The sequence below is a fragment of the Passer domesticus genome, chromosome 11 (genome assembly GCF_036417665.1).
Source record: "Passer domesticus isolate bPasDom1 chromosome 11, bPasDom1.hap1, whole genome shotgun sequence".
In the NCBI taxonomy this organism is placed as follows: domain Eukaryota; kingdom Metazoa; phylum Chordata; class Aves; order Passeriformes; family Passeridae; genus Passer; species Passer domesticus.
The window spans coordinates 19,294,550-19,520,918 of NC_087484.1; the positions used below are offsets into that span (position 1 = coordinate 19,294,550).

The 226,369-nt window shown below is 46.0% G+C and overlaps 6 protein-coding genes and 2 long non-coding RNA genes across 21 annotated transcripts; 5 read left to right on the top strand and 3 right to left on the bottom strand.

Moving 5' to 3' along the window:
- Nucleotides 1–420: 420 nt before the first annotated feature.
- PPP2R3A (protein phosphatase 2 regulatory subunit B''alpha) lies at nucleotides 421–57,504 on the bottom strand. Of its 6 annotated transcripts, XM_064386126.1 has the most exons (15): nucleotides 53,452–53,469; nucleotides 51,881–51,982; nucleotides 39,128–41,556; nucleotides 26,317–26,577; nucleotides 24,821–24,924; nucleotides 22,237–22,339; nucleotides 20,427–20,501; nucleotides 15,403–15,489; nucleotides 13,033–13,189; nucleotides 11,489–11,537; nucleotides 10,925–11,014; nucleotides 9,786–9,961; nucleotides 9,197–9,315; nucleotides 8,319–8,425; nucleotides 421–4,184 (listed from the first exon to the last, which is right to left on the bottom strand). In XM_064386126.1, exons 3-15 carry the CDS (start codon nucleotides 41,108–41,110, stop codon nucleotides 4,094–4,096), a joined length of 3,402 nt encoding a protein of 1,133 aa, XP_064242196.1. In that variant the 5' UTR covers nucleotides 41,111–41,556; nucleotides 51,881–51,982; nucleotides 53,452–53,469; the 3' UTR covers nucleotides 421–4,093. The 6 variants fall into 6 exon arrangements, with proteins under 6 accessions (XP_064242196.1, XP_064242199.1, XP_064242197.1 ...); XM_064386129.1 differs by lacking the exons at nucleotides 51,881–51,982; nucleotides 53,452–53,469 and adding an exon at nucleotides 57,363–57,504; XM_064386127.1 differs by lacking the exons at nucleotides 51,881–51,982; nucleotides 53,452–53,469 and adding an exon at nucleotides 55,950–56,736.
- Nucleotides 57,505–57,912: 408 nt separating this feature from the next.
- DBR1 (debranching RNA lariats 1) lies at nucleotides 57,913–65,532 on the top strand. Its single transcript, XM_064435616.1, has 8 exons — nucleotides 57,913–58,152; nucleotides 58,233–58,357; nucleotides 58,451–58,531; nucleotides 59,549–59,634; nucleotides 60,009–60,233; nucleotides 61,048–61,128; nucleotides 62,245–62,390; nucleotides 62,891–65,532. Exons 1-8 carry the CDS (start codon nucleotides 57,956–57,958, stop codon nucleotides 63,564–63,566), a joined length of 1,617 nt encoding a protein of 538 aa, XP_064291686.1. The 5' UTR covers nucleotides 57,913–57,955; the 3' UTR covers nucleotides 63,567–65,532.
- Nucleotides 65,533–66,210: 678 nt separating this feature from the next.
- On the bottom strand, nucleotides 66,211–66,740 carry LOC135309532 (uncharacterized). The gene is made up of 2 exons (XR_010369754.1): nucleotides 66,387–66,740; nucleotides 66,211–66,296 (listed from the first exon to the last, which is right to left on the bottom strand). It is a non-coding gene; the product is annotated as an uncharacterized LOC135309532 (long non-coding RNA).
- Nucleotides 66,741–66,871: 131 nt separating this feature from the next.
- Nucleotides 66,872–127,058, top strand: ARMC8 (armadillo repeat containing 8). 5 transcript variants are annotated; one of them, XM_064435599.1, is made up of 23 exons: nucleotides 66,872–67,054; nucleotides 68,981–69,057; nucleotides 81,998–82,069; nucleotides 92,640–92,782; nucleotides 92,874–92,971; nucleotides 100,235–100,327; nucleotides 103,565–103,624; nucleotides 104,796–104,876; nucleotides 106,170–106,245; nucleotides 106,331–106,421; nucleotides 109,730–109,790; nucleotides 112,503–112,703; nucleotides 114,958–115,053; nucleotides 116,415–116,497; nucleotides 116,755–116,836; nucleotides 118,021–118,107; nucleotides 119,102–119,194; nucleotides 119,671–119,820; nucleotides 121,492–121,587; nucleotides 123,552–123,647; nucleotides 124,111–124,183; nucleotides 125,091–125,184; nucleotides 126,419–127,058. In XM_064435599.1, exons 1-23 carry the CDS (start codon nucleotides 67,010–67,012, stop codon nucleotides 126,450–126,452), a joined length of 2,082 nt encoding a protein of 693 aa, XP_064291669.1. In that variant the 5' UTR covers nucleotides 66,872–67,009; the 3' UTR covers nucleotides 126,453–127,058. The 5 variants fall into 5 exon arrangements, with proteins under 5 accessions (XP_064291669.1, XP_064291670.1, XP_064291671.1 ...); XM_064435602.1 differs by lacking the exon at nucleotides 66,872–67,054 and adding an exon at nucleotides 70,187–70,259 and having other exon boundaries at nucleotides 68,991–69,057; XM_064435600.1 differs by lacking the exon at nucleotides 103,565–103,624.
- Nucleotides 127,059–127,420: 362 nt separating this feature from the next.
- NME9 (NME/NM23 family member 9) lies at nucleotides 127,421–136,669 on the top strand. Of its 4 annotated transcripts, none has more exons than XM_064435620.1 (7): nucleotides 127,421–130,052; nucleotides 130,438–130,562; nucleotides 132,992–133,049; nucleotides 133,599–133,702; nucleotides 134,815–134,886; nucleotides 135,323–135,436; nucleotides 135,907–136,548. In XM_064435620.1, the coding sequence occupies exons 2-7, from the start codon at nucleotides 130,530–130,532 to the stop codon at nucleotides 136,021–136,023; spliced, it is 498 nt and encodes a 165-aa protein (XP_064291690.1). In that variant the 5' UTR covers nucleotides 127,421–130,052; nucleotides 130,438–130,529; the 3' UTR covers nucleotides 136,024–136,548. The 4 variants fall into 4 exon arrangements, with proteins under 4 accessions (XP_064291690.1, XP_064291692.1, XP_064291689.1 ...); XM_064435622.1 differs by lacking the exon at nucleotides 127,421–130,052 and adding exons at nucleotides 130,207–130,343; nucleotides 136,569–136,669 and having other exon boundaries at nucleotides 130,438–133,049; nucleotides 135,907–135,982; XM_064435619.1 differs by lacking the exon at nucleotides 127,421–130,052 and adding an exon at nucleotides 130,207–130,343 and having other exon boundaries at nucleotides 135,907–136,547.
- Nucleotides 136,670–136,759: 90 nt separating this feature from the next.
- On the top strand, nucleotides 136,760–202,451 carry VPS8 (VPS8 subunit of CORVET complex). Of its 2 annotated transcripts, XM_064435578.1 has the most exons (45): nucleotides 136,760–136,927; nucleotides 137,589–137,657; nucleotides 139,063–139,193; nucleotides 139,898–139,991; nucleotides 140,548–140,580; nucleotides 141,957–142,011; nucleotides 147,048–147,172; nucleotides 148,607–148,693; nucleotides 149,687–149,754; nucleotides 150,352–150,505; nucleotides 150,608–150,667; nucleotides 151,459–151,566; nucleotides 152,350–152,430; nucleotides 152,937–153,107; nucleotides 153,802–153,876; nucleotides 154,348–154,383; nucleotides 156,574–156,664; nucleotides 157,729–157,775; nucleotides 158,636–158,725; nucleotides 159,108–159,154; nucleotides 159,645–159,867; nucleotides 160,619–160,708; nucleotides 161,828–161,879; nucleotides 162,135–162,177; nucleotides 162,911–162,983; nucleotides 164,831–164,950; nucleotides 165,515–165,586; nucleotides 167,979–168,098; nucleotides 169,181–169,237; nucleotides 169,596–169,678; nucleotides 170,941–171,025; nucleotides 171,964–172,062; nucleotides 174,992–175,081; nucleotides 175,518–175,564; nucleotides 179,447–179,588; nucleotides 180,204–180,293; nucleotides 180,716–180,758; nucleotides 181,528–181,631; nucleotides 182,661–182,739; nucleotides 184,015–184,097; nucleotides 189,899–189,979; nucleotides 191,258–191,427; nucleotides 191,977–192,145; nucleotides 201,002–201,082; nucleotides 201,731–202,451. In XM_064435578.1, exons 1-45 carry the CDS (start codon nucleotides 136,820–136,822, stop codon nucleotides 201,884–201,886), a joined length of 4,182 nt encoding a protein of 1,393 aa, XP_064291648.1. In that variant the 5' UTR covers nucleotides 136,760–136,819; the 3' UTR covers nucleotides 201,887–202,451. The 2 variants fall into 2 exon arrangements, with proteins under 2 accessions (XP_064291648.1, XP_064291649.1); XM_064435579.1 differs by lacking the exons at nucleotides 136,760–136,927; nucleotides 137,589–137,657; nucleotides 139,063–139,193; ... (1 more) ...; nucleotides 140,548–140,580; nucleotides 141,957–142,011 and adding an exon at nucleotides 144,207–144,230.
- Nucleotides 202,452–203,152: 701 nt separating this feature from the next.
- On the bottom strand, nucleotides 203,153–223,654 carry C11H3orf70 (chromosome 11 C3orf70 homolog). Its single transcript, XM_064435618.1, has 2 exons — nucleotides 223,292–223,654; nucleotides 203,153–206,255 (listed from the first exon to the last, which is right to left on the bottom strand). The coding sequence occupies exons 1-2, from the start codon at nucleotides 223,464–223,466 to the stop codon at nucleotides 205,702–205,704; spliced, it is 729 nt and encodes a 242-aa protein (XP_064291688.1). The 5' UTR covers nucleotides 223,467–223,654; the 3' UTR covers nucleotides 203,153–205,701.
- Nucleotides 206,249–218,026, top strand: LOC135309531 (uncharacterized). Its single transcript, XR_010369753.1, has 3 exons — nucleotides 206,249–206,610; nucleotides 210,927–211,098; nucleotides 212,206–218,026. It is a non-coding gene; the product is annotated as an uncharacterized LOC135309531 (long non-coding RNA).
- Nucleotides 223,655–226,369: the final 2,715 nt, after the last annotated feature.

Here is a 226,369-nt window from a genome sequence, read left to right on the forward strand (position 1 = left end):
CTCTTTTTTTTTCCTTGTTCCACTTGCAATTTTGTCTCTTTTTTTAGGGCGGGTTGAAATGAGGGAGTTGGCTGTTTTGGTAAGTCACATATGACAGTTCTTTACATTGAGGACACAGATTTGAGTGAGGTAAGTGGCCAGTCAGATTGCTTTCTCCCAGGATTTTTGAGAAGAAAGCCTGGAATTTTGGCTTTGGAAGGCATTTGCTTGCAGGTACCTGGGTGGTGTGAACTCACCACAGCAGGGAAGGAGAGTTTGGCACAGCAGCTGGAGATGAAGTGAGCACTAACACTCTACCCCACCACCAAGACAGGTTTTCCTTTTTAAATTCAAAAGTCCTTTATTTGCCAAAAAAGAAGAAAATATAAAGTAAAAATACAAAGATCAAACCATGCCACCACAAAATGTCTCCAAAACTACTTTTACAAAGTATGAGAACCTTTATTATCATTATTAAATATTCAGTTTCTAACCCCCTCACCCAGTGATACAGTGAGAAGATGAGCACACAAGGGGAAGCTCTGTTTATTTTTTCTTACAGTAGCTCGTGCTCGTCACTGAGGTTCAGTTTTGTTTGCATAGATCTAAGATACTGATCTAGGGACTCCAAATCCATACGGTTACAGTGAAGTTCAGTGAACTTAGCGTTGGTCTTTCAGGACTATTTTGTTTTAGAAACTAAGCCCAGTACCTTGGTTAGAGTGTCTTGAGTCAGCTTTGTTAAATCCTCGGTTCAGGAGGGCAGGAAGGCTTTGCAATCCCTCTCTTGCTGCCCATGTCTGTTCTGCAGCACTTGCCCTCAGAGGCAGGAGGGGAGCTGGAGCACTGCCCAGGGTTCACTGCCAAAAACTGGGATGCAGCAAGTACTACTGAGAAAAAAATCCAACTAGTACCATTCCAGCAGTAATACTGAGCCATAGCTCCCATCTTAGTACTGCAGAGAGAAAATATTTATGATACAAGACAATCACAAACAGTTGTGTTACTGTTTGTGATACAACAGTAAAAAGCAAGGGGTTTGTAAGAACACAGGGCTTCATTTTGCTAGACAAAAGCAGACTAGAGAGAACAAATAAGCACAATCATATTTTTATCATGCAAAACTGAATTTTACTCACTTTTCTGACTACTCGTAAGGAAAAAGCCTTCCATGTGAGCTGGATGTGCACTGAACAATGCAGGATGTGTCCTTCCTGGGATGCAGCATCTGAAGTGGCACTGACATGGAGTCAGGAGGCAGAGCCAGAGCCAAGGGACTCCTGCAAATCTTTTGGGCAGGGATTCTGGGGCTGCTGCACTGCAGCTGAGCAGCTCTGCTGGCTGGACACAAGCACCCCTGACTATCCCAGAAAAAAGCAAAGAAGTAGGACAGGAATTCCCAAATTTACCTCAGTTAAATCCTGCAGAGTTACAAACCTCCCATCCAGAGCAGCTGGGGACAGGGCTGTCACAAGTGGGGTGTAGAACACCTCCTCTATTAATGCACATGTGCCTGCTGAATTGTGGTTATTTCAAGTACTTTAGGGACAGAGAATGGATTTCCATTCCTGGAATATTACTGCAGATTTTGCACTGCCACCACAGTAACAGTGGCTTCTGCAGCTTGTCCTTCAATTCACATAGAATGCAAAATTTGCTGTAAATTGGGGGGGTTTTGGATTAGCTTGGCTTGTGTTGACCCACCAGAAAGCATGGATTGGGTCTGGATTCACTCTGTATTGTTGTAGCAGTACTGGATGTCTGTTTGTAGGAGAGAGAGGCTGGCTTTGGGCTCAGCAGAGCAACTATCAGCCTCCTGTCTCTATTTATTGAAGCAAACCTTGGGAAGGCAGCTGGTGATTTTCACCAGACTCTGGGTTCTGACTTCTGCAAAGAAAGGCACCAGTTCAGGCTGGCATGGTGTGAGGTGGGAGCCTGAATTCAGGGGTGGGTTGAATTAAAGGCCCTCTGCAAAAGGCCCTGAAGAAAGACCCTGAAGTGCTGGGTGACTGAGGCTTTCCAGAACTGGCAAACGAGGCATTGCAGTACTGCTGCTGCTGGAGGGTTCCATTTCAGCTTAGAATGGGGTCAGGTGCTTCTTGTTCCTTTTGAGCAATCTTAGTCTTTGGAGAGATGTAAAGGGACATCAAACTGAAAGGCCCCTCTGGACCATGGCAGTGAGGGAAGGGTGAATTCCTGCTGTGCCCAGGTTCTTCTCAGGAAAACGAGCTGGTTCCAAGCAGCAGCTATGGCACCTCCATCCTGTGTCCATTCCTGCAGTCAGTTCCTTGGTGGTTCTGCTTTTGGGCATTTGTGGAATCACCCCCAGGGAAGGTTATCCCTTCAAGATTGTGGCAGTGATGGAGATGAGATCCAGACATGCTGTGTGCTCACTGCATTCCAGGGGCTTGTCCTGGTTTGGGCAGGGTGCTCCCAGCTTCACCTGTTACTATGGGATGCAGGTCACCTTTGCTAACAATGTGGGCATCCAGAAGTTTCCCAAATACCGAGTCCAGGATCCTGGGGGGTGTGTATGCATCTGCTCAGTTCAGCTGAAACCTTTCTCTCTTCCCAAATTTGACTGTGGGAGAGCTGTGAGCCCAGGGAGGCAGCAGCACATCCCCCTGGCAGGCAGGCAGGCCTTGGGCTTCAGAGGCTCCTGGAAAAGCCCAGCCTGCACTGGAGTGATCAGCCTGCTCCTCACTTGGGCACTGACCCCTGGAGGTACCACAGGCTCCATCCCATCCTGCCCCTGGGGACACAGAGTTCTGCAGTGCCCGGGTGTGCTCTGCCTCCAGGGAGGGCAGCAGGAGCCTGCTGGAACAGGGGCAGCCATCTCCCAGGAATGCTGCAGGAGGCACAGCTTGAGGCTCTCACGGGAGGTACAGGAGATCCAGGGCACACACAGCAACCCAGCATGACAGACTGGGCACAGCTGGGGGGCTCAGACCTGTCCCAGCTGAGAAGGTAAGGCCCAGAACTGCTTGTACATACATGAGGGTTAAAATTAAGAATTTGTTCTAATCACCCTTGTGCTGAACCACAGTTCCTGCTGGCCAGGAGGGACAGCTGCATCAGCAGTGTGTGCTGAGAGCAGAGATATCACTTGTGATTCTAGGGGGAAAGTTGGTTTAATTTGCACTTAAAGCAAGAATTCATTAGTTACAGCATTCCTCCCTGAGCCTGGGAGAAAAATTAATTTTGGCAATAATACAGACTAATTCCTTTACTAGTTAAAAGAGGGAGTTGGGTTTTTTTCTTCAGTATCTCAGCTTAGTCTCTTGGCTACAGGTTGAAGAAGGCTACAGGAGAGGAGAACACAGGAATGGACGGAACTGGTGCACACCAGGCAGTCTCAACACAGCAGAGATCTGTATTTGCTGTAAATACTCAGCAAAACACTCCTGCAAAGTAGAAATTCACACAGCCAAAGCTCCGGCCAGAGCCAGATCAGCACAGGAGGGGACACAGGACTAGAACAGGTAACTCCATCTCCAATTCCAGGAGAACACAACGTGGTGTAGGGCAGAAACTGCTCACAGATCCACAGCAGTGAAACAGCCCAGCAGCCAGTGGGAGAGCTTGGGGACAAAGCACAAAGGGACTTCACTCTCCCCATGTGCAGGCACGCTCCCTTTGTTTCCAGGACAGGAAGGAAAAACAGAACTTCACTGTGACCTGTGTTTTAAAAGATTTCTAGACACACATTTAAGTTAATTTGGCAGCTCTTTTGTCACTCCTGATATAAAGCCAAGGGGACAGAGTGGCACAGGACAGAACTGAGAAACGACCACTATAGATGTTGCATGCAGCTGTTACAGGTAATCATTAGATGCTGGCATTTATTGCACATCTGGGGACATAACAGAATTTATATAGAAATGAAACAAGGTGCAATCACCATTTTCAGTGAGTGTGCACGATAACACATAGTAAAAAGCCTTTTCATAGAAATTACCTTATTGCAATTACACAGGAAGACAAAAAGGGTCTCAAGTTTCAGTGTACAAAATAAAGCACATTGCTCCAATGACGGATTTAAGGAAAAACCCCAAGTGCCTTGGGACTGAATGCTATCCAGTTTGAAAGACATGGGTCTTCCACTTCTCTAAGCTCAGAGATCTGAGATAATTAGCTTGTCTGACTTGTCTCCAGTTTCAGGGGGAGGTAAGACTTCATCTGTGTCATAGTCATCTTCACATGATCTGCAAAGACAAAAGGTGTGTCTTTAAAAGCTGTATTTTGGTTTTCAGGGCTGTTACTTCAGTGGCTACTAAGTCAGCTGGCTAAAATGCAGGAGCATCTGAGAGGTGAACCTCGAGGAGGAGATTGCTGAGGCATGGGGAAGGGGGTGGGAGTCATCAGGACTCTGAGAGCAGACAAGGATCTGTGCTCCCATCCAGCCTCATCTCACTGGTGTTCAGCACTGGAAAATTTGAATCCAGCTTCAGTAACAGTTGTCAGGAACTCCCAGAGCCTCAATAGTTCAGTGTAGAGATAAAGTCATCCAACCACAGCCCCACAGGAGCCTTGGCTCAGAAACACCTGGTTCAAAGCATCTTCTGGCCGAGATGTGTTTTGACAGACACAGAACAGTTGTGGCCACACTTTCATGTTCCTCTCTCCCTCAGCTGGAAGTTTGATATCCAGGATTGAGCATTTATGGTCTGAGGAGGTTTGGTGGGAATTCCCAGCTCCAGCTGCACTATCCAGGCTGGTTTGACTCCATGCCCTGCAGCAGAGGCTATGGCTCTGGGCTCTCAGCCCATTCCTAGTCCCAAGAAATGATGTTTGTAAGTTGTTTCCCTTCAGTCACAGCATACTATGGGTTAGTTTTGAAGGGCTCCCAAGAAATTAAAGTTCTTCCTTTTGTTCTAAAGCAAGGTTGCTTACAAAGGAAATGCTGGAACAAGTGCTCCAATGGCCAGGACAGGAATGGCTCTCATGTTCAGTGATAAACTGGGCTGCAAAAAGGTGAACTGCTTTGATAGCCCAGCATGGATGCCAGGAAGGAATTGTCTACCCCTTCCTGTGGTGTTTTTCCCTTGACTGACCCAGATGAAGGCAAACCTTTGGGAGGCTGTCAGGGTCTGTCCTGCTGTAGGCAGGATGCTCCCTGTGTGCAGGGAGACCAGCCCAGACCTTCCTGGAGAACACTGTCCTCTCTCCCATAGGGAAACCACCTGCTTAGTAATTCTGCCACCTTCTGGATTCCTGCATAAGTGGGAGTAGGGAAACAATGGTCTGGTCTGGATCCTGCACCAAACCTCTTCTGACCACCTGTGCAAGTTGCCAAAATATGTGCAATTTGCACCCTTCTTGCCTCAGTGGTGCCTGTGGGGGCTGTGCTGCCCTGCCCCTCCCATCAGGAATGGACTGGGAACTTTGCAGGTGAATCATCTCAATGCCTTCTCTAATCTCTCCTTGGTTTAAAGGATGCAGCTGAGGAAAACTTTGTATTTCCATTTGAATGCTGTTCTTAGAGTGTTCCTTTTTTATCTCCTTTTCCCCCAATTCTAGCACCTTCTGTTAGCCTTGTCCCTTTCTCTCCTACACATGGAACATGACTTCTCCCCTGCATTGCACAGTCACCAGCAGCTGGAGCTCCACTATAACCTTTTTCTTCAGGCATCTTCTGCACTAAACCCTCTCATGTCTGCTTCCAAAGTGACTTCCCACTGTCCTTTCCCAGTGAGTTACTTTTCCACTGCACTGGTTTGCTCCTTAAGGGTCAATAGTGCCTGCTTTTCCCATCTTGGGATAAATGCTTTCCACCTTTACAGCTAAGGAGCATCCCTGGGATGCTTTGAACAAGATTAGCACTACAGGTAGTCAATCCTTGCTCTCCTCCCAGGCCAGTTTCAGAACTCCAGTCCCATGAAAACAAATATGGGCTTGTGTAGGTTCAATACCCATTCCTTAAGACTCAACTGTGGCAACTCTAGGTTGTTCAGAGGAGGGAAATTACTCCAGGGAATTCTTTGCCCTTCCTTCTGGCAAACACACACTTTGGCTCTCGGTGGTTCAAGGATGTCCTTGTTCCCCCTCTCCCTTCCCCACACTGCTGGGTTCTGGGAATGAAGCAGCTGAGCCATCAGACAGCTGGAGGGAGACAAGAACAGTGGTCTAAGCTGCCTAAACCAACACCCTCTGATCCTATGCCTCTGTCCCTGCTCTCCCCTCTGAGCAGGATGCTCTGCACTGTGCCCTGCCTCCCTGTTGCTCAGGGGACATTTTCCCACCAGCAGCTGATAAAAGCTGCTCTTCCTCCTTCTCTACCTTACCATGTAGAAAGATCTCCTTCCCTGAAGGCAACGATGGTTTCCATGTCCATCAGCTGCCTGGGGCTGGGTTCTGGGATGAGAACCAAGCAGTGCCCATTGCTGCCCTGCCCTGCAGGGAAGGCTTGGCTTGCTGCAGCAAAGGCTTGTGCTGGGCAGAGCCAGCTGCTGGTGCTGCCTCCAGAGAGCAGAGTGAGGATCCATTCCCCAGGGACAGCCTCTCTCTGTGGAATCCCACACAGGTCAGAGAGCAGAGTGTGGCTGAGAAGAGCTCAGACCGTGATGCTTTATTGCTGTCTCCAGCATGACAAGACCTTTCTCTTATTTTTGCTGACTCAATGGAGTCCAGCATCCTGGAAGTATCTGTGGGTGCTGGGAGGATCCACTGCCTTGATGAGGTTCCCACTCTGAGACCAGGGCTCTCTCCTGGGCATGCCCCAGCCAGCTTTAGACTGACTGGCTTTAGAAACTTTCCTTCCAGAGAAGCAGGGACAGGGCTAATCACAGAAGTGGGACACACTCATTAATGCATCTGTGATTGCTGAATGATTGTTGTTTGCAAATGTATTCATAAGACAAAGACTATATTTCATGTTCTGCCAGCTAACTTAGCCAAAAATCTTCTAGTCTCTCCCAGAGCTCACCAGGAATTGTCTTGGTTCTGTCCCCGCTCCCTGTTTCTGTCATCCTCAAAACACAGCAGAAATAATGTATGTGCAAAAACTCAATGGCTCTGTCTGGCAAATTTGTCTGGGCATCCAGCTCTTTGTTTTTCTTTTTCCTTTCTTTTTTCCTTCGTGGTCTGTTGCTATGCTCCACAAATGAGATCTAATCCTGCTGCCATGACTACAGAGCTTTTCAGGGGCTCTTAAAAGCTAGCAGCCAGGTTGCTGACATGCTCTTTGCAGGAAGACACACAGCTGCTTCAGACCAAACTCAAAAGTCTGACATCATTTGTCGCTCTTCCCCTGGTTTTGGTGACTTTGGGAATTCATGGTCCTGCATGAACCTTTAATGGCAGCCTCCTGTTTCTTTTCTGTGCTGAGGACACAGGTGTTGCAAAGCAGCTGCAGGGAATGCAGCAATTTCATCTTCCATCCTGCCCTACCTCATCTTCCATTGTGAAGGCCACAGAGAAGGCCAGGCAGCTCAGAGGGGCTGAGGGAACAGCCTGGTGCTGTTTGGACACACAGGCAGAGAGGGGAACAGCTCTCAATAGCTTTGCAAATCTCTGTGCCTAATTAGTAGGTGCTACTGTTATCCCAAGCAATTTCCAGTGTAGGAAGTTCTGAAAATGATACAATCTTTCAATACTCTACTGGCTCTATAAATACTGCTTAAGAGTGGATGCAATCCTGAATCATGCAGGATTAACACAGGGTAAGCATTCTTTGTGTGGCTGAAAGAAATATTCTCAAGAAGATGCCAACACAGACACAAATCTAAAGAAAGATTAGACTGAGTCTCCATTTATCTGCAGGAAGCCCTTGCCCACAGAGAAGTTCTGGAACAACTGCTCTGCCTAAATTCACTGGCTAAAGATAGCTGGTGTGTCTGTCCAGAATCTTACAGAAGGCTGAAAACTGAGTGTAGGTATTCAAGAAAACAAATGTTAAAAAAAAAAAGTCTCAACAAACTTAGTAAATGAATGCAAATATTGAAGTATAACTTACAAAGAGCACAGACTAATAGACAAAGTTGGACTAAAGAAAGTCTGCGCTAGGTATAATAAATGTAACAGAGTTACAGTGACAGTGTGACATGGTCAATACACAGCCAAGACCAGTAAAAGTCATTTGATCTCTATTTTTGGAAGGTGACCAAAAGAAATAGGCTTTCTTTTTCCCCCCTTCACAGATGTGTGCAGCTGATCCAAGTGGGTGCCCCCCAACACTGCTCCACTGCTGCTGTAGGAGCAGCTGTCCTGGGCCCCATGTGTCCACCCCACTGCTCCCCTCCCTCTGCTGGCAGTGGCAGCACGTGCCCCCACCAGAGCCCAGCTGGAGGCAGCCCTGTGTGCCCAGGCAGTGCCCAGGGCAGTGCCAGGCCCGTGCTCACCCCTCCTGGAGCTGCTCATTCCCAGACTCCTCGGCCACCAGGATCTCGTACTCCTCAGCCGCGTACCTGTCCCAGTCTGAGGGCTCGGGGCTGTCGCTGTCCGTGTCCTAAAGAGACCACACAGTCAGCTCTGGGCCAGGGAGGAATGGAGGGAAACAGCCAGGCAAAAACTGCCTTAACTGAGGAAGTCACAACCATCTCGGAGTGTTTGAACATCTGCATATAAAGGACTATGAAAAACTACCTCTCAGGGTCTGTAAAGCTCAGCATGTGACCTGAGATGCCAACAAACTGCATCAGCTCCACTTCAGCAATGCAACCACCACACACTTGCTGTGCTCTAGCTCAGTTTGTGCTCTCCATACAGGACAGAAGAACTCGGTGGTTTCAAATCTGTCCATCAAAGGTTCATTGTAACTGAGCTTTTGAGGGACTCTTTACAGTTTGCTAAGTTAGGGCAAGTTTTAGAGAAGATTACAGGAATGCCTCTATAAATACCTGGTCCTCTGCCATTTACTACAGGATGAGGATAGCAAGTTATCCCCCTGGTCCTACTTGACTGCTTTTATGATGATCCAGTTTAAGCAAACAAACAAACAAAGTGGTTCTGTCTTGGAATGCATTTAAGCCTTGAATCATGGAACCACAAAGTTTCTATTGCAGATTATGTGGGAACAACTATGAGGGAACCAAAGCTGGTTTTGGCATCCCCTCCACTTTTCTGTACTTTGAGCAGATAAGAGGCTTCTAGGAGACAATCAATAAGCTGTACTTGTGAAAAAAGTGGGTTTTTTATTCCGTTGGGTTTTCCCTACATCCAGGAGCCCTCCAAAGATGAGTGTGAGATTTCCTTATTTAGAAATAAAGGTAATTTATACCTTTTGCACTGCAAAGGGATCCCTCTGTTCATTGTCCAGATATTTCTCTAAATTGAAGAAGGTGTTGAAGAACACATGAGCCATTCTGCACTTCTTCAGGTCTCGCAAGGTTACTCTTCCTACAGAAAACCCCACATGGTTGTACTGAGTTCTTACAGAGATTTTAATTGCAAAAGCAATTCAAAAGCACAAAATCCCTTCCCAAGTCAGTCAAGGATTTTAACATTATTCAATAAATGGGCATGTTTATTAAGCTTAAATCTCACATACATATGGAGGCATTTGACATTCATGTGAAATATGAAGGCATGTGAATAGGGATGGTTCAATTTTACAGTGTAGACTGTCAGCACATCCCACAGCTGGAGCACACAAGAATTGTTGCTTCAGTGCCAGGCAGTTAATTCACAAGCTCTCTTGTTTTAGTATTTCAGCCCTCCCAATGCACAATACCATGGCCCAGTGTGCAGTAACTTCTGCCCTGTGACTCTCACACAGGGCTCTGCCTGTGGATGGGTTTCACAGTGGCTTTACCTTCTCAACCCCCCACAAATGAAAGGAGTGAAAGCTCTGCCTAAACAGGACTCACCTTCCCTCTCTGGCTTAACGAGGTCCAGCATCTGGCACAAGAGGTCCTGGAAGGGCAGTGGCTCTATGCCCATCACCTCCATGCGCTCGCACTGCTCCTCATAGAAGTACTCCAGCTCGTACATGGACAGCACGCCGTCCCCGTCCAGGTCCATGCAGCGGAACCAGTACTCGATGCTGGGACAGAGCAGGGACACTGCAGCTGCACTGGCACACCCACACAGCAGGCACTGCAGCACTGCACATGCTCCCTGCCCACCCCCAAGGTTCTCCTGCCTCAGCCTGGAATAAACCCAGGGATGACAAGACCTGTCGGGGGGGACAGGGCACAGCCAACACTCCAAGCACCTCCTGTTAGTCTGCCAGGTGGCTGTGGGCAGCACAGCCACACTCAGTATCTGTCTCACCTGTACCCAGGGTTCACTGTGCTGCAGCCCAAAGTGGGGCTCATGTAGGGCAGGGAGTCCCTGCCTGACCCACCAACAAGAGCTGGCCAAACAGAGCCAGCTCTGAGCCCAGGACACTGCAGGGACCCTGGTGAGGGACAAGGCAGCTGTGCCATGCACTCATTTGCTCCTTTATACACAAGGCAGAGCTCTCAGGCAGCTGCACTCTGCATCCCTCCTCCCCTCTGGAGGGTCCAAGCCTGCAGTTCTGGATCCTTCTCTTGTTGTGTGTAAGATTCCTTGTGCTAACACTCAGGTGCACATCTGGATCAGCCCTGCACAGCAGTCCTCCCCTGGCTGTACAAACCAGGCCACAGGCAGGTTTTACAAAGTGCCACAGTGAAGTTTCCCCACAAACCCTCCTTACACACCCACTCCACCTGTGAAAGGATGTGCCCAACTGCTGCCAGCACTTCAGGAGTGTGTGCTCAGAGCCAGTGTCTCATGACATAAGATCATCAAAAGCACTAGTGACCACCAAGACATAAAAAAATACAAGAAAATTCTGCTTCTACACAATGTTCCCTCAGGAAAGGCAAATTATTTGAGCAACCATCACCAGTAAGATGTTTTCTTCCTAACAACTCCCGGACCCCAAGCTGCTCTCTCTTTTAGAAAGTGGTAGGTCACAGAAGTTTCCATATCTTATTTGCTCATCTCTATGATTTTACTAAGACACAGAAATCAGTCTCACCTTGTAGCACTCCTTTTGTCTTCCTCTGAAATCAGGAGCCACACAAAATCTGCGTAACTCATGCGCCCTTCCTTTTGAACTTCAGTGCCTCTAGAAGACATAGCAGAAAAAGAATAATTAAAAATCAGCAGGCCCTTAAACACTCAAGATGCCAGCAAAGATATTTTTCAAATCATTAGTGAGAGAAAATGGGGCACTGTCACCTATTTAGCCTGTACCCTGCAGCACCAGGTACAGCATTTGCTGCCTTTTATCACTGCAGAGGTGAAGCTCATCTGCCACATCCCCTCCCACAGCACATCCCTTTTCAGAGACTTCAAAGCAGTGCTCTCCAGCTATCCCTGTGCCATGTCTTCCAGCTATGCCCACTTATCCCATCCTATGGGATTTTTATTTTGTTTTCTTAAGTTATCCAGAAGTCTCACTCCATGTTCAGGCAGCTCCAGCTGGAGGACCCTGTTGGAAACCATTCTGATCCAGGTGCATTTCTGAGAATAACTTATATGTCTCAGCCTGACAGAAACTGCCTTCCCTTTTTCCACCAAGCAGTGTGCTACTCCTTACCTCACCACAGCACCGCTGAATATCCGCTCAATGATCCTGTTTGACAAAGCTGGAAACAAGGAAAACAGGGAGAAAATGAAGCTACAGCTCACAGCAATAACTACAATCAGTTGTTCATGCTGAATCCACACAAAGCCCCCTCCCACTCTTAAAAAAAGGCTCTAACTACACTGCCTGTCTAACCACCCTCTGTTTAGCAGCATTTTCTAAAACCACAAGATGATTTCCCCAGTGTATCTGCCTTTGTATCCTTCCAAACACCACACTGTCCCAGAAAGGTGGCAGCTGTCATCCGGATCCTTGGAAATGGGCATGTTACTCCTACTTTGCTACAGTAGGATTTGTCACATAGAAGAAAGAGACTATGCCCTTGTGTACTGCAAAAGAAGTTCAGTTATCAAGCAAAAATGACAGATCAAATCCCTACATAATACTTTTGAGGAAAGGACAGGCTGTGGCAACCATGCTGCAGGGAAGACAATGAAACACCAGCATAAAGGTGAGGCTCTGCCAGCCAGGAGCTATGTGGGATAGATTGTTATGGCAGAGCACAAGCCAAGCAGCAGGCACCAGCTCTGGGCAGGATTTGCACAGTGACCTCACCACCCAGGCAGCTGAGCCCCACCTGGACTCCTTCTGCACTCCTGTGGTCCTGGCACAGCTGTGGCACTGCAGCCAGGCAGACCCAGCCTGCCCCACCCCTCAGGTGCCCTGGCACAGCTGACAGGCTGCTGGGCACTGCACCCATGGCTTCTGCCCTTAATCCTTGGCTCCCTGCAGCCCCTCAGGGCTCTCAAGCCTCCTGTGCAACAAATACTCCATTCCACAGCGCAGCTTCCCAGCAGGGACCAATCTCCATACCACCCATCCCAAAGGAGGCACTCCTCCATCCTCACCCAGCCAGCCCTAAGATCAACACTCCTGAGTCCTGTGACTGCCACACTGCCCCAGAACCCCCATGGCCTCCTCAGAAATGCCTGCACTTGGAACACATGGGTGTTTTGGCTCTTTGTGGATTTGTATTCCATTAATTTATCTATGGCCCTTGAACCCTCAAAAACAAACATAATTTCTGGAAAGGAAGTTCTATGCTGAACTGAAGAGATACTGTCCAGTCCATCTGCAAGCTGAAATCCCCCAAGCTTCACTGGACTCTGGATTCCTCTCATAACTAGATTGCACTTCAACAATCTCTGAAGTTCACATGGGCTCATCCTTCTCATCCCTACTCCCAAGTTCCTGCAAAGCCCTCAGTAAATAATAAACAAGTTTCAGGACATTATTTTAGCCTGTCCTCCTGGCAGTGACCCACACAGGAACAGAAGCTCCATCTGTAGCTACTCATGCAGAAAATAGTGTGTCCTGCAGTTCTCTGTGTGTAAGCTTGTGCAACTCCTTCTCTAAAGCAACACTTATTTAAGAGATGGGGGCTACATTAAAACTTTTTCTGATGCATCAAATTAACCAAATTAAAGCAGGCTTTAGTTTTCAGTAGGAACATTCTGTTTTCAGCAATGCCCTCACCACATCTGCAGGCAGCATACCTTGATCACTGTACCTAGCCAGGTCCTTCTGGCTGATGTAAAGGTCATGGTCAGTATCCAGCTCCCAGAATTTGCAGTATATGACATAAAAGTGCTCGTAGGAGAAGTAATCTGTGATCTGATTTATGTCATCCTCTTCCTCCAAGAGAGCAAGAGTCTGAAAGGGTACAAATACAGTGGGAAGTTAAAGCTGGGTGAAGAGGCAGCTCAGCAGCTGAAGTGCTCCAGTTTCTGGGTGAAGTGGGTGAACACAGCCCACTTCGGGGGAGAACTACCCCGAAGTGCAGCCTTTCCCCAAGAGATGTGTTGCTGTATTCCTTAGCAGGCCCTTACAGAGCACCTGCCTTGGCCATCCTGCTTAGCACAACATCTCTGCCACTCCTGTCAACAATTTTTGCTCATTTTTAGCTCTAGTGAAGAGTGAGGCAGAGAAACAGGAACACAAACTAATGTGTCAGCTGGGATCCATAGTTTGGGAGACAATCCTGACCCGCACCAGAGACTCTTAGAGCCACTTCCAGCAGCAAGTCCACAGGACCTGAGGTATGTATTTACATGTCACACATCCCTGTCTGCCTCCTGAAGGGCAAAATCAAGTCTTGTTCCAGACTCACACCAGGACTGGGACAGCAGGGATGGACCCCAAACTAATCCCACTGACTTCCCTGTGCTGTTGCAGGAATCATTCTCCTTCAGCTGGGAGGCTCAGATGGATTTCCAACCAAAACATCTGTTGACATGTCTTACTAGGCAACATTTAGTGCTAACATCCATGTTTCATACCCACTTTACACCTCCCTGTCCTTCCCAGCAACAAGAGGGCATTTGCACATTTCCCAGTGCCACCTCCCTACTTTTCTTCTTGGTGCTGAGGCCATGAGACACCAGAAGCCTTCCTGTCTAATAAATCATGGCTCCAGTGAGCTGCAGGCCTGGCCCCTCGTGCCCTCACAGCCTCTCCCAAGGGAGCAGGCAAAACTCAGTCTAAGCCATCCCAGGGAATGGTGTCCCCAAGCAGGCAGGCTCTCTGGCCCTGCTACCCATAACCATAACAACATGCTGTGTTATGTGTTGGCACTGGTATTTCAACATCAACTTCCAGCCACCTCCACATCCAAAGAATCCAAGTGAATCCAAACAGAACTCTCACACCCTGCTGTCCACCAGGTTCAGTGATGTTCTGGCAGGGATAACAGGATGGCATTGCTAGACCTGCACTGTTCTGACCTGCTGGCATCCAAGTCTCCACACCTTTGATCCATCACTCACTGGCCTCCCCAGACTGTGTCTCTCTCTTTACAGATGACAAGCACTGGGGAGCTTTTGCCATAACTATTTTTTTTCTTCTATAGATCACACCCAAAGATGCCATTTACACCTGCAGCAAGGAGCTGAACTTCCCTGCTGCAGGAGATGAAAGGCAGAGTAGATATGAAAGGAGAAAAACTGAGAGAATGTTTGAAGGGAGAAGATGAGTGACTAAAGATGCAGGATAACCCAGGAGGATTTATTTGTAACAGAGGATGGGAAGGAACAGGGATCCTAGGGCTTGGACTGGCATGAACCAATTCAAAAGAGCACTCATGTTTTCATTAGCTGATGGGGCCAAGTAGGAGAGATGATGTCTTAAAAGAGAAAGAATTGAATTAATTCTTGAAGGGTTTGAGGAAGACAGCACACTACACCTGGAAGGGCAAACAGGACACTGGAGGGAAACCTCACTGGTTTAGCCAGTCCTTCACCTTTCAGCCTCAAGACTTTCTGGCTCTTTAGGTTGGGCTGGACATGAGCAGCCTGAGACAATCTTATCCTGGTGCTCTTTTGGGCAAAATACAGAGAGGACAGAGATCCAAATCCTGACATAAGGACACACTGCAGGCACTGGAACAAGAACTAAGCTCCATTCATTGTCCTGTGGAGATCAGCTCCTGAGGTGCCTCATCCTGCAATTGCAGAGATATTCCTGACCAGCTGTCAGTGGGCTGAGGGCTGCCTAGGAGGCAGGAAATTGGCTCTCCTACGCCTGGCACTCCTGCAGCTCTTGGCTGCTTGTGAGCCACTTCACATGGGTGCAATGCCATGTCCTGCTTCCCTTCCTGCTGTCTGGACCAGGAGCCAGGCTGCTGCTCCATGTGGCCTCAGAGCAGGAAAAGAGCCATGCCCTGAGCTTCTCTCAGCACCTGGGACCACTCCTGTCCCTGCTCTTCTCACCTCACCTCAGACACAGCTCCTGCAGTAGCCCCAGCAGACTCCTGGCCCTGAGCACCTGGCTGATCCCACTGCAGCCCAGGTGCAGCTCCCCACCCCGCAGCCACAGGAACAAGGAATGCTGCTGCACTCTGGCTCCTGCTCCCACAGAAACCCACGTACTTGCAGGAAGTTGCTTTTCCTCAGCTCTGTTAGAGTGATCTTCCCCGACCAGGATCGATTGACTGTGTAGAATATCCTCTGGATAACCTGCAACAAATGAGCAGAGCTCTTGAAATCATCTCTTGAAACACAACAGCAGTTTGGGAATTTAAATGCAGTACCCTGGTTTATTCACTCATCCTAAGGAGATCTCTTTGTGAAAACTGTTTTGGGGTCTTTTCTGTAGATACTACTATCCTTAATTGACTACACAGTCTGAAAGTAACACTTGCTTGTTAAACAGTATTATCCCTTTCCAGTGTGGAAACATTTCCTTTGGGCATGCAGATATATTATTTGTGTAAGAAAACACGCTCAAAGTGCTGATTAATCACTTTGAGTTTTTCACAATTAAGGGGATGTAGTTTGCATAGATCCCCAATGAAATAGGGCTCTAGAGGAGAAGAAAAAAAAGGACTTCTGATTCTACTGGTTCCTGCAGAGGAAGTAAGACATGTAAATGAAAGACAAGGTGAATGTCTGACCCATTGTAACTATAACAATGCCTCGTGTTCCCAGTGCCTCTGCTGAAAGTAAGCAGGAGAGGTTCTGTTTGCAATTATTTTGGGCAGGTGTTAACCTTGGTTTGGCTCCTTTCCAGATCTGCCTCTGGTGAAAGTGAGCAAAAATCATGGGGGAGAGGCACAGAACTCTCAGAAGCCAAAAGCAAACAGCTCCTAGTGTGAGACTGAGCTCATACCCAAGCTCTTCAAAAAAGCAAACAGCCCTTCCCAATCTGCTCCCTCTCAGCTGTCAAGTAACATCACAGAATGAGGAAACACAAATGTGTGACCAAGCACATCCAAGAATAAACCTAACAGGGCAAACAACAACAAATAAATATCACTGGCATGAGAAAGGAGGAATAGAATTAATTTGACTATCAGCACTGAAATCTTGTTGACCAAAGCTACTACAAAACTTTGATGTCTCTAACATGTAAGCACATTACCCCAGAATTTTGGTAACCTTTAGTGCACACTATTCCAATGCAAGAATTAACTTTACACAACAATGTGGACATTACAGGGATCGATCCGGCTAGCAGGTTAAATGGGATGGATTTCTCTGTTAGCCAGAACTATTTTCAAGTGGGCAACCACCACTGAAGAGCCATCTTTGGACTCAGTCAAACAAGTGCTAGTTCTTGGGAACAGATCCAGAACCAAGTGTGAGACTGCTCCCAACAGTCTGCTTTGGGATACACAGTGAGACAGCAACTGGTGATGGCACACACAACTCTGAGAGCAACAAGAACCATGTGAGGATTCAAATGTACCCTGAAGAGACACAACTGATTGATTCAATGTAGCTGAACATGACATCTTTTGATAACACTGCAGGCTCTTCATCCCTCCAGGCCTAAGAGGTGGATATCCTTTTAAAGTTGGGTGTCATTTTAATTTAAAACAGACCAAAAACCAGATCTATCCTAACTGTAGCAATGTTCTGTGGCCTGTGTAGCACAAGATGTCAGGTTAGGTAATCAAAATGATCCTTTCTGGTCTTAAGCACAACGTTTGTTTCTTCTTTCATGTCTTTGGTAGCCACTGCCATTCTGGACTTTGTTTGGCTTTTGCTTCCAGCTTGCACAAGAGCTCAGAGACAGAGTGGTCTCACCTCTCACATCACCCATTATCACACCTGACAACTTTGTAGCAACCCTTAAAAATACAGGGTGTTCACACCGTTCCAAGGACTCAAAAATAGCAATCCCAAGAATCAGAAACAGGACCCCACACCAGTAATTCTTCTTTTCCTCTGCCTGCAGGGTAGTAAAAGACAACAAACTATTCCCCTTTGTGACATATAAAAAACTGTTTGTCTACCAGACCACATTGATAAAGATGTTCCATCTGCTCCCTCCTCACCCATCTGTAAAAAAAAGCCATTCAGAGCAAAATGGGATCTCTTTTCATGTCTCTTACCATGTCCAGTCACTCAGTGAAGGCTTTATTATTCAAATAATGGCCCAGTTTCCATGGACAGTACATAGCATATATCTCACTACAAAATCTCAGTATTTATCCTTTTCTTTTCCAGGTTGTAAACACCAAGCGGTCAAAAAAAGCATTTGGGAAATGTCCTAGACCATTACCCAGCCTGAGATGATGTGCAGCATGAAAGTCACATTTGTCACTAGGCCATAACTGGCTTCATTTTTCTTAGTTCAGTACACAACCACAGGCCCATAGAACATCTTGAGTTGGAAGAGGGCACAAGGATCATGGAGTCAAATTCTTAATTAGCTTTTGGAAAGAGGAGACTCTTTCTCCTTCCCCATTATCCTCATGTAATTGACTTCCAGGCCCAAACCATTCACGGATGAGTTCCAGACTTTTCCCCAGTCCTCCCACACAAGAACAAAACCAATTGTGGACAAAACAGGAACCTTTATTAATCCCTATGGCCATTGTCCCTCTACACATTTGCAGTGATGCTACTGTATAAGCTGAAGCACTTTTCCACAAGCTTTAATCTTTAAACTGTTTTTAGCACACAGCTTTCCAAGGGCACCATGCACTGCTAACTCTGAGCCTGGTTTGAACATTCTGGCAGAAGTCACACTAAAGCTTTACAACAAATGCCACAGGATATTCTGTGATGTTCTGCATCATCTTCACCAGCTTCAGGAGTTGTCTCTGTTGAAACAAACACAACTGGTTTAGTAATACAGTGGCCAATAAAACAGATATGAAATAGATTAAATTCCAGCCTGTTGTGTCCAAAAGGCCCCTTTAAAAGGTTCTGAGGTGACAGTAAGAACTGAAATGTGCATTCACATCTTACCCATCCTAGACTGTGGGGTCACTCTCCAGGAGATTTCAGCCAAGTGATGCTGTACCCAGCAATGAACACAAAGCCATGTGTCCTTATGGCCCTAGTCTGTAACACAAACATGAACTGTGATTCCTGTGTGGCAGCAAATATAGCACTCTGTCTCTGTAAGGAGGTATAAGGCACTCTACCTTGAAGGAATAAAAATGATCCAAGTTGTCTCAAAATCCAAGGACAAAGCTGTTTCCTTCATTGTTTCCTGGTGGAAATACTTCATTTTGTAACATTAAAAAGGGATGTGCCAAACTGTCTGCAAAAGGAGAGGTGAGCAGTAGGAACTCCTGCTGTCAGAGAGCAGAGCCACTGCTGCAGAGGACTGAGTGCTGCCCTCCAGATGGGCACAGCCTGCCCAGCAGCCTCCTGCCTCCCCAGGTGCTGGCCCTGCTCCAGCCCAGGAGATTCTGCTGGCAGCACAGACCCCCAGAGCAGCGCTGTCCTGACAGCTGAAGGACAGCTCACCTTTGTCAGGAGAGCTGCTCCACAGCCCCCTCCTCAGCTCCAGGCACCACCATTCCCTGCTGCCTTTGGAGCAAGCCTGGAATCCACCTGTGTCCCAGCACTGCCAGGAAGGATGCCCAAAGGCTCTGACTGCAGCAGGAAAGCACAGCAGACATCCAGGCAGGATCAAGAAGCACTCAGGAGCTTTTTTTACTTATCCATGTCTGGTTTTGTGACTGCTTTGGTGACACAGCACCAAACCCAGGCACCAGGGAAGTGGTGGAAAAGGAGAGAGGAAGGAAAAGGTGCTGCCCTTTAGCAGCAGCCTGCACTTCAGTTAACTGGAAGTGGAAGCTCAGCTTCACACAGCTGGTCTCAGCCACATCATGAAGTGCCCCTGGTGAGTCCAAAAAGGGCAGCAAGAGTGATCATGTGAGGGATTACTCTACAAAGATATTTGTTTCTTGCCTGAAAAATACAGAAACAGTGTGTGACTTAAGAGGAAACCCTAAAGGCAGATGCAGAGAATTGCCTTTGTCAGCAGCCAGGGCAACCACACACATGGCATTGACCCCATGAATACTGCAGTCAGAAACCAACCCTGGGTGTGACCTTAAACCTTTCAGTCTCACCCTTTCATGCAATTGAAATACCAAATACCAGGGTACATTGTGCCACAGGCACTTTCCACACTCACCCATTCAGGTGCCTCCATAATTCCCTGGCCATTCCTATACCTGTTCTGGCTTAATGTTTATGTTGTCTTGCTCCACAGGGACTAAACATATTGATTATACACTGCTGTTCACTGTCATGTTCAAGTGCATCTAAAACATTTAGAATGGATTCTCATTATACATTTTCATTAATGTGACAGCTCAGGGTTTGCCCTGCAGAAGTGTCTTTGTGCCATCTGCTCCTTACAGGAAAGGAACAAGCACGTGTGTGCCAGGAGCCTCCCAGCTGCCATGTGTGCTGCAGCCCCAGGCAGGCCCTGGCAAGCAAACAGGAGAAACTTTAAGCCCTGAGCCCTGTTGGGATACAGCTCCCATCAGGACTGTCATTATCTGAATTTGTTACTACTGCAGAGATAAAACTTCCCAATATTTATACCTTTTATTCAGTTCACACCTAACATCAGTCAAGCTCAAGGCTTAAAAAAAAAGTACAAACACACTTAGGTAAAGTGCCAGCCTTAGTGCTGACTGCAGAGCTGGAACAAAGCTACTGAACAAACCCCAGCTACAAACCCAGCCACAAATGCTTGGGGACAGAGAGCCTGGACAGGCATCCTGGCAAAAGGAAGGCTGGACAGCAGATCCCTGGAGGCAAAGGGCGTTTTGCACTGAGGAATAGTCATGGATTCTCCAAGCCTCAGTGACAGAAACCTTCACACAGGCAGCCTTCCATGTCTCAGCAGCCCAGCACAATTCAGGGTGACTTAGCAGCTCCCAAAGACCAAACAACTTTTTTTCCATTCATCATGCCAAAAAAGATGTTTTTATAGATTTGCTTAAGACCAGAAAGAACCATTATTAACCTTTGGAATAACCCTTGGCACACACAAGCAGATTATTTTTCTTTTGGAAGCAGTTGTTAAAATACCTCATGGTCAGTAATATTAAAAACACCTATATTTTTAAATAACTGAAGGATTTGCTGGTAGGAACAGTGACAGATCCCAAAGGGAGGCAGAAGGAGCAGCCTACCGTTGTAATATACCGGGAATGGAACTCCGGAGCATCCTTCAGGAACGTGAGGCCAGGATGAGTTTCTACCACATCCTGCAAGGTAAGAGAAAATGAAATGAAATAGGTTTTCTTCTCCTTTTAATGCTTAGAAGTTACTGGCTTTACAAACCAATACTTTTGCTTACTCTTGAAACTATTTGCAGCATTAACAATAAAACTGAAATCTTTTAATCTATCAAGAGAACCTTCTATTACAGTAAGAGAATGCATTTGCTGGGCAATACGCACCTGGTGGGCCAGTTTGATTTACTTAAGGACAGAAAAACAAAGGAAGAGAGTTAGTGAGTAGATGAAAACCCATTTTCATTGAACGAGACAAAAATTAGTTGTTGACCATGCAACTATCTCCTCTCCAAGATTTTTGTTTTCCTCCATTCATTGAAGATATTAACATTTGCTAGAACTAGGTATCAGAAATAAATATTCCTTGAGAAAGTGTCCTATGTCCAATGAAAGCTATGTGAGCTTCAGAATGTTTACAGACATGATTAGTGCTTTTCCAAAATTCAATTGGACAACCTGTGAAGATGCCTCTTTCTCAAGACCAGCTTTTTATAAGTCAAACACTGGCTCACAATGCCAAATCTGCATGATCAAATCCATGGAGAAACTGCTCAGATCCTGAATGAATCAGTTCAGATCCTGTATGAATCAATGCCTGTGTGATTTCTCCATGTCTGACTCCTCTACCCTTTAAAGGTGTTCCAAGTTCTGCTGTGCCTGTTCCATGCCATGGTGCCCTCAGGGGTGTGATATACCCAAATTTTGGGCAGTATAATAGGATGTCTCACATGGTGGCGTAAATCAGGGTAATTTTGCTGATCTCTGGTTTACTGACAGACAGGACTGTGCATGCCTTGGATTGCACCAGGAGCTAAAGAGCAGAGCTGCAATCCACCAGGAAAGGCAGTGTGCCCAGTGGAGAAGAGATGAAGAGCAACATGAGAAAATGTACCCATCACAGCCCCAGTTGTGTTTGAGACAGAAACAGCCAGCACAGACACAAAATCTTTCCCCAAAGCAGCATCTCCACAGAGGTTTTACCCAGAGGGCAGCACTGTGTGAGAAATCTAGGGATGTATGGAAAAGATCAGAAAAAGTATAACTGCTGATCAGAGGAGCAGATGGACATGATTTATAGACACTATAGAGAAGCTCTATCCAGAGCCTGCATAAATGACCACAAATAATTAAAGCAACTATACTTTGTTAAAGTTAATGAAAGGGAAAGAAAGACCTGAAATGAGATTTAGCCTGAATATGAGGGGAAAAAAAAAAAGCAGTGACATTTGTGCACTAGCAGGTTTAGAGGCATACACAGAACAATTGGAACTGCAGAAATATTGCCAAGGTCTCCATGTAATACTGTATCTGGTAGTCTGGCTAGACAAATTTAATTATAACTGCCTTGCCAAGCAACTTTTACAGCTTTTCCAATAAGTTTTTATGTTGTACTTGACTATCAACAGCAACAAGCATTTTTCCCAATATCCACATTGAGAAACGGAGCAAACTGCAGCCTGGTTACCAGGCACTGATAAATATGAATCCTGACAAGAGACCAGTCCTCAATGCCTTTAGCAGGATTTGCAGCTGGTTTGGCACTTTAGAACTTCAAAAGCTTATTTCTATTTCACTCCAAAATGAACCCCACCCAGATGCTGTTCAAACCAAAGGTCTGCCCGTCCTTGGTAAACATTTATTGCCATGGAAACACAGCAGGTGCCAAGGGAAGGCAGCCCCGTGCCCACCGTGCCCGGGGCAGTACCTGCAGCAGCGGGATGAAGTCCTCCTGTTGTAGGCACTCACAGCCAGGCTTGGCCAGAAGGGAAGTGAACCTGGAGGCATCGTCGTGGCAGCTCCGCAGGATTCTGTGGGAGAGGGGAGGAGTTACTGCTAGCCCTCTGCACCTCCCAGGAGCCCCGGAGGGTCACCAAGCCTTGCAGCACAATACACCAGTGCTGGGAGTCACTCAAATGCTGACCTCAGACTGCCAGCACTTCCCTCAAGGTCATTCAGCTGCACCAGGGCACCCAGCAGGGATTTTTTCCAGGTTAACACTGCTGTGGTAAAGCAGCTTTCCTACTAAGCACCTGTGGAATCAGAGCAAATCACCCGACTCCTGCCAATGCTGCAGGCTGACTCCAATGAACAGCACCAGCCCAATGGGATGCCACAGGTTGTGCTCTCTAATGTAACCCCTCACTACACTGCAAAACTTGGGGAGACTGCCAAACTACAGGCACTGAATATTCACCCACAAAAATCACTTCTCAGAAGGAAAAAGGGCATCCCCTGTTAATTATGGCCCATCTGGAGCTGTGCACCAAAAGCCATAGAGAACAGCCTAAGGAAGGCATTAATAGGACTGAGCATTTGGAGAAGTGTGTGAACTCGGTCCCCTCTGGTTGACAGTGTGCATCTGACACACCAGTTTGTGTCTCTGTCTTCTCACACAAAATACTGCAAAGGTATCACAGTTATGTGATTAACCCCAGAGAAACTCATGAAGAGAGGAACTCCATGCCATTTACCCGGTAAATTTACCAAACCCTGGTAACAGAACACAACATTTGAATATGTCAGACACTATGTTGTTCACACAGTATTAGGGAAACTCAGAAAACTACACTATTTTCTTCACTAACTCTCAAAATACAAATGCACTGTAATTATTTACTGTGAGTGATTATTCACCACTTTGCTCTCCTGAAAGTGCATGAACATAGTACTGAAGTGGTTGTAGTTCTCTAACAGAAATCACACAAACTTGTTTCCTGCTAATTCTGGCCTCATCACTCTGGGAAAGTCAGACTTTACAAAAAAAAAGGACTCCTTTAAATAAGAAAAAAAAAGAAAAAAAAAAGATTTAGCAATCCTTTTGGCTGCCCATTCCTATCATGGTAACTGTCAATTAACAGATATAGTCTAAATCAGCTGCAGAAAGAGGTGCTAATGTTTTAGCTTAAAAAATCTGGCACATAAAGATGAATCCCAAAGCCCTGTTTTAGCCACAAACAAAAAGATCTGACATTCAGAAGTGTTTTATATTGAGAAATTCCTATAGACCTGACAAGCAGTGAGCATGTGGCACCTTGAGAAGTCAGTCACCTATTAAGAAAATTGAAAATAGGCTTCAGCAACTAAATATACCTAGCTTAAAGTTACACCTGTGTTCACATAGCTACAGTCAAACTTTACCAGAAATGCTGCATTTCTTCTCTTTTTCAGCTTTCCAGCAAAGATTTTGTAACTGTCAGAGGGGAAGACGAGGGGATAAAAAAATAATATCTTTCTAAAAGAGCAATTAAGTGAGAAAAGCATAAAAAGCTTGGCTTGGAAATGGGGTAGTTAAAAGGATACAGAAGAGGGACATGACCACAGTCTGCAAATATCTGAAGGATGTGAAAATCAGAGAAGTGAAAATGTGGTATCATACATTAGAGATTAATTAGAAGTAATAGGAGGAACCTAAGGAAGGAAAATATATTGTCTGTGTCAAGACAAACTTTGAGATCACAGTCACCCCTAACATTTCTGTAATTTTGCCAGGGTAACTAGAAGCTGTTTTGACAACATCATCACAGGAAATACTTTGGGAATTCAGGGTTAAAGGCTACGTCAAGAATCTGAAGAGAAACCATTAAGTAAAAAATTAGAACTCTCTCTGGAGAGGAGATGGAGACACTGTTCAGGTGTTTCACAAAGTATACTAAAGCCTGAATTGCCCTGGAGGGAAAAAGGCAAGAGAACAAGTCTGCTCCATGTCAGAGCTGACTCCAAGAATAATGCATCCGTCCAGAGCTCTCCATTTCCACAGAGTGGACTGTCAAACTCCACAGGTGAATTCAATAGCTTGCTTGGGAAGGTAGTAACTATTAAAGCTCCCAGAGTACCCAGTTATATGATGCTGCTTATTTCCACATTCCCCTTTCCTGTAACACTATCACATACCTCCTCTCCCAACTCCCACATGGCACTGCTTAGTGCACCAGTCTAGAGCAATAAGGCTTGGGCACAAATATACCCCAAATTCACAGACAACTACAGCTACCTCAGAATAGCTGACATTTCTGGGGAGCTTCTAAGTACATTTTATAGACCAACTAACTCAAAACATCTTACTATCTATACAATTACTTCCAAGTTTGTGGATGTCACATGGAAACAAGGTTTTGTTCAAAGGTTTTGGGGGGAAAAAAATCTCAAGCTGATGGAGATTTTTAAGCCACTTAAAGAAGAGGAAAATTGTATGAAAAGTCTGGTGAAAAAGAAGGGGTGGTTGTATAGCAGCCTGATCTCTTCTTCCAGAAAGAGTTTTGCTCTTTCCAGAAAGTATTTGCTATACTCACTTTCTCCACATGGACACAAAGGAGTGCACAGAGACACGTCCTGTCCTCTCCCCTCCGGATGCATTGAACAGAGGTGCTTTCCAGTAGAGTGGGCAGCCACAGATCTGCAAGATAAAACCAGGGCAATACAAGAGCAGTCCCAAAAGGAACCTGCTTATTTACACACCAGATTCACCACTGAGACTTTACACAAGGGAAATAAAATGGTAATGGCTTTCTGACTCACCTGTGTGCCATTTACTGCATGCCAAGGTTGAGAATTCACACACAACTTTCTACTTTGTCATGTGCCTTTTCAAGTGACTGAGAAACACCCCTCTCAGATGAGGAAAAGGATCTGGACTACTCAAGCTCTGAACTGTTTAGCACAATTCCCTAGGAAGTAGAGTGGAGAGACAGGCACCTCCTTCCAGAAGGACACTCACACCAGCCACGTCCCCCACCCACCCTAAAACAGGGCCTATTCTCCTATGGGATAACCTGTCACAGGCAGCAAGGGAACCTCAAGTCTAATTACAGACAATTAATGAGCAAATGCCTAAAGGTGAAGTAAATCCCACCCTGCAATTTTCAGTGCAGCGCCTTCTACCCAGCACAGTCCATTATTCCCAACACTGCAAGATCTCAGCAGGGAACACAAAAATGAAAGCACACATGGGAAGGATTGATTCCAGCCAAAGGACTCCCTGAGCAGCCACTGCAGAAGCTGCTGGCTCTCAATGGCAGTCCATGAAAGCTTGGAGAGAGCATCATTGCTCAGTTTACAGTGCCAGAGACTCATTCAGGGCAAGCTGATCATCCAGGATGTGTCTGATAAATGCTGGTTTTAGATCAGCAGCACTGTGAACTGCAGCTGAGGGAGAGGGAAAAAGAAAGGACCATCTCCTGTGCTCCCACACACGTGCTGTGTGCTGTCCCCTGAAGGCAGAACTCATCACCAGCTGTACCACTGCACATGCACAGCTCAGGGGCTGGGGGCTCACTGGACATTCCCCCTTCCACGTCCAGGGAGCTGCAAGTTGGAAGCTGCTTCCTCACACAACATTGCAATAGCACCTACAGCTGATGCTAGCTGAGCAGGACAGCTACAAAAAAAACCACAAAAAGGGCAGCTGATACTATCTGAAGCCACGGAAGCAGAAAAGTTTCTGCCTCTGAGTTTCTCAATCTTCTGGGCACAAATATGAAGGAATAGAGAAACAAAAATGCAATTTGTATTTGCTAAGAAATCTGAGAGAACTTCTTCATAAATCAAAGCAAGTACAAACACATATCTGATGTGACAATCAGCAAACTGAGCTCATTTTTGTTTACTATTATCTAAATCTAAACAACAAACTTCAGATCAAAAGGAAACTGGTTCTTTTTTCCCCCTACAACAGCTGTGAGATAGACTGAAACTAAAACAAAGTATCTCTCCCAAAATTGAAAAGCTAAAGAATAGATTCACAGAATCATTAAGGTTGGAAAAGACCTCCAAGACCATCAGTGGTTACCTTAGCAATTTTCCCCATTTCACAGATGTTTGCTTTCCCATCTTCAAACTCTGTAAAGGCCTCTTCAATCCTGGCAATGATTTCTTCATGGTTAGTGCAGACATTGGGGAGTCCTTTAGGGAAGTAGAAACGTGGAATGTTTATGGGCACAGGGGTACTGCTGCTGGCTTTATTCACGGGCAGAGGAGTGCAAGTGCTAACCACAGGCTGCAGGGGGGCTGGGGATGAAGTTCCTGCCTTCTTCTCTTGCTTACTTTGAACCTGAAAATACAATGAATAACAAACACATTTTAACACTGTGGTGCATGGAGCAGGAAAAAGTAGTTTGTGATTAGGAGAAAATTAAAGCCCATCAACAATTAAACTATGGCACAGGGATGCATAAAAAAATGCATCTTAAATGGGCAAAATAGGCAGTTAAAATTTTCTGCATTATTAACCAGTGCAAATTTAGGATGTCACACCTGCTTTTATGCTATATCTGAGCATTTTAAATATGTAGCTGTGGCTCATGATTTCCTATTGAGTCACTCTGCAACTCAGTGACACCACAAAGGACAATGCTATTTCCTCTCATGCTGGACTTGGTCTTGTCACTCTGCCCCATGAACAACAAACTATCTGCTCTTCAGTATTTCCCCTCTGAACCAGAGCACCCACCCACACAGCTTGCCTAAAGTATGAGCATTGAAACAAGGACATTTTCTACCCATTGGGAGCATAATTAGCTTTGCTAATTCAGAGATAAATTAAGAAAATATTGCAAGACTTCCTTCCCAACTTCAGCAAGCCTTTTATTTTGTGCCCAACTTAAACAGTCCCAGGCCTGATTTTGTGAAAGGTACTAAGCACTGGTAAATCAATTTTTCCATCAGGAATTAGGAGCAGCCAGCAGAGTGTCATTAGGCATTCCGATGACATCTTTTCCTTACTCCTCTCCTATCTGTAACAAACATATGGCTGATATGGTGATCCCCCACTGGATCCCCTCCCCAATGGATCCCCAGTTCTAGCTCTACATCACAGGCAGCATTTGCATTTAAGCACAAAATGAGACCCTAAACCAGGGAATTTTTCAGATATGGGAGGGAACATTTTTTAAACTTTGACAAGTAACTACAGCATAAGCTGCAAAATCAACTGCTGGAATGTGGAAGGATGAGGAATTCCCTGCTACCCCAGGGAGACACTCCTTCTTGGGAAAAGGCAACAGCCTTTCCCACTGCACAATGGTTCCAATACAAGAGTTTTATTAATATAACAACATATGTGATAAGGCGCAGAAGGCAACAGTCAAGTAAATACAGCTGTGACTTTCAGTTTGTTTATTCTAACTGTTTCAAAACAAAATGGTTTCAGAATAAAGCAGCCAAGTCTGAGTCCACAAATGCAGAAGAATGTATATGATGAACTGACTTTCCTTCATTATTTTCTTTAAACTTGGAGCTTTTTTCTTAACACATATTGAATCTCTCCCAACTAGCCACAGATTTGCTTTCAATGAGGTAAAGAAGTGAGAATTGCAAAGGCTTCTCTAAGCACTACTTTTACCTACAGTTTATAACACTTTATAACCCATTCATCAGAGACCCATGAAAGAAGAGAGAAGGATTTTCCTCCTCTTCACTCCTCTGCTTCATGGCTCTTTCTTTAAATGGGAGGACCTCTTTCTTCTCCCAAATGCTGTCCCATTTCAGGAGCAGGAACACTGGCACACACATCCCACCAGCCAGAACCAACTTTTCTCCTTAACTGCCCCGTACAGAACACATTAACCTGGAGCTTGGGGTTCTTCAAGTTGTCTTCTCCTCTGTCTTGCTACGTAGGAAAAGCTGGAGATCATTTTCAGCCTTCAATATTTCTATCAATACCAGTATTCAGAGTTTGAACAGCTCTTAACCTTTGGAGAGCCAGCCTGATCACCAGCACCTGTTCTCCCTCCTGTCCTCCTTGACTGTTCCTCCTCAGACATTGCACATCCTTGTGTCTGCTCCTGAGTGATGCTGGAGCTCAGAGGGGGTCAGGGAGTTCCTGGGGCTCATGAGGGCTGGAAGACAGTGAGCATCAGCCCTGGTCACTGTCCCACAGCAGGACAAGGCAGGTGATCTGAGGTGGTGGCTCAGGTGCAGCTGGGGAGAGCTGGACACTCACTTTGGGAGCACAGTTCACTGGGTTAAATAAAAGACACCCTTCTCCCAGCTTCCTCCTGCCCTTTCCTCAGCAGAGCACCAAAAGCAAAGCCCAGACCAAGTGAATGTGTGTGGGGAGGGAGCACCTGGCCCCAGTTCAGGGGTCACAAAAATCACCTCTTCTGCTGTTACTGCTCTCACCCTGCCTGCCCTGTCCTGCCAGGGGCTTCTCCAGCCAGGACCCAGCTCTGCTCAGGAGTTTTCCCTTTCTGGATCCCAGCAGAGGGGAAGTCCCTGCCGGTCTCTCACAGCACCATATTCATACAAACAATGCAAAGCTGGAACAGACGTCGAGGTGCCAACTGCAGCCACTTGACTTCTATAATAGGACTTCACATCAGTTTGCTCGAGGCCACTTCTCACAAACAGGTTTATTGCTCTCTAATCTCTTCAGGACACACAGGCACTCCCGGCTGCCAGCACTGGGAGAAACGAAGAGAAGTGACTAAAACTTAACAAAAAGTTCCACAAACCAAGATGTTGTTTCAAAAGACACTGACTCTTCGCTGTAAAAACACATCCCCTGCCCTTAGAGTACAAGGGAATGATAAAATTGTATTTTTGTTTTCTTGGAAGGTGAAAAGTCCCCCAGCAGAGCACAACAGCACTGGGCCATTTTCCTTCCCTTCTGCATTTTACACACACCCCAACATGGCACACAGCCTGAGCTGACCATGCTGGAACACAACTCACCCCTTCTGCCCAGGTCTCCACCTCCCAAAAACCGGAGCAACTCCTCTGCCTCTAGGCACTCCCAGAGCCAGCAGTGCTTGGTACCAGCTCACCCAGCTCAGGACCACAGAGGATGTATTCATTTCCTGATCCACACCCACCACTCAAGGCAGGTCAGACACCTACAGGAGAAACCCAGGGAATTCTGCTGGCCTTTGAAGGAGGGACCAGTTTGGACACAGGTTCCCAGTAAGTCTGACTCACTCACTCCTGCTCAGTCCAAGCCAAACTAGGAGCAAGCACTGCTCAGGGAGAGCTGCTTTTCACATTCTGCCTCAGGAAGAGAAATGCAATTCTTGAACTTTGTCTTCTTCCTTCTCATATAAGAAATGAGCTGTTTATGACACAAAGAGAAAAAATCAAGCAGCCACTAGTCCTTGAGGATTTTGTTCCCTAGAGCAACCTTACAAATTAATACTCTGGGATGGGTAAAACCAGATGGAAACCACTATGGGGACAAGAAGAAGTTAATTACAACTTTTTGGGAAAAAAATTTAAGAAAGTGGTATGATGGGAAATTCTGTGGAAATTCCTTGGAAATAAACAGTTTCTTATTGCAAAAAATTAGTCTTAAATGCTGTTTGCCTAGCAGAACACACTTCTCCAACAGGGATGTGCATTTTCAGAGAGGACAACTAAGAAAGGAAATGACAAATACTCTAATAAACCTTTCGGCTTTGTTACAATAATTAACAGATAAATTTTTTTTCTTTATTTGCTCAAGAGAAAGGTGAGATTAAAGGCTATTTTAAAATACCACTCTGTAGCATTCTGTAATTTACCCCAACTAAAATCTGTCTATCCACTACATCACCTTTTGCCAGCCATACAATTTATTTACGGACAGACAAAAATAGTGACATCTGTGTTATAAATAAACCAGACAGAACTACAGCCTCATTGTAGCTACACAAACAAAGCACAGACTAAACCTCTGCCATCCCAGCCTGTCTCCCAGGGATGTGCCAGTCCCAGCAGAAAACTCCATGGAAGGAAGCAGTATCACACAAAGTACCCAAATTCTTTCTCCTCCTTCCTCCTGGTCCCAGGCTCCAGCAGGGTCCTAGATAATATATTTACCAGTTTCTTGCTTTATTTCCAAATGGCATAGTGTAATCCTCTTTTCTAGGGTACAGTGACTCAGCCTGGGTTCTCGCAGTCCACAATGTTGACTTAATGTCTCCTTTCATTTTTCATAGTTCCTGCCTTCCTGAAGTCTGATGGTACCTGGACACAAGCCATCCTCAAAGCTCATCAGCTCTCCAGCACTGCTTTGTATCTCTTGCCTAAGACTTTCTCTTCCTTTCCCTCCCCAAAGCCCCTTCCCATCAATGAACCTTCCTGCTGCCTCTTTCTTACCTAAGGACAGCAAGAACAAAGGCTCCAAACATCACAGAGCTATGAGAAAATGCATTTCTGGAGAGAATATTTTCTTCTAGGAAACAAACTCACCAGCAGAAACAAAATCCAACCACAGCAAAACAAAAATGAAAACAAACTCTACCTAAGCAACTCAGAAACCCAAAAGGATTTAGGTGGGAGTAGACACAGTGCTAATTGGAAGGTGGATCAAGTTCCTCATGGCCTTACCCAGTGGAGTTTTGCAAACAGAGGCATCACACACCTCCACTGCCAGTGTGCCTACAGATCTTGGACATGGCCCTCAGCAGCAGTTCAGGCTGAGCACCAGCCCTGCAGAACAGGCTGGTGGAGGGGACAGTGCACACGGGCTGAGCATGAGCCTGCAGCGAGGGCTTGTTTCAAATAAGGCCACTGATGTCCTGGACTGTCCAGGAGTAAGGCCAGGAAGTTTTTATCTCTGTCTCACACTGGCGAGGCTGCATAGGCTGCATCTGGGTTCCAGGGGCCAGTTTTGGGCCTTCACTTCAAAAAAGTGATGGGAAGAGACCAGCCAGAGATGGTGAAGGAGGGAAATCAGAAAGCTGTGATCAGGATCAGGCAGCAGGAGACACTGAGGGCCAGCCCTGGCTAGTAAGGGGAAGCCAAGGGATGTGCCAAACACAGCCTGCAGTTCTTGGAAGTGCAGTTAAGTGGCAATGGAACCAAACTGCAGCTTGGGAGGGTTAGGCTGGAGGACACCGAGGGAAGTACAGCCTGTGAGAGGTCACCAAGAGGGGCTGGGTGAATCCCTATCCTTGGGGAAAGCCAGTGCTGATGTGCCCCAGGGTTAGAAATAGTATTCCTACAAGTGATATGCTGGATTAGAGACCTCCCTTCCTCCCAGCACTGCTATGGGAGGCTCTCTGATCCTTCCATAAATACTTCTGCAAAGGATAAGCACAAGAACTGAAATTTCCAGGTCTTGAGATAGAAGTTTACCAACACCCTTCTTCCCCACCTGCCTGGCCAATATCTGTGTGTTCCACAAAGCAAAGAGGTGTTCATTTACATCTAAGCTCCCTTATCACCACCTTATCACCTTTCCACCTGCCAGCACTTTCGTTTTCTTACTAGGCCCAGTTACCTCCACTCTCAGCTCATCCCAAGCCCCAGGTATAGCCCCACAAGGCACAAAATTTAATTACACCTCACTGCTGCCACATGGGAAGACTCCCATCCCTGCCCTCCACCTCCAGAGGTCCACTGTCCCTCTGGGAATGGAAAGGCAGCACCAGACTTGGATTTGTTGCTGGATGATACTAAACTGTGTTATGAATTAAGGCAGCTCACAGAAAGACCTGTGGGGCCCAGGACAAGAGAAGGGTGACACAGTGTGAGAAGGCAGCAAGAAAAGAAGAAGACGACCATCTTTTTTGAACACTGCAGCATTTCAGTTGCCTTGAACAGGCAGCCCCAGAGCGGTCATTCCCCACGCATGCAGCAGAGAAAGTGGTCCTGCTTCTGGCCAGGCACAGGGCTCGGGGACCAAAGCCTCGTTCATTTTCCCAGCTGTTCTACCCGGAGGTCTCATCCCTGCCTGCAAACCCTACCCCGGTTATATCCTCAGTGACCAGACTACCTCTGGAGAGGGAATTTAGCTGTGCTGTGGTTCCTGACAGTGTCTCCGAGCTGCTCGGCCCCGCCCAAGCCATTACTGCACATTATTACCTCATCCAATTCTCCCCCAGGGAGTGAAAAACACACGTTCCAGAGATTAACCTCTGAGATGTACTTTAACCTGTCAGCAGAACGCAGGAAAAAATGTGCCACAATATGTTTTGGAGCAATTTTAATGCTGTTTCTTAGGAAACAGCTGCACTGCTCCTAATTTCAACTTTTTAACGTCCTCACTGGGTCACCCATTATTTAAATATAGATAAAGCTCAAGATGGGCCGATTTCAGCAAATTGTGAACCCTCTAAATCTGGAGTGACTACATGTCCATTTGGTGTCCTGGCACATCCAATCTTTTGTCAGTTGTTCCAGAGAGCGAGTACAGCAGCTGGGATTTACCAAAAGCACACAGTTGTGATACAGTTTCCATTTCTTTGGCTACACCTCCGTGATCTTCAGGGTCTTTTCCAGACTAAATGATTCTATTATCTCCACAGCCCAAAGAGGGTAGGAAACGGCACAAAGAAGCATCTTGGGATGGTAAAACCATAAAAACCTAAGCCAGGTAGGCTGGTCTGCAGAGATTTGTACAGTTCACAGCAGACAGCAGAACCTCGTGCTTCTTCCAACATGCAACAACAAACATTCAACAGAGCAACCACACAAAAAACCTCACAGAAAACACTTGAATTTTACAACACTTCTCCCCATTATTAAATCACTGCCCTTGCTGTTAATTTCCCCCCTTGTTTACAAAGACATTTTAACTCTGCAATCTAAGCCTGGAAGGTTTATTTTTAAACCTGCTGGTATCTAGCTGCAAATAACTTTCTGCAAATAGACACGCCTAGAGGGGACACAGATTGATTCTCTGATCCAATAAAAAAATACAAAAAAAAAAAGACAAAGAAATGCCAAGTGTCCAAACCTGGGCCTGCTGGAAGGCCTTGAGCCGCCTCTTGAATCGAGATGGAAGAACAAAGTCACAGCCCTTGGCAAGGAAAGCTAGCTCCCCTCCCAGATCTGGGTCCCTCCGCAGAGAACTCTCCTTGATCATCATCCTGGGCAGCTCCTAAGCAGATGTTGACCTTTCCAGAAGGGGCACGGGCACTCTGGAGGAGACCACGTCAAGACCAGCACGCTGCTTTCTTGGGTTTGATTTTTTACAGGCAAAAAATGACAAATGGCTTCAACATATTATGTCTTCTCTCTCTTCACAAGGACAACATCTAGCAATTCTATCTCACTCCTGAAGCCAGAGTTCCCTACTTGAACCAATATTCAAAGTGTCTTTCAGTACCACCAGGATCTTCTGCCTTCTTGTAATACTTTAATTGAGAAACATGATCTACAAGTGAATCTATTTCCCTGCTGGCTACATGACAGACAATCTGTCCTTGGCTTGTAATAGGCCAGGGGTGACATGAGAAAGGAAGCACCCACCACCACTACCAAGAGCTCTAAAATTAGATGCTCTGCAGAAGTGGCTAAATATACCATCTTCCCCAATAGTTCCTACTTGTGTGCTCCAGTGCTGAGACCTCTGGGTCAGTCAGGCTCAGCAAGAGTTAAACCAGGCTCAGCCAAGGGCCCTGCCTGTGGGATGGCAGCGGTTTGAGGTCCCTGCTGCTGAGGTGATGAAGCAGAGGAGCAGCATTAGTTCCCACTCTCAACTGAAGGCTGTAATTTTCAAAAAACATCATTTTTTCCTTCTTGCTGGAAAAAGCAAATAATCTAGTTCCTTTAATGCCAAGCAAGCACATAAGGATGATCTTGGATAATAAGCTCAGTCATTCCCAAGCAGCTCTTAAGAAAACAGTTTCCTAAAGACATCAAAATGCATGATTCTTGTTATTCACTTTCCCCATAACTCTCATGAGGCAAAGGCAAAGCAATTCTCAGAGGACAATAGACTTTTTCTCTGCACAACTTGGAGCAAGCAGGCTCCAAACCCTTGCTCTAACTTTGTCTAGGCTTGTTAGAAGCGTGTTCTCCTTCTCTTATCATGAGAATGGTGCCGAACAAGGGCCTAAATCCAATTCTTCCCACACAGGAGTCCCATGGAGTGCTTCCCCTACCTGACTGTAAAACGGGAGCTGCTCTGCCAGGCTGCTGTCTAAGTCCAATAACACAAAAAACCACCCAATTTTGAGCTAGCAGGGCTTGCTCTCATCAAAGTATTGCATTTGAAATGGACAGATCTCAGTAAGCCTCACAACAGAAATCTTTCATTGGACATGTGCCTCTGATGTCTTTCCTGGGCTCCTGCAGTTAACATGAAGTCCAAATGAGTGCAAAGCCTGAGTGACACAAAGAGGTTGGGGATGAAAAAGTAACCTCCAAAAAGGAAAAGGCAGGCAAGAATCTTTGAAGAGGAGCTGCCACCAAATAAAGGATACACAGATCCATATGCAACACATTTGGAACAAATTGGTTTTCTTACTCTGAGAATTTTTTTCTAAACATTAAGACAACACCTAAAGAGTCCATGAGGCTGCACTGCACTGGGAGTGCTGCAGATCTCATGCAGCAGCATGTCAGGAGGTGATTTATTGTAAATCATCTGTGGCAAGTGATGAATTACTTCATGTTCTGCTTACAGCCTGCAGAGGAAATGAAGCCCAAGAAACCTCTCTGACCTCCAGCTGCATCCAGACCAGCTACAGAGACCTTTGACAGACGTATGCATTAAAGAGACACACTTATCTGGCAGCCACTAGTTCATACTTAAAAAAGCAGCACAGCCAAATACTTTTCATGCTCAAATTAACAAAACACGAATGATCTCAGAAGTTTGGGAGGTTTTCACTGATAACCTGAAAAAAAGCAAGTAATCCAGAGGCAAGGCTCACTGTGTCTGTATTCCAATATTTTGGAATAGGTGTCTAGCATGCTACTTCCTATCCTCAAAACACACAAGGAGGGTATAAATAAATATATAAATATACAGTACTATGAGAAATTGACAGTAAGAGAATCTTGTTTCAACAGCTTCAAAGTCAACTGGACAAAACCCACAACAGAAAAGTCTGGTCTCAACAGCCAGACCAACTGCACAAACCACAAACCCAGAAATCCCTCCTTGCTGTAGGTGACCCAGGTTAAAGGTGAGAGATCCCAGACTGCCTGTTAACTGCCTTTCATTCTGAGATACTTGAGACTCACTTAGACTTGTTTTTATTTCAGTAACTCTTAACAACAGGAAAAAAAAGCCCATAGTTATTCACTATTTGTGTTGAGAAGCAATGAATAATTGATCTTTGAAAGGAGCACAGATTGTGCGTATAGCTTAAGTGACAGATATTATCAATATCAACAATTTTTAACGTTTATAGAAGATGAAAGTTGATTTTCCAGAGAGTTTTGTATTATATTTTAGGCACATTTTGAGAATATAGAATTATTTCAGAACAAAGTTAAAGTTACTGTGACATTATAGAAGCCACTTTTTACAATTAATCACCCCATACAAGATCCTTGAAGAGAATATCATTACATTTGCAAAACAAAGACATGAACAAAATTATGGAAGGGGCAGAATTACCAGTTGCGAGGTCAACCTTGGCTTTCTATGATTCACAAAGAGTTAATTCCACTCAGAGGCTTCTTAGGGCCCCCTGATTTAAGAACACAAGACAGACATTTTGATACAAAAAAGCAAAGTGTGTGGCCTTGAGATGGTGTTTCAGGGCACAGGGAGTTAAGAACCTTCTGAGAGTCCCAGAAACACCCACCCCATCAGTCATTCAGGAGAGGCAGGACTAAACTGACACTACTTGGAGCCCACCCAGAGGACATGTGGAAACAGGGAACAGCCTCTGGATACTTCACTCAAGGCTCTACCACCTGAGACAGAGCAGGGTTATAAAGGTGGTCTCGTCAACCCCACAAACCCTGCGCTCCCAGATCCACTGTCCATGGCCAGAAATGGATGGATCATCCATCTGACATCAGCCTGAGCTATTCCACTTACTAAGGTGGCAGAAAACAAAAATGTTCGTTAGGTTTAACAACAATACAATAGGAAGTGGAGGCACGGAAGAGAGAGAAATGGGAAGGAGAATGCTCTTTCTGGCTCACTACAACACAAGTAATCCTTTTGAGGAGATACCCAAGAGTGGAGGGACAAAAACCAAAAGAGTCTCTTTGTATCAAAGCCTGGCCCTGACCTCTGCTCCCAAAATTATTCATAGACTTTGTTCAACAGCTCTTAAAATACAACACATGAGCAGAACATGCAGCAGAGCCCTGCACCACTCACACTTGATTCTGAAAACAGCAGGACCACGTTGCTTACAGATTTTTCTAGGGTTCTTTCACTAGAGCACCACTTCAAGCATTAGCTGAATTTACTTTGTCAAATCAGCCAACCTGTACAGGTGGCAGACCAAGGACACAGGTTACAGCCAAAAACATCCACCACTGCCTTCTCCAAGGACCTTGCCTATGACATTTTACTCAAAGGCAGCAGTCTTTACCTTCCAACACACCCCAACACTCAGCATTTCTGCGGGTCAGCTCAGAGCATCCCAACAGCCCCATCTCCACCTTCTTCATTGCTTACTGGTCCCAGTTTACCCCAACGCCCTCAAACCTGCTGGTCAATCCAGCCCTTCTCACTACAGACAAAAGCACAGACAAGTACTAGGGGGCTTACTGATCTCTAAAAGGCAACTGCACTGTTCTCACTGAACTTTTTTCAAAACCAACATGCTAAAAAATCAGCTTAAGACAGGCACAGAGAACAGGAAATCCCAAACCAAATAGTTAGGAGGTTTAGAGATAAGCAACGGAAAACTGGATCTCAGAATGGGAAATGTTGGACAGTCTAAAAGTATGCAATGCTTCCTGGCCTGCCCAAAAGAAGAGTGATGCCCTCATTATGTGCTCTGCAAAACTGATGGACTTCTGGAGTATTCATTTCCTAGTTTCTAAATATTTGGGTTTTGAAGATGAAGAAGCAAGTAATCCTTTTGTTCTCTGTGGAGGATCATAATTGGGTTTATGATAAAGAGGAAGTCTGTTGCTGATATAAATTAGCACAGATTTAACACAGATAGGCCAGCTGAGCCAGAGAACAGCCTGGTCTGAAGGATTCTCCCTCTCCTTTTTAATTGCTTAGCATTTGAGGGATATTAAATCTGTCACAACCTTTACAAACAAAAGGTGCGCTGTTCTGTCATCAGTCTCGGAGCTCTGGGGTTTCTGCATGTGTGCCCAGCTATCTGATAACAGTTTTATGAGCCTTAAGAAAACACAGCAAATACTTTGTATAATTGAGGCACACATGCAATACTGAGTGAGAACCCACACGCAGCTTCAATTACATCCAGAGTGATCCAGGAATATGGATGTACTCCTAGATGCTACACCTAGCAAGGGATCTACACATCTGTGCCACAAATAACAGCAAACCTCAGGGCAAGTGCAGACCCAGCAGCCCAGTGCCTTGTGCCCACTGCTGAGGGGACGAGCTGCCTCCCCAGAACAGCTCTTCTCTCCCAGGGTCTTTGGTTCTGGGCATCTGCACCAGGCAGGAGTTGTGTGACTGCACAGAGGAGCAGAGCTCTGGGAGCTGTGGAGCACAAGCCCATAGAAGGCAGGCTGGGAGCAAACTAACACACAGCCAGGTGGGATCAGGGGAGCACAACCTGCCAAGGCACCACGCTGAGAAGTCACTTGGCAGCATAAATGCATCCCATTTTCAAGCATTACAAAATATCTGCCACAAAGTCAGTGTCACACTTCATCAAACACATTTTTGTTTGAACTCCCAAGTCAGAAAATTTTGTAAGATAATGTACAAGGCAAGATTACAAGGGATTACTTTAGATATTTTGAAGCTGTTTAATTCTGCACTCTCTGAGGAAAAAGCTTCTTTCACTTGCTGGAAATATCAAAATTCCATTTTCTGTAAGCAAAATTTCCCAGAGTAACAACAGAAACTCTTGGAGAGCCTGGTCTAAAAGGGTCTCAGTGCCATCATGTAGGGTAAGACACAACCCATGCACTCTTTTTCAGAACTGCATCAAGTTTTGGGCTAAAGTGGCCAGTTCTGAAAATGTGCACATTAAGAAGAAGCTGTGAAAGTTCACTTACAACCTGGGCACTTTTTCAGTGCCTGTGTGGAAGGGGGAGTTTGGAAATTGAAGCTCTCTCTACAGTTACTGCCTACTTGGAAGTATGGCAACAAGCTTTCTTGAGACTTGGCAGCTGTTACCAAACAAAAAGCACCAAGTGCTCAACAGACAGCCCTGGCTTCCCTCTGAAGCAGGCTCTCATCAAGACCCCTTTTCCTGGGAAAAGCTGCTCCTCATCTGAGACACAAGCAGTGCAGACTCCACATGATTCCATGCACTGGGTTCAGGGAAAGCAGAACTAAATCCTCGGAGATTCTGTCCTTTGTCCCATGGAGGACTGCTCTCTCAAGGAAGCAGTGATGAGGAGGACAAGAAACGCTGCTCAGAGATGGGAAAGGGAGAGGTGGAAGAATCAGTTCTCACTGAACTGCTAAGAGGCAGTCCAGTACTTGGTCCCAGAAATAATTATTTATACTTATTAAAGTAATTATTACTACACCCTATTATAAGGGACCCATTTAAACCACAAGCAAACAGTCTACAAAAGCACCTGCAGGAAAGGATCAAGCTCAAAGGTGAAACTCCAGGTCAGGACCTATTTTATTTTCTCATGGGTTTCAGTTTCCTTTTTTTGTTTGTATTTAAATAAAGACTACATTTCTGCCAGGTTGAACACATTATTCCACACTGCAGCATTCAAAGCACAATGCATCACTTAGATGTAATTCCCCACATCCCCCACATTTTCCCATGTTTGTTTTACTCACTATCCCATCAGAAGTTTTGTTCTCTTACCTTTATTACTTCTGGGGCCTGCTGAATTGAAGCTGGAACAGAGTCTCTGGAGGCAGCCCCAGCATGGCTTTTTTGCCCTGCAAGCAGGGACTGTGAAGGAGTTGCTAAAGTTTCCTGGAGAATTTGCATCACTTCCCTCTCCTTGGACAAACTTCCCTTGCCAGTCTGGAATTCCACCAGCTCCTGGGCAAAGTCCTCAATGCTTCCCAGGATACGCAGTAAAAGGGCTTTGTCATCCTCTTCCATTTTATGACCGTTGGTTTCCGTGATTTTTGACAAAGAAGAAGGGGGATCAGCAGGTTTACTTTTGGGTTCAAGGGCCAGAGGTGGAGCCTGCCTCCCCTGCCTGCCAGACACCTGCAGTGAGGCAGGTTCGCCCTCCTTCCGAGAGGGCTCCCTCAGAGTACTCTGCATTTTCTGTGAGAAGCTCTCCAGGTCCAGCAGCAGTTTGTCTATCTCCTCCTTGTCCACCCTACTGCATGTCTGGGCTCCTTTGGGGGCAGCAGCTTGGGCATCACTCAGCACAGGGTCTGACACTGGCTTTAAAGGAGCGGTTTGCTCGGGAGCACCTCCCGCCCTGGCCCGCTCTGCTTTAGCATCAGCAGCCAGGTCTGAACCAGCAGCTCGCTGGTGGCTGCGCTCCAGGCTCTGCCAGCCCCCCTTCTGCTCTGCCTTCCTCTCTGTCCCCGCTGCTCTGTCCCCATCAGACTCCTCCTCGATGTACAGAGCCTCGGTGGCAGACGCGCAGTCGCAGGGGCTCGGGGCTGGTGGCTGAGGTAGGGCATCTTTCACAGCTCTCACGCTGCTCTCTGGAGGGACAGCGGGCAGGGAGCTGGAGCTGAAGCTCACAGTACCTGTCTGGATGGACTGGGAGGTGCTTGTCACCTCACCCTGACCTGGTAGGACGAGAGGAGCTGCACTTGAGGATGGCAGCTGAATGATATCTTCATACCTGGGTGGCTGCTCATCACCAAATACCAGGGGAAAAGGAGTTTGCTGCAAGCCATGGAAACAGTTCATCAGCTCTGCCCAGTCACTCGCTTCCCTCTGCCCTGCTGTCTTCAGCTCAAAGGGCAGCTTTTTCAGGTAGGAAGAAAATCTTGTCATCAGATTCATGTATATCCTCTCTGAATTAGCCAGGGGATCATTGCTGCTTCCTCCACCAACGACATCTGCAGACTTCTTCTTGATGCAGTGTTTGATTATGTCCGTGCACTTTTTCAGATCCTCTGAGCACTTGAGCAGGATGTCCAGGCACACCTTAATATCCCCACCAGAAGAACCATCTAGCTTGTGTTTTTCCAAAATCTGGGTAATGAAGTTTTCTTCAGGGAAGGAATGAGGGCAGAAGGGAACCACAGGATTTATGGTGACTTCTGGTGCATCACTGCTCTCCTGCCATTTCTCCACAGGTGAGGGACTCTGCAAAAAGCCACATGGAGGGCAGTTCTCATCATTGTTAAAGTGCCCATAAATCAAGTCAAAATCAAAGGATCGTCTGCTGAAAGATTCTGACCGAACTTTCCTTCCCTTTCTGTAGGCCACATGACTGGAAGAGTTTTTGAGCTTTTCAAAGGAGAATTCCTTTATTTTACCACTGGCAAGGTTTATTGCCTCACCAGTAATGTCTTTTAAACTGCTGGAGGCTTGCACTGAAGAGCCCTTCTTGATTCTTGGATTATTTGGGAGGATTTGGTGATAGTCCTCATTTCCAGCCAAGGCAAGTCCATTTTCAGGAACAGGAATTTTATGGTCCAGGTTGGCATCTTGGACACTGAGCTCTGCACAGACACTGTGGTGAGCAACTATGCAGGTGAGTCCCTGTCTGAGGAGCTGGCAGGAGCCTGTGCAGTAGTGCACAGTGTGCTGGGAGTGCTGCTCTACCACCACGCTGCTGTAGCAGTTCACTGAAGTCACCATCAGCCTGTAGGTCGCTGCCATAGCACAGACCACGCTGGGAAGTGAGGCTGCAAAACTCACCATCAACTTCACAGGGAAAAGCTCACTTTTCACAGCCACACCAGACTGGATGAAAACATTCAAATGTCAATTGGAAACATCCAAACTGTGTGAGGAGCTACTGCCTTGGAAGGCCCCGGAGAAGTCTGGAGTGGTTTCAACAGTACAGTCACAACAACTAGTGCAACTTGCATATGGTTTAACTTAAGGCACCTCGATGCTCATATTCCATGCTCAGCAGACGTGCAGCACAAGCTGCTCCATCTCCAATAGTCCAGGTAGCTTCTCCAGCAGAGGCCATAAAATCCAGTCAGCTTTAAGGCAGAAGTGACAAGTCAACAATTTCTGTTTGACCCTTTTTATCTGGTTTTGGGTGCGTCAGTAAAAGGTAGATAATCCAGTAGCATGTGAAGGGAAAAAATCCAGAGTGTACTTGGGAGATTCCTCTCTCACACTGGTGACACAGGTCCCTGCAACAGAAATAAAGGTGACAGTCATTATGATTGCCATGTATTGTGCAGCCTTGTCTACCACCAAACATCTGGCACCAGACAGAACAACCAGCACACAGGCCTGCACAGAACAGAGCAGGCTGATAAGTCTTCTTTCACTCAGATCTACCATATAAGAGCAGTGCTGAGGAGCTGGCCTATATTTATACACAGGCTGTCTGTGTGCTGCCATTTTAACAGCTCTATTTTAGCCACTCATTAATTTTTTTCAGACTTGCTTTTTTTTCCCTCTCCAGACTGATCAAAACATTACCTTTAATTCTAATAGAGCAAAACATTTTGATCCTGTTGTGAATTTCTGCCTTTTGTTTTCCAAGGCTCTAAAGATAAGGCAAAGGGCACTAGAGAAAAGCACTTTCAGGATTTCCAAGCTCTCTGGATTATAAAAAGCTGCAAAAAGCCTGCAGCAAAGTAGCTGAATGCCTCTAAGAATGCAGTCTTTAGTAAAGGCCATACTGACTTCCATTAGCCTTTCACTAAGGTCTCTGGGACCATAGCAATATATTTTAAGGAGGAATAACTGTTGCACTTACAAGCCATAAATAGCAGCATATTTAATACAGTAAGTCCACTGCTGTAGACATTAAGGATAGTAACATTTGTATAAAGGTTAAGCCTATGGAAACTAGGAATTGAGTGTTTTACACTTGGCACAGTCATTTCCAGCTGCATTTCCTATCATCGTGGTCAGAACTGCACCAGAAAAAAAATCAAAAGCTGTTTAACTTTGTTATGAAAAAAAGCAAATCTCAGATTTAAGGGTCTTGAATTTTAGACATTGCCTCATCTTTCTTTAATACATGAACAATCAAATGAAAACACCCCAGTGAAATTCTGAGCACCCTCTATTCCTGTACAAACAGAAATCTATTTAATAAAACATTATTATATCACACTGCTAAGTCACTCCACAGCACGGGTTTATTTTGGTTTCTTCAAAGGCAAATATCCAGCACTGTGAAAGGCCAGGCCTGCACCTGATGAAAGCACTGCCCTCCCCACAGCTCCATCCCTAACTTAGCTCAAAGCCTGGACAAACACAGCCCACACAAGGCAAGTCCCCTAAGAATTTGGTGCTGTTGTAATTACCCACTGGGGAGAGCAGAGTCTAAATGGTCACATTTTACATATTTTAAAGCCTTAATTTAAAATTGAGAAGCACTGATTCAAGAGTGTTCAATGGGATTTGTGATGTGCCACGTCTGCTCACTGCAGTTATGTGGAGTGGGCACAGGTAAAGAACCCTTCCCACTTTGTTCTTTGGATTATATAAGGCATTGAAATGATTGCATTGAGGACAAAGAGCTAACTGCCATGCTGGGCTCTGGAACAGGCTGCCACCTGCCCATCCCAGCTGCGGGCCAAGCAGCTCCTCCTGTCCCGGCCTGCCCCCCTCCACACCCACTGGCACTGCCCCAAAGCCCCTCCGGCAAGGGAGGGCCCTCCCGAGGGATGAGCAGAGGTATGAGGTGTGCCCCTTCCCAAGGGAACAGCAGGGGCACCAGCTGTGCCCCTTCCCCTGGGAACATCAGGGGCACCAGCTGTGCCCCCTCCCGAGGGATGAGCAGAGGTATGAGGTGTGCCCCTTCCCCTGGGAACATCAGGGACACCAGCTGTGCCCCTTCCCCTGGGATGAGCATGGTACAAGGTGTGTCCCTTCCAGAGGGAACAGCAGTGGCACCAGCTGTGCCCTTCCCCTGGGATGAACCATGGTACAAGATGTGCCCCTTGCCCAGGGACAAGCACAGTGCCTCAGGCACCGCAGTGAGTCAAGGTGCCGGTGGAGAAAGGGCACCTTTTCACACCCTGAGGTGCCCACAGCATCACTCACAAAGCCAGGGAACACACTTCACACCCTGCACTCACGGCTCTCAGGCTCCACTGCCACGTGTGCTAAAGCCTCTGCTGAATCAGAGCCACAGTTTAACAAGGGCTGTTGGCTCCCCAGTGCCTCCATGGGCTCTGTCAGGAAACTCATGCTAGGCCTCCAAAAAGTCCACTGATCCACAGACTCCCTTCACCACATCAGGGCAAGAGGCCTGCTGCTTTTCCTTTTCTGAGCCTCCATCAACCTCAAACAAGCCACCTAGCATTTCCTGAAATGATTGCTATATAATATTTAGAGAAAGGAGAGGCCTTCAGGACAGCAAATTTGATTATTAATGTTGCTTCTCAAAAAGCACAGGACATCCCGAGGGCTCCTTCCTCCCTCTGTGTCATACACAGCAAGGACAGACTGGTTTTGTTTTAGCAGCAAAGAACAGTTTGGGTTTATACCTAATTTGGGCAATAATTACATCTTGATTAAGTTATTTCTTAATTAGAGTAATAATGTGTTACTCACTGTCTCCTCCTCTGTCACTCCAAGGGTAGTTTCCTCCCTCCACATCACTGATTAAGCCTGTTTCTCTAATTCTTTAAATCACCTTCAAGCAATGAAGTTTTTGTGTCTGTAAGGTTATTCCTTCAAGGAAAAGGTCTCCTAGATTCCCAGCCTAAATGGACTCTTTTTTTTTTTTGTTCAACCTTGTATTGCCAGCTATGCCCAATAACAATTTTAGGTGTTTATGCAATGATTGCTGCAGTCTCCAATTCCTTTCCAGTTTGCCTGTATTCCTCTGGTACTATTACAAACCAACACAATGCAAACACGAATTTGCCCAGGCCAACATGAGGATTGCTGCCTCCTGCCTCTGCTGTCAGCACCTTTTACTGCTGTATCCGAGGAGGAAGTAATCAAACAATCAATACAAAACCCCAATATGCTCTTTCCTACCACACTAACTAACGACTTTTCAGTAATTATTTACTAATTGCTTTATTATCACTGTCTGCAGAAACATGCTCAGGTTCTTCAAGGGCTGGAGCAGCACAAATCCTTACAGATGCAGAACAGAAATTTCTCTCCTTTCCCAGTGCCTTGCCCAAGGTAGGACATGCTCAGCTTGCAGCTTTATTTGAATGTGATCCGTTGAACATGATCCAGCATGCAAACCTGAGAGAGGAGTATCCCTGTTTTCAGATCTGGGAACACAGCCTCAAGCTGAGCTTCAGTTGTGACTCTTGGTGGCTGACTAAAACCTACTATTTATAAGTAGAATGAAAAGACCAAATGCATCAAGAAACTTTCCTACTTGGCTCTTTCCAGGCTGGAACTTCATTCCAGTTTGACTCTAGAGCAGCCCCCAGTTCAGAACCACTGCAGAAGGATTCTGTAATTAGGACTGCTGCCATGAAACCAGCCCAGCCCCAGGGATACAGGGCTGGCTCCACAACACAAACTGTGAATGAATAGTGCTTCTTGTGTGACTGCAGAATAATGCTTTATGTCTGTCCTATCTCTGCAAGATGACATGAATTACTTTCCAAAGGAAAAAATTATTGCAGATACTAATTATATAAAAGGTTATTCCACAAGACACACAAGAAATTCTATTCATGCAAAGATTATGCAGAAGTTAAAGAATTCAACAATGACAATCTGTTCAGATTGGGACTGTCAGCCAGCACTTGCAAACTGAAGTCTAGAAAGCTACAGGACAGGGCTCCAATACCTCTGAAAGTCTCTAACTCACCAAAAGTCTTCTTGAACCCTTATCTGCAGCACTAGCAACAGGAGCTAGAAGCCACCATAACACAGTATTGATTAAGCCAGCTTTCCTGCACCAGGACATGGCATCACTGTGGAACTGCTTGTTTCTAGTGGAAGGTGTGGTAGGACCAACCCTCCAGTTTGGTACTCTTGCAAAAGTACCAAACCTGTTTGTCATTTGGACAGTCACCAGTATAGCTTCAGGTGTATCACCATGCCTGTGTAATCATGTGTCAGGTCTTATCCCCTTAGAAGGGCTTGTGGTACCAAAAAGCAGCATTTAACTGTATCTTCTTATTTAGAAATGATTGGGGTTTGTTTAGAATTCACTGAGGAAAGCAGATTTGGGAGCAAGCTATATGGATTATAGAAGAAAAAAGCAGGCAAACAACAAAGTAATGTTTCTTTCCAAGAAATTTTTGTAACAAATCCAGTTCTGGTGAATTAAGTGGAAATTTTACAACCAGACACTTAATAAATTACTTTGGATCACAAAGGAACTGATTAACAACTCACCATCACTTGCACAACTTTTTGCTTCTCAAAAAGGAACAGGAGATTAAAATTAGTAACTTTTCTTTCTATACTGAAGAAGTTCAGAAGAAAAAAAATCTGGGTTGTTTCTTTGTCATGTATTTCTTATATATTTACAGCTTATAATATTTTGGTGCACTTAATGGCAGCAGAACTATTTTGTAGGTAGAACTTAGGTGGGAAGTGCAGCTTTTCAGTCCTCAGGACCAGCAGAAATTTGATGCACATGCACACATTTCAGGGACAGTAGAAGAAACCACTCACAATTGCACCTGTACAGTTTGGGGATTACAGGGGCTTACACCACTGACACTGGCCCTGCAACCAGAGCCTTCAGAACCTCTATTTCTAAAAGGTTTTAGCTACAAGCTATTTAATGTTTTAGAAACTGCAACAAACTGTGATTGCTACAAATCCAAACTTGCCTCATAAGCCTGGTTAGAGGACCTGACCTACTCAAAGTAAGTACTTCTATTTGAACCAGAGGACACTTCCTCATATTCTCAAGTGCTTCAGTATTTAATTACACACATTGTAGAAAAAGGGTCATCATTTCTCATTGAAGTATGTTCAGCATCAGGTTCCACAAACAGCTATCCCACTTATGCTAAATTAAAAGAGCTTTCAGGAAGACAAATTTCCTCACCTACAAGTACTAACACAGTGTAATCAAATCACCTCTTAGCATTTTCCAGGAGTGCCAGAGAGTCTGAGAGATATCTTCAGTCATTGCTATAAATCTTTGTCTGAGTTCTGTTTCTAACTTGCTATTGTTCTTACAAAACCATGGCAGAGGTGGGATTCATCTCACCTACACAGCCATGAAGTGTCTGGTGCTGTCTGTAGGCAATGCAGATAGGGAGGCACCTCAAAAACAAAGATCACCCCAAAGATCACTTTAACAATCTAGTTCTGAGATGATGAGTTACATTAGATGAATCCTATCCTTCAGGATTACACAAGAACACAGGAAAAAACATTTCTGTCTCCAACAGTGGTTAAATGCCAATGCTGACATACTGTATTCCTTAGGAGTATTTCCTTGGCCTTCAACTGTTCCCAGTTCATGAGAACTGTGAAGCTGGATGTGTTTGGTGTGTACTTACTAATCTCTGGAGGACTTCTCTCCTATTTCTCTCTTGAGCACCCCTGGATTCAACAGAATTTTTTTGCATCCTGAGCATCTTTTGACAAGACATTCCACCATCCACCACCCCTTTCCACCCTGTCACTCACCAGTTCAGTATGCCAAGATCTTGTGCTGATACACTGCACAAACACTGCATCTCCATGCACGCTGTCCACAGCATTCCCACATTTACAGAACTCCATGTCACCCTCTGCCTTCTCTTTCCCTTCTCTTAGCTTACTCAGTTCTCCTAGAGCAGAAGCCACTTTGCACCTCTAAGCATTCCCACAGCTCCTCTCATAAGCTTTTCTGGTTCAATTACACACTTTAAGACACAGGAACCCAAAGTGGACAGAGCATTCAGGAAAGATGAGAACCACAGGCAGAAATTAATTTTTGAGCTGCCTTTCAAAAATCAGTATTATCCCTATGTAGTGTTTTCCCCTTTCCAGCCTGACTGCACTCAGATAATGTATTCTCAAGTGTCTGCTCTCACAACCACCTGGGTTAGCTCACTCTGTCCTTCTTCCTACTTGTCATCCAAGAGGAAATAAAGATACTATTGTCCTTTGTAAAATGCTCAGAGATCTACTGAAAGACCACTCTATTCAAGAGGAAGGTGTTCACTTTTAGAGATCAATATTTTCATGTAGCCTCAGAAAAAAGGTTCAGAGATGGGCAGCAATAATGACCCAGAGGTCCTGAACAGCTGTTCTGAGAGGAATGATGGAGCAGGACCAGGCACTTCAGGTCAGAAGAGAGGTGATTTCAGAGAAATATAAATCTCCAAAGTCATGAATGGCATGGAAAGGGCAGATAGGGTCTGACTGCTCACCCACTCCTCAGCACAAGAACTAGGTGGTCAGTGCCACAAGAGGCAGGGTTAAACAAGCACACACATGCAGCAAACCTGGGAAATGTCTCCTCAAAGGCTGCCAGGGGCCCAGAAAGATTCTGGGGAGTCAAGGGGCCAGCTTTTATACCTCCTCTGTCAAAAGGCACCACAACTTACATGGGTGCCACTTGACACCCTTTAATTCTTGCTGTGCTGGTGTGGCGAAATAAACAGGGATATTCCCATGGCTGCAGATTTCTATCCTAAACCTTCCTCTTATCCTTCCTACTTCCAAACATGTATTTTCCACACTAAGTCCCAGTTTTTTTGGTTACTCTTTTTACAAAAGCTCTTCAGTCATGTGTTTTTCTGTAATATTAACTACAACTGTTTGGAGAGGGGAGAATGTCTACCCCTAACTTTGGGAGGGTATGTGATTCATTACACAAAAACACTATGGATTTACACCATGGCATGCTGATTTGCTCCCTCTTCTTTTCCTAGAGATGTCATTTCTATTTGCTTTATTTTTTTGTTATTTTTGACAGCTGCTGAGCGAGTTTCACAGAGCCTTATCTGCATTACTTAAAAGATCTCTTTCTTGAATGGCACAGATTCTCATGAGCTCATCACTGCACAGGCACAAGGAGTTGTTTATCCCTTGTGCACATTAGTTTATATCTGCTGGTATCAAGTACCTACAACCAAGTACTGTGAGAACCTTCTGCAACTGCAGGCAGCTTTTGTTTCTGCTACCCTACCTCTGTGATTTTCACCATATTCTGTCACTTCATTACTCTCTTCCAGGCCATTTATAACTTAGTTCAACAACACAAGCCTTAACATGGATCCCCCCAGGAGTGAAGGGTGACCACTCTTCCCTAGAAAAGCTGAGAGTCCTTCCTAGGCTTTAACCAGGTATTAATTAATGACTGAGAAAGCTACACTGCTGCTCCATGGCCGTTCATGTCCTTTAAGGTGCATTAACAAAGTCCTTTGTTAATCTCTCTCTGAAAACCCAGACACAGCAGAATATTTGGTTGTTTGTCTCTCATGCCTTCTTGTCCAAGAGCTCCAGACCATCAAACTTTACCAGCTGTAGCTGGACTCCAGCATTCCTGCAGTGACCCATGGAGGTCACTGCAATGGGAACACTTATCAAGGCAGGCTTCCAAGCAGACATGACCTTGAGCCTCACTGTCCTGCCTCACTGTGGCAGGACCATTAACACTGCTCTGCAGTCACTGTGCATTCAGATAAGTCAGTTTTTACACTGAGAAATCTGTTTTGCTAGATTTACCCTAAAGAAAAATAATCCCCCAACACTAACTTAAATATAACCTCTCCACGTTTACAGCAGCAACATAAGGCAAGGCCACCACTCAAAAAGATCTGGGCTAGTATCAATAATCATATTCACTGATTTTTAAAAATAAACCTGGCCATAGACCATAATGTATTGTTTTAAAATACTGACCTGCAGTTAGTGAATGCAGTATTATTCAGTCTAACTCCTTCAGGTTAAGTGACAAGGTTATCTAATACTCCAGGGCCTCTATCCCCTTCACAAACACCAGCACAGAGTCCCTGAACACGAGCATACCAGAAACTGCTGGGGAGCACCAGTGCACGGCCGTGCAAAGCTTGTCACTGGAGGTGTCAGCTGGGAAGGAGAGGAGTTAACAGTACCAGGAAAGATGTCACCCTTTTCAGCTTTTCTGAAATACCTTTCTTCAACTTTCCGTTTGTACAGTCTTGGAACTAAAACTGACCAGACAGGAATTTGTGCCCCATGAGACTGGTTTCCAGTTAGATGAGACAGCAAGAGAGTAAAAGCTCACACGGTTTTTCCGTGTAACGCCAACCCGTTACACAGAAATACTTTGCCAACTAATTCTTGTTCCAGCCCCATGTCTGTGTAGACACACCAATCTTGCTCACTTAGCAGGTCACAAATACATTCACCAACATGCTGAAGTTTAGCAAGGCACAAGAAAAAGAACAATTAACGCCTGAGCTCTGACACACTGACAGAAAATAAGGTGACTAACCAGTAAAACACTGGAGGTGAACAAGCTTCAAAAGCACATAATTAGCAAGGCTCAGGGCAGAGGTCAGAAAGCCTCCTTGATTAAGTAATGTGTCTCCTGGCTGCTTATAACCGTATATGGAAAGAGATAATTTCATATTAGCAAGATACATTTATTGCCCCTGGAATGTTAATTCAGTATTAAGAGTATCCATTCACTTTACATGGATTAAAGTGATTTTATGTAAGTGTTAAAATAACAAGGAAGATTTCTGTCCAAGACAGCATTCCCTTGGTCATTAACTTCTGCTGACACTGAGGTTACAATTTACAGATTCCCTGAAACCATTTTTGGAAACTTACTTGGAAATTAAATTTCTCCTGTAGCAGAGTAGCCATCTGCTAGTGGTCTGCAGAATAAATACACTTTTAATTTAATAACAACTAAACCAAAACAATTGTTTTCATTTATTACACATCTATTCAGAGCTCATGCATTTCTCATTGCCTGACACATCCAACTTCTTCAGGTCTTACATGTATCACATTGGAGCTGCTTAAACCCTCAGGCATTCACAATTCTGGGTAAAATTCTCTTTGTCTAAGGTGATAGCCCATTTCCCCAGGGCAGCCTCAGTTCCCAGCCCATATCTGGCCCCAGCTGGAGTACTGCTATAGCTACTCCATGGGTCAGCAACAAGCACAGTGACACAGAAAAGCTCCAACTCTGCTGCATTCCCACCCTCTGAGGTCCCAGGAGCTGTCACTGCCACCAGCCATGCCCTGCACAAGCCCATTCCTGCCAGCCTCCAGCTCACACTGGGAACAGCAGCAGCTGCATTTGTCAAAATGCAACAAATTACACCAAAAGGTGCAGCATGTCCTGGCATTCAACAAGTCTGGCACTGCTACAGATTTCTGTGCCTGTGCCTTCGATAAGGCAGCCCAGAGGCACAGAGCAGCGTGCTCAAAGCAATGCACAGTTTAAGGGAGCATAACTTCTCTGTCCCCCACCCTCTACCAAGGAAAACTAAAGGTGTTTTAGCCTGACATCCCAGTAAGATTGAGGAAATAATTTCTCCTGTGTCTTTATTAACCTAGGGAGATTTACAAAACAACAGTGAAGCAGAGAATTTCCATCAACTTCTCTCTTTTCTCTCTGTATTTAAATAGAAGCATATTAAAAAGAAAAGCAATACAAAGAAAGAAAAAACAAACAGAAAACCAGATAAATTCAAAGATTACCTCACCTTAAGTGGACAGCTGTGTTCACATTTGTGAAGCTGCATATTCATTAAAATGAAGTAATTTTTAACTAGCTTGTGGTTTATAAGTATGACCTCGGGTATTGCCTCCTGCACCCTACCCATACACTATTCTGCAGTCAGAATTACTCATTTCTCCATCAGCAGAGTATTTGCATGCTAAACAGACACTGATTAATTGTTAACATGGTTAATCACCAACATATTTTTCAATAATATTTTCCAGTATTATCCTCATTTTACTCTGCAAAGAGAATACATCTGTTTCTGGTGCTCAAGCCCTGATTTTCCAAAGTATGTGACATTAGGGAGTGTTTCATGTGGCCAAAGCAAAGCACCTGCTTAGTCACAACTGCCTTGGCAGTCCTAGCTCAGAAATTCCACAAACTAGACCCAGGGACATAAGCAGCAGAGGAAACACAAGAGTGAATTCTGCTGGAAGAATCTTGTCCCATAGCACACATGAAAACAGTTCTTTATGACAGCACTCAACGAGGTTAATTATGGATGAGAAAATTCCCCTCCTCCCGTAGTTCTATTTCACTGTCCCGTTTCTGACAGAATTGGGGCACAGGATCTAAGCTCTAACTGAACCTTCAGAAAAGTTCAATGTAACAGGAGAAAGCCTGGTCTCACAGGGAAGAAGAACATGCAGTAATTTAAGTCAAATCAGTATTAGAAAACATTTACACAACGAAGGCAAAGCAAGCTCTGTCCTGCACCAGGACATGCCAAGCTCAGAGTCACTTCAAGTCAGGTTTTCTGTGTAATTCAAGGGCAGAGAAGTCCTCTATGGAAAACGGTCCTTACTAAAAACAAAAAAAACACCAGCCAACACTCACCCCACCCATGAAAAAAAAGGGAAAACAAATTCCACCATGCAGCATCATATTTATACCTCCAGGGCTAGCAGCAATGAGTGTCAGACCGCAGGGCTCCACCACAGAGCTTTCTGAACTGCCTGAGCCACGTTATTCATCACCTGCTCCACAGGTTGCAGCTGAAGGAAATGAAATAGATGCTTTACCAGAAAATCTCTGCAGTGTTTGGCAGTCACACATCAGTCAGCTGTAATTTGAGGAGCTTTGCCCACAGCTACCTTTAACATTACACCTCTGTGTAAATTACAACTACAAAATAATATGATGCGACAGTGGTTGCAAAGGTCTAGGTAATGGAAACGGGCCATGTGCCACCAGGGAACTTCGACTTTTCTCCTTCATTTTCAGGCAGATATAAATCAGTTGCAACTGATACATAGCGTTACTCAGATATATAAATACTGGGAAAAAACCCAAACAACCCACCACTGTCTCATGCTTCAGTTTCTCAGAATCCAGCAGACGTTAAACACATAATTTTATATAACAAAGTCTAACAGTACTGACAATCTCCTCAAAGTTCTCACTAAAATAACCTCCCCCTACACAACCTGAGAGAGCAGACCTGCCAAGCTGGAGAGATTGACAAGAAAAAATCAAGAGAGAAGGTGACTTAAAGAAATGGTTATTCAATTTTTGGAAGTGTTATTTCCTGAAGCAGACATCACATCATGTGAGCTACAGCCATGAGACCACCACCAAGAAAAAAGTGCCCTGCCTTGCAGGCAGCACTTCTACAGCAAACAGCTTGGGGGACTATCTGCCTCTGGAATCCTTCCCCAGCCCCATTTCTGCAAAGGTGGGAGCATAGAGCAGCACACCTCCCAGGGTTTCCCTCTTCAGCAGGAAAAAGAGAGTTAATATAATTAGTCCCAGGCTTAAAAATATTTACATTACTTGAGACCAACGCAGTCTGATGACCTGCAGGGAGAATTACTCCGGCAGGAACACCTCCTTCATAAATCATTCCACTCGTTATTCAAACTCAGTTTCACAAGTTTATGCTCAACTTAATCTCGAATTCATCTCCCCGTGAACCAAGGAGTCTGGTAGCCAAAGCCGTTCCCTTGCTCGCTCATGAAGAAATACATCGGGGGAAAAGAAATGAATCCTGCTTTCACGACCACGTATTCATTCACAGCTACAGTGAAGATAATGGAAGGTCCGGCTACCCAGGGTACTGGGGCAAGTGGTCACCGAAAAAGAACGTCCTGAGGACCCCTCACCGGAGCTGACCTCCGGCTCTCAACAGCCAACACCTCCGGGCCAGCCCGGGCTGGGGACTCGCTGTGCTCAGAACCTGCTACGCCTAAGCCCCTGGGGACAACTCTCCGGGGACAGCTCTCAGCCCGAGCCGGGACACCACGGACCTTCATCGCCTCCCGCGTACGCCCGGCACTGCCGGCCCCCCGCCCTCAGCACACCCCGCCAGACCCTCCGGGACCGAGCCAGCGCCCACAGCGGGACCCCCGCGCCGGCTCCTCACGCACAGACACAGCCCCGGGCCCCCGCCGCCGCGCCCCGCGGGACAGACCCGCTGCCGCAGACAGGGCGAGCCGCGGCCCCGGGCCCTGTCGCTCACACGTACCCGCCGGGGCAGCGCCCCGTCCCGTCCCATGGCCAGCGCCGCTCCCGCCGCCGGCCGCGCTCCGCCGCCCGCCCCGGCCGCCCCTTCCGCACGGCCGGGCCCGCCCAGCGCCGCGGGCCGGGGGGCGGAGGGCGGAGGCGGGTCCCGCCTCAGAGAGCCCCGGGGCCGCCTCACGGCCCGTCCGCGCCTCGGCCCCGCCTGCGGATCTCCAATCGCCGCGGACGGCGGGTTTTGTTTTTCCCTCAGGAACGCCACCAACGCCCTTATAGAATCACGGAATCGTCAAGGTTGGAAGAGACCTTCAAGATCATCCAGTCCGACCATGCAGCCAGCACTGCCACTGTAACCCCTAAACCACATCAGCCAGCGCCAGAACCAGACTCCTCTTGTACACCTCCACGGACCATGACTCCATCACCTACCTGGCAACCTATTCCAGTGCCTGGCTGCTCAAAGAGTCAATTTTTTTTTCCTAATAGCTGATCTGAACCTTCCCTGTCTCGGCTTAGGGCCATTTCCTCGCTGCAGGCACGGCAGAGACCGGCCCCACCTCACTACAGCCTCCTGTCAGGGAGTTGTGCAGTGATGAGGTCACCCCGAGCCTTGTCAAAGCTAAACAAACCCAGCTCCCTCAGGTGTTCCTCATGGGGTACGTTTCCTTCCCGAGCCTTGCTGCCCTTCTCTGGATATGCTACAGCCCTCAATATCCTTTTAGAGGTGAAGGGCCCAGAACTGAATGCAGTGCAGCCTCACCAACGCTGAGTACAGGGGAGGAATGACTTCCCTGGTCCTACTGGCTACAATGTTCTTGATACAGGCCAGGATGTCACCTTCTTGGCCACACTGCTGGCTCATATCCAGCTGCTGCTGACCAGTCCCCAAGAGCCCCTCGCTGCTGAGCAGCTCTCAAGCCACCCCTGCCCAGGCTGGAGCTGCAGGAGGTTGCTGTGATGATCCCAAGTGCAGGATGTGGCACTTGTCCTTACTGAACCTCACGGTGCTGTCCTCAGCCCTTTGATCAAGTCTTTCCAGGTCTCTGCAGAGCCTTCCTGCCCTTGAGCAACACCCTCAACCAGTCTGGTGTCATCTGCAAATTTACTAAGGGTTTCTTCATCTCTTCCTCCAGACACCTTCCAGCCCTCATTGGCTGGAGGCCATCAGTAGTGCCCTCCAGCAAAGCAGCGTCCTCTGGCAAAAGGTACAAATTAAGAGGGAAAGAGCCCTGTTGAGGCAGCTGCAGTGCCTCGGCCAGGACCAAGCCCTGCATTGGCAGCGGTGTTGCTGCACTGCAGATCATGTTGCAATCATCAGACACAATATAGGGGAGGAGATGCCCAAAGACACTGGACACAGCTGCAGGTAAGACATGTGGCATTCAGGCCAGCCTCTCCTAAGGGAGCTTTAGTCTTGTCTGGTTGCAGCAGCCCCTCCCTTCAGTTGCACACACACCAACCTGCCACCTCACATGCTCTCACAGCTTACAGCAGCAGCTCAAAATCTCAGCTGGAACACATCAGATTTGTCTTTTGCACTCCAGTGCATCTCCCTCCCCTTCACAAACATTGTCTCCCAGCACTTCTCCTTGTACCTCCCTTCTCAGCCATGCTGTCCCTCCCCAAAAGTCAGACAGATGCCTCCCTTTTGCTGTTCCTCTTCATTTTAGTAATATGGAAATCATGCTAGAAACCTGTTAGTATACTCTAGAAACACTAGGAAGCACTTGACAGAAAAGGCTTCAAAAGCTCTTCTCACTCCATTCTCAGAGATGAGGGAAGAAACTCTTGTCATCCACAGCCCCTTCAGATGCCTTTTGTTCTTCATTTCTCTGCAGAGGAAAACTACTTTCATGGTACTAAACTACCACAATCAGCTCAGGAAGAAACCATTATTTACTGCTCAGTGCAGGCAGGCAAGATCCAAAAGGGCAGCCCAAGCAATCTACTGATCTGAGCTTGCTTGTTGGGACCTTTCCCTCCTTGGCCCCACAGTTCCCTGGCCATTCATGCAGGACAGGATGTGCACTCAGTCCTCTGCTGCAGGACTGGACATTCAGGCATGAGACACATGCACAGGCAACTGGGGCAAGAGACTGTGACTGCAAAACCCAATCCAAGGCCAAACATGGGTCATTCATGTGCTGGAAGAGGGCTGTGCTTCAGTCACATGGGTTTTCAAACAGTCTTGAAGGAATGAAGAAAACTACAATAACATAGTTAAGCATTAACTTGCTGCCACCTACCCTGTAAACAGCAGCATGGCTGATTCCCTTTGTGCTCTGGAAAGGTCAGAGCAGTTTTGCTCAGTGAACACTGAGTTTAATTATGGATATTGAGATGCATAATGAGTAGTGTACAAGTACTGAAATATTATGACATAAAAGAAGCCCAACTTTATAGACTCTACTGTGCACCAGTTCACTTGGGATAAGGGGCACATAGAGTATAAGAAATTAGCCTGAGCCAACAAACCCAGGAAATACAATTACAGTATCAGCTTACCTTGCCTGTCTGGGGATGAATTTGGGTGGGCAGGTGTCTCAGGAAGCCCCTCGAGATGGTGTACCCTGGGTAAGGTAGTATCTTCCAGAGAGTCATGGACCTTTCCTGTCTCTCAGCCCCTTCCTTTCAGGAAGTCTGAGAGATGGCAAACGCAGGAGGTTGTTGTTCTCCCCCAGAGAGTTGGAAAGCTTTCCCAGGAGAGGTGCTGGACTGATGAGTTCTTGCACTACTCCAGGTAGGTCTGAGCAAAGTTAGGGAAAGAGCCAAGTGCACCCGAAGTATGCTTTCCCCTTGGAGACTTGTGGGGTTTGGAAGGCAGAGGAATTTTCCCTTTCACTTCAGCTGGGCTTGGAAGAGCCCCAAAGTACACAGAGTAATGCAACACTGTGAAATTGAGACAACACTCATATTTTCTTAGTATCAAAAGAGAGGCCATTATGTAATGCTTGCTGCCATGGGGGAACGGGAATGTCTACTTGGTTCCATGATTACAGAGGAAGCAGTAGCAAGTTAATGCTTAACTATGTCTTTGCAATTTGGTTCAATCCCAAGACTTAAAAAAACCTCCAAACCAGTCTTGAAGTGGAAAGTCCGGAGTGGTTTTACTACGTGACAATACAAGGCCACCCTACAATCCAATCCACTGCCTTTCCAAAGCAGGAAATCAGGGCTTTCCAAAGAGGAGCCTGTCAGTCCCGAGGAAAAGGGGAGATACCCGATTTCTCACCCCGCCTCATACGTGCTTGCCCTGGCGACGTCCCGGTCTCTTCCTGTCCCTGTGTGCTACAAAGTTACAGAAGCCAGGGCTTTGGCTATGCTAAAAACTCCCCTGCCTGCGGCTGAACTGACCCGAGTCCGTGTTTTATCAGCTCAAACTGCGGGTGGAAGCGTGCACAGGCACTGCTCGTGCTGCTCCACCACTCTGTGGTCTGCGAGCCACGCGTGAGGGATAAGCACAGCCTGTGCTGCTCCCCGCTGGGCTGCCCGAGGAGGTGCTGCAGCACCGGCGGGTGCTGCGGTGCCGGGCAGCCGGACTGCCTTCCCTGGGCAGCCTTGCCTGGGCAGCCCTCCCTGGGCAGCCCGGGTACCCCCGCCGGGGCTCCTGCCCGCTGTACAACCCCACTCTGTGCGTGGGACGAGCCTTCCTGGCCACGTACAGACCGCGGTGCTCATCATCACATCAGCACTGTGCCAGTGTTACTACAGAAGGTCCCACTGGCCAGCTACGGAATCACAGTCAGTCACCAGGGCTGGAAAAGACCTCCTGAGATCACCGAGCTCAACCCGTGGCCGCTCCCCGCCTTGACAAGCAGACCAGGGCATTGAGTGCCACATGCAGTCTTTCCGTAAACACTTCCAGGGACGGGGACTTCACCGCCTCCCTGGGCAGCCCGTTTTCCAGTGTCTGATCACCGTTTGCATGAAGGAATTCCTCCTGATGTTCGACCTAAACCTCTCCGGGTGCAGCCTGAGGCCATGTCCTGTCCTGTTCCCTGAGAAAAGAGCCCGACCACCCCCTGGCTGCACCCTCCTGTCACAGGGAGTTGTGGAGAGCAGGAACGGCCCCCCTGAGCCTCCTTTTCTCCATGCTGAGCCCCCCAGCTCCTCCTCCCAGACTGGAGATCCTTTCCCAGCTCCGCTCCCTGCTCTGAACTCGCTCCAGAACACCTGCAGGGACAGTGACTCCACCACCTGCCCGGGCAGCCCATTCCAGTGCCTGGCCACCCTTTCTGTGAAGAACGGGCAAGGCTGGAAGGGACCATGGGCTGTCAGCGGGTCCGACCTCCCTGCTGGGTGGGGCGGGGGGTACCCTCGGCGGTGAGCGGGCCGGCTCCCGCAGCGCAGCGCTCGGGGAAGCCCGAGACGGGCAGCGGGCATGAGGGACGGGCCCCGCTCCCCCGGCCCCTCGTGCCCCCCGCAGGGCGCATGCGCGGCGGTGACGCACGGGAGCGCGCGGCGGTGACGCGGCAGGCGCGCGCGGCGGCCGCTCGTCGCTGCGCTCGGCGATGAAGGTGGCGGTGGCCGGGTGCTGCCATGGCGCCCTGGACAAGATGTACGAGACGCTGGAGCTGCTGCAGCGGCGCCACAACGTGCGGCCCGACCTGCTGCTCTGCTGCGGGGACTTCCAGGCCGTGCGCAACGAGGCGGACCTGCGGTGCATGGCCGTGCCCGCCAAGTACCGGCACATGCAGACCTTCTACCGGTGAGCGCCGCCGGCCCGGCCCCGGCCCGGCCCGACCCACGCGGGCTTGGCCGGGTCCAGCAGCTGCCGTGTCTCCGCAGGTACTACTCGGGCGAGAAGAAAGCCCCGGTGCTCACCGTGTTCATCGGCGGCAACCACGAGGCTTCCAACCACCTGCAGGAGCTGCCCTACGGCGGCTGGGTCGCGCCCAACATCTACTACTTGGGTGAGGCCCCTGCGCTCCAGTCCCGGCCCCGGCGGGTTCCCCCCAGCCCCTGCCCCGCCGGCCCCTCCGTGACCGCCCTCCCGTGTCCCGCAGGTTACGCGGGCGTGGTGCGGTTCCGCGGAGTGAGGATCGGCGGCATCTCGGGCATCTTCAAGTCTCACGACTACCGGAAAGGTACCGGGGCAGCGGGGAGGGGAGAGCCGGGGCCGCCTTGTGGTGTGAGGGTCTGCCTGTGCTCACCGCCAAACGTGTCTTAGCCTGGAAACCACCCTTGGTTCAATACACGGATTTCCCTGGAGTTGGTAGATGAGTCTGTAGCTGCCCAGTGACCACAGCAGGAAGCAAGGCACCTTTGGAGCTTTGTTGGAACAGTGTTGATTTTTCCATAGCAGTGTCCTTTCAGCGTGCACTGCAACACTGTTTGGTTTTCCTTGAGTGAAGCAGTCAGTTTATAACCGTGACACTATATGAGTGTATTGTCCTGCCCTGAGGTTTAGGGAGTGTACATCTGGTTCCTCCTGGTTATGTGGGTGGGTATTCAAGAGTTCTTCCTGGGAAGGGTGTCAAAGATGATACCCCATGTCAGTGAGTAGAAGATAGTTTGTTCTTTCTGATCTCAGCACTTAAAAGAGTGGTCCTTGTGGTTACTGTACTGTGCTGTCTTTAGTAACAAACAGCTTCAGGGAAGCTTTGCAGGTGGCTGTCAAGCTGCAAAGTACTGAACCAGTTTTCTGGAACACTTGATTCTGTCTGATACTTGCCAACACCAATTCAATTTGCTGTCATCAAGGGGGCACTGTATATGCTTGAATATTGCCTGAATGAGATGAGATGAGACTCTTTAGGCAATAACTAAAAGAGCAATTATTCTGTTAATTCTGTAGAGTATGTAGGAGCTATGTCAGGCATTCGTGTGTTTTGTCCCAAGGCAAAGTTGGAAACTCATCCCTTATGTCAGGGTACATGTTGGTGCTTCCGGAGCCTGTGGTGCCTGTGGACAGTGACTGGGATGTTTAGGCTGCTGCTGAACCTGTTAAGCTGTACTTACATGGTGGGTGGCAGCACTGAACAATCATGAAAAATCACAGCCTTGTATTTGGGGTTACTCCAGGTGCCTGTGTGACCCCAGAAAGCTGCTGTGTAGGAGGGAGCTAGTCATTCAGGCAACTCTTCTTGTTATCAACATTTCAGGCCACTTTGAGTGCCCACCATACAACCAGCAGACCATCAGAAGTGCTTACCATGTGAGGAATATTGAAGTCTTCAAACTCAAACAGGTCAGTGGAAAGTCTCTTTTTTTTAAACAAGGGTAATTTTCATTAATTTGGAAGTAGGAAGTTAAAGCTACTCTGATCAAGTATGCTGAATATTGAACATGCTTTAACAGGTTGATCATACATCTGAGGGCTGTGTCCTTTGAGGAGGACTATTATGCTTAGCCATTATCCCTTTAAAAATTTAATGAGGAAGAAGATGCCTTTGTGGGCAGAGGACTTGCTCTCTATCTATGATTTCCTCTGAGTGCCTGACTTATGGTGGTGATATGAACCCTTTTATAAGGCAGTATAAAGCACAGCTGGCTGCCCCAAGTAATTTCTGAACTCCTTTGTCAATATGTTGTACTTATGCCATGTGCTTTTTGGCCTGACAGCTGAAGCGTCCCATCGATATATTTATGTCACATGACTGGCCAAGGAGCATCTATCACTATGGAAACAAGAAACAGCTCCTCAAAATGAAATCCTTCTTCCGTCAAGAAGTGGAGAGCAACACCTTGGGAAGCCCTGCTGCTTCAGAGCTTCTGCAGCACCTGAAGCCCACCTACTGGTTCTCAGCACATCTCCACGTTAAATTTGCAGCTTTCATGCAACACGAGGTAAAGAGGGACTAAAAATGAATGTATGTGTCCCAGGCACACTTTAGAATTCTCATGCAGGTAATCACATCCAGAAAAGCAATGTGGTGGTTTTTGTTCTTAAAACTCAGTTAAAACCATGAAAGATTAAGTGGTGTTAGGATTACTGTTTTATGTAAATTAAAGAGATGTTATAAATGAGGGGTGTGACTCCTGATCTTCTTTAAGAACACCAAGAAATAGCTATTGTTTTGAAACTTGTTAATTTAACTGTGTAGAAAAGCACTCTCCTGCTCTGCTGGGGAAGCAGATAACTTCACAACAGGTGAGAAAAAGAGGCAACTTCAAAAAAACTGGTAAGGAGTGATTGAAGAGAGGGGTTACCTGAGGGTGGGAGGATCCCTGGAGTACAGCTTTGCAGGTCTGGTAGCCCAGGTTTCAGCCAAAAAACACCCTGTAGTTCAGTTATTCCTGAAGTGGTGCCAGGGCTGTTTGTATTTGGAAATTATTTATCTCTAAAAATGTTAACTCCAGACCTTGTAGGATCAACAAGTCTGTTGCCAATTAAGTTACAGTTTTTCTTTTTATTCCAAGGCTGAATGTGCTCAGCTGAAACGAGTTAGTGCTGGAATGTAGCTCTTGCTTTATCTTGCCATTATCTGCATCCTGCTAGACTCCCAGTGAAGTCTATCATTCTCTTTGTCACTGCTAATTTTCTATTTCAGAAAGTATTTTTCTGTAGACATTATACCTTTAACCTGTCTATACAGCTTGTTTAGATTGGTCAAATTTCACATAAGTGCTAATGATTGTGTTAACACCATTTGCTTCCTAGACAAACTCCAAAGAAGAGTTACCAAAAGCAACCAAGTTCCTGGCTCTGGATAAATGCTTGCCACACAGAGACTTCCTGCAGGTGATGGACATTTGTAGAAGGTTTTCACTTTAAGTATTTTATTTGTTTGAACTGCTAGTGCTGTTCTTAGGTATAAGATGAAGAATAGTGCTGATAAGTGGAGGACTTTCAAAGAAACTGGGAATGCTGGCTGTGTGGAATGGTCTTTGTAGGATTTTGTCCTGAACTAAGCAGACCATTTTGTGTAGGTGCAGTGTTTCCTTAATCCTACCAGTTCCATCCAGCTTTGAACAAGTACCTGACTCCAATGAATGAGTCTAAAATAGATTATTGAGAGTGCTGCTGACAGTGTGTTTTTCAAATGCACTCAGGTGTTTTATTAGTATTAGAGTAGCTTTTATTTATCATTATAAGGATAAAGTGGTGCCTTGTCTGTCCTTTGGATGTGTGGTGGGATCTATTTGCCCTGGTAAATACTTCTGAAGGTGAAAGAGTTTGAGGATGGGCTCTAGCTATGCTAAGGGACATGAATACTAATCCAGACTTAAAATCCTAGAATGAAACTGATCTGGATTAGTACTACCTCCAGCAGCATGGAGGGTTTTACTACTTTGTGGAGTATTTAGAGTCTGACTAGGGCTAGTCAAAATCTGGCAGTATCACTGCCTTTCCCTGGAGAAATCCCCTCAGCTAAGAGATGTAGCAAACTGCATCCTCTCCCTTGTCCTGGCCACATCTTTTTTCTCTTAAGTATCTGTTTTTCTGTTTTCTTAAGCCACAAATGGGAGAAAAATTCCTTAAGAGAAACTAAAAAAAAAAAAAAGGGAAAAAATCCTATCCTCCAATAGAAGGCAGCATGAATTTAGAAACAGGCAAATTCTATTTCTGAGTTGCATCACTGTCCAGTTGCTGGCAGTAAGTGAGGGAGTGTGTTCTGCTTTTTAATTGATGTAAGCTGAAATTTAGAAATTCCTTTTTTACTGTTACTGATTGTCCTTTGTTAGCCCTTAATGGGAGGCTGGCTTGAGAGGACTTGTTTGGTTGAGACCACTAGCTCAGTGTACTTTAAACTTCATTAAAACTGTGTACAGTGAAAGTAACCTTTGAAACTTTAATCAGATTCTGGTGTCAAGAGAAATGACTCACTTAATCTGTTTTCTGTGTGTTTGTAAGTAGATAATAGACGTGGAGCATGATCCCAATGCAGGAGAGTCGCTGGAGTACGATGCTGAGTGGATTGCAATCCTCAAGGCCACCAACAATCTTGTTAATGTGACCCAGAGCTCCTGGAACATGCCTGAAAATAATGGCCTCCATGCCAAGTAAGTTGTCTGTAAAATAGAGATGAAAATGTGGCTTGTTTGTTTGTTTTTCTGGACTGGAAGTAAAGTTATATTGGAGTTGTGTTTCTGTTCTGCAGCCTGTAGGACTGGCTAAATGCTTTGGAAAGAAAAGGGGATATTGGAAAAAAATGTAGTCTAAAGCATACAACTTCTTTAATGTTCTACCTTGGCAGTTAGTTCTGTTTTGCAAATTTAGACACCAGCACTTGAGGGACAGAAACTATACCAGGAGGTATAGTTTCTGAAAATCAGACTGGGTTTATAGGCATGGGTTGACAAAATACACTAATCCTTGGTAGGGAGAAGGGTGTCTCAGTACTGACCAAAAGCAAATGAAAACCTTCCTGAAAAAGCACTTGAGGAGTAAAGTGTCTCTTGTAAGATGAATATATAATCCATCTTTGAAGGTTGCACTCTGGTGGGAACAGGCAGTACCTTTTGACTTGCTGCACTTATTTAAACTCTATGCACTTGTTTAGGTGGGATTACAGTGTGACAGAAGAAGCCATTAAAGAGGTGTTAGAAGAGCTGAACCATGACCTCAAAATTCCTTGCAACTTCACATTGACAGCTGCTTGTTACGATCCCAGCAAGCCCCAAAAAAACATGGAGCCAGTTCATACCATCAATCCACAGACCACTGAGTTCTGTGCCCAGTTTGGCCTCACTGACATCAATGACAGGATCCAGCAGGCTAAAGAAGAGAGCTCAGGACGAGGTGAATGTGAAGAGGAGGAGGAAGAGGAGATGGACAGTACTGGGTCAGCAGAGGAACCCAGTGAATACACTACAGATAATTCTGGCCTCTCATCCTTTAATCCAGATGAAATAATGCTGGATGAAGAAGGTGGCGATGAAGACCTGAGTACATGTTCTGTAGATCCCTCCCCTGATCACCCTCCCGAGTTCTCTACGAGCTTCTCCGACATCCGGATCATGCCAGACTCCATGGTGGTGTCGTCTGACGATGCCACGGACTCCAACAACGAGGAACTGGACAAGTCTGGTGGGAGCAAGCAGCTGGAGGACAAGAGCTCCACTGAGAGGTCCTTAAAGCGCCTCAGCGGGGATGAGAACGGGGACAGCGGCGTTAAAAAAATCAAGAGAAGGAACCAAGCTATCTATGCTGCAGAGGAGGAAGATAAAACAGATTAATAGTTCACAGGGTGTAAGTTCTCCCAGCCTTTCTGTGGGAAGGTGGTGAGAATTGTACTGGACCACATGTGCTTTTAATGTTACATGATCTTAGTCATGTTACTTTCCTAATCTCAGAGGCTGGATGTACTTCTCACAGGGAAGGTGATTTACACAGAATAGACATCAAGGAAAGAAGCTGAGCTTTTCCAACAAAGTATTTGTCAAAGGATGTAAATCTCGTATATCCTTGATTTTTGCTTCAGTTCGTGGTGTATGGTGTACACTCCATATCTTCAGCTGAACAAGACTCACTGTGCTTGTTTAACAAGAACTCTTAAACTTGTAGCCTGAGTCCAAGCAAGAGGATGTCTGACTTACAAGCAAGAGGATGTCTGACTTACAAGCAAGAGGATGTCTGACTTACAAGCCTGAATGATTTTATTTTATTGCTTTTATCTTGTTTTATACCGAATTATTAATGCAAAGTAGCATACGCAATAACCCTGTGAATGACATTTGAAAATAGAATTCCCATGATAGCAAAACAGCAACAGAAGAATGAAGATTTTTGTTTCTGGTGATAGTCATGCCACAGAAAAACTTTGTGGTCTTAAACAAAACAATATGTATTGTCCAGGATTGGCTTTTAATTACAGTTCTGATAGCAAACCAAGTCTCTTGCTTTGGAGGATGACGGTTTTATGGGGACCATGGAAGAGTGCATTTCTGTTCTTAAAAACTCTTTTTAGTTCTATGTCTTAAAACTTGAGAACACTGTCTTAAAATGAAAGTAGTTAGGAAGGACAGCTTCCTGAATGTGGACAGCACCACTGTGTCAACTCTGACTAATTAGGGCTGAGTTTGGTGTTCGTGCAAGGCGGTGGGTGTGTGAGTTGTCTGAGACAGTAACACCTCCCGTTATCAAAGTCACCTTTCACTTGTCATTTCAGTAGCTGTAACTTGCTGAACTCTTAAAACTGGATTTAAAATCTTCCAAAACACCTTGGTAATCTTCAGCTGAGGGAGAACTGAGGAGTCCAGGTTTTTTTTTGTTTTAAAATTTTTGTTTTCAATTTGTTTTTAAAATAACACCAAAGTGCTGTGCTCAGCTGCCAGAACAGAGACCCTCTTGTTTCATTTTTTTTTATTTTTGCTCTGAATTATTAGTAAATGGCACTGCATTGGCCTGAGAGGCCACAAGCATAAAACTGAGTGAATTCATGCAAATGACAATGTTTTCAAGCATATGTCATTAGACTCATTAGCCTTCCTGACAGATTGAATTCCTCATGGCCGTGCTGCCCCACCCCAAGAGCAAAAGTAGCTCCTGTGCTTTTCCTCCTCCAAGGCACAGGCACTGAGAAGGGAACAATCATCCTGACAGGAACAGGGAGCTGGACAGGGAGCAGTGAGTGAAATACACCCGTGAGTGTGAGTTGTGTATCAGGGTCGGGAATTAATCTGTTTTTAAATCACTTCCATGGTCTGGAGTTCATCTTGCTTCCTCTCCTGTCAAGCAGTTCACTACAAAAACTAAACATGTTAAGTATTCAAGGGCTAGAAAAGGGCATAATTAATGCTCTCAACAGTTCAATTAACAGCTCATCTGTCAGAACAGCCACCAAAGAGCTGTGCTGAGGTATGAGGAGAAACGGGGAGTAACTGGGGTGTGATACTCAGGGTATGTAAAATGGCTGTGAACTGTCAGGTGAGTTATTGAAGCAGATGAGTCTCTTTAAGGGTCCTGGGTCTGCAGTGGTAAAATCGTCATCGTGCCTCATGATCTGAACACTATAATGGAAATAAAGTGTTTTAAATATAAGTTCTGTTATGGACTTGAAAAGCCTCCCAAGGAACCTAAGCATGGCATTGAGCTCTCAGGGTCTCTGCACAGGAATAGAAGATGTATTGTGCATGTAATAGACTTTTCAGTCTGGTTCCTTTTGTTTTTACAATAAACTTCTCTCCTATGTTGTCCCATGCCTCCCTCCTTCTGATAAATATGTTTCTAGAAGGCAGGAGACTTAGATTCAATATACAGTACTGGTTTTTGAACCTTTAAAGATTTTTTTATAAAGTAATTCAGCGTCTATTGAGCAGAGTGCAGCTGGTAAACACAGATCATAAATGCTTTTTGAGTGTGAATCATGTCTGACCTCTAGAGTTGCCATGCCCTTTCTTGCAGTTGTTCACTCCCTCTGCAGTTTGCAGTGTCCTCCCCTACCTTGCTTTCATCCATTATGGATTTTCCCTGTCGCCAGGATTCTCTGCTGCAAGGAGGATTCAGAAGAAGCGCTGAGCTTTTCTAGTAAAGGCCAAGTACTTCAAAAAGGAAAACTCTAGGGAATGCTGATAAATTTAAATTGGCTTTTAAGACCCAGAGTGTCCAGTCCTCTTTAAAAAGATTTAGTCTCTGAAAACATTTGAAATTTTGATGAGAAACCTCTGGAAAACCTTGGTACAACCCTTTTATTTTTTTCCAGTGTGTGTACTTAGTCTAAAACTATTTTTGCTGTTATTAGTGCTTGAGAAAAGTGTTGGCCTGTTCCATCCCACGCCAGCACACAGGTTTTTTCACAGCATGTCATCAGTCTGCTCAGAAAAACAGCAAAGACGTATAGCCTTGTTTAAAATGGAGTATTTTAAAATTAAATCTGTTAAAGTCATTTTGTGACTGCATCCTGAGGTATGTTTATTGTACTCCTGTTATCCTGTGCAGTCTCTAGCAGCTGCCAAAACTCTGCTTTCCTGGGAAGGGAATAGGTTGAGAGGTGTGAACCCGAACTGATGTTTCTGCTATCTTTTCGTAGTTTTACCATCCTCCCGTTCAGTTCTGACCTCAGGGTGGGCGCAGTCAGTGTCCCCTCAGGCTGTGTAATGCAGTGGCGCTAATAAAAAAGTACATCTTGTAGACCCTGTAGCACGTCTCAGTGAAGTCCTGAGTTGTTTGGGGTGTTTTCTGTGAAAAACAAATTCAAAACCAAAGAAATCAATGCTGGCAAAAAAGCAACGACAAACTAAAGCAACGCAAACCGAATGTGTGCAGCGGGGCTGAGGGGAAGGGCGGGCTCGGGCTCGGCCCCGCTCGGGCTCGTTTCGGTTCGGGCTCGTGTTCGGCTCGGGCTCTTTTCGGTTTAGGTTCGGATCTGCTCGGGCTGGGCTCGGCTCGGGCTCGTTTCCCCTCGGTCTCCGGCTCAAGTGGGCTCGGCTCGGCTCGGCTCGGGCCGTCACCCTCCGCGGTCCGCGAAGGCCGCGCCCTTCCCCGCGCGTGCGCACAGCGGGCACCGTCCCGCACGCGGGTGGCGCGCGGCGGCGCAGGCGCGGTGGGCGGCAGCGGGGGTTCGGCGCCGGCCGGTTCGCTGGGCCCGCCCCGCTACCCCCGGCCCCCGCCCGCCGCGCGCCCGCCATGAGCCCGCGCCCGCCGGCCTGAGGCGCCGCCGGTGCCGGAGCGCTCCGCCAAGATGGCGTGTGTGCTGGAGGCGCCGCTCCGCATGAGCGTCCTCTCGGTGAGTGCCGCGGCCGGGCCCTGCCTGACCTTGGCCCCCGCTGGGCCCCGCTGTCCGGCGGCGCCGGGAGCGGCCCTGGGGCTGCGCCGGGAGCGGGGGCGGCGGGGCCGCGCTCCTTCCCTCTGCCCCCCGCGCCGCAACTTCTCCCGGCGCTGCTTTTCCCCCTGCGAGGAGCCCGTTCCGTGCCTGCGGAGGCAGCGGCGCTCCGGACGTGTCGTTCGCTGCTGGCGGCTCGGGCTCGCCGGCCCCGGGCAGCTGCGGCTGGGCACGCGGAGGGCCCGGCGCTGCCGGCGCTGCCCTTCCTCGGGGCTGCGGAGCCGGGCAGGGCTCCGGGTGCGCTCGCAGCCCGCCCGGCTCGGGGGCTGTGCCGCTGCCGGAACCGGGGCTCTCTCCTCGCGGCGTCCCGGCTCCTGCGGCAGGGAGGAGCCGCCGTGCTGGGGGAGCCTGTGACAGCCACCTTCCCTTCCCTTCCCTTCCCTTCCCTTCCCTTCCCTTCCCTTCCCTTCCCTTCCCGGGGCGCGCAGCGGTCCTGCTGCATCGCCCGGTGCTGGCAGTAGCGATGCGAAGGGTGCAGCCCGCGTGCTGCCGCAAGAGCGGAGGCTTGGCTCTTTCCCTTCTGTTTCCTGAAAAATACACGTTGGTTAAGAGTTCCGTGAAATTGATTATGTCGATTTTTTTTTTTTTTTTGGAGGGGACTGCCTGCATATGAATACACTTGTACATATTGTAGACTTCGTAGCTGATGGTGTTTCTTCATATTTTAGAAACAGAAAGCTGCGGGTTCTTTGAAGTCTAGAAGAGTTTTACATGTAAATACGTAGGTCAGATAGGTAGAAGTCTATTGCTATTCTCAAAAATACTGTCTTTGGTTACACGGTGGAAGTGTATCTGTAGGACTTACGTGGCATAATTTAATAGTGTTCCTGAAGACAAAGGAGCCTTGCTGCCTCTAGATGATTCTTCTCTGTGATGTGAGACCACAGGCAAGAAGCTGCTGGTGCCTCTTGACATCAGGGTGGGGAAGCAGGAGTAGGTTCAACTCCATAGCAGATACTTGCTAAAGCAAGGAAGAGTTTTCAACTCTTAGAGCTTCTCTCAAGGAAAACTCATAAGGAAAAAATGGGAAGCTTAATGAAAAGAGAGCTGGCAAAAAGGAAGAAAAAAAAAAGAAAAAGAAAAAAAAAGAGAGATATAATGGCAACACATCCTGGCAGGTGTTCCTGAGAACCTGAAGACCTGGAGGGAAAATTCCCTTCCCCTTTCCCACCCTTGTATTTTGGAATGCTTGCCATCTCCGACTTTGGATCCTCTCAAAAGGAATAGCAAATCAGTGGTGCATAAGTGTGTAGCTTACAAGCACAGTCCTGTTGCTGGGAAGAGAATTCTCTTTGTCTTATACAGCACTATGAGAATGTTGTGGGGAATAACGTGCTGCTGTCCCTTTGTAGGTCTGTGGCACAGGCTCTGAAATTTAGGTATGTTGTGACAAAGTAAGTTACAGAAAAATGTCTTGTTATGAGCTTCCTTCTTTAGGAGAGCTTGTTTATGGATATGGTTCTTGGGCAACATTAACTGCTCTTTGAAACTTTTTCTTCCAGAAATTTATTTTTAATCTATATAGTAATTAAACATAATAAAATTGTGATTCAAGGCAGTGCTAATAACTGCAGTTGATAAACAGCTCTCTGTTAACTTGCTTTGACACTTACCATGTTGGTGTCTACATTAAGCCCCTCATCTTCTCTAGATTACACTTGAACACAGGGTTATCTTTGTGTGATGTTGCCCAGCAGTAACACGCTGCACATTTAAATACAATTCTGTGGGTTCCCTGCCTCTTGCCTGGGAAGTTTTGTACACTTGCTGCTGCATAAGCCATGTGTGGATTGATATAAACTGTTGCAATTGTTTGCTCTCTCTCTGCAGGAGGTCACAGCCAGTAGCCGCCACTATGTCGATAGATTGTTTGATCTCGATCCCCAAAAAGTCCTGCAAGGTGTCATGTAAGTCACTGAAACACTCTTGGGCTCTTGGTTGTGCATAGGCCAGGTGTACTTGATCCCATGTGAGTGATAAGTCAAGGGCAAGAAGCTCTTCCTATGGTTTTTTTAAGAAATGTAGTTGGCAAATCTTAATACAAATATGTCAGTATTGATATAGAGATAGTATTGATATAGACTCTGACTCTGTAGTGCATATGGTTCATAACACAGCCTCCCAGTTGCCAGAAATGAGGTTAAACATTCTGTGAGCACTGACTTTTTTTTGGATGTATTTCTGCCTTTTGGCCGTGTTTTGCTCCTCTTCCAGGTCTGTTGAGACTCTTTGTTCTTACTGCACTGCCAAGTCAGTGTACCTGCCTCTTACTCTTTCCCCTGCTGCCATGCCTGCTTGTTGGCTCTGACTTTTTTAGTGCTTGGCTTCTGTCTCCCCACGGGAACTGCAAGCTGCAGGAGAATGCTCCCACAGAACTGAATTTGGATGCAAGTTACATTTCAGTGCTTCTGTTTCATGCCAGCGGTCAGGGCAGGGACTGAGAGAGTGAGTCAAGGAGCAGGAGTGAAACTGCTGCAAAGCTCTGCATGTTCCCTTGCTGTCCTTAGGCCATGAGCTTTCCACTAGAATCACTTTTCCAGCAAAGTGGCAAATGAGTCCTTGCCCAGGACTGACCTTGGTGGTGAAACCAGACCTTTTTGGGCTTACCAGTAGCTTGCTGGCTGTGGCTGTCTAGTACAACACCAGGAGAAATCAGAGGAACAAGTAGATCAAAAAGCCAGGAATCTTGGTTGTGTTGCTTAGCATGATCTCAGGTGTTCCCCAGTAGCAGATGAAAACACTTATTCCAAATGCCCAGGGCAACATGTGAGTGTCCCTTCAAAAGAACCCAGTCTAGGTAAAACTGTCCTGGAAGTTTCCTTGGTTGGAATACCCCCTTACCTGTGTAAGAACTTTAGATACCCTGCTGGAACTATGTGCAGGTTCTTAACTCTGCTCAAGGGGAGCCTGCTTTTGCTTCCACCCCTTGGCCTTTGTGCTCCCCTCCTCATAAGGGTGGTGGGGTGGTCCTGGGGAAGGATGTGTCTCATCCAGTGTCCCAGTGGGGTGACTTAGCCCCTCTTTTCTCCCTGGCAGATGCTCTGAGCCATGGCTGGTTCTCCGTCCCTGCTCTCCTTCCTTTTCAAAGGACTGGAGCCCACAACCCTTGGTAATCCCTTCCCTGTCTTTTGATATGTTATTCATCTTTTGCAGTATAACTGATCTCCCAGAAACAGGAGTTTTAGGCAGTATCTTTGTCTTGGGTAACATCTGAAATTCATCTGGTCTGTGGGTGTCAGTGGATTCTATGCTGAGATCCTTTTCTTGTATTTAAAGACAAGAAAATACCAATTTATTTCACAAAATCTCTCATAGGGCAGATTTGGATGGTAAAACTGTATTTGTGATGCTCTGGCTAAAATCTTATTTGTGAGAGTATCTTTACAGACTCTGAGCCAGTCCTTTGTGGCAGATGTGTTGTTTTTCCAGTCGTGGTGGGTGGGTGTGTGACAGTCCAATTTAGAAAAAAATTATATAAAAGATAGAACAAGAATATGAAAGAATATAAAAATATATATAAAAGATGGAATATAGAGTAATGTATACATTAAAAATTTCTGTCAGTCCAGGATTCTTTTTGGGCAGAAGAATACTGCTTTGTCCTTCTTTCTTTGATTTCAGGGTATATGCAGAGATGTTGAAGTTAGAATGATCTGGTATTTGGGGTGGAGTAGGAAAGGATTAAAGTTTTTCCAGAAGTGCCTGTCAGAAGCTTTACCAGATATGCTGCATCCTTTGCAGAAAATCTTTGTTTCCTAAGATGTGCTGGTTTTTCCCTGCATCCTGGCTGGAAATACTGATGACCTAGATTTTTATTTTGATTGATGGAACTGTATGAATATCAAGGATCAGAAAATGGGCTGTTGTAAGAGGCTTTGTTTCTGCCGATTGTCTTCAGTTATGATAGTGCTGTTTTTTGTATGCTTGAATGAATAACTTGGCTTGAGGCTTTTTTCATTGCATCCTTGTAATTTTAATTAAACCCAACTTCTGAATGAGCATTGATAAAGGTAAAATGTACCTAAATGCTTCCTGAACTTGAAAATCATGCCAGTCCAGTTTTCATCTTGTAACTTGAGAAAGCTTTAATTACATATTCTAAAAGCATTTAAATGATTAAATCTCCTTTTTTTCCTTGCTTTCCCATGAATTTTCAGAGAGGTGATGTTCAGAGTTTTCCTTGTCCAGACAATAAAGCTTTACCTGGTTAAGAGCTTTTTGATTTTCCTTCTACTGGGAAAACAGAAACCATTTCCTTGTCCATTACTGCTGCATGTGGATCTATTGATCTTATTTCAAAATGTCAAGTTTCCTGCAGAACTTCTGTTCCCATAATTTCTGTCATGCTCATCTGGATGTGGGTAGTGGATAGGAAAGGGAGAATTGTACCTGCCACTAAATCCTGAATTTCTGTTCAGGATTTGAGAAGTTGAGATGACTACTGTCCCTGGTGGTGCACTAAAGTGTTCAAGGCCCTTCTCCATACCCACATCTGTGTGGCAGTGTGTGTATTTACCTTTAACTTGCTGTCTTTGTAGATGGGCAAGGTTGATATAGAAGTTCCCTTCTGTAAACCTGGACTCTAAATTGTGGCCGTGCTTATGCTTGAGAGGTCTGTACAGGTTTGCTTTGTGTCTCCTTAGGTGCTCCTGTGACCCTTCCCTCTTGCTGTTGTAGAGCTCAGGTTTTCTCCAGTGTGCTCAGAGTGCATTCTGCAAGGTCAGCACTGATGTCAGGTGTGCAGCTTGTGTTGGCAGTGCTTACATTGCCTCACACAGATACTGCAGTGCATTAAATGCTGTGGTCTCTCTGAGGTTCTCTTTAGTGTTTTGCTGTTATTGGCAGAGGAACAGAACAGAAGTGGTTCTGTAAATTTCTGTGCTTTTATAAGAGCTTCCTTTGTCCCAAGGTTGTTCCCGCAGGATCATTTTGTGCTTTGCAGTATTTTTTTTAAAGCATATCTGGGTTGTGATCCTTAGACTGTCATTTGCTTTTCACCTGCTATTAAGCTCAGAACCACATTGTTCAGATGCAAGACTGATACCTGTTTTTATCCTCTAATTTTTTTGCTGGTCAGGGGCTTCTTTGAGAGACATTTTATTATGATTACATTTAGCCTGGTGCCTTCAAAGTGGCAGTATATCATTTTATGGAGAACTGTGTAATCCCACCTCAAGGCTGGGTTTGAAAGGAGCATCTTTTCTGACAAGCCTGGCTTACTCAAGGTCCCAGCTGTTGTTCATCAGGCTATTCCTCAGCAGTCAGAGGATGTCATCCTTTAAGACTTGTAAATTACCATCCTTGTGGTGCACTGAGAATTCCTGTGCTACTGCTGTTCCTGTCCTTTATGGCCAGCAGGAATTAGTAGACAAGTGTTTTCCAGCCTTGTGTGAGCATTTTATTTCTCAGCACAATGAAAGAAACATCCTATAGAAATGGCACATGGTCCTCACACAGTGTGTGTTTTGCATCCAACTATTTCATTTTTGTAGTTTGGGTGTGTGTTAAATGCTCTGGGCACAGGTTTAGATGGCTGTGTAATAGTGTGCTGTGTTCTCAGCTATGACTGTTGGAAAGATCATCAGTGCAGTGTTCACACATAACCACCACAAAAACTCTGAAATATGAGAGGCAACTTCATGAAGTGGGAAGAGAGGAAATTCCCATCTGGGTTCTAATGGAGCAACAGTTACCTCTCTTCAGAAAGTTGTGAAGGGGCTACTTTTTGTTTTTGTTCTTCTTGTCTGTTAAACTTTCTGTAACACTAAGTGATGAACAGCACATGTTTCCACATTTTGCATCTCTAACAACTGCATCAGATTTTCAGTCTCAGTGGGCACTTGTGAACCTCAGTTTTCTGCAGAATCTTTTTTGGTTTTGTGCATATTCCCTTGGCCATGTGGAAATAGAGCAGTCCTTAGAGGGTTGTTCCTGTCATAGTTTGCCCCTGTACATTTGGGTCAGTTCTGTTGTCTCCTAGGCAGTACACTGTAGTAAATGAATATCCTCCCTGAAACTTGGAGGTGTTGTTGGCTAACAATAAGCCAATAATTGATGTAATTTTTTGAAGCATTGTTTTTGTGCAGAGTCATTCATAGAGGGAGGAGGCTCCTGAGTCCCTTGTTGGTGCTTTGTGAACTGCAGGCTGGGCTCTTTGTGGCTCGGAGTGGGGAAGCTGCAGGATGTGACAGAAATTGGAGCAGTTTAGGTAGTGCTGGGTGCACTCCTCTGCTTGTTGTTTTGTTTTTTTTCTGAGAGCTGAGCTGTGAAAGAAGGCTTTTTGGAGGAAGAGGAGGACCTGAAAGGCTTAAACATCTGAGCATTAAGTAGTGCTCTGTGAAGAGGGTCTTTCAGTGCAGTGGTTTTTGTAGTCAGGTGGAAGGGTGGTGTAGACAGAGGGAAGAGAGGGAGGTGCACTTCAATGCAAGTGTGTTCCTGTCACAGAGAAAAGGCACTCTCACTTTTGCATTTTTTTGTAATGCAGCAAAAGGTACATATGCAGAATAGCTTTTTTTTGGCACGTAAGTTGGTATGTGTTGTAACACCTGGTGTAATATTTAGAGGTGGGCTAAACTTCAGGTGTACCTATGAGATTTGGCCAACAATCTTGAGCCTCACAGGGATGTTTAATATTTCAAGCCTTGCATGTACTGCTCTGAGCCCATGAGAGAATGATGGTTATTGACTCCATTTCACTGCTACTTTTGAGATGGCTGTGAAGCCACTTTTCTCCAAGACCCCTCTGTTGAAACAGCCCTCAGTGTGGTGATGCTGTTGCTGTCATGGCTTGAGGCTCAGAGTCAGAGGAGGGAGCAGGAACAGCCTCTGTCAGACTGGCTGATGGAGCTGGAGAGGAAGGATAGGGAATCACAGGAGTGCTGAGGTGGGACTCAGTAACAGAGCTCAGGCTGAGCACAGCTGAACATTGCATGGCCTTTCAGAGTTTACCTTCCCCTGGTTAATCTGGTACACAAAGGCAGTGGCTGCCTGCAAGGGAGGGTGCAAGCAGCAGGCAGCTGGGGGAGAAATAATTCTGCCCTTTGGGGGTGGGGGGTGTTGTAAAGACTGAATTTGTAGGTTGGGCCCAAGGGATAAGTGCCACAGAGCCAGCAATGCTGCTGAGGTTGTGATTCTTCATATCTGGCGTTGGAGTTTCTGGTTCCAAGCTGCCAGTTTGCACTGATTGGAATCAGAATTAAAAATTTGAATTTAGTAGCTTTCCAAAAGAAGCACATTTTCCATTTGCAATATGGAACTTTTATGCTAACATAAAGGGTTGATATTTCTGGTAACATACAAGGGACAGAACCTGCTTTCCAGTTAATTTGTATACCAGATGATTCAGCCAACTGTAGTATGTGTGGTGTCTTTTTGGTGCTGAGCTGATAATGTCAACTGTTGAAAAACTTTTCTTGGGGGATTATAGCAGGAAGGGTAGCTCATAGAATTACTTGCTAAAATATACTTCAAACAGTCATTTATCTGAAATGTCCAGAAACTCCAGAATGAGAGAGTTTATGGGCATATAAATATTAGGGAATTTCTATTCTAATAAGAGTAGAGTAACACCCATTTGAGAAAGGGAATTTAGGCTTGACTAGGCCAGTACATCATCTTAGCTCTGATAGCTATGTGGAGATAAAAATCAGAAGTTTTACTTTATGACAGAGAGACTTCAGATTATTACAATCTAATGAGTAGTAGCTATGTTAAATTAGTAGGGTTTGGTGATCCTTCAGTGGTTGTTGGCCTAAGGTACAGTGGACAGTGTCAAACAATATTCCAAGCTCACATTTAAAACAGCCAAACACATGCTGCAAGGCCATTTTAAGGCATTTTCTGTCCTGAATGAAACTCAAAACTTCTCCATGTAGATCACTTGTGGTGAGCGACATTCTGTAGACAAAGAGTAGTGGGTTTAAAATGGGGCAGTGGGCAAAAGTAACTTTAAATAAAGAGACAGTGAATGAAGAATAGTGCAGTAAAATGTAGTGTTACAGATACCTCTTGGTTTAATGAAATTTCATTCAGTTTTTGCTGAAGCTGTGAGATGCACAGCTAAACTGCGCACTGGGAAGTGAAATATCCTTGGAGAAAGATAGAGACATTAAAAAAAAAGATACCACAGTTACTTGTATTTTGATATTTTGGGTCATTCATGTGAAGCAGCAGTGGTGGAGCTGCTCTTTTCACGTGGTTTGGCTGTTTTGGGACAGTTGTGAAAGAAATGTTTTGCTGACCTGGCATCACAGAGCAGGGATTTTCTGAGTGAGGATTTGTGAGAGTTCTGCTGAGCTGCAGCTGTTTTGCCCACACCTCTGTTCAGATAATACTTTAGGACCTAGTGTGGTTAAATAGCAGAGATTGATGCTGAAATTGAAATGCTGATAATACAGAGCTCTCTCCAGCTATGGTTTGTGTGGTTTTGTTGGTTTGTTTTTTAAAGTTTATCCTGGTTACATAATAGAAGTTAGCTGAACTCCCATCCACCACTAACTTTACATTTGGGTTACATTGTTCTTAAGGCTGAGGGAGGCAAATTGTCTCCATTACTGATCTCATGCAACTTGTAGCACCATTTCCAGACTCAGTGCAAAGGATGAGACAATAAAACATGCTTGGGAGAGTGGGAAAAGCAGCATCTCCCTTTTGTCAGTCCAGGTAGAGACTGGAAAGGAACTTGAGTTTAAACTGTAGCCAAAGACATGGAGAGCTGACCTTGTTAAGCTTGGTCAGAAGGGCAGCATGTGAATTGGATGTAAACTCCTGTGTGGAAGTGAAGGTTTGGTATGAGAGGTTTCTTCAGTCTGGCACACACAGCAAGAGGAGCACTGGAAAGCAGGATAAATTCAGGGTAGGAGTAAGCTGTCAATATCTCTAGCTACAGGTATGGGTCACTGGAACACCTCCTTTTCTGTTTGGTAGACTTTGTCAGGAAGCTCCTGACATGGTAATTTGCTTCTGCAGAGAGGATACTTGAGATAAGAGTTCAAGCGTTTTCAATGGCATTGAGATCTGGAGGAGTTGGAGTAAATGATCACTTTTAGCATTATGTGTATTAAATTCTACTGTTCTGCAGTGCTGTAATTATAGCCAGGTGCTATTTTTCTACAGCACTTTGATTTTATGCACTGAGACTGCAGAATTACTATTGAGAACAACCATGGAATGAGGGGCTTTTGTTTAAATGTTGTTTTTTTAGTTTGCACTGTATGTTGATTGTGTCACAGTTTCTAAGTGTTGAAATTCAAAGGAGTTGAGTAACACTGTTTTGCTTTGCTGCTTTGTTCTTTCGTGTAAAATCATCTTTTTTGTTGTATCAACTGATATTTTTGAATGGGATTAGAAATCTTGAAACTTTGCTTCCCAACTTGATGATTAACTGTAAAAATAAGTTGATTTAGGACTTTTGGGGTTTGCTTGAATTGATAGGAGTTTGTAAAATTTTATTCACTTGATTGGACCAGTCATGTTGGTCTCTACTTACTAAAGGAGTAGAAAACAGCTTCAAGCCATAGTAGTATCCATCTTAGAAATTAATTCAGTGACAGTAGTGATGTGTGTGTTTTGACATGCAAAAACTGGTCATTAAATCTTGACATTGCCTTCCATCCATCTATAAAAATGGGAGAGGAGAGGAAAGGAAGCAGGAGGAGGAGGAGACAAAAGCTGTAGGAAGCATAGTTATCCAAACTTAGCTCCTCCCCAGTGAGCTTCTGGCTGTAGTCCAGCCAGTACAGGTGCCATGTGCTAATATGATCCTGAAACTTAGAAACTCTCCTGCAGCTGGGGCAGCTGGTTTTTGTCTGAGTTGTGTCCCTGTATCAGCTGCAGTACCTCGGTTTTTTAGAAGGTTGCATTTTGAGTTTTTGAAACCTTTGAGAACGCTGCTTTGTGTTGCTCTGTTGTGACTTTGGACAGCCCCTGCTAGATAAATCTCCAGCCCTGACAGTGCTTTGTGTTGGGAGCTTTGTCTGCCTGCATAACTGGCTCAGAATCTCTTGGAGCTATTTCATACTAAAAGTGAAAGCATTGGCTGGAGGTGCCATGGGCTACTTTTCCTTCTGTGATTGTTGAGCTCGTGTTTGTTACCCTTTTCTGTCTAGGAACCCCTGAGATACAGCTCTCTGCTGTTTTCAAAAGCCATAAGATGAGGAAATGTCATGCAGGCTGTTTATTTCCTCTTCTTCTGTGGAGTTCCTGTGGCTGCTTCCTCAAGTCACTCTGGCTCCTTTCAAGATCTTTTGTGTTGCTTTGGTGGAAGGTGATGTAGGAAAGGTCCAGGGCTTCCTAGCAGAATTTTATGATTTATTCTGTTTGTGCTTGATTTACTGTACTTAAAAATGGAGGTAGTGCCAAATGGTCACCTTGTCCTTGTATCCAGGCTGCTTTCTCAGGATTTCTTTTGCAGGAGAGATGAAGGTATGGGAGCTCACTGGGGATGCTGTGAAAGTCTCTTCTTTCTCAGTTGGGACCTGAGCTCACTCTTGTGTTTCACTGGGGTTTTATCCTATGGGAGGAGTCCCAAACTTGGAACTGACTTCATTAAGATGTTGAACTTCAGTAACTTCTGCGCAGGATAAAGGTCAGCGCCTCAGCTTCCTTCTGTAATAGTAATTTTCTCAGGATGTAGTAATTTAATAATATTGGCTTTTATTGGTTAGGAATCATTAAAACTGAAAGACCATATTTTACTTGCAGACTGTTATAGTTAATGTCACTTCTTGCTTGTCTGAAGTGACTATATCTGGTGCCTTTAAACAATTACATATTAAATATCGGAATAAAACCAGAACTTCATACACAGTTGGCAAATTAGCTCTTCTTGTAAATCTTGTCAAGCTGTATTTAGATGGAAATTAGATTTTTCTTTAGTTTAATGTACTTGTAAAATACTTTAAACACTCATGCTGTGTTCATATTCTAGCATGCACTGCACTTTATTTATAGCTAATTAATTGAACTGATTGCTTTTGGGTTGCAATGTTCCAAAACATTGTTAGAGCTGATAAACACCACACCCACCACCTGATAGTTTTTTCTGCTTTTCTCAAGTTTGTAGGAAGAAAATCACTCTTTCTACTTTTCCAGTCTCTAGGTTGTTTCGTAACTTAGAGCTGAATTGTCATGCGTTCAGCTGATGAAACGATGTTTTTATTTCTTTAAGAAGCAATAAGAGATTGAAAAAGCTGGTTTAGCACTTCAGGAAGCAATATTCCCAAGCACTTAGCTAGGAGCTCTGCAGTATCTTATTGTTGGCAGCCTGTGTTATTCCTTCTTGCAGGTTTTTTCCATGTAAATTACTTTATTGCACTATAATACATGTCAGCATAAATATCAGATTTTAAATCTATGCATTAAATTGATTGTAATGCAGGTTATTTTATTAAATTATTTGGAATTTAGTTTGAACGTAAACTAAGATTTAATATTCAGGATATTAGAAAAGCCCAAACCAAAAACCCAGCCAACCTCAAATGCATCTTAAGGGCTCTATTTTATGGAGCTTCAGGTTTGTCTTTTGACTCTCCACAGAGCTGCTGTTCTGAGCTGAGAAACTCCCTGGTGCTGAGGTATTGTGGGTGCAGGTGCCAGCTCTGAGGTTTTCTTGGGAGGCTGCTCCAGCTGTGCTGGTGCCTGGCAGCTGGCTCACAACCTGAGCTTGGAGCTGGGAGTTGGAAAGGCTGCATCTCCCTCTGGATCATGGTCCTGTCACAGGTTAGGCCTGGAGTCACCAGGGATGGTTTGTGCTTCTGAAGTTCTCTCCCTGTAGCTGCACTGTTACTGCTGCTCCCTTTTTCCTCATGCCAAGGACTCCTTTGCACAGAGGAAATGGGAGCAGGGTGCCTGACATGTGGAAATAAAGTGGGGGTTAGTTTTGGACTGAGTTTCTGAGGCTTCTTTGTTGCCTTTTGTACAAGATAGTGATCTTTGCTGCTTTTTTCCCTTGGATGTATCTCATGATGTCTTGGATGTGAAATCAGTCAAGCTGGAACTTGTTGGAGGTAATGTTCTTGAATATGGGAGTTGCCCTCAGCTTTTCCAAGGTTTGTGATTCACCAAGGACCTGGTAGTCCAGGACAGCATATGGTAGTTCCTTGCTTCTTAGGGAACTAGCTTCTTGATCAGGAAAATCTCTATAAATTATCATACGGAACTACATAATTATTTTTCATAGTACACAACAAAAGTCTACTACTATGCAGCATTTGAATATGGCATTTTAAGGGTGTTCTTGCTTTCCATATCCACAGTTTGCTGTGTGTTGAATGGGGTCATTTCTGTAGATGGCAGCTTGGAAGAGAGAAGCGTGGCAGGGAGCTTGGGAGTGCACACAGACATGGGGACCTTTGAGTCCTGTCTGACAGGTTTTGGCCATGTTATCAATCTGAAGGTATTTGGCTTGCCTGCAAGTTGAAGTTGGTCAAATGTACATGTGTTGCATCTGTCAAAAATCTCAAGCTTGTACCATTTACCTATTTGACATAACTTTTCTGAGGAACTTTATGAACATGGGATGGAGAAATTAATCTGAATAATTTACAGATCAGGACTGTGCCCTCACTACCCCTCTCCACTTGAGTGTTATGGAACTTGGCCATGCTCCTGCCACTTGTGAAAGGGTCTCTAAGTCAAATTCTAATAGGGAATACTTATTAAATGGTTATGATGTTAACAAACCGTTCTGTTGGGGATTGGGGCAGGAGTCACAAAAGTTGGGTAGTGTTGTTTTCAGTTTTGTTTTGTTTTACACAAAATACAATGTAAATCACAAGCACAGGGTATTAAAACAACACCAAAATCTATTTGTTAATTTGCAGGGTGCTTGGTTAGTGCCTCCTCTTTAGCTGCCTGAGATGCCTTTGCAGGTTGTGGGGATGGTGCAGCTTTTGATGGCTCTGGTGTCTCAGGGCAGCAGGGACAGGCAGCCTCTTCAGAAGTCCTGGAGTGGCCTGAGCACTTCAGTATCTGAACTTGACACATCTGTTGGTGCAGTTTCCCTTATTCCTCTGAAACATCTGACCCTTGCTTCTGCCACTGTTTTGGACTGACTCTTGTATTTCACAAGCTTTAAAAAAATACCTTTAATGTGAAGGGTTCAGCATAGAAACCACTGAAGTACTGTTTCTGATTTTAGTGACAACTTCAAGTCCATTTGTGGAATTCTCAGGGGCTTCCAGCTTAGCCTGTCTCCTGACCTTGCTCTTTCTCCTCTGCCTCCTGCCTCGTGGTGTGAAGTTGCCCACCTTAGGTTGACACAGCAGGGAGGTGCAGCATTTCCCACCGATGCTGAGCTAAGTGGAGCTGTGCTGGGCTGCCAGTTGCTGTTCAGTGGTGGCTCCTTGGCAGGGAGGTTCCTGATCTGCTGGGTTCAGGGGTGCACTGAACTGCAGCTGAGCTGTGTTAGTGATGCTCCTGTGCTGGAGCTCTGAGATCACAGCTAGACTTGGAGGTGGCCTGGAATTCCTTGAGTACTCTTGTGCATGCAAGGAGAGAGCATGTGGAGAAAGTGCAGGAGAACAATTACCTTTTTCTAATTGAGCTTTATGCAGGTCCTGTTTGTGCCAGTAAGGTGCTGCCTGCCTTGGCTAAGAAGTATTGTACAATTCTAGTGGAGGGAGTTGTTAAACTTGGGGCACTTGGGACAGCTCCTTGGTGCAGTGAAATCTGCTTTTTCAGTGCACACCAAAGGACTGTATAGTGTTCCTGCTGGCCAGGGCAGGCCTTACAGGACAGGGCTGCTCTACATTTCTTTAAAATTGCAGATAGCAGCTGGGAGAGATATAGAGGCAAGAAAATGTGCTCACTTAAAGCAACCACTAACACTCCCAAATTGAGTAAATTATATGCATAGTGATTAACTTATCAACTTTGCTGCTAACACTATAATCAATCTAGTTTTGGGTTTTTGATGATAAAGAATTACCTGAAGTTGATCTTTCTTTATTCTCTGCTCTTAAAGGCCCCAACAGCTAGAAGGCTTCCTAGAAATGAATCATCTTGATTTTCGTAAATCAGTTTTAAGTTGCAAGCTTGCTTTCAGATTCTCTGGATGTTCATGTATGCTCAATGTGCTCATTTGAAGAGAAGAAAGAGCAGGTGGTGACAGTTTTTAAGATGCAGTAGGAATTTTCTGAACAAGGTTGCAAATCACAGGTTTTCATAGGAGTTCTTAGTGTGTGCAACCAGTGTCCACTTTCCAAAGTGCATCCCATGTTCTGGTACCACAGTATGAATGCCTGTAATGTGTGTAACCTTGCAGTGACTCTCAAGTGGGAGAATGCTCTGGTTTCCATTTAATTCCTGAGATTTTGATGTACAGATGTTTAGGTGTCCTGCTGAAATACATGAAAGGAAGCCTGGGGTGAAGAGAGTAAAAGCCTGGTCTCTGGAGACTGGTGATGGTTCCTCGTTCCTTTTCCTTAGCTTGCCTTTCCCTGCACCCAGTAGACTATTCAGTTAATACTTTAAATTACCAATATTTGACTTTCCAACCAGTAGTGGGGTATTTAAATTGTTTTAGAAGTCTAGTGACAATGTGGGCACAAAGAACCAGTATATCTAGTTTTTCTCAGTAATAAGACTTCTTGGTTTATGGCGTGCATGTGAGATAGTTTGGGTTTTTGCTTACTTGCAGGAGTTGGGATGTAGTGGAATCCCAGAGCTCTGGGGTATTTTCCTGTGGGCTGAGGAAACTGTGCCCTGAAGCACTGCCCAGTGTGTAGCTGCAGCATGGACATGTGGAAAACTGCTTGATAAGCCTCATGGAAATAGTAAATTCTATAGATAAGCCCTCAGTACCTCAGCATAATTTACCAGGGTTTGTTTTTCTTTCTGGATTTACAGAGATATGAAAAATGCTGTAATTGGAAACAACAAACAAAAAGCCAACTTGATTGTTTTGGGAGCAGTTCCAAGGTATGTCCTTTGCTACTCTCCTTTTCACTGATTCAAAACAGGTCTGGAATAATGATCCTTCGATCACAGGCACTTTTTTGTTTTAACTTTGATTGTAGTTGACTGAATATTTTCTTTAATGTAACTGAGAGACACTTGAAATATCTGTTAAACTCATGTATTACAGAACAGGCTGTTGAGTAATGCTTTTCATTTAGAATTTCATAGAATTCTCTAAAGTAGTCTTGGTGTTTTTATTGAACTTTATCAGCTCAGGAATAAAATCTATTTTTTTGACATTGATATTAATGATGGATGCAGTGGTTGTATCTTAATCCTGTTCTTCAGCCAATTGCCTGGTGAGTTCATAACTGAAAATGTGTAAGGTTATGTTTAAGATTTAATTTAAAATATTGAAAAACATCTGACATAATTTGCTTGTCTGCTCCACTTGCTTCAGAGGATTAAAAACCATTGATTATACTTTATTGTACCTTGCTGCTTCAGCTGATGTTAACATTTTCTGGACCCTGATTCCACTAGTACAAATTGAGCAGGTGACTTTAACTCCTAGATTGCTACTACAGCTTTCATTTCATCTCTCTTCTCCTCTAGCTTTCTTTCAGCCTCAGTTTGCACCAATGTGGAATGGAAACCTTGAGCACTGCAGTCCTTGTGCTGTCAGTGTGGCACCCACCTGTATCTTTTTGCTTAAATGGCAACCAGGTCCAAAACTGTTCTGCCTGAGAGCTGCTGCTGCTGTCTTGTCAAAAATGCTTTTTATTTGCAGAGAGTCTCTTCTCACTGACACACTGAGTTTGTGCCAATGCTGGCCCTTGAAATTCTCTAGGGATTAGCAGTGGGGCCACCCCTGTACAAAACCTGCTGGGTTATCTTCCCTTTTGACCAGCTACAAACAGGTGAAGAGAAGACTTCACAGGAGATGAAAATATGAAAATGAGCATTTGTTGAAGATTATGAGAAATTTATGGAATTTCTATCAGCAACAGGCCTTAAGGGTTTTTGCAAGTCCTGCTGATTCTTGTGGTTCCCATTTTAAAAGCTACAGAAGACCTTCACCTTCCAAATCTAGAATCTGCCCATTCTTACATTTTGTAGGACTTCTGTTCCCTCAGTTATCCTGCTTTTTGCTGTTGCTTGCTTTTGCCCAGTAAGGAAAATTCAAAAGTGCTCTTTTCTTCATTGCTGTTAATGCCTTCTGGCTGTCTAGGTGAATTATACAGTTAATCTACAACTGCAGAGACATGACTGGCCCTGGGAAATGTTAAAAAGTGAACTATCATACTTGTCCTCTCTTCAGGACAAGTTATTCTCAAATGACCAGAAGTTTCTTTAGAGATGTTCAGAAAAGGCTCTTCAGACTGGAGAACTAGCTGAAGTACATTGAGTTATTGTGACCAAAGGTCATCCTCCCTGGCTATAACCTGGCATCATCTACCCCCAGGTGCCTTTCTGAAGGCTTTGCAATTTCCTCAAGGTGTTGCAGACAGACTTCAGTAGATTATAGACTGTTTGGGTTAGAGAACCCCTTTGGTTGTTCTCTGTCAAGGAGGGGGGAGTCCTTTGGCTCTTTTGGTGTGCCTGCTGATCAGTGGAGCTGGTGGAGTACAGGGGCCTGTGGAATTCCAGTCTGCAAAGCCAGGCCTCTCCCTCAGTGAGGGGAGGAATAACTAACATGGCATTCTTTATGTCTTAAAGAACCTTTTTCTTTTCACAGAGTTCGTTTGCAGGTTCTCATGGGAAGTTGATTCTCTTCTCTAATGGGAATTGATAGAATTCTGCTGCAGCTTTGTCCTGTGGTTCAGCTTGTTTTTTTACTCATTTCTTGCTTCTCTCTCCTTCCCCAAGTATTCCTCTATCAAGCTTTCAAAAATACTCTTTAGACCCAAGGAACCCCTTCAGACCTGTCACTCAGTGGAAAAGAAAACAGTATCTTCAAATATTAGAGTAGACTTGTACAGTGTTTGGAAACAAGTCTAGAGGTATCTTTTGTTTGAAATCGGGCCAAATACTACTGGAATATATGAAATAGCCCTATTATTTTAAAATATTGCAAAGAAATGCAAAGTCCTTTGAAGATCTTCCTACGAAGGAAGCAGGTTCTGTGGAGGAATGGTGGATCCCTGTCATTTCTGGGCCAGTGGCCTCCTGAGAGCTGGCTCTTCAGTGGTGTCATCTTTGGAAAGGGACATGTATCAATACCTTAAATGAATATTTTTGGGGCCCTTGAAAGTTGTCTGACCTGTGGTCATCTCTGGACTGCTTGTTCTGAAGAGGGTGTTAGGGAAAACAAAGTTGATTAAAGAAAGCTTGCAGAATTTCCATGTCTGGAATTTAAAACTAGGAGGTGTTAAACCTGTACAAATGTGTGCACAGACTTGGCTCTGGATGTTCAGAATGGAAATAGCCAGCTTGTGTGTGGATTTTGTTTCCTAAGAAGTGATTTTCTATATCTCTTCCTAGAATCATAAAATTTCCATTCTCATGGAATGCTGGCCTTGGGCCCTTGTCAAGGCTGCAGAAATGTTACTTTTTGAAATTCTTGCTTTTTAGTAGTAGTCCTAGAAAATACAATTTTTAAAGTTTAGAGGGGAGAAGTTATTTTAAGGCCAAGTTCTTTAAGTGGCAGGCTGCTTAAAGCTAAGTGGCAGATCTTAAAGACACAACAGCATTGGTAAAAATAATTTCCTACTTGTACTGTCCTTCAGCTTTTTTTTCCTTCTACCCCACATTAGTGCTAGCAGAGACCAAGAACTCCACAGTAATTGCTGGTGTGCCCCTTTGCTCAGCAGTTTTATAAGAACAAATCCTGCAGCTTGTGTGTCTATCACGTCAGACACCTCTTCGGAGTCCAAGTTCAATATTTAATGCTTTCTGTCAGTCCTCTTACAGCCTAAATCTCAGGGAAATGATGGAATCATCAGTTCAAATGTAAATTGTTCTTTTCCGAGTCATCTCAACAGGGCTTCTGAACTAACTAAACGCTGTTCATCTAGCAGCAGTCTGCAGTGCTGCTGGCTCCCAATCCTCTGAGCTGTAAATGGCTCACAGAGGTGGAACTGGAAAAGAAAACCCTTCAGTGAAATGAGCAGGAGCAAGTTCCTGCTCAGTCAGTGTTCCCAGTCTGTGGAGCAGCTCTTGGTACCCAGAGAGATGCAGCATTGCTGGTTTGGCACTGAAAGGACCAGCAGTCCTGGGATCATTCCCTTCCTTCTTCCAGTGGGGATGGCAGAGCACAGGGAAGGCAAAGCTGAATTCCAGTGAGCAGAGCATAGCTCTGTCTTCCTGTTTGTTGTAGTTACCTGTTCTGTTCTGTGTGATTTTGACAAAAAACCTTACCTGAATGATGTTATTGCTGATCTAATTATTGCTGAGAGTTCAGCATTTAAAGTCTAATCCACTTCATTAAGAGCTTCAGTTATTCCTTTGCTCCGAAATTAATACAGTTTTTAATCAAATCTTAGTCCCAACCACCCAGGGCCTTTAACAGAATCACTAAATCATTCTTGTCACTTACTGAAAATGATTTTCTAACTTCCAGCTGATTGTTCCCTTATCACATAAAGTCAATTATTTGGCTTTCTAAGGTGGTAGTGCCCTTCTTCCCAAAGCTGTCTCTAGGTAGGTGCACCTCAAAGAATTTTGTGTAGCTAATTTTAACCTTTCCCTGGCATTTATTAGTGATTCTGTTTAACTCTTGGGTTTTTAAATCTTTAAAATTTATTTGGAGTACATTTTAAAGGCCATGTAGAACAGCTGAAGGACTCTCTTCCATTCCATCACTTGGATTTTGAGTTCTGCACAGCAGACTGTTAGGTTGCCTATGGAAGTGAAACTAGTAAGAATTTATTGGAATTTTACATTGTTTCTAGGGCTGTAAACACAGCAACATTAAATTTTATGTTTTGATTTATTGTTAAACATAATCAAATTCCTTCAGGCAGTGTTGTTTTAGAGTTTGCCAAAAGAATAACAGATTGCTGCTTTGGTAATTGTGTAACCTGGTAAAAAAGATGAGAAAGGAAGTGCTTTAGGTGGCTGTGCCCCTGGCAGTGCAGGTGAAATGCCAGCTTGGTGTAACAGAGCTCCTCTCAGAACCACCCTCGGTGCTTCTGACCATGTCCCACCTCCACTTGTCTTGTGCTTGACTGCACTAAGACCTGCCTCAGCTCAATAATCACACAAAACTTAACTCTCACAAAAAGCAGGCCTTGTTTTGTGGGGTTAAAAACAAGACAGATGAGCAGAGAATGGGGAGAGCAGGACTTGCCCTACAGCAGTGGAGAAATGTGCCTTGAAATGCTGAGGGGCTGCTGGGGTGGCAGTGCCCTGGATCCCCATCAGTGGGAGCTGGAAAATGGACCAGGACAGCCACTTCAAATGGTTCCATATTTGATCCTGCCTCAGAGCAAGGCCTGAGGATCTGTCAGAGCTCCTCATGCCTCCAGTGCTCCTCTGTGCCCACCTGGTTGTCATGGTGCCCGCAGGAGTGAGGGCTGGCCTCTGCTGGGGCTGTCAGTGGATGTGCTGTTAGCAGCTCTGCACATCTTCCGGGACCTTCCTTGTCCCTGGCCTGCTCCCAGCTTGCTTCCAGGAACTCCCTGCACTTGGACTCAGTACTGTGAGGTCTGTCATGAACATTAGGGAGTGTTTAGTCCAAACTTCTTGGCTGTCCTTAAGAGGTCAGGACACAATTGTTTCCTGATGCCTTGTTGTGTTCTTTGTGCAGTTTGCACTGGGATTTTCTGTCATGCACCCCTCCGGGCAGGGATCTGTGCACAGGTGCTGTGCTTTGCTCTCTTGGGGGAAGGAGCTTCACCTGCCTTGCTGGTTTTCCAAGGCTTGCTTTGCTTTAGGGTGCTGAAAGAGGTGGGGAGCAGAGGCTCTCCCATGGCTGTCCTTTGCTTTTCATCAAATCAAGTCAGGAGTCAGGACTTGATTGCATAATTAGACATCTCTTTATGAGGAATAATTCTCTCCACAAGGATGATGTGTGTAACTGGAGCGAGGTATTCTTCTAACACAGCTGTGGAGTACAGGTGAGTCAAGGCAAACATTTGCAGTCAGCAGAATTGTGTGAGAGCTGTTGTTTAGAAGCTGTACAACCCCATATCTCTGAAGTGCCTGTTCTGATAGCAAAAAGAAGGTTGTTAATACAAGATGTACTTCTAATGCCACCTTTTCTATTGTGGTTTTTTTTTAATTTTAAGTTTCAAGTTTAAAACTATAATGTAGAAGGTAGCTTTATGATACCTCATGTTACTTCTTCTTAAGGAGCTGGAAGAGTCAAATCTGTACAAAACTACTCAAAAATGTGTTCTTGACATCCTCTTTCATGTACTGATGCAGGATTTTGTATGGTGATATCAAACTCAGTGAGACTGTAGTGTAATCTTTTTGTATGCAATGGGGTATATCAAACTGCAGGTGAATGGGAAGTAAAAACAGCTTGATTTTTCGTATAAGGTCACTTGAGATCTTCAGACAAAAACTTTTAGAATTGGTTTGTTTTAATGAACAGTAGTTTTTCAGATGGTGGTCATAAGCTGGCTGATATTCTAAATCAGACAGGAATTTCTGGAAAATTTAGGATAAAGTTTGAATGTGTTTTATCAAAGTAAATTGAATGAACCATCCAGTGGTGAACATAGGAATAAGACACCAGTCTTGAGCAAGGTGATAAGATGGTTGAAGCAAGACTAGGTGGAGATGTTGCTTTGTGTAATGCCTATTAACACACTTTTTGTGGAACAAACGGCTTTTATAATCTCAAAAATAGTCTTAAACTGAACCAGTGTAATTCGCTGTGGAAGTTAAAACTGAGTGCTGTTGGTGTAAATTTATCTCTGGTTCCAGGGGCTGTGTGTTCCTATTGTGGTATAAATGGCTGCAAAGAAAGGATGTATTTATGTTTTGCTGTGTGGGTCATGGAATAGTCTTAGGGGGAAACATTGGAATAAATTCAGCTCAGACTGGAGATCTGAAAGTGGTGATGCACTGGGATGGAGGGGTTTGATCTAGTAACCAAGAGGAGAGGCAGCCACCTCAGAAGCCTTCAAGTCACTTGGAAGGGAGTGTGGGCACCTCGAGGGAGCTGGGAGCGCCTGGTGGGAACAGGGCAGGAACCCATGGAGTGCTGGGGGAATATTCCTGCTGTAAACAGGGCTCCAGGGGAGGAGCCAGGGCTGTTTCCAAATGAAACATCATTAAAGAGGAAGGGGAGGGAAAACTTGATTGGAGTTATGAAAAATGTGGAGTTTCAAATCCAGACCTCTTGCAGCTCAGTAGATATTGAAACTCCCCAAAGGTGGATTTAGTTACATGAAGGATCAGACTGGATGCAGGTTTTGTGGTGTATATGGAACAGCTCATGGAATATTAATGTTAGTGAGGATGTCTAAGCATTAGGATAAATTACTAGAGCTGCAAGCTGAGACTCCTTGTTTTACTCCCAAGGGAAAAGCTCTCTGTGCAGCCAGCTTCCCTACTTATAACCCTGCATACTGCTCAACTTGGCTCTTTTAAAAAACTGTGCACTGTGTGAAATGTTTCAGAAGCAGTTATTTTTGCATTCAGGGAGGGCTTTTCAGGGAGTAGTTAGCCCAGGTATCTTGGATCCAACCTCTGGAGATTTGGAATTACCATTCCTTCTAGAAGGGAAACTGGCATCCCACTCCAGAATAAATTTCTGTGACTAGTAGTCATAAAAATCACTCATTTTTTGAGTCTTCTTGTGTAAGAATCTCCAGGTATTTAATTTGTCACTTTAGATATTATTGTACAGAAATTATTCTGAAGGCTTTTAAAATTATCCTTGGTTCTGTCTTTGGGAAGTTCTGGGGAAAGTGATTGTTTCTTGTTATGTCTGAAAAGTAGTGCTTTTTAGCACTAAAAAGAACAGGTTGAAAAAAAGTTTGTGTTCCTGTCTTGTTTGAACTATTCTCAATACATTAATTCCATTCACTGTTTGGAGTTGACTCTCACGGGGACTTCCAGCACGTTCAGAGGTCACCTCTCTGCATGCAGTGAGTTTTTATTCCATGTTCTGTCAGCCAGCAGGGGTCACTCACCCCAGCAGTGCTTTCATCTGTGTGTTCATCACAGGGGTTTTCAGGGAACAGCTTTTGGGCCTTCTTGCAACGGACTGGAATGCAAGCATCTTCCAAGGTAGAGTAAAATACAATAATTCCACAAGTAGAGTATTCATCCCCTTTGCAAGGGGGCTGGTAAGAAATGTTCAGCTAATCATGACTGAATTAAAGCTTTTATTTATTAACATACTTTGATGAAAGATGTCTTAAGCTTCACAGCATTCAAACTGTTTTCCTGGGCTCTTCCTCCACATGCCTGCCTATGGGGTTTGAGGAAGTGCTGAGTTTCATTTCCTTGCCAGGTGTTTTAGGAACTGGAGAAATTTTTGTGACTACTTGTGAGTGGGCAGGAATGTGAAAAAGGGAATTTAACTTCTTTTTAACTGTGAGGTTGGTGCTCAGACTGGACTGGGGAGGTCTGAATCATGCACATGTGTTTTATGGTGTAGAGCTCAGGTGCATCTCACCCGACTCAGTCATCATCAAAGGAAAGAGAAAGTGCAGCTGGGTCTCTTCCTTGCCAAGCCACTCTACTTCCCTTTTGTTCAGCAGCTCTTCCTGTGAAAGTTTTCTACTTTAAAGTAATCCGTGGTTTTCCCAGGTGTGCATCATGCCTCCAGCTGACCTCATTTCTGTTTCTTGGCTTGATTGTTTATGGAGTCCATTGGAGTGTCTTTCTGGATGAATTTGCTGTCCTTCCTCATTTGGATAGAATTTCCTGGATATCATTCCTAACACTTGAGAAAAAAAAAGCCTTAATCACTTAATTGCCCTTAGAAGGGCAGAAGTTGTATTTTATATAAATGTAAGTGGAGAATATTTGAAGAAGCCTTATAGAAGTTTGAAAAAAATCCAAACACTGCATTTTAAAACCATGGAAAATGCTCATTTATATGTGGTAAGATCCTTCCATCAGGTTTATCTAATTTCCTGTTTGTTGTAATGAGCTTTACTGCAGGACCACAGGCTGAAGAGTGTCAACAAGAACATTAGCACCTTTTTGCTGTTTAGACAACCTTTTCTGTGTGGCTGTGCTTTTGTTTTCCTCCTAAGCACACAAAGTGTGTTGTGATGGTTCTAGCACAGCCTTGTTCCAGTATTTCTGCTGGCTGATAAGGGGTAAGGCTGCAGATCAGGGATCCAGGTTATGCAGGGATGCTGTGTTCTTAGAACATTTGAACTATGAACAAGTACCTTAATCATATTTTTAAGTTCCCAAAATCCAAATTATAATCTTCCCTTCTGTCCCCTGCATATAAATGCCATTTTTCTTCTTTTTTATCCTGATGATGTTAATGTAAAGGAGGACTGCATTACATCTTTGCTGAATATGTCTAGGCTAGAGCTTGGGAACAACAAACCAGTCCAGGATGTTCCCCTGGACAATAGGAGCATGTGGATCTTTGTCTTTGATGCTGGACAGTACTTTATTATTTAAGTTTTATCTTTAGTGACTATATGGATTCTCCTCACTTGAAACTTTTTGTAATTTTATAGTTTGTCATGGAAGTACCTAATTTTCAATGTTACTTGGTGTCAGTTCTGTCTTTTAAAGACAGAAATAGAAAATATTACAATATGCATGTCTAGCTGTGTGGAACACCTGATCTGAACTCAAACTTATTTTAAAGATTTAGAAAAGGATATTATTAGTATTTCAGGAACTTATTGTATGTAAAATGGGAACTTAAATTTTGATCTTCACTAATTATAAAGTTTAGGTAAGGCTTTCTATTTTAAGCATGTTAGACTTTAGAGTGTAGTCAATGTGTTTAATTTTTGCTCTTTAAGAGAAGCAGAACTGTAACATTTGTTCCACGTGTGGGGCGTTAATGGGAAAGAAAATAGCAATTACTTTCCTTGGAAGAGAAAAGCCTTCAGAATTTCATGTGTTTTTGAATTTTTAAAAAATCCTTTTGGGGAAAAAAGTCTTTTTAGGACGTGATATTGTGGGGCTGGAGCATGTCCAGGGAAGGGAACGGAGCTGAGGAAGGGGCTGGAGCAGCTGGGGGAACAGCCTGGAGAAAAGGAGGCTCAGGGGAGCCCTTCTGGCTCTGCACAGCTCCTGACAGGAGGGGACAGCTGGGGGGAGTCGGGCTGTGCTCCAGGGAACAGGGACAGGAGGAGGGGAAATGGCTGCAAGCTGTGCCAGGAAGGTTCGGGTTGGATATTGGGAAAATCCCTCCTGGAAAAGCTTGCCCAGCCCTGGCACAGCTGCCCAGGGCATTGGTGGTGGAGTCCCCATCCCTGCAGGGATTTAAAAGTTGTGTGGATGTGGTATCTGGGGACATGGGGCAGTGGTGGCCTTGGCAGTGCTGGGTTAATGGTTGGACTTGATGATCTGAGAGGACTTTTCCAACTTTAATGATCCTGTGGTTCTGTGACTGAACATTTCTGCATACAAGCAGCAGGTTATTTGTTGAAGGCCTTGCTAATGAGAGAAGGCCATTGGTGTGGTCTGTACAGGGAAGACACAGAGCAGGTTTTCAGGACTTTCTAGTGAAAATGGAAGGAAGTACTCCTGCATTTCTGAATTTCTAAATTGGCCTCTAGGTTATTGAAAGCTGTTTTTAAAAAGGTTGTTGCTACTGACATGTTTTAATTAGTAATTAGATCAATATTTACCAACACATACAGCAGAGGAGTCAGCCAGGGTTAGAACAGTAGATGAGATTGTGCTTTCCACATAGGAGCTCAATATTCTCTTCTTTTCCACAATGAATTTTAGCAAGGATCTCTCAGTACGTTTGTACATGACCACAGCAGCTTTTGTTTCCTGTCGTCACCTGATTCCACAGGATTGAGGGAGTGTTATTTTTCCTTAGTGATGATTTTACATACCACTGATTATGTATTTTGCTTCTTGATACTGTAGAAAGGATCCAAATAGATTGGGACCCAAATGACACCATTGGCAAGATGGGCTTTAGGCTTGAAGTGATCCTGTTTAGCTCCAATACAGCTGCCTCTCTGCACATACAACTTTCCTGGGCTTTCTTTGCTTATGTGATCATTTCTCAGTGTTCCAAACTCAGATTGCCCTCAGTCCACCCCATGCTTGTGCTTGGTGGTGGAGTTACTTTGCAGGTGTGACCCAGAAGAAATCACTGCCAAAGATAACCATCCCCACAATGGTAATCAGGTTTTAAGGTTCCCTTTCCCATCAGCCTCAAACTGCAAACTCATTTCCTTCAGCTGAGATTTGGGATTTCCCTGTTATCCTGGAAGGCCCATCCTGGATGTCAGTACTGTGACAGTACCTTTTTAAGAAAGAACAGTGGGTTTTTTTTCCTACACCAAATAAAAGTTGTGTAGGAACACACAGTGTGAAAAGGTTGTGAATGAAGTGTTACTCTACTCTTTTGCTGAGTCTTCATCTTTCTTTTAAGGTTTTGCATAGCAAAGTTCAGATTATTTTCTATTAGACTTAAATTTTCTCTTCCATATGAATTTTCCTCTAAAAATACTTGTGTTTGCAGGTTGCTGTATTTACTCCAGCAAGAGACCTCAAGCACGGAGCTGAGAACAGAATGTGCAGTGGTCCTGGGCAGCCTTGCCATGGGGACAGAGAACAATGTCAAATCCCTCCTAGACTGCCATATTATCCCAGCCTTATTGCAAGGTACTCCTCCCTTGATGGATCTGTGTCAATAAATGTTCCTAAAGTACTGAAATAAACAAAGACTGAATGGTTGATGTGCCCATGTTTATAGGATTGCTCTCGCCAGATCTGAAGTTTATTGAAGCTTGCCTGCGATGTCTCCGTACCATTTTCATCAGCCCTGTAACTCCAGAGGATCTGCTGTACACAGTAAGTTGTAAGCAGATTGTTATGTCTTTTTAAAGGCTGTAAAGAGGGTGGGAGTGAAAAATCTTGTTGTCTGGAGTAGTAATAAGGCCTTGTTTGAGCAACAGCATTAGCACTTCTCTCCTGCCTTTAAGGCATTTGGCATCTCTGACATTTATGGCTGGTTTGATATCAGCTGATCACGGGGTAGCCCACTGATAAAGAAAATACCTACATGGTCAGACTTGTGTGCAATCTTAAGGAGGAAAAACTGTCTCTAAATGGTATTTAGAGCTACTGTTATCAGAGCTGTACTGACAACAGTTACTTTCTGAAAGTTTATTTTATCCAGCATTGTCCTTCCTCTCCAGCTGGGAGAGGGCTTGCTCAGTTTTTGTACTTCCAGTGGAAGAGCTTCACCTCTAAAATGTCTCTGCTCTTAGTTGGTATATGTGTGATTTGCATTTAAGTGACAGGAAGATAGCAAATGTGCCTCTCCAGGTGCTGTAGTCCTGAGTTTGTCCTGGAGCATGTGCCAGCTGGGCTCTTGGTGCTGGCCCTGGTTAGGTGACTGGGCAGAGCCCTCTCTGGAGGCACTGCTGTCCCTGGGGTTTGCCCAAACCCAGGGATTGCCTCTTAGTGGGAAGGAGGGGCAGGGAGAGTTCAGCAGCTTCCTTCCTGGTGTGAGGTGAGCCATGGAATGAAAGCTGTAGTAGACCAGCAATCTCTTCCTGCTTGGAAAATGGGAGCATTGCCTCAGTCTGGGGGAGGTCACAGAGCAGCTCCAGCTTCTTAGAGTAACTGGGCACCCACAGTGGGAACCACTCTGGTCCCACTCATTGGGAGCTGCTGCTTGCTGAGGAAGTCTTGATGCTTACAGAGAAGGGCACAGCTGGCCTGTCATGTCTTACTTTCTCTACAGTTTGGCTGTTAATAGTCAACAGATTTTCTTTGTGATTTTTTTGTCTCATTGTTATGCACTGCTGCAATATCTGTTTTGTTCTCTATTCATTTTTCCAATGAATTTTTACATTTTCATTCCAGACACAGGTAGGCAAACTTGTTATTGTCTATGGGCTCAATCTTACCATACACCTATTCTGAATTTCATCTGCCAGTTAGTCCATCTCAGAAAGTCAGCTTGCATTTAGTGTGTATAGACAATCAGCCAGCTTTGTCCTCCACTGTTCACTGCCTTCTTTTCCAGGTGTTTGGTGATTGTTCAGTGTGGAAAACCTCAATGCATATTGTATGTGTGAGCACCAAAGGCACCCATCCAGAGTGATCCAAGGGCTTCCTCTTTGTGTCTTTCTTTGGCTTCACTCCATGCTCCCAGATTTGCCCAAATCAGCCTCTAAGAGTTGATAAGTGCAGAGGCATCTGCTTCCTGCTCTCAGCATCCAGAGAGGGGTTTAAGATGACTGTCTCCATTAACAATCCATAGCTCTTCTTGGGCATCAGTGCTCAATAGGGACTTTTAATTGCTCCCTGTCTGGAGGAGGGGTTTGATGTCTTGAAGGGAGAGGAAGGGTTAGAGAAATGGGCAGAAATGGGAAGGAACCAGCATTAGCACAGAAATAATCACTGCCATGGGAACAATATGCCTGAGGACTGGATTTGGTGTTTCATGCTTTGCTTTCTCAGCTGCACAGCAATGACATCAGCTGCTCCCCAAGTCCTTCTTCAGGCAAATGGGGTGTCCTGGAATTAACCATAACTACAGGAAATGATCATCTGGTGAGGGGTCCTTGCTCCTTAGTTCACCTGTAAATCCCATTTTCCCATTCCCTGTTCCAGTCAGACACCTCAAAATTAATTATTTTATGATTATGCTTAAAGTCCTATTTCTGCAAATCCTTTTTTTCCCTTCTCTTGTGGGAATACCCCGAGCCATGCTTTGAAAAGAGCTGAATACAGATCCTTTGATAAGATGCTTTTCTTATCTCTTGGAAGGTACAGCCCCAGCCCACACTGCTGTATTTCACAAGGCAGCAATTGAGACATTGGCTTTGCAATTAAAGGAGTAATTATGGGCCTAATGAACAGTTCATGGTAGACATTCCAACACTGAGAACAAGAGGAAGAATTCAGAGTTCCCATGTAGCCACCCTGCTCCTTCTTTGTTTCTGGTCCCAGCAGTTCCGGGGAGACTTTCACCATCTCTGTGCAGCTGTAGAACTTGAAGGTCTCTCAAGTTCTGCCCTTTTCAGGTCCTGTTTTGAAAGGTAGGAGACCAAGTTTGTCAGTGGCTTTTCATTCCTCAGCTCAGCAGTTTTGGACAAAAACTTCTGGAAAACTGGATCTTGAGTTGTGTCTAACATGGAAACTTTCCCCGAATTTTTTCATGATTTGACTGCAGAGAGAAGATGCTCTCTCTCAAACCTTGGGCAGGACTGTTTCCAAGACAAAGTGTTGGGAGTTAGCTTAGAATCTCCAAAGGTGTTGCAGTCATTCTAGAGGTTTCAGAAGACCTCTCAGTTAAAATCCAGGATATACAAGTGCTTTAAAGAGTGCAGCTTAAAACATTCCTTTCTGTTTGTAACAGGTGCACATCACCCACAGTAATGGGAATATTTCTCCCAGCAGAAGTGCTGGGTCTCAGAACTACACCTTTCCTTTTGAGCCTTTCTTTATGGACAGAAGCCTGAAGGATCAATTGCTGACAATTTTGTGTAATTCATTCTGTTCAGTTCCAAGGATAAAATAGTTCTTCAGAGGTGGAAACATTTGGGCAGTTTCCTATAGAAACTTAGGGTTTGTACTGAAAAAATGTGCAGATCAATCCATCCAGGCAGGTTTTTAGAGTCTGATGCTGAGCTGTGACACCAAGTTATATCCAGACTTGCTGTGCCAGAGGAATCCTTGTTCATGGAGGCTTCCTGCACAGGCAGCGTGCAGGATTTGGTGCTGAGACCCATTTAGTGACCATGCTGCATTTGGAAATGAGGAATGACATGGAGTTCAGGGGGACAGATCTGTTGAGGTTCAGACATATGTTCAGACTTCTTTAAATTCCAAGATTATTGTGCATGCAAACCAGCCAGTTCACCATAGCTGGGTGTGTTTTGGCTTGCTGAGTAGATGGAAGCTCTAAAGCTAATCCAGTTTGACTGAGTTCCTGTTACTTCAACTCCTGATACCTTATTGACAACAGAAGAATGGCAGAAAATGTTTCCAGCCCATGAAAGCATTCTGCATGTTTCCTGACAGATGTTCTCAGTTGTGATTCTATTTTCCTTGCTCAGTGGGACCCAGATACAATTCCAGTGGGAGCTTGCTGTCTGTGCTGGCCTTGCAGGAGGTGCATTCCCTGCTGGGAGTGCTGCCCTTACAGGAGTTTGGAGAGTGAAGGCACTGCAGCAGGATGAGACTCTGTCCTGTAGAGACAATGAGGAATCAGTTTGAGAAGTCTCAGTCCTTAGAAATGATGAGTGAAAGGCATTCCTGCTTCTTGGGCAGGTTTGGGATGAAAAACCTGACGTCACCTGGTATTGGCCAGGCTTGGTAGAAGGGAGGAGGCACACCTGAGAGGATCAGGATATCTCACACTGACTAATAACCGGGTGTCTAATGAGCAAAGAGCCCACACTGCCAAGTGTGCACGTGCTCCACCACAGCTCAGTGATCCACAGTTCCTAAGGGAGGAATCTGGGTCAGCCTCTCATGCCTTACTCCTTCTTTCCTTCTGGCTGTCTGTGGTGTTTGAGCCAGGAGCAAGGCTGAATGTTCTCCAGTCCAAACTGCTTCCTAAAAATGAGAGTTGTAAAAGAACCAATTCTAGCTTATAGAGCTCGAATTCAAGTTATTTGGGTGGACAGAAGCATTTCAGTTCTCTGACTTGGGGAAAAGAATAGCTACCCTCAATGAAAAAGAAGTGTTTTAAGAGTAGATCTTTGCAAATTTTGTGTTAAAAAGGAATATGAAGAAATTAGGTATTGGGATCCAAGCAGGTAAATGTAACTATTAAGTCTTTCTAAGTTCTGTTTGTATGGCCAATAATTGTGTTACAATATGTATGATACAGAGGTATTTGTCCTAAGTTGCCTGTAACTGCTTTGTTAGCAGATAGCATTTTAATGGGTTTGTGAATGTCATTGTTTTAACTGTAGCTTATGAGTGTAGGCTCAATCTCACTAGGGCTGCTAGGAAGATCCTTTGTTATTTAGATACCAATACTGAATAAAAGTGGAATTATGTAGCCTCACACTGACACCTAATCACTGTTCACATTTCTTTGGAAGTCAGTTATGTCCACACATCCCTTAGTTCTTTCTAGGTTCTTTTGTGATGAACATGCCAAAATTCTTTTACAAGTTGGATATTATAGCAAAATTGTAGAGAAGAATTAACAGTTTTCTTAAAAAACACATTAAGGAAGCCCTCTTGGAACTTTCCAAGAGTTTTTAACCTTTTCATACTCACAACACTTCAGATTTGATAGAACATAATGAGAAGGTGTATAAAAATGTCTATAAATAATTGCTTTTTAAATGTATAGTCCAGAATATCTAATAATACACATTTTTGTGTATTGGCAGAATTTCAGGGGACTGTGACTGTGTTTGCAAAGATTCATTAACTGTACAGTGACATTGTTGGGGTCACAGTGGCACCACAAGTCCCCTACCACAATGTTTGGTGGCAGAACAGCCCTGTCTCGTAAATGCTACATGAAAATGGTTTTCATCATCCAGCACCTAATTTCTTCATATTCCTTTTTAACACAAAACCTTCCCATCCAGGAAGTCACCACTGGGTCATGGTGCCACACTGGTCAATAAAACACAAAACGCCATGTGCCATTTCATTCCCATTTCTGTAGCTCTGCTGTAGAGCTTCCCAACAGTTTGAGGCTCAATTTCTGACTATGTAGATCTTTACCAAAAATTTCCAATCTATAAACTGCAGCTGGAATACTCCTGTGATCAGTACTCCTGTGATCAATGCTGTTGGATTTTTAGGTGAAACTGGACCATTGCACAAGGATGTTACTGGTCAGGATGCAAAATAAGTGTTTGTTGGTTCCTTCTCTGATGTTGCACATTCATCTGTCTGGATTAAAAGAGTTTAACTGAATAATTATTTTATTCAGAGATGTGCTGCTTTGATAGTTGCAGCTTGAACCCTTTGAAATAATTCAGGTTTCATAGTCGGGGATTTCCCTGCAGGAGATTTCAGGTCTTGCATCTTACAATATAAAGCTCCTTTTTTAAAGCATTCCTGCCTGTGAATCCTGGTGTGTCTTTCTTCTCCCTTTCCTCCTGGCTTCATGATGGTTGTGTCTCAGGGGAGCTTTATAACTGAGCAGCCTCTTAGCACTGATTGTGATGTTGTGTTGAACACTGATGGGGCTTGATGCCTCCAGCTGCTGAAGATTTGCAGAAAAGGACAAGAATCTGTTTTAATGGGTCAAATGCATTAAAACACAGAGGAATCCTGGGTATATTGTCACTTGGTGTTGCTTTCACTCAGGGAAGTTGGGAACAGGCAGCCCAGAGAGGGTGTGGGGTCTCCCTCACTGGAGGTATTCCAGTCTGGAATGCTCTGTGCCCTGTGCTCTGGGATGGGCCTGCTGGAGCAGGGAGGTGGGACCAAGGACTGCTGGGCTCTTCCAGCCTGACCCATTCTGGGATTGAATTCCCACTATTGCACTGCAAGCAAACCAGTCCCTTGCTGGCCTTTGGGTTCTGAAGTTTGGCTCTGGGCTCTGTGTAAAGGCAGATCAGATGGAGCTGCTGTTGGCTAAACCCTGAAAATGTAGCTTGAAGTAGGTAGTCCCTTGGTCTTCCTATGCACATAAGCCTGAAATGACCATGGATATATGGCTGGTGTACCTGGGAGAAAGTCATTATAAATAATTTTCTCTCTGGATGCTGAGATGCCAAATGAGGCTGTTGCATGTTGATCCTTTCCAGTTGGTGAGAAACAAGCAGTAGGAACAAGTTGAATTTTTGCTCAGTGTGTTTCTTGGCTGTCTTGGTCTATTGTTTTCTGTAGAGAATAAGAGGGCTGGATTGTCAGCAGCAAAGCTTCCTAAAATAAGAATGATAATTGTGTATATACATAAGTAAAAAGTATTGAATAAATACTGCAAGCTTTGTATAATCTCAAATATTTTTGCAAATAGGGGAGACTGGTACATGTTTATTTTGACAATATTAAAAAGTGTGGTGGGAAATTTCCCAAGTAATTGGGAAACAAAACTTCTCATAACCAGGGTGTCTGTGTGAAGACACAGTCACTGAACAGTCAGTGCTGCTTTCAGTGCTCTCACAGGAACTGAGGTGCAGGAAGGTTTTGCTCTAATTTCAATTCACTTCTCTCTAAAGCAGGGGTTTGTAATTCATCATTGTGCAGGTAAAACAGAGTCTTAGATTTTTTGGGCCAATATAGCACATGTGCTTTGGAAAGGAAGGCTCATTCAATCCTTCTCTTTGCTCAGCTCCCTTTATCTCATGGAAGTAATTTATTTTACCCCCTTCCAAACTAAAATATCTATTGTTTCTTTTAATATCACCATAGTTCCTGCCACTAAAATGTGCTGGTAAAAATAACTGAAAGCTTTTGAACATTATGGTTTTGTAACTCACCACAGAGATAAATAACTGGATGTGTTTGCAGAAGACAGCTTGTCACAGAATCATGGGAAAGTTTGGCTCTCAGGGGACTTTAAAGATCATCTTGTTCCAACCCTCTTGGCGTAGGGAACCTCCCACTGAAGTATAAAGGTTTTCTTTTGCTGATTTATTTGGGATTCTCTGTCACTAGTGTCACACACACTGGCAGTGTCTATAGTGTGTGTGTGACTGCAAGACAAAGGACATGATGACTGCCCGTGAATCAGTTCCAGGGGACTGTGCTCTGTCCAGGATGGCACCGTGTTCCCTCCCTGCTCCCTTGGACTCAGAGCTGGGAGAGGAGCTAGGTCAGCCACACTGCTGGGAAGACAACATAAGGCAGCTCCTGGACTAATCCCTGTCAGTGGTCATGTTTGATTCTTTTATTGGTTTTGTCCCAAATATTTTGGAGGAAAATTGCAGAAGTTTTATTCCTGTTATTCCTATTTATTCCGATTGCACTAACCTTTTATTTATTTTCCATGGGGATTTGGCTCAGAAGTGTCACTCATGCCTTCAGCTTTTAATGATCTTGATCTGTATCCACAGAAGTTTTGGTGCAAGGAAGAACACTGAGTGCAGAATCAGGAGTGCTCCTTTAAGTAACAAACTGCAAAGAAGCTGTGCTGAAATCCATTGTTAACACTCTTCTTTTCTCCCTTGTTTGCAGGATGCTACAGTTATCTCCCACCTCATGGCACTGCTCAGTAGGTCTCGATACACACAAGAATACATATGTCAGATCTTCTCCCACTGCTGCAAAGTAAGAAACAATTCATGTTCTCCGTGTTTCTGGCCTGCAAGAACTGTGTGTGTGCTGCCTTTTGTGGCAGGAATTTTGGGCCAGTAGGACTGAACTGGTACTGCTCTGCATTTGCTGCAGATTTATTTGGGTTGATATATGCTGCTCTGCAGTACAAGAAAATGTGCAAATCTGGGGGGTTTATAGGCTTTGGCTGCTAAACAAAGCCAACAGTCTGGGCAAGCATCAGTCTTCACTTTTAGCACTATAAATCTTGGAACACTTCTGGTTTTCCTCTGAAAGTCTGAGGATAGTGTGAGCATCTCTTTGCAGAGGTTGTGTAGCTGCTTTCACTTGTTTTAAATGCAGGGACTGTTCTCTCAGAGGTGCTGTTGGTTGAGAGGAGAAATGCTGTTCTCAGCTGAGCTCTGGCAGTTACAGGTTCATCCAGATACGTGTTCATTCCTGCTATGTAATGCAATTCTGTTGATAGGAGAAAACTGATTTAAAACCAGCAGCAACCCCACCCCAAACATAGTTTTGTCTTTCCCTTCCCCCACTCCAAGTTTCCCCACAGCACTGATTTTAATTGTTGCAGGTTTTCGGGAGTTACTGTACCAGTGAGTTATACAATAACTGTATCAAAATATTTCAGGGTAGGAAATGTGCTTTATACAGCATCTTTCCCTTTTAGTAACAGTTAAAACTAAAGAATCAGATTGTACTAACAAATGAGAAAGTTCCTAAGTTTATGAATTTGTAAGTATTTACCTTGAAAAATATCTTTCTGCCTTATCACTTAGAATGAGTCCCCTGGAACTGTGAATTATTCCTTTGTTAAGTGTCTGTGTTCTTCTGCCTTGACTGTTAGTTATGTACATTCATCCCTTTGCATTTCTTCTGCTAAATGAAGCTGAGGACTGAAAACTGTCCATTTTGTGAGATATAATAATAGGACTCAGCTGATGATGTTTAGGGAACTGTTTATAGAAAACATGAAGACAAAATCCTACACTGGGCCATGGAGGTTCACATATGTACCTAATAGTAGAAAAAAAATTTGGTATTTAGGGAACAAAAATGGAGCAGTGAGGCACCTCCTGTTTAAGTAGCCCTTGAAAGTCTCCTTGACAGGCTGAGGAGTTTGAACAGGTGAAAAATCAGGCCATGTTGGCCTACAAGAAAAATAACCCAGGACTAATTATGGGATGGTGAAAGAGTCAGTTTGTACAGTCAGGGGTTGGCTCTGGGAATATAAACCCTGTTGGCTGGGAGAGAACAGAAAACAGTTATTGTCATCTTTTTCCAAAGGAGTTATTTCCTTGTAGCTCCAGCAATTCCTGGTGGCTTGCACATCTGAAATGTTGTTTACAGTGCAAATGCACAGTCACTTCACAAGTGAGGAAAGTCTTCTGAGCTCACCATTCCAGTTTGAGTGCCTCTCCAATCCCAAATCTCTCTCAAATTTTAGAATGAATGTCTGGAAAAAATCAGGGTTTTGGAAGGAAGTTGTTGGCTGTGTAAACAGAGAGAAACTAGGCTGCACAAGAAAGACAGGGTGATGGGTATGAGTGTGAGGAAATGGTTGCATTTGCAGAATAAACAGCTGCATAACAAAGAAAAATATTTGAGGTTGAGTAAACAGATCATCACAAATGTTAAATTGATCAAGAACTCATTCTCTTGCCCAAGCAAATGCAGCTGTTCAGCAAAAATCTGAAATGTCCCCTTCCTTCTGTTTTGTTTAGTTTTGGCCTTTCAGGTTTATAATGTCAATGATTGTATTTTCAGACAGAACAAAATGCACCTAATACAATGAAGACACATTTGCAGGGGATTTTCTCAATTAAATGAATAGGCAAAGTGTGTTCTTATAATTAACAAAAATAATGAAAGTTTCAGTATTCACTGCATTTTAAATGAAGACTTCATCTTCCTCCAAAAGGCCCTGAGTGAGAGAACCTTTCTTACTTTTTTTCCCTGAAGCAATAAGTTACTATACATAAACCTTTGCATTTAGGTAAGGCTTAGCATATGTTCTAAGAGGCATTGATGCTTTTATTTCTCTTTTTGCTCATCTTAGTAGATGTATTAATTGAATTACTAGTGACTTATCACAGCTCCTGCCCTCCTTGTCCCTGCACTGTTCTCAGCTCACATCTGGTGTGGCCATTTCTTTCTCTGCCCTTCCAGCATTTTTGTTGGTTTCTCAGGTTTCTGCCTTGCCCTCTTCCTTTTCCCTGGAAAAGCTCAGACTGGTTCTCTAGAGCTAGGAAATCCATCATTTGGGTTCCTAGCATATTGCTGCTGGTTTTTGCTTTTGCTGCTCTCTTTTGCTGATTCTCCCTGCACATTCAGAGTTAAAATTAATGGCAGGGGGGCATTGCCCTGGAGAAGGGCCATCCTGAGCAAGGGAAGTGTTGATTTACAGGGGAACAGATGCAGTTCTTAATGTACAGAGCCAGGATTCTATCAACACAGAAGCAAATAAGTAAACTGAAATCAGGCTGATGTACCTGGGATGTGAAAGTGCAAGTCAAAATTAACTTTATAAGAGTCTCTCTATCTCAGTTCATTTGTTTTTAGAGCAAGAGGTATGAACAGGTAGAATTTACTGTTTTAGGAGGGGTCCAGGATAAAGCCTGTAGTCCAAGGCAGCTTTCTCCAGGCCTTCTTTTGTTGGGTGACCTTAGGCTGCTGCTGGATCCCTGCCCCAAGGCACAAAGGCACTTAGGTATCTGCCTTTCATTGTGGAATGAGTTGTTACATTGTGCTACCCTAATGTTTCCTTGAAAATTGGCATTTTGTGATGGAAGATTGTGCAAGAAGTGATGTCTATTCCTGAAATGTGTCGGTCATTTGTATTTGGAGAGCAAGGTCACTGTCAGAGGAAAGGAACTCTGTACCCAAGGTGGAACAAAACCAGGCAGCCTTGAACTGCTTGCAAATGCTTTGTCATATTCTCAAGTTTTCACCTTTATATTTACAGCTGTCCCTCTTTGTGGATTAGTGTTTCCTGGTTGTGCTGGTTGGTGTGTGCAAACAAAGTATAAACACATGAAATATTTCCACTTGTGCAACTCACATTCACCCAGGTGTCACCTCTGTACAGGCATCTGCCCTGCTTGCACAGAATCTGCCACCTGCATCCCATGGAGGAATCACTAATACTTGGGAATTACTGAATCTAGGACAGTATGATTTCTTCTACTTTAAACTCACTCTTTTTTTTCACATATTTCAATATCTGTTCTTCAGCTCCAACACTGGCATAGCTGCGGCTTTAACTCATTGCCTCAGCCACTTCTGTGTGCCAATGTAAGTGGTTTTCCTCCTTCAACCATGCTGTTTTAATTGCATTTTTTGGTAGAAAGCTCTTGGTGGCAGTAGCAGCTGAAGCATCTCTTAAAGCACCAGATATGTTACATCTGAAAGTAATTTTATGTTTTTTTTTCTTAGAGGTAAGAGATATTCTAAAAATGTTCTTTTGACTGTGAAAGGAATCTGATTTCAGCTGTATCTCAGATTAGAAGATAATGTGTCATTGATGCCTACCAGGGTGTAAGAGGTGCCATTAGCTCAGCCAGGTTTGATCAAGAGATTAAGGAGTGAAGAGACTTCCTTCACTTGCAGATTAATCAAGGAAGTGCAGAGAGGGATGAGAAATGCTGTGGCATCCTATAAGCTGAATTTAAATGTGCATAGCTCATGCTTAATGAGATATAACCAGAGCTATGAACCTATTTTTAAAGAGAGGTTTGCAAGTCACAGACCAGCTTTGGCAAGAGACTGTTGAGGGCTGCAAGTATTGAGATTTCAGGTTGTTTTTTCAACCTCATCAAATCTTGTCATGCTACAGAAGTTCTTAGACCTTTCTCCTGTAAAATTTAGTATTTGTGTTTAATTCTAAAGGCTATTTTGGAAAAAGTACTGACATATTAGCCATTGCCAGCTTAGATCTTGAAGTCAATAATAGGTGATGGCTGGCTGGATTTATGGCCAAACATGCTTGAAACTAAAATAAAAAATGATAAAAACTGGAAGAAAATGTGAATTTCTTCTCAAAGGACTGTCACTCTGTCTGGAACCAGTTTTAGAAGAAATCCCTTCTGCAGTTAGAATTGTTGAAAATGCTTAATATAAACATTGAGGAAGACATTAGTGACTGGTGATCTTTTATGTGATTTGTAGAGAAAATCAGGAGCTTTCTGTTGTTTCCAGTAGGAAGAAAAAGTTCTCTAACAGAAGTTTCATTTGTGAGAACTAATGTCATTGCCTATTGAATGAGAGAGTGGAAATGATTACCAGAAAAGGACAAATGCTCTAAAAATGTAGTTGAAGTTGTTTATATAAAAAAATAAAATTGTTATGCCAGCTGATTACAAAGTAAATGTTTGGAAATGTATCTTAAATATTTAACAATAAATTGCAGACAGTGGAAATCTCTTGTATGTTGTTTTAAAAACCCTGTGTTATGTTTCCTTTGAAGGGTCCAGATCACCAGACAATCTTATTTAACCATGGAGCTGTTCAGAACATCGCACATCTGTTGGTCTCCACCTCCTACAAAGTAAGACATTTCAACTGCTCTATGTTTAACGTGTGTTTATGAAAAGAATTCAAATGGAGATTATAAAAACCATGTCTGTGCCTGTGAACCAAAGCTGTAAACATGTATGATGCGTATTTGTAGAGTAACAGTTGCTTTTACTTGCCATATTCTGATAAAACCAGAGCTATTGTACTGTAAAGTTGAGGCAGCAGTAATGAAAACAGGGCTGCCTAGCATTGCTCCAAAGAGGAACAGGCACTTGGCAACCCAAGTGCTCTAATTTGTTGAACAATTAATGAGAATAAGAAGTTAAGCTGAAGAATAGCAGGTGTGATCTGTCCTAAACAGGAAGTCCTACCTATAAAAATAGATGGTTGTGGAATGTGTGGAGGCCACCAGCTGCCTGTGTGTTGTGCTCCCTGAATTCCTGAGTCTCTGCTCCCTTCTCTGTTGTGTTTTGGAAGTCCATCCTGTTCCATCACCTCAGAGAACATCACACTCTACCTGTAATTTGGTGGCCAGGAGGGTCAGCTCCTTCTCAGTCCTTCCACTTGTGAAGACAAGAACACAGTTTAAATATGTGCAGCTGTAAAGGGCAAGTCAAAGACTAATACCTGAACTAATCTAGGTTCTGTGATCTGGGAAGGTGATAAGGTTGATCTTCCCTGTGGCAAAAAAGAAGTTATAAAGATTTCAGGAACTAGGCAGCCATGAAACATTGATTAAATCAAAACTTTGGACTGAAGAAGGGGGAGCCAAGATGAAGACATTTGTCTATCCTTTTCATCCGGGTGGTACCTGAGGCTGTGTAATGGCAGTAAAACTTATGGAATACATTTGTTCCAAGATTAGTTTGGAATCACTTCAGTTAGATGATTCTCTTTAGACATTTTATTAGGCCCATCTTCAAAGGATTCTGAAATAGAAATCTCAAGGGTACCTATGTCTGATTCGCTAATGTACTTATGAGTCCTAAAAGTAAAAGTACCATCATTATATAGTATTATTCTATTCTTCTTGTTTTTATACATTTGTGAGGCATTACAAATAAGACCAGTATTTCCTGTTTAGTTCTCAAGTTTTAACCTTGCTTGTTTTCTTCAGAGTTTACAACATACCCTACAGAATGATAGTTCCAACAGAGAGATGACAGAAGTCAGGGTGTGAGTTAGATGTTTCCATATGCCATGATTCTTCATCTCAATTTCTTGTTGATTATACAGCATTGTTTTCTAGAAGCCTATCCAGCAGTATAGCCCAGTTTTGCTTTGAAATCAGTGTTGATATTTCATATTATTATGTTTTACACAGGTCCGAATGCAGGCATTGAAATGCTTCTCAGTTCTAGCCTTTGAGAACCCCCAGGTATCCATGACTCTGGTCAATGGTGAGTGCAATGCTGCTGCTGCTGGTTTGACACTCACTTTTTGCCTAGCTGAATGAGAATGACTTGGAACTCTCTCTTTTTTCAGTTTCTGTTGATGGAGAATTGTTACCACAGATTTTTGTGAAGATGTTACAAAGGGACAAGCCCATTGAAATGCAGCTCACGTCAGCCAAATGGTAATTGTCTTCAGGATCTGGGGAAATAGCAGGGAGTTTAGTCCTTACTCTTCAACTGCTTCCTTCTTCCTCGTTCCAAAGTAATATGGGATGTAAAATCTTAGGAATAATTAAAGATACTTGTTTGCATTGTCTGAATCCTTGAACAAGTGGGTCTCACCCCATTTTATAATGTAACTTTCACTCTTTGCTGTACATAAACAGGGAAAAATATTGCTGGGCAGCAGTTTTGTGAGGAATGTGTGTTCAGCCATAGGGGTTTTCACCTGTATCTTGAATTTTTAAAGTTTTGATTTGAACAGGCAAAGCACTGTCCTGAACTATCATCCTTGATGGCTGTGCTGTGCTGGAGACTGCACCAAGATGATGGGAGAGCAGAGTTAGTCCCTCTACCCAACTGTTTTAAATAAAATAGATTATTCTTCAGGCTTCATGTGCTCTTACAGCAGAATTAATGTTATTAATTAACTTTGTACTTCAGCTTTCCCTGCTGGTGTGGGCACATTTGTGTGTTCATATCCATAATGACTTCCTACCCAGCGACAAGATGTGACCCAGTTCTGTAATAGCAGCACCCTGGTTATGCTCACTCCATAAGCTGGGATTGACACTTTTTAGGACCATTTTAATTTCCTTGTGGTGATAGCAATGAAATAAATCACTCCAGGGAGCTAGAGAGATAAAATCACCCATTGGTATGAACTACTAAAATTAAGTTTAACTCACAAGTTTGGTCGCTGATGTGTTGCTTGATTATTCTTTTAGTTTTTGATGGCTTTTTTGACAAGGAGCAGTGAGTTCTGATTTCACCAAACAATTTCACAGCCACTGGTGGCAGTACAAGTCTCTTGATTCTGCATGAGGAGTAGATGGGGTAGGTAGGATCTGTGACTCTGGGCTCATACTGCCAGGTTGTGATGCCCTAACTCATTCATGAAAGCAGTTTCAGTGATGTGCTTTATGAGGGGAGTTCTTGGGTAATCCCACTCCATGTAGGAGGTATGTCTTGGGACCTCCCAGCCTCCATTCCAACCACAATTGGCCCAAGCACTCTGGTTTTACTTGTTTTGTTGGGCAATTCTTAGTGAAGAAGGCAAGTTAAATTAATTGCACTGCATCAGTCTCAGTTCTGATTGATTTATGTGTTTCTTTGAGAAGTCAGAAAATACATAGAGAATGGCATACTTAAAAGAAATTTTTTTACTAATGTCGAGATATAAAGCAGCTGACAAGTCATAAAGATAGGCTGGAGTTAGAAGAATTGTTCTGAGATGGATGTTCCCAGGTCTACTGGTGTTTTTTGCTGAATGAAGGAACTGGGTACCCATCTTTTGCTGTTACTTTGCAGTACTTTGGCTGATCTGGACCTTTGAAGCATGAAAGAAAGTGATGTGGTGAAAAGCAGTATAAGAAAATTGCAGGGGAATGGCAGACAAACCAATATCTTGAATTTCAGATTGGGTTTCTCCCAATTAGTCCACAGGCACTCATCCTTCTTAGGGCTCTCAGTTTTACAGCAGTCCTGGAGTTTGCAAAGCCCTGCTGGTTTTTCTTCAAGTATGTCCATCCCTTACCTGATTGCCTCCAAGTCAGACTCTCTCTTCCTTTTTCTTAATGAGAGTAGTAGGAGAAATTGTCACAGATGATTTCTTCTGCTTATAAATTAGATTTCACCCCTACCGTGCCAGTTTCAGTCAGTTAATCTGCAGTTCCTCTGATTTGTCATTAGACTCTTTGGAATGCAGATCTAGAAGAGTTTTTTTCCTTTTGAACCTTCTTTATAATTTCTATTTGAATCTGGACTGGCATACAAGACTACTTTAAGAAGTTCCCTTTCTTTCCCCTCAACAATTTAAGCAGACTTGGAAGATTCAGGGCAAAACCTCTTGACTGAAATGGAGCAAAGATCCTTCCCTTGAGCAGCAGTGTTGGGACAGAGGGAAGATCAGGATGCCCCTAAATGGGAGAGTGCTCTGCAGCTACAAGTGGAGCAGTAACCTTTCCTGCTAAATTCACCAGAGCTGCTTAAAACTAAGCCAAGCCTATGTTACCTGAAGTCAAAAATTGCTTTCTTTCATTGCTGAAATAGAGCTACTTTGCCTGGCAAATGGGGTCTCAACCAGACTAAATGGCAGCTGCAGGATGGGTGCTTTCCTTCTGACTGCAGGTGTGAAAATGAGTTTCCTCCTGTAGCTGCAAGGCTTGGGCAGTAAAAGTTTAGCAGATGATCTCTGTGGTAACATTGAAGTCTTATCTCTAACTTTCTGAGAAATATATTCAGTGAGTTCTGATGGTGGGATTTTTAGCTGTGGCTGTATTCAGAACGAGGATCAGTGTTGTTGCCTCTACAGGGATGTGGTGAAACACACCATGGTTGTATGAGCACATTGCTGTTCCTTGGCTGAGCAGTTCTGATTGACCCTGTGTACTTCAGCCTGCCAGCTGAGGGTCCAAACATGTTAGTTTTAAGTTACCTTTACTGAAATATACTGTTACGTTTTTAACCTCCATTCTGACATGATAAAACCCAGCTCCAATGGTTAGTTCAGAAGCTAAAACAAGAGATAGTGGTGCACAGCACTTCCCCTCCAGCTCCATTCCACTGCCTTGTAGCAGAGCAGGTAAAAACAAAACCACTTCAAAGTAAAACACTTTTTTTGGTGGGCGAACTGTTTTGCATTTCTGGTAGTTTGGAGCACTTTACAAGTACATTAACAAAGAGCTTGGAATTTGTCTGATGCTGTGTGCTGGTGAAACCTTGTGGTTGTCATATCCACTGTGAGCTGTTGTCTAATAAGGACCAAATGCTGGCTTGGTGCAGTGTCAGAGCCTTGGCTGGGTTCATTGTTAGTCAGGGTGTGCTGCTCCCTGCAGAGTGTGAAGCCCTGCCTGTGGACAGGCAGCACAGCAATTCCACCTCTCCTGGGCTGGGGAGGGCCTGGCTGGCTGTGCCTGAGCTGTCAGGCTGTGTTCTGTGCTGGTTCTCTCCTGCTGCCTGCACAGCCATGGGGCAGGTACTTACAGGAAGGTCACTTTGCTTAGTGCAGGTTGTTCCTTTTGGCTGTGGGGCTCAGGCAGGGTGGTGGTGTCACCCTTTGTGGCCAGTGTGTGCTGTGTGCATTGATCACTGCTCCTGCACTGCAAACCTGCCAGAAACTGCACCCGGAGGGGTTCGTGTGCCCAGGCTTAGTAAGCTCTGATGTATTTAAATCAAACACAGGAGGATGTTTCATTAGGACAGATGTTCTGCAGCAGCTGAAGTGCACCAAAGCCATGGTAGGTGACTGTGTGTTGTTGTGTTGTTGCAGCCTTACTTCCATGTGCAGAGCCGGAGCAATACGGACGGACGATCCCTGCATCGTTCTGAAGGTGAGCTGTGTCCTGCTTCCACCGCCTTGTAAATGTAGAATAATTCTTTTTGTGCTGGCCAGTTCTCTGTTCAAAAGGTTTTCTCATGTAGGTTTATCCTGGTTTTATTTTCTCATATAAAAGGTAGCACAAAATCTGATACACCAAAGGTTGAAAAGCACCAAGTTCTCCTTTTTTTTAATTTAAAAAAAAAAGTTCCCTGATTTCTTTTTTTTTTCCAAGTAATGATAGATAAAAACATCTGCATGTTGGCTGATACAAAGGCCTGCCCCTCCTGTCTTTTTGTGCAAGAAAGTGCAATGTACTGTTCATTCCAGTGTGCATATTGGCATCTGCTCTGCACTGACACCTGGTACTGCACAGCTGAGGAAGCCAAGCTGCATCATTCTCCCTCATCCTCCTCCTTAGCTTTGTTCCAAATTGACACTATAATTCTCTGCTCTCCTTTCTCCCTACAGCACATGCAAACTAGGGGCAACAATTCTGTTCTCCCAGCCCCTCTTTTCTGCAAACCTCTTTCTTCTTCTTTGGAAACATCTTCCCTTCATGAATCCCCCGTGTTGGGCTGTGCCCTGGTCAGGATGTGTTTGTTCCAGAGCTGCTCTGCCCTGGGACAGGGAGCAGGGCCTGTGGCAGTGGCAGGTCACTGTTGGGAGCTGGAGCTGCACATGCTGGGCCCTGTGGAAAACCACTATCCTTTCAAACCTTTGCAAAGAGATGTGCTTGGGCCAGCTCACAGCAAAAGCAGCATTTTTGCCTTGTGAAAGCTGCTTCAGCACAAATCCATGTTTGAGGCTTTGGAATTAAATGTGTTGTAGTACTTGAGAGTAGACAAAAGAGTGAGGAGAGAAGAAAGGCACAGAACCTTTGCCTTGTTCAAGCCACCCCAGTGATTGCTCCTCCAGGAGCTCCTACTTGCAAGATAACACAATGTCCCTGTGCTTAATCCAGCCACAAATCCTTTAACCTCTGCTGAGCTGAAGTGATGGCCCCATTAACATTCAGGAATTATTGACCCTTTGCTATCAAACTTTCTGCATTTGGGGGCCCGTCAAGAATGTGTGTTTCCAAAATGGTTTTAATTTACTTTCTTTGCTCAGTTTGAGTAGTGGGTGGGCCTGCAACATGGGGAAAAAAATAAAATCCCTTGAGAAGGGCAGGGAAGGCTGATAAATAATGGATTTGATGGGAAGGGAAATGATTTCTCTGGAATCCTAATAATGAAACTGTCCAGATAACCCAGATACATCCCAGCCATACCATGGGAATTAGATATTCCATCTTTACAGTCCATTTCCAGACTTTTATCTGCTGGCCAGGTGTGCATTGTGGCTTTCTATCTTACACCCCTACACAGCCTCCTGTGCAATTAATTGCACTGTACTGACCTGTAGGTCCAATGGAACAGTTAAAATGTGGCTGTCAGAATTCTTGATTCTGTTTTTAAGCAGATGGAATTGCTTAATGTTGAAAAATATGAAATGTGTATTTCTCGGGTGCACGCAGCCGGTGACTTAACAACGCCCAGCCCTTGAATTCCAAGAAATAGCTCATTTCAGGCCATTTGACCTTGGAAAGAATTAAGACGTTGTCTTTGTGATTTGGACATGGAATTCCACTTCTTTTCTTTCTCACTCCACATGAATGTAAGTTTTAAGAGCCTATTACAATCTTCCCTGCTGCCTGAAGGCCAGGTATGCAGAAGGGAGTGCTTTGGCTCGCTGGATTAGCTGCAGGATTCACCACCTCCGTGTTAGTCTTTGAGGTGGCATCTAGCTTTGTAAAACATGTAGGCAAGTCCTACTTCCTGTGCAATGGAGATAAGGTATTTATCTATTTAATCATTTGAACAATCCATGGGTAGATGGATTTCAGGTCCCCAAAACATAACTCTGAGCAACATTTGCTGGAGTTATTGTGCTCACCTTGGTGGCATTGCACAAGCACAGACCTTGGTGTTATTCCTTGTCCATTTTCATATTTGGGAAGGCTTGAGGGAGCAGAGTCCCATCTCTTGGAGAGCTCTTGGAGAATTGGCCTGTCCAGAGTTAAGTACTTTTTATTGGGCTTCAGGTAAAGAAAGACTTGATTGGTTTTTCTGTTTCAGTAGAGAAGGTGTAATAAAACTGTTGTGTGGGTGTAACCAAGGTAGAGGGGATGTCAGGGAAGGCAGAATGGGCCTGGATTCCAGGTTAGCTTCTTTTCTGGTTGATCAAAAATGCTTCTTGCTAAGGAGTATTCCTCCCTTGCCCTCTGCTCCAGGCAGCCAGTGTGTGTGAAAGGACACACTGCATTGTCCTTAGTTAATCCTGGATCACAGAAGGGCAGGAGGGGTCAAGTACTTCTTGAGGGCAGCTTGGGTTCTTTTGGTTCTGATGTGTAGCAAGAACAAGCCTGTGAAAATATCAACTTCTGAGGGGATTTAAAAATTTTTTTACAAGGCTTTGTCAAACTTTGTCTATGTTTACTTTCAAACATTGCATGATTTTGGCTGTGTAAAAGGTTGTGTGAAAGTAGCTGATTGTACACTCAGCAATGCCTGAAACAATTTCTTCTGTGTGTGGAGTCTTTGAACCCACTGAAATGTGTGTGTGTGAAAGTTCTTCTCTAAAGAACAATGCAGAGCATTGCTGTAGGACAGTTGTTTCATTTCTTTGGAGTTTCTTCATCAACATAGCTGCCCTAGAAACTCCTTTTATTTAACCTCTGCAGACTCTGCCGTGCTTGGTTCGAATGTGCAGCAAGGACAGACTGCTGGAGGAGCGGGTGGAGGGGGCAGAGACCCTGGCCTACCTGATAGAGACCGACGTGGAGCTGCAGAGGATGGCCAGCATCAGCGACCACCTCATCGTCATGCTGGCCGACTACTTCAAGTACCCCAGCTCCGTCAGCGCCATCGCCGACATCAAGAGGGTGCGTTCCTGACCGCCCTGGGCCTTGCAGGAATGGGCAAAACCAAAATAAACCAGCTCAGGATGGGGATTTTTAATTCTGGTTAAACCTGGTGTGGTAGCAGGCCCGCAGCTCGGTAATAATTAGCATTGACTCTATGATTCAGAAGGCATGAAAGACACTTTATTATTAGAAATCTACAGTTCTTATAGAAACAATGTGGACCTAAGACCTGGTTGGTCTCAAAGTGAAAACTTCTCACACACTATTGGTGGTTATCAATAACACACTCTAGAGAACCATATCTATAAACAATGGTTACAGAAAGAGAGAGAACAATTGTTTGAATTCTATTCCTCTAAGTTTCCCACAACTTCTAAACAGCTTCCCAAGATGTTACTAAAAAAGTCTGTGCCCACTCTCTGTGGCCAGAGAGCTGCTGCCACAACCTGGTGCCTGAGGTCCTCACTTGAAAGGTGGCCAGAGGTCCAGCAGGACTTGGTTCTTGGTGTTTGTACTCTCCAAGTCTCGGTCACTGCTCTTAGGAGACTTCATTAACCACACAAAAGTGTGTATATCTGGTCTTCCCATCCTCTGAGTTTAAACATCTTGCCTTCAGGAACCAGTACATTTCAGCTTCATAAGAGATAATAGTCCATGTGAAGAGAGATTTATTTTCAATTCTCAGGTCAGGTTTGTGGAAAATCTGAAATTCAGAGGTGGTTCTGTTGTGTTTAAGCACAAAAACATGTGGATGTCATGCACTGTTTCATATTATGAGTTATCTGCACTTGCAAGACATTGGATAAACAGAGACCAGATGTACCTTGGAGTCTTACTGAGCCTGGTTGTTAGAAAGAACCCAAAAAGTACATTACAGAGCTTTGCTTTTTCCCTGAAACTAGCCCAAGAGACAGGTTCATTTCCCTGACCCTTATAGAAAGGGGTTAATTCTGCATAGAGAGCCTCTTGAATGCTCTGTAAAAATGCAAATGAAACATTAAAAAAAATCAGTTACAGCATAAAAAACTGAGCAAAAAGAAGTTTAGCAGCTTATTGAGGTGTAATGGACATTGGCTGTAGCATCAAAAATATGATCAGGTTCCAAAAGTGAGTGGGGCAATTCTAAATATTATGACAGTGCTCTGAGTGTGCAGTAAGTCTGTAGAAGCTGCCAGCTGGGATCCAGGGCACTGGCTTTGAACAGTGCTTGGAATTGCACCCTGTAAGGTAAAACTACGTGAGGAGTGAGTGAGGAACCTGCCAAACAGAGTACTTGTCTGCTTAAAATATTTATAACATAATATTAAAATATTTATAACATAATATTTTAATACTTCGTGCTCCAGTGTAGCTGCACTGGAGAGAATTACTCATAGAGCTTAATTTTTGACATTTCTTTTATTTCAGCACTTTGCTACCTTATGCTGTCATTTTCCTGGCATTTTGTGTAGACTTTGAAGATTGCATTGTTTGTAGAACACTTTGGCACAGAGTTTTGAGGATAGTCAGAGTCACAGAATTATCTTCAGAAGACAACATGAGGAGATCTGAGAGCCTAAATTTGCTGTTCCAAGCAGGGTCAACCTCAAACACCCCTATTTTATGATGCCTTTAGTGCTCCCATTAATTATCATAAAATCACAGAATATCCTGAGCTGGAAGGGTCCCCAAGGATCATCCAGTCCAACCCCTGGCTCTGCACAGACACCCCAACAATCCCACCCTGGGCATCCCTGAGAGCATTGTCCAAACTCTCCTGGAGCTCTGGCAGCCTTGGGGCTGTGCCCATTCCCTGGAGAGCCTGGGCACTGCCCAGCACCCTGTGGAAGAAGAACCTTTTCCTGACATCCAACCTCACCCTCCTTAACATGGCCTCAGAGGCCAACTTTGGCTCCTGGTTTTGCTTCAGTTCTCTTGATAAAACTTGTCTTGATTTTTCTCCCAGATTTGTCACTCCTTCTGGCTAGTTCCTGTAAGTCTCTGTTGGGAGATAAGAATAGCTTTTACCTGAATATGGTCTTGATAGAGTCCTAACCTTATTTTGGCCTCAAATTGAAGACAAAGTTGTCTTCTCTTTAACTCAGCAGAAAAATGAACCATATTCTTAACTGTGGTTATTACATTTAGCCGGTAAATGTGGACATGAGCTCAGGGAGCAGCACTTTGTGCTTCTGGCAAAGGGAAATGGGTAAGCACCAGTGTAGAACAAAGCAGAATATGACACTGCAGCTGCTGTGGTGGCTGAGCCTGGTGCCTGTGCTGTGTTTCCCAGCTGGACCACGACCTGAAGCACGCCCACGAGCTGCGCCAGGCCGCCTTCAAGCTCTACGCGTCGCTGGGGGCCAACGACGAGGACATCCGCAAAAAGGTGAGCACGGGGAGCACTGCCCGGCCAGGGGACACTGGAAGGCAGCAGTTCCCACCCTCCCAGTGCTTTGCCCCATTTTGATGTAAATAGGTTGAAATGAGACCCCTCTCCTTCATTAATATAAATTTTCAGATCGTGTGGAATTGGAGCAAAAATTAATGTCTTGCTATCAGAGTGTAACAAAAGTAAAGTTTAGTTGTGTGAGCATCTTCACAGTGGTGAACTAGACTTGCACAAGGAGTTGTCTTTCCACATTTTTGGTACTTGGCTACTCATAAGGAATATTGTTGTGGCATATGAGAAATTTTTGAAACTTGTGTTCTGAGAGAGATAATACAACTCTGTTCTCATTTATTGTATTATATGACAAATGTTAAAAAAAAAAAAAGGAAAGTATGCTCCTATTGGGAAACAAAGTCAGAATTTGTTTCCCAATTCTCAAGTGACCAAGGCCTTGCACTGTCATAACAATGCAGTTGGTGATTCAAACATTACAGCAAAGAGATTGGTTGCTTGAGCCACTGACATAGTTAAAAATTCATGTGTGAAAAGTGGAGGGAACTTAATAAATGAATAATTAGAAGAAGCTTTTTTTAAATTAATCATGGATTTGCAGTGTCATGTAGCAGCTGCAGAAGACAGGAATATTTTCTGAGTTTATTGGCTGGTTAAAGGGGAAAAGCAGAAGGAAGGGGGCAAGAAAACACAGGGTGAAAAGATAACATCAGGAGGATTTATCAGTGGGGAACCACTCAGGATCTCCAGAACTCAACACCATAAACTCCTCTTTTGTTACTTTAGTTAATAGAGAAGGTCCTCCTTTTACACAGCTTTTAATATGCAGTGGGTGTGTGCATGCCAAAGTTGATTTATTATGCAAAAATCCATCATTCATTTGAGTATTAACTCCCTTTTATGCTGGTCTTAAGTGTTTGTGCTGGCCTTGTCTAAATATGGCAGGTGAGCTACTGGATATTTTTTATCCACACAGCTCTACAACCTGTCTCTGATCTATAGATTTTATATGTTGTGTGCACTCACACATGCTCACTTTTGTTTTAATATGACATTAAGGGTAATTCATGTATATGTATGTGTATGTATAGATAGATAGATACTTCTATATAAAAATCACCCTCTTGTTGTTTGATGATTAAAAGCCATAGTGGAACACGGAATATAGATTTTTTATTTCCTAATTGTCTGGAGATACACAAAACTACCCACTTAATCTGGCAAGAGGATGTGGCGTGCTGGTTTTAGCTGCAGTTTTTATTTGTAACATTAAAAATGCTGCAGCCAGAACCCCAGCAAGCCATGAATGCTGTTGAGCTGTGCACTGACCTGAGTTTTTGGCCCAGATCATTGAGACTGAGAACATGATGGACCGTATCGTTAACGGCCTGTCCGAGTCCAGCATCAAGGTGCGCTTGGCTGCAGTCAGGTGAGCCTGTCCTCGTCCCTCAGGACCTCTGCTGCTCCTGGGAGAGCTCCTGCTGCCTGCCTGAGAGCTGCTCTGAGCTCAGTTCTGCTGTGGGGAGAGGGGCAGTTATCCTGGGCTGCTGCAGGGTTTTCTCTTGGCTGTTCCAGGCTTTTCCTGCCTGCCTCCCAGCTTAGTAATCCTTGTGGAGCAGCAGGGTGTGTACAGCAGTGCCCATGGGCTGTGCATGTCTCACAGGGAAGATTTCTCTTCCGTTCCAGATGTTTGCACAGTTTGTCCCGTTCTGTCCAGCAGCTCAGGACAAGTTTTCAGGATCATGCTGTATGGAAGCCTTTAATGAAGGTAAGTGAGGAGCAGTCAGGTCTCAGTGCCTGGAGTGCTCTGGTCCATTCAAGGAGCACAGGGTGTCTGTTCAGTTGGCGTGCCTTGCTGTAGGATCATGATAACAAATTACCTAGAAATCAAAATCCTGTGGCCTTCTCCTGAGTCATAAGTCAACAAAAGCCAACAGCAGCAAGTGTGCTTGGTTTTGGTTGGCTTTTTGTTTCCTTTTTTTCATTATTGGTTTTGGGTTTCTTTTTTTGTCGTCAGTGAGTGAAGCTCAATTATTCTCAATGCTCATGCAGGACACTACAAGCACAACATGTCCCTTAATGTCAGACTCAGATTAGATGGCACAGTTCAGACTTGGTCTGTGAGCTCTGCAAGAGAATTTGGATCTGTGTTTTCTCCTGTCATTCTCTACCTCTTACATCTCATTGCAGATTTTATAGCTGAAACCAAAGACCTTTGAAAAGACACATTATCATAGTGCAATTTTCCACAAGATTGTGACATTCAAGTGTGTAAGATACATGTAAGCTCTCATCCCATAATGTCACTGTCATAAATGCAGATAAATAAACTAGTTTCTCAGTTCAACATCTTTGAGACCTTGAAAATGGAGAACAGACCAAGTCTGCAAGCACACCTGAAGGCTTGGGCAGTATTGACACCCATAGGAATCTCCTGAAGTCAGCTTGAATGGACTTTTCAGAAGTGAAATGGCTGGAGCACAGCAGGTGTTGTTGGCAGTATAGGGAACAAGGGAGGAACATGTTTGGTTCAGGAATTGGTGTTTTGGTGCTGCTGGAGATGCAGGCAGAGATTAAGGGCTGTAACTTTTCTCAGGCTGTGCTCTCTGAGAGGATGCTCCTTAGGAAATTTGCTGTGTTGTGCTTAGCACGAGGTGCAGAGAGGTTGAAGAGGCTCCTGGAGCTTCCTCTGCATATGTGTCCTTTGCAGAGCAGGGCTTGTCCCCACTGATGTCTACTAAATTGGACTGAAAGCTCTCAAATCTGACTTCTGTGAAATGATGCATTGCTCCAGCTTGTCCTGTGATGTCTGTCAGTCTGGGTCTGCACTGCTACCATGAAAGCACCTCCTGAAGTCTGCAATATCCAGCTACAGCATAATTCCAGGTATTCCATTTTAGTGATCTCTTCATTATCCTGCTAACCGAATTCCTCTCTCCCCCCTGCCTGCAGGTTTTACAGAATGCTCCAAATGAAATTCTTGTAGTAGCATCTTCCACGCTATGCAATCTTCTTCTGGAATTCTCTCCAAGCAAGGAGGTGAGTACTTAGCCAGCAGCAGAGAGAGGGGATGGACTGAAGGGAGATTTCACAATGGTTCAGTTAGCAGAAAGGCATGTTAATTGGCAGCCATTGCTTGTGACATGTTATGGAACTGTGATATTACAGAGCTGTGCCACTGATGGCTTGGGAACAAAAAAAAATAATCTGCTTACAGTGCAATGACAGTTAATTTAGTCTCTAAAGAAAAGAAGTAGACATGAAGTTTTGTCATTTCCTTTTTACTTGTAAAACACTGTTATCTTAAAAGATCATAAACAAGAAGAAACCACACTGATAATTTGCAATGTGATCCATTGTCTTAGAGAATTACTGCTACTGTAATGCTGAAAATGCTGGCTTAGCTGAGTCTTGTGTTTTTATTGTTCTCTGATGAACAATACAGGATATCTGGTTCTGCAGAGTCTGTATTTCATACAGATCATACTCACAAATCAACACTCCACAGCAGTGCAACAATTCCCCAAGTCTAAAACACTTCTTAATTACAGAAAATATTTGCAAGATTGTGCTGTATGTGGGATCCTGCAGGGCCCTATGGATTACCAAATTATCAGTTGGTCTTGGTGGTTTCAATCACATCTGTGAGACAGCAAAATAACTGAAATAATGCCAAGCACAGTTCACTGGCCATGAGGCCAGCCATGGGGCTTTTTTTAGCTGACTGCAGGTCAAGTGTTTGTGGGGTGTGAGCAGCAGTGTGAGATGATGCATATACACATATAAATGTGTGTGCATCCATGTCTCCACAAACACAGACATAGGAGAAAGCAGCTGCCTTGACCTGGCTTTTTTCATAAAACCTACTGTTAAATGGTCATGGATATGGGGTGTGGCATGGCCAGTTCATGTGAGTGCACTGGACATGCTGTAAGCTCAAGAATAAGATATGAGGAGTATATTTTTAGTATTTTCATACATGCAGTTAGTCTAAGTAGTGTTGTAAAGATCTGTTTTTCCCTCCTTCTTTCAGCCTATTTTAGAATCAGGAGCCATAGAACTTCTATGTAGTTTAACCCAGAGTGAAAACCTTGCCTTGCGAGTGAATGGCATTTGGGCTTTAATGGTGAGTATGACCCAATGAAACACCACTTGTGACTGTGTGCCTTGATAAGGTGGGGAACATAGCTTGTAGAACTTGTCACTTGTTACTAACAATGACATCATTGATATCTGGCTTGTTGTTCCACCAAACTGCAGAAGAAAACAGCATCAGCCTGGTGGTAGGAACACTTCATCCATTAGTCCATAAAGTAACATAAATTCTTCAGTTCTGGTACTAATTTTGTTGCCAAGGTCGTTCAGGGAAGCAGTTAAGTAGTGTCAGTAGCATGCCAGGGGGAAAATAAAAGCAGGTAATAACCAGGTCAGGTGTAAGACAATGTGAAAATTGAATTCACTGTGTAGCAGTTGCTCATAAATTACAGCCTTTTTGCAAGATTAATTTAGGGAGGATATATTCTTGTAGAGAATAGTCTACTAAAAGAGTGAAAACCCAGGTTTTCAGGTGAAAAAATCCATTAAAAAGTGTGTCTGTTTCAGAATATGGCATTTCAAGCGGAACAGAAGATCAAGTCAGACATCCTGCGAGGTCTGAGCACAGAGCAGTTGTTTCAGTTGCTTTCTGATTCCGATGTAAATGTTCTGATGAAAACCTTGGGACTGCTCAGGAATCTTCTCTCCACTCGCCCAGTAAGTAGAGCTGCAAGCAGACCTTCTGAAAGCTGATCAAAGAAGCAGCCAGTCCAGTGCTTCTGTGCAAGACATTTTCCTGTTTTAACACCACTTGGATTTATTCAAATATCTGTAAGCAAATGTGCAAATTGGTGTGAGAAAGCATTTGAACGAATCCTCTGCATCCATGGAAACACTGTAATTATTATCAGAGCTAGATATTTTCATTTAATGCTCAATTCCATTGCATTTAGCTCTTAGCAACATTATTTTCATAGCAGTTTCTCTGTCCAAAACAACACTGAGGGTTGCACCATTGAGTCAGTGTATGGGAAAGTCCAGATCTCAAAGATCTTTCTTCTTCCTTGGCATTTGAAATATGTCTGTTCTTATCCATCTACATAGGTAGCACTGTCTCTGTGAATTTGGTGTGGGACTGTGCACTCACAAAATTCAGACATTCATTTTACACCCTGAAATAAAGTGGTTGGAAAATGTAAGTCCAGGAGTTGTTTTTGACAGGGAGAAAGACATATTCATGGAGGAAAAGAAAGGGGTAATCCCCTGTGAAGAACAGAGGGAAAACATGCAGCAAGAATTTGGCAAGCCAACATTTTTGAGGGGAAAAAAACCCCATGAAAACCTCTCTGTGCATTTATCACATATTATGTTTCTGCCAGAAAAAGGTCACTGTAAAAAATCTTCTGATATTTTTACTCATTGAGTCTCAATAACCTTGATAGAAAATTAGCTCTGTCTTAATGTGCAAGAAAAAGTACTTAATAGCCTGTCATTCCTTGAATTCACCCTGACAGCTCTCACTGTCAGTTAAGGTGTTCTCTGTCTGGAACTGTGTGCCAGCTTTGCTGCTTCCTGTGGTAGGCTTTAGAGCCAGAACCAGCCATTTTCAACCTCTACACAAAACTCACTCCAGAATAACTCATTCAGCAGCTTTCCGATGAAATCCCATTATTAGCAATTTTAAGAAATCCTGCAAGAATCCCTGAGGTCTTAAAAAGAATTGTAGTGTGCAGTGTGATGATCATGTCTGGTGCCTGTTTGCTGCCACTCCTGAGGTTTGGTATCAGTTAATCCAGTAGATCTTTTTTAATCTTTTCTCTTTTATTCTAGTGTGTTCATGGTCTGTCATGAAGTGACCTTTGAGCTGTGAACTTAGGGCAGTTTCCCCAGACAATAACCAATGCGTCTGGCTCATTTCTCTGCCCTCTTTAAGGCTTTGGAAATGTGGCTGTTGGACCTGGGCACAGTGTCCCTGCAAGAATAGCAAATACCAGAGAAGAAACATCAGTTTTCTCACTCCTCTCTGATATTACCCCCTGGTTATCAGAAGAGGAGTGGTAGTTTCCAACTTCAGCATCACACATTTAGAGCCTGGGTCAGCAGGGCTCAGGCCTCAGCCTGGCAGCTGGGACAGCAGTGTCTCCTCTCCAGGTGACAGGGAGAGCACCACCAAGGCCCATATGATGCTCTCTCAGACAAAAGCAGGCTCACATGAAAAAGAATGTTCTGAGGTGTTTCTGCTGTGATTCATTCTTGGTTTGGGAGTGCTGACTGGGAGCAGTGCTCTGTGTGCAGTGTTGCTACTCCTCACTTGGAGTGATTCAAGCAGGAATGTCCCTTCCTTGTCTGGGGAGTTGCACTAAATGTATTTCATCCTTGCTTTGGCAGCACATAGACCACATAATGAGCACTCATGGGAAGCAAATCATGCAAGCAGTGACCCTCATTCTGGAAGGGGAGCACAATATAGAAGTCAAAGAGCAGGTACCTTTTCTGTTTTGTGTTGTCTTGGCAGAATAAAATATAAGAGCAAAGAATGCTTACTGTTCACAGCATGTAGTTTTTGTTTGGGATTATGATGTGCTGTGAATATTTTACTGAGATCTGTCAGATGAGTAACTTGAGTACCTACAAGAATGTTTTTCTTTCTAATGGATTGTTACAAAATTGTTTGGACTGAATTCAGATTGGTTTTGCAAATGTAGGTTTGGCAAAGAGGAGGGATGTGAGAGCAGAAGAATTACACTGGGGCCATTGCATGGCAGGAAGGAATCAGCAGGCATAGAAGAGAAGCACTTGCAGGGAAAAGAGCATCCTGGTGGAGCCCAGGAAAAAGTGGGGAGGGACCTGGCCCGACAAATTAAAACTTAAAAAAAAAGCAATTTGCAAGAGGAAGAGTAGAGGGAAAGAGGAGATGGCCAGCAGGGGATGGCATCCTGGAGCCAATGAACAAAGGACAGCTGCTGTGGGGGTGCTAAAGCAGCAGTTAGAGGGTAGCTGGGCAGGATTTGGCTGGATAACTCTTGTGCCAGACAAGACAGGTAGTGGGAGAGCCGTGTTCCTTCCTCGTACAGGGTGTGTGGTGGGGAAGGATGGGGGCAGCAAGGAGCTGTGGGAGCTGCCAGAGGATTGCTTTGGCTTAGGTTGGACATGGATAGCCAACAGCATGGGAAATAAATGGAGGACTAGAGCTGGTCTAAATCCCTGCTCAGGGAAGAACAGGCTGAACGCCAACAGGACTCCTTTGGCAATTTAAGTGCAAAATTAGCAAAAATAAAAATCCCCAGAGACTTGCTGGCATGTGTAGTGACACCATGGGTCTGAAACAGCTGAGAATTAACCCCATGTGTCTTTCTAGATAGGTCTTCCTGCTAAAACTGAGGTGACAGGAATGGCCTTTATTGCCATAGCTTATTCACCTTGCCACACCTATCTGAATTATTTCACAGGAGAACCAGCATACCTGGGAAAGAGCTGGGGCTGAATATGGGCTTTGGAGTTTGGGGCCTCTATCCACCAAGCATTTCTTTGGTCCCTGTGGTGCAGCTGGCTCTTATTTCAAGACCCAGTACTACCTGTCTGCAACCAGAGCCCCTGCTTGCAGCAGGACAGTGATTGTCTCTGTCACTGCCAGCCTCATCAGGATGTAATTAGCAGCTTGGAAGTAATTAGTCTCTGCAGCTGCTGACACAGTGCAGTGCATCTTAGACACAAGCACCATGCAAGTGCTGATCATGCTCCATTGTCCTCCCAGCATGTCCAGAAAAGATGGTCAAGTTCTTCCAGAGCTCTTTGGGAACGAGCCTGTGGAGCATCTGCTGGTGACCCTGAGAGCCAGGGAAGGGGCTGTGCCCATCAGAGCTCTGTGCAGTAGTGCCAACGTGGGCCAGGGTTCTTCAAGGGCATCCTGTGGGATGGCTTCTGTAATTTGAAAGAAATTACCAGCTGCAGAAGTAGCTGGAGTTACCTCTGCAGGTGACAACTGTGATTAGACTTGTTGAAAAGAAATGACTCCTCTGCCAGATCAGCAGGAAGGCCTCTGTCTCTCCTGTTCCTGGCCTTAACAATGAGGTAGAAATGGTTGGGGTTTGTTGTTTTTCCTTTTCCCCCAGCCACTGCTAAAGAACAGATTGCTTTATTTTCCAGGGCATTTATTCTTTCCTATATGTTGCAGATTTTCATAAGAGACTTAAAATGTTCTTTCTTGCAATAAATTAATGAGTGCTGCTCTTCATTTTAAAATGGTGATGAATGTTTTTGGCCAGGGCTGCTCCCCACAGCTGGTGACTCCTTGGCATTGGCCCTAGATGTGAGCAAGCTGGAAACTCCAGATTAAAGATATTAAAACTAATTAAAGGAGTTGTTTGTCCCGAGTTAAGAGCTGTCAGAGAAGCTGTCATGGGATGTGATCTGGGGCCAAATAACTTCCCAATTTTTCTCTCTTTCAGACATTGTGTATCCTTGCCAATATAGCAGATGGCACGACAGCAAAAGAACTGATTATGACCAATGATGACATCCTGCAGAAAATCAAATACTACATGGTAAGGGGGATTTCTCTTACAGGATTTGTGTTGGTCTTTTGCATGACTGAAAAGAGGAAAGTGCTTTAGGATTTTGTTTTGTGAGTTATTCATTGTCATGCATTTAATTTCCATATAACCAGTGGGGTGTAAGTGCAGTTCTGTATGGCAGAGGTGTACAGAGGAACTGACTAAAAGGAAAATCCAGGGGTTATTTTCTATAAAAACATTACAGTGATGTCATCTACATAGAAAACATTTAATGAACTTGGAAAAGGCATATCTTGAAGATGTCAGTAAACATTTGGAAGGAAGTGATTGACCACTACTCAAGTGCCTTATATTATGGCCCTATGTTTGAGAGAAGTTGTAGATAAGAATTAATCCCAGCTTTGCTGTCTTAATTATTACATGATGAATGCCAAAATACGTCTTGTGAATTTCTGAATTTCTTCTTCTAAACTTGAGTTCTGTTTTTCTATAGAGTCATTCAAATGCTAAACTACAGCTTGCTGCCATGTTCTGTATATCTAATCTCATATGGAATGAAGAGGAAGGTAAGAAACCCTCCTTATTAATGCACAGACAGGTTACTATCCTGATCAAAAAGCTTTTGTTGAATAGTAATCAATATTTGCAGTGCACAGTGCAGTGGGATCCAAAGTGTAATGGGAAGTATCATTATAGGTGTAGCATGGAATGTGGGAGACACTGAGCAGGATGCAGAGAGCTTTTGGGGGAGCACACAGTGACAATAAACAGGAGCTGGAGAGACACAGGGGAGGTTTTCACCTGTAGCATTTCTCTGAAGCCTCTAAACTATTGGAGTGAAAGTGAATTCTTGTAAGAGCTTCCAGGTCTTAGAGGGGCTGTGGAAACTCATTTTTGGAGGGAACAAGTTCACTGGAGAGAATAAATGGATTAGAAGGGGATTTCTGGCAAAGAAATTCCACAGTATGGCTGGTTTGAGTGGCTTGGGCTGAAACCAGCTAAAGGACTTGTGGGTGGAACTGGGAGCAATGGATAAGGCATTTGGTGAGGAGTCATGGCCTGGCAGAGTGGGAGGTTTCCAGGAGGGGGCTGAAGGATGGTGCTGCTCAGGTGAATATGGTGAGAGGAGAGGGCAAAAGTCAGGCTCAGAAACACTTCCAGGGGAATGCTGTCTGCATCCAGATCCTGTGAGATCATGGAGATGAGAATAAAACAGCTGAAGTCAGGATACCTTAGCATAAAGATTTTTGCCTTCAAGATGTTCTTGGCTCCAAACGTGCACACAGAACACAGCAAAAGAAGCTGGAGCTCCCTGGGGGAGCAGGCAGAGCTTGAGGGAGTGTTTCCATGGCTGTGCTGTGGCTGGACATTGCTCCTTACCCCTCCTTGGCTGGTTCCTGCTCCCACCCCTCTGCTGTCCTGCAGCCTCTTGGGCTGCTGCCCCTCCCAGCACTGGGATTGTTGTTGTTGCAGGTTCACAGGAGCGCCAGGACAAACTCCGAGACATGGGAGTAGTAGATATTCTACACAAACTGAGTCAGTCCTCAGATCCCAATCTGTGTGACAAGTGAGTATGAAGATAACACGAGATCACCACAGTTGTTAATCTCAATTAAATTACTTTTAACTAATTAAGCCCAACAGTAACTTTGCACACACCTGTGCTGTTACCTGTGTTAGTATCCACACAATCCAAAAGTTACTGACAATTTCTGGGGTTTTTTATTAACCTTTTGCAATTATCCCACCTACAGTTTGCAACAGCCCATATTTATTCTACAAAGGAGAAAAGCTGATCTTTGAAAGATGTCACACACAGACAACACAACTCAAAACTGTGCAGTTATTTTTAAAATCCATTAAATTTGGTATTCTTGGTTTTATGAAAGATGTTCTAGTGTTCTGAGACATCTTTGTAGCAAAGTTAGGGCTTCTCATCTTAAAATCTGTGCCAGAGTATTAGCCCTAAAAATGGTCATCAGGAACATTTTGATATCCCACTGTTGCCACACCAGCCCCCCATGAGCTATTATGGCTTGTGATCACAGCAGGAAGCTGAGAAGAAACAAAAAAATAATCTTCTTCCATGTTGATGAATTGTATCAGGTCCTGGAAAAGTCTGTTAAGGTCATGGTAGCAGGCTGGGAGCTGTGGGGGACAAAGGAAGAGCAAAGTGTCTCACTTCAGGTGGGCGGAAACTCAAAATTAGCCCATGTGATGATGGAACTGTAACCCCAGACTGGTGGGAGGTGTTTTTGTTTTAACAAAAACATTGTGCAATATTAGATGACATAAATTGCATTATTAGACTGGCTCCTTCCTCCCTCTCACCTCACTGTATGTTTTTGGTGGGACCAGTATTCCTACAGGATTCCTGACAGGACTCATGTGCCACTAGTATATTCTGAGTTGACACTCCTTGATTTCTCAGCTCAAAGACCTGCTTTTCATGGTACACCTGTATAGCAGAAAGCAATTGCTCTCCAGTGCCTGCTCTTAAGGGATTTTGGAAGGTGTGTATAGCACACATCCCAAGCCCCACCATGCTGGGAGCTCCTCATTTTGTGCTGGGACCAGTGTTCTTGGCTGGATCAGGTTATCCTTGGATGCCAGGTGGATTCTTTAACAGTTACAACCCCCACAGAGCATTTCTGCCCCACAGGCCAGATCCTTCCAAAGTGAGGGAGCCTTTTCCTCAGCCATCCTCCCTCCCTCTCTGCTGGCACACTGAGCCTGCCCATGAAGCTGCTGCTGCTGAGGAAGCCAGGTTCCTGTAATTAATGGGGTGTTCTTTCTTGCAGGGCGAAGACAGCACTCCAGCAGTACCTTGCATGATCAAAGACTAATTGAATCTGTGGACACCCCTCATGTCTACTTAAGGAATAGCAGGAGATACTCCTGACTCCTTATATTTGCACAAGTCACCTTGGGCTGCATTTTTCTCAGGTGCAGGGAGCTGCTTTGCAGAAACAGTTCGAATGATCAGGTCTCCAGTGCACTTGAGAATTTTCTTGAGGTAGTTTCTTTACTCAGAGGACTCGGGGTGGGGGGGTTGTTTTGGTTTTTTGGGTTTTTTTTTTTTTCCTGAGCTACCTGGACTCTCAGATAGAACAATCAGTCATCGTTTTCCTTTTGGGCCTCCAATTCTCTGCTTTTGCTGCAGCCTTGTGTGGGTGCGTGGGTGCTCGAGTGCGTGTGTGTGCTGGGCTGAGTGTGTGGGTGTGAGACCTCACTTTTGGTTTTCCTTTTTTTTTGTGTGAAAATCTTTTTCTACAGGTTTTCAAGGGTTAACCATTGTTTGCTGTACGAATACTTCAATGAATTATATACCGTTTGAATGAAATGTTATTTAAAAAAAAAACCAAACTGTTGTATCCCATAAAGTTTATTTTGGATTTTGAAGAGATGAATGTTTTTAAGTAAAATATATGCATTTCTGAACTTCAGCTTAACTTACATTATACTTCATTTTTAAAGAGAAAAATAGAGGAAGACAATAGACTCCAAATTCCAATCAGCACATTCTGTACTGACAAGGTCCAAGAGTTCTCTACCACAATACAAGATCACCTGGTATCAATGACATGCTCAAATCCATGGAATGGACCAGCTGGATTGGGTTTGGGATTCTTTACATTTTTAGAAAACAAGCTCATACTTCAGGGTTAGCATGACTGATGCTTTTCAGAAAGGAGCAGGTGGCTGCAAGATCAGCAGGAATAAACTCTTGCTTTGCCAGCCAGGAACTTGCTCAGCTAATTGCTGAAGGATTGGCTTATTCATGGTCAGAAGGATTTGCTGATCACTGATATCAGTGGAGCAAACAGTGTGTTGCAGAAGTTATACCTTCCAGAAGGGCTGGCAAGCAGGATTAAGGGATTGCTTTTGTTTTGCATCCTTTATCTTCACAAATAGTTAAGTGACTTCCAAATTATTTCCACAAATGATCAACTGGGTGCATTAAGTTGGGGAAGGGATGGAGAAACTGGGGGTTCTGTCTTGTTTTATACTCAGTAACGTTGCTCCAGATTTTCTGTATATATGCAGCTATACACACATGCATGGATTTAGATTGCTGGATAATTGGTGGGGTGTGACTGCATCCAGAAGCCTGGACTGTCCAGATGTTCCTGAAATGGTGCCTGCAAGGGCAGGGGGAAACACGAGTGCAAGTGAAGGGGACTGTGTGAGGTCAGGCTGGAAAGGCAGAGCCTTCCCTGTCTCCTCAGGCAGTTCAGGATTCTGACTCTCTGCCCAGGTCTGCTTTCTGGTTTCAGTTTAGACCATAGTCCATAGTCAGGCTCTCCAGACACTGTATTTACATAGCACTAACAGGCACTAGAGTTTGCAGACAATGTCTTAAACCAAATCCTTCTTCTCTTACACTGAGCTTCAGGAAGGCTGCAGCAAGAAGAGAAGTCTGTAACTTTGCTAACCAATTTTGATAATTATCTAAATCTTTTATTTCTAATCAGAAGGTCAAATTGTGATGACAGCCTTACTTTTTTTTCCAAGGTAACTCTTTGTGTCAGAAAATGTGACCACAGTTTGGCCTGGAATTTGAATGTGCTGTATATCAGATAACTGTTATCACTTGGTTGCAAAGGAGATTATCTGCATTTCATGTAACTTCTTCCACTCTCAAAGACAAATAAAAGTGAGCACCTGACACTTTTCCCCCAGGCATTGCAGTAAGTGACTGACAGGCTTTTAATGTCCTTCTGCACATGTTTCATGATGGACTTTGGGGGTTGAACAAAAGGGAAAGTAAAAATATGTGAGAACTTGTTAAATCTCAGTACCTCAAAAGCAAAGTCTTGAATATAAAATTCAATCAAATATATTTTTGCTTGAACTGAGAAAAAAATTCTGAGGCAAATGCAAAACTGTCCAGTGGGCATCTCCCTGCTCCATTTGCACTCCTGTCTGTGTTTAGGAGCTTGAGTTCTTCTGTATCTCTTCTCATCCTTCCCCAACTCATGTTTCTAAAAGCAAATGTGAGTTTGATTCTATAGAACTTTGGTGCCTACAGGTGTTGAGAAAAAAGGTGAGTAAAAGTATCTCTGTATAAGTTTTGAGGTGGTTTCCTAAAATTCTGCCAGAAAAACTAAAAACCAATGCTGAGACAATCTTGTTGCTGCATGAGAACAGTTGACATTTTCAACAGGTATAGAGAGGACAAACTGTTGGATGAGAACATTTTTACAGTCAGTTAAACTTTGTGAATAATTTTTGATGTTGCTATAGGTATGTACAAAAAGAAGAATACTGTAAATAAAAAGAACTTTACCAGAACATCTAGATTTTTCTCAGCTTCCTGAAGAAATATGAGTTTTCTGCGTCAGCTTCTCTACAGCCCGAGATTCACAGTGGGACAGATTTTCCTGGTCACCCAAAGCTTTCCCAACTTAATGAGGTAGCAGCAGCTTGTGAATTCCAGGATTGCTTACAGAACCAAAGCAAAGTTTGTCTGGACATCATATCACCAGGATTTCTGCTGTTCTTGGGCCATTTCTCTGCTGAAAAGCCATTCTGATGGATGTTGATAAGTATGTCCTCTCTTCATACAGGGGTCTAGTGATGGGAGTCCTCCTTTCAGAGGTTACACGTTGCCACCAAGTGAAGTTGAGTAGGGCATTTGGGACACCAGCTGTCAGCCAATGGTACCCTTGGCTCTCCCCACCACTTTCATTCCATGTTTGGACTGTCTTTCTCACACAGAAAATGAAATAAAACATCTTGTGGCTGTTGTTCCAGTCACAGATTTGCATTGTGGCAGTGAAAGAAGTGAAGTAACCTGTGTAAATCAGCTTGTGCCAGGATATTCTAAAGGCAAGCATCTCATACTTCTTAAAATTTATTTTTACAGCCTTTACCCATTGCCGTGGATGCTGTGCCTCCACAAAACTGCTGAAGCAGTGGCACAGCAGGAAGAGGAATAATTGAGGTGCCTGAGATTAGGTTTTTGAAGAGTAGAAAATGGCTTTAAAAGGGCTTTCTTTGGTAATCCTGAAATATGAGCACAAGAGCCGTCAGTTTGCAAGTGGTGGTCAAAGTCACCAGGGCATTTCTGCAGGCTGATTGCCACAAAAAGAGACATTCTGGAGGCCTTGATGAACCAAAACCTCAATCCTCAGCCAGGAGGCAGTGAGCAGCTGCAGGACCAGGGCAGCAGGCATCGTGTGCTGTGTGACAAGAAGCAGCTCCAAGGTGTGCCCAGGTGTGGGAAGGGATGGGTAAGAGCAGCCCTGCCTAAATGGCATTGCCAGGGGTGCTGGCCACTGGCACTGCTCTCACTGCAGAGAGGAAAAGAAAACCACAAACTGAGCTTGTTTGGAGGGGGACACCCTTGCTCAGTGCTGTGAGGTCACGCCTGGATCCCACGCCTTGCTTTGAGCCCCCGGTTTAGGAGAGGTGGGAAGACTGGAATGGAGGGTGAGTGTTGGGCTGGGGGTGCCAGGCAGGTGAGGCAGGCACAGGAGGCAGAAAGGCTCCACCTGCAGCTCTGCTCCAGGAGTCCCAGGGGAGATGGAGCTGAGCTTGGGCTGCAGCCACAGGAGAGGGAGCAGGGAGGGCTGGGCTGGGCTGGGCTGACGCTGCCCTGGCGATGCCAGCGCTGCCATGGCAGCCTTGGAGTCCTGCCAGCTGCTGCACAAGGCTCTGGAAGGGAGCTGCAGTTAAGGCCACGCAGCAGCACCTCAGCTCTTGGAGGAGGTGTGTGCAAAGGTGAGTCCAGGTTTGGGGCACTGCAGCACTGCTGTGGGTGCTGTGTCCGGGCTGGAGCAGCAGAGCCAGGTAAAAAGCTCTCTCTGTGGTGCAGGTTGGCCAGCACTTGGATCCAGGTGATTAGAAGCCATCTGTAGCACTTTGTGCTTGGGACAGCTGCTCAGAGGACCCTGTTCCTGCAGAAGGATGGCTGCAAAGAAAAAGGAGGTGGTGCTGCAGGTCAGTAGTAGCCAGGACTTTAGCAGACCTTGTAAAGGCTCAGTAAGTGCAAAGGATGGAATTCAGTGTTAGGGTATCTCAGATTCTGCTGGCTAAGCCCCACTGTGAGGTCCTCATGGGGAAGAGGTGTTCTGGAGGCAGCTGGGACACGTGGGAGGACCTGGCAGGTCACACGTGTCCCAGTCAGGGCTGTGGGGTGCAGAGGGAGCTGCTGCAGGTTGTGTTTGGGGCTCTTGGGGCCTAGCACAGCTTTGGCTGCTGTCAGAGACCAAAACACCTCTGTTTTGTGAGGTAATAGCTCAGAGGACATTTAGGAGTTTGTGTGGGGTTGGCACATGTCCTGCATGGCAAGAGTTTCTGGACATTTCTGACCAAGTCACGTATTCAGAAAGATTGCTGTAAAGGTAGAAAAGCTAGAAGATACAAGAAAGACTCAAGGGCTGAACAATCTATTCTATGGTGATGTGTAGAGGAATTTTTCTTGTTTACACTGCACTGGTGTCCTAGTGATGCTTTATAACTACTGCATGGGGAGAAGGGGGATTCTAAGAGCAGTTCACAACACAAAAACATTGGAAACCAAAAATGGGTTCTGCAGGTCTGCTTCAAATTTTGAGAGCAGTTCTGTCTTCACAAGAGAGAAATAATGAAAGATATTATGGGCTCTATGACCTTGTTTCTTCACTGTTTAAACTGGGAAATGTGAGCATGTGTAACAAGGAAAGAGGGGCACTTTAATGAGGGTTGGAATAGTTTCTGTTGCTGCTTGTCCAGCTGTGTTCCTGTGGGATGGTGAACTTGATATCAACTAGACCATGCCCCTTTTGTAGTGAAGGGAAATCTGGGTCTACATCTGCACATCTGGGATTTTTTACATCTGCAGATGAAAGCTGAACATAAGGGGATGTCCTGGAAGGGATCTGGTTTTGTTAAAACCAAGTCCAAGCAGCGTCAGGACATCCAAATTAGCAAAGCCTGAAGAGTACTAGCAGTACTTAACTCCAGCATTTGAACTTATGGCCAAATTCATTATCACAAAATACTGTCATAAATCATTTAGACTCATTAGCATTCTGTGAAACACTCTGAGGGTGGTCCCAGCACTAGGAATAAATAATTAAATGTAGTTCTGCAGGTGTTCTCTGAGAAAACTAAGCTGGGGTCATGTGCTGAACAGGCAAATAAACAGAGGAGTCTGAGCAGCTCCCTGTTCCCTGAGTGAGACAAGGCCCTGGAGAAACTGCCCAGTCTGACCCCCAGTGACACAGCTCTGAACACCTGTGAGAGAGAGGGCATTTCATTTGCACTGGAGTTTCCACTCTGGGAATTCTTGGCTTTGAGATTTTGGCAGCCCTTTAATGCCCATTTGTGTTAATTATTGTGAAATAGCTGGCCTTGATGCAACTTACTGTCTTCCACTGCAGTTTAAATGTAGCTGGGATTGATGATACCCACTGAGGAAGGAATCAGGAATCTTCATTGTTCAGGATGAACAAAACCAGATCTTGCATTTCTCCACAAGCGTTTTTTATTTTAATTTGCTATGTTTTTCTCAGTACATCCTGAAGGGCAAGTCCTGTAAGACGGGGGAAATGTGAAGGATTATATCCTTTCTAATAACAGTATTGGGAGTATGGGATAATAGAGGGGGTGGTGCTGTGTGTGGAATGGTCTGGGGCATCCTTGACAGGGTCAATCCCTGAGCAAGCTGATCTGATGCTGAGTTTTGTGCAGGAGATTAGATGAAGGACTCCACAGGCCCCTCCCAGCCTAGAACTTTGTGTTCTCTGCTCACTGTGCTTTGGAAGTCTTTAGGTAACAGCTGGGAATTCAGGTAGGGACATGCTGGGTTCAGACCACCCTCTAATGCCCACACATCATGGAAATTGTGTATTTACTAGTTTAGTTTATCAAGGCTGAAACATCTCAAATAGTAGAGTTTGTGTGCAGGCAAGGTGAGAAACTGCTGCTGGAGAATCAGGTGGTTCATAAACCCTGTGAGGACTGGGCCTGAATGAGGTGTGGTTCAACTGGAACGCTGGGCAGGCAGATGGAGACCCTGACAAGGGGCTGTGGGTCTGGGATCCCAGTCTGGGGCCCCCAGCCAAGCCCCAGAACAACCCTCTGCAAACTGAGTCTGGGATCCCCAGGCAGCCACTGTCCCAGCAGTGCCACTGAACAGGAGAGGACTTGCCCTTGGCCGGATGCTGCTGCCCTTTCTCTCTGCCTTTCCTTGGATCTTGTGAGACATCCTGATGAGCTGGTCAGAGGTGAGAGAACCACGGTCAGAGGAGTTTCCTGAGTGCTCAGGTAATGCCTCTTCAGGCAGCTGTGTCCCTCTGGCGTGATTTGTCAATATGTTTGCAGCACCTGGGTAGTACCTGATGAATTACTGTGGTTTTTACTCTATTTTTCAATTTTCCACACAGATTAACATTACTAGCCAGGAGCTTTGGGAAGAAGTGCTGTGTCTCAAAGGACTCATTGGTAAGGGTTTGGTCAGCACACTCAATTGCTCTTGTTCTGTGTTGAAAGGATGCCAGGACTGTTAGGAATTACTAGTGTTAAGGATGTTTAGTCAGTCTCCCCATTCCCCTTACCCTGAATGGAAGAAAAAATATTCTAACCAAGTTGAGACCAGCAAGGAGGTTGCATGATGGGACAGTCACCATGCAATCCAAGCAGTGCTGGTCCAGTCTCCACTGCTTGCAGCAGGACTGTCCCCAGCACAAGGAACAGCCCTGGCTCCCAAAGTTTTCCTCTTGGGAAAACCTCATATGCTCTACCTCTGTGCAGCAGTGCCCTGGGACATCTGCTATCTCCAAGGTCACAGCCATGTCCATGTTTCTACTTAAGACTCCTCCACATCATTCTTAGCTTGTTATTTTGTAATGTAATTCTGTCCTCTGATGAGCATTTCAAACCTTGCAAGGGTTCCCAGTTCAGAGCTGAATGCAGCCCTTCTAGCACTGGTCTGTTGGTCTGTGTCTAAACTGACCCCTCTGTGCCTGTTCTGACCCATTTTCCTGCTTGCAGTCATTGATGTGTTTCAAGCCTGGTGTGGCCCATGCAAACCAGTAGTGAATCTGTTCCAAAAAATCAAGAATGAAGTTGGCAGTAATCTCCTGCATTTTGCTGTGGTAAGATCTCACTTGGCACTGCTTGAAATACCCAGTCCTCTGAAATCAGCTGAAGTCTAAGGGCTGAAATCACTTTTCTTTCCAATAATTAGCCCAAACCATAGCAGTGCAGGAGTTGCAGCTGCTGGGAGTGAAGCTGCCACATACAGGGGCTTGGGTATATCTGTAAGAATTCATATAATTAAGGATTTTCAGCCTTCAACTGCTCTGTGCTGTCAAGATTTCTACTTAAGCAAGTTGCATTAGACAGAGCCATTAACACATTGCCTCTCATGTACAGGGAGAAGCTGAAGGAGCTGGATTTGGTCATCCTGGAGAGGAAAAGGGACAGATGTCCAGTGGGGGGAGGATGGAGAAGGCAGGGACTGATGTCTGTCAGGGAAACACAGCAGCAGGACATGAGATAATGGGATAAGCTGCAGCAGGGAAAGGCCAAGTAAATAGAAAAGTATTCAGGTGGGAGTGTAGCACACTGGGACAAGTTCCCAGAGTGTTGTGCTGATTATTGGAAAAGCTCAAAACTGACACAGCCTTGAGCAACCTACTGTATCAGTGAGAGCAGCCCTGCCCTGCCCTGGGCAGGTCTGGGGCTGGAGCCCTTCACAAGTCCCTCCCTGCCTCAGCCATGAGGGGACTCTGTGTTCTGGTGCCTTTCCTGGCTGGGGGCAGCTCTGCACTGAGGACAGAGCTGAGGGCAGTGAGGATTCTCATGGCTCAGCCCTCTTGTCTGTGCTGCCACTGCAGCTCCTCCTGGCACTTCCCAGCCTCATGGGCAGGAGATCTGAATTCACTTCTCAGGCTTTTTCTCAGCCTGAGCTCAGCCAGGCATGCTACTGGGAATAGAGATCCCTGTCCCTCAGGAGTGCTGCTCCAGCTCCTGAGGTGACATCTTCCTGCTCCTCAGGCTCTGGAACTGAGCTGTGAGCTGGCTGTGCCCCTGGTTCTGACCAGTGTCATTGTGTCCCCTAAGTCTGGGACCCAGAGGTGTTTTCCTGTGTGGGGGATGAGTACCAGCCCGCTGAGGGTGTCTGAGTCCAGGCACTTGTGTGTGCATCCTTCTGGAGCAGAAATGCTTTTCTAGAAACACCTATTTTATTTTACATTCCTTGTAGGCTGAAGTTGATTCCATTGATGCTCTGGAGAAATACAGAGGACAATGTGAGCCTGTCTTTCTCTTTTATACAGTGAGTGAAAATATTTTCCCAGTGGTTGCACAGCAATAAATATGACCTGCTGGTGGGAACAACGGTCCTTTGGGGAGTATGTTTTATTTCTTTAACATGTTATGGGACAATTTTATTTGCTCTGTATCTGCTGGTAATCAAATGCTGTGCAGATAAGAATATACAGCCAGTGTGCTGCCCTGTGGAGCCTTCAGGTTCAGCCTGCTGCTTCTGCAGGATCTCACTCCTCTCAGAATCTGCATTGCTTCATGCTGAGATTGATGAGGAGGCACAAAGCAGGTTGTTCCAAGGTTTCCCTCTTGCAGAGGCAGAGCAGCTCTGAGGGGAGGAGGGCCTGGTACAGAGAGTGTGGGTGATGTGCTGCTGTGGGGAATTCCAGAGCCCAGAGAACACAACCTGAGCACTTGCTGACTGATTTGCTTTCCACACCTTCCAGGGAGGAGAATTAGTGGCTGTTGTAAGAGGAGCAGATGCACCATTGCTGCAGAAGACCATCCTGAAACAGCTGGCAGGGGACAGGAAGGGTTTCCATGGAGCAGAGCCTGTGCTGGTAATGGGTCACTGAAGCTTCAAACACCTGTAGATGTGCATGCAAGAGGAGAGCATAGGGCCAGCATAGCTCTAAAGCAGAGCCACTTCCTTGCAAAAATCCCCTTCCCTGCCCAGCCAACCTGCTGAGGCACTACCACAGGCACTGGCTTTGTGTGTGTGGTCTAAAGTAATGACATTCCTGAGGAGAAAAACTCTCTTCCTTATGTGTTACCTGCTGCTCCTAAGGCATCTCTAAAGCCTGCAGCTCTCTGCTGATGTTGCTGGCCTGTTCCTGGGAATGCTTTTCCCCCAGCTGCTTGCTGTGCACTGGCTGAGAGCTCAGCAGGTGGCCCTGGCCAGGCAGAGCCTCTGCTGTCCCTGCTGAGCTGACCTGGCCCAGGGCAGCAGGAGGGAGCCCTGCCTGGCTCTGGCTCACCTGGAGGGGAGCTGGGGGATGTTCCTGTCCCATCCGTGTGCTCTTGCTGCTAGGTGCCAGACAGAGCCTTCTCCAGAGAGCAGGGAAGCACAGCTCCCCTTCAGGAGGAACAACGGGGAGGACTAACAGGTAAGGCAAAGCACAGGTCTAGGATGTTCTCTGTGCCTTGAGTTGGAACCATAAAAGCTGGAACCCCCAGCAGGGATTTTTTTTCCACCTGGGCACACGGGGAGAGTCACTTTGAAACACAAACTAGAGCCCAGCATAGTTTGGGTGCCTGGCATTGTGAAACTGGGCGTATTTATCCTTCCAATGTGTTTTATCTTACATTTGTGCCCTTCCCCTTTCCTTCTGGCTGGCAAGGGCTCTTGGAGACCCCACATGGCTTTCTGTTTCCAAGTGGTTTTTAAAAGAAAACACAAATGCTTGGGCTCCAAATCTGCCTACGCCATCTCCTGCCTTGTCTAAAATTGGCCATGAATTCCCAAAGGTTTTGAATCTTCTCCTAAAAGGGACGTTTTTTCTTGGCTTTGCTGGGCCAATGCTGCATCCTGGCCCTGTGCACGCCAAGTCTTAGGCTCCAGAATGGGGAATCGAAGCAAATCCCTCCTGGCTTCAGCTGAAGCCCCGTGGGATGAAGCGGCGTGAGGGATGTTGGTCTCTGCCTCTCCTTTCTGCGCCTATTGTTAATTTCGTTCATTTTCTTCCCTCGGAGGCTGACGCACGCATCGGGTCCGGGATGACAACCGCAGTCGTGGAGCAGATGTGAGATTTTTCAATAAAGACAAGATTTTTCCTGCGGCGGCAGCAGCACGGTTCCGTGTCCTTGGTGTCCCTCGGTGTCCCCGCTCCCCCCGGCGTGCGCGGCCCCTTTAAGGCTGGCGCGGGGGCGGCCCCGCCGCGCTGCGGCTGCGTGGGGAGGAGGCTCGGGTCGCGGGTTCGAGTCCCGGCGGAGCCGGCCCGGCCATGGCCGCGGCCCTGGAGCCAGCGGAGGCCGAGCCGTGCCCGGAGCCGCCCGCGCACCGGCTGAGCGTGGCGGAGCTCGACCGTGAGCTGGACTCTCGCAGCGAGCTGGTGCGTCCCGAACCGCTGCGGAGGCGGCACGGCCGGGCCGCGGGGCTGTGCCTGCCCGGGCGCTTCCCGCAGGGCCGGGGGTCCGCCGAGGGAGGGTCGGAGGGGCCCTGGGACACCGCGAGGGACGGTCGGAGCCCGCACACAGCCGCCCCTGAGGGAAGGAGGGAGGGAGGGTCGGCGGCTCCTCCGCGCTCCCGTGAGGGAGGGAGGGTCGGGCCCCTCAGGCACACGGAGGGAGGGTCGGCGGGGGCGTCGTTCCTGCATGGTGACACGGGGCACTGCCACTGTCATTTACAGAAATTTCGCGTGTTTCACCGTACATAGGAAAAAACCCAACAACCCCCAAAGTTCTGTATGGCGGGTGCCTTATGTAGCCGGTACAGAGTCATTTAATTTCACTGTTGCTGCAAGAGTGCAATAGCGTGTTTATTGTCAACATCAGAAGTATTCTGTGACTGTTTCTGGAAATAAGTCTCACACAGGCTCCAGGAAGCAAATATTGTCCTCACTCAGCCAGGTGAAACTGTGTGTGAGCCTGCCCTGGGAGCTCTCTGCCTTTCCGGCAGAGGCGTGTGTGCATAGCTGCTTTTTATGTGGCTTTAATTACGGTGTGGAAGGCGGAGTAGGAACCTAAACTCAGGCTGTGGTTTCTGCTGTACAGATTGATGACAAAGAATTCGACATTCCTCAAGTTGATACCCCTCCAACGCTGGAGAGCATCCTAAATGAGGTGAGAGAACCCTCTGACAGGGGAGTCAGGTGGGGCAGCACATGCTTGTTTTCCTGTATTCTTACTGTGTTTTTCCTGGAAAATAAAACTATAGAGCTCCGTGGTTCTCTGATGATAGCTAGCAGGTGCATACTCAGTGGAGTAATTGCTCTATAGTGTGTGATATGGAATTTTGGTAGGGTTTTAAAAAAAATTTAAATATCCACAGCTACAGCCTAAAAGGTTTTCATCAAGTCCAAGCACATTCATCTGTAGATCTGGAGAGTCACCTGAAGTCTAGGCAGCCTATTAAAGGTCAGGGTCACCAAACAGCTGTTTTTAGTTAAAAGTAATTACAGAGTATTCAGAGTAGTTGTGAAATGGTGGGAGGAGATAAGAGCTAGATTCTTCACAGCTTCATTTGTGTTGTTCCTTTCACATATAAGGTGTCCCAAACAGAGACAGGCTAGAAACAAGAGGAGTAGTAGAGGTAGCTATGTCTTGTTTCTGCTGGTGCCTTAAGTAGTAGAAGTTTAATAAATTTGGGTCATCTCAAACTGTAAGGATAGGCAGTGACATCCATGTCAGAGGAGTAGATTCCAAGCCTTGAAACTTGAGAGGTAATAATGAAGAAAATATAGTTCAGTGCAGACCAAGTCTTATTGTAAGTATCTCAGTAAATGTAGGATGGGAATGACTGGCAAAACATTTTCTGAAAAGGATTTTAGCAGAGAAGAATGTGTCTGAGCCAAAAAGACAAACAGCTGCAGTTCAGAAAGAGCTGCTTAATGAGCACAGGGCTGCCAGGTGTAAGTGAAATGAGGGGCAGCTGCTCTGCTCCCTGCTTGTTTGGCATCAGCTGGGGAGTTGTGTTTGCTCCCTCTGGCTTTGTGCTGAGAGACCAACAGGAGCTGCACTGGTGTTAGAACACATCAGGGAGAATGGCCTTTTGAAAAACTATAATAAAAAATTCCAGGCTAAGACTGAAAGGAGAGAGAGATTGCAAACAGAAGAGCTGAGAAACCAGCAAAATCAACTCTCGTGGCAGCTGGAGGGACTTCTGGGCTCTTTGTGCCACTTGGTGAAGTGCTGGAGTAGATGATGATAATTCTAGTCCTTGTCTTGGCAATTTGGAGACTTGGAAACAGCTCTGTTAAAGGTCAGTTAAAGTTTTAATGGAGTATGTAATATTTGGGGAAGAAAGTTTAGCTGACCTGATCTCCAGCCCACTTCTGTGAATTCTGGAAACCTTCCACAGAATCAGCCCAGTAAAGTAATAAATAGTTCTGGCTTTTAAATCTGAGGCTTTCTTGTTCTTTTCTCCTTCTCCATTTCCCTGCTGAACTGATGCTGCTTTGCTAGTGTTTCAGTGATGCTGTTGTGCATTTTGAGCATTTAACAAGCTGTGGTGATTCTTGCCCTCCAGACTGATGATGAAGAAGAGTCTTTCATTTTGGAGGATCCCTTTCTCTTGAACATTGATAACACAGATACACACTCCTATGACACCTCTTCTGTGGCCAGCTCTGACAGTGGGGACAGGACACACCTGAAAAGGTACTGCAGCCTCATGCCCTGGGAGAGCAAACCATTTGTGAGGGGGTTCTGCTTACATCTGTTAGAAACAAATTCTTCATTATTCACAAAATACTGCTATTCCTCCAGGATCACATAGGCAAAGATGGGATTTGTAGTTGCACTGGGGGCTGGCTTGTTTGAGCAATAATGGCATTTTATGGGAGATAGATCAGTTAAATTTCTTCGAATTTTAATGAAATCTTTGAAGCACTGAGTCATGGTGACTCTAAAGAAAATGTTTCAAATGGGTATCTGACCTAGTCTGAAAGCAGCTGGTGGTTATTTTAAAAGGCAACTGCTGTCACTTCTGTGAGCGGACTGCTAATATTAACATCTAATATATGATAATTAACTCTAATACTGCTGATTTGTGTCATTAATTACTCAAATGAAGGCCTGAGCCACTCCCATGGCTGCCTTGTGTGCCATGAGCAGTTGCACAGGATATAAACACTCTGTTGTCTGATGGTTTATGTTGGCACAGGGTGGTGTACAGACTCTCTGTCCCTTCTTTTTTCAAACAAGTTTGTTTGTACTGAGAGAAATGTTACCTGGAGTTGCATGGAAATTGCATGAGTTACAGGTGTATGCAGAATTTACCTGCTGGCTTGACTGTGGGTTAGGCAAAGTTCCAAGCTTTTATTCTGATCTAATGCTTTTTGGTTTGTTTCTTAATTCCTTAGGAAGAAAAAACTCCCAGATTCTCTCTCACTCCATGGATCAGTGATACGACTCTCACTCCTGAAAGGAATTTCTGCCCAAATAGTGTCTGCAGCAGTAAGTGTCTTGTTCTGGGCACCTCCACTGAGAAAAATGTGAAACTCTTTTGGTATGTGTGGAGGTGTGTGTGAGGTCTTCTGTCTGGCCCTGCTATTAGTTCTGTGTAACACCATGTTAGGGGCATCAGCTACTCACCTGTAGGCTCTAGGCAGCAGTGAATCAGGGCTTAGCTGACTTGCTGCAGCAGTGATGTGGTGGGTCACTTTTAGCACAGATTTGTGTTGCTAGATGTCATGAAACTTGGTGGGAAATGTTCATATAACATGAGAGTGTGCTTGAAGGTGCTGGAACTGGGTGTGCTAAATGCCTGCAGCAGGCACGTGGCTCTTTGGGAAGAGCACAGTAACTTTGACCTGGAATTACAGGATATTCTGCCTCCTCTCTGTTTCTGGGTGTTTCTGGCCAGTGGTTCCCTCAGCTCTGTCTGCCCTGGTGGGGCTACTAAAATGCAGCTGGTGTTGATTTTTATTTGTGTGTGGTAGTTGTTCTAATTATCAGACATGCATGTTCTGGGAGTTGTGTCTCTCACTCATGGGCTCTCCTGTTTCCCCAGGACAAAGTGGATGCTGGCTTGCCCACTGCAATTGTAAGTACTCTCACAGTTTTCAAGGATTGTATATTTAGTTTTCATGCTAGTTTGTTAAACCAGTATTTAAGACACAAATAAGTAAATGCATCTTCCTTGACTTTTCAAGTGTGAGTAGTGGGAGCAGCAGCCTGAAAGCTCCCTGGGGGCAGAGTCCAGCCTTCCTTCACTGCCCAGCTGCCCCTCTGCTGAGCGAGCCCCACACCCTCCCTATTTTATACCATCACCAGGGCTTCTTAGCTCAGCACCTGACCTGTCTCCATCTGTTGACCACACTGAATTTCCCTAATTGTTTTTTCTTTGCCAAGTATTGCTTTGATTCCTAACCATTTTTTATAGAAACTTAAACTGGAGTGCTCCAAGTGATGGGTTCAAAATCTCTGTGTCTCTCTGTCTGAAGTATTAACTAAAAGGCTGTCTAAAGGATACTCCTGCTTAGCAATTTGCATCAAAATTGTTGAGGTCAAGCATGCTAATCATGTCTGTCAGAAGTGAAACTGCCTGTAGTAAAATGAGAAAAGAAACATTTTAATGAGATTAAATACAGTCAATGTTTGTTTTGCCCTTGTGAAGTGAGTTTTAATGCTTTAAAAAAGAACTAAAGGTGTGCTCAGTCCCTTCAATTACAGTAACAGCAGCCCATAAGAAAATGTATTTTTGTTTAAAAAAGAAGAGGAAAAAGTTGTCACTTCTAAGGCAAAAGGCTGCACAGTAAAGTTGGAAACATGCTGTGGCTGATATGTACATAGAATAAAAACCTGTTCTTACACATCCAGACATTACGGCATTTGAATTTTTTTTAATCTGACTTAGACTTGTTAAGAAATTAAAAGTAGAACAAGATGAATACATCTACAGCATTATGTGATTTCTATTAAGTTTTATTTCATTGGGTGCAGGTTGGTAAGTACAGTAGGATCTTGGAGGATATGTTTAATAGGATTTGTTTAATTCCCCATGGAAAGAAGTTGGAGTCTCTGGCTTCAGGGGACCAGCACTGGCCAGGGTTTTAGAAGAGTTCAGATGTGGAAGTGGCAGCTGATTTGGGATAAAATCCCAAGTATTTACACTTAGCAACTACACCAAAAGAATGAGACTGACTTCAGAGAGATGAAATTTTGCTGTGGGCACCACTCTGAGCATTTGAATTTCAAACAGCAGAGGAAAAAGCAGCCCTCTGATCTTGAGATAATCTGTGTGATGGTTGTTCAGGTGTAGTACCTATCTGTCTTCATCTAGGAATTGTGTTTGTCAGTTCTAAATTGAAAAAGTTATAACCTTTGAAATCCTCCCCTTTTGGCAAACTTCGCTTGATAAGAGGTGGATTTGTGAAAGATGTTTCTTCTGCTTTCAATCTTCCTGTATGACTCTTTCAGGCAGCATCAAATCTGATAGCAGTGGGCACTTCCCATGGGTTAGCACTGATATTTGGTAAGTTAAAAATAAAGTTTGGAGTTCTTTTGCATTTTAATGATCTTTAATGCAAGCACAAGCCAAAAACTGCCAGCCTGACTTATAGCTGCAGTCTGTGTTTCTTCTAGGATAATGTTTGTGCTAAATGTGTTTTTCTTTCAGTAAATAAATGAAGCAGAAGTAGTGTTTGTCATCCTTATTCATGTTTTGTGTGCATTGTTGGGATTTGGCACTTTGATATTGAGAAATTTAGCCATGTGGGAATTGTTTAAAGAGCCTTTTCTGTGTTTGAATAGAAAATACTCTGTGTTCATGTGGAAGAGACCACAACCTGTGTGCAACCATCATCAGTAATAACCTTCTGCCCTATGTCTGAATAGGTGTCAGCTTTGTGGAAGTTGTGTTCCCTGGGAACTGGGGCTTCTGACCCCTGGCTGCCTGCAGACCTGTGCCCTGGGTGTCTCCTTCCCTGCCCTTCCCCTGCTCCAGGCAGGCACCTCTGTCCTGTCTTTCTGTTCTTCCTCTTATCACCAAACTTTCTTATAAGGTTTTCTGAACTCGTGCCTCTGTTTGACCAGCTTACCAGCTGGGCCAGAACAGCTCTGGAACTGTTCCCAGTTACATTTGGGGTTTTTGCTCTTTGTGCAGCACCCAGTTCTTACCCAGTTTAGAAATTTCAGTGTGTTTATTGATGCTGGTTGAAATTCTTAGAGACCAAAAGTTAAGGGGACAGGGTACTCCAGGGAGATGGGAAAGACTGTGGCAGTGCAGGACTCACCTTCCTGGGTATTTAAGCATTAAACTATTTGATGCCATTTGCTTAATCCAGTATTGAAACAGTTCTTCTCTCTGAAGGGAAGGTGGATTGAAGAGAGCCTCAGATCCTTCCCAAAGGTCCATGGTGCTGGGTAAGGGGCAATGGACCTGCACTGAGGGGAGCTCTGATAAAGATTTTCATCCTGAGGGTGTTGAAGCATGAGGAAGAGTTGAGACAGGCTGTGCAGTCTCTTTGCGTGGGGATATTCAAAATTCAGCAAGGCCCTGAGCTGGCTGGTCTCTTTGACCTTGCTTGGAGCAGCAGGACTGGGCCAGAGACCTCCATGCACAGCTCCCTTACAGCTTGAGTTACTTCATGACCCTGTGCTGTAATTTAAAAGTGATGAGGAATGGAAGGACAGTGTCCAGTTTTGTTTCAGGATGCTTCCTGGACACTTATTCTCTGCTGACTTCCTTCAGTTCTGTAACTACAACTTTGGGCATTGATCCCAATGCTCTCAGATCTGTCTAAAGAGAGAAAACCTGGCAGGATAGGGCTCTGGAAGGCTTTGTTGTGTGCCAAAAGGGGATTGGAGATCTGGCTTGTGTTTATTCTGAAATTTAAACCAAGACTAAATTTCTGCAGACCAGTCAATAACTCGACTTTTTTTTTTTTTTTTACTAGATGTGTAAATTAGGGTCTGACTTAGTCCCTGAAGGTTTGTGTGTGCAGGGTTTATACTGTACATACTGTACAATGGGAACATGACATCTTTTTTGCATGCAAAATTGTAGATCCATTTTCTGGTTGAACAATTTTTTCTGAGTTGTCACTAACACATTTTTAAACTTTACTTTTTCTTTCATACATTTGATTTCAGCTAATTTGTCTCTTCTCCTAAGTCCACCTGTACTCATGACTTGTCTGCTCTGTCCCTATTATAGAAGATTTGGGAAATTTTCAATCTGCTTTTTTGAATGCTTCTGTTGACTCCTGAAACATTATCACAGAGCAGTTCTCAGGCTGCACGTGTAATATTGAAAAGCAAAGTTTCCTTCTGGATTAGTGTTGGATTAGATGCCAAGTCTGACATCCTGGAAGTGTTGCAGAAGAGATGGTAGGAGGAGGCCTGGAGATTCTCTCCTCTGGTACCTGGGTGAAAATAGTTTTATGCTACAGTGGACTTCCAGTTTTATTTCCTCTCAGATTTCTAATTTTTGGTCTTCAATGCAATGGAGTTCAAATTTATAAGCTCACTTTTAAACTGCCTGGTTTTAGAACACTAACCTTCACAGCATCATTTCTTGAGTTAATCAGAAGGGGGAACATTACTCAAAGGAAACACTCAGCAAAATCTGAAGTTTCTGTCTTTGGAGGTTGTCACATATGTGCTGTTCATTGTTTCACTCCTTCATTTTACATTGATTTCTGGCTTTTTCTCTCCTCTTTTGGCCCTTTCTGTGTGGACTGAAAGGCAAAGGTACAGTACCACTGCTGTGTGCATGTCCCTGCATGACCAGGCCCTGTGCTGCCCAGGTTGCATGTTGTCTGTGCCAGGTTTCAGCAGTGCAGGAGCCACTCAGTGGATGGTGCTGCTGGGAATTGCTTAGTGGGTGCATGTGCACTGCACACTCCCAGGTTCTCCAGGCAAGGACAGTAGAGGAGCAGGTAAATTTGATTTTTGTCATGTCCTAGGGCAGCAGGTCCATAGCTGTTTGTAAAGGTGTTGTTTTGGGGCAGGACAAGGCTCTTCCGTGAGATCACCACCCACCCAGAACATTTCCTGGCACTGTGCCTAATAAAATTAGCAGTGTGTTAGTAATTCTGCAGAAAACCAAGTAGGCCTTTCAAACTCAGGAAAATCAGAGCATAAGGAGAAGATCTTGATGAAAACCTGGTGATCCGAGCAGTATCAACTTCTGCAGTGCTATGCTCATTTCTTTGGTTTGGAAAATGACTTCTTTCACATCCACAAACTTGTCTTTTTTCTGAATGTGCAGAATTATATTTAAACTTCATCTCATTTTGACTTCAGACTCTGAGAGCAACACAGTTACTGCTGGAAAATTTTCAGATGAGGAATTGCCTTACGTAAATTGAAAAATTAAAAACATTTTTTGACAATTGATATCCACCTTTGTTTCAAGCATTTGGCAAAAGCTTTTTATGTTAATCCTTACTTGCAAGCTGATAAGACAAGTCTGGAAAATCATTAGATCAGCTTTTATAACCTTTTTCTTTTGTCTATTTTTATTACTTTGCAAGCTTATTAGTAGAAGCTCATTGATTTTCTGATCTTGATTTACCCTGGAAGCAATTTCATCCATATTATAGTTGAGTTTTAAAAAAAAATATTGTCTAATAGTTGTTATTGTATGTCATCCTTTGACTGTCTGGAAATAAGAACAATTTGACTGGATTGGTCATACAAATCACTTAATTTTGGGATACAATAGAGATCTTGTTTGTTTTGAATTGACATTGCAGGTGGGGGAAAAAGAAAATGGCTTTTGAAAGTTCCTGTGGGGACACATATAAAGATGTAAAACCTTTTCAGAGAAAGCTGTGGAGGATTCTCCTTTTTCATGCCTGAGAGGAAACGGGTTATTGATTGAGTCACTGACAGGCTTAGGCTGAAGTACTGAAGTAGAAGGTACTTCCAGGAATGAAGAAGTCATTCATCTTTAATACAAGGAGCTGCAGTATTCCACTACTTTCAAACCAATTTTTATGGTTAGCTGGTGGTATTTTTGTAAATGAACTGCATTTCCAGGCCTCTGGAACAGGCATTATTTCTTTGGATCTTGACACCATTTGGAGACTGTCTCCCTGTGAAACTTGTTTTCCAGCTGTAGCTCTGTTTTCTCTGGACTTCCATGGAACTCTTTCATGATTCATCTTCCTTTTTCCTTGACCTGTTCTGATCTATGCCGTGAACACTCCTCTCACAGTGATGTCAAGGTGTGTCCTAGCAGCATGGCCAAAAATGTTTTCTCCTCACTCTGAGCAGTGCTTTAGAGTAATCCAGAAGTTCAGCTGTTGTTCTTGCTGGTGTTTATTTCTGAACTTCAATCCTGCCTCTTCATACAGGTGGGATTTGAAAGGTGACTCCCACTCTCAGCTGTCTGAACAGACTGATAAATGCATTATTTTGGGCAAGTAACGTAGGATACATCCGTGCTCTGTTTCCAAGCCAGTGCATTCCCAGCAGTGGTGCAACTTGGAGAACCGTGTCCCATGCCATGGGCACATCTTCCAGGGCATTTCTGGTGCTGAGCTCTGCTTCCTGGATCCAATCTTTCCCTTCCTTGCTCAAGATGAATCCTGCACACAGTGTTATTGTGGTGCTTCTGATGCATTTCATATCCCTGTAGGCTACATTCCAATAGTTCTCATAAAGCATCTTTTCTCACTCCCTCACTCAAAAGCAGAGACAGGTGGAAAAAGCAGCTCCAGAACATCTTTCTTAGCTTTTGAGAGCAGTGCACCAAAGACAGGCAGAGGTTCTCATCCAAACTCAAGAAGAGCAGCATCTTGTAAAGTGCTTGTGAATCTCTCGTGGTAGGAGCTTCCAAGAACTTGGCACAGACAGAGGTGCCCATGGTTTGTGGTGTGCAGGAGTGGACACTGCAGCAGTGCAGTCCCTGTGGAGGCTCTTCAACAGTGGCACCTCCTTTGCAGCAGCCTGTGGCTCAGGGAGGGAGTTCCTTTATTGAGTAAGAGCTGTGTGCAGCAGAACTCATTGGATGTTTTAACTGTGCAGCTTGGAGACAAAAGTGCCTTTTCTTTCCAGCCTTTGGCCTTTAGCAACAAAACCAAGGAGGAAAATTACATAATAGGAATAAAATTATGACATAAAATTGCACTCACCAAAAGCCTCTGTTGGGTTTTGTAGTTGATCTTCAAAGGCAGAAATAGAAGGCTCAGAAGGTAGAATTAATTTTGTCATCTTGGTTGCTATAACTTAAGCACTCTTGCAGAATAGTAAAAGGAAAGCTAGATACTGATTTTATTTTTCTAGTTTCTTTTTCAGTATGTAATACCTCTTCATTTTTGTATTTCCTGTCCCTGGTTTGTACTTCTAAAAATAATTTTTGTATTTCCCTGCAAGACAGTGTCCCACTCTTTTTTTTTTTCTAACATGAGCTCTTATCTTGTAAACCCCTTATTAAAAGAACTTAACTGTAAGTCTGTGAATTGTTAATGTACCCCAGGTGAATTGTATATGTAAATAATTCCATTATGTTAATTTTAATCATTGCTCTTCCTTTCTTTTTTACCAATTGTTGTGCTCCAGATCAGAACCAGGCTCTCCGGCTGTGTCTGGGCAGCACCGCGGTTGGGGCCCAGTACGGGGCCATCTCTGCTCTCAGCATCAACAATGACTGCTCCAGGCTGCTCTGTGGCTTTGCAAAAGGACAGGTAATTCCCAAAGGATGAGCTGCTCCAGTGCTCTGTCCTGAGAGGTACCTGGAGGTGCCAACAGCTCCAAGCCAAGCCCCCTCAGTCTGTAGCTGTGTGTTGGCTGGTTCAGTGCTCAGAAGCAGCACAGTGTGATGTGCCCACAGCTTTTTGGGGCAGCCAATTCCTGCTGAATCAGGTTTCTCTGGAGGAAGTGAGTAATGCAGGCTATAGCAAAGGGTTCAATTAATTGTGACATAATTCCTATTAAACTGAAATGTGCAGTGGCTCACTGGGACAAGCACTTTAGTCTTTGTAGGTCACTCTCTGAGGTCTGTGCATGGTAATTAAAGCAGTTTTTTACTGTGGTGATGACTTTAAATTCTTGAAACTCATATGTAACACCAAAATGAATTTTTGCTAATACCGTACTTGTATGACATAAGTAGCATAGCTTTTGAAGGGAAAAGGGGTTGAGTCTGTTGTAGTTTTATGCCCTTCTCAGAAGCAAAGGAGAGAAAGCAATTCCTGAACGAAAGTAACAAGACTAAACCAAAATAGGTAGTCATTACCTTGGTAACATTTAGAGGAGTACAAAGAAGGCTACTTTTTCTTTTTGCATTCATTTCCCTTTGCTTTCTCCTTCACAGTAGATAAAACACACCCTTGTGCCTATGGTAGGACTAAATGACAGCTTGCTGCAGGGCATGTGGAAATACTTAATCCATGCAGGACAGCAGCCAGTTTTAAATGATGCTCAGATAAAACATTTTGGAACAACAGCTCTGAAACATACGGTCTAGAAGCATTGATAGATGATTTATAGGATCACATAAAGTATTGTTTCCCTTAGAAAAGTTTTATTCAGATTGTAATCTTAGCTCTTCTAGGAAGTTATGCAGTATGTAGTTTGGGACTTCCTGCTTAGCTGAGAAATTGCTTGACTTTAATATTAAGTACAAGCCAAGGTTATTCTCCTACCTGCCTTGTCATGCTGAGCAAGCTCAGGAGGAAAGGAGGAGCAAGGTTCATGGTAGCCATGGAGATGCTTGAGTTTTGCTCAGGGGTGTTAGCAGGGATTTTTCCCCTGTTCACTGGTTCTGAGAGAGAAATTCATTTGACTTGTTGGGTGGTAACAAAGTTATCTTACACTCTTTCATGTTCTTATCAGGCAGACAGCTGTGAGCTGAGGGAAATTGGGCAGGTGGGAAGAGCTGGCCAGGAGGACATGATTCAGAGTTGAGATAACACATGGTGTCAGCTCTAAAGCAGACAAGTGAACTACTTGGAGAGACAGGGCAGGAACAGATTTCAGGTCACTTTTCTTTGATGTGAAACCCCTGCTAACCGAGGGTGATAATGTCAGTATAGGAATTTGTTGCTGTACTGTAATGCATGAGGTGATGGAGAGAACCCCTTGACAGTGAACGTGTACTGAGCACAGTCTGCTTGCAGATCACCATGTGGGACCTGGCCAGTGGGAAGCTGCTGCGATCAATAACAGATGCCCACCCTCCAGGAACAGCCATTTTGCACATCAAGGTAATGAACCCTAAATGTACTACTTTTATCCCAGTTTTGTTCAGTCAGATGTGGTGACTTTCCTTGTGCAGTCCTTTTAGACTTTAGATGAGAGCAGCTGCCTATGGCAGTGGTATCCAGAGATGAGAAAAATGAGCAGAAATTCTGTTTTAAAATGAGATTGAGTATACTGACATAATAGTTTTGGCTGTGAGTTGTAGTGTAACAAACAACAGTTGTTGTCTGTTGTAACTGCTCTCTCCAGTGCCAAAATGTATGAAGAATTAGTTGTTAGAACACATTTCTCTAAAACTTGCACTGTTTTGACCTGAATACATGACTTGCCAACTTTCAACTTAAAAGAATCTGAACTGTAGAAAGTAGCTTCTGTAAGCAGTTTTTCAAATAGCTTGAAATGGGAATGTTTTGGGTTGAAAGAAAAATCAACTATGGCTTCTTGTTCAGCATAGTGTTATTGTCATACACAGAAAATCATATCTGAGTTTGTGCCTGGCTTTGTTGTTCATAGCCTCAGATGTCTGTGGGCTTACAGATTCTGTATATAAACACCTCCAGAAGTGTCCCAGCAGAGACTGTGATCCTTTGTCTGAATTACTTGGTGTCTTTAGAAGTTCCAGATGTTTCTGATTTGGGTCTGTCTGTAACTACAGCCCATCCACCAGCTCTGGCTCCAACCCATGGGCTTGAGGCTGAGAGCCCTTCTAGAGACAGCTCAGGTTTTGGTGTGCTGCAGTTCTGAGCTGCAGCTTAAAGTAGTGGGGCTTTGGTGCCAAAATCTGGCAACAGGGCTTGCTGGGGAAATGAAGGCGGAACACAAACTTTGCTTTTATTGCACATCATAAAAAACCCAATAATTGTCTGAACTTGGTATGTTAGAGGTGCTGTAGGTACACTGCTTGTACTGTGTGTTGTTAGTACTGCATAGCATGTATTTTTGTATCCATTTGTTGTAGTTTATTTCTTAGGGCCATTTTAATCTCATTTTCTGCTCAGTTTACAGATGATCCGACACTCGCAATCTGCAATGACAGTGGAGGCTCCGTGTTTGAACTGTCATTTAAGTAAGACAATAACTCTCCCCAGAGAAAGTACAAGAAACCATTTCTGGGTCATTGTTTCTAAAACCCAGGGAGAAAAAAAACCCGCTTGAAACCAATAAAGTTACTGCCTGACTGTTGAGGGTGTAATTTAGGGCTGCAGTGTAATTTCTCAGCTGAAGGAAGATGCTGTGTGGCAGTGCAATAGCTAAAGAGCAGCCTTAGTTGTTACCGTGTCACTGTATTGTCCAGAATGTGACACTTGTTGTGGGCTCTTGGTAGCTGTCATAAAAGTGCTGCCTCTCATTGTATCTTGGCTCATTAGTGAGACCTGTCCTGCAGTAGCTACTCGTTTTATTCTTGGCCTCTTCAAGAGGAGGAAGGACTAGGAGGAAGGATTGACAGTCAATCCAATAAAGTTCAGGAATTTCCCAATCCTTATTCTCAGATAAGATCTTAAGGAATTCTTGTCTGTATCTGAGCAGCTGTATGGGATTGCCTCCAGTTTCATGTCAGAAGTGATCTGTGGAACTGTGCAAGGGACTTTTTAGAAGGAGTGTTTATGAGGGATCACTCCTGAGATTGTTGGGCTGCCACCAAGCTGATCTCTGCTCTTTGCAGGAGGGTTATGGGAGTGAGGACGTGCGAGTCTCGGTGTCTCTTCAGCGGCTCCAAGGGGGAAGTTTGCTGTATTGAGCCATTACATGCAAAGGTTGATTTGAGAGACCATCCTATCACCCAGTATTCACTGCTGGCCATGGCCTCCCTCACTAAGGTAACTTGCAGCTTTTGGGAGGCTTGATGTGAGAGATCACAAAGGAGAAGTTCTCTGCTGTATACTCAGACATTTTATTATGCCTTCTTGCTTTCCTTGAAGATCCTGGTTATTGGTCTGAAGCCATCTCTGAAAGTGTGGATGACCTTTCCCTACGGCCGTGTGAGTAATAAAGTGAAACAGGTGCTTTTTGGGTTATGGCTACAAATGTTTTCTTGGTGGGAAGGAGATGAGATCTGGAGCAAGTGTTTGGTACCACTGCCTTCCACAGCACTGTGGAATTGCAGTGATAATCTGCAGGTCTAATGTGTGGAGCTTGTGGCAGAGAGGAGGTGAGAAGGCTGCTTCCAGCTCTGTGAAGATGCTTTCTCAAATAAGCAGGAGGGAGTCCCTCAGCTTCTTGCCTTTCCTGCTGCAGTGTGTATGCTCCAGAGATGAAATGTTAACCTGATTATGGCTACAATCACCTTGGACTGGGCCCACTGTTTTATATTAGAACCATACAACAGACCCCTTAATTACAGGGACAGGAGCCAAGAAGAATTTGAGCATTAAACAGTCTTCTGAACTCTTGATTATTCACTTTCATTGGTCAATGGCTTAATTCCTCATGTAAAAGCAACTGGGAGCAGATGTGGGATGAGTTATGTTAGGAGAATGGAGACAAGGGGGATATCAAGCTGCAGCTTGCTGTAGTCTGTGTATCCATGTGGGATGGGATCTACCCTGAGCAGCTCAGACACCAGTGGTGTTCTGTCTGGTGTCCATTTTACCAAGGTCTCCCAAATGTGTGGCTGGACCAAAGAGCACAAACTGCTGCCAGGAGTTGGCTTTGCAGCACCTGTGTGTACCAGGCACAGGCAGAAGTGAGAAGCAGCTGATGAGCCACGTGTCCTGGAGCTGAGGCTCTGCCTGGTGTGCCTTAACCTCTGGCTGTGCTTTTTGTGTGACAGATGGACCCTTCGAGTGTCCCTCTGCTGGCGTGGCACTTTGTGGCTGTGCAGAACTCGGTGAACCCCATGCTTGCCTTCTGTCGAGGAGATGTCGTGTACTTCCTTCTGGTGAGCCTGGGCTGTTCTGTGCTGCTTTCAGGTGGTCACATCTCATCCACACATTCAGGGATCGAGCCTCTATCTCAGTGACAGTGTGACAGCTGAGCATGCTGGGAACAGCTGCAGCTTCCCACTGGCTTGGGAAAACTGGCCTGATGGTCACTGCTCTTCAGCTGCAGTGGTGCCTTTGCCTGGAGGCATGAGATTTACCTGTTCCAGAAGTATGGATTTGCAGTGTGTTTCTACTGGAAATATGTCTGAGGATTGCTTTCTGGGAGAGCATGTGAATTTCAGACACCATCGTAGTTTTTACTTTAAAAGATGAGTCTGGAAAAAAATTGTGTAAAATGCTAAGAAAAGATCATTCAGTCCTGTTGGTGTGTAACTTGAAGGCATGGTGCTCATTGTGTTTAGATCTGCAGCAGTTACACATGCAGATATGATTGTTTGGAGACAATCTCCTGCTGCTTTCAGTACGAGACAAATATCTAGGCTTCTGAAAATCTGGCATTTTGGCTTTGGAGTGCTAAGTTTGTTTTCCAACTCTGCTGTCATGTTAGACCTTAAGCTCTGTTTAAGCACCTAGACATGTTGTCTGGATTGAGTCCTCTTTCGCCTCTCTCATCTCTCCTTGTAAAACTGGGGAGAAAGAAAAGGGTGTGTGTTTAAACTTTTCTTGCTGAGATGCTTGTCTGGGGTGAGCTCAATCACTGTGGCACCCTGTGGGAACTGAGAAGCTGAACTGAAGCAAGTCTTGGAGTCTGAGTCAGCCTTCTTTGATTTCTCTTTTAGGTCAAGAGGGATGATAGTGGTGCAATACATGTCACAAAGCAGAGGCAGCTTCATCTGCACTATGATCTCATCAACTTTACTGTAAGTCTCAGTACTGCAGAATGGTTAATTTTTTTTCCACTGGTTTTCTTGTAAATGTATCTCAGTAGCCCTTAGTTCTGTGCACTTGCCTGTGTTTATCTGATGGTAACTAACTGAAAATATCCTTATACTTGGGACTCTGGAAAATGAGCACAGTGTGGGAACCACCTGTGAGCAGTGATTTAGTTGTCTTGGCTCTGACTCCTCTGGATAGAAAGTGTGCTGGAGCATAAACTGTGTGCCAAGAGGACGAGCTCTGGTGGATTGCTATCTGTCTACAGCTGTTTTCTGTGAAGATTCCATGTAATTGCTCTGCAGAAGGACCCTCATTATCTCTGCCTTTGAGGTTATGCATGTGTGCAGTTATGAAGTGGCCACGTATAGTAACTAAGCTACTGGCTGTCCCAGAATTCCCAGTAGGGGTACTCAGGGATATGGCCAGAACTTGTTTGCTTGGCTCTAATGGAGAATGCATTGCTGAGATGTGGAATTTGGTGCTTTTGCAGTGGATCAACTCACGGACAGCAGTGCTGCTGGACAGTGTGGAGAAGCTGCACGTCATAGACCGTCAGACTCAGGAGGAGCTGGAGACCATCGAGATCTCCGAGGTTCAGCTGGTCTACAACAGCAGCCACTTCAAGTCTCTGGCCACGGGGGGCAATGTCAGCGAGGCCTTGGTAGGCACTGGTGGCCTGTTTGTGTTTGCAGCTGTGTTTGATGTAGGCCCTAAGTGGAAGCCTGGAGGGGAAAAGCCTTTTGGGAGCATCTCAGAAGTCAGATGTGGTGGTGATGTGGGCAACTAACAGACAGCTTATGTTTCCTTTGGTGCACTGAAGGTAGTAGGAACTGCTCCTCCTTTACCAAGCTTTGGAATATTCTGTCTAGGGTAAAAGCTGATGTGCTTTATTCTTTAAGAGGATTTTTTATTTAGTGTACCACAGACTGGAGCACTGGTTACTGGCAGTCAAACTGCTGTTGTAGCAACTCTCACTTCAACAGTTGTCTTCCCATCTCTGTGCCCTACACATTTGCTCTTGAGGAAGATATGTGAAGAAGCAGGTGCAAGGAAAGGGCCCTCATAACCTTTTTGGCACTTGAGGGTGGAGTCAGAGCCCTACTTCATCATGTCTTTGGGTAGCCAGAGCTCAGCAGCACTTGAAGCTGAGCTCACAAGCAGGAGGGAGTGACAGCAGAGCTCTTTGACTTGCTACTGCCCAGTGATGTGTGGTGTTCTTTCTCCAGCCTCATTTTGATTTCTGTATTACAAAGGATCTTGGAAATGTATTTGTTGTTTGAGAAATGAAAAAAAAAAAAAAAAAACAAGAAACCAAAAAATGGAGTTTTACTTGCCTGTGATTTTTCTCCCTGTAGGCACTGGTTGGAGAGAAAGCTTGTTACCAGTCCATCAGCAGCTGTGGTGGTCAGGTCTTCTACCTTGGAACTAAGGTTAGTGGGGGGAATTTTTCAATAAAAACACAGGGCATTCACTGTTGATGGTAGCTCTTCTAGAAAAGGGCAGTTTGTCTTCTGTGGACATGTGTATTGGGAAAAGGTTCTTTGCACTTATGTTGTGGGTGAAAGAAATGTGCAGTAATTTGGTTTTAGCCAGGGCATGGGCTGAGCGAGACATTGTCATAGTTTCACAACATCCTGATTCATTCTGCTCTGGAGTATGCTTAGCCTTACTTTACTGACATGTCCTCTGCCCTAAGCTTCTGTGTCTCTGTTATAAATGTGCTAGGGAATAAGCAGAAGAAAATAAGACAGCAGCTAAAACTGGGCTCCAGTTAGTACTGCTTGATAGTTGCTTTTTTTAGTCATTTGTACTGGTGTGCTGTGGTGGCTCTGTGGGATACTACAGGGCTGCATGAGCAACTGCCAGTAAATAACTTTCAATTTCTTTTTTTTCTTTCCTAGTCTGTTCATGTCATGACATTGAGAAGCTGGAGAGAGGTATGTTGAGAGGGAGACTGTACACCTTAGGCTTGAATTGCTTAAATCTAGCTCAAAGGAGGGAGGGAGCATTTGTGAAGCATTTTCTAGGCACTGTGTTCAGGATTCCTGATTGCTACACAGAACCAGTGCTGTGGATACACTGATTTTCATGGGGGCACCAGGACTCTTGCTTGCCTAAATTCCCAGGCTGAATGGAGACCCTGTTCTCCCAAACAAGGCATCATGCCTTGCTGTGTGTCAGCTTTTGTTAGTGCAGTGCATGACTTACCTGAGTGTGTGATGAAGTCTTCCACAAGCTGTGTGCAAGCTTGTGTCTGCCACATAAACATCCAGGAGTGAAAGAGAACCTGCTTCACTGAAGTTTGTCTCCAGCTACTGCAGGAGCTGCATCATAAAATCCATAAAAGACTACCTAGAAAGTCCAGAGGATTTTAGGTCCTTGTTGGTTGAAGATTTTTTTTGGAACATCATTTCTCTGACAGCTGAAACCCCATCAATCCCACACTAGAGTTCTTAGTGATCAATTTTGGTCTGTTCCTGTGTTGTAGCTTTCACTTGACTCCAACAGCTGTTTTCCTTTCAGCATCACCACTTTGCAGTATGTTTATTCAGTGTGTGCATGTTTTCTCTCAGGCTTTGTTTTGCAAGGCTAAGCAGAGCTCTTTCAGCCCTCTCTTGAGATTACTTACCCATTCCTTTCTTTATTTGTAGTCTCTGTTCTCTGTGTGTCCTGTGTAGTCAGCTTCTTGGGCATGGGCAAACATATGGCTCTGGGTAAGGTCTTACAAGTGCAATGTACAGTGTCACCCCTTCTTCACAGCCTCTGCTAGACGTGTCATTTCTCATGCATCCTTGGATCTCATTTTTCTGTTCCTTTGGGTATGTGTTGTCAGTGACTGGGGCACTCTGGAGATTGACTAGTGCCTCACAGCCAAACTGATTTCTGCTGGAAGTTGCTTGTACTGTTGGGTAGCATCATTCCTCTGTTTCCAGCTTCAGGGGCATATCTCTTGTCTTTTTCTTCTGTCTCACCTCACGTGCTCCCAATTGGTCATCAGCAAACTTTAGTAGTAAATTCAGCTTATGCCTGTATGTAGAAGGCTCCAGTGACTCAAGAATCAGCTTCTAGACTGATTCCCAAGGAGATCTGGTAGCCATTTTTTTGCAATCTCATATTTCTCCTTTAAGCAGTGACCTTCACCATTTTTCCTCTTGCTTAGGTTGCTTTAGGGCTGTTGTCCTCATCTATGGTTAGAAACTCCTCCACAAGGCATTCTATCAGGACCTTTTATAGGATATGAACAATTGAGCTCTGTTGAGATTTTAGTTACCAAGAGGGCTTCTCTCTGCTGGTTTTGTCTCCTGCCATTCACCACTGAATTTGGTTTAGTAAGCTGTAATGAAGAGTCTTGTTCTGATCCATGATTTCAGGTGCAGATTTTCCTGGAATTCCAAAGTCAAACACAGTTTGTTCTCTGAGACAGCCCCTTTGTAAATTGCTGTATGGTTTCTGCTGTGTTGCAGTTGTGCCTCTATCATAGGGGACTTAACTGAGAGTTTGATTTGAGGGTGTGGTGATTAGGGTGAAGCTGAGAGTTAGTTCTTGCTGCAGGACAGGATGCTGGGCTGAGACCTGAAATCTCCCTTCTCTCAAACAGTTCTTTGACACTGACCTATCATACTAAGGCCAGTGGTGCTTGACCTTGGGTGTTAATAGTTCCTTTAAGCAGAAAATATTTGTGATCTGCTTCAGTCCTTGCTGACTCTGAGCTCAGAAGAAAGTAGGGGTAGGATAAGTACACACTTTGCGGGAAGCATGGCAGAGTTGTTCACTCCAAGCTGTTGTGCTCCAAGTGATGAGGCAAGGATGGAATGGAAAATTTTTATCCTTTGTTTATCAGACAGTCAGTAATGCTGGGGGTCTTCATCCATCAAGCATCTGACTTAAAATGTCCCCCCCATAGGGACTTGATGTACTGGGGCCTGACATTTTAGTCCAGCAAAAAATATCCATTTGAGAGAATCTCTTTGAGATCCTGTCCTTTACTGCAGTGTGGTGAGAACTTCTGAGGTGTCTTGTTGCCTTGCTGTCAGGAACCATGACCCACTACTGGGAAATGCTGGTCCTAAAGGGGAGGGAATAATCTTTGCTGTAGCTCTGAGGTCCAGTATTCCTTGTTATTTTAGAGAGTTGACCACCTTCTGAAACAAGAACGTCTCACAGATGCTCTGGCTCTTGCTTGGTCCTTTTATGAAGGTAAAGCAAAGGCTGTTGTAGGTAAGTTTGGACCTGTTTGCTTCTAACTGAAACCTCTGGGGATGGTTTTAAATATCTGAACATACAGGAATCACTTTTTAAGGGAAAGAAAACAGAATTGAATTGAAGAAGAGAAAATAGGATGTGTTGCTTTGAGTTTGGCAGAAGCAATCTTTATATAGAGTAGTTTGATTTTCTTAATTTTTTAAACTATAGTCCGTTTAGCAACTCAAATGAAAGTCAGGTTTGATCTGTGTGTGACTCCATGTTGTTGTCACTTTGCCATGAAAGAGGTAGACCCAGATGTTGAATATCCAACCTGCTAAAATATTCTTAAAGGCCATGCATGACTTGTAGGTATGTTTCAGTGTGATTCTCTGTCAGCTCTGCCAAGCAGGTGCTTTCATCCAGGTTTCTCCCCTGACTGTACAAGGAGCTGAAAGAATCATGCTGGCTTTTGGCACCACATTTCCTACAAAGGAGATTGCTTGAGAAGTGTGTTAATCATGCCAGAAACTGCCACTTGTGTGGTCAGATTTGTACTGGAAACTTTGATTTTACAGCCAAATAACTTCTGATGGCTTTGACAGTGGGATGCAAGTTCCCAGGACAGGATCCTGCTGTGAAGTTGCTGATATATGAAGATATGTTTTGTTTTAGTGCATGGATATGGCACAATAAAGCAGATTGTAATGCTTTGAATAATGAAAAAATGTCTTTTTGAGTTGGCATTTATATTTTCCCCTTTTAGTGCACTTTATTCAGCTTATTTGCATCAAGACCTCTTCCAGCAATTACCCTCATGTACAGTCTTTGACAGCTCCCCATTAATTGTTCTCTCAGTATTAAACAGCACTCAGAACTGTTCTTGCCATCCTATGCTGGAACAGTCTTTAAGTGAGGAGAACAAACCTTTTGGAAGAAGAGAGGGCTAAAAGTAGAGCATAAAACTGTATTTACATATCCTGACCTCTACATCTCAAGGGTAGTTATGTTGGCATCTGAACTGTGCAGTTTTTTTATTTCTGCTGGTAGCTTAGATGAGAAAAGCTTTGGTTTTCACCTCATTTCCTCATTCTTTCTAGGCTTGACTGGGGACACGAGCAAGAGGAAAGCAGTCATTGCTGACAGAGTGAGTCCTTGAGCTCTTCCCAACTGGATTTTCATGTGTGCTGGGGTGATACTGTGTTCCTGAAAGGAACAGTTTCTGCCCTCCATGAGTTAATCCAACTAACTCTAGAACATGTACATATTCCTCTCTTGCTAAAATTGGGAGCAGAATTTTAGAAAAAAACTTGGAAATACCTTTTGGATAGAGGTGGGGATAAAATCTGTAGCATTAGCAATTCAAAAGGAGACATTTCCATCCAGGCCTGGAGATCTCTGGTCCCCTCACAGTGATGAGAAACCTTTTGTGTAGGTAACTCTGGATTTCCCTGACCTTTGTTTGGCACATGTCCATCAGTATGTGACTTGCTGACTACAAGGATGGAAACTGTGTTCTGTGTTTATGTGAACATGGAATAGACTCTTCAGCTGATCCAGTTCAGTTTTTACAGAAACTTGCTTCTGGGAGGGGTACATACGTATTGCAATAATTATTTAGCCATGCTCTGTTCTTGTTTGCAGGTAGCTATGCTTTGCTGTGTAATATACTTTAACTTAAACTTTGGGTAAAATCATGGCTCAGATGAGCCTAGTGCTTGAGGATGTGTTCGCCAGCCTGAAAACTGGCTGTTGGGCTGGCTGCTCAGCTCTGTGGTCAAAGTTAGTGTGGGCCTTCAGTATCCACCTGGGCACTTCTGTGCCATTGTCACACCACTGTCTCTTGGCAGCCTCTTCCCTCTTCTCCTTCCTGCCCACAGCACTTCATACCCAAAATGGGACAGCAGGGTTTACAGTGCTGCAACGCCCCAAGCCAATCTGAAATGTGCTACTAAGCAAGGCCTCAGTATAAGATTTGAGTGAGTTTTCTTATTTGTTGTAATTCAGATGGTTGAAATCCTTCTCCATTACACCGATCGGGCTCTGAAGAAATGTCCTGACCAAGGAAAAATCCAGGTTATGGAACAGCACTTCCAGGTATGGTGCTCCAGAGGACTGTAGAAATCCTTTGGCTTTTTAAATTAACTTTGTTTTGCTGCAAACATTACTGTCTGTTTTTGAAAAAAAATTTGCTGTGATTCAGTTCAACTCTCACCTTTTGTTTGCACTCCCAAAGTCAGGACTTGGGTATAGTGGGTGGCAGAGCAGAACCCGTGTGCTCTCTGTGCTCTGCAGGAGTGTCAGCAGAGCTTTTGTCCATATGCATCAGCATATGGAAAACCTGTAACTGTGCCAGCTACTAGCTGAGTCAGATACCTCATTGTTTCTGCTCTGTGTTGGCCAGGCTGCATTTCGTGCTTTGCAGGATGTGCTGCTTGGCAGGATTTTCCCCTACAGCTTTGTTGTGTTTGTTCCCCAGGATGTGGTGCCTGTCATCGTGGATTACTGTCTCCTGCTGCAGCGTATGTAAGTCTGGCCTTGCAGGCCTGTCCCCAGGGCAGACCCCAGCTCCCCAGGTAGCCCCCAGTGCTGCTTCCTGTGATACCACGTTGTGAAGAGGAATTGCATCACATCATTCTATAGCACATGTCACATCACAGTTCAGAGGAGTGCCTAAAAACCAGTACTGAAGTCAGCAACTTACTGCTCACACAAAACCATCTCTTAAATTTGCATTGATGTGTTCAGGAAGAAAAGTTGCTTTGAACCAAGAACCTGCCTTCATAGATTTTTGTCATTCTCATCACTTCCCTTCCAATAGCACTTTTTTTGCTGCAACACCCCTAGCTGGTTTATGCTGTGTAACTTGCCCCAGTGCAGGAGCTGAACAGGGCATTCAGTTCCTGAGCCTGGGAAATACAGAGAAAATTGAGTTTAATTTGGAGCCCTTGGAAAGTAGATAAGCAAGGAGATTTTCATAAAATTATTTGATAACTAAACTTCTCCATTCTCCTAGGGATCTGTTATTTAACCAGATATATGACAAGATGAGTGAGAACTCTGTAGCCAAAGGCATCTTTCTGGAGTGCTTGGAGCCATATATCTTGAGTGATAAGCTGATGGGAATCACAGCTCAAGTGATGAAAGACTTGCTGCTTCACTTCCAAGACAAGAACAGGTTGGAAAACTTGGAAGCCTGCATTGTGCATATGGATATCACCAGTTTAGACATCCAGCAGGTGAGTGGTTGTGTTGCATACTGTGTTGAGCTCCTCTGAATAAATCAGCAGTTACAAGATCTTGTGTTTCTAAGTGTAGCATGGCATGTGGGTTTCCCTGTGTCCCTGGGAACAAACTCAAATTCGGGGAGTTGGGAATTGTACAGTGTGGCTGTGTTTTGTTCCCCCACTTTTTGTCCTGGCATAGGTTAATGCATCAGCAGCTGAACATGTTGGAAAATCCCTCAAGATTATCCCCAGTCACTCTTTCCCATTCGGAGTACCTTACCTGACATCAAAGGCTGCAGGAGCACAGAAAGCTGGAGTTGTGTTTGTCAGCTTGGGTACTTGCTTTTGCACAACAATTAGTGGAGCAGGGAGGTGTTTCTGCTCAGCAATCCTCTCTTCTGATGGCATGGCTTTCCATTTCAAGGGTGAAGCTGCTTGGAAACCTGATGTTATGCTTCACTAACCCAACCAAACTACTGCAAGCAAGGTTTTTGAAGAGCTGGATTTTTAAAATGTATTCTTTAACATCATATGGATGTTAGACTCTAGACAGTTAGATTCCATGCTTGCTGTGTGAGCAATAAGTTGAAGACTCCTTTGGGAGGTTTGGGATTTTCAGAGAGCCTGGTTCTGAAAGTAGAAATTCTCATTCTGCTTTAAGTTGTACTCTTGGATGATGAAAGTGCCAGGACAGGGCCTGGGGAGTGAGAAAACTGTGAGCTGGGAGCAGCTGTGTAGCTGCCTGTGCTTTGCTGCCTTGCAGGTGGTTCTGCTGTGCTGGGAAAACCGGCTGTACGATGCCATGATCTACGTCTACAACAGCGGGATGAACGACTTCATCAGCCCCATGGAGGTAGGAGAGCTGCTCCTGCAGGAGGGGTGCTGGGGTGTTCTGCACACATTCTTCCTGAGAAACAGCATTTCAAACCCAAAGCCTTATTTTATTCTCTGTATTCTGCCTTCTTGCTCATTTCCATTTCAAGGGGGAAATCGTGTGTGATATGTGCAGTTTATTTCACTGGATGCAGTAGAGGAGAGAGGTAATTTGTAACTACTGTGCTTTAGAACACCAAATTCCTTGCTGAGGCAGAAATCCTTTGCAGTTAGGGCAGGAAATATAGTCATGTTAAAATAAAATGGAAAGCACCAGAAGATAATAACATGATTATTTAAGGAGACTGCACGTACACAATTCATACAAAAGGCCAGAAGCAGCCCTTGCTTGAGGCAGGCCTTGTTCTGAGCCCTTGGAAGAGATCTCTCAGCAGGAAGCACAGGACTCACTGGAAGGCTCTCTGAAAGCCCCACTGATTATGCTGGTTATTCTGGAGATGTGCCAATGGCTCTAGAACCCCAGTGTGTTTCCCCATGGAAGCCCTGCTGGTGTTTTTTCAGTAGTGCTGAAATAGAGAACTGGGACCATTAGAATGGGAAAATCTTCACCTGCCTAAGTTTTAGCAGCTGTAATCTATTTGATTTTTCTAAGGAAGGAGGCTCTTTAGGTGGTCATAATTTTAAAAAGGACTTCTGAAAACTGAGCAGTAGCTGCAGGAGTGCAAATAACTTTGCTTTCTAGAGGCAAGTGTTTAGACAAATCCTCATTCTACATTCCCAAACTAGGCTCTGGTGACCCTGCTGAGTGGTGGAAGTGTTTGCTCCAGGATACACAGGAACAGGATGTGGGGCTGGTGGGTTATGCTCTGACTGACCTCTGGGACTCCTGAACATTGCTTTGCTTTAGTGTGGCCTGTGCTTAGGGTTAGAGTTGATGGAATGAAAGCTGTTTTTTCATAAAATCAGCTGTAAACATCTTTTGCTATGTCTTGGAGTCCTCTGTGCCTGTTAATTAGAAGACATGGTGATAAAGAGTTTCTGTGGGAGGACACCCCACTGATCTCTGCTTTGAAACCACACAAGTTCTTTGTTTTGAGATTTTCCAGCTGCTTGAGAGCTGCCTTTTTTCTTGTTACAGAAGCTGTTCAAAGTCATTTCTCCTCCACTGAATGCTGGAAAGTCTCTCACAGGTACAGAATGCTTTCCCTTTTAAGGTTTCTACTTTTGATACTTGGTATTTTGAATATCCCCAGTCACTTCAATGAAGAGATGCAAAAAGGGAATACATACCCAATATAAGGGTCTTGGAGAACAGAGGAGTGTTCTAGTACTGTTTGTAAAGCTGCTCTACTTTGTATGATAAACTCTGTTTTTGTGGGAGAAGAACTTAATCTCTGTCTCTTGTCTTGCTGAAGAGAGGGTGATGAATAATTTTTCTGTTGTAGATGAGCAGGTGGTGATGGGCAACAAGCTGCTTGTGTATATAAGGTAAGGTCCTTCAGAAAGTGTGAGGTGGTGTCTAGTGGTGGCACCAAATTTTAAACTTGCTGTAGTTGCAGAACCTTACTGGGAGCTTCAGGTTCTGAGAGATTGTGTAGAATAGCAGTGGGTACTCACTATAGCTGACTTAAATTTAAAATCCCTTCCTGTTGCCTGTGGTGTGCATGAATAGGAGGGATCAAGTTGGAGGCTTAGAGCCCAAGTTACTGCTCATGTGCATTTTTAATTTCACAATTTGCTTTTGTTGTGTGTGAAACACAGAGCTCCTTGGCCAAGGGCTCAGTAGCCTCATGTTTTGTAGCAGGCCATGCTGTGCCTTGCCTTTTGGGATAGCTCAGCTGTTCCTTGCTGGGTTCCCTGTCATTTGCAGGAGCTTGCACAGGAGGGATTCATTAGTGAATCCCCTTTCTGGAGTCTGGGCAAGATTGTGAAGTTACTTTCTGCATTACTCCAGCTTCCTAAAATTGAAAATTCTGGGGGAGACACTGAGTTTTCTCATTATTTTCCTGCAGTGGAATGACTGCAAATTCATGCACTATGTTGGCTCAGTGTGTATTAACAGCAGTGCAGCCTGGGATGCTTCTTGCTTTCATGATTTACAAAATAAATTGGTTTGTCTTGTGTTAAGGGTTAATAACTGAAAATTAAGTCAAAAAAAGAACAATTCTCAATGTCTTTAATGTCAGGGGTATTAAAATGCCTTTCCCTTCCTTTTCTGTAGCTGCTGCTTGGCAGGCCGTGCATATCCATTGGGTGATATTCCTGAAGATCTGGTACCTCTGGTGAAAAATCAGGTGAGAAACCTCTTGGAAGGCACCTTTCCCACATGAGGTTTTTAGAAGAAGCTGCATATGTCTTGTTTCACGGATTTCCAAGGGAAAACTATGATCAGTCTGATAACTGATCTTTGTGATATGAATGTCTCCTGGTGTAATTGCAAAATTAGTTTTTAACTGATGAAATCCAACAGTTGGTTGCAGTCTGAACATTTAAATGTAATATTTTTCTTTCAGTTATAAATTAGGGGGGTGGGAACACAGAGTTCTCAGTAAATGGGTTTTTTGCCTTACTCTTCACTACAGAGTTACCAGAAATCTGTAGCTGTTTCTTCTTTGTAAACTTAATGTGTCAAAAATGTGTCAAATATGGGAGGGTCTTCTCTGTTTTCAAATGCAAATGACACCGGATTGACACTGGGGAGGAACTTCTCTAAGTAGCTCTTGGTTGTAGGTTTCTTGGAGGCTTTTGACTCCTTTGGACCAATCTGACAATTTCTTGAAACAGGATGTTCCTTATCATCACTTTTTGTGCTTACAAGACTTCTTCCTGAATTTCTGGTTAGCTTTACAACTTTTTTTTTTTGTGCTTTTAGCATTTCACTTCTGTTTCAGGGTTCCAGTGAGAAGGATGTGCTTTTTTTTTTTCACTTTGTCTTTGCAGTACAATGGAACAGCCGGTTTTTGAATGTGGGGTGGGTTTTTGTTTGTGGTTTTTCTGTGTTTGGATTGTGTTTCCTAGTCCAGAGCTTGTAGCTCTATGTATGTGGTAGCTCTGGGTTCCTGCAGCAGCTGTGCAAACCAGCCCACTCCACTTTGCTGGGCCAAGCACTGGCTGTTGCCCTGTCCCAGGGTTGTTGGGTTGCCTCCTGCTCAGGCTCTGAGGGGAAGCAGGAGCCCAGTCAGCAGCAGGGAAGAGCCTCCAGCCTCTCCTTTCTGTGGTTCCTGGTGGTGTTCCTGAGAGCTGGGCTTATGTAACACTTTTGTGTCTGGTAGGTTTGTTTTGTTTACTTAAGCATTCCTAGCTGCCAGAGGTCAGCTGGGAAGGTGTGGATCTGACTGGCAAGCTGCTAATTCCTTCTGGATTCAGTGCCACTGTGCTGACAGGAAATGAACTCAGAACAGGAGTAAACGGGGGAACATGACACTTGCAGGGGGTGGCTGGGAAAGCCCGTGGCCTGTCAGTTGTCTGTGGGATCCCAGTGTGTACCTGACTCATATTCCTGAGTGCTGCTCCAGCCTGGAGCCATCTGCTCCCTTCCTGCTGCAGCCAGCTCTGCTGAGAGCCTGGCTGAGACACCTGCAGCTGGCCCCTCTTGGTTCCCTGGGACTGTCTGGACACCTCTGCCAGGGGCTCTGTAAAGGGAGTTTATTTTGGAAGATGCCCTCAAATTTGATGAACTGCAAAGTCAGTGGAAGAGACAGAGATGAAAAGCACCTCAGTCAGTCTTTGCAGTGCCAGAAGCTTTGTGCCTCACAGTGAGGGGGCAGATTGACTGGCTCTTCCCAAGTGAACTGCTGACAAGGAGAGGAGCTGTGCCCTGGATAAGGAGTTGCACAGCTTCCCAGGAAAGCTGCCAGGAAGGGGAGGGAGTTTTCTAATTTCACACGCTTCTGTCTGCAAGTATAAATAAGCCTTTATTTTTGTTTGATCTTAAATTTTGATTGATCTTAAATTGGTTGGTGAATCTAAGGAGGGGCTGACAAGCAACAGAAAACACCACTCAAATAAGAACCGCTGGACTCCTAAGGGCCTTTAAAGCTTAAGTGCAAAGCAGATAACAGTGCTGCTTTCCCACACTTGTGCTCCCAGTTATCTGAAATCCATGGGGAATGTTCTGTCTTTGCTTGCCTTGTCCTTGCAGGTGTTTGAGTTCCTGATCCGGCTGCACTCAGCTGAGGGGTCTGTGGATGAGGAGGTGTATCCCTACGTTCGGACCCTGCTGCACTTCGACACAAGGGAATTCCTCAATGTGCTGGCTCTGGTAAGACACCCTGGCTTTCTGAGAGGAAAATGCTCTGCCAGTTCTCCCATCAGCAGTGAGGTTCCTGTCAGTAAATCTGTGCTTTAGCTAGATCAGGAGTTCCTTGCTTGGGGCAGGAACAGTTCTGATGCTTTTCCTATGAGATATCGGGGGAATCCCAGTAGTCTTTTGTGGCCTTAAATACAGAGTGATGAACATGACATTACACAGTGAAAGTTCTGGCAACAGAGGCTGTGTTTAAAACATAGGTAAAAACAAAAATAATGTATTTGTAAAGAGTGTTCTAGTGCATATCTCTATCTCCTGCATGGAAATCTGTCTTTCTTACTTTCCAAATTTCTAGAATTTCCTATGTCTATTTGGACCCATTACTTTTACCTGAATGTGTAGAAAACCATTTTGGTAGTTACAAAAGAGCAAATTATATCTTGGAACCTGCTGTTTAGGGATATGCAGAGAATGGACTTAAACCAGCATTGTCTACTTTGTGATGTGGCTGCTGCTTTGTGTTTGCTGTTATTCTGAGAGATTCTGCGCAAGGTGTCAGTGTTTTGCCTCTTGCAGACTTTTGAAGACTTTAAGAATGACAAGCAAGCTGTGGAGTATCAACAGAGAATTGTGGACATTCTTCTGAAAGTGAGTGTGCCTAAAAATGAACTGTTTGTATCTGACTAATTGCATGCAGTGCTGTAATCTGGAGGAGGTGTTTCCATTCCTGCCCTGGCTGACACCTCTGAGAAGGTGCTGGGCAGGGGCATGGATTCACCTCAGCCAAAGCTGTAGGTTGGATATTCAAAGTGATGATTCATGCACTTCAAATATGCTGACAGAGAGGTCTCCTTTCCTGTGATTTCACCTAGGTGGTGCTTTGTCAAATTTCTCATTTCTGCACTGTTAAGCTTATTTTGATCTGCTGCTCATTGAATCTCCTCCCTGATTGCTTCTGAGCATGAAAAAGGTCCCAAGTATCCTGTGCTTGGCAGGGTGCCACTGCATTTCTGCTGAATCCCTGCTCCCTGTGCCTGCCAATGCTATGTTTGGGATGCAGCATTTCCAGGATGACAGGTCTATCTTTAGTTTAGGAGAGAAGAGGAATGTCACTTATCAGCCTGGTGCTCTGGAAATCACTTGTCACCCCAGCCCCTGTTCCCAACAATGGATGTTCCCATGAAAAGCTCTTGCTGCCAAGCTGTCACCATTAATCACAAGTGACTCCACTTGGAGGCTGTTTATGTATAAACAAACCATAAGTAGCATTTCCCTGTCCCTGTCATCACTGATAGCTGAGACAAGGGCACGGTGAGTGACTTGGGTGGCAGTGCTGCTGCAGTGGGCTGAGACACTGCCACCGTGAGGGGTTTTGTGAGCCTGCCCAAGCAGGATGTGGCTCTGAGGGGTGTTTTAGCCCTGTGCTGGCTCAGCCCCTCTGGTTTGTGTCCTGAGCTGCTGTCAGCAGGAGGTGGCACACTGCAGCCATGTTCCAGAGCTGCTGGGCACGTGTTCCTGTCATGGCACCAACAGCAGGAGGGCAGCTTGAGAGGGGCTGCAGCATTGCATCTTCAGGCAAACAGAATGGTGTTAAGGAAACTATCAGTCCTTTGGCCTGGAATCTACTGTCCTTTTAGATAAAAATTCTTGAAACTTTCACTTTAAATTTGTCATTAGCAATAAAGAAAACACCTGGGAAATAGCTGTGCTTTTGAAATAGTTTGGTGAGCACATTCTGCTAATGCTGATCCAAACTTTGCCAAATGAATCATCTATGTGGCTGGTCTGCAGGAAGTTGCTCTATTCCAGGGATGCAGTATGTTCACCTTCACATAGACTGACAAGAGCCCAGTTTGTGAAAAACAAAGCTAAAATTAATAAAACACTCCAGATATTTCAGTGAATAACTTTTAATGGTGTTAGGTAGTGCTGTTCTGACTAGGCCCTGTAAGAAACAGCCTTTTTAGAAAACGAAAACTGAAAAAGAATGATTACATTAGCTGTGTCTCAAGCGGAGCTCTGATTCTGTGATGTGTGTGGCCTGCCTGCCTCTCTTGTGTCACAAAACCATTAGCATCTCTTGGGGTCTGGAACTCTGGGTCACTTGAAGAAATCGATTGACTCCCCCCAGCTCTGAGTGAATGAGATGATAAACTGTGAGCTGCTCCATGGGCTTTGCTACAGCAGTTCTTAGATCTTAGCTGGCAGAGTTGTCCAAGTGATGGATTTCCCCCCAGCTTAAACACACTGCTCTTAGAGGGGACTCTCCAAACAGGAGCATTTCACTTTCATTTGGGGTGTAGGATTTTTTGAAGCAGGAGACACCAAGTCAGGACACATCAGGCTCATGTTTTTCACACCAGACAGGTGAAAAGCACTTTTTGGGTTTCCAGTCCCTTTTGTAGTGACTCTTAGATATTCCTTTTTTTCTGTAATTTCAAGTCAGCACAGCCACAAGTTTCTCTAAAAGTTGTTAGACTAATGCTAACATAATGTGAGAAACTTTTCCCCAAATCTGCAGTAGGTTCTTAGCTATTAGAGTAGTTCTTTGCATGTCACAGTTGAAGTAGTGAAATGGGGCTTGAAATTAGGTGTTTGGGGTTGTTTTCTCCTATAAGAATTGTACTTTAACCATATAACAACGTTTCTCTGCTCAGAAGCTCTTCCATGTCCCATGAGCAACACAGGCTACAGAGGCAGAGATAAATGTAGGTTTGGAGCATCTTCACACCTGAAAACCAGGGGCCTGCAAGAATTCTTGCCTTGAGTAGAGGGAAGAGAGATGGAGCTCTTCAGCTTTGGGACAGAAGTGCTTTAGCAAGGACACATCCACTGCCTGTGTCTTCAGGAGACACAGGTGAATGCTGGGGAAGGGAACTTGTGTTTAACCTTCAGGATGGACTAACACCAGGAGGTGTCTGGAGTAGGAGGAGACACAATGGCTCACAGGGATTTCTTCTTGTCTCAGCTTTCCCAAAGGCAGCTGCAGAATCAATTCCTTGAGGGTTTATTTTTCCCTTTTCTCTCCAACATTTCTCAGGTCATGGTGGAGAATTCTGACTTCACCCCATCACAGGTTGGCTGTCTCTTTACCTTCCTTGCCCGGCAGCTCGCCAAGCCCAACAACACCTTGTTTGTCAACAGGACACTGTTTGACCAGGCAAGTATTCCTGAGTGTGTGTGACATTCCAGGCAGGATGCACCTCTGCAGAAAGTGTGATCAGTGCTGTAGACTGGAGCAGCTCTGGAGGTACTGGTGCATTATAACCAGGTGGCATCTTGCTGGGCTCTTGCTGTGGTTTTGCAGGAGCAGAGTAGGACAGACCATGGAACCACAGTACACAGTGTTTCAGCTTGCCTGGAACTGTGGGACAAACAGCATTGCATCCTAGGAAGTATGCAAGGCCAGGCTGGATGAAGCTCTGGGCAATCTGGTCTAATGGAAGGTGTCCCTGTCCATGGCAGAGAGGTGGAACTGGGTGAGCTTTAAGGTCCCTTCCAACCCAAGCCAGTCTGGCGTAAGGGGTGTCAACTAAAATTACATTAGTGAGCTTATAGAGCACATAATTGTAGCTGGTAATTTTTAGTTCAGGTGGCCACTACCTTCTCCGCTGTTTGAAAAAGGAATTTGCACCAGTGTATGCCCAAAGCTTGCATGAGTTAACTTTGTATCCCAGCTTAGGTCCCTGAAATTCCTAGGACTGAGGAGGAGGCTTCACTGGCTGCAGCGGTGTTGCTGTGATTATAACAGGGATGTATGAGCACTAATAAAAATTAATTAGAATATATATGTTCTTGGTCCTAATTTAAAACTGAAGAACTCTGTGGAGGCTAAACAGATTTGGATTAAACACTTCCATTCCACATGTATTAAATGTTGTGAATGACATAATTCCTGTTTTCCTGATGAGACGGAACAGTCCAGGAGAGTGGGTTAGTGTAGTGATGCCATCTGTTTGGTGTGTAGTCTGAGGCAGAAACTTGGGGTTCCCTGAGTTCCCTAAAGTTTGGTTCTAGATCCTGGTGCAGAGTCCTGTGTTTCCCTCTCAGGAGTCTTTCTGCAGTTCTCTGCCATTCCAGTATTCCCAGTTTGGTTCCAGGTACATTCAGATGGCCTGAATGTACCTGGTGGTGTGTGGTGGTTTGCTGTTGCCACTGCTGGTGCTCAGGGTGTGCTGGTGAGTTTGTGCTGCCAGCTGTGGCAGCCAGGCCTGGCTCACACCAAGCTCTACCCTGGCACAGGTGCTGGAGTTCCTGTGCAGCCCAGATGATGATTCCCGGCATTCCGAGAGGCAGCAGGTAAGAGCCTTCCAGGGATGCTCCTTGGAGCACCAGGCAAGGCCAGGCTGTGGAGCAGAATTTGGCCTTGGGAGTGACTATGGGCTTTGGGTCACATGCCAAAGACGTGGGCATGGGAGTATTGGGCAGTGCTGGGCACAGCAGGAGGGAAGGGTCCCACCCAGCATTGCCTACAGGAACAGAGGCAGGAAAGTTCTCATAAGCTCATGTCCTTCCTAGTTAAAGGACTGTCAATTAACAAATCAATGAAGTCAGCCCTGTGTTCTTACCGTGTTTAATGGAGCAGGAGCAGTGTAGTGGCACTGGCTGTCCAGCTGCTGTTGCTGCCCTGTAATTAAGTGGTGTTCAATCCCTGCAGGTCCTTTTAGAGCTGCTCCAGGCAGGAGGGATCGTGCAGTTTGAAGAGAGCCGCCTTATCCAAATGGCAGAGAAGGCCGAGTTGTGAGTTGCTGGACACAATATATAAAAACTGCCTTTAAATCTCTTCCACTGATCTTTCTTGGCTCCACTTTTCTTGTTTCTACTTTGTGACTGTGTTTGGGGTTATTTTCCCTGTGCATTCACATCATGCTTCATTTAAGATGTTCACATTTAGTCTCAGACTTTCTTTCCTGGGTGTTCTCAGAGAAAGCGCATTACTAGGAAAAGGGGTAGAGTTGTGGAAACCCTTCTAGAGAAACCCCGTGGGACTTGATGAGTTTTGACATTCCCTGTCCTAGAGTCCAGGCTGTGTTCAGAGGTACAGTTGTATATTGGAGTGCTCTGCCCTTGGCAGATGGAGATGCCTGGTTGGGGTGAGACCCACAGGTGGCATTAATAGCATGAAGGGGTCTGGAGCCACCCCCATGGTACTTGTTTTAGAATTGAGTAGGAGAGACAAAAACAGTGTCTGGAAAGGCTGAAAATTTCCAGCATCTCCTTTAGATGCTTTATGATTCCAGAAAGAGTCTGTCATGCCAGAGCCAGGGAGGGCATCTTCATCCAGGTCATGAGTTTGGGTGTTACATGTATGAATCCACCATGCTACAAAGGACCAGAGGGAGAGCAGTGGAAGGTGTGCCATGCCTGTTCTCCTGTGTGTCCTGAAAGGGGTAACTCAATCAAATTTTTCAGAGTCAATAAACACTTTTTTCTCCTTGCTTCAGAGAATTTGGCAGCCAGGCCCCCCAGCTCAGCCACTTCCAGACCAGAAAGAGCTATAGTGTAATATTAATTATCAGACTCTTGATTTGGTTTGACTCAGTTACATCTGATTTTATGTAAAATCTCAAAATACTGAAGATGTTTATTAAAATGTGAAGGTAGGAAGCTGTGTCATAACACATTGTTGAGTCATGTTCAGTGAATTTCTTCAAATAAGTGTAGCGGATTGACCTAGCTTAGAGCAGAGTGTTGTGGAAACAAAGATCATCTCTGACAGCAGAACCTGTGAGACCTGATTTCATTAAGAGTTGTTATCCTCTGTCCTTTGCCTCTCCCCTTAGTAACTCCACTTTTCTGTTCTGTGTGATAATTTCCCAGAAGAGGGAGGTTGGCGGGCGGGTTGGTGGCCTGAGGCTGGTATAAATGGCACTCCAGCACACTGGAGCCACCCAGCCTGTGTGCTGAGAGCCCCAGTGTAAGACACTTCCAAATGCTGCCTGTCTGCTGTGCTGGCTCAGCTGAGTGCTTTTCCTGACGTGGGAAGTTTCCCTTCCTTTCAGCTATCAGATCTGTGAGTTCATGTACGAACGGCAGCTTCGCTATGACAAAATCATCGGCTGTTACCTGCGGGATCCCCTGAGGAAGGTGAGGAACCCTGGTGCTCCTGGCCTTTCTGCTTCGTGGCCATGCAGCCTGTCCTGCTGGCCACAGCTGCCTTGCTCTTCTAGCATAATTACCTTAAAAATGCCCTTAACAGTTCAGGTTTCTTAGTTGTAGTTAAAGCTGTTTGTGTTTGCCTAGTGGAGAGGAGCTGATTTTTTTTTTTAAGTTTTAGAGTTTTCCTTTTAAATCTAGTGCTAGTACATCAAACCTGAGTGCAAGGTGGGATTTATTGCAGATGTGGCTAGCTGCAGTACTTTTTTGTTTCTGCCATTGGTTCCCACATTTCTTCCCCTGGACACAGGCTCTCTGCCCTTATCTTTAGCATGCCTACCTGCCACAGTTTTTGATGTATTCCCTTCCCTACCACCACCAAAAGCTGGGATGAGAGTCTGGCAAATGTGACCTCACCAGGTCCTTATAAACCCAGAATGCTGAGTGTTGTGTGGGTAAAGGAGTCAGAAAAGGAGGTTGTGATAGTGAGGTGGCCAAAAACCATGACACAGGAGAGCACTTAAGCTGGGGACAGTGGAGGAGAGGCCAGTGTCAGGGAGGAGCTCAGGAATGTGCTGGGAAAACTGAGCTACCCTCTGGCAGCGTTCTCTCTGTCTGGGCTCCTAGCTCAAGTGATTTCTGTCCTTTTTCCCTGTAGGCAAGAGGGAGACCTTTCTGGTAGGGGAAGAACAGTTCTCTTTGACCTCAGTGCTTAACACATTAGCACCAGGTTCCCCTTGGCTGTCTTTTCCTTCAGGAACTCTTTAGGGACATACAGCCTCCCTGCAGATAACTCATCCTGACCTACTTGGAGAAGACTAGCCCTGAGGTCTTGCCAAGGCTGCTGCAAACACTCTGGTTTCCAAAAGCCAGTGCTGTCAGTGGTGCTGCAGAACACACTGCAGCATTTATGGGTTTGTGCCTTACAGGAAGAAGTTTTCAACTACATCCACAACATCCTGTCCATGCCTGGCTACAGTGCTGAGGAGAAGCAGCTGGTGTGGCAGAAAGCTTTGGACCATATAGAGGTAGGTGCAGTATCTCCTGCAGCCACAGTCCCTCAGCTCCTGCTGATGGCTCTTGGATGTGCCGGCTGCTTTTCCAGAGTGTCCAGTGCTGAGTCCCAGCTGTTGAGACAGCTCTGATGTCAGCTCAGAGCTCTCACACATTCCTGTAAGTGCCTCTCTCAGAGCCAGGCTGGCTTCCTGGGCTTCCTGCTTTCAAGTGCTGCTCTTTGGATAATGGTGCCTGCTCGGGGGGTGATGGGGGGAGTGAGTGCTGTGGAGCAGCAGAGGGATCCATTAGCAAGTGTTCCATCTCCTGAGCATGCAGCAGCAGCAAGGCAGGATATGGACATCACAGTCCTCACAGGCTGGAGGATCCAACTCCTCCTCCTGATTCCTCACACTGCTAAGTGCATTCAGCCTTGGTGCCCTGGCACTGCTAACCTGGGGAATGATGGGGTCATGGCTTCTCTGTAAGACACAGGCTGCTGCTAGACTTCTCCAACTAATAATCTTCCCCATGTTTTCAGTCTCTCTCGGGGATGATGATGTCTGAAATGATTGTCCAGTCAGTAGATGTGGGGAATCTGTAATATTTCTAGTTCCTGTAAGGTGCTGTCAGTCCCCACCAGGGTGATCTGGAGATAAGCCAGGAAAATAATTCTGTCTGTAAAACAAGGCTTGCAGACAACACTCCTTAGCAGAAAATGACCACAAAATCTGTCTCCTGTGAGGCAGACAAAAAGCTAATGGACACATCCAGAGTACTTTTAGTTTCTACCAGCATCTGCAAGTAGTGCATGACTAATGAGAAAATGGACCAAGAGGGAGAGTGATTCAAAAGGTAATGCACAAAGAAACCCTGGGAATGCTGCTGCCTGACACGTGGCTCACTGAGCTCACAGCCCCTCTCCAGAGGCACTGGCAGAGCTGTGGGACTGGTGGGGATGATTGTGCTGGGTCTCAGCAGGCCTGACTCATTGCAACCTCATCAGAACAACTGGGGTTCCAGGTTGGGCAAGCTGCAGCTGCTGTGCTGCTTCTTGTGTCTGTGTCCTTATTCTGCTGCATCCCTGCTCCCCCAGAGAGCTGCTGGGCAGGTGATGGGCTCTGCGGGTCACCTTTCTTAGATGCTGTCACAGAGGTCAGCTCCCTTATTCATTTTGGCATCTTCTGTTTCCCAGGATTGGTAAACCAGGTGGTTCAGCAGCCTGATGGCTACTGTGGGATTTTGTCCTTTTCCATTGTGTTAATCCTGCTCTCAGACGTTCAGAAGACTTGGAACAGTAAATAATACTTTACTTTACTGGGGTGAAGCTGTGATTTCAGCTCTTAGGACAGCTGTCATTTGCTGAGCTATGAATGCAGCAAACCAGCCTCTTCAGGCAAAACTAGCAGTGTCTGGAGAGGATTTCCTGGTGATTGTGTGGCAGAAAGTGGAGTTTGTGATCAGTGCCACTTTTCATTTTTCCCACCATCTCACAGTCATTGTTTGTTGATACTTATCTTTAAAAAATAAACTCTTTTTTCTCTTCAGTCACACAAGGGTCCTTTTCTACCCTCATTCCCACATACCTTGTGTCCCCTCAAGGGCTGTCTAAGCAGTACCACGTTTGCAGGTTGTTCAGACCTGGGAGAGGACAGACACCCAAGCACCGAACGTTTTTCTGGGGAATGGGTTCTGAAGGTTGCACTGGTTCCAGACAGGGAGATTGGACCAGCCCCCTCCAGCCTGGCAGTCCTACCTGCAGCAGTCCTGGAGACTCCCAGGGAGGATTTGTCCAGAGAGAGAAGTAGATTAAGACACTCCTACTCCTTTATGTGTCCCTCTGCACTGCTGTGCTTAAGATCTCATAGGTGCTTTGGGCTGCCTGGGTTTGTGGGGTGAAAGAGTCGTGGGGTACAGTGAGGGGCTGAGCTTGTGCAGTGGGGTCAGACACTGCAGAGCTTCTTCTGCAGCAGGCAGGTTTTCCTCTGGACACCTCACCAAAGGCATTGTCTGGGACAGCTCTTCCTAAAGAATTCCTGGAATGGACAGGCTCTTCCTTGCTTCCCTTTGCTCCAGTCTGTTGCTGGCATTGGCTGTATTCAGTGGCTGCTGTGTCTGTCTGGAGGTCAAGCTGCTGCTAAGGAACTTCTTCAATCTGGGTTTTTTCCCAGATGTACATTTCTGAAAATTTTCTTTCTTTACTGCTGTAACAGTTGGTTTTGTTCAGTAAAGAAATGTTTACTCATTTTTAGGTTCAGCAAGGGCTTTTGGGAAGGGTTACCAGGTGCACAGTGTTGTTTTGCAGCAGTTGCTTCTCATTTATTTGGAAGTGTGGATGCATTTGGAAGGGTTAGAAGCAAAAAGCTCACATTGCAGGTTGTGTAAACTTGTGTGATATGAAGCCTTTTAGCACAAGCTTGACAGAAAGCAAACCCACAGGCATCTAAATGATTCTTGTTTCCTTGTATTACAATAAAGAAATTGCTTTTTCATGTCTGAACAGGTATCAGTTATGGTGAACAGTTACAGGAAACTTGCTTTTAAACCTCTGGTTTGGTTCAGTTCAAGCCAGTTGAACACTGTTTCCATTGAACTGAGAAATTCCCAAGGGTTGATTGTTTCCCCTTTCCTGCTGGCTCACAGTTGGCACTGGGAATGTCTTGTTGGCAGAGGGTAAAGGCAGTTGTCAAAAAACTTGATGAATAACTTCCTCTCCTTAGGACTCAGGTGGGTTTTTGGCCTCTTCAAGGCCTTGTGTGTAGCAAAACATAAACTTCCAAAAATCCTTTTTTACCAAATACCCTTCTATTTTTTCTATACCTCTCTTTGTACAATGGTGTTTGTTGTCTTACACTTGTATCTCAGCAAAGGTACAGTTACAGTATGGATGAGCTCAGTGGTGCTGCTTAATTATATTGCCTGTGAAGTCAAAAAGAATTCATTTGGTTGTGTTTCCTCCCCAAGGAGCTGCTGGTGCTGAGCCCAGGTAAAGCAGCTGACCTGGCAGCCATTCACTTCAGCGAGCAGCTCGAGAGCATCATCTCCAACCTGCAGGTGAAGTGTCAAACTCCATTAGTCTGGGGCTTCTCTACAGTAGGGATGTCATTTCTGTAGGAAATGATTGCTAAGAGTCATGGGGAGGTATTGCTGTGTCAGAAACAGAAGAAAAATAGGCTATAGCTGCTCACTGATAGGAATTGCTACATCTCAGCTATTTGGCCTGTTTGTAGAGTTCTGGCCATAAAAATGTATAAGCTCAGAGCTGCTGGTTGCAGCTTTTAGTTGGGGTTTACTATGGCTTGGAGTCCCAGAGCAGAGCTGTTGTCAGGCAAACACATCCTCAGAATATTTGTGCAAGACATGCCTAAAGCAGCTCCTTCAGCAGGCAGCAGCTGGGAGCTGTGTTTTCTTCAGTGAATATGGTTCAAGGATCACTGTTTTACAGCACTTTATTTATAATAACAATACTGTGTCTCCTCCTGTTGTACAGGACCAGTTCTTGCTCTTCCAGTTCCTGAGGAGTCTCCTTGATCCCAGGTATGTACAAAGTTGGACTGTTGACAAACTGCAGTGTGCAAATGTGGATTGAGATCAATTCCTTGAACCGGTGCATCAGCAGCCAGCCTGTGCTGAGATCAGGCTTAGGAAAGGTGACCTGCTCCTCAGGGTGCCCCAAGCTGGGAAGAAAAGCCCAAAAGGAGCATTGTGGGGAGCATCCTTCAGGGGAGTCCCTGCCTGGGAAGTGCTGTGGGCTCCAATGCATGCAATGTGCTGCCTCTGGCATGTGGGGGGAGCTTGGGCACTGCTGCTGCAGCTGCTCCAGAGGGCTGTGGAATGCTTACCCTGGGGCTGCAGCACCCATTTCTCTTCTCAGCAATGGCAGCTTCTCTTCCTAACCCACTGCTTTGGTTACTTGACTGAGGTGCCCGAGCTTAACATAAACAGAAGAGCATTTTGGTCAACTGACATTTTTAATTTCTGTCTTGTTTCAGAACTGCTGCCATATTTCACTGCAAGCTCCTCTTTTTAACTGCTTGCTTGCTTCATCTGTGCCTGTTCTTTTAGTGCTTCAGCACTGAGTGTTCTCTTTCTGTTAAATCAGTATCAAATGCCACAAGGCTTTTATATATGCACAACTCCAGTTGCTTTCAAGAAATTGTTACTGCAACTGAGAGAGATCTTGTTTTGTCAATTGATTACAAATTAATTATGCTTAATGAAGGGGAGGAGTAGGAAAAGGCAGTATTTTCTAAATCCAAGTGTTCATGTTTCAGTTTTTATTGAAGTAGAATTAAAAACATGCTTTGGAAGCCAGAACCTGGAATTAATCAATCACCTCTTGGATTTTAATGTAAATTAAGGAAAAAAACGAACCAACCAAAGCCAAAACCCCAAACATACATTTTGTTCTTTACTGAGTTTTACAGACACGTTTGTGTGGAAGGTGTTAATTTCCACACCTTCTGTTTTCTCCAGGGTCAAAACAAAATAAAAAAAAATCTTGGTTGGGTTTTATAGGAAAGAAATCAAATTATTTAGTTAATCAATGATTAATTGGAAAAAAAAAAGAAAAGTGGTTAAGCAGAAATGAAACCCAGCTGGGTGTTAAGTAGGACTTTGTTTATGCTCTGGTATCACTTGCACCCAGTGAAGGTAGTAATTAACCTGGATTCTAATCTTCTGCACAGAGTGCCTCCCATAATCTCTGAGTAATAAACATATCTAATTTCACTCTGCCATAATTAGAGCTAAATAGACCCATTTCTCCTGTAGTTACCTTCTGATCACAGGCAGCACGTGATGTGTTCAAACCAGCAATGGGGAGCAAGGCTGTGCATCTGATCTCCCCACAGCTCTCTGCTTTTCCCTCAAGGATGCTGCTCATGTGGTGCACTAGGCCACATGGCTTTTTCTTAATAACACTCAGGTCTTGAGGTCTGTTCTCAGGAAAAAAAAACTGTGAAGTTTACTTCTAAGACCTATTGAAAGGAGCTGAACTGTATCCTGGGAGAGGGAGGGAGGTGAAATCTTGCTCTGCAGATCTACGTGCAGAGGAACCTACACTGTGTAGTGTATTTTTACATAAAATAGTGGTTAGGCTATTCTGCAACATTTGTGTTTTTTCATCCAATCTGAATGTTTACATGGTTTTTTTGTGAAGCAAAATTTTTGTAAAAGTAAAGATTCTTAGAGCAGTAAATGAGCTTTTTGAGGTCTCAACTAGAAATGATTGCTTGATCATATGGGGACAAGACTCATCATGCTGGTCTAACTATCTGAGTTGGTGGAATTGCATTAGGGATTAATTTGGCCCATTTAATTTAGCTAGAGATTTATTTTTAAGGAGGTGGAAGGGGGAAGGGAGGAAACAGGGTTAACAGGAATTGCCTGGGGAAATTAAACCAAATGTCTGAATGTTTGTAGCATAAAGCAGCCCCAGGAAACAGTGAATGTAGTAGGGATTGCTCAGCTCATTAATCACAGTCTTTGCTACATTTCCATTTTAAACTCTAGAGTTTTTTCCTCTTAAAAAACCCATCACAGTGAAGCATTGTCTGTTGGCATTTGTATTTATGTACTATATCAACAATATTAACTTATTTAGCAACACAGTGTTCTGGGTTTGTAAATGCAGTAACAGACTCCTAAACCATGAGGGTTTGTCCCAAGGGCTCTGCTCTGTGCCCAGCTGCCTGTGACACTTGCAGGGCTCCCTTGTGCCAGGTTTCATGAGAAACCAGTGCTTCTCTCTTGCTTTTTGGAAAGACTATGGCAGGGGAGACATTGGACATGGTTATATTGGAGTGAAAATGATCCCATGTAGCTGAAGAGGACCTGCAAGACTCTGGACTGTCCCTTAGTTTTAGAAATTATCAAAATCCAGCTTTCTTGCCATTGTCTCTTCTGTTTTTTGATGAAATAAATGGCTGAGGGAAGAGTGAGCTTGCTCATGAAGTCATGAATACTTGGTGCCAGAGTTATTTCCAGACTTTAAATTTGTTCTCATGCTATAGATGCATGACCATTTTTCCTGTCTGGCAGACAAGATCATTTTAGATATAAAGTGTTTTATTTTTGTCTACCTATAAAAAAAGGAGAGCACTCACCCCCTTGTAGGCACTGGGAGAGTTTACAGGTTGTTTGTTGTAGGGAGGAGTGGATGGTGAATGCATAATTCAGGGCTCTTGTTGGGTCCTTCAAGGTCCACTCTTTGCTCTCAGAACACAATAATTTGGGCACAGTTTTTGTGGAGCTGTGCTCATACTTTGCACACTGTGATCAGTACATGGGTGAGGCTTTTGTTTCTGGGCATGTTGCATTTATAATCATTGTGATCACACTAAGCTGCTCTCTTGACCTACTCAAGCCACAGCATTCTGCTGGCCTTTCTTGGATGGTAATATTCCTTTTGTAACTCCCAGGAAATACAGGGTATTGGATATCAGACCTTTTCCATCCCATGGCTGTAGGATTTGCACACTAACAAATCTCCTGCTTAAGAATTTGTGTTCAGAAAGGTAGTAAAACTCAATATATGCACCCTGATGCATTTCCTTTCCTAGCAGGAGCTTCAGCAGAAGCTTCAGCTTTATTTTGTGGCCAGGATAAACTTCCACAGTTTCTCTGTGCAATGCACCAGTCCTAGAACTGCCAGGGAAGTGTAACATGCAGTGGCAGAGAGCTGCTGTTCATTTAAGGGTTGCAGGTGCTGTGTCTGGCTCCAGGGAAGCATCATCCTTTCCCTCCTCACTCTGAAGTCTCTTCCTTCTTGTTGCTCTTTTTAAAACCAAGATCAGTAGGAAACTGTCAGGACAAAGGGACGTGGGCACTGCTCACAGTTCTGTTCTCTCTTCTGTTTCTGCACATGAGGAGTTTGCTTAATAATGAGCCCAGGGACTGCAAAATGGGGATGTTTCTCTAAAAGTATGAGTTCCTTTCTCAATGAGGTAGATCAAAGGCATGAAACATTAAAATGTGGTAAAGGAAGTCAAAGAAGAATTTCAGGAGCAATAAGCAAAAAGCAAAGAGCAGGTCTGTAGGACACAGACAATCAGGATCTGAACAGAGCACTCAGACCATAAGGTTTCAGTGAGGAAATGAGGCTAATTCTTTGTGCCTCTTTGCCATGGAGTTGCTGGAGATGGGTCTGTGCTGGTCTCTTTCTTCACAGGGGTCTTTGAGAGTTTAATTTGTACTGAGGCATCAGGAGGATATGTTGTGGAACAAATGAAATGGCTGCTGAGAGACCTCCAGCACCAGTAACTAGTAGAAGCAGCATAATTTTCCTCTGAAAACCAGATTTTTTAACTTCAGTATTAAGGATAAAAGACAACACACAATTGAATAAGAAACTCTTCTTCCCAGCCAAATTTCTGGGCTAGAATTTGATTTTTGTCTCTTGTGCCTGTTTTATTCCAGAGAAGGCATAAACCAAGACCTGCTACACCTCCCACCCTGTATCACTGAGCAGTTCATTGAGCTGCTCTGTCAGTACAGCCCAGACCAGGTTTTGGAGACACTCAAAGTTCTGGAATACTGCAGACTGGAGGAAACCATCCAGGTAGGAAAGAGATGTATTATGACAGGGGCCATGGGATGCATTCAAATCAGCTCCTACCCCTTTAAACTGCTGTAAAGATACTTCACTTGAGGCTTGGATTAGTTCCTGGATGCTCTTCCAATCTGTTTCTGGGACTCTGTGTCCCTCTGAGCTGCTAAACTGCTCTTCTGCAGCACAGGTGGATATATTTAATAGACCAACACTGAGTTGGGTCTCAGGGCTAATAAGAAAGGGCCATTAGTGCTCTGAAGCTGCTGAGAAGCTGCAGAGTAGAGGGTGGCTGTGTTGCTGCTAATTAATCATGTTGGGGGTATATGAAATCATGGGCCTGGGGTTTTTTGGAAAGCAATGCTGCCAAAATCTGCCTTGTGCTGGGAGAGCAACTGTTCCTTCTCTGTATGGAAATTGTACTGGTAATTTTTGATGGCTGGTGGTGGGAATAGTGCAAGCTGAGAAATAAAAGGAGGTGCAGGAGAGCTGCTCAGCCTGGGTAAAGTGCCTGTGAGCACAGGCACTCCCAGCCCTGGCCATCTGCTTGGCATTGTCTTGTGGATAAACAAACACTGGCAGCTTTCTTCAGACAGACGTTTACCTTTTTTTTTCCTTTCAACTCAGATAACCCAAAAACATCAGCTCCATGAGGCTTCTTCCTATTTACTAGAGAAGAAGGGAGATATCCACGGTGCCTTCTTGGTTATGCTTGAGGTAGAGTACTCCCAAATCCTGAATGTCAGCGTTGTTGCCATGCTGTCAGCATGTGCTCAGTTTGGATGTTGTCCTTGTTCCTCAATTTGTTTGCCACTAGAATCCATGGAAGCATTTGCCTCCTGACAAATACCAATAAATTGAAGGTGTCTGCTTATTCAGAACATCAGTATCTTTTTTCTGACAAATCTTCAAATATTTAGAAAATACTAGATGCTGAAATTTGTTTTTCATAGCCAAAAATCATCTTTCAGCTCCTTCTTCCCTTCCCATGTTTGGAAAGATGTTTTTGCCATGTTAGTTGTGCTGGGGAGGAAAATGGGGGCAAGCCTGTGAAACCACACCTTTGAGAAACATTTCTATCAGGATTTTTGGGATTAAACTCCCAAGTTGACTGTTCTGTGTCCTCTCTTTTGTTTCAGAGATTGCAGAGCAAGTTGCTGGTGCTTACTCAAGATGATGAAAGTAAGACTGACTTAAATTCCATTTTCTATTAAAAACAGACAGATAAACACAAAAATGTCAAGTGCTTGTGTCCGACACCTGGTACAATGAGATTGTTTCGGGTTTCTAGGCATTGCAGTGACACTGTTCATATGGTAGCTGTTTGGATGACACTCCCTCACTCTGGTGTTCTGATCTTGGTAGAGACCTCAAACACTGAGGGATGGTTTGTGTGTGTGGTGTCAGCTGCCCTGTCAGCTTTTCCTGTTGGGACTGGTGCTCTCACTGGCTTACCAAACACATTTCCCATGTCAGAATCCATTCAAACTCATTACTGAGCTTCAGCTGGCATTGTATGGGAACAGTGATGGGAGACAGCTGGGAGTACCTTTTTTTAAAGCATATTTCTCAGTTATATAAATAAGAATGTTCTGCCCATGGAAAATGAGTGTATGCACAGATGTGCTGTTCACTAGCCCAAGGACTCATGGGCAGCTAATTAAATGCAGTGCCCATAGTTGTTACTTAATTGTATCCTGAACCACAGCTAAGATCTTCCTTATTTGAGTAAATGAAATGTTTTACTTGCCCAATTTATTGTACTATTCAGGAGAAGTGCCAAATATCAGAACTTGTCTTCATAATGTAGTTGCTAACAGTACTGAGCAGACTTGAGATGAACAGCATGATTTTATTTTGCAGAAGGATTGATAGTTACCTTATCTAATGGGAGTTAACTTGTCTAATAGTTCCTATGATGGTAATTTGCTTTTTCCTTCCTGACACTTAGGCTCAGCTGAACCCTCCTTGCTAGAAAATATTGAAGATACGTTAATGAAAACAATTGCTCTTTGCCAGAGGAATTCACATAGTTTAGACCAGCAGCAGCGAGAGGTAAGGCAGACAAAAATGTGTCACCAGAATCAGCCAAGGCCTCTGTGTCTTGTGAAGCTTTGCTCATATGGCTCTTGCTCTCCACATCCATTGGGTACTGGTATGTCCAGGCAGTCACTGTGTGCCTGTCCCTGTGGAGCTTCAGGGTTTGGAGCCATAAGAGTGAAATCCTCACCCATGAGGGTGAAGCACAAAGCAAAGTTCAGGCCAAAGGGAGGAAGGGATGAGACCACAGCCTTTCCTCCTTTCCAGGTGGAAGCTGTAAACAAATATCAGACACTGCAGGGGCACTGTGAGCTCTGGGCCAGCTTCCTGGTGCACAAAGCTGCTGCTGCTGTCACTGTGGCTGCAGAGCTGTTCGGAGCCCTGAACTGAGTGTCAGCCTGGGCTCTGAGGGGGGAGGCAATGCAGCTGCCCTGAGCTCTTGCAGAGGGAGCTGGCTTTGCCCATCCCCTCAGACTGAGGTTGTGTTTCCATTTTTCCCATGTCAGTGACACAAAGGCATCTTTAGTCCTAAGATTCTGCATAATTTTCTGTAATTTCTGAACTCAGAACAGAGAATGTTGTTCCTATGCCTGAAGAGGTGGCATGGCTGGAAGTCAAGAACTCTTGATTTCTTCACAAGCACTGCCCAGCGTGAGAGCTGACCTGCCCCATTTCTTCCCTGAAGTTGTGTCATTCTACAACAGATAGGAAGAGAATTTAGATGTCTCTTTCCATTTGGGATCCATTTACTGTGCTACCCACTCTGTGAGCTGTCTCTGCCCTGGAGAGTTTCCCTCTCACGTGGGGAAGTAGTTGGGGACTGAATGAAGCAAACACAGACTTTTGTCACAATTCCAGTAAAGTGCTTTGCTCTGAGGGTACTTTACCATGTTTCAGCTCTGTCCCACAGCAGTCATCAGAAATGCAGTTCTGTTCTCAGAATGTGGAAGTGAGTCTTGGCCAGCGGCCTCTGACATTGCTCACAGCTTGTTTTTAGCACTGCCCTGTTCTTACTGGTTCTTTCCTCACGTTCCATGATTCCAGGCCCTGTGGTTTCCCCTGCTTGAGGCCATGATGTCCCCACAGAAATCCTCTGGTTCCTCACAGTGTCCACACTCTGAATGTGAGTACTTTGGCATTTGTGACCCCAAATAGTAAAAGTTGTGTGCTGTCTCTCCTCTGATGAATGAATAGAAATTGTTTGTTACTCTGTTCCTAAGTATTCTTCTCCCTGACTGCCAGGAGCTTGGGTTGGGTGTTTGCTAGGCTGCAGCTGTCAGGTGGATGGGTTTGTTTCATTTGCTTTATTTTGTCCTGTGTGGAAGAAGCAGCCTACCCCAGGCTGTGGTGATAAGTTGGTTGCACTGAGGGTGATCCCTGAAGGAGCCAAGGTGCCCAGTGTGCACAGAGGCTCTGTGGGTTGCAGTCAGCACTTGGGGAGCTCCTGAGGTAATACACTGTCATTGTGCCTGCCCTGCCCTTTGTGCACCTCTGCCTGCTGCTGTCTGCCATGTGTAAAATCAGTGGGACTGAGTACACCAGCCAGATTCTCTACTCCACTTCTGAGTCAGCAGCACACCTTGAACAGCAGCCTCCCTTTGTGGGAGAGATAAGAGTAGATAAAATGGGCTTAGATGCTTTGGTCTTGGCAGTCCCCAGCAGGGAAGGATGTGGAGCTGCTGGAGCAAGCACAGAGGAGGCACCAAGGTAACCTGAGGGATGGAGCAGCTCTGCTGTGAGGAAAGGCTGAGGGAGCTGGGTTAGATGGGATTTTGCCCTGTGAGGAAGGTGAGGAGCTGGGCACAGGTTGCCCAGAGAAGCTGTGGCTGCCCCTGGATCCCTGGAAGTATCCAAGGCCAGGCTGGATGGGCTTGGAGCAACCTGAGGTAGTGGAATGTGTCCCTGCCCATGGCAGGGGATGGGGCTGGATGAGCTTTAAGGTTCTTTCCAACCCAAACTACTCTGGGATTCTCTGAATAATGTCTTTTGCTCCATCCCAGACCCATGTTAAGGATCTGGGAACAACTTTCATGCAAAGGTCAATGCTGGTAAGTTTTAAGAGTCTGTGGGCCATAACATGGACAAGAATCCAAACGGGGATTTGGTAGCAATAGGAAAAGTGAATGGTGGTGTTACCAAGGAAGTGAAAGTGTGGGTGTTTACTGCAGGGGGTGTGGAGGGGAATACAGAGATATTGTGGGATTAAAACCTTGTAAACTCCCTTTATGCTGCAAAAAGCTGTGTGCTTAGTGCAGTATGTGTGGGAGAAAAAACATAAAAGCTATTTTCAAACCAGAAACCATGACCTGAAATAAAACTCTCTCTCACTGTAAGACTGATCTCTCTTTACTCCTGGAATCCTAATGAACTGCTGTGGCTGTTATGTTTGACATTCCAGCTTTGAAGAGTTTGACAATGCAAGTGCTGAACAACATGGCTGCATTTATTGCTCTTCCCTCAATCCTGCAGAGGATTCTCCAGGTGAGCTCCTGAAGGGAAGGAGGTTTCACCAAGCTGTGCCACTGGGTTGTTGGGAAAAGGTATTGCCAGGTTGTTGGAGGTCAGATCAGCTACTGTCTGTTCAGTGTTTCAGTAAAAGTTCTGTTGGTGAAACATAAGGTGTAAAAGCTGATAGAGTTGCCTGGAGAGACATGTGGAAACACACAGACCTGTGAGAAGGTAATTGAAATCATTCCTGCAAACCAAATAATATAGTATCTCAAAGCTTGCAGTTACTTGGAACTGAAACTTGGCAGGTTAAAGGGCAAAGCCACAATGAATTCCCCAAAACTTGGCACTAAATTTGTTGAAAGCCTTCTAATGAAGGCTCTGGGATGGACAGTTGTGAAGACACTACAGAAAGTGCATAGGCTTTGCAGAAAGATCATAATTGGGCCCAAAATATTATTGATGGTGCAATATTATTTTAGAGATGCAATTAGTGAGTAGCAGACTTGCAGAAGAGCTGATTTTAAATAAGACCTTGGGTTGAGTGATCACAGGCAACTTCAAATTGTTAATTTGCAAAATAGGTGAAAGCTGATATTGGGATATAATAACAAACCTTGAGAAATGCAGAAAAGGAATTAGAAGAATTATCTGTGTTGTGGAGTGGAATGATTGAAGGGTTGAGACAGTGTTGAAACACTGTTCAGGTTTCTGTTCCAGGTGAGAGAGGAAAAGGGCTTACAGCTTCACAGGGTGAACACACACCTCTTGGTTTGATCTTGATATTATTCAGAGTCTTGGATTTTGAACAAACTCCTAAGATAGCAAAGCATGTTGCAAGAGAGTGGATAAAAAGTGTGTTCAAATGAAATGTGGTTTTATCAGAGGAAGTGTCAAGGAAACCTAATGGCTTTTCAATAACTTATTTAGTCTACTTTTAGCTGAGGTTTTGGTATAATTTCCTGTTGGGGCTTGTTTGATGTTTAATGTAGGCAGGGAAGGATGGAGAAGCTGTGAGTGAATGGGAGGCTGCCAGGGAAGGGAGGCTTCCCTGGCTGTGCTGAGGACTCCAGGATGGGGTGGGAGTCAAAGCAGTGACCACACTGATAACACAGCTGGGAGGTGTGACAGTGTGGAGGAAGAGCCTGTTCTCCTTTGGGATGAAGAGAGATTGCCATCAACAATCTTCACATATTTCATTCTGTTTCTGTTCTGATGACTCTTCTAGCAGCAATAGAAAATCCCTCGTGCAGGGGCTGGCACTGATGTCCTGGAGGCAGCAGGGGAGGGAAATGTTTTGTGTGTTGTAGAGGAAAGCGGTTGGTGTGATGGCTCTGCTGGGGAGGCTGAGGGATGCTTCATCAGGTGAGGGGCTTTACTGGGGGCAGAAATGGGTCAGGCACCACTGAGAGCAGCATGTGCAGCTCTGGCCACTGGGTTGGGAGGCAGGGAGGAGCTGCTCCTGCTCATTCCACCTCCCTGGACAGCCTGACAAATCCAGTCTGACTAAAGAGAGATTTGGAAAGGCAGATTTTTTGAGCAACTAGAGCAAAAAATGATGACTTCTTAAAATGCAGAGAAAAGGACTGAATTCCAGGTAAAGAGCATTAGTATCAGAAGTTCATAAAATGGGGCAGTAATTGGTACCTGGTAGCTGAAAAACAGGTGTAGGAAAAATAACATCATAAAGATCAAGAAAAGATCCTTAGGGAGGGGGAGGTGGTGTTGATATAAAGGATCTCTAAGTTGACTTTGCCTCTTAACACTTACTCTTCTGTAGATTTCACTCACACCCGTGCATTTGCCAACCCCTGAGGTGTGTGGAGTGATGTGACCTGGATTGTTTGTGTGCAGCAGAGGCAGTGTGAGCCCCTTGCTGCGTCTTGGGGATCCTCTGACAGATGCCAACAGCTCAGCTGTGTCCTTCACAAATTGCTGGCTGGTTTCACCTCTGAAGACTTTCACCTCTGAGGCTCACTTAAGCCTCTCCCAGCTTCTTATCCTCCTCATTAGGAGAGGGACTCTTCTGAGAGCTTGCCTGTGCTGAGTCTCACCAGTCTGCTGCCTTCAGAGCTTGCACCTCCTGTGGGGACAGTGTCCTTTGTTACAAGACAAACCCTCCATTGAACCCTGTGCTCCTTTCCTTAACCCCCACATTCCCTTCACTCTGCCTTACACCAGCCCTTATTCCTGGGTTCCTGGCACTGCCCTGCTCAGCTCACTGTTGCCTGTGTTTTGTTAAACTCTTGCTCAAGGGCTTGCAGAGGGTGCCTGTGGGAGGTTTCTGTGGAGTTTATTTGGATGCAGAGCTTGGCCCTGGGGAGAGCATTGCTTTGAGTCCAGCTGGGAAGCTGGTGTTGGGATGGTGATGAGCATGGCCTTGTCATGAGTGCTCAGCTCAAATGTTCAGGAATCCTGAACCCTGACCCTGCTGGTGATCAGGAAGAAAACTCCCTTGGAGCTAGGCAGCAGAGAGCACTGGAGTTATTGCCTTCCAGTCATCTGCTTCCTTGGGTTATCTGGGAATGCCGTTTAAGTGTCCTGCAGGGAAGAATCACAACATGGCAGGCACAGCTGGTGCTTTCCCAGACAGGAAGATCCCTGTCTTGTTAGCCCTGTGCTCCTTTTTCAGAGCTGTGTAGTTGCTCTTTGAAGCCATGAAAAATGCTAAACCCTGGTGGCAAGCCCTTCTGTCTTGGCTCTGAGCTCTGTGCAGGGCACTTAAAGTGTTACTGATGTGCCACCTTAACTGTGACCACAGGGAAATACTGACACCAGCCTTTCTGGGCCCTGCAGTGCATACAGCCTTTCCCAAGCCCTCCGAATATTTTGGTGAAATGCAGAATTACAGGTGGTGCTTGTCTGACAGGGCCCTCAGATGCTGTTTCAGCAGAGCTCAAGGTTTGTGATAGGGCATCCAGGTGCTGGAGCTGCAGGCTGGGAGGTGGCACAGCTGCCCAGGAATTCACTGGGGGTTTTGTTGGGAGGTGGATAACATCACTAAACTGAGGTAGATTATCTTGCCTTCTCTGAAAGAAATTAGAGTATTCCAATTTTAGCAGACTGTTTTTCTTCCTCTTCTGGGCTTAACTGCTTACAGATTATACCTTATGCAAATGTTAACTTTGCAACCAAAGTCTTGGCCAGAGGGCACCTTGCATGGTGTCCCTGGGGCCAGACCTGCAGCTTCCCAGAGAGGACACAGGCTCCTGGCACCTGCCTGTCCCAGCACCTGGGCTCAGTGCTATCTGACTGAAGTCATGTGAAATAACAATTGATGGATTTGCTGCTGCTCATCCTTTATGGTGTTGGAGACTGACTTATTAACTGAACCAACAGCATTAGGAGAGATACCAGAGGAATCCTCTTGAGCATTAAGAAAAACTCCATGTTATTAAGGATGTGAGTGCTCTCTGAAGAGGGCTGAGAGGTTGAGTGTTAATTCCCTTACAAAGCTGTAATCCTTCATGAATGTTTTGTAAGCAGATGCAGCTGATGTCTCCTACAAAATGGAGACCTGGCGAGGCCAGAAATGTAAAAGCTACCAGTAGGGACCCCAAAGAGGGGAGGAAATAATGCTCTAAAAGCTGTTCCAGAGTGGAGGCAGAAAGATTCAGAAAGCTTCTCTTTATATTTTTTCCACTCCTGCTTAGGGCTTTGGCTGTTTTTTCTTCCTGGTTTGGGAGATCAGCACTGGGATTAGCTGTGTGTGGAGTGGTTGCTCTGGCCCTTGCAGAGGGGAGAAGCTGAAGTGAATGTGTTTGCAGAGTGCATTTATTAGCACTGCTAGCAAAGCAAGTGCTGTTTCCTGGACCCAGGAAGGAATGGGAAATGGAAGAGCCAGAGGTGGCTGGAAGGGCTGCATAAGCACCTCTGGGCTGGGTGTGGATCCCTGCCAGCCCTTCCCATCTGTTTGTTGGTGGCACCCAGGGCAGGCAGTTTGGCTCTGGCTCCTTGTGCTGATGCCATGCAGGCTGCTGGGATGTGTTCCTGGTTGGTGCAGTGCCTGTCCCTCTGCCTGGGATGGCACAGCCATGGCTGGAGCACGCCTGAATCCCAACCCGAGACCAGTTTTGTAAGGTGGAATTAATGAAAGGTATTCCTACGTAAAACCAACTGATCCCATGAGGCTTTTGTGGCTGGAAGTTCTGTGGGGTCTGAAGCTGCAGTTGAGCAGCATTATAACTGTCTGGAGAAGTGACCTGGGGCTGTGGGTGTGGTGCTGGAGGCAGGCAGGAGCTCCAGCAGGGAATGGCCAGGGACTCACTGCTGGCACTGGGCTGCCAGGCTCAGGGTGAGGCTTGGCCAGACCATGGGCCTCCTCTGGAAAGAAGAAAGTCCATTTTCTTCCCAGCTGCTGTTATTTTTAAAGATCATCAAGCATGACTTGAGGAAAAGACAGCAACTGAAAGCCCTCAGACTTGTGTTCTCCCTCTGCAAAGCTGCAGGTGTGTCTTTATTCTTCCCTCTTCACATCTCTTCTTCTGCTCTGTGTCCAGACAGGAAGCCAATGGCTTTGAAAATCTCCACTTGTAGCTTGGGAAGTTTGAGGTGCTGTGTGGAAATTGTGGTGTTGGGACAGTTTGTGAGTGACCTTTTGGCTGTGTACTTGAGGGCTTTAGAAGAGGAGCTGCTGGCTGCCTGCCTGCTCTGTGCTCTGGGTCACATTCCTGCTCTCTGGAAATGCCATTGCCTCCCTCATCCCTGCAGTGCAATGCACTTCCTGTGCTGTTCACCCAGCAGGAAAGGAGCCTGTGCAGCACATCCAGCCTCTTCATGCTTCCTCCCCATGCTCCAAACTGGTTTTCACTCAGGGCTGTTACTGAGGGCTGCTTTTATTTAGGTTTGAACATTGGTGTTTCTGCCTGTCACACTGCCCATGAGGGCTCTTGTTCAAGAGTTCCTTGACTTGCTCTTCTGTCTTGCACCCCTCAGGGTGTCTTGCAGCTTCCATACTGCTTTAGTTGTCTTTGTCAGCTGGCTTTGTCACTCTCAATCCTTCTTGCCCAGTCCCAGCATGGAATCAGCCTTGCTCCTGCTCCTTCTCTCACTCATCTTATCCAGAGCTTGTTTATCCCACTCCTGTTCCTATTTCCATTGTGTCCCCACAGTTTTTCTACTCTCTGGGTTAGTTTTGTTTTCACATCTTGCTGTTCTGTTTTTGCCAGTCCTGCCCCTGCCAGCAGACACTTCTGTCACTTGCTGCACAGAGCAGTGCTTTAGGGGTGCCAGGGTGGGTGTGCAGGGCTGTTGGGCTGGAGCAAGGGGGAGATGCACAGGCTGAGCCCCTGTACCACAGCCCTGTGCTTGTGCTGCTGGGACAGGGCAGTGGAGCTGTTCAGGGTGTGTGGAAATCAGCCCTGCAGCTCCAGGAGAGCCCCAGGGCCCTGTTCCTCTGCCAGCTGGGCTCAGCAGTGACTGGGTGTGCCCTTCCAGCCTGCAGATCAGGGGCTGGGGTGAGGCTGGGTGTGAGGCACCCCTGGCTGGGCAGGAGCATGGGGCACGGGGGCTGGGAGCTGCCTGGCCATGCTGTTCCCTTCAGTACTCCTCAAATGCACTCTCCAGTCAGCTCCTGCAGCTCCTGAATGGAGTTTGCAGTTTTGACCCAGGCACACTAATTTACAGTGATGTTGTTATCTACTGAGTTTTGCTAATTACTGATTTTTCCCATCAGTGTGTGGGATTGTTCTGCTGTCCCTGTGCATGTGCAGAATATTTAACTCTGTAGTCATAGCTTCCATTTGCAGTTCCAATCCAGAGGGAAAAAAGACCTAAAAAGAATCAAAATGGTTATATCCTGTGATTCAACTGCAGCTTTGCATTTCTTCATACAGGATCCAGTTTATGGAAAAGGGAAACTTGGAGAAATTCAGGGGCTTGTCCTGGGAATGCTGGACACTTTTAACTATGAACAAGTAAGTTGTCTGTGTTGCTGTTCTGTCCACCACTGCATGCAGCCTCATTTTAGCTGCCTGACCTGCTGCTCTCTCTGTTATTTGTCATTTCTATCTGCAGGGCAAAGTCAATGAGAGATTTCTGTGTGGTTGGGGGATGGGGAAGGAGTTTGGTTTGCTCACAGATTGCAAGTGAAGGGACTGACAGGTACATGGTGAGCACCTCTGCAGCTCAGTTCAGTGTTAAATGTACCAGAAGGATAAACATCTGCTTTTTCTCCAGCTCATCCTGCAGTTAGGGATTCAAAGGCACAAAGCTGCTATGTTTTGTCTTGCTATGCAGTTTTAAATAACAGGTTTTTAAATTAGGCTGTTTTTATGCTTCCAAGTGATAATGTTGCACTTCCTTTGTGTCCTGGTGAGATTTCCTCTAAATCTCAGTCCTGCTTTTCTCAGCCCAGTCCCAAATCTCACACAGTCTCCACACTTGAGCAGCTTTCTGGAACTCCTTTCCCCTAAGCAGGATGCACAGTGTTCCTCCAAGCCCTTTTCCCTTCTCATGGGCAGAGCCATCCCAGCTCTGCTCAGGGCAGGCCCCCAGGCACCAGCAGCCAGTGCAGAAACACAGTGGGAAATGGCTTTGCTGTGGAGGCTGGACACCAGGAGCCTTCATCTGGGTTTGGGTTCTTGCAGAAGAACCTGCCTGGCAGCTCTGGGACAGGCTGTGTGCCCAGGTGGGATCCTGTGCTGCTGCTGTGGGGCAGGGATGAATCAGGGAGCAGAGCCCCTGTGCCTGAGAGAAACTTGGTGCTGGAGACTCAGGGTGGTTCTTTGGGCTCTTTGAAAATGAGCATCCATTGGGAAGGACAAGCAGATGAGCAGTTCAGGGGGGTTTTTAAAGACTTTAATTGCCATAGTGCATTTGAGCTTTGATTTTTATTAGCACATTTCTCCCAAAATGGGGATATAAGCAGTAGCTTGTCAGATAGAAGGGAAAAAAAAGGAGGTTTGATGTGGAAGATGACAAAATGAGCCTGCCATGCCTCTGTTAATGCTCTTGGGCAAAAGTCAATGCAAGACTTGTCTGTTTGAGAGTGCAGAGGAATTGCTCCATTAACGTGTGATGAAAGGATAAGTGTTTTGAGGTCAGGGGATGGAAAGCATAGGAGAAGTGATTTTATTGGGTTGTTCCTGCTCTTAGTGAGCTGCTAAGCGGCTTGTTCTGAAGAACTGCCTGGCAGGGAGTTTGTGCAGTCTGGAGGTGACAGACTGACCTGCTCTGTGTTGTCTTCCACACAGACCCTTCTAGAGACAACCACGAGCCTTCTAAACCACGATCTGCACTGGTCCCTGTGTAACCTGAGAGCCTCTGTCACCAGAGGCCTTACCCCAAAGCAGGATTACTGCTGCATCTGTCTCCAGCAGTACAAAAGGAGGCAAGAAACTGCTGATGAAATCATTGTTTTCAGGTAAAGTTGAGGGGTGGGGTTGCACCTGTGATCCTGTTAATAGTTTTAAAAGGGGAAACAAACTCTCCTGGTTGTCATGATCTGTGTTCCTGGGAGCACATCTCCCTGCTGCCTGGCACTGTGAGAGGCTGGCTAATCACACCCATCAGAGGCTGCTTTGCATGCAGCCAGCTCTGCCTGCCTGGGAGGAATGGCCTCCCAGTCCCAGGAGCTGGCTGTCACTTTTCTGTCCCCTCTCCCAGCAGTGTGCTTTGGGCACTGCAACACCCTGGGCTCATTTGTGTATTTGTACATCTTGGACCTGCCACAGCCCTGGCATCTCCCATGTCCTGTCTGTAAAATAAGGTGAAATCATTGTTACCTGGGTGTCACAGCTGCATCAGCAAATGGGCAGCCAGTGTTGACTCCGAGTCTGAAATCAGCAGGAGGGTGAGGATACACTGCTGATTCCCAGATGCAGCCTTTGCCCACTGGGCAGCCCCTTGCCCTCCCTGTGCAGGGCTCAGGAGGTGCTGCCCTGCTCCCAGCCCTGACTTGCTCTCTTCCCAGCTGTGGCCACTTGTACCACTCGCTGTGCCTGCTGAGCAAGGAGTGTGGGGTGGTCACCAAGGGCCTCATGAGGTGGATGTGCTACAAGTGCAACTCCAGCAACAAGGGAGGGAAGCTGAGTGAGAACTTCTCAGAGCTGAAGAAAGGGACTGCAGCATCCCTGGCACAGGTAAGTTTTGTGAGGTGGTTTCTTGTCAGGTAAACTTTCATCATCACTTTGTTCTCTGTCTGTCTGTGCTTCCAGACAAGACTCTGATCAGTACCTGTCAAACACTCTCAGCAGCTAATTGGTCACTTTTCTGAATGCCAGGTTGTTTTGATGGGGGTGCAACTCTAGAAGTCAAGGAAATTTGTTCATCCAGAAGGTCTAGGAGCTAGTGTTGGGGGCAGCTGGATGCTTGCAGCTGGTTGTGTGGACAATTCCTGTCCAATTATTTTTAGGTGTGTTTTATATAAATCATAGATTGAAAGCAGGCACATTCCTTGTAGCTGGATTGTGGAGCCTCTGTTCCACCTTCCTAGCAGATAATCTGGCTCGGGATAAAAGGTCTGGGATTGATTTGACTCACTAAGTGCTTGCACAATATTTTAAGAAGCTTGAGTATAACCAAGATTGATGCAGCTGGATTTGGGTGAGAGAACAGAGAATTAATTTGTATTTATTGCCAGTGTTTGTGCACTGAAAGTTTCATCATCCCTAATTCAAACTGAAGAACAGCCTCAAACATGCATGGAGCTGCCTTTTTCCTGGCTGGTGCTGTGGGTGGTGAGCCCCATGGCAGCTGGTTTGTTGGGTTCTCTTTAGGGATGTTGCACGTGTGCAGCTGAGCTCTGCTGCTCCACGTTCCAGTGGCCCCTAGCTGAGGGTTTGTTCCCAAGTGCCTCGGGGTACTTTGTGTATTTCTCACTGTATGGATGTGCACAGAGCAGCGTTTTCACTCCTGGAACCAAAATAATTCAATCTTGGAGTATGTTTTTGTAGTAGTACTTTGGTTTTGTTGGCGCAGATGATTTCAATTCCTGCCAAACCCATCCTGATCAAAAACTGGCTAAGGGCCTGAGTCAGCTGCTGTCAGCTGCTGCACTCACAGGAGAGGCTTCCTGCTTGGGGAGATGGGGGAAAGGGAACCTTGCAGGCCTGTGTGGAGCACCAGGCAGTCTCTGCAGTCAGGCTGTGTTAGTCTTTGATTTGGTGACAGCAGCCAAGCTTTCCCAGGAGCTTGGAAGTGGAGTGTGGTCCAACCAGGCTGAGCAGCGTGTGTGTCCTGTCCTGTCCTGCCTCAGTGGGATTGGGCACTGCATCTAAGGCTGGCAGAGTTCAGCAGCCCCACGTCTCACCCTCTGCACTCCTGCCCCAAAGGAGTGAGAGGAAATGGGGGTGACAGTCTGGGATGTAGTTTAAAAACTAAAAGCAGAATTAACTACTAAAACTGCATTCAGCATTTGAGTGCCTGACACTTGATTCCAGTGCTTTGTAATTGGGTTATCCCTGGCTTTCTCTTGGGCAGTCAGTCAGGGAGCCCCTGTGCTCCCCTTTGACATCAGTCTGACTCACTCTGTAGAGAAAGGAGGGGAAATGCTCCACACGCCATGGCAGAGACTGGGGTAAGGAGAAGATGCTTCCTTTTATTTAACTGATGAAGGAGAAGGGCTGGCTGGGACTCAGGGCCTGAAGGGAGGTGTGGAGAGACTGGATGGGGAAGCAGACTGACAGCATGGCTCATGACGTGCTAGCTGGAAAGTGTCCATCCCAGTGCAGGATGGTGCCCTGCTGCTGCTGCTTCCCTGCTGCTGTCTCGTGCTCTTGGCAGGGAAGTCATGGCTTCCTGCTCCACACACAGCCCAGCCCAGCAGAGCTTGGGCAGGGTTCAGCAGAGCCCCAGCACTGCTCAGGCCCCCAGCTCCTCCTCCCTGTGTCCCAGATCCTCTCCAAGTCTGGGATGTTCCTCACATACCCAAATTACAATATTTAACTGTTGTACTCACATGTGATCAAACTGTTGTGCATTCACATCTTGAAAAAGCTGAGTGTGTTTGGACTTGGCAGTAGACTGGAGAATCTCCAGCTCCTGCAGGAAAGTTGTTTGCTGAACAATCACTGCTCAGCAGCATTAGTTAACCCTGGGAGGTAAGGATTCCTCTGACCTGGCATGGGCTGAGTTACAGAGTAGTTCCTGTGCTGGGGCAGTGCTGGGAATGCCCACTGGGGGACATGGGGCTTCTCTGTGCCCTCCCTTCACTCTGCTGGCCCCGGTCAGACCCAGAGCTCTGGCTTGGACAGGCTGCTCTGGCTCCACAGCTGGTGTTTGTGAGCAGGAAATCCTGAGTGAGTCCTGCTCACAGCATTGTGTTTCCAGCCCTGCCCTCCTGAGAGTCAGGTCTGGGGCTCCCAGGCCCTTCTGCACAGAGATCTGTGGGGAGGGTGTTTCCCTGTGGCCCCTTTGAAGACTCTGAAAGTTTAGTTCCTCTCTTGGCAAAATCTAATGTGGTGATCTTCAGCTGAGGTATTTATTTTCTTAGGAAGCCTTGAATTAGGAATAGAGTCATGCTGAGAAATGCCACTGAGCATCTGGAGTGCATTTCACAGCACTAATTCTGCTCTGCCCAGGCAAAGGCTGTCAGCTTGAATCGTGCAGTGTGGCTGAGATGTGGATGTGGAATGACAGCCCAGCAGACAGGGCTGCCTCTGCCCCTGTGCTCTGTGTGTGGTGCTGGGGCCAGTCCCTGACACTGGGGAGGTGGAGAGATGCCACCAGCCAGCACTGACCCATTATGGGATCACTGGCAGTGTGGATTTAAGTAGAACCTGGCTGGATGAGGGCATGCTCTGCCCCAGTCAAGGGGAGCAGAAAGAAGGGCACAGGGGATTTTCTTTCCTCTGGTTCTACTACCAAAAGTTTGTGCTTTCTGTTACCCCTGATCCTCACTGCCTTCCCAAGGGTAATCCTCTGGGGCTGGGCCATCATCTGTCCTGCTCTCCCTGCCTTGGAGCATCCCCTGAATGAGAGTTAAAAGAAATGGGAGCTTGTTTTTTGAGCTGTATGTTTGTTGTGGTGTTTGTGGGGGATGAGGGCTCAGCAGCTGGGCCACTGCCCAAATACCTGCTCTGGGTGTCTCAGCCACTGATTCCCAAAACTCATTTGCCTCGTTTCGACGAGCACAAGTTCTCCATTTGTTCTGCCAGCTTATGCAGTAGGGATCAGGGAGAGGAAGAGTCTTGGCTCCTGGGCCATAAGCCCTGCCATGAGCCCCTGAGCTGCCTGCTCTGCTTGTTCTGTGTCCTAGGAGTTCTGAGCGTGCTGTTGTTGGAGCTGTCCAGATGGCAGATATGTTTTATTCAGGAGTTTAATCCTGTCAAGTCACGCCAGGACGGACAATGGACTTGATCCATAGTTAATCCAGTTTGTCAGGCTCTACCTTTGGGCTCTGTCCTGCAGTTTTCCCATGTCCCTCCCTGTGACAGCCTTCTGGAGCCTCTGGGACAATTCCCACGTGTGAGGGGCTGATACCACATCCCTCATGTGACCTTAAAGGTCCCTCTGCACCACGTGCTTTCTGTTGGGCAATAGTGAAGGTTTAGGTTGGGCTTTTTCACCAAAACTTACTTTAGAGCTTGACAGATGTTACCTGACCTCCATCCATCAGCAGACAGAGCCAGTGTCACTGTTTTCAGGGTAACAGTGACCATCAGTCATTAACTTGTCGCCAGCAATACAAAACACTTCCAAGGGGTTTGTGACTTTGAAAATATCCAGATGTGACCCCCCAGTATCACCATAGAGATAATTAGTGTTTTACACAGTTACAGGAATGGGCATTCTCTCCTCTGTGGAGAATGTTCCCTTGTACAAATTAACTGAGCAAACACTCAGTCCCTTGGCTTTGGAGGTGGATCCCTTCACTTCAGCAGTGCACAGGAAATGTGTGAGGAAGGAGCTGGAGACACAGAACATCTCTGATTGCTGGTAATGGAAACAAAAGTGATCTAGTAAGAAGAATACTGAGTGCAGGTGTCTTCATGAGGAGGACTGGCACCATAGATACAAATGCAAACAATATAAATTGAAAAGGACTGATTTGAAAACCAGAATTATCCTGTAACAGCTTTTAAATCAAAATTTACTGGTTTTTTGAGCTTCTTATGCTGGAGGAGCTGGGTGAATTTTATTGTTTTGTGGGAATTTTTTGAGAAATATCAGAATGAATTGCAATTGTGTCCCCTGGCATTCCTTCAGAGCAGTCTGCAGCCTGGCAGAATAGTTCTTGCACTGCCTACAATCCAAAGTCTGGCACTGTGGGGTCTGTGAGACACTGACAGGGGGCTGGGACAGCTGATCCTGGAGCCAGGAGCAGTGAGACCAGGATTACCTGGGGAGGGGTCATGGCCTGGTTGAGAGCAAAGATGGCAAAATTGCAGTGGGGAATCTTGGCTTGACTTTGCATCTCACTTTCTAAGGAAATATTCCTACAGTCTGATGTAAATTTCCTCCATTTTAATAAAACATTGCAGTCTGGGAGGGTGTGTAGAACAGACTCATTGAAATGCAGTGGCAGCTGCTGGGCTGCAGCAACCTGTGGATGTTCCCACAAACTGCAGCAGTCCCTGTTGGCAGTGGTTCTGTGAGCTGGGCTGCTGCCCCACAGCCCAGGGTGTGTCCATCAGGATCCAGCACAGCACCAGGGCAGGGCAGGAGGTCACTGTGCCTCCCCTGAGGGGCTGGGAGCAGGGACATGGCCCAGGGGAGCTGCTCCTGGAGCTGGGCTAGCTCCTGCTGCTGCTGCAGGGGGGATGGCTGTTCCCCCCTGTGGTCCCAGGCTGAGAAATAACCAGCTGAGGGTGCAGCTGACTCCCGACTGATGCTCCTCTGAGGGAGGGGAGAGAAATAAAGACAAGCCAAGAGTTTGGCTGTTTGTAGTCCATTGATGGGGAGGGTAGGAGAGGGACTGTGCCAGTGGTGCTGGCTGTAGCCCAGGGTGCAGGAGCTGTTCTGGACAGTGCCTTTCAGGAAATCAGGGGAACATCAGTGTCTGGTAAATCCCAGCAGGGGGAAGCTGCAGTTCCCATGGAACCCTGACAGCCTGTGGCACAAGGAGAGCAGTGTTGTGTGCTCTGTGTGTGACTTGGGCAGCTGCAGCTGAGCTCATGGGGCAGAGCTGGGCATGTTCTGAACCTCCCAGACACACAGCAGTGCCAGGGGACAGGAGGCAGAGGTGTTCCCATGGGTTTTCTGTGAGGTTTGGGGTCACATTGCCAATTAGCCTCTGGCAGGAGAGGTCACTAACTCTTACTCCAAATAGGATTTCTTCCCTTTTTCGTGTGTCTTTTACATAGGACTTGAGGGAATGGCTGGAGCTTTGTCAGGGTGGGGTTAGGCTGGATATTATGGAAAAGGCTCTTCCCCAGAAGGTGCTGGGCACTGCCCAGGCTTCCCAGGGAATGGGCACAGCCCCAAGGCTGCCAGAGCTCCAGGAGCATTCAGACAAGGCTCTCAGGCATGGGGTGGGGGGGTTGTTGGGGTGTCTGTGCAGGGCCAGGGGCTGGATAAAATGATCCTCGTGGGTCCCTCCAACTCGGGACATGGTGTGATTGCCTTCCCTTTCTCTCCCAACTCCTGTCCCTGAGAGAACACTGCACCTCCTCAGCCTTCTGTGCTTGGCCCTGTGGGATCTGTTCAACAGCCTCTTGGCTCTTCTCTAGAAAACATTCTCTGCATGGAGCCTCTGAATTCTCAGGTGCAGGTGCTGAGCTCAGCCCAAGCACAGGCCTGTTGGGTGCCACCTTTCACATTTAATCCATGTGCTGCCAGGTTTCCCTCAGAGCCTGCTGGAGGAGAAATGAGCACCCTGTGTGCCGGGCCGTGGTGTCCAGGGAGGATGTGTGGGGGTGTGTTTCTCTAATTAACTCAGCAGTGTTATTGCTCCTTTGGCTGAAGGTATCAGGAGTAGTCCAAGGGAAGATCCCAGCAGCACCTGGTGTAGGCAGCAGCAGCTGCCCAGGGCATAGTGGGAGCACAGGGCTGTGCCTGTGTGCTCCCTGTCTGACACACACAGTGCCCTCCTCTCCTGTCACTGCAGTCTCACGTGGCTGCAGCAGTGACTGCCAGAGCACAAACAGACCTGTGCTCTCCCAGGCCCTGAGTGGGAGGTTTGCTCCTCAAGTTCTGCTGGAAACAAGAGCCATCTGCCTTCCCCTGGTGCTGCCGAGGAGGGAGAGCCAGGGCTGTGTGCCAGCCTGCCTGTGCTGGGGAGCCTGCTCTGCCCTGGGCACCTGGGGCTCTTGGCTGCCTCTGGCAGGGAGCAGGCAGGGCTCACCTGTGTGCTGCCAGCCCTGGCCCCTGTGTGCCAACACAGGTGAGGTTCTGCAGGCTCTGGGGCTGTGCCAGGGCAGGTGCCCAGCACCCTCCAGGCTATTCCCTGTGAGCCGTGGGCTGGGAGTCTGTCCCAGAGTGTCCCTGGGCAGGGGCTCTGCAGAGCTCAGCAGAAGCACACTGCTGTTCTCAGAGGGGTGTCCTGAGGTTTCCCTGAAGTCCCTTAACAGCTCTGTAAAGTCACTGTCATTGCAGTGACTGTGGGTCACAGCCTGCCTTGCTCTCTCTTTGGTTGGTCATTCTGGGTTCCTGGGAGTACCTTAAAAACAGCAAGGCCTTATCTGACAAAAGAAAGGCAAATTTACTTTGTTTAACATTAATTGGCTGGCTTTTCATTAAAGCCCTGAATTTGGGTACCTGTTTATAAGGCTGATGAGCCATGGTGAAGCAGGGGAGGAAGGCCAAGGGTGGGCTTGGTGTCCATTGCCTGTGGGCTCAGCTCTGTAAATGGGAAGGTGGGAGGGTTGCCTTTGTTCCTTGGAATCCCAAAACCTTCCCAGGACTTCTGGCTGTGCCTCTCTGTGCCCCTGGGGCAGTGGGGTGCTCTGAAGCTCTCACTGGTGCAGCAATATCTTGTGTGGAAGGAATGGCTGAGGGCAGCTCTGGGATGGGTCTCTTGACGTGACTGTGGACAGTGCCTCCACTCAAACTGTTGGGATCTGCTTTGCTTAAGCACTGGCTGATGATGGAATTTGTAGCTGTTAAATTAAAGATAATTGCAAGCTTGGGAGGGCTGTGTGGTGACTAGCAGAGGGGGTGGAATACGTGCAAGAAACACATGCAATAGAGATTAGCATTAGTGGTGGGATTGAGGAGAGCTGGGAAATGAAAAAAACCTTTTCCCTTCCTCCTGGCTGAGATCCTTGGGAGATGAACTGCCTCTCTGGGGTTCTGTGTCTTGTCTGAGGCCTTGCTGAGGGGTCTGGGGATGTGGCTGGAAATGGGTTGGGGGTGCTGAAGGGCCCATCTCAGAGGTGGCCAGCCCTGGAGACAGAGGCTGTGCTGTGGGGTGAGCCCAGTGCCTTCCACTGACACCTGGGTGCTGCTGCTGGACCCCGGGAGCCTCCCGTGGCTCCTGAAGGGAAACATGCCTTTAGTGACACGCTTAAAAAGGAAAAGGCCTGACAGCAGTTGTTTCCATGACAACAGAAAGAATTGCCTGCAATATTTCAGCTCATCAGCCTGGGAACAGCCTGATTGATAGTTAGTACGTGTGGTAGGGAGAGAGCAGGAGAGGAGAGGCCAGTTATGTTGCATTTTCCTTGTCCTTGAATGCTTGTGGCCACAGCAACTGTGGAGGGCAGGTTTTCCTTGCTTTTTGTGTTTTCCAAGTGAGGATGATCTGTGTGTCCCTGGGAAGCACTGGTACAACCTGCTGGCTCTGAGTCCCTGACCCTCCCTGTCCCCGGCTCCCAGGCTCAAAGCCTATGCCAGGTGTGCAGGGAATGGGGGCATCTGGCTCCCTGACTGGCAAATAGTTATTTACACTACACAGAATATCCTGGAGGAGGAGGAGAGAGCTTGGAAAATGTTTCCAGCATAAGTGATCTGCACTCGGGACATTCCTCTCTTCCCAGACTAATGATCAAAGGCAAGGCGTGCGTGGGTTTGGGATGGTCTCAGAACTGTCCAGGCTTCAGGAAACCCATGGGGGGCTCAGTGCATCTCCCACTGCCCAAGAGCTTAAAATCATTGCAGCTCCAGTCAGTACCCACTGGCAGGATTGTAGCATTTTTGGTTAGTAGCCCCTGGGAGATGTATTTTGGAGAAGATATTTGAATGTTCCCTTCAAAATAGATCCCCGGAGACAACAGATGCCAGCCTGCTGCTCATGAGGGAGGCTGTTCTCCTGGTTCCTGTTGGGGCTTCTTGATGATGCTTTTGCTTTGCAATATGAGCAGAAACATTCAAAATAGAAACATTGTGGTGTGATAAATGGAACAAACCTACAAGAATCTGTGATGCTTTGTCATCTCTCCCTGGGACATATAAATGGTGCCATTTACAGCAGTCTGAGTGTGTGCCACCCTCTGTGCAGCTCTGGGCCCTCTCTGCCCTCATCTGCAGCTGCCCCTCACTGCTGGGGGACACTTGGCCTTGTACCCCCCAGCTGGGCAGGGATGTGGCTGCCACTGCTGTATGACTCCTCCCCTTCCCACCCCTCATTTCCCAGCTCTGTCAGTAACACCCCACTAGAGGACAGGAGTCGGGGCTCATGATGCCATTATAGGATGGCAGTAGTTGTTGGCAGTCACTGCAGAGTCACGGGGTCACAGCACACACAGCCCGTGTCCCTCCAGCGTTCCTGTGCTGTGGGGTCAGGCTGGGACACGGGCAAGGGCTGGGGGAAGCTGTGAGGGAGTTTTCCCATGCCTGCTTTCCTTCCTCAGGTATCCCAGTCTGCCACCAGGGACAGAGCCCAGCAATAACTCACTGTGGATGCAGGGGTGTAACTGTCCTTTGGGCAAGAACAGGACTAATTTTTTCCCCCCAAACCAGGGGTGCACATAGTGGCTTCATGCCAAGGCAAAGATGGCTAAAAAGACCTCTCAAACAGGTTGTGGACTGACTGCTCCTGGCCCAGGAATTAATTTCTGTGTGTAGGAACTTGACAGCCTGCTTTGCATGATTTCTGTAACTTTCTTACTCTTTCTCAGATGAGCTCAGAGTCTGTGTTGGATCCTCAGCAAATCCAAGCTTTTGACCAGCTCTGCCGACTCAACCGAGGCACCTCCCGAGTACGTACCCCCTGTTTTCCTTCTGCTTTCAAACTGGTGATGGGCATTTTTCATGTGGCCAAGCCAGACACTGGCACTGGCAAGCGAGGGCTCTGCCTTTTCTCTGGGGTTTGGGCTAGAGCTGGCACTTGGCTGTGGCACACTGCAAAGGCAGCCATGCTGGGGAAGCCACTGGCAGGGAAACCTTGGGAATGACTCTGGCTTTGTGCCTGGGCCTGACAGGTGTCCATGGGGTGATCCTTTGTGGATTTGTAACTAAGCTCCCCTCTAGACACTGTAGCTTCTGCAGTGGCTCAGAAAACTCCTTCCCCCTATGCCCCTGCTGTGCCAAGGAGAGCGCAGCTCCCTCTGTACCTGGCATTTTCCTTGTGCCTCCTGCCTGTTTTGACTGTGGTTGTTGGCACTTCCAGTTCTTTCTGAGTTTGTTTTTCAATTCTGTGATTTCAAATCAACCTGAAGACCCCTGGAGAGTTGTTCACTTGAGGACTGGTGACCTGCACGGAGCTCCGCAGGGTCCCTCCATGCCATCCATGCCCTTGGCTTTACCTGCGTCAAGGCTTCTCTCGCTGCAGCAGGGACACAGTGACGCCCTGGGCTCTGTGTACCCTGCAGGAGCGTTCCCAGGGTGACCGGGGGTTTTCCTTGCAGCTGGCTCTCCTGACGGAGCTGGCGCGCGGTGGCCACGGTGGCGGTGACAAGCACGGGCTGCTCAGTGTTTCCCACGGGGACCCGGCCACCAGCAGCGTCTTCCAGAATGAGAACTTCCAGCTGCACCTGACGCCCCCGCCGCTGGCTGAAGAGTAGCACTCCTGCCCTGGCTGCTCCCAGGCAGGTGCTGGGGAGCCTTCCCACCACAGCACGGGATTTTGCCCACACCCCTTTCCCAGAGCCCGCTGTGCTGACCCCAGTGGGCATGGTGGGTCATAGCTGGGTGATGCCCCAGCTCTGCTTTGGCAGTCGTGGGGCAGCTGGGCTGGAAGATGGAACTCTGGGACAAACCCCAGCATGCTGGGGCACAGAGAGGGCTGCCTGTGCTGACCCAGGGGCTCATGGCAGCAGCAGGAACTTTTCCAAGTAACTGGATCAGTTCTGCCCTGCTGGAGGAGCCCGTCCTGTGCCCAGAGGCCCCGAGTCCCTGTGCTGTGCTGGTTCTGTGGCTGGGGACCACACCTGACTTCTGTGCTCTGCTAAAAGCAGCTGTTCTGGCAAGGCCTGGCCCTGCTGTCTCATGGCAGCAGCCATGGGGTCTGAGGGCACAGAATGGGCAAATCCAGAGAAGGCTGAAGAATGCAGGAAATGACACCTGTGTGAGCAAACTGACCTGCACACGCTGTGTTCTACTAACCCATTAAAGAGGCCCTTGGTTGAACTTGCTGTGACTTCTGCACTTCTGTGAGTGAAGCTCAAACCTCCCCTCTCACCTCATACCTGTGTTGGGTGCGGGAGGAGTGTGTGTGTAAAAAAGGTGCTGTCACACACACTCCTCTTCCCCCTGCTCACTTTAGCACCAACACTTGGGTGTTTTGGGGTGCCCTCAGGGTCCCAGCTGCTCCCAGAGCACAGCACCAGGTGTTGCTTTCCCTACACACAGAGCTCGTGTGGCTGATCTGTGCAGAGCTCCTATGGAATGGCAGCAGTATGGAGCAGCACAGCTGCCTCCAAGGAACATGGAAGCATCAGGTGTTGTGCAGAGCTCACCTGGGTAGGAGCAGTGCCAGTGCCCTGAGGTGCCTTGTGTGCTCACCTCCTGCCCATGAGCAGAACTACCATGGGATGTGTCCAGCCTGCAGCCACTCCTGGGCACAGGTGAGTCAGGGAGCTGACTTTGGTCACACATCGGCTGGAGCAGCTCTTTCCAGGTGAGTCAGAGCTGGGCCATGAGGCTGCCCACCAGCCCCAGCACTTACCAGGGCCTGGTGTGCTGCCCCTGCTTATGCCCTTCATCTCCCTGGCTCCGGGGCTGTGTCAGGGGCTGCCATCTGGAGCTGTGAGCAGCCCTTCCCTTGCTGGAAGTCTCGCAGTGCTTCTCTCTAGCACGGCAAGCACACAGGCAGTTAGGACAAGCAGCAGGCCAGTTGTTCAGTATTTTATTCAAGAGGAAATATACACACACCTCTCCCTGGCAGGGGAGCAGCCAGCCCAGGCATGGCTGCAGCAGCACGGCCACGCCCGTGTTTGTGCAAAGGAAGGAGCCCGGTTCTCCTGGAGCGCTGGGAGCCGGGTGTGTGATGGGGCAGGAGAGCCCTGCGCTGGGCCCTGCCCCAGCAGCCCCAGCACTGCCCAGAGCGCCGCTGGCCTTTGCCAGGAACAACAGGAGGAAGAGGCAGCTTATTGTGCTTAAGACATCTGAACAAATCCTGGGTAGGAGACACTCACAGCTTGTGGGTATTGCTAATTACTTACAGTTAAGAAAGAATGGATCCTGACGGGGACAGGACCCTGTGGAGTCTCTGCCACCAGCACCCCCCGAGGTCACCGCGCTCCCAGCCTGAGCCTGGGCGGGGCTGCAGCTCCTGCTTGCCTGCAAACAAGGTGAGCTGTGCTGGGCAGGGGCGTCCTGCTCACGTTCCCTGCCCTCGGTGCCCCAGGGAGAACTGGCGAGGAGCTCCCTGCCCTTGGGAAAGGCTGTGCTGCGCCAGCCCACCCTTCCTGCCTGGGAAGGAGAAACTGTTCCCAGGGGAGGAAGGGCCTTCCTCTCTCCGGGAGGAAAGCTCAGAGGCCAGGCATGAGAGTGAGCTCGCTCAGCTCTCCACTCAGGTTACAATTGAAAGGTTAAATATGAATAAATGCTGTAGGTTTATACATAATGTTTCCTTCTACCTATGGAATGTGTCTGAATGGTCCAAAGACACCAAAAATGTTGTTAGAAACTGTAGTTAGCCAAGAAAGACAACCCCGCCCTTAAAAATGAAATAAATCCTATTTAGTTTTACTACAGCCTTTGTTTAAATGCCCTCAGAAAAACAGAGTATTTTCAGGTGCCTTGTGAGAATGTATCCGTTCATGCAATGGCCCAAGTTCCTCATTTCACAAGCATTGCACATTTTTATGTAAGTCATCAAAACTATAAAACCTATTATTTTTGTCTGAAAGTTAGTCTAAAAAGTACAGCATTACTTTATATCCACCCATGGAAACTCCTAGACGCGCATGTGCACAGACACACACTGTTGCCTAAATGTCTTCTAAAGATACTGATTACAAAGTGTATAAAATTGGGAATACATTGTCAGGATACAGTGAGAGATGAGCCACCCTCTACCACAGACTATAATCTAGGATCAGTCACTAACTGTACACGTTTTTACAGCCTTGGATTCACCAGGGACTTCTGAAACGCAAACAGCAACTACACAGAGAACGGCAGTACCGCTGCAGGAACACAGGAGTCACTGGCTCCAGCTCCATGGAGCTGGCTGGAATCTGAGTGACATTTGTGTTTCCTTCAAGCAGGGCTGAAACTGAACCTCCTGTGAGACAGCTCCACTACCAGCTGGGTGAGGGACCCCTGCTCCGAACCTGCTCCTGGACTGGCAGTGATGGAGCAGGAGCCAAAGCCTCCTCTCTCCGCTAGGATGACCTTAGGCTCTATTTTAACAATCTGACATGCCACTGAGACTGTGGGTCACTTCCCAGGGGCATCTCCACGCTGTCCCCAAGCTCTGCCGACACAGTGGTGTGGCTGGTAAAATTCTTTTTGTTTAAACTTTGTTATTCTTCAGGCAAATGCAGGCCCTGAGGCCATTTGGTCCTGAGTGTCCGGCACCAAAGAGCCCAGGAGGAGGCTGGGTGTTCGGAGGTAGTCGCTTCCTTTGCCTGTCCTGGAACTCCCTAGTCCAGTGTGGTATTGGTTAGATGGCCATGCCCCACCTCTGCCTGCTCCCCTCCTGCCCACCTGCAAAAGCCAGACCCCTTCCCAAGATCCAGGCAGAGAAAAGGGACCAGGTGGATTCAGGTAACTCATCCCCCTCCAGAGCAAGACCTGCCTTCTCAGGAGATTTCAGAGCCTGGCCTACCTCAGCAGCTGCTCGGTGCATAGCCTGGAGAAAAGTTGGAGGCACTTTGTGCATTCTCTAGCTTGCCATTCCAACCTGCTGGAAGCGTGGTGCCGACAGCCTTGGAGGAGGTCACACCAGCACTAGGGAAGAGGCTGGACAAGGCGCCAGGACAGACAGACGGGAGGAGCCTCGTGTAGCTGTTTGAGAAAGACTAAGGGCACCTCGGTTTGCTGCTCCAGGCGTGCACCCCCCTGCTCTGAGGGACCCCTGCCAACAACCTGACAGGTGGAAACATCTCAAGTGGCACATCCTCGTGTGAGAAGTTGTGTGTGGGGTAACCCAGACCAACAAAAGGGCCTATTTCTGCTAGAAAAGTCTTAAGATTTGTCACTACCTTACGTGCAGACGTGGGAGAGCTGATCAGGCTGAGAACGTGTTAAAATTGCTCAGGCTGCTGCTAGTTCACCATATGTAAGTCCTGTGACCGCGCTCCCATGACAGGAATCTGAAATATCAAGTGCACTGGAAAAAAGGGATTGTCAGAAAAAACAGAAAATAGAAATACTACAAAAGCAACATTACTGAGAAGGAAGTGGACTGAGCCGATGCCGACCTGTGTGGTCACACAGTGGTTTCTATAGTCTCAATCACTTCCATCTCGCACTGCGAGGGCGACAGGAGCGGGCACTCGTCCGGCTCCCAGCTGCTATCCGGGCTGTAATCTTCCTCTGAGCTCAGCTCGGCCACCCCCTCCGTGTCCTCGTCACACGACTCCATGTAGTGAACCCCCACCGCGTTGATGCCCGAGTCCTCGGAGCTGGACGGGGACGAGCAGTGCTCTGGTTTTGGTGTATTGCTCTCCTTTGTGATTAAGGCATTGCGGACGGAGCCCTCGTCGGGCCGGGCCCGGTGCGGGGCGGGCGGCTGGCGCTGCACGTAGCACATCTTGCCGTTGATGCACTTGACGCGGTAGTTGTCGATGAAGAGGTCGGCGATGGTGCAGAACTGCGGCGCCTCGGGCGGCAGCGGCGGCTGGAACGCGGGAGCGAACTTGAGGAAGTGCTCGGTGAGCGACACCGAGATCTGGATGGTGTTGGGGGACTCCCGGGGGCGCACGGGGATCTCGGTGCTGGGGAGCTGCTCCACGGGGGTCATGGGCTGGTAGACGTATTTACCTGTGGGGACACAGGAGCAGCGTTTAAAGGTCTTTGGGTTGGAACAGAAGCAATGACGTTGACACTCTTGGACACCACCAGCAGTTCCCTGCTGGCAGCAGCTGCTGCTTCTCTGGTGGCCTCTGCAGGTGTGGATCCTCTGACACCTAATGCTGCAGGTAATCACAACCTCCTGTACCCCCGTGCTGCTCCCCTCCCTGACCCTGCCTCAAGGACTGCTGTAGGACATGACTAACTGGAGAATTTACTCCAGGGCACGAAGTGGGAAAGATGCCAAGTCTGCCCACCCCACTTTCTAGGAGAAAGAAAACGCACAAGATTCTCAGAGGCTTTTTCCCCCCACTGAACTTAACATGTAAGTTCTAGCTTATATCTTTGCTACAATGACCAAAATTTTATTATATTATTATTATTCCAGTAAGTTCTCCTTGTCCATGATTCCACATTCTTTGTTTTTGGAGACTAAATCGTGTTTTTCCCTATTATAAACCAGAAGTTCATACATAACTATAATTAGAACTTTAAGGCAGAAAATAAGGGAATTTCCAAGCTTTTGGCATCTTGATTATGTGGTTAAGTAGTAAGAAAATAGGATTATGTTGGTTATATTGAGCAGAACAAAGTGTGAACTGAACATCTTCACTAACAGAAATAAATAAGAGAGCAGAAAATTGGGACTATGTCAGGAAAAACTGAGAAACCCCAGGCTATGCCTAAGAATGTAAAATGCTGCATTTTATTTGCATGAAGCCTCTGAAAGATTCATGTCTCCCCAGGGGCTCATCCGCTGGGAAAGCACAAATTTTCAGAAGCCTTGTGAGTAGCGGGGCTGTCGGAAGAGTTTTGCTGCGCGCGCTGCAGACCCTGCTTGGCACAGGCAGCAGATGCACCAAAGCATGGAGGGGCTGGGGGTGCCTGGAGCTCTCCAGCTGAGGGGCAGAAAGCTCCTGCAGTAAGGAAGGCAGAGTGCTGGTGCGTTTCCAGCTCACAGGTAGATGCAGCCTTTCCCCCTGAATTACCCATCCTTTGGAACATCGCAGAATGTTGGGAAGGACCTCAAAGACCACGGCGTTCCCATCCCCCTGCCGCGGGCAGGGAACCTCCTCCGAGACCAGGCTGCTGTGAGCCCCGGGGCAGGGCTCGCTCCCCCTCAAAGCCTCTCGGCAGCAGAGAATCCCCCTGGGAACCCCTCCCAGCCCGGGGAGCTCCCACACACAGCCTGTGCTCTGCCAGCTCCGGGACGTCACCGGGAACCTCGAGCACCGGCAAGGCTTTTCCCACCCCGCAGTGCTGCTGGAAGGGAAACGGCTCCTGTGAAAGGCGGCTGGGATTTCCAATCCCCGGAGCCCAAGGACAGGGAGTACAGCAGAAAGCGAAGGAAGAGCTCTGGAGCGTGGGAGAGGCTCCAGGCACGACGAGGGAAAAGCCCACCCGTGTGCCATGGCAGGAGAGCGCACACAGAGCTGGCAGCAGAGGGAAGTGTGTGAACAGCTTTGACCAGCTCCCCTCCAATACCTCATCCAATGTTCTCTCCCTACGCTCTGTGCTATGGTAATTGCTGACAGAGCCATGGGGGAAGCTCAGTGACAAGAAATCAAGCTTTTCCCCTGTCTGCTTATGGCTGGATGACAGAAAACACAAAGCCATCCTCTCCACTTGCCATCTCTGTACCACGACGTAGCTCCTAAACCTGCTGTGACTCAGAGGAATGAATGCTGGCATCCAGCAGCTGCGTGCTCCAGCCACAGGCAGAGCACAGCTCTCACTCCCCCAGCACAGATCCTTGGTTCTGGCGTCTCTGGGCAATGGGGTCCCTCGGAGGTTTCTCAAATCTTGTGGACAGAACTTCCCAGGGAAGCTCCTCACCCTCACAGCCACAGCAGCAGCCCACGGCTTCCTGCCATCTGCTGCTTCCCAGAAATCCTTCTGTGAAATTAGTGAACATTAAATATGCCACTGCCTTGCAAAGCCCCGCAGCTGATGATTACTGTGCTGCTGGCTGGGATAGTGTCTGATAAATTCAGCTCATGGAAACTGAAGTGCAGCCTGTCCTTGCCTGAAACCACAATGCTCTATTTATCCATAGATTTGGAGGGCTTCTGTGTGGGCTCCTTTGACAACCAATGCTAAAATACAACCAGATACTGGTGAAAAACATTTCTGCAACTCAGTTCTGTGCTGCCTCTACTTGAAGAGTCCAAGGAAGGGCCCAGTGAAGATTTTACCAGGATGAAGAAAAAAGGTCTCTGTACAACAGGACTCTGTTTTTCCACTTAAAACAGTCACCACGTGCTGGCAGAAGACTGAGGGATGTTAGGAATAGAAAGTAAGGAAGCTTACAGCATGGGCATGGAATGGTAAAGCAAAGACTCCTCAGTTTGACTTTTTTGGTGTTTGTTTTTCCCTTTTTGGGAAAAGAAGAAGAGTGGTGGCCAGGTCAGCCAAGGAGTTCTGGGAGCTCAGCTGGTTGTTTCTCCACTGCAGCCACACACAGCAGCTCCCTGCATGTCTCAGGACTGCCCTGCTGGCACTAATTCCAGAGCAGGAGCAAAGAGCACAGGATTTCAGAGCCTGTCTGGGTGATCTCACAGGGGCTGAAATGTTCCTCACGTTCCAAGGACAAGCTCTGCCAGGGTAAAGCAGGAAGCAGCCAACACACAGCAAAGAGAATTTTCTACATTAACTGATTTCTACATTTCTTTAGAATTCTGGTACAAGTTTGTCAAGTCTTATCTGGTTTTAGAGGCAATTTTGAACAGATTAAACTTGTTTCAAAACATGAGCAGGTGCTCAGAACTGGGACTGTCAGACTGGATTGTGGACAATGCTGTGCTTACAGCCTGTTACCATCCCTCACCCTACATAATGCATGGAAACACGTCAGCCAGGATGCAGCCCATGAAAAATAAATGCAGAAATTAGAAATAAGATTGCCCTCCACTCCTGCAGCTTGCAGGATTGCCAGGCTTTTTTCACTAGAAATGCCCTAGAAGCACAAGTCCCCACATTCTCTTATAATCCACCTCAATCTGATCAAACACCCGTGGAAATCAACAGCAATATTTTTGCTGACTCTGAACAGCTGGCAACAATAAAACAGTACTTTGAGCACCTATTCTGCTCCATCCCATCTCATACACTAGCTCAGAACTTATTGCCAATTTATTCCAAGTCACCTGAAGAACTCTGACTGCACTGTGCTGATGAACACTCCTGTAAATGACAGTGTTCTGCACAAATTCAGATCTCACACAAGACAACACATCCGAAATTGTTTCCTGGGTCACTTCCCCACCACTGCCTATGTGGAAGGTGATGAAGGAAAAATACTGCATGTGTCAAACACATGTCTACAAATCAAACTCCAATCCTAATCATGTGAAAAGACATTTGCTGCATTTGCAGAAGTTTGGGAAGTTGTTGTGCACTTTAAGAGCTGCTGTGAAGAGGTGTCACAGTTCTGGCTCTGCACTTCCACCACCGTGGCCAAAGGGCTCAGGGGAAACAAGAGCCTGCTCCCCTCCTGGAAACAGTGTGGAATCAGGCTCTGCCAGAATGACTGCCAAGGTGGGTCTTGGTTGTCCACGACAGCCACTGGCAGACAGGTGAGATGATGAAATGAGAGACCCCAGAAACAGGTCTACAGGCTACACTAACCATTTGTCCCCTGAGCCTGCCCTGTGCTCAGGGCATTATCCCCACCAACACTGCTCCTCTGTCTGACCCCTCAAAGTGACAGCAGCTTGTGCACAACGAGAAAGGGACAATTGTTTCTCCATTTCCTCAGCTGGCCCTTGTGCCAGCACACAAACCAAATCCTCAGGGACCTGGCACACGCTACAGCCAACACTCAGCTGCAGAACAACTATTCAGCTGTGTGCAAGGAAGTGAGTGCTGGGCAGTGCTCATCTCCCTGGTGCTCTGTGCACAGAAATAGGATTTCTATTGCCAAACTGGATGGATGCTGTTCCCCAAAGCCTTGGCTCTGTGCTTCCAGTGAGCCTGCCAGCAGGCTAAGGCAGGATCCAGCAGAGCAGGGAGCTCTATCATCACCTGCACATCTCCAGCAAACTCAGGCAACTTGGACAATTTTTATGTTCGTGACACTAATAAGCAGAACTCTGTGGCTGATTGACTGGAAGCTGTATTAGAGAGCCTCCTGCTTCCAATACCCCAAATCAAGCTTTGAGAAACAAGCCACGAGGTCATTTCTCTCTGATTTTTTGCTAATTTGGCAGTCTGCATGCATCTTCACCAAACAGACACAAAACAGCAGCAATTTCTGTGGCTAATATGAAATAACTTAACCATGAAATAAGCAGAGGTGCAACTGGAAAATTCTTTTCCACTTCCCTCCATCCTAGCATTCTGGTTTACCTCTAGCACTCATTAACGTGTTTGACATATTGAAAAAAAAAAAAAGTCCAGCTTTCAGGAGGGAGGTTTCCTAGAAGAAATTCTCAAATTTTACCCTCTCACAAGGAGGACTTAGTCCTAATAAATAACACCATGAATTGCTCTGCACTTCAGAAAATGCTAAGAGAGAGCTGTGGATTTTACGAGTCTAAGTCAGCAATACATACCATGGGTATTTGTTCACATGCAAAGCATTTAGACATCTATTAACTGAAAGAGAAAAGCTTTTTTTCATGTGTATTCTTCCCCCTGCAGCTGCTGGAACAAATATTTCTACAGCCTCCCATCTGCCAGCTCATCTATCTCCAAAAATCAGCAAGGTTAACAAAGACCTGCTACTTGGCAGCTACTGAACGTGACCTGGCTCACCTCAGGAACTGCTCCTGTGTGGGCTGAGCACGTGTGCAAGTCCCAAGGTGGGCTGAAGGTGAGCTGGCTCTGATCCCAGGGGAATCTCCGTGCCTTTGGCTGTGGTGGATGCTCCAGAGGGACTGGAGCTGTGACCCCAGGGCACAGTCCATGGCTGCCCCAGGCCCACAGTGAGGGTGTGGAGGGATGTGTCCTGTTCACCAGCAGGGAGCTGCTCCCCAAATACTGGTGACTTGGTGCTGCCTGAACATACACCTGTGCAACAGCCCCAGTCATCCTCCCTTGTGAAGTCCAATGGGATTCTCACTGCAGCTGTGCCAGGCTTTGCTATTGCCACTCGCAACCCTGCCAAAAAATTCAGCTCACACGGGAGGGGAATTGGTCCCACTATGAAGAACATAAAACCCCTCTAATTAAATACCACAGCTCTGAAGGAGTGAAGGCAAAGGAAGCATTCATAATGCATGTGTGACAGGAGACAGCTCTGCCTTGGAGGGATCTGCATTATTCCAAGGAGAGCTCCCTGCACAGCTGTTCTGTGTGTGGAAACCTTGGAGATGAGCTTCTCCAGCACTGACTTTCCTCACACAAGAGACAGAGAACAACCGAGTGCTCTTCTGGTGGCACTTGTTCCACATCTCCTGGGTGTGGCAGGAGAGCCAAGGCTGGCTCTTGGGGAAGCACCAGGTGCATGTGCAGCTCTCTGGCAGGTGGTGACAGCTCTGAGCGGGAGTGGTGTCCTGCTGCCAGTGCTGGCACAGAGACCCCAGGACAGTACAGAGATTGTCACACCCAGCTGGGCTTCCAGGGCCCCCCAGGAAGGCACAGGTCTGCCAGCCAGAGGGCACGGGAAGGAACGAGCTAGGGGTTCACGGCTGGCACAGCAGAATCTTGGGGCAAGGGAGGGTTTCCTCCTTCACAGCCTGCGGCAAAGCTCACTGCACATCCTGGAGCACATCCTGGATAGGTTTATGGAGGGCACCCAGCATCCTCAGCCTCTGGAGGTGCCCACCACACCTGTTTGTTGCCAAGTGCCCAGCAGAGGGGAATTCCATTGGGAAGTGTGATGTTGGGCTGAGTACCTACCTGGGGTCATGGCCCTGCAGCCCTGCCAGCTGAACAGTGGCCAGAATGACTGCCCTGGCTCTCCTCCTCCTCTCTCCAGGTACATGCACAGCTTGGAACAACAAGCCCTTGCAAACAAAGCTTGTCCTACCCATAAATACCAAGGACTATCACAACTCCAAACTACACTTAGAGCACAGTACTAACTTTTCCGGAGGGGTGAGAACAAATGGAAGGAGAAACCCAGAGCACATGTACAGATGGCATGTGTGAAAAACTGCACTGCTCACCCAGTCTGCTTTTCCTTGTGATGTATGGAATGGACATCATGTCATATCCAGCAAATCCTCATGGGCTGCATGGTGAACAAAAGATGTGGAGGAAATGGAAAACATTTCAGGACACTGAGGCACTGCCAGATTGCCAGGCTCAAGTAGAGCTGAACTGGGCCATTGGTGGTTATACAAAGGCATAACTGAAATGATTGTCCACCTTGAAGAAGCCTCATAGATAAAGATATGCAGCACCTCAGTACAAGTGATATTTCTGCCTTACATTTTGTCCAAACAACTTTGAAAAAGCACTAAGATTGCTCAAACAAATTTCTAGTGTGGGGAAAGCAAACAGAACATTCTGCATACCTGCAGGAATTCTGGCAGAACTAGAAGGCCCCGTAAGGGATCACAGAAGAGACTCCAAGGGCACAAATCAGCTCAGCAAAGGAACAACAGAAAAAGCAGCCACACACCATGACCTGAGCAGGCTGGAAGTGCAGCAGGAAGGGCTGGCAGGCTGTGCCCTAACAGAAATGTATCACTGCCACCAGCTCCTTCTCACAGAAGCACCTCCATCCCAGCACTAATGAATCCATCCCATTCCAGACCCCATCCAAGCACAGGGAAGAAGCAGTCCAGCAATGTTTTGGCAGTGGCTGCCTAGGAGCAATTCCATACAGCTGCCAGCTCTCTCCTGTGGAGGTGTTCCCTCCCTGCTGTGCAGCCAGACAGCTGTGCCAGCCCCTGACTCAAGGCTTTTCACAGGAAACCAGCATAAAGTGGGGAAAAATCAGGAAGTTTTCCCTCATCAAATTTGTATTTTAATGCCCTTTTGTCTTGATCTGTTTTAAATACAAAAAGGATCATGACAGTACATGCTGTGAGCTGTCTAAGCCTTTGAGGAGTTTCTGTGCACATCAGCTTAAGAGCAGGTAACGTTTAAATGCAAACAGACCCCGGAGCTCCCTCCATCATCCCTGCTCTTTACTCTCACTGCTTACACGGATTTACTGGACTTAAAGAAAAAGCAACCCTGAAGGCTTGAGAGATGCAGCCATAAACCCTCTTAAAGGGGCCGTATTTGCTCACTAACCATGGTAAGGAACAGAATAGCAGCACCCAAGAAGGCAGAGAGCAGCAGCACACAGCACGTGTGTGTTCTGCAGCAGCTCTTTCCTCTCAGTAGCTGGAGAATGTCACCCATAGCACAGGTGCTACTCAGCCCAGCTCCATGCTGGGTTCCAGAAACACAGAAGCACAGGCATGGAAAGTGTGGGACAGCCCTGGTTGCCTCTGCCAGCACAGCAGCTGGGCAACACTACCCAAGCTCTGAATCCAAGGATATTCATCTTCCAACATCCCTTCCAAACCACCCCCAAAGGCCAGAACAGCCACTTCTTACACATTCCCCTGAGAAATTTTATCCCCCGAGTTACACTAGATATTTTTAAAATTCAGTAGAGAAAAATAGCAAAAAATGGCTTAGTGCTAAATATTTATTCTACAACCCCATCCCTGTGCACCATCTGCTCAAGCTTCAGCAGCCCATGGTTTCCATGCAGCCAGTCAGTGCACTGACAGGGAAACAAAGCAACATAAGCACAGCTCCATGTCAAACTACCCAGAAGACCATAGCATTGCCTGGAAATCAAAGGGAATGGAGACACAAGATCCAGTTGTCTTCAGGTGTGTGGTAGGTGCTGCAGGGGGGCACCCTGAGCCTCTGCATACAATGGAATGGTTTCTTGGGAATTCCCAAATAAGCAGAACAGCTCCCAAGGTTCTTGAAGGAAAAGTCCTCTCTAAAGACCTGCACTCTGCACCCACAGGGGACAGCTGGGGCAGGAGGCTGGGATTCACAGCTTGGGACAGACACATCTCTGTGGCCACAGTGTTTTCCTGGTGGCTGACAGGAGAAACAATGGCCATGGGACGTGCTGTACCTGTGCTGACTCCTTCCTGTGGCCAGAGCCCAGGATCTGCTGACACATCATCTGTGCAGCTGCTGTGTGGGAGCAGGAGCCTCCAGGCTGGACAGCAGCACGTTCTTCAGTGCTGGGAACAGGCTCCTTACACCCAACACCCTCTGTTAACCCAGCACTGTTCCTGGTGCCTCAAGCATATCTCCATTCACACACCATTCAAACCAAGCTATTTCTAGCACAAGCCTCTACAGAACCCATTTGTGGGGATTTTAAAGGACTGCTCTCCCTGCTTCTGCATAAAACACATCACCTGGAGCTGAGGAGTGCAAGTATGGGACCAGTGCTCTCCTTGGAGGGGTGTGGGATCCAGCAATGCTCTGCATCAGTGTACAGAAGCCAAAGTACCACCACTGGAGGTGCAGCAGTGTAGATCACATTGAGCCCTTGTGTCACACAGTGCCACTGCATGACTTGGAGCACCTGGACAGCACAGATGGGAGCACAAACAGCTCTCTGCTGTGCCAGGGTGAGCCAGTGCTGGCAGAGTGAGAGCACCACCCTCGGCTTCACATCCAGAGAGGCAAGATCCCATAGGACCAGCTGCAGAATGGCTCCTGCACCAGCAGATCGAGGTCTAGTGGCACAGGGAGGAAAAACAAAGCAAAACGTCAGTGTCTCCTTCCACCTGCCCTGCCTACAGCTGGGCTAGTGCTGGTGGACTGCAAGAGCTGGTCAGTCCACCCTGGCACACCTGATGCTGCCCCAACCTTTCACCAGGTATGAGGGAGGGAGTGAGTGAGGGAGTGTGGGAGTGTGCAAACACTTGGAGTAGGGCTCAGGCCCAGCAAAGCACTGAATGCAACCAGGCAGCTACACAGCATGGAGCAGCCAAGCACCCTGCAACAGTTACAGGTGAGCACCAGCATCATGTGTGGCAGCAATAGGGACAGACAGAGCCTGGCACACAGAGCCTGGCACAGCAGGGAGTCATTTCAGGGCTGGGTGCAAGCACACAGCCAAACAAGCAGCTTCCAGAGCAGACGTGTGGGCTCTCGAGCTCCGCAGCCACCAGTGAGAACAAGAATACAAATGCATGCCTCTTGCTGAAATTGTTTTACAACGTAGGTTACATATAAATTCCAACTGTTACATGGCCTAAATTAAAGTATGGCTATGTTAAAAACAAGACCCAGTTGCCAAGCAATCAGTTTTCACTTTCCCAGTAGGTTTTTGACTTCCCTCTATGTGAATATACTCAGCTATTGGCAAAAACATCTCCAAATGGCACGAACTGCACTTCTTGAATTCTGTGATCAGTCACTACATAAAAATTGATTAGTGGAAGAATCAAAGCCATTATGAAAACATACTCTGTATCTTGTGGGCAGATAAATTCATGGAGGTGCTGGAAGAAAAACCACAACACATTAAACCAGAGTCACTTTATATGCAGAGAGAGAGAGATGTTCTACCTGGAATCCAATCCACTGCCAACCAGCTTTTGCATTAGTATAAGCTTGTGCCATCCATCAGCAGCTAAGCCCACACTGTCACAGCTCTCGGGAGTTTGGGAACATCTTACACTGTTTGTGAGTAAAGCATTTTGCTTTTTATCCTTTACAGAAACACAAATTTCTAGTAGAGCCTCACCAGTGTGAGGCTGTGCAGAAATAAGTTAGCAAGGCTGGCAGTGAGTCATGAAGTGTACAGCAGCACTGTTAAATCAAGAGCCATTACATAAGAACACCCCAAGATGCCCCTGCTCTACAAGCCCACCCTGCTGGCTGCAGCAACACGAGCGGTGACAAAACATGTTCTTGATGAGCACACAGGTGCTGCCAGGAAATTGGAGGTCCTGTGCCAAGCACCTGAGAGGCCCCCTCAGTGCTTCCAGCACTCCCGAGCAGTGTCAGCTCTGCAGACCTGCAGGATGGAAGTCACAGCAACGACAACCTTGTGACTCAGTCTCATGGGACAATGCAAGGCTATGACCACGGGCTGCCAGTTAAGAGCCGTGAAACATCCATCAAGAGCCACAAGGGGAAGGATGTGACAGCAGGCACTTTTGCATCGGGCACTGGCATTAAGCAGGCTCGCAGATCCAGGCTGGCAAACAGATTCCCTCACCTGCAGAGTCCAGGAAGGAAGCCACACGCTCGCCACAGGCACTGTGCTCCATGCAGATTTTATCTTTAGGCTGTTCCTCTGCAGTGACAAAAGTGCCAGCAGCCTCTCACCAGCAGGAAGCCCTCTGAGCAGGAGCATAGGCCCAGCCCTCGGCCGTGCAGGGTTCAGGACACCCTGCATTCCCAGACAACCCCACCAGCTGACGAGACACAAGATTAATGAACTTTTGCTTCAGAAGTACTTGCTTGTGGTAGGAAATATCCCCAGCCTTGTCCTTTCAGGTTTCTCAAAATCAGCACTTAACCCTTCAAGGAGCCACAGAGGAAGGGTGTCAGTTATCTGCCACTCTCAAAGGCTCTTACCAGCAGATCACTGAGTTTGGGGCAAGCAGATAAAATTATTTGTGAATTATGCCTCTCAGGTGGACAGACAGATTACAAAACAGTCTCACAGTCATGCATGACAAAGAGATTTTGGCTGGCAGGAAGTGTTTTGGTACACAGGTCCCTTTTTCTTCAACTTTTGGAGAAAGAAGTACAGTGATTTCTGTTCAATCACGCATAAGCTGTACAAGAGTTAGTCCTATGAGACACACTAAGCAAGTAGCCTGAATTCAGAGATTTTCCAGTGGTCTAATTCTGTTAAGTGATATCTGCACCTTTGTTAATAACAACAGAACATGCATGTCTCTAAACATTATAGTAAGGATTCAAGATGAATGGCAGTGTGTTCTTCCAGAGGCACTGACATTCCCACAGGCTGCAAGGAATCAACACATGTGAGTTCTCTTATCAATGGTACATTCATACTGTGATTTCCAGATTATAACTAAAACCTGAGGAACAAAATCCCATCCAGGTCTGGAATGGTGCACCCATAGAAACTGGCAGTGCTTTCCCTTAGAGTAACACTTCAGAATATATTAAGCTGACATTCTTTCCTTAGTTGTGTACAGCTTAGTGAAACGAAGTTGGAATATCATAGCTCTTCAAAATACAGGTGAAGAGAAGATCTTGCACAGCCACAGGCAACAAATCCTCATTAAAAGTCTTTTCCCATTACAAGCTGCAACATCCCCCTTTCTGCAGTTTCTGCCTGGCACTCAGCATGCCTTGCTCTGTGCACAAACATTCTGTCCGGATACATGGACTTAACAGGATGAATGTTCAAATCCTTTTCACAGCAGAAGTAAATTCAAAATGCCTATTTGTCCAGGATTTGTGTCATTCTCCCTCTAGACCAAGCTGTGTTTTCTGGGAATTCCCAGCCCTGCTGCTCCTAGCCCCGCTACTCCACTCCACTTTTGAAGAAAAGTGGAAGAAAAATGAAGAAAAATGTACAAGCTCCACCAAATACTCAGAATTTCAGACACAAGCATGTTACAACTCCCTTTCCCTGTTTATCCAACAAATCAGTCATCAGGATGTAGTTTTGCCCTGTGGAACAGTAGTGCTGGAAATTCAAGTTACCATCCCCACTGCCAGGCTGGCTGCTTCCAGTGCACATCACCATCTGCAGACAGGGACACACAGAGCACGGGAGCACTGCTGCCCTTCTGCTCCCTCCTGGATGTGGAAATGACTTTTACAGCCACCAAAAATCAACATAAGGAAAACCCACTGGAATAAGAGCAAGGTTTTTGTGCATGCTGTGCATGCTGTGCTGCAGAGCACCCCAGTCTGTGGCTGCTCCTCTAACACACAGGGATTGACAGACACTGGCTGCAGGCAGGCACAGCTCCTCTTCAGACCCCCAAGCCCTATCAGGATGTACCTGAATTCCTCCCCATACCATCTCAGCTCACTTACAGCTCTGTCACAGGAAAGCAGGGTTCCCTCACTGATTCTCTCCTCATAATTCCCACAGGCAGACTGGGGTCTGAGTAATTACATGGGCTTGGGAGATTGTCAGGGGCCCTGCTGATGGCTTCTGTCGCTGGAGAGGGGCAGACACACCTTGGAAATGCTGCTGGTGTGCACAGAGATACTGAAATGCTGCACACATCACTGTGTGGCAGGGGAAATGCCTGCACCTGGGCCAGGTGAGTACCAGCCAGAGAGCAGGCAGGAGCTGCCATGGACACACACCATATCTCCCTGGAAAAGGTTTAATTAATCAAGGATGGCCTTGACAGAGAACTTTCACCAGCTTTGTGCAACAGACAACAAATTCCTTCATTTTAAAATGTTATAAAAGAAAGCTACTAGTGATTCAAGCAGAGATGGATGTGAGGAGCAGTATCAGCTCAGAGCACAGCCAGGTGCAGTGACTGTGCTGGTTTGGCTCGTTCCCTGGCTGCAGCTGTGGGCAGTGGATAAGGGACAGCCCCCTCCCGGGGCCAGCACACAGCTGGCACTGATGAGACCCCAGTCACAGGGACTCTGCCTCTGCTGGGTGCCCTCAGACACTGAGAGGAAGCAATGGAGCTCTGGGAGCCAAGAGAAATCCTGGGCTGCCTGTTCAGGTGAACAACAAACGTGAATGTACTGTAGTTCTACACTCCCAGAACATTGCTAGCATGGCCAAATTTAGAGAAGCCCTTCTCCCCAAAACCACCCAGCAAACACATGCCCTTTGTGGCATGCCACCCATCACACAAACCCATTTTCTCCTCTTGGCTGAAAAATGCCAGTTCCTTGGATCTCTTGCCAGGCCTGCCTGACCTCGTGCAGAACCTGCCAGGTCTGGCTGCAAACTCCAGCCCAGCAGTGCCATAACTGGTGATGCATGCCAGGGAGTGGGAAACCAATCCAAGGCACACCTGCAAGTGCTATCCACCACCCAGCAAACTGCAAGGCTGGGGGAGCAGGTGTATTTTTAAAAACCTTTCCTGCCACCACGATCCTGTTCCTTGCCTGAGCCTAGCAATATGTTCCCTTCCTGGCCCCCCAAGGGAGATCTCACACTTTCCCCATGCTTGGTTTGTTTTCTTGTAAAGGTTCCAAACAGCTGAACCTGTAGAAGTGGTGGAACTGAAATTTATTTGCTGCATTTACTTTTCAATATAAGATATGCAAGAGGCTTTAAGGAGATAAAAGCTTGCTCTTTTGATGCTGAATGGGGTGGGGGGGAAGCATAGAAAGGCTAATACAAGGTGGCACAATTACTGTCTATTGATGCAACTGCTGTGGAACCACGATTCATCATGTATTATTGATAATTGCAGCATAATGTACCGAGGGGTTTGCAGGGTGTTTAACAGAATGCAAGATATTCAGATTACAAATGAACCCAGTTGCAAGAGAATGCTCTTAATTGTATCAAGCACAATGCCTTCTCTCACAGTTAATTCTTAGGAAGTAAAATTAGCGAAAGTCAAAGTCCTGCTGTCAGGTCAGGACAGATGCAGCCCCGAGGATCTGATCCTTTCTGACATAAGCAGGTACCACCTCACAGCCAGCAGCCTCACAGCCAGCATCAGTGCAAATCACAGCTGCAGTGGAAATCCCGAGGTGAGGAGAGGGAGGCAGGCACCTTGCTGCAGACCTGCCTCTGGCATGTTTTCTCTGGCTCTGGAGAAAGTAGATCAGAGTAATTTAAGGCTCTCAGCTTGCATCTAATAAACAAAACCTCCCAAGGCAGTCAGAGGGGAGGAAGGTGAACAGGGGGCTGCCACCCTAGCAAAGGGAATGTGTGCAGGACACAGAGCAAGCAGGAGAAATGTGTAGTGGGACAAACACAGGGGCTGAAGTAAAAACACCTCCTGGGCCAACACCTTCTTCCCTGCTGGGAAAAGGACTCTGAGGCTTGAGCCCTCATCCTGCTCCCACATGGAGACTGGAATCAGCACAGCCTCCTGGCAGCAGCCAGGGGAGGGGTGTTGAGGACAGTGCAGCAGCAGGGACGAGGTGTCCCTGCACTCTGGGCAGAGCCCAGCAGCTCCAGTGACACCTGAGGCACCCCACACACCCCATCCCAGCCCCACCAGCACACCCATCCTGCACGTTTTCCATGCACCTCCTATGGAGGCCGTGCCTGGGTTCAGAGCTCCCCATGCACAGGAGTGCATTAGAGAAACACCACACTGGGAAATCTGCTCTCCACCAAGCCCAGAACAGACTGAAAAGGACCTAAAATGAACTGCAGGCTTAGACAAGTCATAGAGGCACCCAGGGCAGCTGAGGCTCTCGGAGCTGTTTGGATACAGCAGTCAGTCTGTGATCTCCCTGCCAGCTGTTATTGCCATTTTATGGACAGAGAAGTATCAGAGGTAAAGAGAGCGCCTGCAGTACTGCTCACTCTGAGCACGCCAGCCACAACGGCTTTGGGAATTCAGACTGGGTTCCTTCTCAATTATTCCTTCCATAGCCAAGTGGCTCTGCAACGCTAAATTGCTTCTGTCACTGAAGTAAGCAGATGTGATTCTGAATACACATGAGGAGACAATCTTCTCATCACGGCATGGTGAGTTTTTGTAATTTCTCAGTGTAAGTGCACTTTAACTGAGCTGACATTCTCGAGGACCTTGGCCACTGATGGAAAATAATACTTCAATAGCCCTTTTAATTGATGTAGAGTTTCCTGTTCCCCAATAAAGCTCTTAAGAGTCAGAGAAAAGCACTTTCAAGAACCCTCTGAGGATTCCCAAGTCAGTATTACAGCACTGAGTTTATGCAAGGTAACTCCCAATACTGTTTAATTACATCTCTGACCTCTATACAATTTCCCATTATAGACCTCATTCTTACCCCTTTTAAGTCCAACTCAACTCATTCCACAGGAACAGGATACAAAGAGATCCTTAGCTCTGAAATTTGCATTAGGAAATGAGGGGCAAGAAGGGAGCGCGCTTCACCATGGCTTTCAGAAGATTAAACAAGGCAGTGAAGTGTGTGACTTCCTTTAAAATCTTCCATTTAAAATCCTGGTTTATTGAGGCAAAAGTATCTTAACTTTTCCTTAGCCATAAAGGAGGAATTGAGAAGGAAGTCTGTACTTCTTGCAAATGCTGTAACTATTTTTAAATCTTATAATTGCCACACAGAAGCAAAGGGTTGGATGGGATCTCAAGTGGTCTTTCCAAGAGGGAAGCTGCTCCATGTAATGCCTGAGAGACACCAGTCTAAGCCTTCCCTGAAGCACCATGACTCTTCACCTTCTCAAGCACTCTGTTCCCCTGCTGCTTTTCTCTTTCTAATTATGATATTTTCCCATATCCAAACATGAACTCTCCTGGTCACAGGTAAGAGGTACCTGGTTATCTGCCACCTCTGTGCAGAGGACTCCAACACAGCTGCTCTGCAAGGCTACCTTACACTTTGCAAAGCTCATCAGCCCTTCCTTTCTCCCTCCCTCAATCTTTTACAGCCCAAACAACCCTTTCTTTGGCACCCCCTTGTACAGCATATTTTTCTAAGCTGATCTCTGTGATCTCCTCCCCAGTTCTCCTACAGCTCTATAAAGTGCAACGCTCCGAGCTCAGCCCATCAGCCTGGTTTCCTCATCACTGAGCTGAAGAGACTAATTAAATTGCACACTTGCCATGCTCCTGGTAATGCATCCCAAAGCGAAGGCTGGGGTTCTGGGTTTGTTTTTTCTGCCACGCAGCCCTGCCACTGCTGAGGCACAGGCAGTTTGTGATCCATCCTAATCCCCAGATTCCTCTCTGCAATCGCTTCCCAGTTCCATGTTTGACTTCCCCATCCCAGGACCATTCCCAGATGATTTTGGGTAACATCTCCAGTTTATAAGCACCACTTTGAGCTCTGATCCAGAGTGCTCATAAGCTTTTATCTTGATGGTGGCCACAAATAACTGAGACCAGGGAAATGTTGGGAAGAATCTAGGTCATAACCTTTGTATTACTGATGAAATGCCAGTGTCTCTGTCCCTGTGCAACAGGTGACTGTGGCACTTTCTCACACAGCCAGTTGTGCCACACAGGGCACAGACAGAAGAAAACCTTTTGTCCTGAACTGCTTTCAAAGGAATCCCAAATCAAGGCAAAAAACCTGAAATGCATATTTAACTGATATAGAAGCTTTCATTCAAACAAAAGCTGGCTTTTGGGGCAGCCCCCTTTCCGTGTGAAACAAAATTTGCAAAAAGTCTGTGAAGGGGAATCCGTGAAGGTGACTAAATTGCATGGAGAGATGGCAATGGTAATGGATTTAAAATGAGAATGGGATATCCAGGGACACCTTCAGCAGCACCAAGTAACCCTCACATAAGGGTCCAGTGTTAACCTTGACCATCCAAGCTTTAAGCTCTCCGGAACACAACACGACCCAAGTACATGGCTCCATCACCATTTCCTGACCTCGCATCAACACGCTGCTGGGAAAGCCTGCTGTTCAAAGCTCTACGTGATTAATTATTCATCAAACTATGTTTGGACATCCACAGTTCAATCTCAGCCTCCATGATTAGATACATCAGGATCTTGAATACTGATAATAAAGTCGTTGGGCGCCTTTTCACCAGAGTTGGCTCAATACTGGATTTTGAAGCTATCTGCTATATATAGCCCAAAGCAGTTACCTCTCTGCTCAAAGGGGTTTACGCTTGTAACAAGAACACCATTAGCACCGAGAATGAAGTGGCTGGTGCGAAGGACAGCGGTGCCCAGCCAACGCCACAGCCCACCCTGGGGCCGGCTCAGGGGGGAGAGGGGCACTGGGACTCCAGGCCCCGAGAGAACTCTCCGGGCATCGCCGCTGCCGCTCCTACGGCAGCGGCACCCGAGGACAGGGTCCCGCTGGGGCCGCCTCGGCACGGACAGCTCCGGGAGCGCGCTGCTCCTGGCCGCGGGACGGGACGGACGGGACGGGACGGGCGGTGAAGCAGCGCGCGGGACCGCCAGGGCATTGGGGCCGGCCGGGATCGCGCCCCCCGCCCGCGCCCTCGCCCCCTCACTCACAGTGGCACCATCCCAGGTGGCAGCACCAGTGCAGGCGGAAGCAGCGGCCGTGGCTGTGGGTGGCGCAGAGCGAGAGCCCGTCGCAGGGCTGGAAGTCGGGTCTGCCCGCGCAGCTGCGGGCGAGCGCCTGAGCCTCGTCCAGCTTCTCGCTCTTCGCCGCCGCCGCCCCGCTCATGGCGCCGCCGCTCCGCCCGCAGCCCCCGCGCCGCAGCGGCCAGAGGAGGAGGAGAAGGAGGAGGAGGAGGTTGAGGACGAGGAGGAGGAGAAGGAGGAGGAGAAGGCGCCGAGCCGCAGCGGGGACCGCCCGCCCGCCCAGCGCCGCGGGGGCAGCGCCGCGGGCAGGGCCCGGCCGCCCGCCTCGCCCCGCCCTGCCCCGCCCCGGCCCCGCAGCGCCGCCCGCGGAGCCCCGGCGGCTGCAGCGCCCGCTGCCGCTGTCCCCGATGGCCGTACCTTCCGATGGCTCTGTCCCTCGATGACCGTGCCCCACGGTGGCAGTGCCCTGCGGTGACCGTGGCCCCTCATAGCTGTGTCCGCGATGGCGAGGTGCCCTGGCGGCCGAGCCCCGCGGTGGCCGTGCCCCTCGATGGCTGTGCCCCTCGATGGCTGTGCCCCCATGGCTGTGCTCCCCGGCTGGCTGGGAGGGTGACCCGCGGGCTGCCCCGCGCGGCAGGGCGAGCCCGGCACGGTGCCCGAGGGCGCTGCCGGCAGCCGTGGCCGCTGTGAGATTTCCCTGCTTTCCCAAGGCGCTCGCAGCGGCCGGAGCGCACGGGCGGGAGCGGCCAGCAGCCCCGGCAGAGCGAGCCCCGCTCCCAGCAGGGCTGTGGGCCGGCTGCCAGGCTCCCCCGAGCGCTCCCCCGGCCGTGTGGAGCCCCTCTCCAGGCACCACCGGATTGATGAATGGGATGCGGGCACTCTGGCACTGGACAGCAGCCTCCGGGGAGCGTGGGCAGCAGGCAAGCAGCGATGTGGGGCGCTCCGAGCGTGCAGCCCTTTGCTGGTCTGTGAGACAGGTGGGCACAGATCACCCCTGCAGTGCCAGAGCCAATGGAGCAGGACACAGAGCTGCTTGCACACGTGGCCCGCAGCACAGGCAGGTTTTAGTTAGTTTTTTTTTTCATCATGCTACTTAATCTAATTCAGAAACCCATTTCTTTCTAAGCACACAGTGATTTAAAAAGAAACCTGATAAACTTCGTTTTTCATTTTGTAAAATAATCAGTAGATATCGTTTTGGTTAATAAACATATGAAAGTGTATTGTTATTTTCCAACAATTATATCTTTAGGCCAAAATTCAAGTTTGGATTTATCTTGAGCCCTGGCTACATTATTTGTTTCCTAAGTATGGTTGTGGACTTGTTTCCCTGCTATGTTTGAAAGAAAATTGCAGTTTTATTGCTGCTCTGCTCAGCACTGGGAGTTGAAGTCAGCTTTCTGTTAGAACAGAAACCAAATGGTCATTTTCATAGTCCCTTATCTTTGTACGGTACCCAATAGCTCTATATCAGAAAATGTCAAAACATACTTATTTTTCTGTGTTCTCCAGAATATTCCCAGACAGTTCATATGGGGTCTGTCCTTGGATAGATCCCAGAGGTGTCCCCATCCTATACACTCTCCTGAAGGTGTGCTGAGAGAACCATTTGCTTCTTGCCAAATAAGAAGGGCTTAAGAACAGCCAAGGTGATGTTTGGCTGTGATCAGCTCCACACTTCATGGGTCAGACCAAGGGATATGGGTCACAACTGCAGAGCAGAGTTGCACTGAGGCTTTGAACCACCTCTGACTGTGATCCCTGACTTGCAGTGCAGACCTGGTCTCTGCAGTGCTGCTGACTCTTCCTGCTCATCCATGGTCCCCTCTTGCAGCACCTCAGTGCCACATGACTGTGTCCCAGCTGTGCCCTCACCTTCTCAGATCTGGAATGGCTGCACCATTAAACTCAGCCTGTCTGGGAGGAGATGGGTGCCCAGTTGCCCTGAGCCTCCCTTGATACTGGTCACTAGGAGTGGGAGACCTTCACAGCCCTGTACATTTTAAATGTCCCCAGTGTTTATTACACTGAAAAGTGAGTATTCTTATCTGTCTTTGTTTTGTAGAAATCCCACTGAAATCTGCAAACATTTAGGACCTTGCTCAGCTGTTTGCAAGCAGAGGAGAAACTGATTGCAAATCCAGGTGTTTCTTTGACACTGTCCTGATGGTCCCCTGTCCCCTGGAGCCTGCCAGCAGCAAACAAGGAATGCAGCTCAGCTCCCAAGAGAACCCTGGCCCAAGGAGAACTGGCACTTCTACCTGCTGGCACGAAGTCCTTCCTCTCCAGCACTGCCTCACCTCCAGAACAGCTCTCAAATCAGCCTGGGCTGTCAGATCACTTTCTGTTCAAAAGAAATAAAGAAGGAAGGTGAAGTGTGGGTTACAGAAAGGGGGGTAGGTGTTTCCGGCAAGACCCAAGCCCCCATCCAATTTGGGTGTGCGCTGCAGGACTGCACTCAGCAGCCTCAGGCAGGGAGCTCTCTGCCTCCCTTTGAAGGGCCAGTGCTGCAGGGGACTCTGATCAAAGCTAAGGCAATCCTCCCCTTTGGTGCACTCCCATTCGCTACTGTTTTGCACAATGCCTGTGGCTGAGCAGTTAATGGAGGCATCTGCTGCACTGGCAGAGTTCACTGCTTTAATTAAAGATATCTAACAATCCTGCAGCTGCATGAGAGAGGCCACGGGTGCTCGCAGGGCCGACACCGAATCTCCTCAGACTGAAAGCAAGCACCCTGCTGTGCAGAAAGCACAGACATGCAGCCAGACACCACATGAAAGCAAAAGCAGGGCCCAAGGATTAGGGATGGACTGGAGCCAGCTCGAACTGTGTGTCACCACAGCCTCACCGTGCCAGAGAACTGTATAACCTCAGCTCATGGATAGTTTGGAATAGTCAGACATGCAGCAAGTGTGCAGAGATGGGGACATTGCTCACCTGTAGGGATGGTTTTACCTGGAAAACATTTTTAACAGATATTTTCCTACTGAGTGAAAATAGTTAACTGATTTAAAAAGACAGGTGGGAAAACTAATCCTGTACCAA

What these genes read in the sequence shown, in the direction of transcription:
- NME9 (XM_064435620.1), top strand. Translation starts at nt 130,530, where the DNA reads ATGGCTGCAAAGAAAAAGGAGGTGGTGCTGCAG. An exon ending in GTGTCTCAAAGGACTCATTG is followed by an intron (nt 133,050 to 133,598) that starts GTAAGGGTTTGG and finishes TCCTGCTTGCAG; the next exon opens with TCATTGATGTGTTTCAAGCC. An exon ending in ATGGAGCAGAGCCTGTGCTG is followed by an intron (nt 135,437 to 135,906) that starts GTAATGGGTCAC and finishes TCTTGCTGCTAG; the next exon opens with GTGCCAGACAGAGCCTTCTC.
- PPP2R3A (XM_064386129.1), bottom strand. Translation starts at nt 41,110, where the DNA reads ATGGTGAGTTTTGCAGCCTCACTTCCCAGCGTGGTCTGTGCTATGGCA. An exon ending in TTCAGCGGTGCTGTGGTGAG is followed by an intron (nt 11,015 to 11,488) that starts GTAAGGAGTAGC and finishes TATGTCTTCTAG; the next exon opens with AGGCACTGAAGTTCAAAAGG. An exon ending in CGTTAAGCCAGAGAGGGAAG is followed by an intron (nt 9,316 to 9,785) that starts GTGAGTCCTGTT and finishes GGTTTTCTGTAG; the next exon opens with GAAGAGTAACCTTGCGAGAC.
- VPS8 (XM_064435578.1), top strand. Translation starts at nt 136,820, where the DNA reads ATGGCCGCGGCCCTGGAGCCAGCGGAGGCCGAGCCGTGCCCGGAGCCG. An exon ending in GTGGCTTTGCAAAAGGACAG is followed by an intron (nt 147,173 to 148,606) that starts GTAATTCCCAAA and finishes GTCTGCTTGCAG; the next exon opens with ATCACCATGTGGGACCTGGC. An exon ending in AAGCTGCTTGTGTATATAAG is followed by an intron (nt 162,178 to 162,910) that starts GTAAGGTCCTTC and finishes CCTTTTCTGTAG; the next exon opens with CTGCTGCTTGGCAGGCCGTG.
- DBR1 (XM_064435616.1), top strand. Translation starts at nt 57,956, where the DNA reads ATGAAGGTGGCGGTGGCCGGGTGCTGCCATGGCGCCCTGGACAAGATG. An exon ending in CACATGCAGACCTTCTACCG is followed by an intron (nt 58,153 to 58,232) that starts GTGAGCGCCGCC and finishes GTGTCTCCGCAG; the next exon opens with GTACTACTCGGGCGAGAAGA. An exon ending in GTCTCACGACTACCGGAAAG is followed by an intron (nt 58,532 to 59,548) that starts GTACCGGGGCAG and finishes TCAACATTTCAG; the next exon opens with GCCACTTTGAGTGCCCACCA.
- ARMC8 (XM_064435599.1), top strand. Translation starts at nt 67,010, where the DNA reads ATGGCGTGTGTGCTGGAGGCGCCGCTCCGCATGAGCGTCCTCTCG. An exon ending in CCATCGCCGACATCAAGAGG is followed by an intron (nt 112,704 to 114,957) that starts GTGCGTTCCTGA and finishes TGTGTTTCCCAG; the next exon opens with CTGGACCACGACCTGAAGCA. An exon ending in ATATAGAAGTCAAAGAGCAG is followed by an intron (nt 121,588 to 123,551) that starts GTACCTTTTCTG and finishes TCTCTCTTTCAG; the next exon opens with ACATTGTGTATCCTTGCCAA.
- C11H3orf70 (XM_064435618.1), bottom strand. Translation starts at nt 223,466, where the DNA reads ATGAGCGGGGCGGCGGCGGCGAAGAGCGAGAAGCTGGACGAGGCTCAG. An exon ending in CCACCTGGGATGGTGCCACT is followed by an intron (nt 206,256 to 223,291) that starts GTGAGTGAGGGG and finishes GTGTCCCCACAG; the next exon opens with GTAAATACGTCTACCAGCCC.